General features: G+C 45.9%; 10 protein-coding genes across 34 annotated transcripts in view; 3 read left to right on the forward strand and 7 right to left on the reverse strand.

Moving 5' to 3' along the window:
• The window catches only part of CNNM2 (cyclin and CBS domain divalent metal cation transport mediator 2), a 134,787-nt gene extending 132,362 nt beyond the window's left edge, over positions 1 to 2,425 (reverse strand). For 2 of the 4 annotated variants that reach the window (XR_013994996.1, XR_013994997.1), the window contains exon 1: positions 598 to 2,350. Coding sequence is in view for 2 of the 4 variants with exons in the window: in XM_081074600.1 (XP_080930726.1) it covers positions 598 to 2,218 (1,621 nt within the window). In the remaining 2 variants the exon portion in view is untranslated. Of the gene's footprint in view, positions 1 to 597 lie in introns of all 4 variants that reach the window. The other 2 variants (XM_081074600.1, XM_081074601.1) reach the window with 2 other exon arrangements.
• Positions 2,426 to 12,363: 9,938 nt separating this feature from the next.
• AS3MT (arsenite methyltransferase) lies at positions 12,364 to 25,894 on the reverse strand (the record flags this gene model as incomplete). The annotated part of the gene is given in 8 exon segments (XM_081075412.1): positions 12,364 to 12,570; positions 12,686 to 12,699; positions 22,758 to 22,868; positions 23,280 to 23,289; positions 24,348 to 24,379; positions 24,382 to 24,497; positions 25,408 to 25,523; positions 25,847 to 25,894. Coding segments are annotated over 8 exon segments (555 nt in total). The 3' UTR covers positions 12,364 to 12,462.
• Positions 25,895 to 26,281: 387 nt separating this feature from the next.
• Positions 26,282 to 57,761, reverse strand: BORCS7 (BLOC-1 related complex subunit 7). The gene is made up of 6 exons (XM_081074267.1): positions 57,653 to 57,761; positions 41,030 to 41,225; positions 31,904 to 31,966; positions 31,758 to 31,801; positions 30,745 to 30,765; positions 26,282 to 30,212 (listed from the first exon to the last, which is right to left on the reverse strand). The coding sequence occupies exons 2-6, from the start codon at positions 41,165 to 41,167 to the stop codon at positions 30,161 to 30,163; spliced, it is 318 nt and encodes a 105-aa protein (XP_080930393.1). The 5' UTR covers positions 41,168 to 41,225; positions 57,653 to 57,761; the 3' UTR covers positions 26,282 to 30,160.
• On the forward strand, positions 35,555 to 38,592 carry LOC308508072 (small ribosomal subunit protein uS12-like). The gene has a single exon (XM_081074266.1). It carries the CDS (start codon positions 38,050 to 38,052, stop codon positions 38,479 to 38,481), a length of 432 nt encoding a protein of 143 aa, XP_080930392.1. The 5' UTR covers positions 35,555 to 38,049; the 3' UTR covers positions 38,482 to 38,592.
• On the forward strand, positions 48,673 to 54,693 carry CYP17A1 (cytochrome P450 family 17 subfamily A member 1). The gene is made up of 8 exons (XM_081074547.1): positions 48,673 to 49,082; positions 50,515 to 50,653; positions 50,872 to 51,101; positions 51,750 to 51,836; positions 52,228 to 52,443; positions 52,757 to 52,926; positions 53,503 to 53,606; positions 54,081 to 54,693. Exons 1-8 carry the CDS (start codon positions 48,786 to 48,788, stop codon positions 54,362 to 54,364), a joined length of 1,527 nt encoding a protein of 508 aa, XP_080930673.1. The 5' UTR covers positions 48,673 to 48,785; the 3' UTR covers positions 54,365 to 54,693.
• A 3,349-nt stretch (positions 57,762 to 61,110) lies between the features above and the next one.
• On the reverse strand, positions 61,111 to 113,367 carry WBP1L (WW domain binding protein 1 like). Of its 4 annotated transcripts, XM_081074263.1 has the most exons (5): positions 85,080 to 85,511; positions 84,321 to 84,405; positions 74,607 to 74,709; positions 66,042 to 66,203; positions 61,111 to 64,721 (listed from the first exon to the last, which is right to left on the reverse strand). In XM_081074263.1, exons 2-5 carry the CDS (start codon positions 84,360 to 84,362, stop codon positions 63,994 to 63,996), a joined length of 1,035 nt encoding a protein of 344 aa, XP_080930389.1. In that variant the 5' UTR covers positions 84,363 to 84,405; positions 85,080 to 85,511; the 3' UTR covers positions 61,111 to 63,993. The 4 variants fall into 4 exon arrangements, with proteins under 4 accessions (XP_080930389.1, XP_080930388.1, XP_080930391.1 ...); XM_081074262.1 differs by lacking the exons at positions 84,321 to 84,405; positions 85,080 to 85,511 and adding an exon at positions 113,163 to 113,367; XM_081074265.1 differs by lacking the exons at positions 84,321 to 84,405; positions 85,080 to 85,511 and adding an exon at positions 92,213 to 92,455.
• Positions 113,368 to 117,975: 4,608 nt separating this feature from the next.
• Positions 117,976 to 132,693, reverse strand: SFXN2 (sideroflexin 2). Of its 15 annotated transcripts, none has more exons than XM_081073558.1 (14): positions 132,458 to 132,693; positions 127,645 to 127,706; positions 127,274 to 127,325; positions 126,938 to 127,122; positions 126,586 to 126,756; positions 125,547 to 125,645; positions 124,729 to 124,804; positions 124,338 to 124,423; positions 123,033 to 123,093; positions 122,611 to 122,677; positions 121,947 to 121,996; positions 121,562 to 121,611; positions 119,989 to 120,036; positions 117,976 to 119,192 (listed from the first exon to the last, which is right to left on the reverse strand). In XM_081073558.1, exons 3-14 carry the CDS (start codon positions 127,277 to 127,279, stop codon positions 119,093 to 119,095), a joined length of 999 nt encoding a protein of 332 aa, XP_080929684.1. In that variant the 5' UTR covers positions 127,280 to 127,325; positions 127,645 to 127,706; positions 132,458 to 132,693; the 3' UTR covers positions 117,976 to 119,092. The 15 variants fall into 15 exon arrangements, with proteins under 15 accessions (XP_080929684.1, XP_080929685.1, XP_080929698.1 ...); XM_081073559.1 differs by having other exon boundaries at positions 127,223 to 127,325; positions 132,458 to 132,540; XM_081073572.1 differs by having other exon boundaries at positions 127,218 to 127,325; positions 132,458 to 132,540.
• Positions 132,694 to 132,723: 30 nt separating this feature from the next.
• Positions 132,724 to 169,737, forward strand: ARL3 (ARF like GTPase 3). The gene is made up of 6 exons (XM_081074046.1): positions 132,724 to 132,888; positions 139,030 to 139,173; positions 143,071 to 143,187; positions 156,220 to 156,270; positions 157,810 to 157,995; positions 166,626 to 169,737. Exons 1-6 carry the CDS (start codon positions 132,886 to 132,888, stop codon positions 166,671 to 166,673), a joined length of 549 nt encoding a protein of 182 aa, XP_080930172.1. The 5' UTR covers positions 132,724 to 132,885; the 3' UTR covers positions 166,674 to 169,737.
• A 12,455-nt stretch (positions 169,738 to 182,192) lies between these two features.
• TRIM8 (tripartite motif containing 8) lies at positions 182,193 to 197,757 on the reverse strand. 4 transcript variants are annotated; one of them, XM_081075195.1, is made up of 7 exons: positions 193,073 to 194,900; positions 191,539 to 191,765; positions 185,856 to 185,951; positions 185,286 to 185,519; positions 184,464 to 184,495; positions 184,214 to 184,329; positions 182,193 to 183,872 (listed from the first exon to the last, which is right to left on the reverse strand). In XM_081075195.1, exons 2-7 carry the CDS (start codon positions 191,689 to 191,691, stop codon positions 183,265 to 183,267), a joined length of 1,239 nt encoding a protein of 412 aa, XP_080931321.1. In that variant the 5' UTR covers positions 191,692 to 191,765; positions 193,073 to 194,900; the 3' UTR covers positions 182,193 to 183,264. The 4 variants fall into 4 exon arrangements, with proteins under 4 accessions (XP_080931321.1, XP_080931319.1, XP_080931320.1 ...); XM_081075193.1 differs by lacking the exons at positions 191,539 to 191,765; positions 193,073 to 194,900 and adding an exon at positions 194,915 to 197,757; XM_081075194.1 differs by having other exon boundaries at positions 191,539 to 194,900.
• Positions 197,758 to 203,735: 5,978 nt separating this feature from the next.
• SUFU (SUFU negative regulator of hedgehog signaling) overlaps positions 203,736 to 286,197 on the reverse strand; it is a 95,080-nt gene continuing 12,618 nt past the window's right edge. The window contains exons 3-12 of one of the 2 annotated variants that reach the window (XM_081075282.1): positions 271,752 to 271,888; positions 239,648 to 239,790; positions 238,670 to 238,755; positions 238,363 to 238,435; positions 235,325 to 235,478; positions 233,356 to 233,467; positions 219,823 to 219,957; positions 218,120 to 218,258; positions 209,432 to 209,500; positions 203,736 to 206,982 (exon numbers count right to left, since the gene is read on the reverse strand). In XM_081075282.1, coding sequence (XP_080931408.1) covers positions 206,893 to 206,982; positions 209,432 to 209,500; positions 218,120 to 218,258; positions 219,823 to 219,957; positions 233,356 to 233,467; positions 235,325 to 235,478; positions 238,363 to 238,435; positions 238,670 to 238,755; positions 239,648 to 239,790; positions 271,752 to 271,888 — 1,138 coding nt within the window. In that variant the 3' untranslated portion in view covers positions 203,736 to 206,892. Of the gene's footprint in view, positions 206,983 to 209,431; positions 209,501 to 218,119; positions 218,259 to 219,822; positions 219,958 to 233,355; positions 233,468 to 235,324; positions 235,482 to 238,362; positions 238,436 to 238,669; positions 238,756 to 239,647; positions 239,791 to 271,751; positions 271,889 to 286,197 lie in introns of both variants that reach the window. The other variant, XM_081075281.1, reaches the window with a different exon arrangement.

Raw genomic sequence — 286,197 nt, forward strand, 5'->3', positions numbered from 1 at the left:
CTAATCACATCCAAATGAGTGAATTTTTTGGTAATCTTGGCTTATCCCATTCCCCATCATCAAAGGCAGACCTCAATTTTCCCCACAGGCCACCAGGAACAGAAGCTATTGAAAATGCACTTCCAATCTCTGAAACGCCCGTGAATATTTAAAGAGGAGGAAAACGATTGTGTTGGGTTTAGACAAGCTATTAAAATGTTTTCCAAATGCCTGCGATTAGTACATGTCAACCAAATGGCATAGCCTGGCATTAGCCACCCCTCCTTTCATTTACCCACTCAGAAACCCTCAAGACCAGAGAGCCGGGAGAATATTGTGCACAGAAAATAGGAAGCCTGCTTTCTGGATATAGGAAAAAGCAAGTGATGGCAGTCATGTGCTTGTAAAGAACCTAGAAGCGTTTACTATCAATCCAACTCATGCCCAAAGCCACGCCACCCTTTCAACGTTGCAATTAAAAGAGAGGAGAAATTCGGTCAACTCGCCTTGGGGATGGGGGGGGGGGGAGAAGGTTGGTCTGAGGGTCGAGGACTCAAATAGGGAAGAGGATGGAGAAAGAGAAAGAGCAAGCCAATGAAAGATACCAAAATTTCCCACCTTTCTTAAATTCTTCCAGCATAGCGTCCAACTTGGTGTCATTGAAAACAAAGTGCAAGGGGTGGTTATAAAATTTAGTGATGGTTTTCAGGGGAGTACAGTCGTCTGGATCCACGAAGGCCAAGTCTTTCACAAAGAGGAGGTCCACGATGTTGGAGCGCTCCCCCTCGAATACTGGAATGCGGGTGTAGCCGCTCTCCATGATCTCCGACATGGTGTTGAAGTCCAGAATGGCTTCGCCGGTGATCATGAAGCAGTCTCGGAGGGGGGTCATCACGTCCTCCACGGTCTTGGTGCGGAGCTCCAGCGCCCCTTGGATGATGTTTAGCTCCTCCTTAACGAGGTCGTTGTAGGGGTCTGTGACCCGGAGCATCTCCAGCAGTTTTTCCCGGTTATAGACGGTGCCTATCTCCTGGCCCAGGACGCAGTCCAGAAGCTTGCTGACTGGGTAAGAAGCAGGAAAAGTCATCATCATGAAAAACTTGGTGAGGAAGATGGTGTTGGCCCCTACAGCCAGGCCGTGCCGGGAGCAGATGGCCTGGGGCACGATTTCCCCAAAGATGACGATGCCGATGGTGGAGACCACCACCGCCACGAGGCCTGAACCGGCGATGTCGTCGAGCAGGATAGTGAGCGTGGTGTTGACCAGCACGTTGCCCAGCAGCAGCGAGCACAGCAGGTAGTTGCCTTGCCTGCGCACGGGCTCGATGCGCTTGGCGTAGTTCTTCTCCTTCTCGGTGCCGCAGTTCTGCACGATACGCAGCTCCATCGGGTCCAGGGCCATGAGCCCCAGGTTGAGGCCGCTGAACATGCCCGACAGGCACAGGAGCAGCGAAATGAAGATCACCTGCAGCCAGAAGGGCAGCAGGAACTTCTTCTCCTCGCCCACGATCATCTTGGTGTCCTCGCCATCGTGGTAAATCCAGGTGGTCTCGGCCCACGGCGGTGGCGGGAGCCCGGCCACCCCGGAGCCACCTTTGCCCCCGACGGCGCCACCCGCGGACCCCGGGCCGCCGGCGCCCAAGGCTGGCGTGGACAGCGACGTGCACAGGTAATAGGACTTGCTCTTCTCCATCTTGCGCAGCGGTTTGATCTCGATCTCAATGATGCCCGATGTACGGCGGTTGAGAACGATATGGGGCAAGATGATGATATCTGATGTGCGGATGCCGCAGCGCTGGGGGCCGCTGTCCGGCTCTGGCGGCGCGGGGCCCCCCAGCCCGCGCTCGCTGGGACTGTGGCGCCGCCGCTCGTGCTCGGTGAAGGCGATGCGGGACCACGTCTCGTTGTTGATGTTCTGCCCATACACCCGCAGCTTGACCCGAGTCCGCTCGCTCACCCGCAGCGCCCCCCCTTCCATGAACGACACGTCGTTCGTGTCCTCCAGCCGCAACCCGATGATCACCGTCTCCTCGTTCTCGCCCGCCGCTACGCAGCCTCCCGCGCCGCAGCAGCAGCTCAGCAGTAGCAGCGGCAGCAGCCGCTCCGCCGCCGCCTGCAGGAGCCCCCGGCCGCGGGCGCTGAGGCTGCGGCGCGCCGCCATCTTCCAAGTGGGCAGTGCGGCGGCTGCCTGCCCGCCCGCCATCTTTACTTCGGGTTCACAAGCGCCACAGCCAATCATAGGGTGGCTGCTCCAGCTGCGGCTTCATCCTTCCCACCCGGCGGCGCGAGTGCAGGCACCGGCCCCTGGGAGAGATTGCAACTGAGCGTTCGCACCCAATGCTCAGCAGTCCGCCTCCCTGACTGACACTGACTCGGCCTGGTCCAGCTAAGGAACCTGGAGGCTCGCGGGAGGAGGGAGAGGGAGGGGAAAGCTCCAGCCGCTCCCGCGAGAGGCAGGCCGACCAGCCAATCATGAGCGGGAGCCCGCCCTCCCAGCCAGGGGGCTGGAATGGGGGCGTGGATGTGAGCGGCGCTGCTGACCAATGACAAGGTGAGTGGGTGGGGAGATGAGGGCCACGGTCCTCTTCAGCACGCCAAGTTTCCAACAGAAAGGCGCGTGACTCTTGTGTATGTGCGAGGGGAGGAGGAGTGGCCAGCCGGGGCCCGAGAGCCAGTCACAGATGAGAGCTGTACGAAAGTGGGCGGGGCCTCCTGTCGGGCTGCCAATGAAAAGGGGCCGCTGGCGGAGCCACGGCTCCTTGACGGGCTTTGGTAGTAGATCCTGGCGCCTTAGTTGCTAGGGTTGGTCTTACGTCCTGCGGCGCGAGGCAGCCGGTTTTCCCTCCACCGCTTTGCCTTGTCCTCAAGTGCTCAATGCTGATGCAGACAGGGCTGCGCTTTCCTGCCCCAGGAGCCCGAGAAGCCGACTAGGGACAGCTTAACATGCACATTAGCGTAAAAAGAAGCCCGAGCACTGGCCGCGCCCCACTCCTCTACTGGTGCGCGCCACTGCGCGGGAGATAAGTGGCAGGTGGTTGGCCCCCAACACCACGCGTACCGCTCTCCTGGAGCCTCCCGCTTCTCCTTAAGGGAGGCGCGCACTCTGCAGCTCGCGGTCTGATGGCGCCACCTGCTGACGGTGTGGGCGCTCTGCAACGCTTTCCAAGTCCACAGCAAACTCCAAAGGGTTTGCGGGAGGTGGTGAAGCGGTTCGAGTTAAGCAGTTTCCCCATCTTCCAAGTCATAAGAATCCCTTATATTCTTTCTGAAAGTATATATTCCAGGGACCCCACTTCATGCTTACTGAAAGGAATCTGTATTTCTAACAGGCACCCAGGCAAGTTTGGGAAATGAGAGGGAGCAGATATCCTAAGCAGACCCATAAAGTCTCATACTTTATCACACTGACCAAACCCTGCTAGGTTAATCCATTGCTCAGAGAAAAGAATCCTGAAGACGTAGCTTCCCAGGACTTTCAATCCCATTGCGTCTGGAGGAGAGGCAGTAGCAGAGTTAACAGCCAAATTGGTCTTCTTACAACTTAGAAACAGCCAAAAAATAATTGCTTCCTTCTTTTGTATTCCGCAAGCGCATTTTCTGATTAATTTCTGATCGCGATGATTGCAGAGGCCTCCTAACTGGTCCCTCCTCTCCTACACCTGCCCCTTTGCCTTCTCCACCCAGCAGTCAGAGTGGTCTTGTTAAATGAGATTCTGTCGCGCCCTTATCTGAAATTCTCTGGTGTATTTTATATTGTCAAATGCCATTTGTAACATTTTTGCTATTAAGTCTTGAATTTCTAACTTGCTTCTAAGTTACTGAATGCCACACTTTCCTGACTATTCTAGCCTTCTTTGAAATACACCATGCTCACGTTCACACAGGATTACTGTGTGATGTTTGTATTAGGAAGGGGGTCAGAGTCTTCAAGTACACCCAAAACACAAAGCCATCTAGATAAGTCATCTGTCCTTAGCAAGAGGGATCTTCCTTCAAGTTTGGCCGCTTTTTGGTTCAAGGAGTTCCCCTCTCTGTAGTGAAGGGCAGCTGGTGCAGATTTATCATGACTTCCAGGAGCTCCCAGCCTGTCCACCTGGATGAATGGAGGCCAAAGACAACACTTGCTTCTAGAGATCACTTTTTAAACCAGAAAGAAAAAAAAGACAAAAACCCGAATTCTGACGGATTTCACCTCCAAAAAGGGATACAGATGGCCCAAGATTGCTAAATGATTCCTGCAGATGTCTAATCCTAGGTAGGTTCTGGCTTGACCTCATGTAAGTCACTTGAGTAAAGCCAGAACCTCCTAGACAACACCTTCCCTAACATTCGCTTTAACTCTCTCTTGACGGCGTCCTTCATTGGATACTAAAGGGAAAGAGTGATCATTCAATTTTCTCACCTGCAGCGATAAGCTCCCACGTGTGCAGGCTCAGGAATTCCCGAAGGCACTGCATCCAGACTTAAAAGTCTTTTAGAGTTTAATTTTAAAGATTGCAAGTAAAACACCAAATGGCTCTCTATGTGTTTTGTTTCTTAACATAAAGCTCTAATTTTATAAAGAAGCTCCCCCCACCCCAAAAATTGCCTAGTTGTAGAAAAATATTCAAAGTTATTGCTTCCATAGTGACATTTTAATTGTACCAAAGCACCAGGTCTTCTGAGGAAAAGCAGGAACTGGGCAAATGCTGGAGTTACCCAAACTTTCCCTAGACTCCAATCTGTTCCCCCTGAAGCAAAACTGTCCTCTCGTTTAAATACATAAAACTCTTTTAAGTCAAATGAGAACTTTTCACACCAGTGGGCAAAAAACAAAATCAAATAAAATTGGCAATTCCATTTACCTTCTCGAGAGGACTTTTCTGGCTTTTGGTTTTGGGCTTTCCTATTTCCCTCCTTTTTCTAGATACTTGCTGGACATCATCACTGGGATAGGAAGAAACAAACGTGGCTTTTTGACAGAGTTACAAGGAAAGCTTCCTCCTTTGAGAAGGGGCCAAGCTCTTCAAGAATCCAGACTCCGGAGTCTCAGGTGAATGTGAGGGAGTCACCCTGCCAATGGCGGGTTGTCCCTTGCCACTTCCCACTCTGCTGCCTCTTCCTCACTCCTGACTTCCCTGGGCACTGGACAGCACCTCACTCCCTCACTGCCCTTCTCCCTGGGAGCCTGCCCCACCTGAACCCCACACTAGGCAGCCCCAAGAGATCCCCCACTATCTGCATTGTCACTCCTTCCTTCCTCCACTGACCCCTTGACCTTCTGGGCTCCTGAGAGAAAAACTGCTACAAGTCTACTATTTGCCCTGCTCTAGGACCCCTGTCCTCCTGGCTGCCAGGTCCTGCAACTGCGGGATTTTCTAGAATCTTTTAGGATAGGCTTTCTGACTGTGGTTACATCCCATTCCAGACTCCAGCTCAGCCTTGGACAAAGGGGTAAGAAAGATTCTGAGCTCGCTTATCCATATGATTATGATTAAAACACTCAACCCAGGTTGTGATTTTAGGGAAACTTTTTACTTAGTTAGTTTTTACTGTTGACCCATGTGATTATTGCCCATTCAAAAATCTAAATTTAAAAACCAAATCTGGGGAGTGAGGAAGAGATGGGAGGTAGGGAAAACTCCAACAGGAGGATGGTAACTAGGAATGGGATTGTAGGGGAAAGAGCAGATGCTGAATGGCCGATTCTGACCCCTCCCAGAAGCTCCAGACCTGCATGGATCTGATACCAGAGCTTTAATTTATGATTAGGAGTCTAGTCATACATTGTCAGTTTCCCCACACCAGCTGAGTTCGTCCCCATGGGCTTTTTCCACATCCTCTGAAGCTGGAGCAAAAATTCTACTCCAATAATAAGTCAAACTCCCCATGTATAGACAAACAATATGTCAGACCTCAGTGGAAAAAATTCTATTTTTAGTTCCTCTGAGGTACCTATTTGTTTTCTTTTAAACATCACTAAACTGAAGATTTAACTTATTTCTCCCCACTTATTAATACCACATCTGAACTCTCTGCTTCCTCTTTAAATGTTAAAGTCTGTATCTTATTCCTCACCCTATTTCCTTTTTTCTCTTTTCATTCATTCACTCAACTAATATATGTATATATATACACATTGTGTATATATACATTGTGTATCTAAATTCCAAGCAAAATACTAGGCATTGTGGAGCTGTAATATTGAATTAGAGATTACCCAAAAAACTTATTATAAGGAGGTTAGGAAACATACTAAGTAACTACACAATACAGGATGGAATATCAAATGTCTTAAAAAAGAAGTACAAATGAAGTGGGGGAATTAAAGAAAGCTTCGTGCGTGGTCTTTGAATTGGTCCTTGACAAATAGATTTGAGATATGCAGATGTTAAGAGCTATTCTAAGAAAGGTGTGTTAGTCTGCTGGGATTGCCATAAAGTATCACGGACTGGGTGGCTTAAACAACAGAAATGTATTTTCTCACAGTTTTGGAGGCTAGAAGTCCAGATCAAGGTCCTACAGGGTTAGTTTCTGGTGAGCGCTGTCTTCTTGGTTTACAGGCATCCCTGTTGTCTTCACACAGCCTTTCTCCTCCGAGTGCACAGAGAGAGATGTCTGAGTCCTCTGGTGTCTCTTATAGGGACACCAATCCTATTGCATCAGGGCCCCATTCTCATGACCTCATTTAATCTTCATTACTTCCTAAGAGGCCCCATCTCCAAATACAGGCAGACTGGGGGTTAGGGCTTCAATATATGAATTTGGGGACGGGGGAGAAAGACACAAATTTTCAGTCCATGACAAAGGGACTGACAGGGAAGAGGAAAAGGCATTCTAATGGAGAGAAAAGTGTGAGGTGAAGTTGGAAAGGGGCACTTTTGGAATACCATGTTTTTTAATTTGGTTCTATATTCCTTGAAGAGCAACAAGAAGAAAAATATTGGAAAGTTGGCTGGGGTTGGTTTGTGGTGGGTTGAATGCCAAGGAGCTATAAAAAGTTTTAAGTAGAAGAGCTGTATAATAGGAAGATGAACCGACAGGAACCAGAGCAGTGATGCTGGGGTCCTGCCATTTGGGAATTTAGGGAAATCCTGGCACTCCACATAGAAAAACACCTTCATGGCTTACGAAGCATTTTCTCATATATTACTATCTTGGGCTGACCTTCACAATTCGGACTAGGGGACACACCACTTCTCCAGCCACGTGTAGGACAAATAAACAGATAACTATCTCATGCCCCGGAGCCCCAGAAAACCAAGAGGGGATACCACACCCTCTGGCCAGGAAGTCACACGTGAATCACAGCTACCACTGTGGTCTGGACAGTAAGCATGGATCTTACAGCGAACATAAGGTTCCTCAGGATGACCTAGAATCCTGATCGTAGGTCAGACTACCTGATATATTTTTTTAAACTTGAAAAAATTTTTGAGATGTAATAAACATACTTAAAAGTACATAAAACATAAATGTATAACAGCTCATCATATAATTTATCAACCAAATCAGAATCCACCTGAGAGTGAAAAAAGGGTACTATTAATAATTAACCTAGTTTAAGGCTTAAACTGGGACAGTCACAGACAAAAATTATGTTCACTTTATAATAATTTATAACAGTAAAGGTACCACCACCACCACACACACACACACACACCCCCAGTCCAGCAAACATATCCCTTTTGGATCACACCTCTCTCCTCCACCCTAGATGTAACCACTATTCTTACTGTTATAGTAATCATTTCCCTTTTTGTTTTGTTTTTGTTTTTTTTTAATTTAGGAATTCCCAGAAAGAAGAGAAAGGACAAACCCTGTAATACAGTGGTACAGAGTCGGAAGACCTAGTTCTAGTCTTGGTTCTAACACTCGGTTCTAACACTTAGTTCTGTATATACTGCCACAGTACAAGTCATTTAAATATCCTCAGCCTCGGTTTTTCTTCTGTAAAGTTAGAAAAATCAGCATTGGGAGGCAGGTATAAAAGTGAGTTATTTTCAATACAGAAACAACTTGGGATATTTGGCGCAGTTTATATCTACAATGAATCCTCATTACCATGAGAAATCACCATTTTTACAGGGTTCCATCAGCTTCATGGGTTTCTGTTAAATTATTTCAAAGCAAAAATAAAAATACCTCCTTCATAACATTTCCCCAGTTAGATCCAATTGAAAGGAGTAATAAGGGTAATAAGAAAAAGAAAATAAGGACAGTTAATAAAAGATTACTAAGCCGAGAAGCCACATGGGTCTTCCTTGCTGTGCAAACCCTTCCTCTTTAGCAATTTGACATTTTGAGGATTTGCTTTCCAGAGGATGCTCATTTAATATTCACAGAGAAAGTTGTATGATGGAAGCTTGTTAATTCTGGGAACAGAGAATAAACTGTCCAGGACACCTCACCTGACACAATTAGGCTCTGAGTTATATGCCAAATTACCATAAGCAGCTCCACACTCTTTGGTTCCCTCCTGCGAGCATTCCTGCAATGCTCCACGTACCCTTCTTAGCTTCTGCTTGTAATGAATTAAATATATAAGTCAGAGTCAGAGATTAAGTTACCGACCTGCCATCGTTTGAACTATAATGGAATTAAAAAAAAAAAAAAAAAGAACACTCACTTATAACTTTGATGAAACTGTGCTAATTCTAGTCCTAAAAAAGGGCCACAGAAACCCAAAAGGTCAGTAAAGGTGACGGGGTAGGGATGGTGGAGAACTGTCTAAAGGACACGCCCTGCCTAAAGGGGAAGCCAGTACTTACTCTGGCCATGGCAGTGGGGCAGACATGCAGGGTCAATGATGCCAGCATTTCCAATTTTTCAAGGGAAGCCAGAAATTCATGTGTTATGTCAAACCTTCTGGTTTTTCAATGTGGGCAACTAATTCAAACAATTTTTAAAACTCTGAGACCAATCCATAATGTAGACCCATAAATCTATTTCTAAGCCTGGAAAGGAAGTTAAGAGTACACTGGAGTTCAACACCCTCATTTTTCAGATGGAGAAAGTGAACTAACTCAAAGTAGACAAATGATCTTCCCACGAGCAAGTAACTAGTTCCGCAGCAGAGCCAGATCTAGAAAGAATAGCTTCTTTTGGGGTCCTGCATGACTTTTCATGAATGAGAAGAAGGTTAATGACTTTAGGCCTAGTTTTAAAAGTTAGTAGACCCAAGTCTGGCTTACAGTGTACTCAGAACATTATAAATTTGCCATTCTTTTTTATTCTCTCTGGCTTCTGGACAATGTATGTGAGGCACTGTGCTATTACATGAGGTGATGGAGTAGCATTAGGGTAGGACATTTTTGTTCCAAATTGATTTCCCCTCACCTGGAGTGTATCACTGCCACATGGCTCTACTACATGAAAGGAGGGGCTAGCGTGTTCCCATTGGGGAAGGGGATGCTCGTCAATCCAAGACAAGCAAGGCTCACTCAGCAGGAGAAGACTAAGTACAAAACTTACATTCACATAACACTCCCATTAACCTCAGTGGGAGTTGTGCTTACAGGAACTGCAGGATCAGCAGTTGAATAGAGACTGGAATGAAGCAGTAAAGCTCAAGTCAGAGGTTATTATTAGGATTGTATAATTCCAGCTTTATATTTGCAAAAGACTTCATATTTATAATCTAGTGAGATCTCCCTCTACAAACACTTAGGGCAGGGTCTACAAAAGAACCCTTGTTTAGACCCCAATTGTTGTGTGTGGTTGAAGAAATTTGGCAAATTACAGAAGTTAGGACAGGTGCCAACAAAGTTTAGAAAATATGCTTAGCTATTTTTGTTCTATTGGCCCACAGATTCATAATATTCCACTGTTAGCGATCCATGCCTAGGACAAGTGTCTGGTACTCTTAAGTACGTATGTAATTAATATTTAGTGAGAAAATGAAATAATGGATGGATAGGTTCCCAATCCTTGCCAGAGTAATTTAGTCAACCTACCAACCTTATACTAAGGCAGAATTAGTGACCATTAATTCCTTGGAGCCATCCAAGGAAAGGCCAAGAATCAATCAGAGGAACAGGTTCTCCTGGCACAGAGCTCATGCCCTTTTTAGTTGTGCATGGCTGGAGGTGCTCCAGGTTGGATTGGGGACTACTACATTCAGGCTACTACAGGGCCTCATCCAGGAGGTAAGCCAAAAAGCCTCTCTGTAGTCTTCCATTATGTTTAAATACCCTTCCCTGCCCCCACCGTGATAATGAACAACTGAAAATACTGTATTTGATACAATAATCAATGAAGAGAATATCAGCTGCTTAAACTCTTTTAAGTCCAATATTTTTTGAAAAGGGCTTGTGACTAGGGAAGAATTAGGTCCTTGTTTCTGTGGCTCTGCTGTTAGTAAATATGTTAAAATGTATAAAACGTTGCAAAATGTTAAGAATTATATAATCTAGGTTCTGGGTTAATAGGTAGTTGCTGTAATTCTTTAAAACTTTTCTGTATATTTGAAAACTGTCATAATAAAATGTTGAGGGGACAGTAGCCTACTGTCCAAAGAGCTACAGGCAGCTTCCTAAACCACGCTCTGGCAGCAAAAGAAGCATTGATCTTTAGCTGGTCCTGGCATCACATGCTGGTAGCAACCATTCAGATCTAAACTAACAATAATCTAAACCATGAGGGCATCACACAAATGAGAACACCCAGGCACAGAGAGGTTAAATGATTTTCTCAAGTCCGAAATGCTAAGTGGCAGAGTTGAGAGGGAAAAACACTGTAAAGCTTGGCATTGGGTTTTTGCTCTTAATCATCGTTTCATACTGCTTCTCACCCTTGAAGAAGAGGTATCTATCTTCTCTTATCAGGGTTGCACATTCCTAGTTGTATATTTCACCTATTTCAAATAGTTAAATAATTATTTATGGCATTTTTCTGAGCAAAACATATCTACTTTAATTTTATATTGTCTAATACCTATCTCTTCTAGATTCTGTCATACAATTCTTGAAATATATTTTTATTGGAAAATCATGTATTAAATGTTATTTTTAGGAAAAACGCAACGTGAATCTCTATATTCCAGCCCAATTTTATCACCCAACATCTTTTTGGGGGAACTGAGAATTCAGAATGACAAGTGAAAGGCTAATAATACCTCCTTCCCCTAAATTGAGAAGAGCCTAAGTCAAATAACGAGAACACCCTTTCTTTTCATCATTTCCCTTCCAGTAGGACCACCTTGCGTTCATGGGCAGTGAAGTATGCTTAATCCCAGCTGTACTAGTCTAACTAATGCTGTCACTAAATTAGGTTATGACTGGGCAAACACTGAACTCTAAAACCAAGAAAGCACTGTTCAGAATCAAGGTCAGAGAGTCAAATAGGGTTTAAAAGATACCACCCTGTCCTTCCCTTGATCTGTAGTAGTAAGTCAGGGTCTCTAGCTGAACCCACTTTGTAATCTGAGAATTTCTCCATTTTTAAGAGCTGTATTAAAGGAGTTTGTCCCTGCAGAATCCATTCCAATGTTTTACAAGGCCTAAAAATTCTCTTACCCCTAATCAAAAATGTCTTGGACCATGCTAGCGCCCCCTTGTGTTTGCGCACTGAGCTCAGAGCAACTGGTTGAAATTTTCCGATTAAAACTGTTCATTGCTTGAAGGCTGTTATTTTGAAATGAACTATCAGCTCCTGATGACAAGGCTCATCTTTCTACGTCCTCCAACAAAGTCTTCAAGTACAACTGATTTAGTTAATAATTCTTGAGGCTTTCCTTGATGTTCGTCATTTCTAATGATGTAATCAACCTTGAAATATTCCTCAAATCTTTAACTATGGAAACTAGAACTAAATCTAATATTTTCCTGAGGTGCCTTATAAAGGAAAAGAAAACCCACCAATCTCCTAGCTCTTCTTTTAAAAATTATCAAACTCTTTTCCTGATCTGGTTAGGATTTACTATAGATAGTCATTACATTGTCATATATTAGAGTTAAGAGAGATCAAAAAAAATTATTCGTTTTCTTCTTTCAACTGAAAAGATTTTTTTAAGTGTTTGATTTAACAGCACAGTTAAGAGTACTCCTACTAAATTTGATTTGGCAATCTTTTGGCATGATTAGCACAATTTCTGTAGGACCTTTGTTTAATGAGCAAACATGCTGAAAAGTCTAAAAGGTGCTATGCACGTCAGAGGGAAGATGTTTTTCCTGAGACCCTCTGCCAACTGTAATTTCTGAAGCCTTTCTTACCCATTGGTCAGGCCTTAGACTGCTTCTCAGTTCCATTTCTGACCACTAAGTGGCACCAGAACTTTGAATTAAGAGAGAACAAGTGCTTACCTCATCTGTAGGTCATATGCTGTGAACCCTTCATTAATACCTTCTAAAAATATTTCATTTCTTTTTATCGATGCTCTAGAATGTGGTGCCTTTTTGCTATTTATTCTTTCTTATGGTCTGTGCTATGGAGAAGAGCAGGTTAAAAGACATATGTAACTCATTCCTTAGCCTGCTGCCCAATGTCTTCAGGTCAGCTATAGTTTTAGCAGCTTTCCTTTGTGCCACAGCAGCCTCTAGCAACATCAGGGGAACATCGGGACTTCATATTTTCAGACTCTTCTGCAAGCTTGAATGGGTCTGTGATTAGGTCCTGTCAAAAAGCAAACCAAAATGAAAGGACAACTTAAAGGTCTTTTGATGAACCCAAACACTAATATTTTAGTTTGATTTAGGTTGGTTTACATACAAGGGAAATAAAATTTTACAGTTCCCTGGGGTCCTGAGAGTAGCATTAGTCAATCAGTTATAAAGGTGGCCATGTTCTCCTGAAGATTTTAATCAAGTTATTACCATTTCCAAGGTAAGCTTCATTTAAAGCTTCTTAAAGGTAGTCGCTATTGAGATTCCCATTTGTATGTACCTTTCAGCCTTTTGAGGTACTAAAACGCTGAAAATTTCTTCCCTTCCCTTACTCTAATCTCCAGAAACATGTATGCAAGACAAGGGGGTAAATCAGGGCCATCATTAGCAATTGCTGATGTTAATTAAGATGTTGAGATTGCCAACAACAGCCAGCAAGATCTCAGGGCAAAATAAGTGGAGTTTTTGAAAGACAGGACAGCAGTCTATTTTTCCTCCTTTCTGCTCCAAATGGGATGCCTCCAACAGCAGTGCCAGTGGGGCCAATGCAAAATCCGGCACAGAGGAAATCAAGACCATGAACAAGCCACTGTAAGTAATGAAAATGGATTCATTAAGCACATATTTACACTCTTACTATTTATTGCTGGTCACTGCAAACAGAAGGGTACACAGCACCGGTATAGACCCAACATTCATGAATGACAGTCTTATGGCCCACTCCCTTTACTGAAGTAACTTACTGGTGGCTGGCCTCTGTCTTCCTGGCTCTGGGTTCCCTAATAGGCTGATTAGCATCCAACAAGGTATCTCCAAGCCTGGAAGAGGGCTGGCTATGCTGGTTGCTCTTTCCAGGCCTTCACATCCATTGTATTTCCTCTTCTCAATGCACTGGAATTCCTGGTTAGAAGAGTTAGCCTCTCCTTTTTTTTCACCCAGAAAAATGATTTTCCATACTCTGCTTCTCACTCCATGTCCTTTCTACCAATAGCAGACAGTGATACTAAATGACTTCCAAATGCATGCTCCCAGCCCTAAAAAAGATTTCAAGACTTGAAGGAAATAAAAGGTGAGACATCTTAATGAGTGGTCCTTTCCAGCACCAATATCCTGTGATTCTATGCAAAGTATAAATATGGAGAGGTAGTAGAGCATATTGGGCAAGAATGTCAGCTCCAGAATCAGACATGGGTTCAAATTCACTGCTTTCTAGCTGTGTGACCTTAGATTAGTAAATCAATCTCTCTGAGCCTCAGTTTCTTCATCTGTAAAGTGATGATCATAAGAGTCATAGTGAGGACTAAATGACATGATGCCTTGAACACATTAACTGTTCAATAAAGGCTAGATCCTCTGCAATATTACTACTGTTGTTCATGTGTTACTACTACTACTATTAGCTGAAGCAAGACAATACATAGCACAAATCCTCTTGGTGTCATTTCAGATGCTGCAGTGTTATGATAATGTAGTTCTTTTAATGGGAAAACATACTTTGCATGTCAGAATTAAAAAAGAAGGGGGAGTCAAATATATGGTGATGGAAGGAGAACTGACTCTGGGTGGTGAACACACAATGGGATTTATAGTTGATGTAATACAGAATTGTACACCTGAAATTATGTAATTTCATTAACAATTGTCACCCCAATAAATAAATTTAAATTAAAAAAAAAATTTCATTCACTATCATTCAAGTTATAGCTCTTTAAAAAAAAAAAAAAAAAAAAAGAAGAAGGGGGAGAAGAGAGACGAAAGAAAAAGACAAAGGGCTCTCCAAGTCATTCTGGAGTCATCCACACCTTTCATTCCTCTCTGTTGCAGCAACCGATGGGAAGATGTAAGTATAAGCTGATCCCTGCACGCTGCCTGCCCATGCCATAATCAAGGGTTTATCATAAAGGTCTGCCATAAAAAAGATATGCGTGTCCTCCCACAAGGGCACAGGGTTATATATCTAGGACACACCAGCTGTTTCATTATTTAAATCTTCCTTCAGTGTCAATTATTTCTATTTCAAAAACTTGGAACTGTTTTAAAGACACTGGCACATCTGCAGGCTGAAAGCAATAGGCAGAATAGAAAGACTGTTGGGATAAACCAGTTCAAATGTGTAGAGTGTTACTATGCATATCTGAGGTGAAGACCCTCTTGCATATGACCCGCGTGCACACTAGGAGAGCAACGCTGGAAGGAAATGGTCTTCTGCAGAAGCAAACTCAGTTACCGACATCTTTTACAGCCAGAGTATGCTAGAATATTGTGGCTGGAGGAAGGACTTCCTTTACTTGTAACCTGAAATCTCCTGACAGCTTTTAGGGCCTGTTTTCAGGAAACCAGGTTCCAGGAAAATTCAAATTATGAAAACATTTCGAAATAAACATTGATTCCAATCTGGAAGGGTTTTTTTTATAATCAATGAACTCCCAAGCATTTCAAAATACCCATAACACATTTGTGAAATATTTGATGGACTTCAAAGTCCAAAGTCAAATTTCTCTGCTTTCTAAAAAAATCACTGTCTTAGAAAAACAGAAGAGTAACAACAGCAGACTGCTCAAGAATTTAATCAAGCAAAGAAAGTAAATCACTCTTCAGCTCTGGAGGTGATTTCTATGCTTAACTTGGGCTTGATTCATGCTGATAATCATGATCAAACAAGAACAGATAAGCTTTTTTGCTCTGGGATTATTGTCTCTTGTGTTCAGTTAAACTTTCTCAACTACAAATTTACCATTTTTTAGAGTGATCTCTAAACTTTACTTTTTTTTTTTCTTTCTTTTTTAAGGAGGGCACAGCTCACAGTGGTCCATGTGGGGACTGAACCGGCAATCTTGGTGTTCTTAGCACCACGCTCTAACCAACTGAGCTATCCAGCCACCCCTAAGCTTTACTTTGAAAGACTGCTTATGAGGTAACAAAAGAAGGAGAAAAAGGCACGAATTACTTGGGTATCAATGTATGCTCAATGTACCCAAACTTACTACAAAATACAAGCAACAGAAAGCAAAAATTCAAGGAGAGAGATTACAGAACTTCTGAAGCCAGGAGAGATGGTATGTGGGAGAATGATGGAAGAATCCTGTGAAGATGGTCAGAACTCAAACACTTAGAACACAGTCCCAAGCAACCAAGAATTTATTATTAAGATAATAATTATTAAGATTATTAAGATAAGTACAAATTCATACTTATAATGACTTCTATCGCTGAAGTATGTATTCTGTGCCAGGCATTGGACTACCATTTTACATTTTTCATCTCATTTGATCCTCACAACCTGTGAGGGAAATGTGATCATTACCTCCCCATTCTACATGAGGAAGCTTAGGATTTAGGGAGCTCAGGTAACCTACCCAAGATGGTAAGTAAGGGGCAGAGCCAAGATCTGAACCTCGTCTATCTGACTGTAAGGCCAGTGTACTTAATCCGCAGACTTTGTCACCATCCTGCCACAGCAACGTCAGCATCTTGTTTCCCTGGCTTCCAACATTCAGTGCCTTCAGGTGCATCTCCATCGTGACTTTGGTGAATGTTAGCCAAAAGAGACTTGGCATCCGTCACTACGCCTGTCTAAATATTACAAATTAATGATTGGATTAATAAAATAATTATGATAGCATAAACAGGGGAAAGGATAAAAACACACAAGAGAGAGAAAGCCCAAGATGGAGGCTAGTATCTGTCATCTGTCTTCTACCTATCTGATCGATCTAATATCTACCTGTCTGTCATCTTCATTGGGTAGGTGTGAGAGATGCCATGCGATAAATGGTGATAAAATGCTTTAGAAAATGCTATACCAAGACCTCAATTACTAGAATAATTCTAAATATGAATCAAAAGTATTTTAGAAAATAAGTTCAGAATACAGTACAATACTGGCTCAAATGGTGTTTAATAAATGAAATGGGAAAATTTGAACTAGTTAATATTTGGAAAAATAGTCACCTCAACATTTATGCTAAAGTAAATTCCAGACGGATTACAAATTTAAATATAAAAATAAAGCTATGAAGGTACTAGAAGAATCTTCATGTCCTTGGATTAAGCAATGGATTCTTAGCTATGAAACCAAAAGCACAAGCAATCAAAAAAACATAGATAAATTGTACTTCATCAAAATTAAAACTTTTTATGCATCAAAGGACACTATCAAGATAGTGAAAAAAACAGCACACAGAAAGGGGGACATTTTTGCAAACCATATATCTGATAAGGGTCTAGTATCCAGAATATACGAAAAATTCTTACAACTATATAATAAAAAGACAAACAACCCAACTTAAAAATGGTCATTTGACTAGACAATTCTCAAAAAAAAACTATACAAATGGTCAACAAGCATATGAAAAGATGCTTAACATCGTTAGTTATTAGGGAAATATAATCAAAACCACAATGAGGTACCACTTCACACCAACTAGGATGGCGACAATCAAAGCAAAACAGAAAATAACAGTTGACAAGGACATAGAGAAATGGAACCCTTGTATATCACTGGTAGGAATGTAAAATGGTACAGCCCCTGTGGAAAACGGTTTAGTGGTTCTTCCAAAAGTTAAGCACAGAATTACCATAAAACCCAACAATTCCGTTCCTATGTATAGATCCGAAATAATTGAAAACAAATACTCAACAAAGTACACGAAGTACATATCCATGCATGTCCACAGCAACACTATTCACAGTAGCCAAGACGTGGAAACAACCTAAATGTTTATCAGCTGATGATTGGATCAACAAAATGCGGTATATCCATACCACAGCCAGAAAAAGGAACGAAGTACGGATACATGGATAAACCTTGAAAATATTATGTTAAGTGAAAGAAGCCAGATACAAAAGGCCACAGAGTGTATGATTCCACTTATACGAAACCCCAGAAAAGGCAAATCCAGAGACAGAAAGCAGTTTAGTCCTTGCCAAGGGGCGGGGATATTGGGGAATAACTGCTTAATGGGTATGGGGTTATTTTTGGGGGGAGGGAGGTAATGAAAGTTTTCTGGAAATAGATAGTGGTGATGACTACACAACACTGTAAATATACTAAAAGCCACTAATTGGATACTTCAAAAGGGTTAAAGTAGTGAATTTTATGTTATGTGAATTTTACCTCAACTTTTTAAAAATACTAAAAGTGGGGGCCGGCCCGGTGGCTCAGGCAGTTAGAGCTCCATTCTCCTAACTCCGAAGGCTGCAGGTTTGATTCCCACATGGGCCAGTGGGCTCTCAACCACAAGGTTGCCAGTTCAATTCCTCGAGTCCCACAAGGGATGGTGGGCTGCGCCCCCTGCAACTAAGATTGAACACGGCACCTTGAGCTGAGCTGCCGCTGAGCTCCCAGATGGCTCAGTTGGTTGGAGCATGTCCTCTCAACCACAGGGTTGCCGGTTGGACTCCCGCAAGGGATGGTGGGCTGTGCCCCCTGCAACTAGTAATGGCAACTGGACCTGGAGCTGAGCTGTGCCCTCCACAACTAAGACTGAAAGGACAACAACTTGAAGCTGAATGGCACCCTCCACAACTAAAATTGAAAGGACAACAACTTGACTTGGAACAAAGGCCTGGAAGTACACACTGTTCCCCAATAAAGTCCTGTTCCCCTTCCCCAATAAAATCTTTTAAAAAAAAAGATATGAAAGAAAATACAGTAGAAAAGAACTCTTAAAATACTCTAAAAGAGTATTTTTTTTAGAGTATACTAAAATACTCTAAAATAAAATATTCTTATCTGTAGTTTCACTTTCTGCGGTTTCAGTTAACCTCAGTCAACCACAGTCCAAAAATATTAAATGGAAAATTTCAGAAATAAACAATTCATACGTCTTAAATTGTGCACCATTCTGAGTAATGAGATAACATCTCTCACTATCCTACTCCATCCCACCCAGGATTTGAACCCTCCCTTTGTCAGCGTATCCATGCCATATACACTACCTACCCATTAATCATTTAGTAGCCTTCTCCGTTATAAGATCGGTTATCAGAGAGAGGGAGAGACCAAATTCACATAACATTTATTACAGTATATGGTTTTAATTGTTCTATTATTAGTTACTGTTGTTATACTCTTACTGTGCCTCATTTATAAATTAAACTATATCATAGGTATGTATGTATAGAAAAAAACATCGTATACATAGAGTTCGGTCATATCCATTATTTCAGGAATCCACCATGGGTCTTGAAACACATCCCCCTGGGGTAAGGAGGATTACTGTAATAGGTAAATATATAGTGTTCACATGGTCTTTCTAATCATAATATCAAAGGCAGAAACCATAAAGGAAATGACTAATAAAAATTGAAACTATTCAGGGGAAAAAAGCAAATCAAAGAAAAAATATTTGCAACATATAGTAGACAATCTCTTATAAAGCAATAAAAAAAGGCAAATACCACCCTAATAGAAAATGGGTAAAGGAATTATAGAGGAAGTTCACAATGGATAAAATATAAATGGTCAATAAATATACCAATATCCTAATCAATTTTGTACAAGAGTAATTCCCTCAGTACCTAGTTGTACTGTTTAGTCTGTGACTTTTCTTAGATGAATGCCTGGGTGGTGCTTTTACTGGAAGTACCTTGTCATCCTTGCCTCAAAAATTGGGTTCCGCCCTTCACGTTTGATCACTGCCAATCTCATGATTCACAACAATAAACTAGAAAGAGTGACTGGTAAGAAACAAAGGATTATTATAACTATATCCAGAATGGCTCAAATTTGGTGATTAGCGGGTATTTCCTGAGTGAGTCTCATTGAGGAAGACTGTCATCTGGAAATCTCCACCTATCTCCTGTTTAATGGCCACCTCCTAAAATTTGGTATCTAATAAAACTTTGAAGTTAGTCAGTGAGTGAATAGAGTGAAATGCCTAGAAAGATAATTGATGGCATGCAAAGAATAAAATCATCTTTATAATACGTATGCTGTTCATCTGCTGAGCGACCCCAGTAGCTGCTTGAGTGCTAGAGGTGAACCATGACTAAATTCTGTTTTTAGGTGACTGTCGTTTTGTTTCTGCAACATTTCGCCTCTTCAAACTCCCTAAGACAGTACCAGCCAAAAGATGCCAAGTTATTTAAATGGAGTAATTACAGGACATGAAAAAGAACTAATTTTTGATGCAAATTTCACATTTAAGATAAATAAAAATTGCTATAACTTCTGGCATTCTATCTATTCTTACCTTTGCTCCAGAGACCTTTTCTTAACCTTGCATTGCTTCTCACTTTTCTGGTATTGGTGTTTGAGGTGTGTGTGTGTGTGTGTGTGTGTGTGTGTGTGTGTGTGTGCGCGCGTGCACGCACATGTTGAACCATTAAGTTACAGACACTAGGACATTTTACCCTTAAATATTTCAGCATGCATCTCCTAAGAATAAAATAGTCTCCTACATAACCACAATACTACTATCACACCTAAGAAAAATTCTTATGGGAAGCATTATTAGACATCAGATTAATGGAATTATAGAGAAGCAGGATAGAAAAGAATAGGAGTAACGCATAATAGTATTTCAGTTGTTTAACTGTATCATGGAATTAAGGAATTGTTACTGTTTAATGATGACGCATTGATATTTCTACTACTCTTTGTAGAGTGGGTTTTGTTTTCTCAAAATGGAAAAGTACAGGATTTGGAATCAGATACCTGGGTTCAAATTCTGGCTCTGTTATTTATTACATGGTTAAACTTGATTAAGTCACCAAAATTCTTTGAGATACAGTTTACTCCACTGTAAAAGTAGGGATAATAAAACCTATCTTGCAGAATTTTTATAAAGGTTAGCAACAATAAAACAAAACGTGTTCATACTAGGAACTCAGTAAACAGAAGATACTGAGTTATTTTTTCCAAAGGTGGAAGGACTGACTGTTTCCCTCCTCTGATTGTTTTTGGTTCAAATGGCATCTTCAGCTTTCTTAAATGCTTTCTGGTGCAGTGGAACCATTAACGCTTTTTCACTGATACACTGCCCCGTGATGTACCGCCTGCTCCAATGGATTCACAGAATCAGAGAGGGAAGGGCCTTTGAATCCATTGCTCTGGTCTGGTGGCTTTCAACAAAACATTTTTAATAGCAGACTTATTTTCTTAAAGTCTCATTTAAAACACTAATATTTACTATGTGTCAGGCACTGTTTTACATAACTCCAATATATGAAGGGATAAAAGCAGTTTATCTGACGGGAGCAAGGGTTGTATAGCCCAGTGTTCACTCCTGGTTCCCAAGGTGTGAGCCCTTTACATGTTTCCCAGGCACCTTAGGACTCATAGAAATACACTTTAAAAACACTAGTCCAAAGCACTCATTTTAGTGATGAATAAAGTGAAGCTCAGAGATCAGTTTTCTACATCTGTCTCTGAGGAGCAATGAGTGTCCATTCTTGCACTGCCGCCAAAGAAAAACTGATTATGACAATGGTCAATTCCATTTGGAAATAAGCATGAAACTGGCAGCAGGGTCACAATATCATGTCATGCCACTCATTAGTAAAACTTCTGGGTGTTTTTCTTCTATTGAGACTAAAGTGGCATTTCTTAATATGTGTTCTTCATGCACCTTTCAGGTAGGTGAAATTGTTGAAGTGGATGAGGAAACAACAGCAATCTTGAAAAATTCACAATTTCCCCAAGATTTTTTGATCAGATCAATTGGAGAGAAGTTGCCAACATGTGGAGGCTGTTCTGCTTTAGAATCAAAAGTTTGTTTGGCTTTCCATTCCCTACCCTCAGACAACCATTTAAAAAATCATTATGCTTGCCACAGACTGCTAAAGCAAGAAACAAATCATTATTCTTTTAGTAGGCCACCATAAATTATTTCTAGCATATTTGTATCTATGAAATGATTAGCATTAATTTCATAACTTCATTTTTCCAATCCTTACAGTAAATCAGTGATTCCTAACTTGCTGCACCCATGAATGGACTTCATGGCATCTGTGAACCCCTTAAAATTATATGTATATGTGTGTATTTTCTCAGGAAAGGATGTACTGAAAGGATATGGTATTAGTTAAAACATAGGTCCTATAAATAGAGGACCTGAGTGTCCCCCCAAGGTCTAGAAAGTCATGGTTAAAATTGAGGACGCTAGCTAATGGTCTCTGGGAACCATTCTTCAGGACAGTCACCAGTGTAGTGGTCCCACCCAGCTGCAATCATAATATTCATGTATGGTATTAGGTCACATTCTGGAAAGTACTATACTATGTAAGCAAAAAGGCATTAATGATAAATTACAAAATAGCCTTTTAGCTCCAAATTAATCTTACAATGATCTGCTACTAGAATAATAACTACTACTAATGTTCAAAAGGCACTTTACAATTTTTTTAATTTATTACATCAACAAATTAGAAACAACCTAAGCGATCGCCAGTAGAGAAATGGTCAAATAAAGTATAGGTACAGCTGTACCTACACAGTTGTATAACACAAACATTTACAGCATATTTAAAATTTTTAGGCTTGGAAAATATGCTAAATAAAATTAGAATACTAAATTCTATATAGAGCATGCCCCAATTTTATTACACACACACACAGAGGAAAAAAAAAAACAACCCTAAAAGAATATATCTTAAAATGTTCAAAAGGTTATTGCTGGGCTATCTGATTAGTAGTAATTTTGTCTTTTATTTTTTGTATTCCAACTTTTTAACAATATTGATTTATTATTGAATAGTAAGAAAAAAGCTCATATAACTTATTTTAAAGGTACGAATTTTGATTTCATAGTGACTGACCACACATTAGCATTTATCTCCTCAACTTCCAGAGACTCCATGAAAATGACAATAAAGGAATAAACAACACAATAATGATGAGATCATTAAGGAGATTAAAAGGACATCAGTTCTGAACAGCTGCCCTCATTTCTACACTACAGTTTTCAAAGTATTTTTCACATTCATTATCTCACTTAGTTTTCATAAAAGCCTATAAGCAGATTGTAGTATTATCTACATTTTACAATTTGGAAAACAATGATTGGGCGAGATTCATTACACTGTCCAAGGTCACACCAGGACAAGCGGCAGAGGAGGAATGGAACCTAAGCTTCCGGACTTAATCCATGTGTTCCCACATCACAAAGCCTCATCCTGGATATTAGCAGAATTGAGTTCTGTACATGACAAGTACCTGCCTTAAAATAACATAACAAAACAAAAAACACCTACCCCATAAAATTTTGTGTGTCCTGATTTCTTCTGGCAATTCAAGGCTAGCACAGACGTCACTGAAATATAGCTCCCCACCAAGCAGACACAGCAGAATTAGTTTAAACAAGGCTAAAGATTACATTTGTCCCAGATAGCAAAAAAAGGAATGAGGTGATAAAATCAATTTTAAAAACCATTGGAAGTGCTTGAGCTGACCCTCTGTGAACAAATAACAGCTGCCTGCCTAGTTACAATCAATAGACAAGTATCAAGATTTCTTTTTCAGTATCCTACTTGACAGGTAATAAAATAGCTTTACAAGAGTGTCTCTCTCCTAAATAAAGATACTCAGGTTACCTAAATGTTGAGCTCATCTGAAGCAAATGCAGCCCTCAGGTTGTTGTATAACTAACAGAAGAAGTAAATAGCATTCATACATTCTTCTCCCTTAAAAATTATATAACATTTTGTAATGCTGTTATTTACTTTTATAATAACAAACACCTGTTCAGTGACAGTCGTGATTCTCAGATTTATTACCTTTTGCAACCTGAGAGGAAACAGAATCCATACCTAGATTATTCCTGCCACTCCCCTTTTGTGACGCCCTTTCCCATTTTAGTGGATAAATGAAGAGAGTTTGAGCTCTCTTCTCAAGGAGGCAAGAACAGGACAGGTCCCACCTGCTCTCACTGATGTTTAAAGATCACTTGTCTCCCTCTTCCCCTCATCTTTAGCACTCAATATACCTCCTGCAGTACTTGTGGTTTATCAGGCACAAGGTTAATGACACCAGTTGGTCTAAAAAAGAACAGATAGAACGTCAAGAAAATCTGCACACTACTCAGAGAGCTTCAACTCCTTTTAGTCCCTGTAGATTGCTCCCACCATTTTCTCAAAGCTACACCCTTCTTTCTGCCTCCCTCCTCTCTTCCTCACACTCAACTTTTTCCCCAAGATGAGGGAGATGGACAGAGTGTTTAAAATCCAAATAAACTGCCAGAAAGTTTGAGTGCGCAGAAAAACCTATCAGGCACGCTTGTCTTTGCCCTGATGTTTGCCATACAAAATGACCGGTGACCAGATGCTTGCTGCACAAGGCATTTCTTAGGCCACATGTAGACAGAATAAGTTCCTCAAGGCAGTTAAGACTGTCACTTGGGCACGATTTGACAACAACGCAAAGAAAAAAAGAGAAACACAGGCTGTAATTTGCTATGAAAATAATATGAACGGTCACAGGTCAGTGTGTATTGTATGCTGGTCTTGCTGGTCTTTGGGGCTCTTTGGCTTATGGTTACGTTTAAAGTTCTCTCTTGGGCTAGTGTGTTTTGTGGCCATGAACTGAGTGGCTCCTAGAGGTCAGCTCTTTCCCTGTATTAAGTCATGCCAGGTTTAGTTTAACACCCTCAATGAGAGTCAATTCAGCAAAAAGTGGTGACATTTGTGTGTTCAGTAGGAAATGGGCTGTATTCATAAGAGTAAGGATGGAATACAACATAACAATATCAGCCTTCTTCAATTCTCCTTGAAGAGTCACAAAGGAAACTTTATCTCTAAAAGACTGCCTTTGAGAATGTTTTCCTGTCCTCCAAATCATTGCCTCACCTGACTTTCTGTCACATCTATTTCAGTGACTGTCCCTTCTCATCAATTATCTGACTAAGTGCATAGCAATCTCTGCCACTTTCACTATCCAGGTCCAAAATGCAGCAGTTTTCCAGACACTCAGGGATGATCAGATCACAGTCATAATACCTTGGAAATAGAAAATACATATACATATTTTTTTCCCTCTAGGTACTAGAAGATATGGAACCACTAAATCTTACAAATTCTTCCTCCCTTTCTTCCTCCTTCCCTCCCTCCCTCCTTCCCTCCCTCCCTTCTGTCCTTCCTTGCTTCCTTCAGACAATTTCAATTTGGGTGTTTAATCGCCCCCACTAAACTGCAAGCTCCAGGAAGGCTGGGCCTCTTATCTGCTTTGTTTCCCAGTGGTACGAAGACAAATAAACCATCTAAAATATCAGGCATTAGCTGAGCATCTAAAGCAGACCCAGGACTGTGCTAGTTATTGAAGAAAAAAAATGTAGGACAAGATTTCTACCCCCTCGGTGTACTTAACTGGGGTGGTACAACACGAGTACAGAAAACACTTTCCATGATTGAATGACACGCTGAGTGGCATAGGCAGTAAGTGTAGTTACTGGTTTGGAGAAGGGGGTGCTCAAGGATTGGAGAATCTTCTCCAAGTAGGCAGGACATCAGAGAAGTAATGGATGGGCACGATTTGGAAGGTAGAAAGGAGAGGGAAGGCATTCCAGATTGGTAACTGCATGCTGGGCAGTTCGTATGGCAGGAGGAAGGGTAAAGGTCTGGCTAGAGCAGTAGAGTGTATCAGAGGGCACCAAGGTTGGTTAGGAAGGGAAGGCCAAACTACGGGACAGTCTTGAACATCAGGTCCACGGCGTGTGAATGTATCCTGTGAGCCAAGGGAGTGCGGGTGGGGGAGTCATTGGAAGTTCTCAGAGCAGTAGGGTGATCAGTGCTGTGCTTATATTTCTATGTATGATAGACAAGGCAGGCTGCGGGGCTTGGAGGTGACGGGTTCATTCGCTAATGACGCTATTGTCTGGGGTCTTCATGGGGGCAGCACAAGGCCCTCTACACCAAGGCTACTTCCTCACGTACCTTCTTCAGGGCTTCCTCCCATTTAGGCTTGGGGGCCGGCCTGGCTGCAGTGACACAGGCATTGGTCTGGAGGTCCGCTGATTTCTTCTCTACCTGCCCATTAGAGGTCTGATCCAGGGGCCAAGGGCTGGGTGAGTTGGAGAGATTAGAAATGCTGGAGCTGGTGTCCGAAAACCAGTCCCCCCACCCTCCCATCTAGGCCTGGCTGCCTTTGCTCTCTGCAAAACTCTAAACCCAGACTCTGCTCTGCCCTACCCCCACCCCAGGGATCCTGGAGGGCAAGGGCTCCATCTGGGCCTTCTGAGGTCTAAGGCTCCCACTCAGCCCAGGTTGTACCTTTGGCCTTTCCCTACCCTCTCACCTGCAAGTCCTTCCAGATCTGTAGTTGCAGGGGCTGGGAGGGTGCTGGCCACTACCTGGAGGGGAAAAGGTAGCTTAAAGGAGAGGGTGCTGAGCACAGACATGGCGGAAGGGGTGCACTGGGCTAGGAGTGGGTTAGGACGCAGGCTGAGAGCACTAGGGGTGGTGGTGGAGAAGGGGTTAAGGAAAGGGGCTGGGGGCCTGGGCAGGGAGGTGAGGAGCTGCACACTCACTGTCTCCAGGTCTCCCCATCAGCCAGCTCCCAAGGCTGAGTGCACACCAGCCCCACCCAAGGGAAGGAAGGCCTGAACCCCCGGGGTTCCAAGACAGATGCGGCCTCTGCATGCTAGAGGTGCACAGCCCACGTGAGGCTGCAGGAACCCACGTTCCAGCCAGATGCAGCGGCGCAGTCTCACCTCGTGCTCCGCTCCTCTTGGGCCCAATGTTATCTTGGCTATCTTTAGTCGTTGATCAAGAGAGGCTATTACTATGAATTGCTATCTTCCTTTATTGCTCACCATGATTTTCATTTTGTAAATCTCATGTTCTGACTTAAATGAACACCCACATACGAGTATATAATGATGTCTGCACAGTTTGGGAATGATATCACCTTTTCTCAATCTATTTTTTAAAGTCAGGTTTATTGAGATACAATGTACATTTGTAAAATTCACCTTTAGTGTACATTTCTGTGAATTCTGATAAACATATACCTCACCACAATCAAGGCTTAGAACAATTCCCTCACCCAAAAAAGTTTCTTCTTGTCTCTTTGTACTAAAAGCCCCTCTGTCGGGAAAGAATGTCCAAACCTATGGAAAAGTTTTTTAAGAGTTTATTTAAGCCAAGGTTTTGAGGACCTGCCCAGAAGCAAGATTCAACAGATTGAGAAAATCCTCCAAAGAATGGAAGTTCTGAGTTCCTTCTATGCATTTATAATCAAAGGAGAAAACATAAGGAAGGTACATGAAATCCACTGGTGGTACATTTAAGGAGGCAGGAGAAAGCAAAGGAGGGAAATCTCTAGAATTGTGTAAAAAGCAAAATGGAGAAACCTTCTTCTTTTCCATGTGTGGGTAGGGCATAGGTATAGTTAACATTTACAGCACATGGAGGTGGTATGCGGGCAACGAGATAACAAGGACAGGTTCTGTGGGCTTGTGCCTTGGTGCCTGCAGTTGTGCCTTCGAGGGGCCTGGAGAAGAAAATAACTCTGACATTTCAAAGGTATGTTATCCTAGATGCATGAGAACAACGGACAGGGCTCTTAAGGCCTGGGAGGGACTACCCGCTATGACCTGCCCAGTTAGGAATTTATGATCAAGCCATCTTTTGTGGTTATTTTCTGTCACTGAGCTTATCAGGCCTGCCAAGTGCCCCCTTCCACCCCCACCCCTAGCCTGTCAAGTTTCACTCATACCTTGTCCCACCACCAAAACAACCATAGATTTGTTCTTTCTTTTCCAAAATGTCATAGAAATGGAATGGATACGATACATAGCCATTCTCAGTCAATTCCGAATTGTATTTAGGGAAGCAATTTTGCTCAGTTCATTCTTAAACTCTAGCAATTTTTTTATCAATTCACGTGTCCACTAGGTATTATTTCATCTTGCAGAAAGTTGCATTTATTTATTTTTCTTCCATCTTTATATTTGTATATATACTTTCCTTTTGTGGTTATAATAAGCATATCTGGTCATCAGGATAATAAAGAGATATGGGATTCCAAGTGAAAGGATGTCTAAATGGAAGGTTTACTAAAATATACTCATTTTTAAATCTCATCTGCCAATAACAATCTCCTCTGATGTCAATTAGTTGTTAAATATTAAAAGGAAGGTGTTGTATTTATATTTTCTTAGCAAATTACACCCATGGAAAAAATCCTTGTTGGAATATTTTTGTAAGTTAGAATGTTTCTAACTATGAAGTGTGTAAAAATAAGTGTTTTTATAAGTATCAGGCTTTTGGCAATCATATAATGATGAAAACACTCCTAAATATTAGTTTTCAAAATTTTCCATAAAATTTATTCCTTTAGAAAAGCAGTCCCTTTCTCACCCATTGTTAAAATGGTATCTTTATCTTGAAGAGATAGGAAAGGGCTCTATCATTCCCACTTGTTCACTTGGGCGTGCTTTGTTATATTATCTCCAATTTGTGGTTATTCACAAGAATCACTTGATAAATCTTAAATCCACTTGAACCACAAACCAATAAAATGATATAAAGCAAACCAGCATCAACTTAAATTGAATTACTACCAGTTTTCCCTCAGGTATCTAATGCGCAGGGCTGATTTTGGACCAAACTGCTTGTGACCATCATTCATTTTGACTGGTCAGGGCCTCAGCCACAGTTTTTTGCTTTGTTTGTTAATCTCACCCCTGCTAAACGACAGGTATGCTATGCAGATCAGCACGCCACACAGACCAAATTAGAGCTCTCATATCAAGCCATATTTTAAATATTAGTAAAAGCTAATTTTTTCTTAAAAAATAAACATACATAAAAATTTTCATATTTTCTTCCCTTACCTCCAAGGATGGCCTTGTGTATCCCCCACACACCCCACCTTGGAAGCTACTGGCCTGACAATTCCAGGATAGTTCATTAAGGCAGATTTGGGCTCCATACACAGAACCATCTTTCAAGGACAGCTTTCCCAAATGGCCAGCCTCCCTAAGTAAAGGATTCCCCAAACACTGGAAGCACTCACGCAGAAGCTGCATGTGTACTTGCCAGAGATGCAGAGCTGAGGCAGAGGGACTGGATTCAGTCACTTCCAAGATCCTAAATTGCTTCTTCATATTTGTTCCAACATGATGAAAAAAACTTCGACCATAATCTTTTTTCATCTTAAGTATTTCTTTGGTTCTCGGATGATGAAACTTTTGCTTTCTAAGTTGGCAAACCTTTTTTTTTTTTTAAAATTAGTCCTCGGATTTTCTAAGCAGATAATCCTATCATACGAGAATAACAATTTTGTCTCTTCACTGCTAATAGCTATACTTATTTTTAATGTCTGCCCTAGGTATGGCCACCAGCTAAATGTTGATTAGAAACAGTGATAGTAACATTCTCAGATAACACTTCAAGTATTTTACTCTTAATGTGACATTTGCGGAAAGTTTGCAACCTTTCTTTTTAAGGTAAACTGGGCCTGTTTACATTTAATAATTGTAATAAATGTTTATAGAATAAATGCATTGAGTGAATTCCTTCATATCTTTTTTTTTAAAACCTTAAGTTAACGTGTATATGTACAATGAGGAACAAATATGATTAGTCAACTCGATGATATATAATATGGATTAAACTGGACTCATGTTTTTTCCTTTCAGTGAAAACATTATTTTCTTATGTCAACTTTCTCCCAAACCCTTAGTAAATGAAGAACTGAACTGGAACAAAATAGGGTCCCATTTAAAACTCAAACAAAGTAAAATGTATGCGTTGGTGGTATAGTGGTGAGCATAGCTGCCTTCCAAACAAAGTAAAGACACTGAGACGTGACTATAGACAATGGTAAAGTGATGCCATTTAACAAGATGAATTCAATGAACATAGGTAAATGTCTACAAACATAAGGTTTTCCCCATGGCACAACCCTATACCACAATCACTCACCGGAATCCAACTGTCTTCGTATTTGGCAATAATGTTATACAAGTGAATTTGCTGATCACTGGCAAAATTACAAAATAAACCCAAGGCCATTTAATCAAGAATCTTAAACAACTAAGAAATCCTAGGAATGCAGGTCAAGGCAAGAGTTTGCAGCTGGCCAGATATGATATAATTTGCCTAATTTTCATTTAGGAATTTGCTAAAACAAATAAAATCAGTATCTCCTCTGAGTTACTAGAAAAGAAAACAACAGCTATTGCCTATCACCATTCTGTGACCATGAAATTAAAATAGTTCCTCAATGTATGATTAAAAGAAAAGTTCTTTAAAAATAGTATTTATCATTCATATATGTTCACAATAGAAGATCTATTTCTGAATTGAAAACACCATTCAGTATTTGCTTAAGAATCACCTTCAAACAATATGGTTTTGACATTAAAGTTCTATGGGAAAAACTGAGACATTTTTAAATCTTGATTTAATATAAAAATAATAGAACAACTTAAAAAAACAGAGCAATTTAAAAATTCAATAAGAGCATGGATTAGTCTGATTCAAGAGTGCTTCCAAAATTCAACCACCTAGCTTCTTTTCAGGAGAAATTGTACATCATCCCAAATCTTTTCTACCGTAACTTTTGGAGAAGAAAATGGAAAATCAAACCCACAGCATAAATGGTTGTGCAAGATGTCTTCTCTTCAGCATCAGGGAAAGCCTTCTAATAAGCTGTTCTATTTCAACAGATGATTCAATTGGTCCTGTAGATCAGATGACTGCTCAACACTAGAAATTAGTATAGATGAAAAAGTTGATGTAGAATGAGCAATAAAGACATCTCTGTGCAAATCATTTCTACTTTAATGTATAAGAACAGTTGAAGCTTAATCAAAATTTATACTGGCCGACTAGGGTCCCAGAAGTTTTTAAACTATGAAGAAAAAAGGTTTGTAAAGCCAATTAGTAGTGTAAACTATATTGCAAGGGACATATTTAATCCACTTTAAAAAAACAAGTCTGTTTAATGACTTGAGCACATTTACTCTTAATATTGCCAATGTAAAAAGTTTTCTGTTCCTTAAGGTTGCTCTCTACACCCTGTAACTTTTCGAAAGCCTTTATTAGCAGTGCATGCCTTTGATTTACTGCATGCCTTTGAAATATACCATATCCGTATATCCTAAATGAGCCATCCCAGAGCATATGCCAATTTAAGGGCATCTGTCAACCAGTTCTGCACTGACCCTAGGCCAGCAGAGTAATTCCCCCTAGCCCGCTTCAGTTGGTCACCTACTCCCCTACCTTTGGGGTTACTTACTTTTTCTGAATAGCTTCTTGCCTAAATAAAAAAGAGGAAAATAAACAGAAGAAAACTCAGTGAACTAGCAGAAGTTATTTATGGATATATATATATATATATATATATATATATATGTATATATATATATATATATATATATATATATATATATATATATGCGGAACAAATTTCCAGCTTATGTCACATTCTATATTTCTGTCCATCCTGTCCTAAGCTTGTGCTATTGAACCCCTGTTCAATGTCTGAGTGCAGAGCTGCTGAAAAGATGGATTCTAAACCTAAAGAGGTAATAACACTCTATCATAGAATGTGGGAAGTGGTCAAAAAACTACATACATGATTCAAATTCAGTTTGTGTATGGTGGAGTCAAATGGTCACATACCTGATAGGTACCCACCAAAAGAATGAACATATAGCTATTTAAATATCAAGAGTTGAATTTCCAGTAGGTACAAGTATAATATCAACTACATAAACTATAAAACAAAATAAGATGAAATTATTATTTCATCCAAAATTACAATGGAGAAGGTGTCTCTATATTTCCAAATTTCCTGGATGGTTCACATGTAGCTAGGGCTGGGCTACATATGGAAATGTAGTCTACAGGTCACAGTGACACTTGACTCCCCAGTGAAGCAGTAGATTCCCCAGGACAGAGATCAGGCACAGTTGACAAATACTGACTAAGTGCCGACTAGGTGCCACGCCCTGTGCTAGCACGGTCCTGGCATGGGCCCTGCCCTTATGGGGTTTACAGTCTCTTCCTCTGAGGAGTCCTCAGATGGACCCAGAAAAGTTCACAAAAGGTAGTCCCAGCTCTGATCTCACCCCCAACCCAACTTCTGCAGTCTCAGCCATCTTTTGCAGAGGGAACTCATCCTTAACCAACCCCACCTGTACTCCCAACTCTTGTTTCCACAGGGAAATGTGCCGCAGCACCAAGGCAACAAGAAGCAGCCTGAGGATAGAGTGTGCAGCCAGCAGTCAGTGGAGAGGGCATACTCACTGGTATTGAAGATGTGTTGTTATTATTGCCATTTTCCTTAAACTCTGCATTGGGGAGAAAACACACAAAGAAATAGAACATTCTACTTCCCTGGAGCCACACAAACTGTATATAAAACCTAAATCACAAAAGAAATGGTTTCTTACATCTTCTGAGTGCAAGATGGTGTCTTCCTGCAGTACCATGTTTCGAGCTGCCTGACCTAGCAGCTGGAAGACAAAAATAAAATGGTAATAATCAAAATTGCCAAACTTCCTGTAATCGTCACTCTGCAGCTGTTACACCACCGCCCGCCCTCTCTCCTCCCTGCACTCTCCCATACAACCACAAACACTCCAAATGTAATGGAGGATAATGTTCCATTTGTTCTTGTTGAAAATCTATTTCATTGTCACTGTGGCACTGCTGGCCTGGGCTCGACATCTGTTCCCAAGGCCACTGCCTGAGAAATGCAGTGCCCCATAACTGCTGAGCATAGCTTATTAGTCAAGTGCTGAGAGAAGAAGTCTGCAGAAAAAACCCAATAACCTTTGGCTCCTCAAGCCCAGTGAGAACCTGACTTCTGATTCTTTACAGGCAAATTTGAGATTTGGGGTGGTTTGAGAGGAGTGAGAGGGCAGGGGTTAGGGTAGGACTGAAAAGGATAGAAAGAATGTAGCTGTTTAGAAAAGGAATGAGAGCCACAGAGAAAACAAAACAATACAAAAAAAAAAAAGGCCTGGCAAGAAGCTCAGGACTAAAAGTGGGAAATCACCCCATGAAGGATGGCCAGATGGGGTTGGGGAAGAGAAAAGAAAGGAGAACGAGGAAGCAGATTGTAATGAGTTCCCTGATCGCTGGGCTGTGAGATGTAGAGAGAAGAGCTGAGCTGTGGGTGGCCTCTGCTCAAGGAGATGAGACTCAGCCCTGAGAGGCAAGAAGAGATCAACAGAGGTTTCTGGTCTACTGTTGCACCCTGTTCCCGGTAGACATTAAATCTACCCCTGTAAAGGGAGCTACTGTGATGTGTGTCCTACCAACCTTCCTTGTTCCTTGGAGCAGAGAGATTCTGGTGAAAAGGAGACCTGTGACTTCAAATTAACCAGGAACACCAGCACTGCTACAGCCCCCCACCCCACCCCCGCCCCAGTCCCACGGCAACTTTTATTTCTTTTTCTTTTTAAAATTAATAAATCTTTACATGCTTCTAAAGTCAAAACAATAAAATAAGACCTTCCATCCCTGTTTCTTCCTCTCCCTGCTCTCTCTCCCCTGTGCATAAATATTTTTAATTAGTTTTTGGTTTATCTTTTCATTGTTTCTTTTTAAAACAATGGATAGATGTGTATACTGTCCCCCTTACTTAAAATGTAACTTACAAATGCCCTCTTGCACACCCTGCTATTTTCGCTTGACAATGGGTTCTGAGCTTGATCTGCAGCAATAGACAGTGACTCTCCGCACGGCTGTTTCGGCTATAGGGCACCCCACTCGAAAGCTGACTCATAAAGACTGTTCAACCAGTCCTGCACTGTGGGCACTGGGGCACTTTCCAGTCTTTTGCTATTATGATCACTGCTACATAAAGTCCCTTATATGCCTTTGCAGCTTTTTGCCAGCACATCTGTGCGATAGACTCATAGAATCATGATTCTGACAGCTGGATGAGAGGACTTTAATTTTGCTACATAGTACCAAATTCTCCTCCAACAGTTATACCATTTTACATTCCCCTTCACAATGTACAATTAAGGTGTGACAGTTAAGGTCGCCAACTCATCCCAGAAAAAGTGCTGCATACCTCACTGCTGACTATCACTACAGTCACCTTTGAAGTTCTCCCCTTGGGAAGCTACGCACTGACGCCAGCGCCCAGTCCACCTTTTTTTCCGGAATGACCATCAGAGCAGTTGTAGTATTACCCTTGATGTCCTGAATGTCATCAAAATGTCTTCCTTTCAATATTTCCTTTATCTTCGGGTAAAGAAAGAAGTCATTGGGGGCCAGATCAGGTGAGTAGGGAGGGTGTTCCAATAGTTATTTGTTTACTGGCTAAAAACTCCCTCACAGACAGTGCCACGTGAGCTGGTGCATTGTCATGATGCAAGAGCCATGAATTGTTGGCGAAAAGTTCAGGTCGTCTAACTTTTTCACGCAGCCTTTTCAGCACTTCCAAATAGTAAACTTGGTTAACTGTTTGTCCAGTTGGTACAAATTCATAATGAATAATCCCTGTGCTATCAAAAACGGTTAGCAACATCATTTTGACTCTTGGACTGACGGAAATTTCTGGTCGTGGAGAATTGGCTGACTTCCATTGTGCACTTTGATGCTTTGTTTCAGGGTGGTATTGGTACACCCATGTTTCATCACCAGTGATAACACAGCCCAAAACATCGTCTTGCCTCTCCAAAAGGTCTTGGCAAACTTTGACTCTTCCTTTGTTCATCAGTGAGATCCTTTGGGACCATTTTTGCATACACCTTTCTCATGCCAAGATTTTCAGTTAAGATTTTCCTGTTTCTCCATTGATGTTTACTTGGTCTCCTATGCTTCTCACAGTCAGCCGACGATTTCAACACACAATTTGACAAATTTTTGCAATGTGTTCATCAGTTCTGCTCGTTACTGGCCATTCTCTCCCCTCAGAAAAACGTTTAATCCATTTGTACACTGCTGTTTTCTTCATGGAATTATCCCCGTAAACTTGGACTAACATGTCCCTGATTTCACTTCCACTCTTGCCAAGTTTAACAAGAAATGTAATGTTTGTTCGTTGCTCTAATTCAAGCTCAGACATTCTCGCAACAGCACACAAAAACCCTCAACAATAATGAGCGCCACTATGCATGACACGGCCACACATTGACACGCACACAGCTGTGAGACACTGACATACCAAGGTTATGAAACCTTACTGAGCTGTTTGCACAATGCTGCCAATGTAAGCGCACGGTGGCAAGTTCACGTACTTAATTGTCACACCTCGTATGAGAATGCCTGTGCCCTCCTGTGGCCATTTGTATACAGCAAATTCCAAACTCCTATAGATGGAGGATGGTGACTAAAAAACTAATAGCAAAAAAAAGGGTTCTACTGGAATCTTCATTCATTCACTAAGTCATTCAACAAATATTTATTAAGTGCTTATGATATGTCAGTAAGAGACATAGTTGTTGTCCTCATGGGGCTCACAATCTGAGGTTACAAGAGGACATAGGCACTCCCATACTTTGTGTTAAGTGCTGACGGGGAAGCAATGGAAGCCTTGAGAGCACGGGGCATGGGGGGAGGGAAGTGGGGGTGTCTAACCCATTACAGGGGTAGGGGTTTAGGGAGGGCTTCCTAAAAGAAGTGACTTCTAAGCTGAGACCTAAAAGATGAGGTTTAGAATTCTTCTTAAGTGTAATTTTATGAAAAGTGGTATGATCAGATTTACTGTTTCAGAAGGATGGTAAGCAGAATGGCCTAGAGGGGGGACTGAAGGCAGAGCTTGGTCAGAACACTGCAGTATTCTAAGCAAGCAGGGAGAGTGGCCTGAACCACAGAAGTGAGCATTTTAAAAAGTGGGGGTTTGTGGGGGTGGTTGAGAGACATTTAGAAGACGCTTGAAGGGACCTGTGATTGCCTGGAATGCAGGGGCTGTGGAAGCGGTTGTAACGTAGGGCCAAGGTCTTTCCTTTGATGATAGATGTATTCAGTGGCATTGTGCATCATGTTCTTACATAAACCAACCACATACTTAACATATCATTTAATCAGCTAAGATTTCCAGTTTTCCAGTTTGGGTTTCTTTCTTTCTTTTATTTTTTATAAGGAGGGCACAGCTCACAGTGGCACAGTGGCCCATGTGGGGATCGAACCGGCAACCTTGGTGTTATTAGCACCACACTCTAACCAACTGAGCTAACCGGCCACCCCCGTTTGGGTTTCTTTAAAGTGGAACGTCTTGAATACATCTATAAAATAATCTGAGTACCAACTCATTTACCCCTCAAGCTTTTACTATTGTCTTGCTCATAATTAACTCAGTAACAGTCTTAATACTCATCTTCAGCAAGTATTTCTGATTTTCAACTTAGTTTTCATAGCAATAGCGACCCTGGGTTTTTTTGTACTCATATTTCATTGTTTTCCATATTATTTCATTAATGTAGTTGCAACAGCAATCATAAGTGCCTTACACAAGTTTAGCAAAAAACACAAAGGACCCTGACTAAGCACACAATTCAACTGCAGGAGAAGAGCAGGTGTTCATGAGAGGAGTGTGTTAGTCACAAGCATTCATTGTGCTGGGGACACAAGCTAGTATGTTTTCCCTCACTCTGTGCTCCATCCATTCCTGCACACACTCCCATCTCAAGGCCTTTGAATTTGCCACTTCCTTTTTTTGGAACTCATTGCCTCTGTATGTCCATATGGCTTGCTCCCTCACTTCATTCAGGCATCTGTGCCAATGTCACCTCCTCAGAGAGCCCTTCCCTAATGACTCTATTTGGGTAAACTCTTTCATCACTTTCTATTCCCAGCTTTAGTTTTCTTAGCCTTTATAACCACCTCATTGTTTTGTGTTTCATCTGTTTATCTGTCTCTTCACTAAAACGTAAGCTTTCTAAGAATGGGGACTAAGTTTTGTTTCCTGCCTTCTCCCTTGTAGCTAGAACATTCCTGACACACATCAGACATTCAATAGATATCTATTAAATGAATGCTGTGGCGTGAGTGTTTTACACACAGAAATTGCCAGTTAATCAAACAAAGTAGCTATGTGGAGTCTGCCGAAAAGAGAAGCAATGCTCTATGGGCTGAGAAGGATTGAAAATCAGTTAAGACATTCCAATAACCTCATAGTCTACAAAAGGAAAAGGTTAAAATATGTAAGTAACTGAAGAAAAAAAGCAATATGGTATGTGATAAATGCCATGTAAGAGATCCAGTAAAAAGACAAAGGTCAGAGATTTGAGAGATGATATGTCAACCCTGCCTCAGACACCTGGATTGCTTTCAGCTTAACTCAGCCCATACCGCCTACTGGCACCCTGTCTGAAACTACTAGAGAAGCAGGCCATTTGAAAACCACCCAGGAGGAGGAACAGGAGGAGCAAGTCACATTAGGGCAGTCAGTGGTGGCACAGTGGCTTTCTGGACACTTAATCCAGCTAGTACAACATGAGAGGTAGTGGCCAAGAATGTAGACCTAAAACCTGTCTGCTTAGCTTTGAATCCTAGTTCTATCCTCTCCTAGCTACTATGTGACCTTGGACAAGTTAAATTCCTCTCTGTGTCCTCTACATAAAAAAACAACCTCCTTACCCTTAGTAATATTTTTACTGCTATATCTCTTCAGGGAAGGGAAACAAAAGAAAAAATAAACAAATGGGACTACATCAAACTAAAACGTTTTTTCAGAGCAAAGGAAAACATCAACAAAACAAAAAGTCATCCTACTGAATGGGAGAAGGTATTTGAAATGATAAATCTGTTAAGGGCTTAATATCCAAAATTTATTTTAAAAAATCAACTCATACAATTCAACACCAAAAAACCCCGTACAATCCAATTTAAAAATGGGCAGACGGCATGAATAGACATTTCTCTAAAGAGGACATACAATGGCCAATAGACATAAAAAGATGTTCAACGTCACTAATCCTCAGAGAAATGCAAATAAAAACCACAATGAGATACAACCGCACATCTGTCAGAATGGCTCTCATCAGTAAATCAACAAACAGTAAGTTTGGGGAGGATGTGGAGAAAAGGGAACCCTTGTGCACTGTTGGTGGGATTGCAAATTGGGGCAGCCACTATGGAGAACAGTATGGAGTTTCCTCAAAAAATTAAAAACAGAAATACCTTATGACCCAGCAATTCCACTTCTGGGTATTGACCCAAAGAAATCCAAAACACTAATTCGAAAAAGTGCCCCTATGTTTACTGCAGTGCTATTCACAATAGCCAAGAAATGGAAACAACCGAAATGTCCATCAATAGACCACTGGATAAAGAAATTGTGGTGCATTTATACAATGGAATATGAATAAAATCTTAGCATTTGCAACAAAATGGATGGACCTAGAAGATATTATGCTAAGTGAAATAAGTCAAACTGAGCAAGACAAATACCATATGATTTCACTTATATGTGGAATCTAAAGAACAGTAAATGAGCAAACAAAACAGAAATAGATTCATAGATACAGAGAAAAAACTATGTTTGCTAGATGGGAGGGGATTTGGGGGATAGGGGAGAATGTAAAGGGATTAGAAAATACAAATTGGCTCTTTTGCTCGGGCCCGTGGTGCCGGCAGGATGGGCAAGTGTCGCGGCCTTCGTACTGCCAGGAAGCTCCGAAGTCACCGACGAGATCAGAAGTGGCACGATAAACAGTACAAGAAAGCCCATCTGGGCACAGCCCTGAAGGCCAACCCTTTTGGAGGCGCCTCCCACACGAAGGGAATCGTACTGGAAAAAGTAGGGGTTGAAGCCAAACAGCCAAATTCTGCCATCAGGAAGTGTGTAAGGGTCCAGCTAATCAAGAATGGCAAAAAAATCACAGCCTTTGTACCCAATGATGGTTGTTTGAATTTCATTGAGGAAAATGATGAAGTTCTGGTTGCTGGATTTGGTCGCAAAGGTCATGCTGTTGGTGACATTCCTGGAGTCCACTTTAAGGTTGTCAAAGTAGCCAATGTCTCTCTTTTGGCCTTATACAAAGGCAAGAAGGAAAGACCAAGATCATAAGTTTCGATGGTAAAAACACAGTAGTAATAAATTTTCATATGCCAAAAAAAAAAAAGAAAGAAAATACAAATTGGTAGTCACAAAACAGTCACGGGGATATGAATTACAGTATGGGGAATATAATCAATAATGTTTTAAAGACTATGTAAGGTGTCAGATGGGTACTGGACTTATGGAGGATTATATAAATGCCTAACCACTGCGCCATACACCTGAAACTAATATAAAATAATATTGAATGTGAACTATAATTAAATATATACCAGGAGTGCCAAAAAAGTACACATTTTAAGAGATATTATCTATGTATTACTTTTCGAAGTTGAAGTGAATTACGATAGCAATGTGTAGTACACCGTTTGCTCAAAAGATGATGTTAAATGAATGCTAGCGTCATTCATTGCATTACAATTTTAATAGTTTTTTTCCTTTCTTAAAATGTGTATAGGATCATATATATGGTGATGGAAAGAGAACTGACTCTGGGTGGTGAACACACAATGGGATTTATAGATGATATAATACAGATTTGTACACCTGAAATCTATGTAAATTTACTAACAATTGTCACCCAATAAATCTAATTAATTTAAAAAAATGTGTATGCATTTTTTTGGCACCATCTGTAGTCACGGGATATAAAGTACAGCACAGAGAATACAGTCAACGGTATTATAATAACTATGTATGTCAGAAGGGTAGTACACTTAGGGGGGTTATCACTTTGTGAAGGGTGTAAATGTCTAATCATTAAGTTATTTTGTACACCTGAAGCTAATTAAAAATATGAATAATTTTTAAAAACTACCTCCTTTATTAGCAATTATAAAGACTTAATGGATTAAACTACATAAAACACAGCAGGACCCAGCATATAGTAGATGCTCGATAAATGTTAAGTTTATTATGATGAATATGGATGTTCAATACATACTGGTGGTTGGTTGCCTATGAACACCATCTACTTTTTAAAATTTATATATTTATACCATGTTTCTCTCTAAAAACAATTCAAGGCAATTTATATCAAACTATATGGGTGTGTATGTGTACATTTTCTTAAAACAGAAATAGAACCTAAAAGTCACGAAAAGGACAAAGAAGTAAATACGTCTACCACTGAAACTGACATAGGAACTTCTGTGCAACCAAGGCAAAAAGCGAAACACAATGAGTTGCATAATACTTCTTTGGTAAAAGGCAACGTAACAATTCTTCAGAAGAGATAACTTTCCTTTGCTACTGAATCCTAAAATGAGTATATCATGTGGGAGCTCACACAAAGCATATTTGGGATCCCCGGATCAGTGACTTCAACAATAGTGTTGTGGTCTATACAAACACTTTCTTTTGGCCACCATCAAGAAAAGCTAAGGACGTAACATGAAAGCTAATTCTGTTAATACAATTGGGCCCTACACTAATATGAATAAAGCTGCTATGAACATTCACACACAAGTCTCAAGACCTGCAGACACACTATGCTTGCTACTGCAACTAACTACATATCTTAATGAAATAATACAGAAACTGATAAAATGTGAGTAAAAAAATGAAAGAGTTGTTACTTCTATGAAAACTAAATTGAAAATCAGAAAGACTTGAAGATGAGTAGCTAAGCTACACTGCTGAGTTAATTAGGAGCAAGATAATGGCCTACAGGAGAAAGTCCTCGAAATCTAAAAAGATTCGGTACTCAAATTGTTTCACAGGTGTATTCAAGATGTTGTTCCACTTTAAATAAACCAAAACTGGACGTCTTAGATGACATGTTATGTGTGTGGTTGGTTTATGTAACAAAATGATGGGACATATTTTCCATTTCTCTTGAGTGAAAACCTAGGAGGGGAACAGCCAGGCCATGAGACCCATGTTGTTTTTCCATCATCTGTCAAAGGGCATTTCGGTTGTTTCTACTACGATGCTACTATGGATAAAGGTGCTAGAAACATGCACAAGTCTTTGCGTGAACATATATTTTTATTTCACTTGAATGAATATCTAGGAGTACCTATATAAAGTCTCTAGGAGTACCTATATAACGTTTTCTGGTGTCACAGGGCATCAAATAATTCCAACATGGAACCAGCCTGCTGAGGGGAAAATCAGGGCAAAGAAGTAAGAGAAAACCATGAATGTGCCCAGAAAGACAAACCAGAAAAGAATAAATTCATAAACAGATGATGCACAAATGTACGAAAGAAATCTGGGATGTTGAGGACAAAACCATGAGTTTGGGGACCGCAAGGAACAGATCTTCACTACAGACAACCCCGAGAAACAAACGAGGAACTGGTCAGGACCACTACCTCATCCGTCGTCCTGCAGCAATCTCCGCTTTAAAACACAGATTCGCATCATCTCGTTTCTTTCCCCTGCTACACCGCTAGTGGTCCCAGAGACTATACATCCCAGAATGCAACACTTGCCCTCCGCAAACGGTTCACGGCCTACAACTCCCAAAATGCAACGCGAACCCCGTCCCACACCTATGAGAGACTCGGCGTGCCCCGGGGTATGAGGCCCGGAGACTGTACTTCCAGCTCACCTCAGAGCTCCGGGAGCCCTTCAGCACCTGCTTAGTGAGCGCGATCACGTCAGTACCGCAGGTGTTCACCTTCTCCGTGAGAAGCCCCTTCACGGACTGACCGAATCGCGCTTGCGAATCCGGCGTCCCAGTCGCCATCACCTCAACTAGTGAACGCCTCCGCACGGGCGACGGCGACTCGCCAGGGCCAAAAGACCTGCACATCGGAAGGAAAAAAAAAATGAGTTTTGTTTTGTTGTGTTTGTTTTGTTTTGTTTTTCTACCATGGGAAAAGGGAGGTAAAGGGAGGGACTCATGCGCCTGCGGAGGTTCATCTTGACTAAATTTAAATACATTAAAAATACTCATTTGATACCCTAAGGAAGACATGGCCCCAGGCAGACATCTGTGGAAGGGACGGAGGACAATTTCAGTAAATACATGGTTTAAAATCTGAAGGCCTGGATTACCATCCCAATTCTGCCATTTAGTTGTGCAACTGCAGATTACCCAACTTCGGCGTCTTGTGTTCCTCAGCTATAAAATAGAAATAATAATGCTAAAAAGTCTCCAAAGGGTAATGTGAATGAATTCAACTGATTCAGCCCCATTTTAACAAACATTTCATTCACAAGATACCAAACACTGTGCTGAGCTAAAGAGAGAGAAAAAACATGAGACACAGCCCTCGTCTCCAAGGAGCACCGAGGCTGTTGAGGCGTGTAAACAGGAACGAGGAAGAACAACGCAGTAAAAAAAAAAAATTGGCGACGTTTACAAACAGGCAATTTTTTAAAAAAGCAAAGGGCCAATAAATGTAAAAAATTCTCAACACCACCAGTAACTTTTAATGATAATAAATGAACTCTTTGTTTCATTAAAAGCAAACTGATGATCACCTTGGAAAATAGCATCTGAAATGTTTCATGTAGCTCTCTTTCTTTTTTAGCTAATACACAAGTGAGGTTGGCATAGTGCAAATTTTGTTTAAAACCACCTGTACTCAGTATCAACATCATTTTCTCTTCCAGGTGTCTGTATTCATATCTGTTGATCCTTTCACTCTTGTTTTCAATCGATTTTAGTACGGTATAATTTATGTGCCATGGCTCCATTCTTTTAAAGTGTACGATTTGTTGAGTGTGGCAGATGTAGAACATCTGTGAACCCCACACACTATGAAGATACAGAACATTTTCATCACCCCCAGAAGTTTTCGAGTGCGCCTTCGTAGTCCATTTGTCCTTCACTCCAGACAACTGATCTGCTTTCTTGCACTATAGACGAATTTGCATTTCTATGACGTTATATAAATGGAATCATACAAGAAGTACTTTGTGTGTGTGTGGCTTCTTTCTCTCGCCGTGATTTTGAGAGTCATCCACATGGTTGTGTGTGTCATTAGTCTATTCCTTTTTATTGATGAGAAATATTCCATTGTTTGACTAGCCCTCATTTTGTTTATGCACTCACCTATTGGTGGATGGACATTTGGATTGTTTCCACTTGGGGGCTATTATGAATAAAACTGCTATGAACATTTATATACAAATCTTTGTAAGCGTTGTTTCCATTTATCTTAGGTAATATCTAGGAATGGAGTGGCTGGGTCACATGGTAGATGTTTAACTTTTTAAGAAACTGCCAAACCATTTCCCAGAGTTTACCATTTTACATTCCCAACAGTGGTATGGTAGACTCCAGTTGCTGCACACCCATAAACTTTGGAAAAGATTGATCGTTCTACAGCCATGGTAACAAGTAGTCACCTGTGGTAGACAGGCCGTCCACTGACAGCTGGCTTCCACGATTCCCATCTCCTGGTTTTCATGCCCTTGGGTGGTCCCCTTCTCTTACTTGTGGGAAGAACCTGTGACTTGCTTCTAACCAATACTATATGCATAGGTGATGGGAGATAGATTATTATGTGTACATGATTATGTGATTACATTACATATTATTGTAAGGCACACCTTGCTGGAGTCACTCCCTTGCTCTGAGGAAGCAAGTGGCCATGTTGGAGAACTCCACATGGCAAGGACCTGCAAGCACCATCTATTCACTGAGGGCTGAACCTCCAGCTGACAGCCAGCAAAACAATGAAGTTCACAGTCAAATAACCAAAGGGATATGAATGCTACCAACAACCAGGCAAGTGGGGAAGCATATCCTTCCCCTGTCAAACCCCCAGGTGAGACCCTGGCCCTGGTGCACACCTTGGTTGCAGCTTTGTGAGACCCTAAGTACATGACCCAGAAAAGCTTTACTTGATTCCTGACCCACATAAACTATAAAATAGCAAATGCATTTTGTTTTAATCAGCCAAGTCTGTGGTAATATTATACAGCAATAGAAACTAATATACCACCCGAACTTGTTTGAAATGTGTTCAACCAATGACAATTCACCTCAGTGAATCCCTTTTACAAACCAATTAATCAGGATCTGCTCCTCACTTCTTGTATAGATGTTGATATAAACAAAACCAACTCCATCTTTGTATCTCTGAGTTTGCATGCTGTGACCTTTGACCAACCTTAACGTCCTTAGCAAAGCATACCAAAGCCTTCTAGTTGATGATTATCTGTGTTCCTTAAAATGTAGCCATAAATATTTTTGTTAGTAATGGCTGACATGGCATGACAACTGAGATAAATACCAATTTAGTCATAATATCGATTATAAACAATCACTTTTCACAAGACCACCGAGTGGTATGACCCTTGGTACATACTGTGTTCTTTGTCTTGTGAGTTATGAGTACCTGGGTTATACCATTTAAAAAGTACTATAAAAGGGGTCTGTTAGCAAAGAATAATTTGTGCAGAACTGCTGGGTCATCTGTCTGCTCCGACCCTACATTCCTGTAAGTAAATAATAAATTCTTTTATAGTCTATGGAATTGCCTGCTTTGTTTGTCAGTCTTAAGATGCCCTCTCATTACAGTGGCCATTACACATTTGCCCCACCAAACACTTCTGAAAGTCAGTCATTCAGGTACAGATTCATAACAATAATCATCCCTCAGAGTTCCACTCAATCAACAATCATAATGTCACATCTACAGATGTTTTCAGCCTGCTGACATCCATCAATCCCTGAAGTCAATGCTTCCCAAAAACTCTGTTGTGATCAGCAGTCTACTCTCTCTATTGAGGGACTGCCTGCTCTCAATAAATTCAATGTTGTCTTTTTATTTCATATGTTGAATTGTATTCTTATCACCTTTTGACAGTTCTAGACGTTGCACCAAGATCATTTTGAAGACCCTCACTTGGCAGCATTTCCCCAGACTCCAAATCAACAGCTACAATCACTGGACCCCTTGTGCCCACCCTCTATCTGTCCTTCAGATCACATGACAAATAAGTTGGTCTCAAGAAGAATTTGAATGCTAACTACTTTCATTGAGCTCCTGTTGCTAAGTTTATTGTGTTATCCAATGACATGTAACCAAATAGATCTTTGTATAAGGTCTTTAGACTCAGGTCTTTGTATAATTAGGCCTAAGACTTTTGGGTTTGGAGATGTGCCATTTAGTTATTCATTTTATGTCTTTGTATAAGGTTATTAGACCTTTTATTTGGTGGCATATTGTTTGATAAATATTTTTGCAATTAACGTGCAAAAATATTATTCTCCTGCAGCTTGCCTTGCCTTTGCTGTTGTTTGTCTCTCTATATAAAGTTAAGTTTAAAAGGTTTTTGCTTTTTCCAGGATTATCTTGTTTCTTTTGAATGTGCTCCACAGGAAATGGATAGAGTCATAGGCATGACTAGTCTTCAAGCTGGCCCTTGAGGGTTAATGGATTATGCCTGTTGGACCTGAGACTGACTAAGTTGAGGTGTGTTGTATGGCCCAGAACATAGTCTATCTTGGTGAATGTTCATGTGAGCTTGAGAAGAATGAATATTCTGACCTTGTGGATTGAAGTAGTATGTAAATGTTGATTAGATCCAGTAGATTTGTAGCTAATGAACACTAATTATCTGGGTCAGGGCAACTGCAATGATGCTTAATTTTGGCTGGAAGCTCAGAAAAAGCATCCATGAAACTTACTTGGATAAATGTAATTACTAAAAATATCTTTATGTTCTGAGAAGACTTCTGCTTTCTGGCTAAGATGGAGTAACAAGAATTGGATTTACCCTCACATGTGAAACCAACTATGTAAAAAAGCAGATAAAATATATGAAATAACAGTTTTTTAAAGACATTGGACATCAGACAATAAAGGCCAATGATCTCTGGGGAGTGGGAAACAAATGAGATGAGTGCAAAGATTTCTCCAGCTTACTGTCTGAACAAAGTTTCTAAGCTATGGCACAGGGAAGGAAAATATAAGCAGAGCCTGGTGGAGGAGACAAGCCTGGGAATCTGGGGAGGTCGAGGATTCTACAGCTCAAAGGACAGTGGAGAGAGCTTTACAAAGAAACTTTGGACATCTGCAGAGTGGTGGATACCTTTGAATCTTTAACTGAGTCCCAGTAAGGGCATTCATGTGGGAAAACTACTGGAGGCCAGTGAAAGAACCACCTGAAAAATTAACAGAAACAATGTTTCTTGCTCCCACAAGGCTCACAGTCCTTCCGGTTCCCATCAACCAGAGTGGACAACTTACTAATTTGTGGGTCATTGCTTAAGAGTACTCAGAAGCATTTTTGTCTTAGTAGCGAGGCAAAATTAGTGCTAGAGTCAATGCTGCTCTGGTCTCACCCAACAAGTCAAAATCAAAAATAAGACCCAAAGGATCAAACCAGCGAAGGTGACAAAATGCAATCATACACATTTGGGAATTTTTATTTTTATTTTGAAATGGTAGCTTTATTTTTTTATAAGTTAATTAAAATACAACTTTCTTTAATAAACTAAGATTTTTCAGTAATCAGATGATAGATGTATCACTGACACCCAAGGATGAAAGTGAAATGTACAGCCAGACTGAGTTGTGAGTAGGACTCTTACATCACCAATGGTGCAGGGTCAAGATCTCAACAAAGAGAATTTGACTCGTTTAACTCAGTCTGAGAATTTATTCCCATTGGGCCATATTCTCCTAATCCAATCAGGGTCACAAGACACAACTGCATAAACTGTGGGTGAAGTCAGATGAATGTAGGAGGCAATGGTTGACATCTCTAGTATAAGAGTCATCCATTTCTAAACTCTATGAGAGTGAAGAGCAGTACCTATTTATTAAAGGTTGAATATTGGTGATAGTTAAGACCTTGAGAGGGGTGAGATCAGCCAGGGAGAATGTAGATGGAGAAGAGCCAAGGACAGATTTGACATACAAAATATGACAGTGGGAACAAGAGGAGGAACAAAAGAATTACAAAGAATCCAGAGCTGCATGATACTTCACATTACAGTGTTTAAAGGAGGTGAAAATAATCAATAATGCTAATGGACAATTTTTATAACAGGAGGTCTGAAAAACATCTAGTGGATTTGGCAATATGAAGGTCATTGCTGATGTTTTTAACAGAAGTACCAATTGTTTGGTGGGATCAGAGGCCAAACTGCAACAAGTGTACAATGAATGAAGAATAAGATAGAGACACAAGTGTCTATTATATATTATTTTACTAAGAAGTCTGATTGAAAAGGGAAGGAGAGGGCCGGCCGGGTGGCCCAGGCGGTTGGAGGTTCATGCAACTAACTCTGAAGGCTGCCGGTTCAATTCCCACATGGTCCAGTGGGCTCTCAACCACAAGGTTGCCAGACTGGCCTCTCAACCACAAGGTTGCCGGTTCAACTAATCAACTCCCGCAAGGGATGGTGGACTGTGTCCCCTGCAACTAGCAACCGCAACTGGACCTGGAGCTGAGCTGCACCCTCCACAACTAAGATTGAAAGGACAACTTGAAGCTGAATGGCACCCTTCACAACTAAGACTGAAAGGACAGCAACTTGACTTGGAAAAAGTCCTGGAAGTACACACTGTTCCCCAATAAAAAGTCCTGTTCTTCTTCCCCAATAAAAATCTTTAAAAAAAAAAAAAAAAAAGCACCACTAAAAGAACACACTAAAAAAATAAAAGAAAGAAAGGGGAAGGAGAGAAATTAAAGGAAAATTACAGGGGAATGTAGCATCAGTAGAGGATTTTTTAATTTCATTTGGGATAAAAGTCTTGTGCGTATTTGTCAGCAGAGGAGAAAAAGACAATAGAGAGGATGAGTTGAAGATGCAGGAGGAAAATGATGAAAGAAAGAAGAATCTGTGTGACCTATGAGGGAACAGGGTCCAGGACATAGGTGGAGGGGTCGATTTTTAAAAAATATATTATTTAATACAGTCAGTTAAAAAATATTCTATCTCTGTTCCTCTTTTCCTTTTTTCTTTAATTTTTAACTCAGCTTTGAAATGGGTAATGCATTCACATGATTCAAATTTTTTTAAAGGTACAAAAGGGTATACACTGAAAAGTCTTGTCCAACAGTGGGGCAAAGATATAATGGTCACTGTAATGAGAAGGCATCTTAAGACTGACAAACAAAGCAGGCAACTCCATAGAATATAAAAGAATTTACTGTTTACTTACAAGAATGTAGGGTCGGAGTAGATAGATGACCAGCAGTTCTGCACAAATTATTCTCTGCTAACGGACCCCTGTTATCATACTTTTTTAATGGTATAGCCCAGGTACTCATGATTGACAAGACAAAGAATGCAGTACGTGCCCAGGGCCATACCACTCGGTGGTCTTGTGAAAGGTGATTGTTTATAATCGATACAAGGGCCAATTTGGTATTTATCTCAGTCATGCCATGTCAACCATTACTAACAAAAATATTTATGGCTACATTTTAAGGAACACAGGTAATCATCAACTAGAAGGCTTTGGTATGCTTTGCTAAGGACGTTAAGGTGGGTCAAATGGCATGAAAACTCGGGGATATAAAGATGGAGCTGGTTTGGTTTACGTCAACATCTATACAATCTTCCACCACCACCCGCAGCTTCCTAATTCTTCTTCCCATAGAGAAGCAAATTATGATGAAAAGTTTGGAAAGCATATAGCGGTGATAGTTGTATGACCTTATGAGTTTATTTAATGTTACTTAATTGGCTACTTCAAAATGGTTGAAATGGTAAATTTTATGGCATGTATACTTTAACATAATAAAACCAATGTTTTAAAAACATCATATAGCTAGAAAGTGGTCAAGCTAGGATTTAAACCCAAACCTATTTAACTCTAAGGCCCATGCTCTCAACCCTGGGGTTTCACGGCCTCTGGAAGGAGCAGCAAAGCATGATCCCTGGGTGCTTGCTCTCACTATCTTGTGTAACCTTATACAAGCCGAACCATGTAAGGCCTCACTTTCTCAGCTGTTACATAATAAGACTAGATAAAATATCTTTGACAGTCCCTGCTGGTTGTAGCCTCCCTGACAATCATCTATCCATTGATTTCGATTTTACAGCATAGAATGTCCGAAACCTGATTCCTGACCCAGATACCATTTGCTTCTGGTGCACTCTGGGGACAAGGAGGGAGACAAGCTGTCCTCCCCTTACCTCGCCCCTCCCTTAGGGGTTTGCCCTGGAGTTGGGCCAGCCCTTGAAGAGGCCTCCACTCCCCCTTTATTTCCCCATTCTGGGAGAGGGCTCAGGCCTGGCTGTACTCCAGGATAAACTTCCACAAGGCAAGAGATAACACAAACTCAAGGTAAAGATCAGGGCAGCCCTTAAAAAGACCTCTTTGAGCCTTAGAGTGGCTGCAGCTCTTCTACTCCCCAGCTGTCCGTCCTGCCTCCGGCACCCAGCCACCATGTGGGAACTCTTGGCTCTCTTGCTGCTCACCCTAGCCTATTTCTTTTGGCCCAAGGTAAAGTGCCCTGGTGCCAAGTACCCCAAGAACCTCCCGTCCCTGCCCTTGGTGGGCAGCCTGCCATTCCTCCCCAGACATGGCCATCCGCATGTGAACTTCTTCAAGCTGCAGGAAAAATATGGCCCCATCTATTCCTTTCGTATGGGTAGCAAGACTACAGTGATGATTGGCCACCACCAGCTGGCAAAGGAGGTGCTCATCAAGAAGGGCAAGGAGTTCTCCGGACGGCCCCAAGTGGTAAGCAGTGCCCATCATGCCTTCTCTCTCACTAGCCCCAGAGGTTCTTCATTCTTTGGCCAAGACCATGCCTGGAATGACCCTTCCAGCTCCAACAACATGTAATTCTTCCAAAAAACAGACTAGCAGGGGTAAGGGTGGAGAGGGACCCCTCACGGCCCCACCTAGCCTCTAAACTAGGCAAGAAGAATGAAAGGGAGACTTCATTTTCTGGGCTGCTCCAGAGGTGAAGTGGGGTAAGAGCAGCGGACTGAGGGGGTCAGGGAACCCTCACCCCTGAACTGGATTATGATCTCTCTCAGCCTAGACTTTCCCAATTAATGAAAATAGTGCGTAGAAAGATCTTAGCCTAGTGTCCACCGTAGCAAGTGCTCAATAGTTTTATGGATGTTACTCCTCCTGTGAAAGATGGGGCTAGTAATTCCTGTTCTCTATGGAAACTGCAGGCACGAGTAGCCTGGCTCTGGCAGGGCTGGGGTTGCTGTTTCTGTGGAGCTGTCCCCAGAAGCTCTGGCTTATGGGAGTATTTCAAGGACAATGATGACCCATCCTACTGACGTTTTGGTGGCGCTCCTGGGGAAAGTGGGGGACCTAACCATCCAGGAACACTGCTAACACTCCATCCCAGCGCCCCGCTGCTGAGTACTCCCCTAAACACCCCAGGAAGGGTCCCCCAGCCACTCATCTTTGTTCTTCCTTGGACCAGTCAGCCAGATTTGCTGGCCAACTACCTCCCTCCCGACACTACTGAGCTCTTCTTTCCTGTGCGAAGAGGAAGGAAGAGGCTAGTCAGCTGGGGCTTGTGGGTCAGGGGAGAGAACGGGAAGCTTTTGGACCCTTATGCTTTTTGGGATGCCTTTGGGAAGAAGTGGCTTGGCCCAAGTTCAGACTGGGTGGACAAGACATCTGTACTCTCCAGATGTGGCCCTGTGGTGGGTACATAGCCTTGCAATGGAAGGGCAAACAAAAAGGAGATGAGCTGCTATGGCTTTAACGTTCCCTGGAGGGCCAGGGAAAGGCAGAGGTCTGGGCAGTGCTCAGTCTCTACAAGCCCCACCCCTGTTCCTGCCCCCAGGACTGGTACAATTCAGAACATTTATATCTTCAACAGCAGCCCTCCCCTGGTCAGAAACATGAGAAATGAGAGGCTCAGAGATCACCCTGTCATTGAACTGCACCCAAGAACCCCTGCATTCTAATTCAGGGTTCTTTCTTTCTCCTCTGTCTCACTGATGGAATTGGGAGAGGAGGGGACTTAGGCCCTGCCCTACCCCTACAAGGCCTTACAGTCATGGTGGTGTAGAACAGGGATACCCCACATGGGGCTGCGTGGTGGGTAGCTTCCTTCTCTCTCTGGAATGCGGAGCGGGAGGTAGGAAGCCCAGGGCAAGGGTGGGTGGATGTTCTCTGATTCCTTTCCTGCTCTCCAAAGACTACTCTAGACATCCTGTCAGACAACCAAAGAGGTGTTGCCTTTGCCGACCACGGTGCCGCCTGGCAGCTGCATCGGAAGCTGGTCATGGCCACCTTTGCCCTGTTCAAGGATGGCAACCGAAAGCTAGAGAACATCAGTAAGTGCCAGGCTGGCCCCTGGGGTTCTGGGGGGAGAAGAAGGGTTGGGGAGGGGACGAGGGTTATGGATGGCCCAGTCTATTCGACAGTGTTTTCTTGGCTACTGCTGCCATCTAGTGGCTATCTGCTATCTGTCCCTGGCTGAGATGGAACTGAGAGGGGGTGAAGGAGCTGCTTAATGAATCCCCCAGCCTCATGTTCCTCTCTCTCCCCTCAGTCTGTCAGGAAATCAGTTCATTTTGTGATTTCCTGGCCACCCAGAATGGACAGTCCATAGATTTGTCCTTGCCTCTCTTCCTGGCGGTGACCAACATAATCTGCTTGATCTGCTTCAACATCTCTTACAAGAAAGGGCACCCTGTGCTGAAGATCATCCAGAAATACAATGAAGGCATCATGGATTCTCTGGGCAAAAACACTGTGGTAGACATATTCCCCAAGTTGAAGGTGAGGATGTGACCAGGCCCCTGCTTCAGATCCCAGCAGACCCTGACAGTGTCCCCAATTCTTCTTGCTTACTGCCCAGCTCCAGACCCACCTTTTCCTGACCACCACAGCCACATTGACCTCTGCCTGCTCTGAACCTTAAAACTTCATGCTTCTCTACGTAAATAGGTTTTGCTTTTTAGTTATGCATTTCATACTCATGATAACAGCTCTTGTTTATTTACTACTTGCCATGTGCCAGTATTGAGCACTCCACATGCATGAATCATGGCATTCCCCTGGGAGGAAGGTGTTATTGTCCCCATACTGATGAGAATACAGGCTTTGAGAAGTTCAGGGACTTGCCCGAGGCTTCAACTCAAGTCTATCTTACTCTCAAGAACTGGGCACACAGCAGAGTCTCCTAAGTAATCCTCAAGCAGTGCTTGATGTTTGATTGAATGGGGAGTGGGAAGTGAAGACCACTCCCTTCTCCCTTGTTTGGAATTGTCCTAGTTATCATTGATGGTCCCATTTTGGCTGAAGGTTGGGGTTGGAGTGGGAACCCTCCAGAGACAAAAGGCCAGGATCTGTCTCCAGGAGGGATTCTGGTAGCTGTAGAAGCAAACTGGAAGAGGAATGAATTTGATATTTCTTTCTACTTTCCAGATTTTCCCTAACAAAACCCTGGAAAACATGAGGGATTGTGTTAAAATGCGAAATGATTTGCTGAATACAATCTATGAAAAACACAAGGTAGGTCATGGTGCAGAGGAGATCATGAGTTAGGTTGAAAGTGTCATGAGAGCAGGGTTAGGGTCCATTTTGGATACTGTAGGATCTCTAGCACCTAACAGAGAGCCTGGCACATAATAGGTGCTCAATAAAAACTGACTTAACTAATGAATAGGGTTGGGGAAGTGAGGAATTGAAGAGGATCCTAGAAGGGACCTATCCACCCCCAAAATTTAAAGAGGACCTCGTGCTGCCTCACCTCCACAAGCTCATAGGTCCTGGCTAGACTCACTCCTCTCCCTCACTTCCGAGTGAGAGAAGCCTTTGTATCTCCAGTCTGGGATGGAAGTATGGCAGGGTGTTGCAAATGAGGCTCCTTCCTTATCACTGTTTCCCAACCTTACCCACCCAGGAGAATTTCAGCAGCAACTCTATCACGAACATGATAGACATAATGATCCAAGCCAAGATTAACTTAGACAATAACAATGCTGGCCCCAACCAGAATTCAGAGCTGCTTTCAGATCGTCACATCCTGGCTACCATCGGGGACATCTTCGGGGCTGGTCTGGAGACCACCACCTCTGTGGTGAAGTGGACGACGGCCTTCCTGCTGCACAATCCTCAGGTGGGCCTCTCCTTCCTCTCGTCTTCCCAACTAGTACTGACCCCAGTGAGACTCACCTCTAGCTCCAGACAGGGAGAGGCAAGACGCCCAGGCCTTTTGTGCAGGATGACTGGACTGCCCTATCCAAGCAGTAGTTGGCTAGGCCCTAGCACGGAGCTGCCCCATCGTCTGGAAGGAAAGCTTAGGCTACAGAGCCACCACCGAGAAGGGTGTGGCCCAGCTCTTCTAGATGTGACAATAGGATTCTCCTCTAAGCCTATGCTCCTCCTGGACTTAAGTACTCTGGTCGCATCCACCCTTCTCTGGCCCCCAGTTGCAGAAGAAGATCCAGGAGGAGATTGACCAGAATGTAGGTTTCAGCCGCACACCGACTATCAGTGACCGGAACCACCTCGTCCTGCTGGAGGCCACCATCCGAGAGGTGCTTCGCATTCGGCCTGTGGCCCCTACGCTCATCCCCCACAAGGCTGTCGTTGACTCTAGGTATGCCTTCCCTCCCGCTAACCTCCAGCCCTGTGATGCATTATTCAACACTGCTTGCAGCTCACATGGTCCCTTCTCTACTCCCCCACCTCCCCAGCTTACTGGTCAACCTATAGGCAACCATTTGACTGTCAATCATCCTACCCATGACCCTTTTGATCCATGTATCCACCACCCAGTAACAGCCAATGACTAATCCACAGGTCTGCCTGACCTCCCTCAGAAGTTGCCTGCTGTCCTGGTGACATGTGGCCGGGGATGAAAGACTAGTGCTCTGTGCTCCTACCCAGTGCAATAGCCACAACTCACACACATTACACCAGCTCAAAATGCGTACCCACATGTCCTGATAGATACGAATGTCTGTGTACAAAAGTGGTGATACTTAAGAGCTTGTCAGGAAGAGAGGGCTGGATTCATATTAGGTAAATCGGCAGAAGCAGAGGAAAAGATGAGGGAGTGGGCGTGAGGGAGTACAGGGCTCTTTTCCCCAGGTCGGGGGCTGTGGAGGCTTAGGGCCGAGCAGGCAGGGGAGGACTATTCCAGACCTCCTTTTCCTCTCCCTCTCTGGAGCAGTATCGGCGAGTTTGCCATTGACAAGGGCACAAATGTTATCATCAATTTGTGGGCACTGCATCACAATGAGAAGGAGTGGCACCGGCCCGACCAGTTCATGCCAGGTGAGTACGTGTTCTGTCCTGCTCCCCGTAGCCTGTTCTCTGTGCTCCACTGCTCCAGCACCACCTCCCCTCTGCCAATCTGGCAACTAGAAAACTCCTGGCTCAAACTGCATGGACCTGTTGATACCCTCTTCCTACCCTAGACTTACACAAACTTTTCACAACTGGGATTCCTCTCTCCTTTCACCAACTGCAAATCCCCTCCTCTAAGAAGCCTTCTAGGCCTATGTCTTTCTCCCCTTGGATGGTGGCATTTTCCTCTGTTGATCCTGCTTCCTTTCTATCCTTCCTGAATATTTCATTTCCTTGGTATTATTAACGGTTACCTGAGAGCAAGGCCGTATCTCTCCTTAGGCTAGGGTTCCCCCCGTAAGGTGGTCCACCGCCTCAGACGGGGGCTCCTCAGTCAGGGCAGAGGCACTCCTCTCCTTACTCTGACCCTGGCCCCTGCCTGATGCCTCTCTATGTCCACAGAGCGCTTCCTCGACCCCACAGGAAGCCAGCTCATCTCGCCATCGTTAAGCTACTTGCCCTTTGGAGCAGGACCTCGCTCCTGCGTAGGTGAGAACCTGGCCCGCCAGACGCTCTTCCTCTTCATGTCCTGGATGCTGCAAAGGTTCGACCTGGAGGTCCCGGATGATGGGCAGCTGCCCTCCCTGGAGGGCAAACCCAATGTGGTCTTTCTGATTGACTCTTATAAAGTGAAGATTAAGGTGCGCCAGGCCTGGAAGGAAGCCCAGGGTGAGGGTAGCACCTAGAAGCCATACCTAGCACTCCACCCTGTATAGCCCCATAGCACAGAATTACTCTACGCCACCCTCTCCTGTCATTCTTCCTTCCTCGTGGCCCACTCTGCTTCCCTTTCCACCCTGCAGCCCTGACAGTTACGTGCATAAACTAAAGTTTTTCTTTAAAAGGTCCCTGTGCAACTCATTCCTTTAATTTGTTCACTCATTCTTTCACCAAATATTTTATTGAGCATTTCCTATGTGCCACTCACTGTCCCTGGACACTCAAGCTCCCTGGTCACCTGAAGCTGATATTTCTAGCAAAGGGTGGCAAATAAATAATCATTTCAGAGACTCACAAGTACTGTGAAGTTAATTTTACTAGGTGATGGTGATTTGAGAAGAGAATAGCACAGGTAGGGGCTTGCCACTGCAAACTAGTGGTTGGTGAAAGTGTGAAGAGCTGGGGGAAAGGGTCCTAAGTTGAGGGAGCAGCATGTGAGAAGTTATAGAGGTGGGAGAGGTCAGTGTGGCTGGAGCAGAGTAGAGCAAATGAAGGAGACAGCGGTCCCTGACATTGGGTTGGAGACAGGGCCAGGTAACTGAAATGGAGACTTTGCAATTAGCAGGAAGGAATCCAGGTTTTTATTCCAGGTGTGATAGGAAGTCACTGGAGAGTTTAAACATGTAAGTGGACAAGTCTGTGTATTTTTAAAAGATCACCCTAGTTGCTGAGTGGAGACTGTCTGTGGAGGGATGAGGGTGGGGCAGGGAGGAGGAGGTGGTTGCACTGGTCCAGGAGAGCAGGACAATGGTGGCTTAGACCTTGGTGACAGCAGTGGAGATGGCGAGAAGTGGGTGGATTGGGTTTCTATTTTGAAAGTAGAGCAACGGATCGTTTGCTTTGACCCAAACAAACATCACTGCATGGACACAAAGGTTTGGCTTTGGGGAAATGTGTGTAATCCACAAACAGCCCACCATTACCCATCCTTCTTGTCTTGGTTCCAAAGACCAGCAGATCTCCTTGTTCTCCTCCTGTCCTGAGGTAGACACTGCCAGCAAAGGGCTTCCACAGCAGACTTCTGCTGACATACCCCAACCCCAGGAAGTATAAAAATGCTGGAACCCAGACATTTTTGTACCTTGAAACCAGCATCTTTAAACCTTGACCACTGGCCAGTCTGCAAATGAAAGATGTCCCAAGATGCCCCAGGAGAAACTGGCCCTGCCCTTTAACCTAGAGAGAGGCCCCAACCCCAGCTCCCTGGCGCCAGCCAGACCAAGGTCAGATCATCAACAACCCTGTCCTTCCCTGCTGACTGGAGGAGGGTTCTGGAAGGGCCAGCAGGGCCAGGCTGAGACCCTGTCTGGCAAGTTTTCAGAGAGAAGAAATCAAGGGAGCCCCTGAAAGGAGGGAAGGAGGAGGTTTTCATTACAGCAGTACCTTCTTCCTTCAAAAAATGTTGTTCATCAGTGGCAGTATGCCATTCCCTACTGTTTCCCCCAACTCAGTCCTGGCCTTCACTGGCCAGTGAGTCTGGGGCCTTGCTAAGGAGCCCATAGTAGAGTTTGTGGGCAGCTGTGGCTGACCTCAGGCCCCCTCACAAACAGCCTGGAGAGATGCGGACACTACAGTGAGCTGATGAGAAAGGGTTAAACTGGAGACTGGACCCCTCCCTGTCCTGGGTTCCTCTGCCCGCATCAGCTGGCTGCTGGTCTAGTGCCAAGCTACCCGCAGCTCAAAGCAGAGGGCAGTGGACCAGCTGGGGGAGTTAAGTATTCCAAATTTGCTCAGAATTTGAAAAGCATTTTGTGAACTATTGATGACAGATAAATAATGAGCAGAAGGTCTGTGTCTCCTATAGAAGCAGTGGGTGAGTGTACCTGGGCTGGAAACATCTACTCTCCCACTATTGAATCAGATCACTGAATGGCAGGGAAATGAGACTGACTTTTCACTTTGAAGATGACAAAACTGAAGGCCAGTGGGGGTGTAGGGGAGGGGACTTGCCCTAAGTCACACAGCTACTTAGCAGGGGGGCTGGGACCAGAATCCAAGATTTCAATGATGCAGGATGAGAAGCTGGCCATGCTCTCCCACCTGTCCCGTGCCAGTGTGGAAGGGTTCTCAGGTGTCTAGCCAGGGAGCGTACGAAGCTGAGTGTCCTTTCAGTCAATGACCTCGTGATCTTCGACGCCTGCGCAAACTGCCCTTCTCCTACCTGGGAGACCTTTGCCCACTGACCGAAGTCCTACCACCGAGTTCAGAGTGAAGCTCTCCTCCACAACATATCTCAAGACTCCCCACCCACCATGACTGTCCCCTTTGAGCACCCAGTCTCTGTTCCTTGGTACTTAATCTCACGTGCATCAGAGAACCTGCCTGGGCTTAAAATGGGGGTGGTGTTCCCAAGGGGGTGGTGTCCCCTATATCTCTGGAGTTCAAGACTGAGCCCTCTCATGCTCTTTATCCTGAACATCAGCACCTGACAAGCGCTAGCCGTACAAGAACGGAGTCAAATGCTCCAGATACTTGCTAATTGGTCCGGTGATACACTCCAGTCTTCATGGACAAGGAGGCCCTGACCTGAGGCTAAGTGGAAGGTTCGTGCCAAGACCCCAGTCACCTTGTGGGCCTCAGATGGCCCTTAACCAGTGATGGGATGGTAAATAAACATTGAACAACCAGTTCTGTGGTGCTGGTGGTGGGGAACTGCCCTGATTTGTAGTGTTTGCCGATTACAATGACGTCAACACTCCCACCATGACCAATTTCAAGCCACTGATGTGATGTCACTGACCAGAGTTGGGAAGAGACGCACAGTAGCACTGCTATTTACCATGATAGTAAATCATGGTAATAAACAGTACATACCATTTCCTACAGCGCGTGAAATTCCTGAAAATTTAATCATCAGCTCTTATGAGCTCTGAGTTGGCCGTCCTAGGAGAAATGGGCCTCCCTGTTCTTCAGAAGAGCAGGTCCCCAGAGCCCTCATTCTGAGGGGAGGGGACCCCCTCCCTGGTAACCTTGCTATGAAGTGTGGGTGGGTGATAGTGCATGTTCTTGTGGGCCCTCTGGTGGCCACAAAACCTGAAGCAAATGAGAAGACCTCCCTCCAGTCGCACTCAGAGGTATACACACCCAGCTCTGCAGGGCAGGAGCCCAATCACAGAGTAGGGCGGGAAGAGGACCCGACGAGGAGGACACCCAGGCTCTAGTCCCTAGATTCCCGTTTCCCCACCCGGGATCTTAGACCCATTGCTAGCTTCTTGAAGCCCAGTTTTCTCATTTGTAAAGTGGGAGTAACTTACCATCTGTGCTGCCCATTATCTGAGGCCCTGGAGAGGATGAAAATCAGAAAGGGCTGTGTGAGCAGGAGTTTCCACACCAACGGGAGTTACAGAAGATAGGCTGTGGAGGCAAGTTTGGTGTTGTCATTTACAGACCAAATGTTCACGGGCAACTTACTTGGCCTTCTTAAACCTCAGGTTTTTCATCTGTAACATGGGTGACTCAAGTGTACATAGAAATAGTACCACCAACCTCAGTGTTGCTGAGCATCAAACATGGACCTATGTTATGTCCAGTGCCTCAATACTGGCTTTATTATCATTGCCCAGATCCAGATCCACAAAATAAGTCCTTCTCTAAGGGTTTTAAACGAACCTCCCAAAGGCCACCAGCTTGGTGAGGAGGAGGAGCGGGTGTGTCCAAACAGGTCCCTCGCAAGGACAGCACCTCCAGGAACCTGCTCGTGTAGCTGTAGATGGCCCTGCCTGCTGCCTGCTCCTTCCCTCCAGAGCCAGGGCAGGCTTGCAGCCAGGGAGTAGGAGGACATCTCAGAGAGAAACTTCGCCGTTCCCACACTGAGGGTATTTTGTAACATTTTCCAGTAGGACTGGGTTTCTTGAGACTTCTTGCTGAGATGTGCAATGGAAGGTTAAACGGTGGTGAGGAACAGGTTTATACAAAGTGAGGAGCAACTGCAGATCAAACAAAAATCCTCTTCTCCCCTTCACAAGCCACCAAAGCTCTTTTTATCTCCACAGAGGAAGAGCAAAATACTCTTGCAAGGAAAAGATACAAACGTTAACTCCTGAAAATTTTACAGTGTTTCCAAGGGTTATCTGCAGCAGATACCACTTGTCCCACGTGGGAGACCATTTCAGCACTGAGGGGCTTTGGTAGGGGAAGCCAGGCTGGCTGTGGGGGCCTTCGGAGGCTTATGACAAGGCAAGGGAGAAAGGGGAGAAAGCAGCTTCTGAGGAAACGGGCCACACCTTTCATGCTACTCCCCTGCTCAACACACCTTTCTCTGGTTCCCTCTCCCCTTTGAAAACAAAAGTTCATCTGACACCAATATTAAAACTGTCATGCCAACTAGCTGATTGCATGAGCTTTGGAATTAACCGATGTGGGTTCCAATCCTGGCTCTACCACTTAATTAGCTGCATGATCGTGGACAAGTTAGTTAACTCTGAATACCTCAACCCCATTAATAAAGCAGGAATAATTAGTTCATACCTCAAAGGGCTGTTTTGAAGCTGACATGAAAAAATGCAGGTAAGATGCTTACACAAGAGCCAGCACTGTATAAACAGTCAATAAATGAAACAATAAAGACAAATTATTTTTATTACCAGCTTACCTCTCCAGCTTCACCTCGTCATTTCCCAGAATGCAGTTATCTAGGATTAAATTGCTCACAGCTTTAGACATGACACCCACTCTCCTGCTTTTTTGTGCTTTTCAGTACCTGGCACATAGTAGGCATTCAATAATCTACAGAATAAACATCTACCTAGAATTCCTTTTACACCTTTCTTCACCTGGCAAGCTCAGTTGAGACGTCTGTTATAGGAAGGCTGCCCTGAATCCCCAGGTGGGCTACATTCTCTTGCAGTGTGCTGTGCACACACGCTTTGTGCTACTCACCACATACTATGAAACGGTCTGCTACTAAAACTGTTACATGCCTTTCTTCCTCTCTAGACCAATAGCTCTTCTAAAGAGGAGCAAGGTCTAAGGCATATTTGCATTTCCAATGCCTAGTACATGGTAGGTGCTCGATAGAGGCTCAGCTCTTAAGTAAGGCCAGTCACTTGCCCCCAGCTGGAAACCCGAATCCCAAACAACTCCCAGGACCCACTACCCTTTGCAGCAGGGCCAAGTCAGCCTAACCTAATTTCCTTCTCCGGAGTCAAACTCTGTTTTTGACTCCCCCCTCCCTCCCCACGCTGAAAACTGAGGAAACTGGAGAATGAGGAGTTTCTTGAAATTCTTGTTCACCAAAGCTACTCTGGTTCATGCTTCAGGGCACTAGTACTGTCTCCACTTGAACTTAGTCACCTGGGGCAACAGACTGCGAAATAAGGAACTCAGTGACCCAGGAGTCTGGGGCACAGTGAGGGGCCGTGCAGACCTGGGAATCAAGTGTACTGCACAGCCTCTGGCACGCAGCCCGTGTGAGTTGTACCACGTTTTTGTGCCACTCAGACATTAAAGAAGGCAGGAATGATGTACTCCCCGTTCTTCCCTGTGGTTTTAGAATAGAACTGTGTCTGGGTGCTAATGTGACTCCACTGGGGTTAAGGAGCCCAACAGTTTTGAAGAAATTAGTCAGCAACCGTCTCACTAGTCACTCAAGGGCTGGGACAATGGCTGGAACAGTGTTGTCTGGCCCAGCGTCGAAGATGGGAGCGGGGATATGTCTGGCTTACCCTGGATTCTTGGAAACAATAGAGCTGATTGCAGGGTAAACCCAGAGGCTAGGTAAGACAATCTGCCTACCAGTGACCCCATTACTGAGTGCTCCACCTGGAGAGGCAGGAACCCCTCCCAGAGGGTTCCACATCATCTTGCTTTGCCTACCTGCAGGCCGCCCAAAAAGAAGTCTTCCTGGCTAGAGGTGAAGGCTGCCACTTCCCTTCAAGCTGGGACTTACATCTGACTCAAAGTTCTGAGGACAGTCTTAAGCAGAATAAAATGACAGTAAGTCTTAGGAAAGGATCACTGTCCCACCAGGGCAGACGCTGGCACACCAGTGGCTCCCCTGCAGCTTAAATATCAGTTCTGAGGTCCCTGCCTGGTATGCAAGACCTCCGACGACCTCCCATGACTCTCCAATTGTCTCTGAATCTGTACCGCTCACTTCATCTCAATCTGCCTCATATTGACTATTTCACACAGGTATGTTTTTTTGTCTTCCTGTAAGTACAATTTAACTTCTGGAGGGCAGGGGACTTGCCTTATGTATTTCTTGCGCGTTCTCCTTAGCCTCCAACACAGTGCTGGGCATCAAGTAGGAGACTCCCTGATACATATTTTACATGTTAAATCCAAGGCCAAGCACCCATCCACACTGCTATCAAATCAAGAAGAGATTTCACAGTACTTGCTTGCTTTCGAATGTCATGTCTTAGCTTAGAGGTTTCTGACAAAACTTGATTTTGCTTTTTGGGGTCTGATTTTAACCTGTTTGTGGGACTTTTCAAAGTATTCAAATGTAAGACACTCTTGGCAGAGAGGGTTTCAGGGAACTTCTTCAGCGAAGGGTGTGGCCTCAGGAGCAGCATTCCGGGGCCTGCCCTTGGTTCTGAGGTTTCTGCTCGGCCCAAGAACCTGCCCTCCACTGCTGTGTGACTTATCTCAGCCTCTATGAGAAGGGAAAAGCGCTTGCAGTTAGGAATCTTGAGGTGGGACTCCCTGAAGTCTGAGGTAGAGGAAAAAGGAACAAAGTACCTCAAGAAAAAAAAGCACAGTAGCATTTTTGGGATCCATTTTATTTGGGCTTCTCACAGTGGTTAGACCCACTCTGTCTTCAGAACAATCACAGCACAGGAAACGCATCACCGAGACTGCCCAGAAAAGTCTGACCAGCTGAATCTTATTGCTTAAAATACACATATTCACAATAACTGACAAATGGTGATGTGCCTCACATAGGAATGTGTTAGCATTTGCAAATCTTCCGACTGTAGCACCAAACCCTCAACCAACCCCTTCCTTCTCTTTCACCTGGAAAACCAGACTCAGTCAAACCCCCCTGACCCCCTAAGCAGTCCTTCAACTATCCACTGCCATGCGTCTCCTTGTAGGGCGGCCTCCTGCAACAGGGCCCACTGTGGCCACTGGAATAAAACCAGCTCCACCGCTTCCATTCCTCTTGTGCCTTTAAAGTAGGACACTGCAGTGAACCCAACAGTTAACGCTCAGACCAGTTCCCCACTCTAACTGGGGAAGGAAACTTGAGAGGGCCAGAATTCTCCATTTGATCAGTTAACTCTAGAAGGGTTCATTTTGGTAAAACTTGATCTTGGAGACACTTCAGTGAGTTGTTTGGGATTTTTTTTTTTTTTTTTTTTTTTGATGGTGGAAGGAAAGGCTTCTGAGGGCTGCTGAGGCACTCCCGCCCGCTCTTGCCACACACCAGCTTGCTTGCATACACGGCCTCATTCAGCAGAGGGAGGTAAGCCCTGTGGTGTCTGCCAAACCCTCCTGGCAATTCTGGGCACAGCCGACATCTGGGCTCCAGCTAGTCCAAGCTTGTCACTGAAGATCCAATTAAGCTTCTGTCTGAAGTTCCACCTTCGTCTTCTGTCCCAAGTGGTTGTGGACACCCCCTGGGGGCTGATACTCAGGGCCAGGAGCAGCCGTGGGAAGCAGACAGGTTCAGAGCACATTTCCATTTACAGGGAACAGAACCAGGCCTCCAAGTGTCCACAGAGCAATGTGCAAATTGCAGTGATGGGCAGAGTAAAACCTCTACCTCGAGCACAGCATCGCTGGCAGACACGGGACTGCTGTTGAAATGCTGCTGAATACACCCGAGTACACAGTCAGACATTTGTTCAGTAAACAGTAAATGCATAAAATAAATTACCTTGAGAGGGCCATATTTGCTCCAAATGTGTGGTTAATGTGAGCAGAATGGCTGCCATTCAAAGTATATTCACAGGAAAACAGGGTTGGGGGCTCACACGCAACGGAGAGACACACACACAGGTTATCTAAAAAGTCACTGCATACGGACTTAGCTTTGTTCGACATGGATTTTGGTTTTGTGGACTCCAAACACACTCGTTCACCTCGCATCCTTGGATTTGTCTATTTTTGTATACATATACATTTTTTTCCTTTCTTACCATAACGTCAATACCTAGTCTGAATATCATCGTTCAAGAGTGGGGGAAGAACCAGACTCTTCATATGAACAGGGCTGGGCAGGGAATGTTTTCTTTCTCCACGCAGATGATTCCTATCAAAGCTCAACTGGTAATCTGAAGCCAAACTACAGTAAGACAGGTCCTGTGGTCCTTCTGAGCGGCTGCCTGCACCCCCCTCCCCACACCACCTAGACTCGTTCCATAGGCTACAGCAATTAGTTACCCCACTCACGGGGAGGGAGGGCATGGGGGGCAGGGAAAGGGCATGAAACCACAGATAACCAAGGCATTTTTTCCAAGTGGTCAGTTTAAAAACAGAAAAGGAAAAAAAAAAATCACAAAAAAACACCTTATTCAGAATCAAGAGAAAAGGCTGTGGGCGAGCTAGGCTGTGGGGCTATCCACCCTCAGGACCCACAGCCGCATTTGTTCAGAGAACAGTGAGATGCCAAGGCCCACCGACTGTGTGCTTGGGGTGGGGAGGGCCCTGGTCACCTGTGTGCACAGACAAAAGGGCAGAGATGCAGACAGCTGCACCTCGCCCACCACCATGGCTCAGGGCCTCCTGCGCACCCACAGAAGTGCCAGAGGTAGCCCTCACCCACGCCGGTGCACAAGACACCTCCTTTTGCCTCAACTGCGGCCAGGCTCTTTGAAGGCCAACTTGGGAAAGAGCCACAAACTTCCCTTTTCCAGAACAGAATTCTTGCCTGCTCACTGGTAGGGTTCTTGTTTTTAGCTTGCTGTTGTTTTTATTTTTTTATTTTTTAAGAAAAAACAAAGAGAAGAAGACAGCAGAATCTTCTGTACGTGAACCAGTCTGCAACCGGGTAGAACCTGCCGGGCAGGGCCCATCGAGGACGCACCATGACGCATCAATCCCGTCACCGGGAATTTGAGAGCACAACAAGCCCCCACCAACTACCACACAGCTGCCCGTCAGCTTTCATCCTCCCACAGAATGAGCCCAATCCTGGTGGCAAGGGGTGGCGACAACCCGTGGGTCGCTGCGGGCTTCCTGCTTCACCCATGACTGAGACCTGCCACCTCTCCAAGACTGAGACACAGAAGGTTCTTATGCTACCACCAAAAATGCATTCCGTCACCAAGAGTCACCCCAGGGCACAGTCTCAGCCCCCTTCTTTGGGGGCTCCTAAAACACATCTCTCCAACCCAAGCTGATAGTGAGATGTGACTTGAAAAGGAGGGAAAGGGGACGAGGGTGGGGTGTGAGGAATGAGTCACAGAACCGACTTCTCAGCCCTCCACAGCACGGTGCTTCTGTGGGGGAAGAGGCATCCATACCCCAAACTGTACCTGGAGATACAGGAAAATGCAGGAGCAGAGGGGAGGGAAAAAAATAAAAAGAACAAGGAAAAAGAACCAAGTGGCTACACCACTTTCTGTGAAAGTCACTTAATGCTTCTCTCGTGGCTCCCCCTACCCTGGTGGCTTTGCCAAGTTCCCGGGTACAGGCAGGGCCTGCTCTAGCTGGGGGAGCTGCTGCTCTGGGAGTTTGGGGAGTCCTGCTCATTGATGGTGTTCAGCAGCAGGCACGCGGGTGGCCGCGGCAGGTGGGGGTGCCCAGGCTCTCGGGGCTGCTCCTCGGAGGGCTGGCAGAGCCCTTCCTCCTCGTCGCCAGGGGGCCGCACGTGGCAGCTGTCACAGAAGTCCAGGGGCCCATCCAGAGCGTCGTCGATGAGCGTGTTGAACTCTTTGAGGTCGTCGTCGTGGTGGCCCCGGTTGCACACACACACTTCAATGCCCGAGTCGCCCGTGAAGCGGCGATGTCTGCCCGGCGTCTTGTCCTTACTGCCCGGCTCGCAGCTGTAATCTTTCAGCAGCTCCTCCTTACATTCGGAATCCTTGTCCAGGAAGGCCCCAGGGGCCAGCTCCCCCAGGCCGGCCACAGAGCCGCTGGGCTCCATTCCAGGGACTTTGGTGGCTGCTGGGTTGGCTGGCATGTCGGAGGGCTCAGGGTCAGCAATGATGCTTGGAGGTCTCGTGCTGCTTCTGCTGGGCCCAGACAAGGGGCTGCTCTGTGCCCCCTGGGAACCCCTGGTAGGATCGGTGCCTGGGGGGCTGCCACCCGCAGGGCCACACTGTGCAGGCAGCTGCTGCTGCTGTAGCTGGAAGGCACTGTATGGTGGGGGAGGAGTTGGAGGTCGGTTCACCACTTCCTCATAAGGAGGTAGTAAATAGTTTGGCAAAAACCCTAAAATGGGGAGGTAGGGAGGAGAAATTACTGCACTGGCAATTGTCCTAGGACAGACTGTAAAGCTCACAGTAAACATATGTCTCTTCTCAACCCCAGCATACCCACCGAGGGACAGCTATGGCTCTTGGTTGTGGGCAGGGCAGAGGGTTGTGGGAATAACCTAATCTAGCTTCTGGAAACCTGAGAGCCCTTAAAGCTGCTTCACAGGCAAAGATTTCTGCCTGTCTGGTCTGGAGTGAAGGCAGAGGGTTAGGCAAATGTAGTGGATGGCCAAGAGACATTTCTGCCTGGAATGGACCAGTTTCACATGCACGCACGTCTCATGTTGCATTGTTAGACTGTGTCCTCCATCTACGTCCCTTGGGTCTCAGGGTAAAGGGACCCTAACTTAAGACTCTCTGACCACTTTTTTCTTCCCCCCAACCCTCAGGTGTACACCACGAAGGGGCCCTTTTTCTGGGAGGTTAGAAATCTGTGTTGTGTCTCACTCTAGAGTGGGTGGTGGTGGTCTGGAAAGACAAACCAAACCTCATCCTGACTCAGACCAAGAGCGAGTGGGTTACCAGCGAAGGGTGAGATGAGGGGCCTGTCATCCAAGACTCATCAAGAACATGCCAGGTAAGTTATCTTCTGACTGTGCTACATGCCTTGTAGCATTCATTCATGATCTAATTATAATGTAACAATAATTGCTAGCATTTATTGAGCACTTACTATATGCCAGGTACTGTGCTAAGCACTTATCCCTTCCAGATGTGGAATTCCACATTTGTGGCCACTATTATCTGTGCAACCCCCTGCAGGATGGCTTTGGGACAGCTGCACAGCTGGGCCTCCACTGACATTTGAGAGATCATGTGTAAGGAGGCACAGGGAAGTCAGGTGAGTGCCCTTCCGTAAGGCACCAAGTTTCTTGGTTCTCAGGAAGGGCCAATGTCACTCCTCACACCTGTCTCAGTTATGGCAGCCTCTGCTCAGCATATCACATGGCAAAATGGGAGGATTTCAGACTACTGAATTCTAAATCTCAATTCACTCACTTCATACACTATCCAACCACCTGCCTAAAAAAATTTGCTAGAAGAGTGGAGACCCGGTCAGAACCCAGCCAGTGTGGAGGTGGAATGGCCCAGCGGCTTCAAGGAGTCGCGTCCACAGCACTGGCTCCTGTGCTAAAGGTGAGCTCCCGCTTCTTCCCAGGCTTTTGAGATCCTGCTCTGTGCTGCCTGCTGGCCACAGGGGCCTTGGCTGCCGATGCACACGGTCTGTGCATCCTAGCTCCTGAGGGTGGGGTTGGGTGGCTTTTGGGGTACGTACTGAAATAAAATGGCAGCGCTGAGTAATTGTGGGCTTCCCGATAGGCGATCAGGTTGATTTCATGTTGCCGCTGCTGGGCCTGAAGGCGGTGCTTGGCTCGTCGGTGATGGCAGACGCAGCAGCAGCTCAGGATGATGATGATGGTCCATACCAGCCAGAACCCTGGGGGTGGGGAGGCGACACAAAGGCGGACACACAGTGAACAGCAGCCAGGAAGGGCAGTTCTCAGAACATGGGGGGGGGTCCCTGGCAGTGCCCACCTGATCAAAGCTGGCCTCGCCAAGTGAGTTCACGTTTAGAACCTGCGTTCAATTTTCATAAATGTTGGTGCCAGAGTGAAAGACACATGGGAAGGAAGAGGGCACGAATGTAACACTGACAGTAAAGGAGGTCACTCACTTGGGGTGCCTGCTCGCAGGGACCTTGGCGGGGAGGGAAGAGTGCCAAGGCATGTCTCCAGCACCATTGGTTCCCTCGTATGTTAGGTTTGCTGGGTATTAAGCTTGCCCCCCTTTTAGGGCAGCATACTTTTCCTCTCTTAAGAGATCTCTGAGGAAATGTTCAGCCTCTCTCAGTGCCCACCTTTTGCCCAGCCTGCTCAAGCCTATACGGACAACTCAGTCTCCCTTCCTGCTGCTGACACCAGGCTGTTCACCAAAAGCAAAGAGCCCCTCAAAATCCCCACAACTCAGCAGATTAGCAACTGCCAGAGGCCTCGGAGGAGCTGCCTGATAAAGGAATTTTTAGGGTTCTCCTGATATCACCAAAAAGAACAGGCAGGGGATTTTCTCTACCATGTATGTCTCCAAATACAAGAGTCCCTAAAGTTAGAGGTGGAAAATTCTGGTCGCCTCAGGTCCGTTTCTTCCCTAGGGAGTGTAAATGACTTCCTCTGCTCCTGATATAATCCAGTACAATTCCATCTCCCACTGTCACAAACAATCCGCTCCCACCTCCTTTTGGTCTGCCCTTGCGTTAGACTCAGGGCCACCAGCAGCCTGCCCCTCTTCCTCTGTGCTTCAGAGAGAGGTAGAGGAACGGGGGAGAAGGCCCACGAGCCTTCTCTTCTCCAGGTGCATTATTTCTTCTCATTTCCCACTCGTTCTTGGCTCATTGCTCAGAGAATCTTGGCAAGGCCCAATACAAGATCCCCTCCCCAATCTTCAAATGTATGCAGGGAAGACTTCTAATTAATTTTAGTAATTAACGAGCAATTGTGCTTCAAAATATGTACATATATAGAGAAGGGTAAAATGGAAGGAAAAATACAAAACCAGGGACTTATCCTTAAGTAGTGGGATTATGAGAAATTTTAATTTTCTTTTCCCAATTATTTTCTTCTTTCAAATTATAAAACTGGAAACAAAGTAAGTTAAAACTTGAAACTATCTGATTATTTTTATTTTTGCTGGCTTTTACTTTCTAAATTAATATATTTCTGGATGAGTTTTTAAATTCCTCCGGGAATATATTCATACAATGAAATGATGTGAGTCATTAAAAAACAAAACAAAACAAAAATTCCTAGAATACTATTTGACATATAAAGATGTTCCTGATGTTAAGAGAAAAAAGCAGATTACAAAACAGTATAAAATCTGATCCCAATTTTTGCTTAAAAAAAAAGTATACATAAACATCTATTAGAATGAGCAGGAAGTTAATCATGAGGTTATTCCTGGATAACAGGACAGCAGATTTTTCTGGTACCAGCTCCCTTTTTTTTTTTTTTTTTGGCTTACCTACATTTCCTAATTTTTCTAAGACAAATATGTACTTCTTTGAAATAAAAAGAATATTTTTTAAATAAAAAAATTTAAGGAATAGTTTTAAGATGAGTTATTAAATGAGAATAGATTACATTATTGTTCATTTGTTCTCTAGTCCTGAATAACTTCAATTTTTTTCATTACAAATACTACACGTATTTTTTATCATCTACTTTGTAATTATAAATTTGTGTTTAGAATTTAAGTACTTCCACATGTATCTCTTGCCAGAATGAGTTAATATAATTTTTTAAAAAGACCTCTCTTCTCCCTACAAACAAAACTGTAAAGGAATAGAATCCTGACTCCCCCCTTCACCCCTTTCGCCCCCAGAACTCGATATTCTGAAAGATCCCCCTGACATTTAGGGTGTGGCCTCTGGCAACAGCACTTTCTGTCCCCCAGGGGTGTCCCCACTGTATCTCCCCACAAAGCCACAGAGTGAGACAGGATGGGGGTACAGCTGTCAGGCCCCAGCAGGCTGTGCAACACCTAGCTGCTTTCAGCACGCGTCAGTATTCAACAGAACTTTCTGCTGAGGCCTGAGAACAGGTGGAGGACAAAGGCCAGAGGGTGTTTTTTTTTTTTTCCATTTTTCCCACCAGCAGACAGAAAAACCCCATTCCTAACCAGAAAACACAAAGATAAGTTGAAGTTAAAAGTCTCCCTGTGCTCCTTCCCAGATTCCCTACTGACATTTGCTTAACTGAACTTAAATTTCTCTCCTGCTGCTGGCTGACTAGAGACTAGAAGATACTGTTCGAGGAGCCCTCCGAAAATGGTGTTGAGGCCAGAAAGGAGCTCTGAGAGTGAATTGACTACCTGCTGCCTTCCTATAGCATCTCCTCCAGCAGCTAAGATGGACCTAGTTAGCTCCCAGCCTCCTAGGGTGGGACTGCACTGGAGAGAGGCAGCACAAACAAACACAGTACATTCTGCTGAACAGCCTGACTCCAAATGTATTTCAGAGTCAAGTCGAAAAGATTCTGGGCTAGTCACTCTTTTATACCTACATTTCTCTTACTCCGGCATAATCTGATAATCCTTTATACTTCTGTGCTACTTTATAATTTAGAAAATATATTATCCTGTTATATAACCAACATCTATTTACTTCCCGAGTCATTTTTTTCAGCAGTTTCTCACCTAAAGTAAACCAATTTCTAACTTTTATGCCACAATATATATGATCTAAGGCAGTATTTCTCAGTTTTTATAACATGCTTTTTTTTAAAATCCAGAGTCCATAAGAAAATAACATTGGGTTTTCATGCGGACTAAATAATTGTGGTTCTCCCCTTTCTGGGCATGTGGGTAATAGGCTTGAACTTCCTGGCTCCCAGTCTCCTTACGCTTAGATGAGGCTTTGGGACTGGTTCTAACTAATGAATTGGGGTTGGAAGTGAAATATGTCACTTAGAGGCCAGAACATTTCTTGCTGATGTGAGACCCTCCACTAGTCTTCCTTCGGCCATGGCAATTGGGAACATTCCAGAGAGTGACTTCCGGGTCAGTCTGGCCCAGAGGATGATCAAGTGGGAACAAAGTTCCAATCCAACTTGCAATGGACATATAGTGTGAGCAAGAAATAAACCAGGATTTTGGACTTGTTTGTTATTGCAGCATAACCTTGCCTATCCTGACTGATGCAGTGAGTTTATAGGCTTTTCTGGACAACAGGATTTAAAAGATTCATCAAATTCTTAAGAGAATCTTTGATCCAGAAAAAAGCTGCAATCTATTGAACTAAAAGTATAATAGAAAAAGAGGGGTTTTTTTGGTTTTGTTCTGTTTTGAAGGAAAAATTAGGCAGGGCAGGAAACAGAAAGAAAAGAGACAACTGGATTATTTGTGTGGATCAAAACTGGGGGAAAACTAACTTGGGAACAGAATGGGTCTAGTGGCATAATGAGGTGTTAGTGTCGTTCCAGAAAAGACCCCTAGTGAGCTGGTTCCACTTAATGGAGTTGATGTGGGAAGGCAGAAGGCATTCTTGTCGGACCCTCAGAAAAGAGATTCTCTTGGGAGCCATTCTAGTCAAAGTGGTGTCCATCAGCTTTAAAAGGGGGAATACCCAGACTAGTCCCTATGGAGTTGTACAGACTTTTGATCTTTTTGCTAGTTTTCACGAACAAGGAAGAAGTTTAGAAAAGGAAAGCCTAATGAAAGAGACATACCAAGAAAGACATAAGCAGGCCCTCCTTCCCCAACACACATCTACCCAGAGATTACATTCTCCAATGACAACTTTGACAGTTGTGACCTCATGATGAATCTGTCATGCTAAGCAAAATGGAAAACATGTTTTAAAAAATAATTGCAGTCCAATGTAGGCACTGAGTCATGTACCCCAGAGTTCACTATAAACTTGGGAAAACACCACTCCCCATTTGGCAGGAAATTCCTCATTAGGAAGCCAAAGCATATTGTAAATTAGTTCTCCTTCTACAGCAAGGTGGGTGACCTCCTTGGCCTCTTATACCTCTCAGCAGGAGATCCTGCCACTGCCACTGTGGCCTGAATTTGGGAAATGAAGACTTCAGAGGACTTGCAACTTTATCTGAAAGACTGGGCAAGTTTCCTATAAGCATGACTAGAAGAGAGGGTAGGGGAAAAGGGGGAAGGGGGAGGGGGGAGGGGAGAACGGAGAGGGGAGGGGAATGAGGGGGAGAGAGGAGACAGGAAGGGGTGGAAGACAGGAGGGGGCAGAAGAGAGGGGGAGGGGGAAGGGGAAAGGGAGAGAGCCCAACCCAAATCCCAGATCACAAAACCATTTCCTTAACTTTGTGACCTTCGTCATTTTGTTTTTCTTTCCCTCATGTGTAAAATGGAGAGAATAATGCTCTCTACCTACTTGGTCATTGTGAGAAAAATTAGCTAATATATGCAGATTACTGAGAACCATGCTCTATGAACCATATATAGTAAGTTCTAAGAACCATATATAGTAAGTTCTCTAGCTTATTATTACTATTATTGTTGTTATAGTCATGGCCACAGGTGGGGAGGGTTTCCTTTAAATTTCCCTTTTATTCCATAAAAAAGCCAGAGTGAGAAACAAGTCCAAAGTCTGCTTCTAGGTTCTATTCTTGGCTCAATTCATTGGAAAACCAGCCCACCTGCTACTGATCAACCTTTGTCCAGAAGCCCAGATCACTAGGGAACTGGAGTCTCGCTGGGGCTTGGAAAGAGGCCCCAGCACCCCGCTGTCCACTCTGCTCAGGGTGGCCTACACCCTACATCCTTAAGAGCAGCTCAAACAAGGGTATCACAAGATAAACTAAAAAGAAAAAACATTAGTAGGTGAACAGCTGAGCAGTGTTGACTGGATTTGCTAATAATCTGTTTCATGTCATCTCAGGGAAATCCCACCATACAGAAACATTCCCCAGTCCCCCATTAAAGCCCAAACCAGAGAAAACTGCTGCCTGTGAAGTTCCACCAAAGTATCTCAAGAGCAGAACTTCCCAACTCTGACCTCTTCCTAGAAAATGGAGCTGGGTAAGTGAAAAGAGTGGCGAAGTCATTCTACCCTTCTCCATGTGTTTGAAATCCTATCCACCTTTTAAGGCTGGCTTCAAATACCACCTCTTCGATGCAGCCTGCCCTATTCCTGTCTAGCCAAAGCAAACTCTCCTTTTGAACATTCACAGCAGTTCCGGCACATACATTCCAATCTCTACTTTGCATTACTAATGGGGCGTCTTATCTCCTCTCTCTACTAAGAGATTCCCTTCTCGATGGCAAGAATTATGTCTTTCCAGTTTCCAACACAGAAGAGGCCAGGCCACCGCATCCAGTGGGAACTTGTTAGACTTGCAAATTCTCAGGTGTGCCTCAGACCTATTGAATCAAACAATCTGGGAGTAGGGCCCAGAAAACTGTTTTAATGAGCCGTCCAGGAAATTCAAATACTTGCCAAATTTCAAGAACCACTGGAATAGGCTCTGCTGAATGAATGAATAAATGATTAAATGATGAGTTGACGTACAAGTGCCATAAAAATGAATGGGATGATGATAATAGTACTTAATGACCAGGTTCAGGGTGGCTGGCTAGCTCAGTTGGTTAGAACACGGCGCTGGTAGCACCACGGTTGCTGGCTGGATCCCTGCATGGGCCACTGTGAGCCTCGTTAAAAAAATAAAAATAATGACCAGGCCTTTATGGCCTCAATCACAGCACTGGGAAAACAAGACCCTCACTTCCTGTCTGATGCAGGCCCAGTAATGACAACTGGCATAGGTTACAACAGACTGAAAAGACTTTGGAGAAAGGGTGCTGGCTGAATCTCAAGGTCTATATATGTTTGTATGTCTGTGTGAAGTGGGCCATGTGTGTGTGTTTTTGTGCGCATGTGCCAGTCCTCAGCTCACAGGAAAATCCAGCCTAGTCGAGGTAAAAGGGTTGGTGGAAATGGCATTTTTAAACCCGAGGCCTTTCCTGTAGGCAACTATGGTTAGAGGGACTTGGATGGAAACGCAGCCAAGGATTTCCTGGCTGAGATCTTTTCCTTCCAAAGGAACGAGACAAAAAGAATAACCCCAAACCCATTACTTTCACATTTCAGGCAAAGTTTAGAGGCAATTAGAGGGAACAGGGTTCAAAGCAACAAAAAGTGCAAATTTGATGAGACTGAAGGGGTTCATTCCAACGTCCCTCCTTTTCACATTGGGCAGAGGCCAGGACCCTCACGAGGAGGAAAACCAAAGCATTCTCAGAGGGGTGGGACACCCATTGGCACCTCCTGACCAAGAAGCCATTTCTGGGCACAGATGAGACAAAAGTTTTGCTCTTACAGTCTCTGCCCCGGCGTAACTTGGAAAGCATGAGCCAACTGTTACTACGGTGAGTCTTTTCTCTCGGTTCACACTCTGATCTGTTTGGCCTCCTCCTTTCCCCAACTGACCATTAACTGGAGAGATAATCAGCCCCTCGTGCAGCTCTTCCTCTGGCTTTAAGCCCTTGGGGTGAAGTAACTGGTTCCCAGACTGCCTCCCTGCCATCTGGGTCTCCCTATCCCAGTCACCCCACCGCCCTGCCCAGGCTTTGCTGACCCAATTCTGGTAGCTACTTACTGAGTCTGTTCTGCCAACCGCCCAGGAGGCTCTGTCAATCTGAGATGGGGCCATCAACTCCATCCCTTTCTGCAACTGATGCCGCCTGGGCCAGGACCCAGAAAAACAAACTGCAGCTCTGTGGCTTTTTGGCAGCCCAGCTTCAACTTTTGTTTTAACAAGGGGTGAGAGGGAGAATTTGAACCCTGTGGTTATCTGCATTTTAAAACATTTAAACACAGTCTGTCCACCTGCTTCGCACTTTGTGTTCTCTATGAAGTCCCTCAGCCCCACCCCTTCTAAAAAAGCAACAGCAATTCTGGGCCTTCTTCGTGGCTTCTTATGTGTATAGGGACTGAGCGGGACATCTGAGCCCTGTCTTCTCCTTGGGGGAGCAGTCTGCATTTGACTGTCACTGGGATTCCTCAGAAAGGTAGACGAGCTGGAGAGGATTCCCAAGTCCTCAAAAGGGAAGGACCAGGGTGAAAAGAGGTCCTATTTGTAAGAGCCACTCTCCCACTGGCTACAAGATCCGTTTGCATTTAGAGGGAGAGACTTCCCAGCCAAGAGCCTAATTTCCTTTCCATACCAGACAGTGGCCCTTCTAGTGGCTTTCTGACCATATTACTGATATGGGGCCAATGGGGAAACCAGAAAGGGGGAAAAGGGCAGGGGTGATGGTGGCAGTAAGGGCATGGTTTAACAAGCCCAATGCTTGTTTCCAAATGGAGGGAGTGAGGCAGGGCTTATAATTGTCTGGGGAAACAGTCTTATCTTTTCCCCCTGCAACAAAAGTGGTTGAGAACCACTACAATGCTGGTCACCTGGGCACTCTGTTCTACGGACTCTCCCAACCTCCCATTCTTTGTCCAGCATCCTACAGTGTCTTGTGTGAGTTCAAAAAGATCAGAGGACAAAGAGTATTAGGGAACTCTTCAAGTCTGGGTCACTCTCTGAAGTCTTAAATTAATTAATGTCTAACTTAATTAATAACCACCCTTGGGCGACTTTGGAAGGTGCAAGTGGTCCCAGCCTCAACCAAACCAGTGGCAAGACAGGGACTGTCTCCACAGGGCATTTAGCTGACAGTAACAGGTTAGGTGCGCTGGAGAAGCCTCCAGACACTTAAGTTTGAGAACTGGGGAAGAAACACAGGGGGCTTGCTCCTCTAGACTCCCTCTCTCCTGGAGGGCTCTTAGGCAGGGACCTATAAAAACATTATCCCTTTGAGAGGGACCCTCAGACAACAAACGCAGCTCCCTGATGCTCCATGAGGAATTCTGGAACCTTGTGATTCTTACAAGAAAACGGATTTACAGCCATCCACAGAGGCGAGCCCAGCACTCTCAGCCGCTGGGGTACTGCGACATCTCTTCACAATGGTGGCAAGCCTGGCATGGGGGCTGGCCCATGGAAAGATCTAAATGGTTGTCACTAGTCGGCACACCCTGGAGAGAGCATCAGAGAGAACCCCGGGCAGGAGTTCCTGCAGCAGACCTGACGGCCACAGCCCAGTAACAAGGCTCAGACCATATTCTCCAGTCCCCAGTCCACAGTGTCCAGAGCGCATCAGAGCACTCGTCCTCTCCAGAGGAACCACTTCTGGAACCCAGACACAGATTCTACTTGCCAACACTGCCCCCGAGAGAATGAGAAAAGGGCTGACCAGTCCGCCGTCAATGAGACGAGGCAGTAACCAGGACCCCGGGATTCCAAGGGACTCGCAGGCAAGGACTTACACCAGAGTTCATAGTAGTAGTTGCAGCACTGAGACTGTCCACAGCAGTGTCCTGTGTCACAGATGTAGCTTTGATTGTTGGTACCCACACAGGTTTCCTTATCCTAAAAAAAAAATTTTTTTTTAATCAAAAACCATTTTACCATATTATATTATAGCTCTTAAACAGCCCTTTTCTTCTCATCTCCCTCTCCCTGGCCATCTGCCCGTCCCCTACCAAAATGGTTTCTACCAGTGATTAGTCCATTAAGAAAAAAATATTAGAAAGAACCACACAACAGAAGATTTAAGGGGGGGAGAAGGGTTTGTTAAAAGGGGAAGAGGATTCAACACCCAAAACCGACTGGTAAAGAGCAGAGCTCTCCTGAGACAGGAAAGAGTTGCTTTGCTTTCTTTCTGTCCAAGCAGAAACACCTGATGTTCAGGTTTTAAACTCAGCAGGTAAGAAGGTGATGATTCTCCTGTGATTGGCAGTGTGTTTTAAATAAAACCGGCTTTTCTGTGAAAGTTCCAGGAATAATTAATGCAGTATGCATTCTAGGATTACCATCTATCCTCCCTTCAAAACACACGGTCTCCAAGGTTAGTGACAGTGTGATTCAAAAGAGGGCTAAAAAAACCCTGTTACTAAAATTCTTCACTTTGAAGAAAAGAGGCAACTTGCTCAAGTGACCTAGTCCAATTTCAATTTGCTAGGCCATTTTTTGCTTATCGAGTGATCTCTTAATCATCTTGACTGGATCTGGGAGTCATGCTGCTAAGTAACCACCCGAGCAGTTTGCCAAGTTGTAGTCACAGCACTGGTGGATGCGGATGGAGGGGAAAAGGGCTTTCTACAGTTCACGTTTAAGATATGAAATACCTCACCAGCCAACCCGAACTTCAGCCAAAATGTTCTTAGGACCACCGCGCATATGACGAGACCTCCAAGTCACCTGCTCTGGCTTTCAACATGTCTTTATTCTAAAGTAATAACACATGCATTTACTGGATACTGTCTTTGTGCCAAGGACCATGTTGGGTATGAGGAATACAGAGATAAATGAGACATTGTCCCTATCCTCAAGAAGCTCAGAGGTGAAAAGGGAAAAAACGCTGCTCAGCAAAGAAACTAAAACCACAGTATTGTATTTGCTGCTCCTCAGGCTGACCCTGCCCACAGCGCACATCCGGGCGGACGCCTGCCAATGGAAACTTAAGTCACATGGTCGGTTCCTCCTCTCTGGGCCTGGCTTTACTAGGCTGTCTACTTGGCCAAGGGTATAAACAAAGCATACAAGTGACTGTCTACAGGACTCAAGGCTGGGGAGCAACAACACAGGCAGCTGAAGCCACAGGGAGAGGACAGGACAAAGGGCACGGCTAAGAACCAGATCCCCGGCTCGGTGCAGGTTTTCACCACACATCCTCAGATGCTTCCTGGTCTTTAAGAGGCTTACATCCTGGTGCAAAGGGAAGGAGACATGGGAAAGGCATTTGGAAACTTACAATGAGGGTTGCACAATATTGCAAACAGAGCGTTTCCAATGTTTGCCTTCCTGCGTACGCCATATGCAAAATGGAAGCACCGAGCGGGTGGCTGTCCAGTGAGCTGTGTCCCATGAGGCCAGGCACACGCAGAAAAAGTGGATCTGTGCTGGCTTTTGCTGGAAAACACGCTCTCTGACTTCAGAGCAAAACCCTGCTTTCATAAGGACATCAGGAAGCTTCTCCTGTGTCTACCAAGTCTTGAAATGCCATTCTTCTGGCACTGGCTCACAGGCGCACATAGTTCAAAGTGTCCACATAGCTTCTAAAAGAGGCCGTGCTCCCTACACCCTGACATGTTAAAGAATCCAGTGACACTTCTGCCTCGGGAAAATGCACCAGATGAGATCCAGGATCTCCACACACAGAGGCCAACTGGTCCTATGTGAGGCGTGGAATAGAACACGTTTGAAATCTAAACAAGTGGCATCTTCATGACCTACTGGTGTCAGCTTTTCTCTTGGCTCTTCCACCCCTCAAGGCAGGAGGCCTGATAGGACCCCACTCTTTTTCCCAGAGAGAGCAGAACTGTAGTAGCATCATTTAATCCAGTATTCCTCAAACTTTTTTTTTTTTTTTTTTTTAAGGAGAACGCAGCGCACAGTGGCCCATGTGGGGATCGAACCCACAACTTTGGTGTTATCAGCACCACACTCTAACCAACTGAGCTAACCGGCCACCCCTCCCCAAACATTTTTAACCAGCATTATCTCATCCCGTGTTCTCCTCCTTCTGCCCCAGATAAGGGTCCCCAAGCTGCCTGCGATGGTCTTAGTTATGAGAACTGTCATTTCTGCTGCAGGAGGAAGGAAAAAGGCGGGCAGTTAAGGAAGGGCAGTGGGCTCATGGACCTTTAGCAGGGAAAAAATAAAGGAAGAGTAGAGGGTAGTGAGGTGTGAGTGTCATAGTGAACTACTCCAGAGAGACGTGCTGGTGTGAGGGAAAAAGGCAGGTGCTGGGGTTTGATCCCAGCTCTGGCACAATAGAAAAACAGGACTTTGGGCAAGTTACTCAATGGCACTATGACTAGTTACCATGTTCTCTAATGTCTCCTTCAACCCTAAGGCTTTATTATCCTACCCACCAGCCATCCCCTCTAACAGAGCAGCCTTGAGCCAACTCCAGAGGTCCTGAAATCTGGGTCCTCTCATTCAAAGTAACAGCAGCACAGAACAGCGGTGCGCAAATGCTGCTTGGTGTTCTTCTACCCTCCCCCGTGTGAGGGGCTTCACAGCGCTTTGCCCAGCGGACATAAAGACCTCCGCGATCTTCACGAGGCCCAAGGGCCACTGAAAGGCAGGAGTGATTAAGAGTCAGTCACATCTGGTTTATTAACTTACTAAGCCCACTACATTTATTAATTGTGTGAGCGTGGTATATCACTTAACTTCTCTGAGCTCTTAATATAGTATGATTTTGTGAGCCATTACGGCCAGCATGAAAGAGCACCCACACAGCACTTTGTGCTTAGAACTCTTTCAGAATAGCAAAGTTCACCGGCAATGTGGGCTGCTCCAGACACATGAAGAATAGAAAAAGAAACTGGTGAGAATGCAATGCAAAGCTCAAATATGGAAAATTCTCAGCGTACTTTACACATGTTGTGCTGCTTGGTCCAAATCTTGAGGAGTGAGGGGAACCAGACAATGACTTGCGCTCTCCCAAGGGGCAGGAGCTCTGTCTCCTTATCCTCTTCTCCGATCCCCAGTAGGAGCACGGTGCTTAGCGCATAAAGGTTTGCTTAATGAAACAATGCTATACAACCTCCATGAAGACAGGGCGAGCGGGGTGAACATACAGCTAACGTGTATTGAGCACTTACTATGTGCCAGGCACTGTCCTAAACGGTTTTCTTGTATTCCTCCATAAGTAACCCCCTATGAAATGGGTAGTATCAGAGAACTGAGGCCAAGAGAGGCCAAGTAACTTGCCTACGGTCACACAGCTAGCAGGTAGTGCGATCCAGTTTGTCTGACTCCAGAGCCTAAGTTTTCAACTATGATTCAGCTACAGCCTGATTGGTTGAAGTTATACTTCCTCAGTTGCTTTTTCCACTTCAGTTGCTTAAATAAATTCACTAAAAGACCCAAACCAAATAAAATCGACATTTCTTCTGATGGAAAAAGATAAGGAGCCTGCCCTGTGGAGCTCTGGGACTTTGGGAACAGGATCCTTCCTCTTCTATTTGGCAGTGCAGAGGGGCAACAACCTTGGGACTCCTGCCTTCTTTGCTCAAAAGGTCGTATTTTCACATACTGATTTTCTGACGAGCAGAATGGTGATTCATTTCGGCTCCAAGATATGGTCACCAAACAAAAAGCACAGGCACAAAGAAAGAGCAAGCAAGACCAACACTGAACTGGAATGAACAACATTTTTTTTTTTTTTAACACTGGAAAAGGATGAACAGTATGCCTTTTGCCCATGTGCAAAAAATTATCTCATCTCTTTGGTGGCAGCATAAACTGTGGGACTAACAACATTTTCCTTAAGAGTTTCCAGGTCTTATAGTTGCTATTCTTAGCTGAGCCACTGTAAAGGTCAATTTAATCAGCATAAGAACTTTCAAAGTGCTGGCATAAAAAGAGACACAGGGCAGCAAAGGCTGCACAGGGATGGTTTTAATTTGCCAATTTATGGGGCTGGAAAGCCCTGCTGGCAACTGGCAAAGGCATCTTCATGTCGTCAGGAAAGCACTGAGGTGTTCAAGTTTGAATGTGAAAAGTAGGAAAAAAGTAGGAAAATTGAAAATTGAAAATGCTCACAGGTTGCTAAAGCACAGCACGCTAACTACCTTGGCTGCTGGATATGAATGAAGGTGGAGCCCCACCTCTGGCTTTCCCTACAGGGAAAAGGAACAGTTTCTAATGGAAACGTTCAATTCCACAAATCAAATAAGAAGTATATATTGATTCCCCCTCCCCACACACCAGACCTTGTGTTCGTCGCTACAGCAATGAGCAAGAGATTCTAGGGAAGAGATCCTGCGTTTGGCAATACAGCTGGGTAGGTAACTTTAAAAATTTCTTTTGTGTCAAAACCCCCCAAAATACGGGCTATATAACAGTACTTTTTTTTTTAATTTTTCTTTTTTTTCCTTTTTATAACAATATCCTTTTAATTACAAATCTGAGCTTGCAAGAAAGCAAGCAAAAAATGTTGGGGAGAACTAGAAATGAGTGGTAAATGAGGTCAAGCCTTTCCAGTTGCCCTGGAAAAGGGCTGTTTATTGCTCTTGGACCCACCCTGAAGCAGGGAGTTGGAACTGAACACCAATATAAAGTGTGGATCCTCAAAGAGAGAACAGGTTAGACAAAAATTAGCCAATTGGCACACAGTTATGATAAGAAAGCTCTGAATTGAGAGCAAAAAAGTATCTCCTCTAATATTTGTAACCAAAGGCCTTTCCACAAGCTAACTTGAGATTTGAATTGTACTGCTACATGGTCTGAGAATCTCCAACCCAAAAATTTAACACACAAAGGCTGGCAATAACCCTGTGACATCTGGCAGAAGAAATGTAAAACTCGGAAGAGACCTAACCCTCAAGCAGGGTATGAAGGAGTCGCACAAATAAAGCTTTCTTGAAACGAACTCACAATACAAAATAAAGAATTTATGCAGAAATAATCCATCACAAAAACACTGGGGAAATTCAACTAATAACAGGATAAGACTTCCCAAAAGAACTTAAAATAATAGAATGACTAGATAAACTATACTACATAAGCATGTTTCAACTTATTAAAGCCAAAAAGAAAGAATTAAAATAATAAGAACATAACATACTGCAAAAAGAGACAGTGACCGAGAAGATTTAGGAAAAAACAAAATAAAACTTGTAGAAAAATAATTATTGAAATTAAAAACTCAACAGATAGATTACACAGAGATTAGACCAAGTTAAAGAGAGAATTAGTGAACTAGAAAACAGATCTGAGAAAATTACCCAGCAAAGGGCTTCTATCAATTAAGAGAAAACATGAAAATAAAAAAAGTGAAATAAATCTCAAGAAGGAAAGGAGAGAAAGGAAAAGAGGCGATACTTAAAGAGAACTGAAAAATTTCCAGAACTGATTGATTAAAGATACAAAATTTTCAGACACTAATAAACCCACACCTGAGCACATTATTTGAAACTGGAGAATAACAAAGACAAAAAGATTTTAAATACATTCTAGTGGGGAAGACTGAAAATTAACAAGTGAAATTAGAATTTGAAACAGTAATAAGCTTCATAAGAATAATAAAAGAGAAGAATAGGACAAAAGGATTTAGAAGGCTGGGTCAGCAAAGGCCTCTCTGAGATAGTGACATCTGAATAGAGCCTTGAATGATGGGAAGCCAGCTTAAGGCACCCTACCGGGAACTGTGTTCCAGGCAGAGGGACTGTCAAGTGCATACAAAGACACCAATGCGGGGGTGAGCTTAGTGTGCTCAAGGAAAAGAAAAAAAGGCTAACATGGCTGAGTACAGTGAATCTCTGGGAGAGTAACGTGAAAGGAAGCACTAAGATTTCAGAAACCAGACCTCAAATGCTTTGTACAACAGTTAAAATAATACCCAAAGTACCACGGTGTGCAAATTCATTATTGGCTATAATAGCTAGTTTCTCCTCAGCTGGTAGAGATTTGAATACAAGAATACTTTTGCAACAATCATATTTACTTTTTAACTTGACCCTCTCCCTTTTTCTTCTTTTTTCTCTTTCTTTCTCTATTTAATCAACTTTCCTTCCATTCTCGAGTCAGGAACAGCTTTTCAGAAAGTGGATCAAATACTAGCACTGTATAGCTACTGGAGCGGAGTTCTATCTGATTTTGATAATGTTCTGTAACGAAAGGATAAAGTCACAAACAAGACAGACCTGAAATGGCTAAATGAGAAAAGGCACCAAGCAATTTTAACTTAGAATCAGCTGTTTTTGTTCTATCCTAGACAGAATCTTCAAATTCTGAAGACAGCACTTCCAGATCCTCTGTTAGAAAAAAATGTGTAGGTGGTCATAAAAAAATATTCTTTAAAGTATTACGGATTTACCTGCATTTTTCAATAAGAAAGTTCAGCTCATTGTTTTCCCTAATGCTATTGGTTTTAAGGCTGTTTGAAAAGCTGAGGCAAATAAGTAAAACTGTTCAAAGGCACAGATTTTGAATTGGGTGGAAGGAGGTTACAAGAGAGTTGGGGGTGAAGGAAAGTAAGCTCTGGCGAGGAATGATTTGTTTCCTACGTGTCAGTCCAATCTCCCTTTCTTTGATGGTAAGGACTGCCACATGCTACTTTTGTCCCCTTCATAATATGTACTCGGTATGACAATTACATCCTTAAGCTTTACTAAAGTTAAAGGAGCTCAATTTCAATTTCATCCTTTCTGATAAGGGCAGGCCATTGCTAAGAACTTAACCAAGACTCTGCTTTGTGTGCTCTGGCATTATTAGGCATGAATTTGTATGCTGTTTGGTTGAGTTCAATAACTTTCCAAAAGGACAAACAGACTAGGCAGGTTCCCCTAACCAAGCTAGTAAATCTAATCTGATAAAATTCATCCTCAAACTGGATAGTACGCTTCACCCCTTAAGGCCTCCAGACTCCAGCTCCCTGGGCTCAAGAACACTGGTCTCCTAGCTTCTACTCGTGAAGTACGTTTAAGGATAAAGCCAAAGACTGGAGCTCCTGACTCACTTGAGAAAAGTCTAGAACCAATGGGGACAGCTGCTGCTTCAAGACTGGGCTGCAGGGTGTGCTGCTGAAGGGGAGTCTCAGGGATCCGTGCAGGGACAAGAGTCTGTTTACATCAACCTGTGGGGGGCCCCCTGGAACAATTCTGTCAGTCTTTTCCCAAAGAATTTGAAGGACAACACAATGAATCAGAACTAATCGGGGCATCTCACAAATAAGTGAATTAGTGCCAAAGTAGCAATGAACACACTTAGACAGCAAATGCAACAAAATTGAGATGTGTTTTGAGTGGACCCCAAATCACCTGGGTAATTGTTAAGAATGTAGATTAAGAAGCTGTGGGGACAGAGACGGAAGATTTACCTTTTAAAACACATTCCCCTGATTATGCTCAATATACTCAAGTTTGACAGCCAATGCCCGAGATTTTTAATAAATGTACAATACACACAGTTCCTAACTTCTAAAAGTAGAATAGTCTAATATTCTTTTTCTAAAATTCCCAAACACATCCCAACAGTTACCCTCAAGTGTAGCCACTTAGAATCAAGGCACATTAAATTATTTTATACTCTCTCTGCCTCCGTCCATAAAAACACACATTCTGTATACCACAAACATCAATTTTTTTAAAAGTCACGTGTTAGTTGGGTGCAAGCCTATCCACACCACACTGCTGCTGCCAAAGCTGCACTGCAACTGGATTCTCATTAAACAGCCCCCAAACAGAGCAGCCAGTGAAGAAATTAAAATCCATTTCCTGTGTTGCTATTAGGAACCTGAATAACAAACTCAGAAAAAGCCACTTGACCCTGGTAGGAAAATCCCAGAGCAAAGACTGGAAGTTGCAACATACTCGTATTCCATGGTTTTATTAAAGGCTACTTGTCCAGGTCCTAGTACATGCGGGCCTGAGGGGTCCGGCCGCAGCAGCACAGGACATCGGTACGATGTGCCACTCCTTGTCGCCTGGACCCTCGGAAGGAAAAGCAGTCCTGCCTCAGGTGAGGCTTTCCCTCACCACTGGCCTCTTCTGCCACAGGATAAAAGCACTGAGAGATGTGGCATCTTCAGCAAGGGCTGGTGCAGACAGCTGAGGGACGAAATAGCAGGTAGCACTCGACAGAGCAGGAGGGCAATCGACTGCCTGGCGTGTGTCCTGTCCAGTTGATCCATGAGGGCAGGTCCTTACCTTCCCATCTCGAATCATTACTTCTCCTATTTGAAAGCAGGGATTGCAAACTGGAGGCCCTCGGGCCACAATGGGCCCACTAATCAGTTCTATGCCCACATGGTACTTTCTTTTTCCAATTTTTTAAAAAATAGAAAATTAACATTTTAAAATGAGAAGAACTCAGACAGAAATTCAGATTTCTCTTGAAAATTGAGGGCCCACATTTTAGGGCCTCAGGGCCACATTAGGCTGGGTCACAGATGTGCATGGCTCTGGCTCCACTATCGTCTCCCCCACAATCTCGACTGTCCGACACCCCATCTGCTTGACTCAAGCAGGACCCTGCCTGGCACTGTGGGCATCTGCTTAGCTCCACTTGAACTCAAGTTCAGTAATAATAGATGGTTCACCCCCCCTCACCCTGAGGTTAAGCCATGCTGCAGAAGCCCAAACATAACCAGCAGACATCTGAATTCTCTATATTGAGGGGCAAGAAATACCTTACACACGACACGTAAAATAGGTACCTGGATAAAGAGGAGGGCCCCTCTGTCTTGCATGAGGGGAATACCTCTGCAGAATCACGTAAACTTTCTCCACAACACTCAAGACGCGACAGAGAACCAACTGCTGCCCAGTGACTGTTTTAATCAGGCATTTGGCCGGGCATTCTTATCTATGGTACGTATTCCCCTTTTAAACAGGAGGAAACGCGGTTCAGAGTGGTCACACAGCTAGAACAAGTTTTCTGGATCTAAAGCCCAAATTTGAGTGGAAAGAATTTCATGCTTAGGGGTTATCCTAAACTCTCATGACAGATGCTAATAAGCACAAAAACAACTGACGAGATATAGACTTTTCCTTTGAGGAACTTCACAATAACTAAACAGGTTAAAAAAAAGTTTACCTTCACCTTCCGGGTAAAGAACTAACACTTGGCCTAAGGCTGCCGATGACAGAATTGGGACTGTCAAAATGCTGGCCTCCTGACATCCAGTATTCTTTCTATGACTACGTTCCAGACCATCAAAGTCTTTGTTACAGAATCTTGAAAATGGCTCTTGATCAAATAAAACACTCATTTTTTGGCCCAGAAAGAGGTATAATTTCCAAAGGGATCCGAAATATTGGAGGTACAAGTTAATTTGTTGCTGATGTGCTTTAAAAGAGATTCACTACAGTTTCCTTCGACAGTGAAGAGCGCATGTGGGGTCACAGAGACACATTCCTTATTTGAAGCAAAATTCTAAATTTAACCTCATTTTTCCCCTCAGCGGTTCTTTTCCATTGCAGCCGGCTTTTATTGGGAGCCAAGGAAATAATAATGAGACTCACCTTGTGTGCCTGTTTGTCTAGAGACCAGTACCAGAGATCCATTGCCAGTAAAAAGTTCAACAATGTTCGAGGAAATGGTTTACTTCTACCTCGGAGAAAGAGTCACATTAAAAACGGTCTCCCTTCAAACAGATACAAGATTTAATAAAAATAAATCCAGAAGCTCCATCTCCAAAAGATACTGAATAACTTTAAAGAACTCTCTAAACTCTAAGACCTTATACTTAAAGATTAAGAGACTTCAGTTGTTAGAAAAGAGGAAATGTAGTATGTTATCAGAGGTAGACTACACTAACCCCAAGCCACAGCAATATAGGCACTTGGCTTGAAATACAGCCTGTTATTAAAATAAGTGCAGACTAAACTGTTCTTTAAGCTACATAAAGTTACTTGGGCACTACTGAGATCCTATCCTTCAGGGTGGAGGGACTGCTTACCCAATTATTCAGTCAGTTCCAGAATGGCTGGATCCTATCTACTGGCCATAAAAAAATAACTCTATATCTGTCCTTGACAAGAAGACACAGTACCTGCTCATTAGGGGCAACCAAGATGTCACATTTACGAACCTCTGGGCAGGTAACTAACACACACTGCTTAGAATGTAGCAGCCAAAAAGTACACCTATTTCCCCGTCATTAATACGCTCCACCTTCCCCAGCGCCTGTGACTTCTAGGACTGCTTCCTCAGCAGCGGGGACGGCGCTACGAGCGTCAGTAGTTTCTGACTCCCAGTTTCTCCACCTTGGCACTACTGACCTTTTTTCTGGTTGCGAGGTCTGTCCTGCCAATTGTAGGATGTTTATGCGCAGCGTCCTTGGCCTTTACTTGCTAGATGCCAGTAGCAACACCTCACGCCCCAGTGACAACCAACAATGCCCAAATATTGCCAGCTGTCCCTGGAGAGGGGGGTGGGAAACTGCCCCTAGTTTAGAACCACTGTTCCAGCCAAAGTGTACGACACAGTTTAGTGCAGAAGCATGCTCCACCCAGTCTTGTTGCCTGATGGCCGCATGGGCTCACCACCAACTCTATAAATTCCCCAAGAGCAATGTCAATTGCTCTCCAGTGCACCTACCCTACAAAGGATCAGACATTCACAAACCTTTAGAAAGTACTGAGCCTGGTGACTGACCGTCAAGTAACCCCAAGGGCTAGTCTTGCCCTACGCTCCCTGTACCTCTTAGCTACAAGGTACAAGAAGGGATCCTCCAATGGTTAGGCCACGGCTGTGGTGATGTGATTTCACATGACCGCTCAGAGACCTGCCCACGGCTCTCTGGTCATGACAGGTTTACAGTAACCCCACACAATCTGGGCCTGGCCCATGAATCTGGAACCTTACCAGGGGAGTGATTGCACATTCTATTTTCATTGGCAGTCTGCCCCAGCCTATCCTGGGGCTCCCCACCACACTCTCCAGCCACCCCCGGAGGAGTGGAAGCTCACAGGTACTCACACCACTGCCCGGTGGGTAACCAGGGATTTCCAAATCCTTGCTGAAAACCACACGATAAGTTGGGCAGTATTTGAAACCAAGAATGAGACCACGTGTCACAGTTCAGTGGAAGTTCCTGAGAGGGTGTGTGTTAAGCAAGAGAACCAAACAATAATAAATCTTCTGGCTTCCTTGATGCAGTGCCCAAGGGAACCAATGTCTTACGTGCAACAGTCCCAGCAAACCCTAAGCCACTTTCGGGAAAAGAAGTCACTGTCCCACACTCCAGCCACTCTCAAAGTGTCTCTCTCTCTCTCTCCTGAAGTGCACACAGCTTTCCACCACATCTCGTCCTCTCCCTTTCAGTTAAAAGAATAAGATAGGTCAAGCAAGTCACCATTTCCAGAACCGGCAACAGAGGCCTCTTGTGAGGTCTGGGGTTCAAGTCCAGTTGAGCCCTGCCCAGAGAGGCAATGGCTACAGAGGGGCACAGAAATGCTAAAGCAAGTCAGCCCACAGGGCTGTTTCAACTATAAATTAGCACCAACAGACTCAAGAAGTCTTGGTGGGGGGTGGGGGGAGGTTAAGAAACTAGTATCTGGCTGTTGGGGAATTAGGGCAGGAGAAGGAATTTTATAGCCCAGTTTTTCAAGTAGCCTAAAATTACTCTGTTTTTCTGGTCTAAAATTTACCTCTTCCAAGGAAAAGGGGTGGGAGGGGGTGGGTCAAACTCATGGGATATCACTGGAGGAAGTGAATGTTTTCTTTGGCTCATCATGGATAGAAGTTTCAAAATCAGCAGATAGAATCTTCTTTCCCACTAAATTACTGTGCAGTCCACTGGTTTCTCTTTGCTTTGATAACAGGAATGTGATGAAAAACAAGCCACATTCCTCTAAAGAAAGCAGCTTCTTGCAACAGAGATGGTTGGCAGTTTAAAAATTCACCTGAAAGGGCTTAGATAACAACCTTTAGGGCACAGAAGGGACCCGAGGTGTTCTATGGCGCCGTCGCTTACAAGATTCTTAACAAATCCGTTCCCATAAGGATTTTGGCTTCAATCTCAGGTAGTACAAACAAGTGTCACCTTGGTGCGGACTGCATTATATAGCCAGCTCCCCTCCAAGCAGGGTCTTGGTGCATTTGTCCTAAACCTGGTAGAGGAGCTAAGCACATACAGCAGGGTAGTGGTGACTGGAAGGCCACACTCAGTGCTCCGCAGGGCACAGGGCACGCAGGGCGGTCTGGCAGCAGACTCTGCAGGCACCATAGCAGAGCAATATACAAGAGCAGCAGGACACTGAGAGGACCTGGCCCCAGAGCCACCACTGCCATACATGAGCTGCGTCATTCTGAAGAGACAATTCTTTGAGTTTCCATTCCCTCACCGTAAGGAGGAGCTAACTACACCTACCTCATGGTTGGCTGTTGTGATAAAATAATAAAAGCATCACGTAAATGTTGGCTAATATTCAGCAATTTAGGGGTTAAATTAGAAGCTAGCCAATTCCCTCTTCCCTCTCCCTAGTTGTGGGCCCCACCATGCAGCTTTAGGCTGGCTGTCACCATAGTGGTTTCAGTGCTGCCCTTGTAAAACCCAAGGAAGGTCTCTTACTTGGCCCAGGGAGTAACTGGGGTTCAACATTCTGGTTGCCCTGACATTCAGCATCAGGCTAGTTGAGGCCCTGTAGGTATCAGCTCCCCCTTTCAAGAATGCAAACAGCAGGCGGCTGGTTAGCTCAGTTGGTTAGAGCGTGTTGCTACTAACACCAAGGTTGTCGGTTCGATCCCCACATGGGTCACTTTGAGCTGCGCCCTCCTTAAAAAAAAAGGGAGGGGGGAAGGAAGAATGCAAACAGCCTCTTGGGCCAGGAGCTAGTTGGTCCCTTATGTCCCTATCCATGACAAATTCTCACGCGGCAAGGGATTATTACCTGAGAGGGTCCCAGAGCCACCCCAGTTTTGTTGGAGACTACTCATTTCCAGTATCAGGGACCATCTCACTTTATCAGTAGGGATAATCTGGGAAACAAGTGGGCCCCTCCCACAGAGAAAGGCAGCATTCCGAGGTGCAAGATAGAAATTATTGTCTTGAGGGATCTAGCTTGTTTCATCGACCAGAACGTATCACCAACTGGTCTTTCCACACACCAACAGTGCAGCAACTGAGACTCCTGGACCGGGGAAAGGGCCACCTGCAGAAAGCCGTCTCTACATTCCTCGGAACTCCTGCAGCGCCCTGTTCCTCTCTAATGCCACTCAGCACCACCTGCCAAGAGGTCCAGTTACCTGTGCACTTGTTCTGCTTCCCTACCTAACTGTAAACTCATTGAGTGCAGGGACAGAGTTTATACCTCTCCGTATCCACAGCAGGCTTTGAACAGAATAGGTGCGCAATACTTTTCAGATATAGAGTGGGTCCTAGGAATCCTCCAGTATTACCAAACCAGTGCCTTCTGAATCAAACAGGAAACTCAAGTCAGCAGAGTAAAAATATTCTATTGCAATCATGTTCTCTGGAAATCAGTAATCCATGTCTTAGGTGTACATGATGGATTCTCTCTTAATCAGAAATCTCATTCTCTGATCTTGCCAGATAATAAAGGGATAGCATGCTCAACTGTATAGTATTTTACCTAAAATCTGGTACATGGTGCCATTCCCAAAAAGTTCAGCAGGAGACTCTCTTCTGAACTTTAGCTCCTCAAAGCACGACTATTCCTTAGTCAACACTGTGTCGGTTCTTCCATGCAAAGGACAGTTAAGACCACTCACTGGAAGCTACAGGCCTACCTGCCCTTCACAGACACTGAATTCATGCCACACCCACAATTAGACTGAAGGGCCCTAATGCTTTCCTGCTTCTGTGTGAAGGGCACCAATCCTTGGTGAGCCAAGGTCCTAAACACCAAGACTCACACATGACAGTTACCCTTCTCACCTGCAGGAGAAAACAAAACCAACACTCCCAACCTGATCTGTCTGGAATGTTCTTTCCCCAGCTCATATATGTCTGGTAAACTCCTACTCATCCTTCAAGATTCAGATCAGGTAATCACCTTCTCAGGAAAGCCTTCCATGTCACCTTCCCCTCCCCCAACCTGGTTTAGATGCTTTCCCACCCTCTGTTATCCTGGTCCCTGGGGATTCCTTATAGTCTCAGCACACTGTCATATATTATTTCCAAGCTATTAAAGGGGGGTGAGGAGAGTCTCTGAAAGCGTAACCAGAAACTGCCTGGGTCAGAACCACTGAGGAACTTCATAAAAATGGACATTCCTGGACGCCCCAGGCCACATACCTACTGAATCTACATTTTATTAAGCCCTACTCCCAGGTGCTTTTCATACATTTTAAGAACTACTGCATCAGAGTGTGCGCTCCCAGGAAGTAAGGACTGTGCTTTATTTCTGTCCTTTGTGCCAGGCCCACATTAAGTGTTCAAAATCTCCATGCAGTGGCATTATTCAGTAGATGCTACGCGCCGGCATTAGTCTTCACAGTAAAAAGCAAATGTTCACATAGAGACAAGCACTGTCGTACCTGGTCCCTGGGCCACCCAGCAGCAACCTGCAGAAAATATGCCCCAACCTGAACACAGTAACCCTCCTCCACTCTCCCAGACATTGGGCAAAACAATCTAGGTTGTGAGAAAATCTTGAGGCTTTGGAATCCAAAGACCGAGGTTTTTTAAAAACAAATAAAAATGCTTCAACTACTGATGAGACAGGGGGATTGTAATGGTAGCACTAAGTCTTCTATTTTGAGATTTGGATCTCTAGGATAATTTGATTTCACAAGTGTAATTTAGCTTGGGAATCGTTGAAAGCTTTCTTTTCTTTTCTTCGCTTCCTTTCCGCCAAATGTTAATGATTCTGCTTGCTATACATTTACTACGCATACCAGTTTCAATGTTTCTACCTACATAGGCCCAGTGCTGGCCCTTTGACTTGGGAGAGGTTTTACATCTGCATGGGATCCCCGCCAGGCTCCAACTTAAATCTACTTAACATATGCAAAAGTTGCGACATCCAGCTTAACTGCACCTTCCCCCACCCCAAAGGGCAAAGCCAAACTCAACAGAAAATTCTACTACAGGCCAACGCAATTTACATCCTGGTTAGAAAATACAAAACGTCAAGCCAGATTCGACTCAGTAGTTTCAGCCGACTCTCCTTTTCCTTTAATAAATCTTCCTTCTGTATTTCTACCCGTCTTGTGAATTCTTTCACAACCCGCAAGTGAGTAGCCACAACTACCATTTCCCTAACTAGCTGATCAACTTGGGGCAAGAGGCTTAACTTCATTCAGAATGCACTTCTGTAGACAGAGAATCACACTACCACCTAAGATAGGGTTATTTGTTAGGTGAATTAAGAGGGTGTGTACCTCACATAACTAATATATATATATATATATATATATATATATATATATATATATACATATGCACATATATATATGAACACACGTATTATGTATGATACAGACTAATGGCATATATAGTTTTGTATCATTAAAAAAACCAAACAGAATTAGCACCAAGTAATCTTTTAGCAGGCTGGCTTCCACACAGATCCAACAAGGAACAGTTACACTGTCAGATACAGGAATGCCAGAAATGTACAAAATTATGTAACCAAAAATACTCAGGTTTTTACAGGCAAAGCTTAAGTCACAGAAGCCTAGGACAAAAAAGGCCTCCAAGAGGTTCGCTGGTTCAGCCTGCTGCTGGGAGCCTGTTCAGAAATGAGCTCCGGATCCACCTGCCATTGATCGTCTGAGAGGCTCCGCAAGACACCCCACCCGCTCTGTCACTTAAGGTAACTGGGCACAGGCCGTCCCCAACACATAAGATTAATAGTATATTCGTGCAGTGAGCGACAGCCGATCAACTCAGTCAACGCACAATGGCGAGCAGTTCCCGCCCACTACACCCTCCACCCCGTAAAGAAATCCATCCCTGCGACTTCTAGTTTCCTGTACCCATGCGGTCCTGCATCCTTTAGGAACGAGTAGATAAAAATAACAGTTAGGGTTTTACTAAACCTACTCTCAGCCAGCCAAGGTGCTACTGTTTTAAATGCATTCTTTTGTGAAATCCACCCAATAATTCGAGTCGGTTTTATTATATCCATTTCAAAGGAGGGGTTCAGAGCAGTTAAGTGGCCTGCTCAAGACCCCCGGGGAGCCAGGATGCAGATGCAGGTCTTTTTTGGCTCCCCAGCCCTGCTCTTTCCACTGTGTCAGGCACTCTCGCTCGCCAGCTGACAACGCATGGGACGCTTCATCCATCCCAGTTCCAGCGCTGCTCAGAATCCTCACCAGGACTCACTCTGCTCATAGGTTAGAAGGACAACCTTTGTTGGGGGAAAGAGGAGATGCTCAAAGGGAGCCCTCACTCTGCACCAAAGGAACACTGAAGATTAACAGGAGCAGTAATGAAATGTGTGGAGCTTTTCAGAGACGCTTACTTTCAAAAGAATTTCAGGCAATCCAAGGGAGACTTGCTCACGTAGCACTTTTCTGAGTGAGATCAGACCAGCGGTCTCTAGTAGAGACTCAGGCTTCTGGTTTGATCTCATCAGTGGCTTTTACTCACCCCGGAACAGCAGCAGAAGGTGTGTGTCCCTCCCTACCCCCTCTTACCGTCCCCTCAGGTTACAGTTACGCATTCCGACAGGACGAGTCTTTCAGACCAAAGAGGGGGTGGGGGTGGCCCACTCTCAGAAGCCCTGGAACAAATAGTTGGCAACAGCTGTGTTCGCAGCAGACAGCAGTTGGTGGCTCGCTACTGTTTTCTCGTCGCACTAGTGCCCCTATTTCAAACAGCGGCTCTCAAAGCAATCAAGTCTCCACCACAGGGGTCTACTGTATTTGAAAAATCCGTCAGGAAGGCCAAAATGTGGCCTATCCCACTGCCCCCATCCCTGTGAGTATCCAGGACCTCCCTCAGCCACACAGCCCTGACCACATGCTTAAAAGGAGAAAGCCTTTGGGAGCCCTTCCCTTTAAAAGCTGGTCCCCTCTCCCCACTCGGAATCTCTTTAGAACCAGAGAACTGTGAAGAAATCTCTGCTAACTAGCCAAATGAAAATGGAGAAGGAATAAAGGGGGTTTAGATCAAGAATCCCACTCTGCCTCGCCCCCTCCCCACCCCACCCCGCAACTGCTCCCTCCATAAAGCTCTGGAAATGGCTTTATGATGTTTAATGAAAATCAGAATGGATGGCTCCCGAGAGACCTCGGGATGTAGGGGGTTAAGAATATGGTGGCTCTGGGAGTAAGGAGCAACTAGCAAACAAGAAGGAAAACCTGGAAATTTCTGTCTGGGAGCTGGCCTGTGGTAACTGTCAGACATTTTCTAAAAGGTTCCCTCCCCCCCAAAACAGAAGTACCAGAGACAAGCTCCCACCCTTCCCGGCCCCAATCCACGGACAACCAGTTCCATTACCTGTCTAAGACCCAAAAGGAAAGGCATCCTGCAAGAGCATCATCCACACTAACGTTTGCAACAAAGGGCTTTTAAAAGTGAAGGTCGTGGAATGAGCATGTCCCCTGGGGGGGGCCTGTGGCCCTGCGGTCCCAGGGAAGCGGCCTCCCTTAGCAAAGCCGACAAAGTAAACAGAGTCCTGGGACCCAGCAGGCACTCGAGCCTCCAGCAGTCCTGGCTACTCGTCCCGCCTGCCTCCGACCCACCCCCACCTTCTCGTGACATCTCTCAGACGCAGCAAAACCGAAGCTGTCTGCCAAGGGGGAAATGACATCAGTTCAGGCACAGCAGAAAACTCCAGACAGCTGCTGGGGAATACTGAGGACGTGCTGCAAACCCACGATGGCCCGTCCGGGACCCACCTAGAGCTGGAGCCTGCGACAGAGGACCGAGGCGGCAACCCAGCTGCGGTCCGCTCCCCTCAGCTCTAAGCAGGCTCGGGGGGTACACAAATCAAGACTCTAGAGCAGAAAAGGGCTGCATTTCTTTGAATGAGGACCGGACACGATAGCTCCCAAGGTATTGTTTCTCCTTGAGAAAGAAAATCAAGCCCAGCGACTGTCAGTTTCAGACAACTTTTCCACCCCCACTCCTGCCAGAGTTGGTGCTCAATAAATCACAGTGCTTGAAGCCTGGCTGTGCCAACCTTTTCTAGGGATTGAGGCGACTCACAGCGCACGTGGGGAGGCACCTCTTCCCCAGCTAAGGTGGGACACACTACCTTGGACGCTGAGCTCTTTGAGTCTTGCTTCTACAGGAGAGTTTGTGTTTCATAAACAAATCACACACGTACAGGTGCCAACATCTTTCCTCACTTGTCTTACAAAAGGTACAACAAGTCCCACCACAGTCTCCAAGTTGCCAGTAAAGCATATCATCTATATTTAAACCTGAAAAGTTCACCACCTTAGGTTTGTCGTGCTTTCTTCTCTAAGCTCAGCTGAGGGAGAAAATGGCTAACGGCAAGCTTTGCACAAGAAGCAAAGGCCCTGGGATTGGTGTCCTGATCTGACTTTTCTTTTGTAAGCCAGCTCTCATCTGGCCACAAGTCCCTAAACAGCAGGTCACAGTAGACCTGGAATCTTCTAATAAAGACAACACTCGCAAAGACAGAAGGCCCACGTTTGGCTTTGGACTTGCAGAAATGACTCTCCGCACAACCTTCAGAGGAACTTTATAAATCCAAAATTACTTTCTACTGACTTCCGTAGCTGCAAATTGGAGTATATTTTCCGTAATGCAAAGCAACTGTTTCTCATCTTTCTTTTTATTTTCTGCAACAATTGTCTTTCGGTGATATTTACCAAAGGCCTCCATGGGAGTGGCACTCTGTGCCGGGCACGACCCAGGTAAATCAGAATCGATTTTTGTAAATGAGTATTTATCACCCCCATCACGACAGTAAATTAACAGTACACAACACGTACAGCATGGTGAGTTGCCAAAAGTACTTTTCAGTCATTAGTGAATCCAACCAGACACACAATGTGCTTGCTGCAGGTCTCCCACTGACGGGCAAGGACACATCGACTTTCCCGACAAGGAAATGAATGAGCCAAGCCAGCTGAGCCATTTCCTTGAGGCTTATGAAAATAATGAATCGCAGCCTTGCTGCTATGGGAGAAGAGGGGAGATATGTAGAGAGAATGGACTAGGGAGCCGTTCTTTGGCAAATATGCCTTCTCAGGACACAGTCATATAATTGACCCCATGCCTTGCTACCCACCTCACCTCCAGGCCAAACTGCCAGACATGCAGGCCTGGACATCAAGGCAGCCACCCAAAAAGCCAGTTGCAACGCCTGCCCCTTTCATTTCCTCAGTTCCCTGGCAACCACCCACCCCCACAAAACACATGCCCCATTATTAACAGGGACAGCCAGACCTGAGAAAGGGCACCCTCAGCCCTTCGTGGGCAACTCTGATCTCAACCTACCTAACAAGACACAGTTCTCCAGAAACAGTACCCTGACGAAAGGGGACTTATTCACATGTCCCACACCTCCCGGACGACCAATGTGCCAGGCACTCTTCTAGGCCCTAGGGAGACCGCCATGAGCAAAATACTCAAGAACCCCTTGCTCTGATGGGCTACGGAAACATTCCCCATTTTTAAACAATACTCATCGGCCGTGATCTCTGAAAAAGTGGAAATTACTAGAAATCCAAAAGTAATTTTGTAAAAAAGTTCAATCTAAATTATCAAAATTGCCCCACAGACCTCCCAATTTCCCCCCAATGAATCACCCTTTTATGGATGCTACTCAAGGCAATGTTTCTCATCAGCATTGTCCTACTTCTTCTATTTACAAGATTATAAATTCCTGTGTGCCAGGCAGCGTTAAACCCAAAGCATTACAATGAACACAACATACATCCTAACAAAGTGATTGCTGATAATGGCTTCTTTTCACTAATCTACTTCTCCTTGCCCCAGCCCCTTGCTCATCAACCCTCATTAAGCGCTGGGGGGTGAGGAGAAAAAGAGGCTGAATTGGCAAATGCAGTCCTTCCCAAAAAAAACAACTTCATTTCTTGCCTCGCCCTGTAAATACTACCACAACCAGTGACATAACTTTGGGATTTAAAAGGCAAGATGAACATTAGCAATTTCTGCTCGTCTGAAAAAGGGGTTGTAAGTGATCCAGGCTCATACGTGGTGGACCAAAGGTAAGTCAAATCCTTCTTCACATAACTGTAGTCGTCTGCCTGCTGATGTACAATTAAATTCAAAGATGAATTCACCAATTTGGAAAAAAAAAGGAAGTGTCACCGTAAACCAGAATTAAGCAGGATTATGTTGCCAAAATGCTGCAGTTTAACAATTATGGCCCCAAGCAGTGTCTGAAACATCTTTCCACTGACCTAGCCCCCTGCTCCCCAGATCAGAGACTCCCCAAACATAGTAATGCTGCAACCCTTTGGATTCCAACTAACTTATTATTTAAGAAGACATACTGTAACACCATATACTATTCAGGGTTAGTGACATTCATTCTTTCACCGTAGTTGATTTTAAAACATTTTGGCAACTTATTTCTAAGGAGCCTATGCATTTATAATTTTAAAATAATGGGACAGAGGTGGGGAGAGGTCATTTTTTCAGCACTGACTTTGCTACGAACTCCGTTTAACCAACATCTCACCCCCCACAACGTGGGCACTATGATCCCTAATGTTCAGCTGCAGAATCTGAGGCATGTGGAGACCTTGCCCAAGGTCACGCAGCTAGTGGGAGAACAAGGAATTGAATGAAGTCTCTTGCTCCAAAGACTCTTTCGCTTACAATAATACAGGAGTCATATTAGGTCAGGAGTTACTAATAAGGCACAACCAGAACTGAGGGTCAGCTGAACAGACACACATGGCCCTGGGCAGCGCCCTGTCTAAAGACTGCCCCTTCTCCTGGAGCCCACCGTGGTGTTCGGGAGTGTGGAGTCAGGGCACTCGGGCCCCAGGACTCCTATTCCGAGATGCTTTGCAGCCTGACTTCTGTGTGATGAATGACTGGGGAAACCCTAACGATCTCATCGGTTCCCAGCACACAGTTGGTCCCCAAACAAGAAGCAGGCGGGAGCAGACCTTCCCATGCCTTGGATCTTGGGTAACTTGGTGACCTGTTCCCACACCCAGGTCAGCTGGCCGGCTGAGGCTGAAGGAGGCTAGGGCACAGGGCCAGGGATTCTAATTTCGAAATCAAGGAATCAGAAGAAAGAGGATTTTATCACAACAGGACAGCAACTTCCAGGCTTCTAGGGTAGGAGACAATCTCCAGACCTAAAGCCATTTTATTTCCAGGAGCTTTGAGCAGGGACTGCTAGGCAGATACAGAACATCTAAGATAAGGGATAAGAGACCTTTCTTTTTCTTTTTCTCAGGTTGGGCACAGGCACATTTAAATGCCCTCGAGTTCTGATTCAAAAACAACAGATGTGAAAACTTAACTCAAACCCCAAAACAACATGAGTATCACACTGAAAATCAAACCAAACATCTTCACGTCATGAATGTGAGGCTGGGCATCAATAAAAAGATCCTGAAGTCACTATTTTGGGGAATGCCATGTGAAGAATTCCAAACCCAGAACAAAAACTTGCAAAACTTTGCCAAGTACAAATACTAAGGATGGCTCAGCTGCCAGAAGCCAAGAAGACAAGCTTATCTGTGTCCTGGGGGTGGACAAAGGCAGACATGTAGCAAACATGCCGAGGCAAGAAAACACCCCTCTCCTGGTTTCTGAGCAGGACAAGGGGCTCCATAAGCAAGTTCCAGGGCTCATTTATTCTACAAGGTATCCACAGAAACCTGTGGGTGCTTTCCTACTATTGAGTATTCCCGGAGAGACGGCTGGGCTTACGGCTCTTAAATGCAGTATGTGATCACTTGCTAAACATCGAATGATAAAACTGTGTTTCCCCAAACATAAGACCGGGTCTTATATTAATTTTTGCTCCAAAAGACACATTGTGGCCTTTGTTCAGGGGATGTCATCCTGAAAAATCATGCCAGGGCTTATTTTCTGGTTAGGGCTTATTTTCCGGTTAGGGCTTATTTTCGGGGAAACATGGTATTTCAGAGAGGGAGGACCCAACATATGTTGGTATCTTACATTTAACAGTTGAAAAAAACGTGAGCTTCAGTGGAGTTAGATTACTCATTCAAGGACACACACCTAGTAGGCAGTGGAGCCAGCATTTCACCCAGGCCGGTTTGGCTCCGAAATGGCCTGAACATGTGTAGAGAGAGTATTCTGGTGTTATTAATAGTCACTTCCCCCTCTTTTGTGACCTGATAGTCACATCCAGCTACCTAGGACATACCGCGGGGATGAGAAGGAGGGACCACTGGCATGACTTTGTCTTGCCCTGGAGGATTTATTTAATCACCCAGTTAAGTGAGAAAAGACAGCAGACACAGAAACAAACGGGAGAAGTAGAGACAGTGAGTGCAAGAGCTCGAAGAAAGGAAGCTATGGAGAGGTAGAATGGCCAGTTTTATTAAGAGATGAGTACTAAAATAACACACAAGGTTTGGGTGCATAGATGAGTACACCAAGCAGGGCAAAGTATGACCAAAATCACGGAAACGAGGACACATGGGGCATCTGAGAAAGGCAGAGGATGAGGCAAAGACCAACTGGAGGTAGAACGTGGAGGAGGCCCTACATACGTGTCTTTCCTGAGTGCCTGTGACCAGCACATTTTATAATAACTAAGATTGCGCCACGAATACCGAGGATGAGAATTTCCATTTCACCGAAGTATTTTGGGCTCTCTTTTTGCTTGTTTAATTATATTTGCTACTGAAATATGACAAATCTTGGAGTTCATTTTGTTCCACTCTGGGTAGTGGGCAAGGTGGAGGAAAGACCCCATGTCGACAGTACAGCCTCAGTCTTTTAAAGAGAGAAATGAAAATAGCAGAAACTGAAACCAGCTCCGAAGGTTTCTGGCTCTTTTTTCTCTCCTCCCTAACAAGAAAATCTTTTTGTGTTGACCATCAATCACTCCACAATATTTATTACCTTCATGGATAGACATTTGCTGCCCTCTCCAGAGAATCCAGGGGTCTCTGAAACTCGCCACTGACAGTAGGCTGTCACTGATGGTTAATGGGCTGTTGCTGGATCTGCAAATTTAGCTTTATCAGGTACAACAGCAGCCTTGTTTGTTTTTGTACCAAAATACAAGGTTCATTTTTCCTGCCCTAGAAACAGTTCAACCTCAACCAAACTGGCAAGTAGCCAAGAATTACATGAGTATCAGCAAGCCACAGCTCAGAGCTGTCCCCAGACACATTTCATGTCTCCTGCCAAACTGCTCTGTAAACGTTTAGCAAAGATCAGAATAAGAACAAAAGGAGGGACGTATGTCACACTAACTACATGATCTACACTCCGATGTAACTTGCAAAGAGAAATCCATTAGGAAAACAAGATCTCCACTGAATCTGATTTCCTCTTTCACTTTTATTTAAACTTTGGGCAAGACAAAGAGAGGTGTGGTCCACTTTAGGTGGGAATGTGGGTGCAATGGTGGCAGGTGCTCAGAAAGGGCTAACCACAAAGTCATTTTATTAGTGACACCTCAACTCTAAGTGCCAGGGTGCAAGGTCGTAAGAGCAATCACGCACATTGTCCAGAGACAGACCGCCTTGGTTGTGCTTTTATAGGAAAATCCACTCACTCTTTTCTGTGCTCATAAACTCAGCAAAGTTATTTATTGTCAGTCCTATCTCCTATTCTACAGTTCAAGCGACTTAAGGGCAAGATGCATAACTTTCACTTCTGTGTCCCTCACGATACCAAGGAATGCCTTGCACAAAGGCAGCCCTCAAGAAAAGATGGTTACGTGGATAAAAAGACTTAATGACTAAAGAGAAGATTGAAAAATGAAGCTAACACAGCTGAATTCCCAAACATCAATGTGACATTTTCCTGGCCACAGAAACCTGATGAACAGCTAAGCAATCAGGAGGGCACCTGGAGATTCTTCCAAGCTCATGAGGTTTCACAGACAGAAATTGGGAAACTCTCTGTGGGTGTCAATATCTATATGTCTCTAATTCCTCAGCTGCAGAATTTAAGGTACTGAAGCCATCTCAAAAGCAAAAGTCCCTCCCTGAAGGTAGAGCTGGAACATGATCAAACCCTCCAACATTTGTTTTTCGATTATGGGAAATGGGATGAAGCTGAGTCTGGTTTTGTCTCCCATTCACCAGATAATTCCATTAGCAACATCCACAAGTTGCTTTTTCTGCATAAAGGATCCCGAAAGTCAGTAAGGTCTAGTTGGAAACACAGCAGCTGGAACCATGCCTGCTCTCATTTCCTGGATCCTATGTAAACCAAATATTACCTCCCTCCTTTAGGCTATGCAGTAACCAAATCTATTCCAGGTCTAAGATTTCATGGTTGAAAACATTCAGTTTATCCTTCCCGTAAGCTGTAGGTAGTGGGAAAACTTACGGAACACACACCTCAAGGCCCCAAGTCTGGTGACTAATGGTGGTGAAACTGGAGAGGGTATCACACCACAGGCCGGGGATCTGGTCCTTTCGTCATATGGTGCACAACCACAGGCCACACCTGATTCCCATACTCACTCCCTCCAGGGCACAGAGTGAGGCAACACAGGATGGCAGTATAATAAGTAAATCTACTTCAAAAATACCTTGACCCAGGTCCAAACCATGAAATCACTAGAGCAAAGCAAGAGTAGGCAGAGAGTGCTACCGTGCTTCGCTGAAAATAAGACCAGGTCTTACACCGTATCCCCCCAAAAATAAGACCTAGTGGGACCATCAGCTCTAATGCGTCCTTTGGAGCAAAAATTAATATAAGACCCGGTCTTATTTTAATATAAGACCAGGTATAATATAATATAACGTAATATAATACTGGGTCTTATATTAATTTTTGCTCCAAAAGACGCATTAGAGCTGATAGTCCGGCTAGGTCTTATTTTCAGGGAAACACAGTATTAATTTTAGCTCCAAAAGATGCATTAGGGCTTATGCTCAGGGGATGTCCTCTTGAAAAATCATGCCAGGGCTTATTTTCTGGTTAGGTCTTATTTTCAGGGGAAAACGGTAGTACAGAGGCCTAAGGCTTAGAAGGAAAAAAACTAGAAGTGACTGAGAAAACACCCCCCATCACAGCAAGAAGGAAGTCAGCACAAGCCACCGTCCCTCCCTGGAAAAAAAGTTAGCAGGTGTCAATATCCTTGTGCTGATAGCCATTGTACCAGTCTTTCACTTTCCTCAAGAGGTACATTCTCCGCCAGGTATGCCCAATATTGCAGAAAAGGTGGCGCTAACCAGTGAGAGACTCAATAAATCATCAACCCTTGCAGAGGTTTCTAAGCTACTTTCGTATACATTAAGTTTACATCAGCGGGTGAAGAACGAGGAGGCTGTTAGTACTATCCCCGCTGGTCAAGGTGAGTCTACTGAAGGTCTGAAAACGCAAGTGCCCTTGGACTAAGATCTAGAGTTTCTGACCGAAGAGCAAACCGTCATCCCAGGGAACCCCAGTGAGTGACTGCCCATAGGGAGATTTTCCTTTCAACTGGACTGTCAGGGCTCTGGAACTCTAGACCTGGCCATGCTACCACCTATTGTCATGACCCTGGGCCAGTGACTTTACCTCTTGGAGCCTTCATTACTACTTCTATCAGCACTGCCCAGAGACCACCTGAGGCAGCCATTTCTGTGATGAAGAGACCCATGTGGTCAAAGAAGTGTCCTGTCTTAGAGATTCAGGATGCATGTATTCCACAGTTAAGCCTCTGAGGAGCCCACAGTTAAGTCTAGACTGAGTCCCTCGTCAGATAAATGATTTGCAATATTTTCTCCCATTCTGGTTTTTTTTCTCCCCCACTTTCTTGATGGTATCCTTTGAATCACAACTATTTTCAATTTTGACAAAGTCCAGTTTATTTTTTTCTTTCGTCACTTGAGCTTTTAGTGTTCCTTATTTCTTTTAAGGGCTCTGTAAAGCTTAATGTTATTTTGGGTCAAGAATGGACATTACTTAGAATAGAATCCTTTAATTTTTTTTATTGTGGAAAGTTTTAAACATATACAAAAATAAAGGTAAGGAGAATTATCCCCATGTACTCATCACCAACTTCAATAATCTATTGTTAGTGGCCAATCATGTTTTACCAATACCCACTTTCACTTCCATTCATCCCCAGTGAAATAATTTTGAAACAAATCACAGACTTCATATCATTTCAAGCATAGTTCCATTTGAATCTCTAAGAAATAAAAGGATTCTGTTCATCAAAATAATCACTCTACCATATCATATCCTAAAAAATGTATAATGATTCCTTGATGTTATAGGATAGGATCTTGCATGTGAGAATTTAAATTAGATCAGGGGTAAAAATACAATTAGAAAATGCAACCAATTATGACAGTTCTTCCGCTTTCATAAGTAATTAACCCTTGCTACATGTTCCACTACTTTAAAACATGTTACTCCCCAACACCACCCTTCAATCCTACGTGTATCAAACATGCTCTCTTCCAACCACAGCTTTCTCTTTTTTACTTGAATAGGTCTAGTGGCGGTTTTAAGCATGGCAAACCCTTTGTCATTTTGTTTTACACGCATTCACTTCCAACCTCTGCCCCGTATATAAAGTGAAAGATTAACTTATGACTTTTGCCCTCAATTTCCAGTGTACAAAGAATTTTTGGAAAAATCTCCCCTTATCTGAGATTGCACAAATTTTCAGAGAAACCTGGGAAAACGAGGAAACCCCATAAGCACATTTTCTCCTCTTTACAGCTCTCCAGGGGCATAAGCTGCGTGGCCCCATCGCATGCCTACCTGGCTGTGCCCACCCTCAACGTAGAGTACGGGAGGTTTCACGACATACACAACGCTGCTGAGAGAAATGTAACAGAATTTGGAGGCTGAAAGACACTGTCGAGATAATGATGCTATGAAAAACAGTTCAGTAAGAAAGAGAGTCTGCTATTCAAAATGTAGGAGATTTAGGGCTGAACAGGCTTCTTACCTGTGGGACTGCCCGGAGGCTGAACTGTAGAGCACGTGCATCATGAATCTCCAAGAGTCTGTACACTTCTTTGACCACACAGATCTCTTATAGCAGAAATGGCTGCCGCAGGCAATGCTGACAGTAGGAATGAAGGCTCCGAGAGGTAAAGTAACTGGCCCAGGGTCATGACAATAGGTGGTAGCATGGCCGGGTCTAGAGCCCTGACAGAGTCTAATTGAAAGGAAAATCTCACTGTGGGCAGTCACTCACTGGGGTTCCCTGGGATGACCAGCTTTCGCTTCAGTCAGAGAAAGCAAAAAATTGAATAGGCATTTCTCCAAAGATATACAAATGGCCAATAAAAACATGGTAAGATGTTCAACATCACTAGTTGTTAGGGAAATGCAAATCAAAACCAGAGTGAGATACTACTTCATACCCACTAGGTCAGTTATGATTAAAAAAAAAAAAAAAAGACAGACAATAAATAACAAGTGTTAGAAAGGATCTGGAGAAACTAAAACCCTCATACATTGTTAGTGGGGATGTAAAATGGTACAGCTGCTGTGGAAAACAGTCTGGCAGTTACTCAAAAATTAAACACCGAGTGACCATGTGACCTAACAATTCCACTTCTAGGTACATATATATACCCAAGACAATGAAAATATATGTCCACACAAAAATTTGTATACCGATGTTCATAGAAGCATTATTCATAATAGCCCAAAAGTGGAAACAACCCCAATGTCCATCAATTGACGAATAGATAAATGTGTTACACCCATACTAACTGGCCATAAAAAGGAATGAAGTACAGATACATGCTACAACATGGACGAACCTTGAAAACATTATGTTAAGTGAAAGAAGCCAGTCACAAAACACCATTTACATGAAATGTCCAGAAGGGGAAAATCCATGGAGACAGAATGTAGACTAGTGGTTGCCAAGGACTGGGGGGGCAGGGGAGGATAGGGGAGAGGAGGAATGAAATATAGCATTTCTTTTTGGGGTGATGAAACTGTTCTGAAATCAGATCATGGTGACAGTGGCCCCACCTTGTCAATATACTAAAAACCACTGAACTGTATACTCTAAAAGAATGCTTTTTATGGTATGTGAATTATATCTCAATAGAGCTGTTATTACAGTAAAGGGGGGGCTCAGAAACCTCTCTCACCTCAGAACAGGAAGTACCAAATGGAGGTTGGGGTCAGGGGTCAGGAAGCCCCAGGGACCGCCTCGCCTCAGTACAGTACACAGTGTTCCGAGGGCGGCGGGCGGCTCTGCCTGTGGTCTAGCTGTGGGCAGAATGGGCAATGAAGCACAGCCCCCCCCCCCCCCCCGACTCGAGGCAATGGCACACTTCCTTGCTGGTGGTAACCACCCACTCTTTTCTTCACTCAAGAGGATACAACAGAATAGTACATACATATTCTAATTTACCACCTCTAAGAATAAATAATTTCATACTTTATTATTTGGGAAAAAAAATGCTGGAAAAACACTTCTCATCTGATTGCCACGGCTGATGATATGGAAAGTGATTCACATGCCTTTCGGCCTAGGAGTTAACCAAAATATATTCTTAAATTTCTCCACTGGAAACATATCTTGAGTCAGGGAATAGGAAAGCCTTAAATGTTCCCCAAAGCTAAAATAAAATAAAATAACAAAATAAAAAAGATAATAAAGGCTAACATTTACCAAGTAATTACTTTGTGGCAGGCGCTGTTCTAAGTACTTTATAAGTATTGACTCAATTAACTCACAATAACCCTATAAACTAGATACTATTATTCCATTTTACAGATGAGGAAATTAACTAACTAGCCCGAGGTTCTATGGAGGCTGTCTGGCTCCAGAGTCTATATTCTCAGCAATGCCACTTCCGCGTGTTCCTTCTTCTGGGATGTGGTTAGTCAGGCATGTAATTAGGCTTGTGTGCCACACTGCAGTTGGCCACCTGCCTGACATCTTCCAGGGAACCACAAACCACTTCCTTAAGTACCTGGGGAGGCATTTCTATCCATCTCCACCTATAGGCTCACTGTGCTTGGATGAATCGTTCTCCACAGCAAGGGAGCAACAGGTTTGCAGACAAGGAGGGGACTGGACGCTAAGCAAGTGAAAGACCTAGAGGCTTCTGAAGAAGTAAATGGAAATGTTCTCCAGGTGCCCGTGTTAAGAGTCAGATGGCACATCTTCAAGGATAAGCATAGGACATAGGTCAAGAAATGTCGCCTACACGTGTGGGGAAATGAGCCCTTGCATACCTTGTCGATGGGAATGTAAACTGATACAACCACCCGTGGAGAGCAACTTGGCACTTGACCACAAATTTCAAATGTATATACCCCGTAGCTTCACAATCCCCAATGCCACTTCTAGGAATCTAGTACAACTGCAGAAAGAAATCAGTACAATGGTCACCTGGCAAAAACTTGGACGCAACTTATGCTCTATAAAGGAATAGTTAAATAAAGCATGAGGAGCGGTTTTATAAAGCATGGTCTAGACCATTAACATACAGGCATTTAAAAAACACCAGAGGTACAATGTGATATGGAAAGAACACGACAATACATTAAGGTTTTTTTAAAAAAGTACATGTTGTAAAATAATGCATACAAAATTACCCCATTTTTGTTTTAAAAACAAATGAAAGAAAATAAAAAACCCTACCCATAGCACCAATTTTACATTTATGTATAGGATTTATATACATACATGAATTTTCTTTCCTTGTGAATTTATTTTTATCGTAGGGAATGGGTTGGGAAATGTCACTATGGGTGGTTATACCCCCCAGGGTACTGTTGTCCATTCTAATCTTCCTGGACAGCTTTTGGAGCTTTTTCTTTTTCTTGGAGCTGCTGCTCTTGGTGCCAGCAGCCTCTTCAGGTCCACTGCTGAGTGGGTCCTCTTTGGAAGAGAATTTCCTTTTTTTCTTGGGGACACTCCTATTTCCTGCCTCTTCAGGGTCAATAACTGATTCCTCTTTGGGGAAAGATTTCTTTCTCTTGGGAAGACTCCCACTGCCACCTGTTTCCTCAAGATCACTACTAACAAGCTCCTCCTTGGAAAAAGCTTTTTTCCCTTGGGTTTGGGTAAAGAGACAGGTGGGTCTTCCATTCCATTTTCTGAGGAGCCTCCTGGAGCTTTTGCTTTTCTTCTTTTTGGGTCTTTCACTTGTCTCCTCACACTCCTCCAGTGTACTACTATTCTCTGAAGATGCGAGGGCAATTGCAGTCAACCATTTCTTTTCCTTCTTCAAATGTGTTTTCTCCTGTTTCTCCAGCTTCCTAGTAATCTCAGCAGCCACTTCCTCAGCCTGAACCATTGCCTCCTTCATGACCTCCAGATTCTTTCATGGAATATCTCCAGTTCTCATAGAAGGACAGCCATTCCTCAACAAGTTCTCGAAGCTTCTCCCCAAAGATACTTGTGGGCACCTCAGAAAAGCAATCAATTCATAAGGCAATACTGCATTTGTTTGCCAGGTATCGGGAGATGCAGCCTTTGTTCTTGGCCAGCCGCTCGGCCAATGAAGATGGAGTGGAAAATGAGTCCATATTTTGGAATGTTACCCCTTGTCTTCAGGGCTCTGGAAACTTGGTCCCTTTGCTGAGCCCTGGGAATCACTCAGACACCAAGATTGGCCTGAATTTTATTACTATATCTATAAATAGTCAGCATAAGCCGAAAAACCACCAACAATAATACACACCAAACCACAAATTTTCACTTTTTACTCAAGGCCATTTTCGTATTTCTGTATTATTTACTATTGTTATGAGCAAGTGTTATTTTTGTGTAATTAAAAACTGATGTGAAAAGGTAAAAGGTCCCTTAATGCTCAAAGACAAGCAGCAATCAGGTCTAAGGAAGGAAAATGGAAAGACAGCCATAGTGGACCTTGTGCCAAATCACACTGGCGCAGGTTTTCTGCCTCTCCCACCCCCAGCAAGAGGATTTGCATGTTGAAAGACAAAGGACTCAAGGGGGCAAAAAAGAGAGAGAGAAGTACACAGGATGAACTTCTCACACTATTCATTCAAGTCCACATTCAAGTCCCAAAGAGCTACACTGCTCCAACACCTCAGTGTAGAAAGCCAAATATAAACTTTTTCTCCCAAATAAACCACTAAGAGGGAAAAATCATTAGATATGATCAATAAACGTAGCTGTGGTTTTGTTGTTGTTCCTGTGTTGGTTGGTTTTTTAATACAACTGGATTAAAACTCCCACATGGAATTTAAGATGAAGAAAATTTAGCAAATGGCTAACAAAAAAGCGAGTAGAATTTTGAAAAACATTGATATTTTCTCCATGAATGCATACCTCTGATCTGCAAGAATGTGTAATAAAACAGTGTTATGACATAAGATCTGTCTTGCTTGATATTTAAAAATCAAAACAGACATGTTTTTATAACTTCACTCGAGGCCCCACCCTTCCCAGCCACAAATATTCTTGCAACGTTTTACATTCGCTTTTACCTCTTCCAAAACAAGTTTAAATGAAATTCTTTAAAATACCTAAGGTCGTGGATCAAAACTTAGCTGTGACCCTCTGAGAGTGATGATGGCACCAGGAACAGAAGCTATGTATGCAGTTCATCTGTTTTCCCACAGAAGAAAGTATGGAAAGAAAAAATCCCAAAGTAAACAAATCAGAGTTATGGGAATGTAGATGAGGGATGACAGCATCTCAGAAACCCGGTCCCTGCATGACTGGTGACATACAAGCCTAGAAGGATGACCTGCTTTAATTCCCACACTGGGAAAGCCCAGAATTCTAACAAGCCTCAGAATTCAATAGGATGAGATTTATTTCCCCTTTGCTTACCTCCCAGGTTTCAGTGTTCTGGATTTATTTGTGTTTCTTTGTGGTTTCCATATTCCACGCAGATTTTTGGCCAGACTTTGCTCCACCTAGTGGAAATACAAAGGATAGTCCAAAAGGGAGGCGCCCATATGCCAAGGAGTAGAGAGACAGGTCAGCAAGACCCACTGTCACTGCTCCCTGTCATGCAGTGGCTGCTCTTACTGTCTCTGCAGTTATAGTGGGATCAGTGGCCCTGGCGGTGTCTACGACTGGGGTTGTAGGGTAAGGAGTTGTTATTGTACCACCTGGATCCTGACGGTCCCCTCAAGAGTTAGTCCCAGCAATTTAAGTCAGGAAAGAAAGAGGCCCTCTCAGGCATATGGATGGCCAGGAATCCTAAAGGCAGTTGGAACTTTGAACCCAAAGCCACCTAAGGCAGCCACAGTATCCGTAGAGTTGCCAACTAGTGTCCAACACCCTGGGGCCTAAAACAGAGGGCTCTCCTCTAGACACAGCGTCCCTGAGGTCCAGGGGAGTCAGCTTCCCTTGTGGTGACCCTGACAACACCTAATGGTTTCTGCAGGCTGAGCATGTGTGAGAACAAACCAACATTCGCCAGGCCGAAGATGAAGTGAAGAGCCAAGACTTGGAATGGGGAAAGGAAAAAGTTCTAAGAACATGACTCAGTTCCCATTGGTTATGAGGCTATGGAGGACACTGAGAAAAGAAAGTAACCGGCCAGCAGTTTCACTGTAGCAAAAACAAACATGTTCTTCAAATGAAACCACAAGAGCAGACCAAAGCCAGGGGAAAGAAAGTTCAAGACTGGGTGACACGGGGAGGCTCACCTGCTTACTGAACCACAGACAAAAACGTGCCTTTTTTTTTTTTTTTTCCAAAATGTTTGATGTTGGCTGACGGAGCAGAGCTGACTAGTAACATAAATCAACAAATCTGAGAGGAATCAAGATTCAGGATGTTAAAGCTTTTAATCATCCCACCTAAAATTTGTTGTCCGAGGACATTTCATACACATCGTATTGCTGCGCTCTCTCTTCATGGGAAGGCTGACCTCAAACCCTAATGAGCAGGAACTGGTAAGAAACGGGGTTTCTCCACCTCGGCACCACTCACATTTGGGGCCAGACAGTTCTTTGCAGGGGACTGTCCTGAGCATCGCAGGGCGTTTAGCAGCGTCCAGTAGCTCTCTCGAGTTTCAGACACTGTTTCAGGACACTGACAAATGTCCTCTGGAAGGGGGCACCATTGTCCCCAACTGAGAACCACTGTTCTAAACACATATGAAACACCATGAAAAGTTACCTATGTAACTAAGAGATCACAGGGACAAACCTGACTAAACTCAAATGCAGAACAGAATCAAGAAAGTCACTTTCAAATCTTAGTTTCTGCACTTAGCTTGGTAATTGACACTAACTTACCAACCACAATGCACTGAGGTCCACCAATAACAGTAGTGATAATAAGCACCTTTAATAACCATTAAATATATGCCAAGAGCCTCATGTATATTATCTTTTTACCCCAAGACAAACCTGTAAGGTAGGTACATTATTATTCCTGTTTCATAGATGGGGAATCCAAGGCACAAACAGGCTAAGTAATTTGCTCAAAGATAGTACGTGGAAGAGACAGGTTGGGAACTAAGGTGGTCTCTACCCCCAGAGCTCACGAGCTCAGCATTGTTAGCCTATCCCCACCCCCATGTTGGAGAGCTGTTAGATGCACTGTCTAATGCGTGGTCAGTAGCCACATGTAGCTATTTCATTTAAATTAATTAAAATTAAATATCATACCACTCTGGAACGAGTCTGGCAGGTTCTCAAAAGGTTGCACATTGAGATACCATATGACCCAGCAATTCCACTGTTAGGTACATACCCAGGAGAAATGAAAACATATGTCTCCACAAAAACTAGTACACACATGTTCATAGCAGCATTATTCCTAATAGTCCCGAAGTAGAAACAACCCAGACATCCATCAATTGATGAATGGATAAAATAAATAAAATGTGGTACATTCATACAACTGAATATTAATCGGCCGTAAAAAATGCATGAAATTGAGCTATCAACATGGATGAAACGTAAACACATTATGCTAAGTGAAAGAAGCCAGTCACAAAGGCCCACATAGAATATGATTCCAGAATAGGCAAATCCACAGAGACAGAAAGTAGAAAAGTGGCTGTGAGGAGCCAAGGGAGGAAGGGGTAGAATTGGAAGGGACTGCTAATGTCTATAGGGTTTCTTTTTGGGGTGATAAAAATGTTCTCAAGTTAGATAGTGGTGATGGTCACACAATTGTGTGACTTACTAAAAAGCTACTTACGTACACAGTGGCCCATGTGGGGATAGAACCGGCAACCTTGGTGTTATTAGCACCACACTCTAACCAACTGAGCTAACCGGCCATCCCACTTATGTACACTTTAAAAGGGTGAATCCTTTGGCAGGTTAATTATAGCTCAACAAAGTTGATATAAAAAATTAAATGTCATTAAAAATTCAGTTCCTGTTATCCTAGCTGCATTTCAAGGGCTCACTAGCCACATGTGAACAATGCAGATATACATCATTTCCAACATCACTGGAAGTTCTACTGGGCAGTACTGCTTCAATGAACAGAAAAGAGGCCTCCTTACCATCTCGCCACTGTCCACCTTTTCAACCTACATATGAAGCTTCCGCCAGACGATGTGCCACCTCCACGTGCTTGTTCCATTTTCACTCTTTCATACTGGAATGGACTTTCCCCCTGCCTGGTCCACAGATACCCTACTTATCCTTATCAACCTTTAAAGCCGGTCTAAATGCCTCTTCCTCCATGAAACTTTCCCTAAATCCTCACCTTGCCCTGGTCCTAGCAGAATCAGTTGCTCCCAAGGGCCTGTGTTTGCATTTCCATTACAGCATTGATACCCCTGGATTACAAATCCTTGTGTGTGTTATCTGCCTTCTCCGCAAGATTACCAGCTCCTTCAGGACAGGGATTCCGTTACTCACTTGAGGGTTCCCAATGCCTGGCGATAATAACAGCCTGCTGCACAGAGTGGACGTTTCAGCAAATGTTTTCTGAATTCTGCTGAAAGGATTTATGGAAGCTCAAGGTATTGATTTTCGACAACTGCTCACTTTAGTGTGTAAAACAGACCAAGAAAAGGAGGCACAGGGGATTGGAATCTGGAAATCTCCTACCCCGCTATTCTATAAGGAGGCGTGATGGCGATCGCACTGAAATACCATTTTTAAGAAAGAGAGGAGCAGGGCTTCTGGACTGAAAACTGGGGCCATAGAGGTGAGTAAAGGTGGGGGACGACAGGTATACTATTTAGAGGTGCGGTGGGGAAAAAAATAGCAAGAACTGGCACCCTCCAAGTTTTAATTAAGCATGGCAGAGGAAAGGTAAGGACTGAGTCTCAGGAGATTTGTGCTCAGGCCATGGGCTGAGTCACTTATTGGAAAAAGACTTTTCTACTAAGACTTTATTTTAAATAATATAGTCAGATTTTTCTGATTGAATCTAACCAACCATAGAAACAAACAAACTCTATGTATCTCTCAATGATAATTCAATGAGAAGACATAAATACCAAGGCCTTACTGTTTGGAGACTCTACTGCTTTTTTATTCTTTATGGATTCAAGGAATCATATCTGAGTTGCAGTGACCTGTAGGAGAGTTAAGTCTAAATTCCTAATCACAGAAGTGAGCTAAATTAATGGACTTTCCTGGGCCAGGATGGCAAGAAAAGGCTGTTCCAGTGCAGAGCTGGTAAGAGGGAAAGCAAGCCACCTAAAACGTATTTCTGATATTAAATGCATATGTAAAAAAAAGGTATTTGACAGTCATTTCAAGGGGTGAAATGCAATGAGGTATCCATACCCTTTTAGTACAGAATAACTATGAGAGTCCTCCTCCATTCAGACTTAGCTGGAAGCCACTTGTTGAAATAAGCACAGTGAGTACTTAAAGTAGGTCCTATGCCAACATGGTCTGTGAATTTGTTTTTTCTTTACTGATTTCTACAAGCTAAAAATCAACAAAAACCAAACCAAACTGACTAAATTGTGGTCAATTCAGTCCATAATTATAAAATAACTTCCACTCCAAAGGTTAAAATTCAAAACAAATATCTCACTACAGATTAGTAGTCTCCGACAGAAAGATAGGAGTATGAGGTGGGGGTGGAAATGTATGGGGGGAAGGGTCAAGAAGAGGGAGACAACTCATTACAAAAACCTTTCTTTCTCTACGGGAACTGTACCCACATGATGGCTGCTGGTCAGTGCTAGCATGCATCCAAATGGAACAAAGTACAAAAGCCACCCTGTCCCCAAAATAAGTATTGGAAGTGCCAGAGAAATGATAAGAAAATGGCCTGTGATCAACAAACTGCAATTAGGGCATGACATTAAAGAACCCCTTCCACAAGTTCTCGCCACCTCGCAGGCTTACATGACCTCGTAAGGAACCTCCACTTGCCATCCTTCCTCTTGCTAAAGAGATGGATGTTTCCCACTGTTGACTCAGAGGCCCACCATTGCTCTCCATTAGGGTGAAGCAGTCCACAGGGCCAGGGCACCCACCTCCAAAGGCTCCAGGCACCCACCTCCAAAGGCTCCAAGGTTCCTCAATCAACCCTCCAGTAGTGTTATTTATTGATTATTGGAAACAGCCTTTAGAGATACTTACAGAAATAGACAGGTGCAAAAGAAAAGGAACAGTTCGTTCTATACTTTGTTCTTTCAGCATCTATACCTAACTTTACCAGTCCAAAGGGTTATAACTTTTCTAAAATTATTTCTTCTGCCAGTTTGTGATTTTAACTGGGGAAAATAGAGAACCCCAACAAAGCCTAAAACGGAAGGGCCCAGACCTAGAAAAAGGAATACACTGGGTCAGAAAATGAGCTCAATTCCTTTCACATATTATTTCTAATATAAATATACTCTGGGGGTGGGGGGGGAAGCAGAGGATACTTCAACAGACAAATGAACAGTTCAACAAAATGTGGTATAGCCATAAAACGGAATATTATTCAGCCATAAAAAGGAATAAAGTACTAGTACATGCTACAACATGTATGAACTTCGAAAACATTATGTTGGGTCAAAGAAGCCAGACACAAAAGGTCACATATTTTAAAATTCCATTTATATGAAATATCCTGAATAGGTAAATCCATAGACCCAGAAAGCAAACTGGTGGTTGCCAGAGGCTAGGGGAAGGGGGTAGGTAACAGGGAGGAACTGCTTAATGGGTAAGGGGTTTCCTTTTGCAGTGATGAAAATGTTTTGGAACTAGATAGAGGTGATGGTTGCACAACATTGAGAATGTACTCAGCATCACGAAGTTGTTCACTTTAAAATGGTTAATTGGTTTGAAATAGTTTGTTATGTGAATTTCACGTCATTTAAAAAAAATTTTTTTTTTTAAATAGAAGATACTAATGAGCAAAACAAAGATGCATATATTATGTGAAAAGACAGCCCATAAACTCCCAGGGAAAACGTAAGAATCTTTGCTGACATTCTGCTGCAACTCTTGATCACAACACAAAGTTCAAATACTACGCTGTATCAACTCTGCCATCTTGCCGTGTGCGTGTGTGTGTGTGTGTGTTTCTGAAAAAAACAGGGAAGGGAACAGAAAGTGAAGAAAACAGAATGGTAAAGCCTTGCCAAATACAAGGAAAGGAGGGGTGATTCCCCCTACTGCACCCCACCCAACTTGGCACCAGGAGTAATGCTCCCATTAGGGTTTCGAAATGCCAGCAAGAGCTGGAATCAGCACACGCTCGTTTCTCTGCCTGCATGAAAAGCAAGCCACCCAGCAAGAAAAGCCGGAGCGCTCCATTTGTTGCCCGTGCTGGCATCAGCACCACCCTTTGCTCAAAAGCCTTGCGCGGGCCCAGATCAGCATCCGCGACTGGCTCTCCCAGACCAGCCAGGCTAGCAGTCAGACCTCACTCGAGCTTAAGTGCGCCCTCCTCCTCCTGAGGTGTCCCGATGTACTTCACCCTATCTGCTTTCAACAGTCCTGCCGCCGACCACTAAACTCCAACACCATTAAAAATGGTGCCCTCAGAACTTTCCCACGTCCAGCCGAAACACTGTCAATACCCTCTCCGCTCCTGCTCCCGCTCAGGCCAGCTCCAGAGCCCACGTACGCCCGGACCCGCACAGACGTACACGCGGCATCGCTGCCCTGCAGGCGTGCTCCACCGGAGGACACGCATGAACCCCATATACCCCAGCGTGGCACCACTACCAGTCATGGTCATTCCAGCCCACCTGACCTAACTGCCGTCTCGAAGACCCCTCACTCGCCTGGCACCGTGCTCCTGCCACCTCCCTGACACCAAAGCAGGTGTGCCTCGGCTAAACACGGACGCCCCCTTAGACTCTGCCCACTCCACGCATCAGCATCCCTCTCGGGACCCCCCAAATCTCGGCAACAACACTCCTTCAGCCCCCTCCAGCCAGGCCTCGACGACCCCCAGACCCCCAGCCTGGCCCGGACGCCCCCTCCCCCTTACCTGCGGGGGTTCAGCCCTGGCTGACAGGGGGCTGGGCAGCGCCTGGAGGAGCAGGAGCGCCATGCCACCCAGGAGCCTTCTCCTCTCCATCCCCCTCCTGCTCCTGCTCCTCCGCCACGGCGCCGCCACCTCCCTCCTCCTCCTCCCTCTCCTCCTCTTCCCTCTTCTTCCTTCTTCCCTTCTTTTCCTGTTTCACTCTCCCCTCCCGCTTCCGGTTCTGCTCCACCCCGCCCCAGCCTAAACACCCTCCCAGACACTGGGGAGATTCTCCAGTTCCAGCGCTTCATTGGCCCCCGCCCTTCGGCCATTGATCAAAATAGCTGTCGATCAAAGAAAGTTCCGCCCCCACATGACGACGGAAAAGCAGAGGGATCCTGCCAATGAAAAGCAGGAGGAAGCCGGGCCATCTTGAGAGCTGCTAGGCGGCGTGAAAGGCGTCCCACTCCGCAGAGAGTGGCGGAGGTAGCTCCTGTTGGGGGGCGGGGCCATCTAGAACGTGTAGTATTAAAAAGTCTGATTCCGATGCAGCCATCTTGAGTGTGGCGGAAGTATTGTATTACCACTGTTTAGCAAAGAGAGAAAGGGTATGGTGATTCTAGAGGGTGTTGGCAAATAAGTTGTTTGTTTTAAAGACGGTAACTGGGCGCTCCTAAATAAGAAAACAACTGCAATCTAAAAATCTTTCGATATCTTTTGTCTTGAAACACGGCCTCTGTGCCAGGGTCCCTCTCCTGGTCTCAAACTGCCCTAGCAGTAGCTTAGGTCAATTTGAATTCCCAATGGAATAGTACCCCACCCACTGATGGCTATCCCAGTGCTTTGTAACCCCAAGTTTCAGGGACACAATTCTGCTGACTCTATCTCACAAATAACTCTGAAATCACCCCCATTGCTTCAATCCACATTCTCATCTTCTGGCTGAATACAGATGGGATCCTTGCTGCCCCGCCAGTTACCATTTCTTCCCTCTTGAATTCCTTTCACACACCCCAGCAAGGGTGCTCTACCACAAAAAAAAATAACCATTATTGTTAAGATGGGATGTTAACGGTGGCGCTGAATCTATTTTGAGATTTGGCTCTCTGGTATAATTTAACTCGTGTAATTTAGCTTGAGACTCTGAAAGCTTTCTTTTCTTCGCCGCTTTCCGCCAAATGTTAATGATTCAGCTTGCTATACATTTACTATGCATACCAGTTTCAATGTTTCTCTTTACTTCGGCCCAGTGCTGGCCCTTTGACTTGGGAGAGGTTTTACATCTGTATTGCATCCACACCAGGCTCCAACTTAAATCTACATAACATATGCAAAGGCTGCGATAACCAGGTTAACAGCACCTTCTCCCACCGCAACGGAAAAAGCCGAACTCGGCAGAAAATTCTACTACAGGCCGAAGCAATTTACATCCTGGTTAAAAAATATAGAACGGGACCAAACAAAGACTTGATGCAGTAGTCTGCAGTAGTTTCCAGCATTCTGCCCAGCCAACCCTTCTCTTACTTTACTAAATCTTCCTTCTATATTTCTACCTGACTCGTGAATTCCTTTAGGGCCTGAGAGTGAGCAGACACAATTATTGTCTCACAGCTTTCCGTCTTTAAATACTTCCAACCACTTACAGGATATATAGTCCAAATTTCTCATTATGGTCCTCTCTGTCCTGATTCATGCCTATGTCTCTTTATCTCACCTTCTGCCACCCACACATTCTTCTCACACTGAACACAAGAGATCCTCAATGTGCTGTGCCATATAGTACCTACAACTTCATTTACATATTACACAGGCAGGTTCCTGTTTACCAACTCCTAGTTCCCACCCCCTTCTTTCTTCTTCTGGATCACAGAACATTTTCCTCACAATGTATCTGATTTATATCTGCCCCTGGCTGACCCCTCCTACTAAATTTGCAGCTTTTTGTATGGCATACCAGGTCTTACTCATTTTTTAAGAAATTCCTGCAACATCCTGTGCAGGACCCAACCATGATATTAATCAATGTTGGTAAAATAACTGAACAAATGAAGGCTCGTGGCAGAGAAGCCCGTAGCTGCCAATTTCCTCTCAAAAATCTGCCAAAGCATTATACAGCCTGGCCCAGTTTGCCCCGTGCGTGAGCAAATGGCAGCAAAGTGTGAAACAGGTGTCAACGAATAAACATCCAGCCCAAGAGAAAGCTTATGAGTGTGAGCCAAACTGACGACAGTTGCTGGGAAGCAAAGTGTCAAGGGATTGAGAAAATGCTCCGGAAAATAGCCGTTTTGCAATTTATTTTATACATTAGAATCAAAGGAGGAAGGTTACGTGAAATCCATTGGTTGTAAATTAAGGGGGTGGGAGAAAGTAAAGTGGGGAAGCAGGGAAATCTCTGGGACTGGATAAAAAGCAAAGGGGAGAGACACACACTTCTTTTACATTGGTGGGTACAGGATAGTTAATAGCATTTTAAAGTACATAGAGATGGTAGTAGGGAACAAGATAACAATGAGGGATTTTGTAGTTTCCTGCTCTGGTGTGGTGGGTTGTGCCCCCTGGGGAGTCCAGAAAAAGAGGTTACTGACATCCCAAGGGTGTGTTATCTTAGAGGCAAAAAGACAACAGATAGGCTCACTTAAGGTAAAGATTGACCTTTGTCAAGGAAGCTATAGGCCAAGGATGTGACTTCCCACCATGGCCCACGTTAGTTAGGAATTTTTATGTTCACACCATCCTATGTGGTTATTTTCAGTCTCCTGAGCTTGTCAGGTTTAACACGTGGCCCCATTTCCGTCCACACAGGTAAGAGTGAAGAAATCGGTTTTGCACCACCAATAAGAACGTCCATAGTTCTGCCTCTAACTTGATCCTGCTTCCCCAAGTGCTACAAAAGGTGACAAATATTTTTGCCAATCTCAAGTTTCTTAGAAATTCATCCACCCCATAATCAAGCTCCGTAGGGGAGAAGACTGAGTACTAAGGAAGGGTCCAATTATTTTCATAAAACATGGTCTCAATCCTCGCCTCAAGGAGTTATGTCATCCATTTAAAGGTTAGGTGTCATTAGGAAACCCCACTGGTTTCAATTTGGCAAACAGAGAGGATTTTGTCCCAACTTTCCTTTCTCCCTTTACCTGAAAGCTCAAACTGAGCTACTGGACAGGACAAACACTAAACCCTGCACAGTCTGGATTAGCACTCCCCACAGCAAGGCATTTAGTCACACTCACCACTTTCTTTCCACATACCACGGAAGCCAACTCAAAGAAAGCAGACGCCTGACAAAATGGAGTTGAGATGCAGTTTGAATGAACACTTTTAAAAGTGCTTCTGAACTGTAGCCACCACATACATACTCCAGACTTTTCCAAGAGTAACTGTCTATAGAGAGGAGGAATGCCAGGCTTGAAGAGCTGGGAAGGAAAGGGAAAGGTTGTTGATTCTTGAAAGTACATCCATGTGGAAGGGCTTCCGAGCTCTGGTATGGTTTTTCCTGTTTGCCCTTGGAAATGGGCAAAGCTGAAGCCAGATCTCCTATCCTAAGAAAGCTAGCTCAAAGACACAGACCGTTCTGTTCATACATCAGCTAATATCAAATTGCACAGGGTACAGCATGGATGAACTTTGAAAACATTATGCTAAGTAAAAGAAGCCAGACACAGACGATCACATACTGTCATTCCATTTATATGAAATGTCCAGAATAGGCAAATAGGCAAAATAGAGAATAGGCAACATAGACACAGAAAGTAGATTAGGGGTTTTGAGGGGCTGGGCCTGGGAGATGAGGGAAGTGACTGCTAAAGCATAGTTTCTTTTGCGGGGTGATGAAAATGTTCTGGAATTAGATAATGATGGTTGCACAACTTTGTGAGTATACTAAAAACCACTGAATTGTATGCACACTTTAAAAGGATGAATTTTTCTATATGAATTATAATTTAAAAAAATAGGGAGGAAAATCAAATTGCAGCCAGTATTTTGACCTCAGGGAGAAGGCCCGTTCTCTTTAGAGCAGAGGTCCTTCAGGTGCGGTGCCCAGATCAACAGAATCACCACCACTGGGAAATTACCAGAAATGCAAATTCTCAGGCACCACCCCAGACCTATGTAACTAGAAATTCTGGGGATGGGGCCCTACAATCTGTGTTTTAAAAAGTCCTCCAGATGATCCTGATGCATGTTTTTAAGAACCATTACTCCAGGGGAAACTTTGTGTAAAGGGCCAGAAGAAAAATATTTTAGGTTTTGCATGTCACATACATTGGGTCTCTGTCACATATGCTTTATTTTTATTTTCTTACAACTCTTTTAAAACCATTATGGTAAAAACCATTCTTAGTTTCCAGGCATATAAAAACAGGTAGCAGGCAGATTTGGGCCCTTGAGCCACGGTTTGCCAACTCCTGCTCTAAGGCAACACAGCTCCCAGAATGGGAGCCCTCTGGATCTTCCAGCAAAGACAGATGAATTTTTCCTCTGTAATAAGGGAAATAAACAATGGCGTCAAGGCGGCCGGTTAGCTCATTTGGTTAGAACGTGCTGCTCTTAACAACAAGGTTGCCGGTTCGATCCCCACATGGGCCACTGTGAGCTGTGCCCTCCACAACTAGATTGAAACAACTACTAGACTCGGAGCTAATGGGTCCTGGAAAAACACTTAAATAAATAAAAGTTTTTTTAAAAAAAGTTCTTATAAAAAACAAAAACAATGGCCTCCGGAATTCAGAAAGGCAGGTTCCCCTTAGACTTGCGATACATTCCTCCATGCCAAGACCAAAGTAAGACCAGAACTTGCTTTTCATCCATACATTATTAACTCAGCCTGCAGACGGTTCGTTGTGCTCTTTCAAGAAATTTATTCGATTCACAGTGGTATCCTTTGAACAGTCAGTAAATTCTACTAGACAAAACTCATACAGACATGGACCCCCAGGTAAGCCACAATAGTCTCCCAGGGAGCTTGAGAAATCACCGACAGCAGCTGAGTTGGGAAGGGCAAGTGGCTATGCTTTATTGTGTGTCCTTTAAGGCTCTTTGGTCCTGGCTGATTTCCTCTTAGAGGCATCCAAATAAAACTTCCCTTTCCTCGTCAGTACACACCAGTCTTTCTTTGGTGTTTAACCCAATGAGCTGAGGAAGGGAGGCAGCCAGGAAATTATACCCATTAAAATGTGTGATTAATGCTTACCTATATCCTTCTTAATCACAGTGGAATGATCTTTGAAACACAGAGAAGTAAAATCAGACATGATTTCAGAGCAGAACAAAGTCAGTGTCAATAGACAGGGCCTAAAGCACCTTGAAACTCTGCTGCCTCACACAAGGACTTTTTTTAGCAGTAAGAACTCCAGGGTGCCAGATAAACTCAAGGTCAGCATGACTCCCAGAGAACCTTTCTGACAGGGACAATGGAGAGGAAAACGGGAAGAGTGGAGGTGAGCCCCAAGGTGACACAGACTAGCACCGCCCATTTCCTGAGTTGGCTAGAATTAGGTTCCACAGCTTGAGGGAAGAGGACCAGGAAGGGAAGAGGAAAGAGGGGTGGGAGCTTCTCTTTGTCCCAGGGGCTCTTCCCCAATCCTGGCTGGAACCAGAATCCCAAAGGTTTCCTAATTTTTCCCATTGGTTTACTCGAGTGTCTCCCTCAGATCCCAGCAACTTCTCCCTGAGGGGGGCTCTGCTTCTGGTCTCCAGGGGATGGGAATGTAGGGGGCAGCAGATAGAAGACTTGGTCTTTCTCCCCTTGTTCACTTTTATCTCCTGGAGCCCAATAAATTAAGTGCCTGGGTAGAAGCACGAGGCATCCTTGCGCCGCTCCCCACCTCCCCCCACAAATCCACACTGGCCTTCAGACCCTGTTGGCAAAGAAGAATGAGGGCACAGGTCTACACAGCGGCTAAGGAGGAGCTGGTAAATATGGGTATAGACTGGCCCTTGCTGGGTTGGGGCATTTAGAGACCCTTATTGAAGTAGACGGAAAGCCCAAGTTCTCCATACTTGGCCTTGACGGTGTCTTGGAGCTCTGGTTCCAGATAGGCAACTGGCAATTCACTGAGAAGAGAGAAGGGGGTTATGAGCATGCCGCCTGGGCAGCAGCACATTACCCTTAGATAAAGTCCAACTCAAACGCCACCTCTAAGAAGCCCTTCCCGATTTTTCCATAATTAGTAATGGCCTCTGTACACCACAATATGTTGCTTTTACCTCTACTCAGGCCTGACTTCATTCTCCCTGTGCTAAACTTCCACCTTCTCCACAAGATAACTAGCACAGTGCTCGGAACACAGGAGATGTCTAGTAGATATTACTGAGCTAAGAGTACTAAGGAAGGGGACACTGGTACCTTGCCGGTATGTACTCAAGCTACACCTGGTCTCCTGGAGCTAGTCCTTCCCCCACCCCAGTCGGATGCTTCTCTTCCCCCTACCTTCACCCCTTCTCACCTTACGTCCCCTTCTATGACACACAAGGGAAGTGGAGAGGTCTGAGACATCTACTCTGGCATAAGTGTCTGGCCCCTTGTTCAATTCCAAAGGCCAGATCCAGCCAGGGCAGATGTATCTAATAACCTTACCAGCAGGGGCAGAAAATCTCTTGCTGATTCCCCCACCTTCTCTCCAAGACAGCCCTTGCTCTTCTGGGAGGGAGCAATTCATCCCTCTGCCCCTTACAGATTTGTTTACCATTCACACGGGGTTAAGAGGCCCAGAGGTTAAGCCGATAGGCACTTGTCCTGGACAAATGCTGCCCTTCCTGCCCCCGTCTCTCTCCTCCTGGACAGCAAGCAAGTCAGGGACAGCTGGGACCAGACATTTGGTAAAACAAAGTGAGGATGAACAGCTGATACCATTTCTGTGGGAAGAGCCCACATGCCACTGGCACCATGAAGACGAGGCTGGAAGAAAGGAGAAACCAAAGCATTAGGGGCACCTCCGCACAGGTCCTTCCACACTCCATCCCTGAGACCCTCGAAGGAACGGGGGATGCCCATTCGCCTGGCCTGCCTTGCCAGCTGGCCCCATAGCGCCTCTCCCTCCAGCCCCTCTCTGGTCTCTCAGTGCCAGCATACTCATTCCGGCGCAGGATAAAATCAGCCCCTGCACCCCCCACGCCTGCCCCCCATTCACCCCTGTCATTCAGGCAGATGAAGAAGGCCGTGAGGTCACGAGGGAGTGCGCGGCCCTGAAGACCACAGGCACCCGCTGATGTGTGGGGAAAGTGGTGAGGGGTGCGAATTCTGAGGGCCTGCTGCTCGAGTCAGTGAGGGCCTGGGCTGCCAGAGAACAGTCCAGGGCAGGGCTTCTCACTCAACCTTCACTGTGCACACAAGTAACGGCGGGCGGGGCTGGTAAAAACGCACTGACTCGCTGGATCTGGGGAAGAGCCGGAGAGTGTATGTCTAACAAGTTCTCAGATGATGTGGGTCCAGGACCACATCTTACAGGATATGGGAGGCTAACAGACCTGGGTTCATATCCCAGCTTCGCAACGTACTGGCTGAGCAATCTGGGGCGCGTCACTGTCACCTCTGAGCCAGCAGAGGGAGGACAAGAGCGCCCGCTTGGCAGGGTTCCTGTGAGGATTCGATGCGCTCGCCTATGTATGGCACCCAGCTCACTCAGTGTAACCCAGTCAGCAGAAGCCAGGGCCAATCTCAGCTCCAGCAATCGCCAGCTGTGCACCCTGGGGCCAGTTTCTTCCTCTCTCTGAGCCTCAGTTTCTTTTTTTGTAAAAGATGATGATGACAGTATACATGCCTCCAGGGCTGAGGGAATTAAGGGAAATTATAGATGTGAAGCCTCAGCACAGTGGGCACGTTCAGTCAGCGCGAGCTGTTGTCATTCGCCCTGTGGCCCTGCCAATGACAATCACTGGCAGGACGTGTCCATTCAGTGCAGGCACCAAGGCCGCGGTGGGTGGTGGTTTTCTCCTGTGCGAGGCTGGGACTTGACAGTCCTAGGCTGTCTCATCATTTTTCTCACTTCATTTATTTTACCTACTTATTTTTGAGATATCATTGCTATACAACAGTGTACAAGCGTAAGACTCCGTGTTGATTTGATACACTTACATATTGCAATAACATCTCTATTGTGTCACATAATTATCTTTTCTTTTTCGTCGTGGGACTGTCTCATCATTTTTGTCTCTTCTCCAGACTTAAGGTCAGAAGGGAGACCCTGGGACAGGAGGGCACCCAAGCACTCTGCTTTCCATGTGGATGTGTGCATAGAATCTAGCCTGGTGCCCTCCAAAAAGATGGGGCGAGAGCTCTCCAAATAGACCACAGGTGTTCTGAGCTCAGGTACTTTGGAGGTCAGATACAGGAGGATATGTTCTCCCACATAGGTGGCACAAGAAGACAGATCTTGGGTGCCCCAGGCACCACAGAACCCAAACCAAGAAAACACATTACTCACAAGCACCCACACAGCATAACCTGCAATGGAGCATGCAGGATCTTGACTTTCTGCACAAAAACAAACAAAAAACACCCACATGAGACTTATATAGCTTACGGTGAACTCCACACCTGCCCTGTCACCAATTAGCCAGCTAGACACCCACAGGCATGAAACTGCTATCCCTGAAGGAGAGGAGAAGGGGCTTTCCTTGCTCTCCACAGACAACGCCAAGCAAACACCTGTGGTATCTAACGTGGGCAGCCAGCAGGGACTGGTATGGGCCCTACTTAGTGATGAAGGGTGGTTGCCAGAGGGAAGGATGAGAGCATCAGGAGCTCCCAGACACAGGTGTGGTTGGGGGGCTCTGTGGAGGGGAGATGCAACAGGGAACCCCACTCACCTTCATGAAATGTAGTTTCTCCAGCCTTTCCATGATGACTGGCAGCAAGACTAAAAGAGACCAGGAAGAAGTTGAGGGGACCCATAAAACTCTCCCTAAGAACCCCTTTCCGAAGTCCAATCAGGGACTGATTCCACTTCCTTCCCCAGAAGTTCCAGAAAATACTTTTCATTTGGGAGAAGAATGGAAGACTGTAGGCATGCCCACCCCCGACTTGTCCCCCGAGTCACAGCAGAAGGGCGCTTCCCAAACTTCCTAACCTGCTCCGCTGCAATAACAGGACATGTACTACAGGCCCAAAGTATCCTTCTCAAAACTACCTTTGAAGGCTCATGCAGATTTTGTGTCCTACTCTGTAATGTGCCCCTGCTGGAAGCACAACCAGGACAGGGGATTTATTTTCGCAACACTGTGTCCAGCACACTGAAGGTACTTAAGGAATATTTATTGAACGAAAAGAACTCTAGCCCCCAAATCTCTGATTAATTGTTGTTCCAGGAACTACAGTGTGGTTCTCCTGTGGCTTTCAGCACTCAAGCAAACCAGTTTGAGAAGAATGGCTGTAGAGGTTGGGGTCCCACCTCCTACCCAAAAGCTGAGTATGGCTGAGGTCTCTATCATGTGTTCCAGGGGCCCCCAGGATGAGAAGGCTTCCCCATCTTACTCATGCCAGGGGCTGCCATGGTGATCCGAGAAATAACCACCTGGGTGATGCCTATGGCCGCAGCTCTCTGAGGGCAGAAAAGAGTAATCATCAGGAATAACCTTATCTGGTATCCACGGGCTGCATCAGGGTCATAGCCTAGTCTGAACTGATAAAGGGGAAAGGATGGAACTGCCAGAGACTGAGTGATCTCCCCTGACCCTCTCCCACCCAGCTAGACTTTTATGGCTTCAGGACCAGAAATGAGAGAGAAAGAACATGAGAAATGTCCTAAACAGAGACACGTAGAGAAAATCAAGGGGAATGAGAATGGAGTCAGGGAGATCCTACAATGGAGCCCAGGCCTCCTCTGACCACTGAGGAGAGGACAGGGCATGAGAGGGAATTCCCTCCTCCCACCCCAAAGGGAGGCCTCTGCTCACCCGGGAATGACCAATCTCATTGTGATTCCTGTCCTTCACGCAGATGCCCTGGAGGAGTTCCCTAAACACAGACAGGAGTTGCTGGACTTGGGAAAGGGGTACTGGAAGCCTGCCAGTAATGTGACAGCAGGGAACCAAGACCAGGGCACTCAAGCTGCAGGAAGCCACCTCCTGCAGCCCGGCCCTGTGAATTTCCTTCTGCACCCCAGGGAGTGGTATCTCACAAGTGATCTAGGGCAGTGGCTAAGAAAGCTAGTCCCATGCCTAGACTGCCTCGTAAGTGCCTGCTCTTGAGCAAGTTCCCTAATCCTTCGAAAGACTCAGTTCTTCTCATCTGCAAAATGGGGGTAATCATGGCACCCATTTCATAGGACTCCATCAGGATTAAACAAGATAATGCCTGCAAAGTGCTTAGTCCAGCGCCCAACCCAGTGACAGCGCCACAAACACTAGCTACTCTGGCTACAATTCTCAGGCCAGTTCTTGACAGCACTCAACCCAAGACCAGGTAGGTGGCTGGGATTCATTCATTTGTTCAAAAGGAGGAACTGAGTGGGGGAGAGAAAGAGGAAAGGAGCCATGTTGATGCACGACTATTCTGGTAGTGTGTACTCCTTCTGCAAGGGCGATAGCGATACATTTCCATTTATTAGTAGTCCCAAGAGAATACGGCTAATAGATATTGGGAGGATGATGAAGGTGCTGATGACAGCAGCAGCACTATTAGCTAATGCTTATGTAGCATTTGTCACGTTCTAGGTACTATTTTGAGGGCTTTACACATATCACATCATTAAATTTTATAACGGAGGAACATCTGTGCTTTCTCTAATCAAGAAGTAAGAACTGTGAGACAACGAGTTTCTCCTTTTTCCTTTCCTGCTGAGAAGCTTAAAGCCAAGTGCCTGGAAAACATCTATCTACTCCTCTGGCTTCTTTCAAAGCTTCTTGGTTCTGTTCCATCTTTGGACACCTCGCTCTGCTACAGTTCATCCTGTAAGCCCTTCCCAGGGCTTTGGAAGTAGGCCGAGTTCACAACTTAAATACAGCTGCAGTGGAAAGGACCAGTATAAAACCCGCCACGTCTACCCTACCTCCTCCATGCCACACCATTCAAAAAATGACTACCCCAACACTCGTCACAGGTTAAACCTAAGTTACCCGCCACTCCTGTGGCCACCACCGTTGGAGCAGCCAATCCTCAGAGACCCTTCAGAGGCACAGCCTGGAAGCCCTCCTCACACCCCATCTCAGCCCCCGTGGACCTCGTGGTTTGTAGGGACGAAAAGGGACCCCTGTACTTACTGCTGTCGCATCATTGGGATGTTGACACAGTTAGCAGCAGCCACGGCAGCAAAGGGCACCCAGCGGCCCACCAGGGGCGGAGCTCTCTGTTGGGGGAAGGGAACAATGGGAGTTACTTAGGCTCACTGCAAGATGGGAGTCGAGGGGCTTAAGGACCATGAGACAAGAAATCAGACCTTGCTACTGCCACAAATCCAGACACCCATCGGGGAACCCCAACTCCCTCAAAGGACCAAGAAAGACCAACCTGGGGACAGCCCTGCTGTATTTCCCACTCCTTCGCTGGGCTCTGGCCATACCCAACTCACCCAGACTGGGGACATGCCTAGTTTTTCCTAGGATTTTGCTGCCCCCTAGTGGCCACCGTGCCCATAGCAGCCCCAGACAGTACCTTTGTCAACATGTTCATGCCCACAGCAGTGGCCACTGCAGTGGTTGTGGCTGTGATGTAGGAAAGGGCCATCTGCCTGGTGGAGGAGAGAGATGCTTGGGAGTGGGGAGCCCTGCTGGCTGAGGGTAAGACCATGGCTTGAGTGAGAAAGCCTGGAAACAAGGCTTCATGCTCGAGTAGCTCATGGATCTGTCCCCAGTGTCATCTTGTGACTTCCCCCCAACTCCAGCCCCCTGGGCCTCCTTTCAGTGCTTTGAACGCACGAAGCTTTTTCCTTCTTCAGAACCTCTGCACACTGCTGCTCCCTATCTGAGGAATTCTTCCCTGGGCTCTCTCTTCAGAACTCTGCCAGCTCTACAGAAAGGCCTTCCCTACACAGACACCTCTCTGCTGTTCTCTATCTTGTAACCTGTCTCTTTCCTTAATGGCGGCAATCACAATCTGAGATTATTGTGCTTGTTTTCCTAAAAGACCTTAAACTCCACAAGAAGAGGGACCACACGTCTTACTCAAACGTATCCACAGCACTTACAACTGTGCCTGACACATAATACACACTCAAGAACCATCTGTAGAATGACTGGAGAAGAAATATCTGTAGACTGAACAAAGTTTGAATTGGTCTAGGAAAAAGCTACTCTCCTAATCAGCCTAAGAAAATACTTCCACACCCTAAACGGGGAGACTTGGTCACCCGCCCAGGGCAAGCTCCACCCAGGGAGGACAGGGAAGTCCTTGGAAGGGCTGTTCCTTCAGAGGCAAAAGGACAGCCACCTGCTCCAGACCCATGTGGACAGCATGGGGTTCAAGTCTCCTACCTGCCGGATGTGGGGGAAGCCGCATTCCTATTGGTGTAGTTGACTAAGGCATTGAAGGACTGGTTCACCCACTGCCAGAAGACAACCGCCGGCATCGTCCTACAGGTAAGGGAGACGCGGAGAGCAGAGGAGGATGGAAGGGAGGGCTTGGTGTACACCCGTCAAACCGTCACGTTACCTGCTGTACCCTAAACTGTTCCCATGCTCTTTTATGCACCTGGGCCTTTGCATAGACTCGCTCCTCTGCCAGGAAAACACACACACACACACACACACACACACACACACTGTTCCATACATGGCTAAATCCTGCTGTTGAGAGATTGTGTCCTCCTTGGACGCTTCCTGACCCTCCCCGTGACCTTCATAAGACATAGTCATTCCACATTCCCTGCTCCCACAACCCCATATTCTCTCCTCAGTTTATGACTTAGCAAGCTGGGCTGTAACTGTTTACTTCTTGGTCTCCTCAAAACTGGGAATTCCTTGAGAGAAGGGACTAAAATCTTTATATTCCCACGGCCTGGCTCAATAACTGGACAAATGAATACATGGGGGAGGGAGGGAGGAAGAGGGAAGAGAGGAAGGGGAAGGAGTCACACATCCAGCAGCTACAAAGTGTATTCTCTCCCAACTAGGCTAAAGGGTCTTCCTAATTTTTTACTGGGATATTACATGATAAAAATATGTTAAACTCATTGGTGAGTAAGAGGGAACTAGGATTGCTTATGCGTTGACAGTTATAGAGAGAACTGCCTCAGTTACAATCCAGGTACCCATATTTCCCAGCGGTGTGAACTTGGACAAATTATATAACCTCTTTAGAGCCATTTCTTTATCTATAAAATGGAGATGATAATAGTACCCCTCTGTAGGATTGTTGACAAGATTAAACGAGGTAATACATACAAAGAATTTAGCAGTGTCTGGTATCTGGTAAGGGATCACTAAAAATGGCTATTATTACCATCGTAATACGGCTCCCTGCCTAGCACATCCAGGCAGCTATACCTCCCACTGCCTTGCTCTCTGGTCCCACCTGTAGAACTGGAGCATGAAGCCCGTGATGATCATGCCACCAGGGACCTGAAAGGACATCCGTCCGATGACATTCATCTTCTCCCCGGTGTCAGGGTGGAAAGCCGAGTCATACAGCTTCTTGGCATACAGCAGTTGTTCCACTTGGGTGCCTGGGGGCACCATCCCCTTCCTGTCACCGAGGACAACAGGCAGAGTTACCTCCCTGTCCCCCCACCCCGAGTCATCCTGCTCTCATTCCTCCCCCCTTCCTGAGATCTCTGCCTATTCCCTCATCTTCATTTTCCACCTCCTCCCTAGGGGACCCATGAGTGTTGCCCCAACGCTGCCAGCCCCACCCCCTAGTCGTTTACCTGCTCTTCTCCACCATCACCTTGGCCCAGTCCAGCTCCCGCTCTGGTACCAGGACAGTGCGGGGGTCCGTAATATTGAAGAAGTGCTTCACCCGCCCCAGGAAAGTGCACTGGTCCCAACGAGGGGCATCGATGTTAAAGCCAGACAGGTCAGCCTCCATCTTGCTTACACACAGAACTGCAAACTTCAGGAACACAGGAAAAATTAGTCCTCCAAATCGAAGCCTGCTCTGAACACCTCCCGCTGGGTAGACCTGCTTTCCCCAGTCACTGGCATCACCTAACTCAGTTTGGGAAGGCCCCAGTGAATGGTCACCAGACCGAGGAATCGCGTACCAGCATGTGCTTCCTGTGTGCCTACTGGTGGCTGGCCCTGTGTTTCATCATGCTGTGGGGGAGACAGAAAAGGGACAACACAGCACCTGTCTTTGGGAGGTGAGTCTGACGAGGAAAAAGAGCCCACCAGTGGAAGAGTACACAATACGTGCCCCAACAAGCAGAGATGGCGTGTGGGGAAACGGTAATCAAAGGAGACTTCCCAGAAGAGGTGGAATGTGGGCAAGGCCCCAGGAGCTAGAATAGATTTATCTGAAGGAGGTAGAAGGCATGGGATCACATTAAAGGTGGAAACAACCACAAATAAAGGTGGGAAATGAACACGGCGCGATGACGTTCAGCATTTGAGTGTCTGTGTGTGTGGTACCTACCGGTGCTGTGACAGATGCCGGGCCGTGGCTGTGAGCAAGGCACTGCGTCCACCCTAAAGGAACTTCAGAACAGGTGGTAAACAGATCAGTAAATCAACATGGACAGCAGTGTGAGCAATGCTGCTGATGGACACCGGGAGCAGTGGAAAGCCAGAGAAGAGGCATCTACAACTGAGATGACCGCATCTCCCAGCTTGCTGGGCCTGTTGGCCTGGGGTGATTATTAATAGCACCCCCTTTCACTCTCAAAAGTGTCCCAATTCAGATGATAAATTACATAGTCATCTTATCTAAAATCGATGAGGGATTCTGCGCGTGCTTCGTAAGTACAAGAAATAAACATGTTGTGAAAGATGTGTAGAAGTCAGATAGTTGGAACAGCAGCATTCCGGGCAAAAAGAAGAGCCTCTGCTGAAAGCACACAGTGCGTGTGGGGATGATAACAGGTCACACTTACTGAGCACCTACTCTATGCGAGTCATTTTGCTTAGTGCTTTGACTACGCTTTTTGAATTCATCTTCACCATAACCCTGTAAGAGATAATCTTTAATTTAACCCCATTTCGTGGATGAGAAAACAGGCAGAGAGGTAACTTTACCAAGTCACACAAGCATTAGCCACTGACAGAGGCAGGATTTTAATTCAGCCTGATTTACTTCAGAACTCACATCTATAACTGGGTTCTGGAATCCATGACTTGAAAAACTAAGGCAGGTCTGACATGCATGCAGCTTGAACATTGTCACTCCTGTCCCTGCAATAAGCTGAACAAACTAAAACTCAACAACTCTTCTTAGACCCATCAGAGACCTGAGGTCAGGGTGAGAGTGAGTGATTTTTCATGCGCTGAGTTTCAAGTGCCGTGGGACTTTCTCGAATGCAATAGGCTGCCACCTGTCTCAGGTCGTTCGCAAATGCCATTGCCTGCCCAGAATGCTACTCCTTCCCCACTTCACTAAATAACACGCACTCATCCTTTTTCGTTTTTTAAGGAATAATTTTCAGATTTAACTTACGTTTTCTACTACAAGGTCATTTGTCTTTTTTCTTGAAAATATCACCTTAACTGAGGATTTTCTATTACACAGACAATGATAAGTTCGCAGGCACAGCTTGAGCACCACGGAGCCCATGGGAAAGCTCTGGGTTCTGCAGTCCAGGGACAGGCTGGCTTGGCCTCCTGCAGGCTGGTTCAAAGACCAAAGGCATTTCACCCAGTCTTAACTGATCCAGGAGTGGGAGAGGGGAAAGCGTTCACCTTCCCTGACTCCAAATGTACCTAAAAGGAGTCAGCCCGATCACATACTGCCTTGCCTTGCAGTCCCGGGAGACAGCCCAGCAGAGCAAAATGCTATGTCTCCCCCCTCAACACACAGGCACACACACACACACTCACTTCTCAGACATCTCTCTTCACCCTCGACCCAACATTGGAAAGCCCTGCCTTTCACAAGGGAAGCTCTTCTACCATGAAGGGGTAATCATTTGCTAAATTATGCAAGAACCTTTGCCTTCATTACCAAGGTCAGAATAGGAACTGCCTAGTCCCTGTCTTATGTAAAATGCCACACAAAAAAATTTGTATGTCTGGTACACCTCCCCCCACATCACTGCCTCGCAACGGGCACAATTCCATGGCTCCTTCGGGGCAAATTCAGCACTTCTGTTCCACATGTCCACAGCATCCTGTCCTCCTTGGAAGCAGGTTGGGCTTTTGTAATTGTCACTTACTTGTTATTTCCAGTTACTAGTGTAAAGTATGCCTTACCTGACAGGCTGTAAGATTCATGCTGTATCTTCCATCTGCCCTCTAAAGACACTTACTGCCTTCCTGAAATGCATTCCAATTTATCCTTGTGTTCAAATGGCATCAAGGATGTCACCTTTTTTAAATCAAACTCAGAACCTGTCTTGGTTACAGAAGTAAGAGCAGGCCTTCTTTCACAAAGCTGCAAATTATCTACTTCTCCTATACCGCACCCTATCTGGTCTCTACATTTTCTTCCAATTACTCTCCTTCTTCCCACATGAGCCACATCTAGTACTCCCTAAAAAAAGTCACTATCATGTCCAGGGTGGCCCCACTAATGAAGGAATATGGTTCCACCGCTGAGAACGGGGGTGACGGGGTAGAGATCAAACAGTGATTGACTGATAACTCCCTTTTCTTCTAAGATTAGAGAATGTTGCAGCTCAATGACATTAGGGATCAAAGATCTCAGTTCATAGAAGAGGAAACTAATGCCTAGATTCACATTGACCGAGCCAGCATGGTGAGCATTGGTGGCACACACAGCCCTGTACTAACAACAAACAGATCCAGTCCTGTTTATCCATCCAAAGATCTGACAATAGCTAGGGCCTCACTTTCCCAAGGTCACAAGGCTTAGGGTCATCGAGATAGGTCCACTATCTACGACAGGTTACTTGTCAAGAGAGAGAGAAAGAGAGGAGGAAGGGGAGGAGGAAGAGGAGGAGGAGGAGAAAGGGAAGGAGAAGGGGAAGGGAAAAAAATAAAATAACCTACCACATCTCCCGAAGTAATGCTCATCCCTTCAGAGAGACCTGATTTTCTCTGGCAAACAGTATCCGAGCCAGAGAACAGATTTCCAAATCCCCTCTGAAGTAACCTCTTGCAAGGGAGGGGAAGTACCCGAAATGTCCCTGTTTGTATCCCCAGGTAGGGAAAAAAACAAAACATTATTGCTGGTACTCACATCTGAGGAAGATCAAAGCCATCAAAGACTCAGGTCAGACACAAAGCCCACTGAGATAGGGACGGTTAGTGTCAAGGCTGCTTAGGGCAAGTTGGAGAATGAGACTAATAATCAAACAAGCAGGTCTGGGTATAGGCTTATGTACACTCATGTGACCCCAAGGCAACAACTTAGAAAGGGAAGTCTGCCTTGCCTTTTTCACAAAAGAACCAACAGGCTAGAGACGGGTAGATTGTTGGAGTGAGGCTCTGAATCAACCACTCATCTTGCATCTCCTTAGTCAAGGTTCATAACTGAGTTCTCTCTCCAAGGATCTAAAGCAGGCACACAGGTAGCAGATATTTAAAAAAATACTTTAGTTGAATGCATAAATAGCTAAGGACCATTCAGAGAAAAATATGCGTTCATTCCAATTATCTTAACTAGACTGGAAAACCTGCTGGTAGGAAGAGGGGCAAAGCCAAAAAACCTAGATGAAACTACTAATGCAGTCATGTGTCGATTAATGACAGGGACGTGTTCTGAGAGATGCATACTAGGCGATGTCATCATTGTGCGAATGTCATAGACAGCACTTACACGTATACAAACCTAGATGGTATAGCCTGCCACACACCTAGGCTATGTGGCATAGCCTATGCTCATAGGCGACATGTAACGTCCTATACAGCATGTTACTGCACAAAACAACATGAGGTCACACTAAGCATAAGAGAACATGATGCAATCATGGTAAACACGCGATGTATGATGAGGCTACTGCTGGTGTAACTTGGTATACTGTTTTACAGCAAACTTTTTTTTGGAAGTAGAAAGAGTATACTCTAAAATAACAATAAAAAGCATTGCATAGCAAATACAGAAACCAGTAACACAGTGGTTTATTATTATCAAGTATTATGTACTGTGCATAACTGTATTGCTATACTTTTAATAGGACTGGCAGCACAGTGGGTTCGTTTACCCCGGGGTCACCACAACATGTGAGTAATGCGTTGTGCTATGACATTAGGATGCTGCATCACTAGGCGATAGGAACTTTTTAGCATCATTATAATCTCATGGACCACCAACATATATGCAGTCCATCGTTGACCCAACACTACGTTATGTGGTGCATGACTGTTAATAGCTAAACCCTATATAGCACTTGATATGTGCCAGGTAATGTTCTATGAACTTGACATAATAATTCATATAATCCTCACAAGAACCCAGTGAGATAGTAAGACTCATATACACATGCGCAAAGTTCCAGGTGTACCATCTACACCCACATTATATCATCTCTTAAAAAAGTTTTGGGTTTCCATTGCAAATACAGACCACTCTGTTCCTCTTACCTGAATGTTACAATAGTGTTTAAAAGCACTTCCTCAAGAATCAGACAGAACTGGGTTCAAGTCCCCACTCTATATTACTTAAAACAACCAATTTCCAAGGTTGTGAGAATGAAATGGAATCTTGTACGAAAAGCATTTCACTAGAAATGAGGCTAGGTTTTCTCCACTCTTGTGTTTCCAGAGTCTAGAATACGACCTGGCTCCTAAGCCATAACTCTTCCTTTACTCTGCATGGGGAAGCAGTGGGAGGTAACACCTCCCAACTCACCCCGATCCCTCTCGCTCTTACTTGCCTGGAAGTGTAGGCCCATTTTTTGCCTCCTTCAGGACTGCAGAAGGCGAACCTCTCAGTCAAACGTAACTTAGCAAAACCTGGCCATTCCAAAATGCCATTCACCCGCGCTGTCAGCTCACTAAGAACTCAAGGCCAGTCCCCCGGCAGCTTCTTGCGCTACCACAGGCAGCCTCCCACCACTGGGACTCCTCCATCCCGCACTAACACAGGTGTGTGGAGATGGGTGCGCAACCCTTAACGCACCATCCCTCCGAAAGACAGACGAAGGCGCTGGGGCCCAAGGGAGAGGTCCGTGGGCAGTCCCAGGCCACTCCTCTCGCCACGTGGCTTCGGCAAGAGGAAGCCCAGCCCGCGCTGCAGCCCCGCCTGGGCAGTCAGGATAGAAATACAAGCTCCCTCCCTGGACATAAGGACTGGAGGTAGATGTGGCTGGCGGTCTCTTCCCAAGACCACTTACCTCGTCCCGGGAGAAATGTACTGAGACAAATGCCACCAGATAAAGCCCGCGTTGGAAGCCCGGCCTGGGCACCGCGGAACTCCGCCCAGGAACCTCCCCTCGCCCCGCCCCCATGTCCTCCTGGCCAATCACAGGCCTGGTAGCCTCCACCGGCCACGTGAGCGAGTTGTCACCATTCCCGGGTCTCTACAAGCCCGCAGCCACCTCCAGCTTCTCAAGCAGCCCGCCTGCGCAATGGGCGGGCACCTTGGCGCGCTTGCGCACTTGAGGGAAAGCGGAGCTGGACCCCGCCCCGTCCTGCTGCTTTGATCCTCCGCTGTGCGTGCGAGAGACGTTGGGGGCGGTGCCGCAGTAGTTGCCCCTGGTAACGGGGGAGGCAAGAGGAGGAGGAGGAGAAGGAGGAGGAGGAGGTGGGACTCGGCGGGAGGATGGTGAGTGTAGGGGCCTGGGCCCCTCCGGAGCCGGTCGGTCACCCCCCTCCAGTCCCCAGGCCCAGGGCGGGGCACTGCGCTTAAAGCCCAGGAGGGAATGGGACGGCGCTCAGCCTGCTGTCTAGGTCCAGGATTGGTTTCGGGGGACGGCAGGGAGCCCGGAAGGTGTGGGCCCTGGAGGGAGACCTGGGCCTGGGGAGGCAGGTGGGCTTGCAACGGATCCCTAGACAGGGGAAAGGGCTGGAGGGGTGCGTGGCTATCCCCTTTCGCAATGGGGGCTCCATCATTACTCGGGGAGCTGGGATGAGGGCGGATCCGAGGGGCTGCGAAGAGCAGCTTCCGCACGCGAGCTTGTATCTTCCAAGGGAATCCGCCTCCCTACGCCGCAGGAAAGTGGGGTCTGCCAGGGGCGGGCCAGAAGCGGGAAGCAAGGCCAGCGCTACTGCGTTTGCGGTCGCCCTGGTGGTACCACGGGAGATGGTAACCTAGCGCTCCTCTTCCTCGGTGTGCGGGTCTCTGGGGGGAGGGGTGTAAATCCCAGGACACACAAAACGTGCGCGTCTTGGAAGAGATGCTTGGTAGATTTTACGCCGCCTCTGTGTCTGCGTGGCGGGTGTGCTTCTGCAGTCCGGAATTATTTATTTGCTGAGGGTTCTGCAAGGTCTGGTGGATGGTGATGACCAGTCTTCCGTTCAATTATCCATGTTGATGGAAGCAAATTTGCTGCCCAGTCCCTAGTATTTCCTTCAGAACCTGTTGCAGCCTTCTTTTGCATGTGAATACTCCAGAACCAATCTAAGCTTGAGGTCTCCAAACTAAAAAGGAATTGGGAAATTGAAACTGGAGAGTGGCCATCAATTTGAGGCAAGCCTTTTCCCTGTCAGACCTAATGAAAGCTTTCCCAAACTCTAAATTATGTGTGGCAGGTTTTTTCTTTGTTGATTTCTGTGAAGTTAGTTGGAGGGTGTTAAAATGGAATTGAGTATTACTGGAATCTATCAGTAAACTTTTATAGTTGCCGCTAAGAAAACGGAATTGAGGAGTTTTAGAGCAAGCGAAGAAAAATTGATTTTGAGGCATTTAGAGCAGGTTTGTTGGCTTACCAACTGTAAAGAGCAAGCATTCAAGCTTAGTTACTTCCCTACCCTAACCCCAGTTCCTTTGTGGCTTTTAGAAATGCTGACCACTTCTAATGAAGTAAGAAAAAGCTAGATGTCCACAAGGAAAAAAATGTGTACCTTTGGTCAGATTATCCAATGAGTAAATTTCGATAGGACAAAAAAAAAAATCTCAATTGATTTTACATTGTCAGATTGTTAAAGAAGTAGAATTATTTGATCCGAAGTTGCCAATTACATTTCACTCTTACTACATTGCAGTTTTATTAACCTCAGGCTAAACAAGTTTTTACATGTTTTCTTTTTATTAATCGTGTATACATGAGCTGTCCATTTAAAGGCTGTTTTTCTCCACAAAAATGAGTATAAATATAAATATTTACTCAGAAAATAACTACAATTGAAATGAAAAAGGCATGCCAAACCAACAGAGAATTAGATGTCATCATAAATAAGAAATGCATGAGAGTAACCTAACTTTTCCCAGTTTGTTTATCAATTAAGTGGACTGTTCGAGTATAATTTCATGATTGTTTAATTTATAATTACAGGCCACAATAAATTAACCACTGCTTATGTTTCCAGGTGCAAATTGACACTGTATACAACACTGTTGTATACAACTGTTACGTTAAGTGATCAAGACATATTTTGTTTTTCTTTTTCTTTTTTCCTAAAATGAACAATAAGAAATTAGGACAAATTATTCTGGATTCTTTATCTGGTTTCCAAAATAATTTTTTTTTTCTATCTTCAAAAGTGTGAGCTATTCTTAGAACGGAAAGTAGAACATGGAATTTAAATGGCCAGTGGTATGATTAAGTGTGTTACATCTGGTATGCCATAAGCCCCCCTGAGAACTGTACAACTGAAGAGTAAGTCCCAGGGTTTTGTGGGGGGTTTTTTGTGTGTTTTTTTAAGCCCTCAGCTGTGACATAATTTTTTTTTTTTTCAGTTCGTAATACTGCAGCAAAACCCATTGGTTTCTCTGAACATTTAGCATCAGCAGTTTTACCCTTGCCTTATAATACCAAGTCGTTGGTGAAATACTAAGATGACAATGATTTCAGTACATAACTAATCATTGTTATTTAATATATCACTCCTTCACTCACGAATTACTTATGGAGTACTTTCTACATATATGAACCTAGTGGTAGTTATCAAGCATGTTCAACATTTGAATATTGTTCCCGAGGTGATGCTTTCTGATCAGAAAACGTTCAGTGAAACATAAAAAAACAAAAAACACACAACTACTGTCTTGAGTGCTTACTATGTATCCTGCTTTACACATTTAATTTTCATAGCATTTTTCTTAAGATATAAGTATTGTTTCCATTTTTCTATATCTAACTGTGCCTGGTGTTACGCATATAGGGAAGTCAACTGCAAGTCTGTGAAACTCTAAAGCCTGCAATGTTTTTTTCATTAGGACTCTAGAGAAGTGGGAACCCATGCTTTCTGAAGAGATGCCCATATTTTGTTCCTCGGGAAACATTGTATTTATGTAATATAGAGATGAGGCGAAAGAAGACAAAGTTTGGGTGATGTTCCCTGTATCAAAACTAGAGGAGTTCCTGAAAATTAATAACGTCTCACTGGGCAGCACCAATTTTTTGTTAGTTTAAAGAGGTATTAATAAATTGAAGTCGGTTCTATTTAAACTAGTTATAGAGAGTGCATGTACTTGACAGTTGGTTTACTAATTTTGATGTTTAAATTTTAGCTGCTTCTCATAGCCACATGTAGTTTTTCCATATGCCAACACATCCCTCTTTTCCCCTGTACCACACCAGTTTCTTTGAATGACCTAATTTGTATCATTTTAAGTCGGTGCTCCATACTTCTGCCAGTAGTTGAGTTTAAGCTGATTTTGAGGCAGATAAAATGTCTATAGTAAATAGCACATCTATTCACGATTTGCCTGTAGAAAAGTTTGTTTAAATGTTTTGTAGGTGAGCCAGACCACTTCTGTCCACCAGGGTGCAGGTAACTTGTATACACACATGCTGATGACACACAATCTACAATTAACTAAAGTTCTTGTTTCTTAAATTGACTTTTAATGCCATAAGGAGTTCAGATCATACATAGAGGTCATATCTGTTTTGCTCACTGTTATATTTGGGGCACATTATGTGTATTTAAGGATGGATGGATGGATGGATGGATGGATAGATGGATGGATGGATACTGTGACCAAAAATATACTTTAAAAATCCATTTCCTTGTATTTATACTGCAAAACTTAGCTCCTTAATAAGGAAACTTAGCTTTCCTTTTAAAATGAATAATATTAACTTTTAATGTCTGCCTCCTTTCATTTGTCATTTAAAATGTAGGATGGATATATATATATACATATATATGTATATTTATATATGAATAGAAGCATAGAATAGACTTATTTTGCTGTCTTTCCTCCAGCCTCTTAAATCAGCTTACTTTACCTTTTAGGCTGAACCCTGATGTCTATAAATATCCTCTTCCCTATTTAGCAAACCCTGATAATCCTGTGATCCTCTGTCTTCAGTAGTTGGGTTAATATGATGCTGTATTGTATTTGCATTTGTCTTGCCTAGACCATGCTTGAGACGCCATTCATCATTTTTTTTGGAAGAAAATATTAGCTGAACTTTCCATTTCTCTGTAATTTCACTTACAGGTGAAGCCGGTGATGTCATTGTTTCCCAACAAGGAAAATTACTCATTACAAATGTAGAAGTATTGATTTTTATACCATTCGGTTAATAAAGTTTAGCTATAGTTAAAATGGTTTCTTTCTTATCCGTGCTTTTCTTCTCTCCTTTTAAAATGAATAAAAATTATGTTTTTCTTTTAATTCTTTAATTTCAAATATAATGAGTATGTAAAAATGTCTCAGCTTGCAGAATGCGGTATTTATATTTACTGATTTTTCAAAAGAAGACACAGATGAGAAAAAAACCTAAAACATTCATTTGAACCTTGAAAATGTTATAGACAACAGACCTTCCTTCACAATTTCTATGCTAATAGATAATGCATGAGAAGAGCTATACCTCTACTGTCATTTAATATACTAATATGATAAATTCTAGTTGTTTAGAGTTTTACTAGAAAGGTAATGAGGACATCTAATCAGGAACTCAGGAGTAGGACAATGTGTTTTCCGTGTTCTTAGCCTTTTTTTATCACCTGTCCCCTGAGGATCGCAGAATTCTAATTTTAACTGTTCTGAAAGGTGGTATTATAAATGAGTGATTGCAATGTAGCTAACAGAAGCCAGGAGACTTCTCATAAATATAGTTTTAAAAAGGAACGGTGTCAAAGAATTCAAGGCCAGATAAGATGAAAACGAAAGAAATGTGCCTTTAAAAAGACCTGCCTGTCTTCGTCCTTTTTGTTTGTTTCAGATCTATTCAGCTTACTTTGTACCTTTCCCCAAATCTTTTGGTATAGAATTTGTCTTTCTGTCTTAAACCAAACGTTCCCTTTTATTGCTGGAAAAATGTGAGGCATATAGAAGTTAATGTCCTTAGCCAGTCAGTACAAATCCAGTACTAGGAGTGGTAATCAGAGTCTCTAAGGAGAAAGGAGTTCTTAATAATTAGGCATATTTGCATATCATTGTCCAAAGACTCAGTTGTTGAGAATTGTTTCACAGAATTATTATTTGATTTTAGTGAACAGACTGGTGTGAATTATTACCTGGTGCGATGCAGATAAAAAAAAATACAACGATTTTATATAGCTCTAAGACTCAGTTTGAAGGAATTTCGGCTTGGGCTAGGAGATTTGATTATATGTCCTTTAAACTCTGGGACTGAGTCTTGTAACCATGCCTCATTGGAACAAGAGTGTCAGCTGCAGGACTGAACAAGTCTTATAAGACTTTTCCAGTTCCTAGGTAAAAAGCAACATGGTTTACTTCCATCCATAAAAAAACAGTAATTGTAAAACCAAGAAACAGAAATATTAGGTTACTAGTCAAAAATACCGTGGTTAAATTTTGATGTTTTTTGCTTCATGAGTAACTTTTACAATTCCCTAACTTCTCTTGTTATATCAGATTCTTTATCTGAAAAACAGATAATCCGTACTGTACACTGTTCTGTTAGGGTCTTGTGAGAGTCAGATGATGGAAGAGTATTTTGAATGATGAAGTCTTAAACATGAACTGAAATAAAGTCTTAAACAGAGAGCCCAGATACAATTTTATACAACTTTTGTATTTATTTGTATAGCACCTTTAAATCTTGTGTTAATTATCTTAGGTGGATAATTCTATTTAATTCAACAACTATTATCTACCGTGTTTCCCTGAAAATAAGACCTAGCCGGACCATCAACTCTAATGCATCTTTTGGGGCAAAAATTAATATAAGACCCGATCTTATTTTAATATATAAGACTGGGTATAATATAATATAATACCGAGTCTTAAATAATATAACATAATACCCAGCCTTATATAATATAATATATAACAACGGGTCTTATTACTTTTTGCTCCAAAAGATGCATTAGAGCTGATGGTCCAGGTAGGTCTTATTTTCGGGGAAACACAGTAGTATCAATCTAACAAGTGCCAGGCATGTGAGAATCAGAAAATGTAATTCTTACCCACAAGAAACTTCACTCTAGTAAAGGAGAAAAATACAAAAGTCAGTTACCTATAGTCTGATATGATGAGTGCTATATGCGGAGTTTGTATAAAGGGCTTTAGGAACCCACGTTGAGTAGTAGTTTATACTTCCAGGAGATTTGGGGTGACTGCTAAGCTGGATTGATAGGAGGAATAAGCCATGCTATTTATTAAGAAATAGCCATGCTATTTATTAAGTTGCTGAATTCACTAACCTACTTCTAACAAAACTCACAAGGGGGAAGTAAATGGAATAAATGACATTAAAGTGGAAATAATAATAACTAAGCTCTCCACAACCAAGAACTTTTCTCAAAGAGAAGATGTCCTGATGTTCAGTAATATCAAAGTCAGTACCCCAAAAGTAATCTGTCTTCTTCATGGTTGTTCAAGGGCTTACTCTCAATTTTGCGCAAATTGAAAAGTGCACCAGACCAGGAGGTGAGACTCCTTCTCCTGGGCTTGGATAATGCTGGTAAGACTACTCTTCTGAAGCAACTTGCATCTGAAGACATCAGCCACATCACACCTACACAGGTGAGGACTGTCTTGGTCCCAAATGCTTGTGGGACACATGGAAGATGGTAATAGCAAAAGACAAAATGGGAAATATAGTTTTATCCACTTCTAAGGTTTGTTACTGAGAAAAGTCTATACATTTTAAAAATAACCTAAGATTTCAAAAAGATATGAAGAGATTCCATTCATATGAGATATTTAGTCAAATTCATAGAAAGTAGAATAATGGTTACCAAGGGCTGGGGAGAGGGGGCAATGGGGACTTATTGTTTAATGGGCACAAAGAGTCAGTGTTACAAGATGAAAAAGTTCTAGGGGTGAATGGAGGTGATGGTTGCACAACAGTGCAAATGGACTTTAATGCCACCGAACTGTACATTTAAAAATGGTTAAAATGCTAAATTTAATTTTATGTATAGTTTATATTTTTTAAAATAATTCAAATATATATATGTCAAGACACAATCAATTCCCTCCTATCTAAGTGATTACTTTTTAAAAATAGCTTTATCTTCTCTAATTATGAAATAAATACATGTAGGGGGTGGCCAGTTAACTCAGTTGGTTAGAGCGTGGTGCTAATAACACCAAGGTTGCCAGTTCATTTCCCGCATGGGCCACTGTGAGCTGTGCCCTCCTTAAAAAAAAAAAGAAAAACAATTAATATGTGTAGAAAATACAGAGAAAGTATAAAGCAGAAAAACAGAGTACTATGAGAAAAGCCACTGTTAATATTTTAGTGTGTGTTTTTCAGACTTAATAAATACAAATATATATCAATTTTTTAAATAAAAATAAATTTAAAAATTACCTATATTTTTTTTTTTTTTAGATTTTTTTTTTTTTAATTGGGGAAGGGGAACAGGACTTTATTGGGGAACAGTGTGTACTTCCAGGACTTTTTTCCAAGTCAAGTTGTTGTCCTTTCAGTCTTAGTTGTGGAGGGCGCAGCTCGGCTCCAGGTCCAGTTGCTGTTTTCTAGTTGCAGTGGGCACAGCCCACCATCCCTTGCGGGAGTCGAACCAGGCACGCATTCCAACCAACTGAGCGTCTGGGAGCTCAGCGGCAGCTCAATTCAAGCTGCCATGTTCAATCTTAGTTGCAGGGGGCGCTGCCCACCATCCCTTGTGGGACTCGAGCTGTTCAACCGACAACCTTGTGGTTGAGAGCCCACTGGCCCATGTGGGAATCGAACTGGCAGCCTTCGGAGTTAGGAGCACGGAGCTCTAACCGCCTGAGCCACTGGGCCGGGCCTACCTATATTTTTTTTTTTTAATCCAACCTCATTAACCCTCCTCTTTTCTAAGGCTAAACAAGCAAAATACAAAAGATAAGGCAATGGTGGTGCTCTCCGTGCAGAAGTTGAAAGACAAGTCCAGGTGGGAAGAACTCTAGTCAGCTTCTTTAGACCTCCTTTCCTGTAGGAAATCCTGAGAAAGCTTGACCTCTGACCAAGCCTTTGGGTTTCCTAACTAGGGACAGCCCTGTTGGTCTTAGTCACTTTAACGTGTCTGGGCATTAGTAGTTTCAGCAAAACCAGGGTTATTTGTCATTTTCTGTCACCATACCATGGCAAGAGCTTGTTGTCAGGTTTGAATGGCTGTAATACTACATATATATATATATATATATATACATCACGACCTAGGAGTCTTACTGATTCAAAACTCTGCAAAAAAGTCTTTTCAGCTGCAATGAAATGAGCAATTCTACAGCTTCTTAACAAATTGAATGTATAGCCTAGTGAGGAGCAAAGTACAGTAGCCTTGCCTAGGAGGGCTGGAAACACATATTAGTGTGTCGGAATTTCTGCTGGTAAAAGAAGAGCTAGTTGGTTTTGTGGGGGTTTTTTGGGGGAGAGTGGGGGATGAATGATAGGCTGTGTCTGTCAAGATCACCAGTCAAATAGAACTTCTACACTGTGAGCATGGAAATGAAATCAAAGTTATGGGCCCAAAGTTCCAGTTCTAACTTTCAGGCTTTGTTGGATGTGTTATAGATGGCTCCTATTATGTTATGTCAAGTTTTCATAGTCTTTAAAAATAAACTTTTATTGTGTTTTTGTTTTATATTAGAAAAAGTAATCGGGCCAGCCCGGTGGCTCAGGCGGCTGGAGCTCCGTGCTCCTAACGCCAAAGGCTGCCGGTTCGATTCCCACATGGGCCAGTGGGCTCTCAACCACAAGGTTGCCAGTTTGATTAAAAAAAAAAAAGAACTGTTAAAAAGTAATCGATGCTCATTATAGATTTAGGAAGTATAAATAAGTAAAATTGAGAAACTAGAAATCATCTATAATGTCCATTCAGACATAACCACTATTAACATTTAGGAGTATATTCAATTTTTTTCTATGCATATATATGATGAGTATATTTAAAATAAAAAATTAAAAGGCTTAGAGAATATGCTGTTTTTGTATGACCTTTTTCACTTAATGTATCTTGAACATCTTTATATGTTATTATATATGTATATACTTATGCAATACACATCTCTAAATGTTTGTACCCACCCATTATTATTTCCTTAGACTAATTTCTTAGATTGGCTGGGTTGATGACTTATAGAATTTTAAGGCAGTTGATACATATGGTTGAATTCCGGTATTAACTTTTGTTTATTCCCTGCTTCATTTTAGGACTTGATGTTACTGGATTTGACAGTTAATATTGTAGTGAAGTATAAAATTTTTAAGCACACACAAGTGGTTCTGTCAATGAGTCACAGTGAAGCAGCCTTTTACAATAAGCTTAAGCCACTTCCCTTTAGAGTTCTTAAACTTCTGATTTATTCAGTCCTTGGCGTTTTAGAGGAGCTACGGTCAGCATCATCCGCAGTGATCCTCTAGGGACGGTTTATGCTCAGGGGGATTTGGGTGGCAGTGTTTCTTGTCCTTCTGTGCTAGGCATCGTGTTGGCGAGCTGCCACATGAAGCAAACATTTATGGAGACATCCCCAGACCCACTGAACTCCAGTACTTCAGGATGAAACTACACTACTATGGTAGCACGCTATTGGTTGGATTTTTCAAATCCTGATTTCGCTATGTCATTTTTGCAAGAAGATTTTTTTGTTATTGTTGTTCTTACTCATGAAATGCCTTCCTCCAAACCCCAAAGGTCTTATTAATTTGTCTGTCTGCACACTAACTCCCAGCTCACAATTCTGCCTGCCCCTGACTTGCTCACCTTTCTCAAGGTTCCACCTTGAGTAACTGTCCTAAAAATGAATACTTTCTTTTCAAGTTCATCAGAGATACCTGTTCAAGAACAGTTTTGAATGCCCTCTTGTTTGTTTTCATCACTTCCTGTAACATAGGGCTCCACGTCAGAATTGGAATATGCTGTTCGAGCAGGCCCAACCTTCTTCACTGGGCTGATACTACTACAGTGACAAGCCAACCTTCCCGATGGTGTCCCGAGCTCAGCCCCTTCCTTTTCCTGATTAATCCATATGAGGAAATTTATTTAATTTTGAGCTACTGCTAAAGAATCCAGTCTTCCAGATGGTAGCTCTTGCCTCTTTTTAAGTTTAGCACTTGTTCTGTTCAGCCTCAGTTTTTTGTTACTTACTATCCTAAGGATGGGGTGTGGTCTGTATTGTCAGAGCTATTCTGATACCAAGTTGTCCTCAACGGTTGTGTGTGTGTGTGTGTGTGTGTGTGTGTACTCATTATAGAAAGAGTCATGTTAGCCATGATATTGTTAACACTGGCTCCACAACCTGAATGAAGTTAAGCATGTATAAATTACATTTCTTTCTTCCCTATCTTAGCAAACTGTTTTCACTATTACCAGTGTCACATCTGGCAGAATACTTCAGAATTAATAAATAACATAACTGTTAAATGTAACTGTCAGAATTATGATCTCAAAGCTTAATAAAACTTGGTGTTTTTGCCTCTTTCTGTTGCAGGGGTTTAACATCAAAAGCGTACAGTCACAAGGTTTTAAACTGAATGTATGGGACATTGGTGGACAGAGGAAAATCAGACCATACTGGAGGAATTATTTTGAAAACACTGACATTCTTGTAAGTACTTCTTCTGATGCATTAATTGATGGTTGTTGTTTTTTTTTTTCTGTCTTGGTAGGAACATTAATACTGTAATTTTCTTTCTTGTCAATAATTCCATTGCCATAATATTAGTCACTATGATTTGAGGGCTAGCAGAAGGCTCCAGATTGTGAGGGAGAAACATCTTTGTGTAACTGGTATAAGATGTTTTGCTGTCGCTCAGTTACAATGTTGTACCCACACCCACCTTGGCAAATAAAGTACTTATTAATTACCACAGTGATTTGAACAGCAGAAGGGAATTCAGAAGACCATGCCACTGACTCTGTCACCCAAGGAAATCAACAAATCAATTGTATCCCAAACTGAGCAACCAAGATAGTGACAGTCCTGGAAACAATGATGTATGAGGTCTTACAAACATTTTGTAAGACCTAACAATGTACTTCCTGAGACAGAAGACCCTTAGAACCGTATCCAGTTGCTTGAAGAACTAGCTTAAGTCAGAGAGATTAGCCTCATTATGAATAGTTCTAAAGGACTGGACAAGAAGCCGTTGGGGGTATTAGTTGGTAGAGTTTAACTCAGAATAAGGAAGAAGTTTCCTATCATTGTCCAGAATTAGAAGAAGCTGCCTCATACATTGGGGATTCCCTGGCTCTGGGGGCATTTGTTCAGGCAGAGGCTGAGATGTCAGCTCCCAGCTCACTGTCACATTCTCTAGGACTACTGTTTCAAAATTCTTAGAGATTTCACTGTCCACATACATGATTTCTCCAACACCTCAGCCTCTCAGTTCCCACTCCTTCCCTCCAGTGAGCTCGTCATCCATCTTACCTTAACCACTCAACTCTCATGAGCATACCCTAAAACCAAAGGGTCTCATAAACTTGGGGGGAAAAATTGCATATTATTTTCATTAACCTCCAACTGAAAATTTGCATTTACTTCAATTATGATCGTAGACAATAAACTGCGATAATATCAGCCATGTCAATATTTTCATTACCAGTAGGAATCATCTTGCATCTCGAACAGCTTCACTCTGCTGCTGCTTCCCGTGTGTCTTTTTACTGGATTATTCCTATCAGCATGCACACGTCCTGTAGCTTCTCTTGTTTAAAAACAAAAAACTCTTGTCCCACCTGCACATCCCCATTTAAGTCCTATTCCATTCCCCAGCCTCTCTTTACAACAAAACTCTTTAGGAGAGTTTTCTGTACTCTCTGCCTTCACTTCCTCTCCTTCCGGTCACGCAGAACCCTCCATTCAGACTCACAGGGAATCCCACATTGCTAAGCCCAGGGTTCAGTTGTCGGCACTCATCTTACTTGACCTAACAGCACATTTCACAAAGTGGGTCGTGCTGTCCGTGAACTACTGGCCTTCTTTGGCTTCAAGAATACCATTCTGTCTTGATTTTCCTGCCATCTCCTTGGCTACTCCTCCTCGATCTTGTTGTCTCCTAACCTCCAAAGGTTGGAGTGCCCCAGAGTTCAGGCCTGTGCTTTTCTTCTCTAAGTCACTGTTTAGGTGACCCCATCCAGTTTCAAGGTGTTAATCACCAGCCACACGCCGGTGAATCCCCGAGTGTTACCTCCAACCTGGAGCTCAGTCTCATTTATATCCAGTTACCTATTTGATATCTCCACTTCAGTGGCTAGTAAGTCCCTTCAACCTCAACATGTCCAAAACCAAATTCCTATCTTCATCCTCTCCTGCCCAAAACTGCACCTCCTACAGTCTTCTCAGTAAATGACAAATCTGCTCATCCAAAAGCACAGGAGTCATTCTTGGCTCCTTTTCCTCTCATCTCGCTCATCAGCCAGTCCTGTCAGTTCTGCCTTCAAAACGTTTCTAGCATCTGACCCCTTCTCTCCGTCTCCATTGCTGCCGTGCCCTGGTTTTTGTGCATCATCCTAACTGGTCTCCTTACTCCTGCCTTAGCTATATTGATCCTGTTAAAATGCAAGCTTCCCATCTCAGAATAAGAGCCAGGGTCCTTCCAGCGGCCTCCAAGGCCCCCTACCTTCTGGCTTCTCTTACCTGTCTGACACATCTTCCCACTCCCTGCCTTCGTGCCAGCCACACCAGCCTCCTTTCTGTCCCTGGAACACTGGCCTGCTCCTACCTGGGGCCTTTGTCATAGCTATTTCCAACACTAGAATTCTTCTTCCTTAGATGTCCTCATGGCTTACGTCCTCACCTCATTCAAAGTCTTTGCTCACATGTCACTTTACCACTGAGACTATTACTGTACTTAAAGTTGTGACCCCTCCCCAATCCCTACCCTCTAGCACTATGGTTTTTCTCTGCTTTTTTTTTTTTCCTCCATCAGACCTATTAGCAGACATACCTCTCATGTATTACTTTCTCCCCACTGGAATGTAAGTTCCATGAAGATAAGAACTTTTCTTTCTTTTTCTTTTTTCCCCCCAACTATTGTATCCCCAGTGCTTAGGAAAGTACTGAATAAATGAAATGGATAATTGTAATAGATGGATTCTGACATTAGGTAGAATGTGGAGTTCTATAACTTCTAAATTCCCTTCCAACTCTGAGGTCCTATGATTCTGCTTTATTGTGGTCAAGTCCAGAGGCTTGTTAATTCCTTCTATAAAGTGGGCAGAGCATCTACTTCACGAGGCGGGGTGGGGGGGTTATAACAAGTAATAAATTCATTCACTCACCATGATTCTTAAATGGAAAATAATACCAAAAATATAAAATTGTATATCAGTAAACAATAAACATATTTGAGATACTGTGATGGGCATCACACAGGTTCATCGTATTTCTGGCCCTTGGTGAAGGTATCTTCCAGTATATTCCTATTGCCAGGTGAAAGGTTTAAATGAAATAAGAAGAAAAAGATGATACATTCATCCATCCATTTACCCATCTATTCAACCATTTATTCTTCCAAAATGTATTACATATCTTCCAGGAGAACAGAAATGTTGGGGGGAAAGAAAAAAATTTCCTTTAAGATAGAAAGAAACTTCTGTAATCTCAAGTAATTTGTCTGTTCTTAAAATATAGTTTTTTAATTTTAGAAATTTTCAAATTTATTCAAAGTTCAATAAAATAGTAAAATAAAACCCCAGATACCTAACCATCATCCAGCTTCCTTAATTTCAGTTTTGGCAACCTTGTTTCATATCCCCACCAGTACTTTTTTTTTTTTTTAAGTACTTTAATCAAGTCCAGGCCATCACATTTTTTTACTCACAAATATTTGAAATGTAATTTTGAAAGCTCAGTCTCTAAATTGTGATATATTCAGGGGTAAAAAAAATAGGACCATTTGTGACAACATGGATGGATCTTGAGATCATAATGCTAAGCGAAATAAGTCAGACAGAAAAAGTAGAGAACCCTATGATTTCACTGATATGTGGTATATAACCCGAATACAACAAAAGAACAAGACAAATAAATGAGAAACAAAAACTCAGACACAGACAATACCAGAGAGTAAGGGGTTTGGGGGGGTGGGAGATGAGGGTAAAGGGGATCAAATATATGGTGATGGAAGGAGAACTGACTCTGGGTGGTGAACACACAATGGGATTTATCAGATGATGTAATACAGAATTGTACAACTGAAATATATGCAACTTTATTAACAATTGTCACCCCAATAAACTTTAATTAAAAAAATTGTGATATAAACTACATGTTAGAAAAACTGACCATTAAAAGTTTTTCAGATTCCAAAAATCAACAAGCAAACTCCTGGAACTAGTGATTACAGCAAGTTTGTAGGATATAAGGTTAACATACAACAGTCGATTATTTTCCTATATACCAGTAATGAACAATTGGGATTTGAAATGAAAAGCAAAACAAAATTTACATTAGCATCCCCTCCAAAAAAAAAGAAATGACTAGTCATAAATCTAAAAAAGGGGGCTGGCCTGGTGGCCCAGGCGGTTAGAGCTCTATGCTCCTAACTCAGAAGGCTGCTGGTTCGATTCCCACATGAGCCAGTGGGCTCTCAACCACAAGGTTGCCGGTTCGACTCCTCCAAGGGATAGTGGGCTGCGCCCCCTGCAACTAGCAACGGCAACTGAACCTGGAGCTGAGCTGCGCCCTCCACAACTAAGACTGAAAGGACAACAACTTGAAGCTGAACAGCACCCTCCACAACTAAGATTGAAAGGACAGCAACTTGACTTGGAAAAAAAAAGTCCTGGAAGTACACACTGTTCCCTAATAAAGTCCTATTCCCCTTCCCCAATTAAAAAAAAAAAATCTAAGAAAATATATACCATTTATATGAGGAAAACGAATGTCTAAACAAACTGGGAGATATTCCATATTCATGGGTTGGAAAACTCAATATTGTTAAGATGTCAATTCTACCCAACTTAATCTATGATTACGTAGATCAACTATAGGTTCAAAGCAATCCCAATCAAAATCCCAGCAAGTTCCCCAATAAACTTTAATTAAAAAAAAAATCCCAGCAAGTTATTTTATGGATATTGAAAAACTGATACTAAAGTTTATGTGCAAAGGCAAAAAATCCAGAATAGCCAACACGATATTCAGAAGAAGAACAAAGTTGGAGGACTAATGCTCCTGATTTTAAGACTTTTTATAGGGGGCCGGCTGGGTGGCGCAGGTGGTTAGAGCTCCATGCTCCTAACTCCGAAGGCTGCCGGTTCGATTCCCACATGGGTCAGTGGGCTCTCAAAAAAAAAAAAAAAAGACTTTTTATAAAGTTACAGTAATCAAGACACCATATATCTGAAAAAGAGTAGACAAATTGATCAATGAGACAGAGTAGAGAGCCCAGAAATAGACCTACATGAATACTGTCAACTGATCTTTGACAAAGGAAAAAAACACTTGAACAGAGGAAGGATAGTCTTTTCAGCAAACAGTACTGTAACAATGGGACGACCATATGCAAAAAAGAGAAAGAAAAGAATGTAGACACAATCCTTACTCCTTTCACAAAAATTAACTCAAAATGGACCTTAGACCTAAATGTAAAACCTAAAACTATAAAATTTCTAGAAGATAATATAGAAGAAAAATCTAGGTGACCTAGATTCTAGGGTTTGGCAATGAGGTTTTAGATACAACACCAAAAGCATGATTCATGAAAGAAAAAAATTATAAATTGGACTTCATTAGAATTTAAACTTCTGCTCTGAGAAAGGCACTGTTAAGAGAATGAATAAGCAAGCCACAGACTAGGAGAAAATATTTGCAAAACACGTATCTGGTAAAACACTTGTATCCAAAACATACAAAGAACTCTTATAGTTGAGCAATAAGGAAACAAACAACCCAATTAAAAATAGGCAAAAGATCTGAACAGACTCCCCACCAATGAAGATACACAGATAAGCATGTGAAAAGATGGTCCACATCATTGTCCTCAGGGAATCGCAAATTAAAACAAGAAATGCCACTACATGCCTACTAGAATAGCTAAAATCCGAAAACCTGACAATATCAAATGCTCATAAGGATGTAGAGCACCAGGAACTCCTGTTTATTGCTGGTGAGAATGCAAAATGGTACAATCACTTTGGAAGACAGTTTACAGTTTTTCTCTCCCCCCACTTCTTCCGCCTCCCCCACCCCACTCCAGTTGAAGCCCTTGTTTCTCAGTCTAGTTCACAGCTCCCTGGCCCATGCTGGTATTATGAGCCTTGCGCTCCCATCCCGCCCACGGCTGAGACAGTCAGTTGCCAGTCATCAGTTGGCCACTCACAGCAGCTCATGGCAGCTCTCGCCGGCTGCCAGCCGCTCACGATGGCTGCCAGCCACTCACACTGGCCGCCAGCTGCTTGTGGTGGCGCACAGTAGCCCACGGCACCACACAGCAGCCCATGGCATCACACAGCAGCCCACGCCAACCTCTGGCTGCTCACTGCAGCTCAGCTCCAAGGGAGAGCTGTTGTTCACAATCTTAGCTGTAGAGGGTGCAGCTCACTGGCCCATGAGGGAATTGAATCGGCAACCTCGGCGGCATTAGCAGCTGGGTGCTCCAACCACCTGAGCCACGGGGCCGATCCTACAGTTTTTCACAAAGCTAAACACAGTCTTACAATACTGTGTGATCCAGCCATCACTCTTCAAGTTATCTACTCAATTAGTTGAAAACTTATGTCCATACAAAATCCTACACACGAATGTCTATAGCATCTTTATTCATAATTGCCCAAACCTGGAAACAACCAAGATGTCCTTCAATAGGTGAATGAATAAGTAAATTGTGTTTATGTCCATATAATGGAATATGATTCAGTGATAAAAAGAAATGAGCTGTCAAACCACAAAAAGACATGGAGGAACCTTAAATGCATGTTGCCAAGTGAAAATCAATCTGAAAAGGACATATACTCTTATGTTTCCAGCTATATGGCATTTTTTTAAAGGCAAAACTATAGATGTTAGTAAGAAAAATCTCTGAGTAAAAGATTGGTAGTTACCAGAGTGCCGGGAGGGAGAGAAAGGATGAATAGATGATACACAGAATTTTTTAGAGTGACCAAACTATACTGTATAAAACTATAATGGAGGGAGAATGATCCCAGATGGTGGAGTAGATAAACACTGTGCCTGCCTCATTCTGTGAACACATCAAAATTACAACTAAATTATAAAACAACATAGAGAACCATCTGAAGTCTGGCTAAACAGAAGTTTTATAACTAAGGATATAAAGAAGCCGTGTTGAGACTGGCAGGAGGGGTAGAGATGCGAAAGGGGCTGGCCCCAAACCTCTGTGTGGTGGATGAAAATTGGGAAGGCTGTTGCAGCCAGGGAGATTCCCCAAAGAGGAGCAAGCAACCCCAGCCTCACACCAGGCTCCGCAGCCAGGAGTACTGGTGCTAGGAAGAGGAGCCTTCACAATATCTGGCTGTAAAAACCAGTGGGGATTCTGACCATCTGGGTGGTACGGAAGGCAGTGGGAAACCCAGGCGTCCTCTTAAAGGGCACAGATTCACTTGCTCACAGGTACTCACCCTGGGCTTGGACTCGAGGGCTGTCGGAAACATACGGGGTTGCGGGGGGCAGATTGAGGTGTGTGGCCTCTGGGGGAGACCTGGAGGACAGTCAGCATTTTTTTTGTGTGGAGTTCTTCTCTCCTGCAGCTGGCAGGCAGGCGCCATCTTTCCTGTGTTGAGCCCACCCCCTACGTTTTACAGCCAAATCAGAATCTTTTTCCCCCCTTTCTTCCGCCTCCCTCCCCCCCCACTCCTGTTGAAGCCGTTGTTTCTCAGTCTAGTTGTGTAGGACACAGCTCCCTGGCCCCTGCTGGTATTATGAGCCTTGTGTGCGCCCCCCCCCCCCCCCGTTTTGATTTTTTTCAACCATTTAAAAATATAAAAACCGTTCTTAGCTCACAGGCTATAAAATAACAGGAGGATTCCCCCCGCCAGCTGAGGCAGTCCGTTGCCAGTCATGGGTGGCCACTCACAGCAGCTCTCGCCGACTGCCGGCCACCGGCCACTCATGGCAGTACACGGTAGCCCACGGCAGCACACAGCAGCTCAAGCCAACCTCACAGCAGCCCAGCTCCAGGGAGAGCTGTTGTTCACAGTCTCAGCTGTAGAGGGCGCAGCTCACTGGCCCATGTAGGAATCGAACTAGCGGCCTTTGGCGTTAGGCCAACGGTGCTCCAACTGCTGGAGCCACTGGGCCGGCCCCCAAATCAGAATCTGATTGGTCTGGTGAGCTCCGCCCTGCTAGTTCACTGAGATCCCACTGCAGGAGACTTTATTGGTGGCTGAACCTTACTGGAGCCGGCAACCAGCAGCCCGCAGCAGCAGCAGGCCTGGGTGTGATGTGGCCTTTTGCAGAGCTACCCCAGGCCTGGTACTGGTGGTAGCCGTCCTCAGGTCACAGCGTGGCCTTTCCCACATGTCTTCAGGTCCAACACAACCATGGATCGCTCTGTAGCTCCTACCAGGTAGTACCCGACCAGTCACAGGCAGTGGCTTATCTGGGCCTGCACTGGAGTTCCTCCCAAGAGACCCCAAAACCAACATACCTAGACCACAGGAGAGCACCACTCAATTAGCCCCACAAGTGGCACAACCAAAGGGCGGCCTCAGCAGGCACCAGAGTCCGCTGGGGCAAATCCTGCTCCATGTAGGGGAAGCTTCAGATTCTCCTGATTTTTGAATCAAGAGTTGGGAAAAAGCAGGTGGTTGAAAGAAATAGCAGCTCTATCTGTTCATCTACTGTATTAAAGTACTTTGAAAGAAGTGCCCAGATAAGTGCAGTGTATAAGGACATGAATGACTGTAAGTCTCCATAAGATTTCAGAAACTTTCTGGTCTACAGGTCAGGGTAATTTTAAATCATAAGCTCTAACACCTTGAGCGTAGACTACAGGGTAGTTGTAATATAACCCTGGATTCCACATTTCTCATTAGCTGTCAGTGCCCAGGAATTATCATACAATCCAGCAAAAATCAGTTTAGAGCAACTCTGTAGGAGCTTTCTCCAGCTACAGTACACTGCGAGTACCAGACAATATTTGGGATTCAGAGTCAACCTTTCATTATTTTCCAGTGCATTTTGAGCTCAAACAAATCTTAGGGAGCAGCTGAGTCCCCAAGGTTAGAGTCTAAGGCCTTGTGACTCTGCCCTGTCTACCAGTTTCGTAGCAGCTCAGAGTGGCAGTGGTTGATGGGTTACATCAACTTGTTTTGTTGGTCGGTATTGACTAGTTTTCCATTGTTGGTTGAAAAGACCTTTTACACTAGACTTCGTGCTGCCTAGGAGAGCAGCATGGAGGCTTGATACATTTAGTTGCCCAGCTAACTCTTTTCAGTATCTCTAGAGTGTCATTATAAATTCTTGCTGTAGAGCAGGTGTCAACAAACTGATCCATCCTGCTGCCTCCTGTTATTGTATAGCCTGTGAGCTAAGAATGATTTTTATATTTTTAAATGGTTGGAAAAAAATCAAAAGAATAAGATTTCATCACATGAAAATGATATGAAATTCAAATTTTAGTGTCCGTGTCCACTTGTTTATGTATTTTCAATGGTTGGGAAAAAGATTATATGGGCCACAAAGCCTAAAATGTTTACTACATGACCCATTACAGAAAAAGGTTGCTAGGAGGGAGGGAGAGAGGGAAAGACAGAAAGAGGGAGGGAGAGAGCAAGAGCCAGAGAGAGCGAGAGAGTGCGAGAGAGAGAGAGAGAGAGAGAGAGAGAGAGAGAGAGAGAGAGAGAGAGACATGGGAAAGAAAGAAAGAGAGAGAGAGAGAGAAAAGAAAGAGAGAGAGAGAGAGAGAGAAGGAAGGAAGGAAGGAAGGAAGGAAGGAAGGAAGGAAGGAAGGAAGGAAGGAAGGAAGGAAGGAAGGAAGGAAGGAAGGAAAGAAAGAGAAAGACGAAATTGCTCACCTCCACTTTAGAGCATTAAACGGTTCTCTAGAGGTTTGAAAGAGTCAGGCCAACTCCTAAAAGTGCCAAAGTTATTCTCAGGGAAGATGACACTGAGAACATCTGACTTCAGCTTTATTAATTTAGGGGAACTGACTAAGAAATAAAACCTGAGGTATGATAGAAAGGAGGGGGCAGGGTGTCTTTCATTTCTTTCAGGCCAGGGAATAACAGTCTTTTGATAGATTAAACTACATCATTTTTTTCAAGGTATATTCATATTATTACTAAATCCATTTTATTATTTTTTTAGTGTTTTAGTGCAACATTATTTAAACAAAATAACTGTCATCATTTCCATATCCAAAGTGTAGAATATCAAGTGAGAATAGATCTCGAATTGGCTCATGTATCATTTCCACCTGTCACTCACACTTGAGCATCAATACTGCTTGAGCACAAATAACTGAAAACCACAAGTTATCCAGAAACCTTATTTGTTTGTCTCAACCTCGTTGTAGACTTTTGCTCAAGCTAAGAATAAAAAGCCACACTTTTTACTGTCATGTCTTCCTGTCTCTGCCTAACCGTCTGATGGAGAAATACTTAGGAACAATAAAATGGCCAAAAGGTGGCAGCAGGCGGGAGGAAGACCAGAAGCAAGAGGAGAAACAAAGAGCCCTCCATTCGCACGCTGGGTAGTCAGTCTCTTCATAGTCCAGAGTGGGCTGAAGTTCCATCAAGAAAAATCTCTTTCTCTAGGTTTTCCTCCCACAACCAAATAATTTCAAAGCATTTGATGAGGAAGATGTGAATTGGCTTTTCTTAAAGCATCATTCCGATTGCCATGGATAACTTTATTTTAGAATAGGTCTATGAAACTTGATTTTTGAAGGTCCAGAATGTGTTAAGATCAGTCAAAAGCGCTATAAATGTTTAACTTTCTCTGATACTTTCGAGTATTTTTTACAGGTTATTAGTTTATTTTTGGATTAAAAATGTTTTACATGACTAGATTAACAGCTGTTATTAAAAAAAAAAAAAAAAAAAAAAAAAAGATGAGCCTATCCCTATCTTTAGCTATTGACCAGAAGAAAACAGACGCTTGCATGAAGAAACTAGGTATCACTGGAGTGGGAGCAACCAAGAGAAAAATATTCCACTGTAGAGAAACAAATTTGCGGATTTCCAGACTAGCTTATGCTTATGACTTTTTCACTTGGCCCTTAATAAATGGGGCAGTAATTTTACAGACTTTTTCCCAGAATTATTGTGTAGTAACTGTCAAATTTTATGAAAATTATGTAAGAAAAATGCTAAACGGTAGGAAAAATATGTATATAGTTTAGGAAAATCCTCCTTTTGAATCTTTTGAAAATAGTTCCTGTGAAATTTCATGTCCAAGTAGTAAATAGCAAGTAGTTTGGCAAATAATTATAAGTAAAAGTCACACCTTTCTTCTCGTTGATCTTTAGCCTCTGGACTCTCTGGTATCATCTCTCTTGTGATGATAAAGCTATCTTTCCATTCCTCATTATCCTCTACTGACTGGTTTTTAAATCATTATCAAACACCGATTTCTTAACCGTGTCTTGTGTTCTCAGCTTTGTCTCTTTCTCCTCTTTCTTACCCTTACCTTGTTACTCATAGCCTTTGCTTCCAAGCACATTTTTTCCTGCTTTGTAATTTCTTTCCTGCCCAGTGACCTGCCCACAGCCTTCAGGAAGCCCCTCTGAGCCCAAAACAGTCTCCTAGTGACCACCTGACCCTTTTCCCTCCCTCACATCTTCTTGGACTAATGCCTGAGTGAAGATAATACTAATCCACTGTAGACTCCCAAATAATTCTAATTAGGTCTTTTATATTGAGGTTCAACCATCCATTACATTCCTTCTTTTTACATTTCTGTTTACACTATGCCTGCTACTTTAAAAAAGTGAGCCTCACTGTTAGAAAACTATACTACCACCATGTTTTGCATAGAGGCTTCCCAGACAGTTGGTATAGAATTTTGTGTATCTGTGGGTATCTGCAAAGCCCATTAATGCATGTACTTATATTGACATTGAGCCAAGAAAATATTAACAACAACAATAATGATAAGGCCACAGGAAAAAAAAAATACTGAGACCAAACACGTCTATCCTTCTTCCTCCTGGTTTCTCCATGAAAGAAACATAGGGTTTTCTTCAGAAGAAAGACTGAACTTGACTCCTGGTATAATATTTAGCACTACAACTCTAAATGAGAGTGCATTAAGCAAAGGAATTTTAATTTTTTTCTTTCAAAAGAGAATGAGTTTTCAGAGTAGCACAGAATTTTACTTGCATAAAGAAATACCTATGTGCATTATAGTATATCAGTCTATGTAATTTAAGGCATGTAAAGGTAAGAGTTGATTGTTTTCTGTTGTTTTTAAATGAATACAGCAGGTCCTCAAATAATGTCGTTTTGTTCAATGTTTCATTATAACGCTGATGAGATGCCATAAGAACTCAACTCTTGTTTATCTCAGTTAGCCAATGGTAAAATTGGATTCGTTACATGTAGTTTTGCTTCAAGTTGCAGAACCTATCAAATGACGTTAAGTGAGGATTTATTGTATATGCTCTTTAAAAAAGTGTTTTCATTATACCATTAGTTTAATAACAATCCTAAATTCTTTTTTTTTTTCTAAATTCTTTAAAGAAAGAAAATTTGATAATTTTTAAGATTAGCAACTGGGAAAACATTTAATGTATTGTTCAATAAAAAAAAGGACTACAAAATTATGTCTCTAATTTTATTTTCAAATATTTATATGAAGAAGAATTAGAAGAGAACTTTCACAGGAAATTAAAATAGTATGTTTGGGTTCTGTAACTGTAGGTGATTTTTCTTCCTTTTATTGGTCCTCCCTTATTTTCCTTATTGTTGACTCAGTGATAGGAGAGACAGCTTGGGATTTGTAATTTATGGTGAATCTCAAGACTTCTTACTCTGGCAAACGCTATGCCCTTGCTATTTCCAGTATTTGAACCTAATCCCCTAGCAGCCTGTGGAGGTAGGAATGGGACAGAGATCACTGGGTCTCCTGCCTCAGTACCTATAAGTCAGAGTATAGTTAATACTGCAAATGATGCTTTCCGAGTGATGATGTTTGAGGGTTATAGGATCTGTAGATGCCTCAAAACACCATCCCTTCCAGACAGTGTGGGACATAGTATTAGCGGAGTGCTTAGGAGCAACTGCCAGGTATGCTGAGCTTGGATCCCAATTTTGGATCCTAAGTACCAGATGTAACTTAGGCAAGTTACTTGACTTCTTTGGGTTTATGTTTATTTATGTGTAAAATGGGAAAATAATGAAATCTATACATAGAATCTTAACGAGGATTACTATGGTAAATCTAGTAAGAATGTTTAGCGAATGCCCAATAAATGTAGCTGTTTTTTATCTTGTTTGGCTCTCCTGACTTCCTACTTTGGAGCTTTGCTGGAGGTATTTTCTGGGCATTCCATCTTTTATTCATTAATTTGTTTATTTTGTATCAATAGATGGTAAGAGTTATCAGCTCAATTTCTGTATGTTGTGCTAATGTGAAATCAGCTGACTGGGGATCATCAGCTCCTTCCATAGAAGTTGCCCTGTCTTTTTCCATATCTGCTTATTGAAATGATCTTCTTCTTTTACTTTACAGATATATGTAATTGACAGTGCAGACAGAAAAAGATTTGAAGAGACGGGTCAGGTAAATAATTCTTCTGTTGAGCTATTTTCCAAATAACTGGGTATTCATTAATCTGCTTTGTAAATGTATGAGAGTGAGGGAGATATTTTTTGTTTAACCTTTGCAGTTTAAACAGGCAGTCATTCTGGCAAGCATGCAAAAAAAAAAAAAAAAAAAAACCCAGTTGCTGAAAAAGAAATTAGTTGAGAATCCTTTAAACATATTTTTTTTATTAAAGCCTTTTAGTTTTAATCAAATTAAATAAACAAGATACAAGCAAATGGAACTTACCACCACGCCCAAAAACTCTTCAGGTTTCTTCCCAGGCCACATAGAAGTGAACCCAGAGGAACAATTATCACTTCCGTGTACATTTTTCAATATCATCTTAATTCATCCACATGTAACCAACAAATTCAAAGGGATGGGAAGAAATATGCAAAGCAAGATTAAGCTGCTCTTGTTTCCAAGCAAAGAGATAGCTATACTTTGAACCCAAATATGGCTTCAGATGCAGAGTACAAGTCAATGTGGTTACGCGATGCAATTTGTGTACACAGTTTTAAATAGAGAAGTAGTGGGCATAGACTTTTTACTGAGTACACTGATAAGAAGCAAGGAGTAAAGTTGACCTCTTTGGAGAAGCATGATTACATTTTATTGCAGAGTCCTTGGCATGTGTCCTAAACTACCACAGGTGGCCTTCCAAAGGTAGCAGTCCTCATGTTTATGTTCTTTTTTCCTGGAAATTAGTTTGAGGACTCTTAGAGATAACCATTCTATTAGACCTTGATGATTTCTGGATCATCAGTCATGTAAACGGGTGCAACACATGAGCTTGGAGGTGAAGGGTGTCATATGATGATCTGTCTCTCGAACCATCTAGTTCTCTTTGACAGACCAAGTGTCTTAAGTAGCAAAACATGGGTTTAATGGGAATTTAGGTTAGTATACACCTTTTCCTGTCCTTATTGTAGACAGAATCAATGTACTGTGTAGACCCCAATCAATAACCTAAAAATCAGAGAGCTTGCCACCAGATGGACTAATAGTTATTTTAGGGTGTGGGTTTAATGAGGTGTAATGCACATGTATGCATGTTTTGGAGATAAAGATTAATGGAACAGAATTAGTCTCTGCAGCAATTGTCATTTTCAGTTTATATTTTAAAAATATATCATATATGTATATATGCACTAAAAGTTATTTGCAGCTAACTTTGGGTAAGTTTTAAATCTCTAACCATAACCTGTGTTCTCTCTTGAACAGTGTTTCTCAAAGTATGATCTAGGAAGCCCCTATAGCAGAACCACCCGGGGAGCTCATTAAAAATGCAAATTCCTGGGCCCTGGCTCAGACTTTCCAAAGTCAGCATCTCTGGGGTAGGCCCAGGATTCTGCCAGGGGATTCTTCCACAGGTTCAAGTTTGAGAATCACTACTCTTGAAAGTTGCTATTGATCAGCTTAACTGTTTTTTGGTGTTTTATTTTTTTTATTAGAAGTGAATGGTTAAATATAGATTTCAACCTTCCCTCCCCATCCATTCCTAAAATGATCCAGGAACTAGCTGAATTACTGGAGGAAGAAAAGCTAAGTTGTGTGCCCGTGCTCATCTTTGCTAATAAGCAGGATTTGCTCACGGCAGCCCCTGCCTCTGAAATTGCAGAAGGACTGAACCTGCATACCATCCGTGACCGAGTCTGGCAGATCCAGTCTTGCTCAGCTCTCACAGGAGAGGGCATTCAGGTGAGATTACCTGAAGACTTGGTCACCTGGCAACGTGATAGCCAACCAAGGTAGTCCCTCTCTTTGATTGGGCTGATCTAGATAGAAAAAATTATGAAACAAATAGTCTTTGATTGGCAGATGAACCATTCCAGGATGTGGAGGGCATGGAGAAGTTTGGTTCTCTTCTACTTAGCAACCAATATGACATCATTAACTATTTGAGTAAAGCCATACTCAAACCACCCCACACAAGCAACACACCATCCCATTGGGTAGGGGGTCAGAACAGAAGACTTAGAAAATGCTTTGTAACTCTCGAGTTCTTTGATGATTGGGTTGGGGGTTTTGTGTTGTGTCTAATATTATGAACACTAAATACATGTACTCCCAAGGTAACAGCGCCATCAACAATTATGCACACAAATTACCCTAGAAGTGTTTTGTTTTTTCTTTTGAGCTATCACCACTGCCTTCAGGATTGGTGTCTGTTTCCTGCTACTTAAGGTTGGTTTCCCACTGGGAGGCTTCTGCTGACAGAAAGCCCCATGTTTTATACTGAGGAACTGTATATCAGGAGAGCAGGTTCCCCCTCATTTAATATTAATTTAAGGCAGAAAACGGTTGTATCCCAGACACCTGAGAAGCTATATCCTCAAAGAATGACAAACAGTATCAGCCCTGATGCTTCTTACCAAGCAGCCTCAAACCAGGTGACACTTGAAGTCAGACCTCTAGGACTACTTTATTCCAAAGCTCCCAGCATGCTCCACAAGCCTCATTTCAGACATCTGGTGGACCTGCCAGGGAAATAATACCATGCTGTGAGAATTGGACACTACTGCTCTAGGATGCTATGGGGGGTTAACAACATCTAAAGAAATGGTGTTTCCCCTCATTGCCATACAGCATGTGTCTCTCACGGCATGACCAGTTGCTTTTCTCTGAGTTTGGTGTGTTGAGGTACGAGCCTACAATTTGATTCTCAGTCATAATCCTGCAGCCTCTTTCCATTTGCCTTCTATTCTTCTTCCCTCTCTCCTAAGACATTTGACACTCTTAAAACTGCCTGACTGCTTTTAGTTCAAGCAAATAATCACATCCTAGAATTATCTCCCTTGTTCCATCTGTTTGCTGCTTATTTGTTTGTTTTTCTGTTTTTCTTTTTGTTACCAACCAGAGCCCGCTTCTGTGCTTGGCCTCTATATCTGAGAGCAGACCGGTCAGCACAAGACAAGCACCCTGTCCCCAGACTCCTCAATACCTGCACCCTCCAAAGCTTCTCGTGCATGTGTGTGTGTAGTGGGGGCTCTCAAATAGCCAGAGATTATCTCAGCTATGTCCCCACAATGGTTGCTGGGGCTCTGCTGTGGGTCTCTGTGAGGTTTAGGTTTAGGGAGGGGGTAGGTGTTAAGTCTTATTTCCTTCCTTCCTAGACTCTGGGTATAAAAGTAATATATTCTCATTGTTAATCATATAAAAGTATGTAAAATTTAAAACTGAAAAGTTCTTTCCTCTCCCCTAATCCTACTGAACAAAAGAACTAACCACTATTAATAGTTCTTCTTGAGTCTCCTGTATAAAATTATAATCACATGTGATTATAGATCTATCAGGTTTCAAATTAACTGCATTTTTTCAGCTTAATTTAGGTTGATCCAACAAGTATACTACAACCCAGGATGTTTTTGAATTGGCAAACTGATCATTTTATTTAGCTTCTCACTTTAAAAAATATACATATCAAGTTTTGCCTGAGGCATTAACCTTGATTTTGCATAAGATGGTATTCTTGAGGCCGAAGGTTATTTTGGCGGGGATTTGTACAAACCACTTCAGCAAGAGGACTCTGCCTCTCTCAAAGTAGTAGGACACAAATATAGAGAGTAGAGGACGTCTTGAAATTGGGGGCTATAAAGGTGGGACTAAAGAAAATAAACACATTTTGTGTGCCTACCTAAAGTGGGAATAAAGTGGGAATTGACGGCTCCATAATCTTTTTTCACTTGGCCAGAGTGTTGAAAGGAAGAAACAGCAAAGCCAAAATTAACAGTGAGGTTCTTGTTTCTTCAGCCAGCCTTTGGGATATAAAAGGGAGGGACCAAAGTTATCTAGAATCAGTATTTAGAGTAGTGACATTCCAGTCAAGGTACTTCTTCGGAGGAGCCTGGAGACAGGGAGGGAGCTCTAGTCAGTCATTGTCCTCCCAGCCCCGCCCCACAGGCCCTGTCAGATGGAGGTTACCAGGATGGAGCTCTCTGTTCCCGGTTGTGTAACCACCATAGGAGTGGAGTTCCCTTTAAGTCCCAGGATCTTTATGTCAAAAAAGAGGCAGTGAGCTATCTGACAGAAAGTGGGGGAGGGCTTTAAAATCAACCAGTTTAAATCAAGCAAGATAATCATATATGGTTCGGTTTTTGTTAAGATTAAGCTCTTCTCAGATCAGGGACTTCAGGAACCAGATTTACAGGAAATGATATGAAGAGAGACCTAACAAAGAATTGTGAGCAAAAAAAAAAGAAGAAGAAACAATGATTTTATATGGAGGAGAAATAGTTTGAAGGTCACTTAATTAGTTTAGTAGATAGTACCATGGTGTATAGAATTGGGTAGTTAAGACTGGGATTTCAAGGTTAATGAGATTAGATTATGGTTAATAGAATGATATAAATTTAGAGAATTTAACCATTATTTGAAATGAGTTATTTAATAAAAATGTTAATTAAGAAGGGAATCTGCTGTCTATTGTCCTTTAATGGTAACCTTTGGGGACTGGAAAAAGGTCGTGGAGTTTTCTGTAGAAACACTTTTCACTGTGAGGCGCTCATGGACCGTGTCCCTCCATCAGGTAATGCTTCTGACCTAAGCTCTTTCCCACTCAGCCAGTGTCTTGGTTTTCACTTTAAAAAGTGTCACTTAAAAAGATGGAATTATTTTCCTTCATCGCTTAGTTCAAGTGCAGGCCTTTAATAATTCTTATTAATTAAAGTTTCAAGTATTCCTGAAAAATGAAAGACTTCACTAGAAAAATGTCATTAAGATCACTTTCAGACATGGATACTGTGTAATGATTACTAAAATTCCCTAAGTTCTTATTTCATCCTCCCACTCCACCCTCCCGCTCACTGCCCCCGGAAAGCTGGTCAATAATGGGCAAAGCTACCAAAATGATCAGACATGAAATGGGTCACATAACATCTGGCACCATACCTCTAATGATCCTGAAAGAATAAAATGTATAAAGGTTAAAAAAAAAAAAAAAGACCTGAAATTTCTGTTACAGTTTCGGGTATTTAAAGACAGTATCTCTATTTATATTGTATTTGTGTGTATGTGTTTAATCAGAGTGTTTGAGAGACCCTTCTTAGACTGATAAATGACACCCTCAAGTGGGTGAGCCCAGGGAATAGCCACAGATTTGTTAAATGGTGAGCTATAGCTTCGGGGCTAACTGGGCAGGGCAGGTACATCACTCCTTAGCTGAGTGGCTTAAACACATGATTTGAGGTTATGGAAGGCAGTCCTTCCTGGGATGGGTCTCAGGTTCTTGTTCTACCTGATGTTCTGAAGGCAAGTATGTGCAGTCTTTACAAGGACAGGCAATCCCGTATGTTGTTCGACAGCCCCTGTTCTGGGTGTGGAAATTGACTTTTGAGGGCTTCAAGGGAGTTTGTAACAGGTCTTTCTTTGCTTGATTGATGGTGACAAGGAGGCCAGCCCATCATGTAATTAAAGCAGGTTTTCATGGGAAACTGTCAAGAGTAGAGCGTAGGTAAAGGGCACTGGAAGGAAGCTGAAGGAGAGCATCAGTCTCAGAAACCTTGTCCTGCCGCGAGGTGCAGAGTCCAGAGGAGTGATCAGCAGAGACCCAGTCGTGTCACATGGTTGAAGGCAGAAAGAGGAGAATCTGAAAAATGTCTGGGAGGGACACCCTGCAGCCCCTTCCAGACATGGAGGCTGCCTCCCCCTGCTCCTTGGCGGCTGGGCCAGGATTGCTAGGGCCTCTCCTCTTGAATAACATTCAACCCTGGGACTCTCTTCTCTTTCTCTTGGGTGTCTAAAAAATAATGAACAAAGGCTCTGCTTTAGAGCCGGAGAAAGGTAGAGAGAAATCAACTCCTCTTCCAGCTACGGACCTGAATTTGAACCCCAGACCACAGCTGTCCTTTGCTGTTGTAGTGTTAGGTGTTTGAAGACATTTTATCTCTAAAACCGTGCGTGCGTGCGTGTGTGTGCGCGCGCGTGTGTGTGTGTGTGTGTGTGTGTGTGTGTGTGTGTGTGTAATTAAAATTGTACTAGAATAGAATTTCCTCTCAGTGCAGAGATCAGCAGTTTCAACCTGGTCTCTAGCCTCAGTCATAACAAAGACCTGCCTACACCAATAGCTTTGAACTAGCAGAAAGTTCTGGGTATTGTTCTCCATGCCCCCACCTCATGCTCACCTTTTCTTTTCACATCTCTCCCACACTTCCGTCTTCCTTCTCTAAACAGGAGCAATGGTCTGGCGCACAGTAGTCTCACCTCCACAGAAAGGACCACTAGCAGTTGGAGCCCTGATACGTGAGCTGCACTTCAAAGTGCCTTGCAGATAGATGAACACTCAACATTTGCTAGCCCAGTTGCTTGTTTTTGTTCCTCTTTCCTTGGTCTAGGGGACTTTTCCCTTAATATACCAACAGAATTTCAGTATTTTTAAAAATGACATTTACCACTTCTCTCTAGGCCTGGCATCGGTTATTTTTGACTTCAAGTGTACACGGAACTGCTTAGCTGCAAGTCAGACCTCAGGTTTATTTTTAAATTTTCAAACCTCTCTATAGACTAAGAAAGCAAGCTTGGAACATTCGATTTTGCTACCTCTCTGGTGCAGTGCCCTTTGTCACCAGAAAAAAATATTAATAGCAAGCAGTATTTGGTGTATGCTGCGTCCAGCTGCTCCTTGACCGTGGGAGCCCCATGGCACAATGGGATGGGCTGCACTGCTCAGCAAGCGTCTGAGCTCCTCCTTGGTCTTAAAGCAATTACTGATGTGACGTGCAGTCCTCATGGCGTTAAAAACCAGGCCCGCTCAGCCATGGCTGCTACTGCTTCCCTCCAGCCATGGAGCAGTGATGGATGCATTATTGAGTGATCAAATTAAAGGAGCAGTGCAGTCAGAAACACCTCTTCCCATAAAAAGGGGTATTGCACTTTTTAATCCTGAACCATTGAGATCTGTGATGAGTAGGTTTCCACCCCTATGAGGGGGCAGCCTTATATTTTTCCCAGTTATTATAGCAGGGAATAATATCATGACCTGGTAAAATTTGGCATGGTAAAACTTGGCATGAAATGATATCATGACCTGGTAAAATAAGATCATGAAATGGTAAAATTTGGCCTCCATAAGGCCAAACAAAGCTCAGTATGTGAGGTTCAGTGTGTCTCTTTAGTCTCTATTATTGAATTAAAGCTAATCAGTATAAATTCAGTTTCAGCAAGGTTGGTTAGGGGGAGGTGTGGTAGAGGAAGACAGGGGAATCCTACTCACCGTAAGATTGTCATCCCCATGACGAAGTGCACATGTGCAAAATTTGGTCAAACCAGTTTTTTAACAATAAAGGTTCAACCATTAAACAAACCTATGAGTTCATTTCCTTCTTTGGAGGCAGAGCAGTAACCTACTTCAAGTAACCCATCACCTTTTCTCAATCATCTTTTAAAAACACAACACCTTGCCAAATTAAGGCAAGTGATGAGGCATACTAATTTAAACATGAGAAGCAGAGGGTCCACCTCTTGCTATGATGTTGTCTCTAAATGTAGAGGTTCCCCTGGAGGTGGTGGTATTGGCTGAGAGATAACATGTTAGGATCGGCTTCCACATGCAGAGATACCTGGCAGCCCAGGAATCTTGAGAGTTAAGTGGCCAAAAACAGCCTCTAGTACCTCCAGAGTTGCAGCCAAGCTATTCCGGGTGGTTGGCCTGGAGATACCCTGGTCTCATGCCCCTGTAGTCACCTGGAAATCATAAGGAAGAAACACCTAGAATTGCATTCTTTCCCAACTTCAGGGTGATTCCCAGCTTCTCTTTAAGCTTGAGGCCGAGCTCCTCCCTCCCACACTTGTTCACATTCATTGAGAACTGGTGAATGGTTAAAGAGCATGGGTGCTGGAGCTAGATTTCCTGGGTTCACAGCCTGCCTCTACCACACTTGTGTCCCCATTTCCTCATCCTTAACGTGGAAATTATATAGTACTTCCTCCACAGGGTTGTTTCAAGGATTAATGTAAAAGATGTAAATTAAGTGTCTGTCATAGGCCAGACACCGTGCTAGGCTCTATAAACACAGCCTCAAGCCAGTCTGACATGGACTCTCCCTTCGGGGGTCTTGGACAACACCAATATCTTTCCTTTCCAGTGAGCAACTTGGCACAGCTTGTCCCTGATTTGATTGAAGTGGTATTATTACCATTGACTATAGCCTTCCCTACCGCCACCTCTAGCTTAAGTTCTCCTCTAGGTAATAACAGGAAAGGTACAAGTCCCAAATGCTTCAGATCAGGGTGGCCTCCTCGAACCAGAGCAGTCACAGGACTCGACCCCTATTAATCTTCCCTGCGCTTCCCACACTCCCTCAGGTTGCTGGAAGCAGCTGCAGAGGCCCATGGGCCAGTAGGTCAACTGTGGGTACTGACCTCCAAGCGCCCTCTGTTGGCAGGACTGGCTGGAAGGGCTTTGTCACCGCAGGCCCTCACAGACATCTGGAGGACACTGCCCCTCAGCAGGCCTCCCCCGTTGAAATCCCCTCTGCCTCCATAACAGATACTCAGGAGAAAGCTGCCCCTCACCCTCCACATTCTGCTTCAGGTTCCTGCAGCTGAGTAAATATTTTTCCTATCTCTTCGAACTGCATTCATGTTCAGTTACGTATAATAAAAGAACCCCACCCCCCATAATCAGCCATAAAACAAGGGGGAAAAACAGTATTCATATAGTTCTTGATCTCTCTGAGAAGATGATTTGATAAAATATTGCACATCTCCACAGAGGAGAAAATATTGAGGTGTGCACCTTTGATAGTGTTTGTGCGGGTTCCTGAAGATGGAAAGTGCTATGTAAGTGCTGAGCTATTCAGCTTCCAAGCGAAGAGAAGATGGTTATCTTATTCATCCCTCTTTTATTTGTAAAATCTTTTTTTGTCTCCTCGCAGGTGATCATTTTTTTTCCTGGAAACCAATTAGCTACTAAAATTAAACATGCTTCTTTTTAAATTAATCCTTTTCATAAAATGGTCTTAAAATTGGCCTCAGCTTTTCAAGTAAGTAGCTGACCCAGTTGTAATTGGAGATACATTTGGAAGCCACTTTTCTCCCACCTCGGCATTCCTACCCCTTGTCCCCACTGCTGCCAGGTGCTGTCCACCTTTGGGCCTTCCGCCATGGCCAGCCTCATCTTGGCAAATACCCTCAGGTCTGCTCTGGGACAGCCATCAGATTATCTGGTTCTCCTGCCCAAGTGCTCTGATGGCAACTGGCGGAGTTTTAATCACTGTAAATTCAGGTTATGCTCAGATTAGCCAGGAGATAGGGTGCCTGCTGGTTGTTTTGCTGTGATGTATTGTTTATGGGATTAATGCTCCAAATGGCCAAGGGTGTCAGCTGATATTTATTACTTGAAGCTGGCTCAGCTGTTCAGGTTCAACAACTAGCTCTGTAGTCACAGGAAATGCGGGGCTCTGCGTGTCATGTATGACCTGAGATGTGCAAATGTGACTGGAACCTCAGCGAGCATGTGTTACAGATGGGGGCGGATTTCTTCCAGGAGCCTCCTTTGATTTTGTTCAGGGCTCCTGAGGGAACTCGGCACACCCTTGAAAGTCAGAGAGACTCTGGGGAAAGAGAGAGCATTCAGGGGTGGCTGCAAAGGGGGTGTAAAAGGAGGTCATCTCTGGCAGGCCTGGCATCCAGGAGAAATCATGCCACCTGCCAGGTGACTGTAGGCATTGTCCCTCTCCAGCCTTCTGAGAGAGGACACTGTGAAGGTCACTGTGCCTTTAAGGGAACCTTCTCTCCACTCCCTCTGCTTGGTAGGGCTTAAAGAATCAGGCCAGGCCCTTTTAAACCTGTCTGTAGTGCTGCACGAAAAGAAATAAATGCACATTGCCCCAGTGTGTGTCTAGTAACACACACTGCAGTTGGTTTGTTTTTCCAAAAAGAAATTTAATTTAACCCAAGTGTACACTGCCACACTGTAAACACACCGGGGGCACCAGAAGGGTGGCTTATTGAATTTAATGCCCTAGCAAAGGTCAGCTTTTAGAAAAAGCCAAAAATGGCTGGAATCTTTCCTGATAGCTCCTCAATCAGGCCTTGGATCCAGGCAGATGTGTTTATTTTTTCAGAGGGAGTTCCTGAGGACCCATCTCAAGTTCAGACATTGGGCACTCCCCCTCCCGTCTCCCTCTGGTGCTCTCAGAGGCCTCCCTCCTTCTCCCTAGGAGGTCACTGTCCCTGGTGACCCAGGTGGGCCCCTGGGGCAAGGAAATTCCCTGGAGCTAATGGTTGGGGAGGGAGGACCCAGAACCTCCACTTCCCCCCTCTCCTGGGCTTGAGTGTGTGGTGCCTTTCTTACAACTAACACTGCCTTTCTCTGCCCATTTCCCTCAAAGGACGGCATGAACTGGGTCTGCAAAAATGTCATTGCAAAGAAGAAATAAAATCTAGACGAATGGAGACGCAGGAGCTGCAGGAGCTGAATTCTGTCCTGAAAAACACTAATTTGCTGCTTTCTGACCAAATGTTTTTCCATCTGTGTACAGCTACAGCTGTTTGAAGAGAGGGAACAACACAGTTTAAAAAGAATCCCCATTCCAGCAGTAGATTTAACTGATCTCTGAGGTTCAGTATCATTTTTCAAATAAAGGAATTATATTATTTCCTCTGCATAATTGAAATAGTATTAAATGTCTCAAAGCACATGATTAGAAAATGAGATCTTTTAAATGAGCAAGAGATTGCATTGCAATTCCGACAATTCCAGTGGGCTTTTTTTTTTCTTTCTGAAAGAAAGAAAAGAGGAAGAAGCAGCTTATGCTGCATTAATTTATTTACTGACCTGTCCCTCACATTCTCCCCATGGTTTTGAAAGCAGAGACCGTGTTTGCTGGTGGTCAGTGGTTCTCACCGTCACAGCACCAACTGAGCCAGAGCTGCATTCTGTCCTGACGGAAACTGCTGGGGGGAAGGGTAGGAAGGGCAGATGATTAAACCATCTTGTCATGCAGGTAGGAGACTGTGTAATCCTCACCCTTTGGAAAGGAAAAAAAAAATCCTTTCTTGCAAACAAGTCACCACAGAAACATATCCCATCCCCTACCCCCAGCCAGCCACACAGGGAAACAAATTCTTATGACTTTTGACTGTGATGACATCTGGAATGTAAGGAGAGGTGGGAGGTTTAATTCCAGAAAAATTACAAGGTCCTTAGAAAGCCCTCACATTGAGGGCTCAGGCTAGCGTAAACAGGCTTTCTCCAGTTCAGTGGAGCAGGGAGCAGTCGACTCTGAGATTAGCTGGCTTCTCCACAGCCGTCCTATAGAAGGGATTTCTAAAGCTCAAAGAATTCTGTGTTTAAATGATCACAATAGGCCGCTGCTATCAGATTTTAAAAATAAATGCCGCTTTACCATGAACCTGCTCCACTGAGAAAAAGGCAGGCAGATCGATTTTTAGAGGAGATCAATTTTTACAGTGCTGGAAACTTGGTGGTGTAGAATGCTCATGGGTGGGAGAGGGTTTGCTGCTGGGAAGAACGTGTATAATTGCAGGGGCTATGCCCAGGGAAGCCAGAGTCACCCCAGCTGCCCCTCTCCCCTGCCTCTCTCCAGCAAAATGTGTCCTCTGTCGATTGATTGGAGAGGACTGGCAGGAGACTTCACCTGCCTCTTGTTTCAAAAAGAACTTGTTTCCCTGAGCCTTCAGAAATCCCCAGCTTCAAACATGGGAAAGCCGGCCAGGGCATCACCTGGCTCCTGAATTGAGCTCCAGGAGGCCAGCTGCCTTCTCTTTCTGAGAGGAGACCCTTCCCAAATCCACCAAGGCATCTGGGCAGACCAGAGGGGCCACTCCAGCCCCTGGCCCTCAGTGCCCAGCTTTTCTGGACAAAGTTGTACAGGTAAGGCTGAAGCATGTCCAGTTTCAAAGGTGGTCTGGGGTGAAAGTCATTAACAATGCCAGTCATGAAAAGGTGTCCTGGGGGCTGTTGTGGATGGACCTGTAAGGACCTGCAAAACAAAAGAAGGTGAAGTTGTGTTTTTTTTTTTAAAACCATTGAACTAGCTGGGGCTCCCTGCCACCTCCTCCTCTGGCTTCTCTGCCTCACACAAGCACCTCTCTCGCTTTGAACAGAGGCAAACAGAATTATAAGGAACCAAAGTCCCCTTCTGTCAGGCTGGAAATGTGGCTCTAGCACTTGAAAATGAGTTTTCCCCCAAAATAGTGCACCAGGGATGGAAGCTGAGGGGCAGAATGCCTGCTTTGGGGTCTGTAGTTTTGGAACAATGAGATATGGAACTTTAACTCTGGCTGTGGAAGGTCTGTAAAGTATTTTTGTTCTTTTACCACTAACTTCAGGAACTGTTTGAAGGAATCCTCTCAAGGCCGGGGCCAGCAGGCAGAGTAGCCTCTTGCCCTTCTCTGATAACAGCCGCTGTCAATGTTCAGATTTGCTTTTCAGCTAAAGACACAGTGACAAGGTGGATGTCACAAGCTTTCATCTTCCCTTTGAGTCCTACTGAACCCTCCCCCGGGGCTCATGGGGTAGAAGAGAGAAACCGGAAAAATGCAGACCTTGAAAGCTCCCATTTGTAAAAACAAAATGCTTGTAAAGTCCCTTTCCTCTCCCCAGCCCCACCCCCGGCCCCCTGTGGCCATGACCAGAAGACAGAATCTGAGGAAAGGGGATACTGGGTTTCCCATCCGCCCACCCCCTGGGAGTCCTGGTAAGACTTGCTCTGTGCACGCCTGCATCTGAATGTCGTGGGGGGGAGGGTTGGGGGCCAAAGGGTCCTGGGGCCTCAGGATGTGTGCTCAAACCAGTGGTGGGAAAAACTCCTCTCCTCTCCTGCTGACCTGCCCTGCGCGACTCCTTCTGGCTGGATCCCCGCGCCCAGTGCAGCACACCCTTTCCCCTTCACTCTCCCGCGGTTACTATGGAAACGGGTGTCATTGATGTGGGCTGAGCTGGGGAACATGTCGGCGCACAGCTGAAAGTCAGCGATTGTGCCGGGGGGTGGAAACGTGCGGTGGTGAAAGAAGTCCGCAGCTCCTGAAACTGCTGTTAAGGACACAGTGCTGCCCCCTCTCCCTCCATCTCCACTTCTTTTTCTTCTGGCTTTTGATAAATTTCTTTCTTCCCCTCTGGGCTAAAAACAGTGGCTAGTTTTGTGCCACTCTGTGCCCCACCCGTGCTGTCGGTTGCTACTAATCCGGCCTGACCTGGAGGGTGACACCATGTCACCCTCACCAGGACTCGTCCCTTGATTCCCATCAGAGTTTGCTTTGATTTCTCTTTCCTTCTCCGAGGCTAGTTCTTACTTCCTTTTATTTTTAGCTCTGCACTTCATGTGGTTTCAGGGTTCAGTCTGATCCATCGAAAGGCTCTTTTTTTTATAGTCCCTTTTGAAAATGATAATCAAAGGAAGGGACGTTGTATTTGGTCATGTGGAAAATTCAGTGTATAATTTAGACGTCTGTCAAAAATCCGACAAATAAATTTTAGCTGAAATGAAGGCAGCCTGGAATGTGTTGTGTTCTTTGCTGAAGCTCAGAAAGGGCTTGAAATCTGTTCATCCTTTTAGGGATTAGCATTCCTCAAGGTGCTTTTTATCAGAAGGATATAGTACTGACACCAACAACAACAAAAATAAAAATAACGTAAGCTCCTCCTACGTACCTTACATACATCATGGGGCAGCATTAGTCCCACTTTACAGTAGAGGAAACTGAGGCCCTTGCCTGGGTTAAGAATTTTGCCCAAGATCACAGACACATTAGTGAAGGAGTGGCCTGGAACCTAGGTCTGAAAGCTACAGCAAACTGCACATTGGGGGACAAAGACAATAACAGCCCATTTCCCAGCCATCTGAGCTTCTAGTCTTCCAAGCCCACACCGTAAGTCTCTTCTGACCAGCACAGCTCCCCTGGGTTCTCTATCCCAGGTGTTGGACGTCCTGTGTTCCCACAGCAGCACAAGGTACATTTTGCACCATCCTTTGCACAGACAGGAAAAAGGGAGAAGACATTAGGAAAGTTAGAGCTGACAAGGATACTTACAATTACCTAGTAGCTGATACTGGGCCTTCCTTTTACAGAGGGTTCAGAGAGAGAATAAACTTGCCGAAAGTCACACAGTAAGTGGCAGGGTGGGCACGGGTCCAGGGCTCCATCCTCTGGAGCAGAGAGCTTATCTCCCCTCCTGCAGCCTCACTTCAGCCATCTGGGGACACACCAGCACCACTGGCCCCAAGGACCTACCTTTAAAGGCAAACTGTTGGCAGAACAGAGGGGAGCTTGAGGCAGCAGGAGAGAAAAGGTCTAGTGTTGCCAGATAAATGGCAGGACATTCAGTTAAACTTGTATTTCAGATATACAAAGAATCATTTTTTTTTCTTACATTTAATGAGAGGAGATAATTTTTTTTTTTTAATTAAAGTTTATTGGGGCCGGCCGGGTGGCACAGGAGGTTAGAGCTCCATGCTCCTAACTCCAAAGGCTGCCGGTTCGATTCCCACATGGGCCAGTGGGCTCTCAACAACCAAAAAAAAAAAAAAAAAAAAAGTTTATTGGGCTGCTGTGTGCTGCCGTAGGCTACCTACCTACCGTGTGCCGCCATGAGCAATATTTGGGACATACTTTTTTTTTCCCCCTCTTCTTACACCTCTGCCCCCCCACTCCGGTTCAAGCCCTTGTTTCTCAGTCCAGTTGTGTAGGACACAGCTCCCTGGCCCATGTGGGAATTGAACCGGCGATCTCAGCGGCATTAGGAACATGGGGCTCCAACCATCTGAGTCACCAGGCTGGCCCTTTTATTTTTCTTTTTAAACACAGATCTTTATTTTATTTTTTTGTTTTTAAGGAGGGCACAGCTCACAGTGACCCATATGGGGATCGAACTGGCAACTTTGGTGTTATTAGAACCACGCTGTAACCAACTGAGCTAACTGGCCACCCCCTGGACATACTTATAAGACTCTAAAAAAAAGTCATTGTTTATCTGAAATTCAAATTTAACTTGTCATCCCAGTTTTTCATTTTTGTTGTTTTTGCTAAATCTGGCAACTCTACCCAGAACACCCGGCTCAATAAAGGTACACTGTGGTACAGTTTAAAAAGTGTCCTCTTGGGGCTAGCCCGGTGGCTCAGGCAGTTGGAGCTCCATGTTCCTAACTCCGAAAGCTCCCGGTTCGATTCCCACATGGACCAGTAGGCTCTCAACCACAAAGTTGCCAGTTCAACTCCTCGAGTCCCGCAAGGGGTGGTGGGATCCGCCCCCTGCAACTAAGTTTGAACATGGCACCTTGAGCTGAGCTGCCTCCCTGATGGCTCAGTTGGTTGGAGCACGGGCTCTCAATTACAGGGTTGCCGGTTCGACTCCCGCAGGCAATGGTGGGCTGCCCTGCAACTAGCAACGGCAACTAGTAACAGCAACTGGACCTGGAGCTGAGCTGCGCCCTCCACAACTAAGACTGAAAGGACAACAACTTGAAGCTGAATAGCACCCTCCACAACTAAGATTGAAAGGACAACTTGACTTGGAAAAAAAAAGAAAAGTCCTGGAAGTACACACTGTTCCCCAATAAAGTCCTGTTCTCCTTCCCCAATAATAATTTAAAAAAAAGTAATTGTGATTTAAAAGGTTAAAAATAATTTTTTTAAAAAAGTGTGCTCTTGGGGGTGTCCCATTACCTCAGTTGGTTAGAGCATGGTGCTAATAACACCAAGGTTGCCAGTTCGATGGGCCACTGTGAGTTGTGCCCTCCTTAAAAAATAATTTAAAAAAAGTGTGCTTTCTGGAGTCAGAGAGACGCCTTGCTCATCTATAAATCAGCTCTGTGATCTTGGGCAAGTTGGTTAATCTCTTGGAGTCTTGCCTCTTCATCTGTGGAATGGGACTAAAGTGGTAGGGAGATTGAAAAGAGATATAATGTAAATAAAGTACTTAGACCTAGGACAATAGTTAGGTGTAGTAAGGATAGTAGGGACACTCTGTGCCTCAGTTTCTTATCTATAAAATGAGGTAACTGTCATGTACTTCATTCTCCAGAGGATTAGATGAAGGTATGGATGTCCAGTGCATAGTAGGTGCTAAAACATAATAACTGACAGAAATTCTAGAATCCAGGCCTTCCCAAACCCCCAAGACCTCTGTGCTCCCACCTCTTCTCCCATGTGGCTCTCTAACTTTCCAGGCAACAAGCAAGCAGCCAGCAGCCTTCCCACAGGTGCTGGCAACCCCCTCCTCACCGGGGCTCCCAGGGCCACCCCAACCACACCTCCTGCAATTAGATTTGTAAGTGGGAACAGGCTCTTGTCAGGGGCTCCTGATTGGCTCCGGGCAAAAACATAGTTTAGCACTCAGTCAAGCTGCATTTTAGGGCCTCTGTCTCTCTCTCTCCTGCTTCTCCCCCCTTAATTGCAATCTGTTCAGTAATTTCCTTTTCCAACATTGCAGAGCACAGAGAAGCTTCAGCACCAAGAGCTGGGCGGGGAGGAGGGAAAGAGAGCTCCCACTCCCTGCAGCGAATCTGCTGGTCCAGCACTGTGTGTGAGTGTGTGTGTGTGTGTGTGTGTGTGTGTGTGTGTGTCTGTGTGTGTCTGTGTCCAGAACCAGCCACACACATGGACGTGTGGAGATATGGCCAACCCCACAGGGTCAGACCAGAGCAAATTGTTAAGGGGCCATCCACCTGTAGCAAGTATTTTCAGTTATCATGTTTAATCCTCCCAACATTATTAACTGTAGGTATTATTACTCACAGTTTGGGGATAAGGCTCATAGAATTTGATTCATCTGCTCAAGATGACACTGGAAGAACTCAACAGTCAGGATTTGAATTGTTTGACTGCTGGGTCCCAAGTTCATATCATGATACCTTCTTCCCTTTAGGCTTCTAAGTCCAGAAAAGGAGCTAAGGAATCTTGCACAAAGAAACATGGAGAGGTTTTTTTGTCACGCAGGGGGTCCTGCGGGGTCTCAGCTCCTGCCCCCCGCATTAGAACGCAGGACATGGTGAGGTCAAAAAGAAACACCCACGGAGCCACAGATTAGGGAGTCATACCACTATGGTCTTGCTGGTGGCCAGGTTGGAGACACAGGGAGGAGGAGCTACACGATCTGCAATCCGCCGTCTGCTTCTCTGCTATCCGTCTCGCTTGCTAACTGCAATCCACGCTTGCTAGCTCAGCCACGGCAGTATATCAGTGGCCAATGGCTAACTGGCCAACTGGCTAAATGGCTTACAGCTGATGGCCATCTACTACCCGAGCAGCACCTTTCCATGTGAGGCTGAGAGCCTGGAAACTGCTCTCTGGGGCTCTGTCTCCACATTTCTTTCCCCAGAGTGAATAGCAGTGTCCCAGGACAAAAAAATCTTTGCTAAAGAAATGAAATATTAATGACAGAATTGCAGCAAGCAAGCTGAGTCAAGGAGGGGCAAGGTTTATCAGAGAACTTGCTTGGATACCTAAAGCTGAAAGCTAGAAGAGTTGGGGGCAAAACTACCATTTAGCTAAGCAAACTGCTACTCCTGTTAGTCATTTACTGATTTGATCCTTTTTTTGATTAGCCCTACAAGATAACCATTTCTATCACTGTTTCCCAGTTAAGGAAACCAAGGCTCTCAAAGGTTAAATCACAACTAGAAAAATGGCTTGGCTGGGATTCCAGGCAACTCAAAAGCCCCATTTTTCTCCAGCACTCCATCATTTTTTAAAAGTAAATTTTATTGGGGAATATTGGGGGACAGTGTGTTTCTCCAGGGCCCATCAGCTCCAAGTCGCTGTCCTTCAATCTAGTTCTGGATGGCGCAGCTCAGTTCCACGTCCAGTCACCATTTTCAACCTTTAGTTGCAGGGGACACCGCCAACCATCCCATGAGGGAATTGAACTGGCAACCTTGTTGTTGACAGCTCATGCTCTAACCAACTGAGCCATCCAGCCTCCCCTCTGGAAGCTCAGCAGCAGCTCGTTGTCTTCAATCTAGTTGTGGAGGGCGCAGCTCACTGGCCCATGTGGGAATCGAACTGGCAACCCTGTTGTTCATAGCTCGAGCTCTAACCAACTGAGCCATCTGGCCGCCCCTCTGGCACTCCATCTTGACTAAACGCAGGGCTGTGAACTGCTGGGAGTAATGGGAGAGTGGGGCTCCAGGAAACAGGGAGGTGGGCAAGAGGCCTTCCTCCTTCTGTGCCATCCCCCACTTCAGGATCCACAAGCTCCTTCCCCAGAGTTCCAGAGATGGCTGCTGCTCTGGAGGCCACCAACAGAGGGGGCAGGGGGTCCGGGGCCCCACCCAGACAACAAAGGAAACAGGCTGGGATGGCTGTTGTCCTTGGGGCCCTGGCCTGGCATCCATTCTCACCCAGGGCTCAGCAGCCCCTATCCAGCGCCCTGGCCAAATTAGAGGAGAGGGAGAGTCGCAGCAAAAAGGCCAGCAGATCTTAGAGCCCACTTAGACCCTTGGAGGGGAAAGAGAAAGGGCCAACGGCAGACAGACACCCATGGCCACCCAGAGTCTTTCTTTGCCTTGTTAACAGAATGCACGTTCCTGAGTCTAGATTAGCCTGTCACCTGATCCACTGCTGGTCCACGCGGGAAAGGACGCATCACACCAGAATACAATGCTTGGCACTAGCCTAGCTAAGGGCCCCTCAGCTGTGTGCCCTTGTGTAAGGCAAAAGCTGCATAGCCATTCTGGATGGTCCTGCCTATTACACCAAGCAGACCTCTCCCCTGGCCTGGTTGTCAACACTCCCCCACTCCACTGCAGTCCTCAGGCCCACCTGGACGACCTGTGTGGGGGAGTTGGAGCCCACCAGTCTCTCTTCCTCAGGCTTCCTGCTGCCAAGAGGTCAGAATCACACAAAATCATGCTGGACATACCACCCCATGCCCTTGGATTCTGTCTGTGGGCACAGATCTGATTGGAGACTTTCGAATATGAATAGGGCCACCCTGGAGTCTCCAGAGGACAGGGCCAAAGCACATATCCTGCCTGGATGCTACAGATGGCTTTTGGAGAGAAAGGGATAAGGAGCTTTGGATGGGAAGCAACAGCCCATTTTGGGGCCAGGGGATGAAATCCAGCCCAACTCTCCCCTCAATTTCCCCAGCTCCTGTGGGGATTCAGCCAACTCCCCAGGCCCCATTCCCACCCTGAGACCCCCAGACTCAGGCCAGAGACTGGCCAGAGCAGCCAGTTGGGAGGAAGAAAAAGAGGGAGGAAGGGGCATTCAGGGGCTGGGATGCTAATCCAGCAGGAGGGAGGTGTCTGCACAGCTGTAGGCAGCCCCCCTACCCCCAGTCTGTGAATGAGCACATCACCCCCTCCCGCCCGCCTGCCAGCGCTCCTGAAACAGTTGGTCCTAATGAACGCAAAGAAGGCAGGGCAGCTGTGTGCATTATCCATATGCATGGGGAGGTGTATATTTATCCTCATGTCCCACCCCACCCTGCAGCTGCTGCCATCCCCTACGCCAGGAGGGTGAGTGGGCATGAGTGCCCAGGCTGCTCCCAGCCCCGGGGCCTCCTCTCCTTCCAGCTCTCGCTCCCCAGCCCACGCCCACAGCCTTCACTTGACCCATTTTAGAGGCAGAAGTTTGTGTGTGTGTTTGAGAGAGAGAGAGAGAGTGCACACATCATTTCCCCAGTTGGTGCTTTTGATTTCCTCTGAAGTATCTTGATTGCGGACGTACAATGGCATCTTGCTGCCAGCGCTCCCTCAGCAGCTTCTGGCTCTGCACCGCCTCCTCCCCAGGGCCAGGTTTTTCTGCTGACTCCAGGGCCCATGGCTGTCTGGCAGGCAAGAAGTCCTGATCTGGGTTTCCATGCCTTGGCCTGCAGCGGGACCTGCCACAATCCTTCCTGCTCCTTGGGTTGGGGCCAGCCGGCCCCCTGCATGCCTACTTCCTCTCTCCCTTGGAACTCCTACTACCTCCTACCTGGCCACCTCATCTCCCACTGCCTGGCTACTCACCTCCTTTGTTCTGAAACGCAGTTCCTCCATGCATATGCCTTCAGAGGCCCTGCTGCTCTGGGACACTCAAAGCCAAATATTTTATCCTGTCATTCAAGACCCCTCTGATCTGACCCCAAACCTTTTTTATTTTTTTAAGATTTTTTGGGGGAAGGGGAACAGGACTTTATTTACTGGGAAACAGTGTGTACTTCCAGGACTTTTTCCAAGTCAAGTTGTTGTCCTTTCAATCTTAGTTGTGAAGGGTGCCATTCAGCTTCAAGTTGTCCTTTCAATCTTAGTTGTGGAGGGTGCAGCTCAGCTCCAGGACCAGTTGCGGTTGCTAGTCGCAGGGGCGCAGCCCACCATCCCTTGCGGGACTCGAGGAATCCAACTGACAACCTTGTGGTTGAGAGCCCACTGGCCCACGTGGGAATGGAACCGACAGCCCTCGGAGTTAGGAGCACGGAGCTCCAACCTCCTGAGCCACCGGGCCGGCCCCGCCAAACCTTTTTTATAGACCTGTCAATCATGGACTCTCACACATACCCTGAGCTTCAGATGAGTTATCCTCACTGTCCCCCAACCTAACCCCACAATTTTATTTCCCTGCCTGTGCTCATAGCCACCTCCCTCTCCCAAGGGAGACACCTTTTGGGTGTCCCCTTCTCTTTTGTGCTTTCCTTACTCCTCCTTTAGGGCATGATTCAAGTCCTATCTACCCAGGAAGATGGCCTGGTACCGTCTAGCCCACAGGGCTCTTCTATGAAGCTCCAAGAGCCCTGACAGCCTAGGCGTCTGGCATTCATTCATTCAGCAAATATCTCTTGAGCAGAAAGGCAAAGCACTTACAGCGCCTCGTGTTCTGTCCTGCTCCCTCTCACCTTTCTGACCTCATTACTCACTGCTCTGCCCCTCACTCACTCTTTCCACCCACACTCACGCCCTTGCTATTCCTGAAATGAGCATCATGTGCCTCGGGGCTTTTCACTTGTTCCCTCTGCCTGGAACATTCTTGCTCCAGGTAGCCCCAGACCTTAGCTGCTCATGTTCTGGAGTCTCTGCTCAGTGTCACCTCAGTAATCCCATCCCCGACCACCTTCCTATATAAAAATTGCCATGCTTCCTTTCTCCTCCTAACTTGCCCTATCCCCCTCACCCTGTTTTACTTTTCTTCATAGTATTTATCATCTACTCACATTTATTGATTTATTGTTTGTCATCTGTCTCTTCCTCACTAAATTATCAGCTCCAAGAGAGCAGAGAGTTTGTCTGTTTTGTTCACTGAAGTAACCCCAACTTTGGAACAGTGCCCACCTTTAGAAGGACCTCAGTAATTATTTGTTCAATGAATGAGTGAATAAATTAAATAGCCACTGTGCTAGGCTCTGAAAAATCAAATATGACTAATATTTCATGTCCTCCAGGGAAGCACAGGTTAGTTGGACACGGAAGCTATGCAGCTTGTAACCAGAGTTAGTTAAAATAACAAGCGAGAGTGTTAAGTGCATGAAAATGTGGTTGGCCCAAAGGAACATAACACTGTGATAGCTATCAATGTCTGAAAGCAGACCATGCCAGCACCAGACCTGGCACTTTACACACATCATTTCATTACTCCACATACCTACCCTGGAGAGGGTGGAGAGGGGTGCACAGAGGAGGCGAGAGTCTGAGGCTAGGTGGACAGTCCAGGCAGAGGGATCGGAAGAGTCACTGGGCCTAGAATCACATGGCCTGCTGGAGGACTGCCTCTAGGCATGCTATTTTGATGGGTGGAGCCTGGGGACCTGCAGCTGATGGGGATGGCACTTGGTGTGGCTAGAGAGTCTCTATCTGTTAGGCCACAAACTACCCATTTGCATCCGTGCCCCCTTCCTGCTCAGTGCCCTGGAGCAGGCACAAACATGGAGAGTGTCTGATGACAACACTGAATTCACAACCAGGCAGCCAGAACATCCATATGTCCAATGACTCACTGCCATTTTTTTCTAGGTAGACCAGAAGTCCACACCACCCTTAGCATTCAATTCTTGGAAGCCTGCTCCCTCATTCTACTTCTTACCTGCAATTTTGAGATGTTGCTTGTGCCACCTCTAACCCCCCATCCTACAAGCTGTTGAGAACACCACCCCACACATCATCCTCTTCTTGCCTTAATGTAAATAATGAAAAATAACAACCTATGACACTGAGCAGATGTGTTCTCACTTAAGAAATATCCAATTATTGAAGATCTAGTGCAAGGAGAAATAAATATCCCAGTTTGCTGCAGTTGACAGGAATTAACCACATAGCAATTTCGTAAAGTTTGTCTCCCATGGAGGAAACATTCCGACTCCCAGTGCAGAACTCAGGGTTAAGGCCATTGCCAGTCCCTGCATCATAAATGTCAGGGAAGGGCTTGCCTCACTCAGGGCTGTGATTCCTATACACAGTGGAGAATACAGTAGAGGCCAAAGCTCTGTACATCAGGTTTCTATTGGTTCTTCATAAGAGCTTTCATTGTGGCTGGAGTGGCTTGAGGTTGTTAAGTTCTCTGTCAAGCGGAGGTTGAATACATCCTGCCCTGGGAGGGAAGAGAGCCTTCGGGGTGCAGGTGGAAAGGATAGCGTGTTGGGGGAAGAAAGAGAGAAGCTGAAGGAAGAAGCTGAAGTTCCTAAGACCAGCCCCCTGCTAGTCCGGGTCTCTAACCTCTCCCCATGAGCCTCCCAACCCTAATTGCCTTTGCCCCGCATTCTGATCCGTTTCCCATCCCCCTCAACCTCCAGTGAAGTTCCTGGGATCTTAGCTCTGAACCCCAGGTCCTTGCCCAAGCACTTTTGCATAGGGAAGGAGCAATCCAACAGTGCTCTCACCCATTCCTGCCCGGTTAACTTGAAGAGACAGGATTCGGAGGGTTCTAGAACTAGCATCAGGATCCCAAGTTCTAGAGACCACTATTTCTTTTGTTTTTAATGTTATTAAATTTATTGGGGGTGACATTGGTTAATAATATTATATGTTTCAAGTGTATAATTCTGTAATGCATCTTCTGTATATTCCATTGTGTGTTCACCACTCAAAAAGTTTATTTAGAGACCACTGTTTCTAAAGTATCTCCAAGTGAGAGTTGTCCAAAATCACACAGGGAGACCTTCACTTTAGAAGAGCGGTAAAAATATGGTGGGGTCTGTCCAGGGATACCCAGGAATCATTTTTCACTTCCCTTTACCTCACAGGCCCAGTAAGGTCAACACGCCCCTTTCTTTGTAGAACCAGAGCGCTAGGTTGGGGGTGGATGAATCCTGGACCCTCCCTTCTCCCCCCACGCTGGAATTTACAGGACCCAGAGGTGGGGTAGGGAATCTCCCAGGGGCCCAGGTCTGGTCCTGAAAGTGTTCATCGGTTCTCCCCCACCTTCGGATGGGAGAAAATGAAGGTGTCTGAGGAAAGAGCATGGTGACAATGATAGGGTATGAGTGGGTGGGTGTGAACAGGGCCTGGAAGAACCCAGAAGTGAGGTTAGAGCACGGGGTCTCCGCTCCGAGAGAGAGGGGCCTGGGACGCTCGCTGACTCAGCGGCGTCGCTACTCAGGGAGTTCCCAGCTGCCCCACCCGCCAGGGTGCCCTTTGAAGCCCGGAGAGGGCTTTGATCTGGGGTCTGCCATGCTCTCAGCTGGCCGGGCCAGATGCACTGGAGGGGCGGAGGGACCGACCAGCCTCCAGGCCTCGTCCTCCCCTGGCCCCCTGCACCCCCTCCTGGGCAAGGAGACTGTTTCCGGCTGTTGGAGGGGGCACCAGAGTCCCTCCCTACCCCGCCTTGCAGCTGTTCCCCAGCTGCCCAGCCCCACCCCAAAGACAGCTGGAGAGAGGCTGGGGGCGGGGAGCGGAGCGCAGCTGCTCGGCTCGGGGCTGGGACTGGGGAGGGCAGCGACATGAAAGAGCTTGGGCCGTCGGGGGTGGCGGGCGCAGGAAACCCCCCGGCGAGCGCCTCCCCGCGGGCCCCGCACATCTGGGCCACAGGAACCGCCGCCCCCCGTCGGTGGGGTGGGGGAGATGCGCTCCCGACACCCAGCTCTTCCCGGAAAGGGGAGGAGTGATCGCCTCCCCGGCGAAGTCGGGAGGGCACCGTCGGGGGTGTTAGAGCCGGTATCTGAGTCGTTGGAGGGTGTGCCTGTGGGTGCCAGAGGTACCCGAGCGTTCACACCAGTGCAGCGTACGGAAGGCTCCCCCCACCCCCATGCCTTCTCCAGCAGGCCATGTCCGGGGGCAACTCCACCTCTTTCTGGGCCTCCTCTGCCCCTGACCCTTGTGGGAGGTGGGTGACAGCTGCTCCTACAAAGCCAGGGACAGCTGCATGGCTGGGGACAGCTGGATAGGGTTAGTGCCTCCCTGCTTTCCTGGCTGCCCAGGCACCCCCAGGCCATCCTCCAGGCAGCTGGCTGCTTCACCGGCAGCCTGTGTGCCTGAGTGTGTAATTGTTTGGGGTGGGCTTTCAGAGTTGGGACTTGGGGGTGCACAAACCCCCCACACTCCCCACCTGAGTCTCCCTCCATATCCCAGTCTGATTGATGTACCTGGAAAAACAACTCCTCCCATCAGCTAAAATAAAATTAGGCCAAGTGTAAAAGAAATTGGGCAGCTTTCTGTCTTGGCTTCTGACTCTTGGCACAGATGTCCCAGGGTTCCTGACAACTAGAGAAAGGGACAGTGAGGCAGAACAGATGTGAGTGGAGCTAAATGCCTATCTATCTACCAGCACTGCCCCCAGGCATCCTTCTCCCCTGGGCTGGAAGGGCCCTATGCTCTGGCCATCTGCCCCCTCTTTAGCCCCAAACAGGTGCAGGAAGAGAAGGGGGAAGTTCAGCTGTTGTCATCCTGCTCCTGGCTCTGGCTCCCTGCCAAAGTGGGGAAGGGGGAGCAGTGAAGCAAGGGTCCACCCACTCCACACTGAGTCTACTCCCACAGGACAGGACAGAGGTTCTTAACAAGACTGGTTTGGTGTCCCAGCCTGACAGGCCTGACCATGTCCTCCAACCTGAGTCCTTACTTTTCTAAGGTTGACTAGCGGTTTGTGATGTTTGGACCCTGGCACAAGACGTACGCACAGCTCCCTGCCTTGCTCTAGACTTCCTGGGGTGGGAGGCGCTCAGGCCCTGCCTGTTTCTACCCAGACAAGGGGAAAGAGAACTAGGCACCCAGCAAAACTGTCCTTACTATATGGAAGGGTAGAGGCTGCTTTACAATACAAGCAGATCGATGCAGTTAGGCAACACACTAGAGCTCAGTTCCCCTACAAAGGACAGCCTTGATGTATCCTAGTCCCTTTTTCCACCTCAGGGGTCCAAGTGACAAGCAGGACCCTGGATAGTCCCTAAGGTAGCACTTCTCAGACCCTAGGATGGGTCAGAATTACTGGGGAACTAAAAACACAGATTCCTGAGTCGTTAGTGATTTCCACTGAGTCGAAGTGGAGCTCCAGGAAGCAGCGCTTTCAATAAGCTCCCAAGACATGCTAGACTTTGAGAAGATCTGCCAAAGAGGCTGTGGATAGGATGTAGTGTTCACCTTGCTACCCTACCTCCTTGCCTCCCAGAGCCAAAGATTTTCCTGCCTGCTCTTCCTCCTTGCTCAGGGACCAGAGCCCAAGTCACCAAAAGCAGCATGGAGCTGAGCGACTCCACCCTCCCAATGTGGGGGAAGGCCCAGTTACACTAAATTCCAAGATGCTCTGTTCTGCTTCTAACAGTGCCTAGCACTTAGCACGTGCTCAATAAACATTTGTAGACTGAAGGAGGTAAATTTTGCAAGACTCACAGAAAGGTATTTCTTCCTTTGTCCTAAGAGCAAGTTGGCAGAACCTCATAGAGATGCCAGCGCCCCTGCAGCAGGGGGCTGGACCTGAGAGACCCTTAGCAAGTTTGTCAAAGGCTGAGAATAGATGTAGTGTTGAATGAACTGACATTCATAGGCCTGGAACAGTCCAGACCCAGAAGAAAATCAAGGCAAGAAAAGCAGGGATTCTGTCCTTAGAAAGCCCCTCCCCACACCAATGCCCAAAGACCCCAGGCCTGGGGGTAAGAGGCAAGGCAGGGAGTGGGACTGCGCCATTATGTTTATTAGGTCGGATTTCGGTGTGTGCTCTAGATAGATTACAGAATAAATACCTGCGCCTTGAGAACAGGAAGTCCACGATTCATACAAAGTGCTCACTACAGGAAGTTGCTGTGTCAAAATCCAGGCAAGGACCCAACTCAGGGCAACCCCTCCTCCCCCGCTGACCTCAACAAGGGCTGTGCTATGGTTTTTTATTTTATTATTTCTTTTATTTCTCTTTATTATTATTATTATTATTATTATTATTATTTGCTTTTTCTGTGGTCACTATCATTGGCAAAGTTCTTTTTCCCCCTTTCCTGGACCTGGGGTTCCTGTCTGTAAGATTCCATTCTGAGGCTGAAGGTGCCAAAAGCTGCTTGAGAAGTGGCTTTTGAACTCCATCTGGGAGGATGGTGAGAAGAAGGAAGCAGGAGAAATCATTCTTGGTTTAAAAAAGAAAGAAAAACAAAAGCCCCACAATCTACGGGTCATTCCTTAGTCAGTGATCAAAATGCCCAAAAGAAAAACAAGGGAGAAGCAGGCCAGTGGGCACTGGTCCTTCCTCCCAGGGCTAGGTGAGAAGGATTGCCTCCCCAACCCTCAAGGCTTTAGGGGAAGCTGAGGCTCCTTCCAGCCCTGAGGGTGGGAAGGGGAAGAAGAGGAAGAAGAAAGGAGAGACAGAGAGAGCTCAGCGCCTTGAGGTAGACGCTTTCCCAACTCCAGGGCTACCGGCAGCTCCGGCCCAGGTCAGCTCTCACTGTCACCAGGCCAGCTCCTACTGTCACCTCTGCATCCAAGAGATTTATGAAAAAAAAAAAAAAAGAAAAAGAAAAAAAAAGCCCCAAACAAAACAAAATCCAGAAGGACAAGACTTGGGAGAATGAAGGAGGAAGGGAGGGAGGACAGGAAGATAGGACAGGTCTCTGAATGCATAATTCCGAGCCACTGGGGGCTGAGGGGGAAGATTCCCCAGCACCCTGCCGCCCGCGTGGCGTTAGCTCGTCACGTAGTGTTTGGTGGACGGCTGCCCATACACCCTGTAGAAATCCTGGTGGCCAGGCTGCTGGGAGGCATCGAGCCAGTCTCTGACCGCCAGGCCAGGAAGGGACTGGGGGACGGAGGCTGTGGGTGGGAGCGGGTGTGAGTACTCCTGTGAGGGCACTGTCCAGGGGAAATGGCCGGAGCGGGGGTAGGGCTGGTGGCCTCCATGGTTGGCCACGGAAGAACAGTAACAGTTGTCCACAGAACAGACGAGAATCTTGCGGCCGCCATATTGGGGGAGCATGGACTGCTGGGCGGCGGAGCCATTGGGATATTGCGATGGGGGGAACACAGGACTTGAGTGTACAGGTTGGGCACCGCCCGGCAGGGCCACCAAGTGCTGCGTGGAGCTGCAGGGCCCCAGGGGCTGCCCTGACTGGCCCTCGCCGCTGGCTGTGCCCGCTGCCCCATACTGGCTGCTCACAGGGCCCGACGACGTCTCTAGGAAACTGGCCTCTGGGAAGGCCGTTGAGTGCTTGCGCTTTTCCGCCCCAGAGCTGCTCACGCCACAAGGGTACAGGGGGACGCTCTGCAGGAAGGGCACCGGTGTGCTGAAGGGGCCTGTGGAGAGTTTGGGGCAAAAGTCGCCGAAGTTCCCACCCCAAGCCACCCAGGCCTCCTCTCTCCTGGGGACCTTTTTCATCTATAGGACCAAGCCCACTACATCATGCATGCATCATCTCTGTCAATGCTCACTACTCCATTAGCAGGCAGATACTATTATTCCCATTTTACAGCTGGAGCAACTGAGGCTCAGGGAGGTAATCTGGCTTGCCCAAGGTCCCACAGCTAGAAGTAGCAAAGCCAGGACATGAAGAAAGGCCTACCTGACCAGGCCACACTCTCTCAGAGGGACGGCTCTGGCATTTACCCCACCCCTCCACTGAACACCCGACCCTCACCTTCTAGCATCTTCCGCAACTGCTTCTCCTTCTTGGCCACCTCGTTCAGGAAGAGCTTGGAGTTCAGGTGGCCAATCTTAGGGGGAGAAAGGCTGCTGCCTGTGCAGGTCTGGGTCCTGGGGGCAGTGGACGGGGCATCTGCTGTGAGGAGGTATCACGGGTAAGCCCGCCCAACCTCCCCCGCTATGGGCCTGGCCCTCCCTGCCTTCCCCAAGATGTGTTCCCTGAGGGCCAGTGGCCTTCTGCTCACCTGTCCATTAGGATTTTCACAGACTTGGTGTTCTAGAGGAAGAGAAGAGGTTTAGTCAGTGGAAAAGGCACCATGGGAGAGGTGAAGACAAAAGCTGCCCCATCCTCCCTCTCCTCAGGCAGGGCTGACCCTCTGATTCTGGCCAGAGTATGGCCAGGGTGGTAGAGTGGTGGTGGTGGTGGTGTCTCCAGTTTTGGAAGAATAGCTAACATTTATTGAGCGGTTACTATGTGACAGACAGCATTGTCAATGCTTTTTATACATCCATCATCTTATCTACACAACTACCCTACGAGGAAGGTTCTGCAGGTGCTTGATCCTCTATCTGGAATCTTTGGGGACAGATGTATTTTGGAATTTGGAATTTGTTTTATTTCAGAAGGGAACTATGGTGCCTGTATCATGTTACGTATCTTTTCCAGTAGGCACCATAATCCAATACATCAATGTTTCTGTAGCATAATGAATAGCCATACCTAGTGAGATAAAGACCATAAACTGCCAACATCAATCAGTTCAGGTCAATTTTGGCTGTTACGTGAATTGTCGGAATTTTCTTCTTCGAGTTTGTGGAGATTTTTAAAAATTGGAATTGAGGATAAAAGATAGTAGATTTGTATTATCAACACCTTTTTTATAGGTGAGGGAACTCAGGCATAGGGAACATATGACTTGCCCAAGGTCACCATGCTAGAGAGAGCAGGGTGACTCCAAAGCCCTGTGAGCACACTGGTGGGGGCAATTGGTTAGAGAGCAAAGAACTGCAGACTCTAATTCAGGAACGCCCCAGGTTCCCACCAACCGGTCCTGGGCCCAGCCCACCTTCATGAAGCTGATGTCCTCTGTCTTGTCGAAGAGCAGCTGCAGGGAGCCCAGCAGCTTCTTGGCCTCCTGCATGCGCTCCCCGAGGTGCAGCGCCTGCGCTGCGTTTTCACTGCAGAACTTGGCCTGGGCCTTGTCCAGCACCTCCACCGTCTGCCGCAGGTCCTCATCCAGCAGCTGGTGCAGCTTCTCATACTGCAGCCGCACTTCCTCCTTCAGTTGGCTCACCTTCTCCTGCAGGTACAGGGGGCGAGAGTGGGCAGGCAGGTGAGCGCTGGGGCCTTCTGGCTGCCTCTGCTGCCTGGCTCACATCCTGGACGGTGGAGTCTGGGACCCCAAACCCCCACGCTGTCCAGGGCTCCCGAGGGCCGGGTCTGACCTGCCGACTCCCTGCTGATAGCACAGGGCTCTGTGCCAGCTACCACTGGCACAAGTGGGGCTCATCTACTAACCATTCATTGAACGACTGACCAACGTTTCTGGCCCAGAGCCGGCCACGCACTAGATCCTAGCCCAAGGCCCTGCACCCAAGCCACTCCCACCCCACACCATGAGCTTGGGCTTGGCTACCTCCACCAGGCGCTTGTCTGACTCGAGTTTGTACAGCTGGTCCTCAATGTCCTGCTCTCGCTCCTCCAGTCGGTCCTGCTGCTTCATCAGCATCTTCTGCAGGGACAGTTGGGGCAGGGGCGTCAGAGGGGGCTGCAGCTCCACCCCTTACCAAGGATGGCTGAGCACCACCCTTCCCTCTACAGAATAGACTCATCCTGTAGACCCTTTGACCCAGATACCCTGCCTGAAGTTTCTGCCATCCAACCTCTTCTGGCCCCCATGCAATCCCAGGGGTCTGGTTGGTGACAGCTGTCTGGCCAGCCTGTTTCCACAAACAGAAAGCCTGGAATAGCTTCTCACACACGTGTAAACCATGAGCTTTCTGAGGCAGGGTCAGGCCAGGCTCTGTTCTAACAACTCCCTCCACCCCCCCAGACTAATCTAATCATCTCAGTCATGCTATAAAGCACTATTATTGCCATCATTTCAGAGAAGAAGAAACCAGAGAGGTTAAGTAATTCATCCAAAGTGCACAGCAAGTTAAGTGGCAAAGCTGGGATACAAACCTAGGTGATCTGGCAGTAGGGTCTGTTCTTATCCAACTCATGCTGCCTCTCTCTGGGGAGCCCTATCTCAGAGACGAATACCCTAAGGTCCAGAGGCTCCAACAACCTGCCCAGGTCCTACAGGCCCTCTGGCCCAGCCCAGAGATCTCACCCTATACTTGCCTTACACTTGAGAGCATCCAGCCAGCTACCCTCACCCTTGTTCTTGATGCCAAGAGCTAGGCCTCTGAAGTCCTTGCTAGCTCTCGCAGCCCCTCAGTTGGACCCAGGTGGAAAGGAGACTCTGGCGCTCCTAAGACTGGAGGCCGGTCTGCTGGAAGGTGCTGGACCAAGCTGCTCATCTCAGCCCTGAGTCTCTTATCTCTACAACCCCTATCTTCCCAGCCCTGCCCACCCCGGCGGCTTCATTCCTCCTGTCATCTCTTCTTCACCAGACACACTTCTTCAAACAGGGTCTCGTCCCTGCTGGAGCACCCTCACTGACTCCCTCCTTCCAAACATTTTTAGATGGTAATGAAGACTCTCTTAAGACCTGACTCTCGCAGCCAGGTGGGCTAGTCTCCTGTGCCCAACACTCTGTGCATGTTGGAACTCCCTGCACACCGCTGATGGTTTTCTGCTGCCCACAGGGCCTCCTCCTCCTCCTCAACTGTCCTTCGAGGTCCAGCTTAGGGCCCCGCTCCTGTAGGAAACTTCCTACAGCCCCTGCTCAGTCCGCGCAGGTCTCTCCCTGTCCTGGCCGCGCAGCGGCGCTGCCATGTTCTACCCTCCCGCTACAGCTGTGCTGTCCAATATGGTAGCCACTAGTCACATGACTATTTAAATTGACATTAATTAAAAATAAACATCAGTTCTTCAGTTGCACCAGCCTCAGTTTAAGTGCTCAAGAGCTACATTTAGCTAGTGGCTAATGTACTGACCACTACAGATACAAAACACCATCATCTCAGATCTACAGGACCCACGATTCTGTAGTCTGTCTCACCAACTGTGGTTTGATGTCCTTACGAAAACCAAGCCCTCTTGAAAATAGGGCTTTGCTGCTGTCTTTTTCTACCTCCATTCCCAGCCAGGCCACACAAAGGCCGCAGCACCCTACAAATGCATAACATGTTTACTGAATAAACCCATTGGTTTTGGACACAAAATAAGGTTTGCAAAGCAAACTGCACAGAGTCCAGCTCCCAGTGTATCCACTCAACAAGGAATGCTTCCTTTTCTTCTTCTGTGGGCCTCAGAATGACCCTCAAGTTTACCTCCTGACCCCCACTCTCACCCACACACAGCTGGCTTCGCACACTGCCACCAATCCCTTTCTGACTCTGCCAACCCATTTTACATATGGGGATACCAAGGTCAGCAAGAGAGTTCAGCGGCCCCGTTTTGTGTTGGTGGCTACGTTAGAAACAAAAAACCAGGACCCTGGGGAGAGGAGGAAGTGAGGATAAAGATGTCAAATTCTAAGTTTTGGAAGTCTGGGTCACCCCCCACCCGCTCAACAACTGGACTTCTAAAACCCAGCCCCAGGAAACCTTGCCCTTCCAGCCCAACATGCACAGGGATCTGTTGCCAACCTGAGAACCAGCACCTGAAGACACAGATGGGTGGGGGGCAGGAATAGAGGTAATCATGCATCCTCCCTGCCCACAGCTGTGTCACGAGGGCAGCAGCACCCATAGTACTATCCAGATACGTGCGTACAACTGCACACTCACACAAGCACACTCGTGCACACTATTGCACACAGCCACACGTGTACTTGGACCCAAATCCCTGCATTCATTCATTCATTGCAGTGAATGAAGGCTGGGCCTCCTGAAGGTCCCAGACAATTGAGGGACGTCTACCATAAAGGTATGGTGGCCAGGACACCCCTTTAGAACATCAGGCCTTTCTGCCCCCCCGTAACAACTGGCCCTCAAATATTTGCCTGCTGGCTGCCTCCTACCCACACTCAGGAGGAAAGGGTCCCCTTAGATGCACCTCAGACTCTAGGTCACTCCTGCCTTCCCAGTGCCCGGAATATCTGAAAGCCCCGGCCCCACATACCCCCACACGTCTATGCACCATGATCTCCCTGCCCAACTGCTTCTCATGACCAAACCCACCAGTATCTGATTAGAGGAGCGTTTGGGGCTGAGTCCCAGGTGTGGGGGGCAGGAAAGAGGCAGCCCCAGGTACGTTCCCAGCCCAATTTCCCTCAAAGGATAGGAATGGGCCTGCTCCACTCCTGCCCTCCAGATCACTGGCTCCACCTCTGCCCCTCTGAAACCCCTTCACGGAGTTACGTGGCTCTGCCCACTCAGGGCAGAGCCAAGGGAGGCACCTCCTGTCCAGTCCTGGGGGTGGGGCTCAGCCCCTTCCCTCTTCTTTTAGGCTGTTCTCAGAGCCTTTCCTGGCAGCACTTCTACCCTGTAACCATGCAGCATTTTCCCTTTGCTTCACGGTCCCAGGTCCTGGGTCCAGCTTGCCCAGAGCCCTCTGGGGTGGGAGCCCAGTCCAGGGCTAGCAAGGATAGTGACACACTCCATTGTAGGTGGCTGGGTTTCATTTCCCCTCCTCCAGATCAGAGGCCTCTGGGCTCCTGTTCTCTGCTGTAGGGGTAGGGGAGGGGCAGGAATGGGAAGGAAACTGGCCAGAGGTTGCCAGCCAGGGAAGGCTGGAGGTGGCCCACGCTGGCCAGCTCACCCTGGCAGGGATGGTCCTCCCTTAGGGCCAGATGATCTTAATCTTGCCATAGACAACAGCTAGGGGAAAGCAAGGGGTTTGGGGGACCCCTGCCCCCTCAGCATTGGAAAACTGGGGGAAAGAAGGAAAATATCCACTTGCTGCCCCTTCATTACCCCCCACCGTGGTTCCATAAATGAATCAGGTTGCTGAGAAGCTGGAAGGTGGGGAGTAGAGGAAGCAAGGCCTGGATCCCTTTCCATTCCAACCCCCAGGGAATTGCTGAGAGTTGAGGCCCCGTTTCCCACCTGGGAAAAATCCACAGCTGAGAGATAGGACCCGATCGATGGTCCCAGCGTGATGCAGAGCCAAGCCTCTCAATGCGGAGTTGGAGGGCACTTTACAAGCTGCTCCCAGCCCATGTAAGTCACTGGACTGTGGCACACGAGTGTGCAGCAGTGGAGCAGAGTGGGGCACCACGGTCTACAGTAGGAGCCTCTAGCAGGAGGCTGGGAAATGTGAGGCCCAGCCCCACTCAGCCCAGATGGCGACTGCTCATTCTTGTCCCTGTCCCGGTCCCCTAGGACCTAGGCCTTCCACGGTCTGCTCCTGGGTCTGCGAGGGCAAAAACATCAAGAATTCTTGGGGGCACTCCATTCCCATTTCTCCAAGGCCCCAGAATATCCTTCATATCCTGAATATGCTCTTCATACCTTCTGCCCAATGCTCTAGACTCTGCCTTGAGCTGCTCCCTTTAACGCCCCTCCCAGTGTGGAGAGGAGGCAATCAGAAGCCCCTTACTTTTCTGCCCCAGGAAAGCCTCATGTCCCTCTGGAGCCCGACTGGCCAGGCCCAGCTGGCATCTTTGATGCCAGACTAGACTGGGCAGATGGGTGAGGCCATGGGGACTCTAGGCTATATAAAAGTTAATAAATAATAATAAAACCCACAAGTCAACCTTGAAGAGAAGCAAGGTCAGGAGGGAACAGGGCCCCAGAGGCGGGGCCAGAGGCAGGCCTGAGGTTTTCAGTCAAGGCCCGAGCTGGGTCCAGCACCCCTGTGGTAGGGGTATGGGGGGCAGGAAGAGGAGCTAAGCTGCTGGAGCACCTCTTCCTGCTCAGACCCCTGCCCAGGTGACTTTCATGCCAGCCTCAGCTCTGGCTGCAGCCCCTACTCCAAAACCACTTCATCTTAACCTCCTCCCCAGCTGCCAAACATTCCCCCCTCCTACTTAAGCCCTTTCCCAGGAGTCCCTTAGCGTCCCCTCTCCCTGAGCCACGGCACTCTCCCCTTGTCTCCAAGCAGCTTCTGCCTGCCCTAGCTGCCCCTTTCCGTGCCTCAGCTCCCACCTTGGGCTACCAGCTTGCGAACCCCCAGCTTAGGGCAACCACAGAGCCAGAGAGAAGAGGCCACAGGGCAGGAGCCAGGGCAAAGAGAGAGGCAGCAGCAGGGAGGCAGGCCCCGGAAGACCCCAGAGACGGCTTCCCAGCTGCAGTCGAATTAGCTTTTGCCATGCAGAGAGCAGCACTCTGGGGCAGCAGAACAAAGAGGCGAGAGAGAAAGCCCCCCTTTGTCTGGTTTGAATGCCAGGCCAGCCGGGAAGGAAGGCTTTCCCGGAGCCAGGGAGGAAGCCAACCAGGCCTGTCTGCCCAGTCCAGGGCAGGAGCCTGAGCCGGGCTCACCTTCTTCCTATGCCCACCCCGGCTGCTCCCAAAACAGCATGGCGGGATCCATCCAGGCTGCTACCTCCCATACCGCCCCAGGCGACAAGCTCACCCTAAGGTGAATCCCACCTTGTCCTCCCCTCCCCAACTCGCACCCCACCAGGTGAGAAAGTCACACAAGACCCCACCACCAATCCCCACTGAGCAGGCAGTCACCCAGCACCATCATGCTGACAGTCACACAGCACATTAACTTCACCTCGCAGGCGTGCAGCAAGCAGGGCACACAGACACCCTCTTCTCTCTCACAAACACTCGTGCACAGGTCTTTCTGACCCAACACCACACACAAGGCTGACAACTACATAATTCAGTCAGTCACTCACGCTGTACCTTCTCAGAGATACCCACGTGGGGTATAAAAAATTAGCCACATGTGAGACACACACATACCTGCAGACTGACATGGGCGCACAGCCACTGAGCTGCAGGAGCCAGAGGAATCAATAGGGCGCGCATGACAGGCGCCCCGCTGTGTCAGCAGTATCTTGGGGTGGAGGTGGGGGGCTGGGCCTCTGCCCGGGGCCCAGGGAGGAATGCCAAGCCAAGCCCCTCTTCTGTGCAGACTCAGGATGGCCGAGGAAAAGGCAGCTATGACCGTCACACCTCGCATCCACATAGCCTCCCCACCCCAGCTCCAACCCCACCAGAGACCTCAGGAGTATGGGGAGGGGAAGGGGCAGCAGTGGGCTCTGCACTGCCTGAGCGGGCTAGGCCCAGGCAGCCCTCACTCCCAGAGCCTACCTGAGACACATGGAATGAAGACCTAGGATCCCCTCCAGGGTCCCGCGCAACCCCTCCAGCAAGGGGCAATGTGAGCAGCAGAGGAAACCTCAGCCCCAGCAGCTGCAAAACCCAAACTGGCCCAAGCAGTGGGATCCCCTCCACAGAGAACATTTCTTCTCAACTCTAAACCTCCAGGAAAGCAAGGAACAGAGTCTCGGCAATATTTCCAGCCTTGATCTGGGGTCCTAGGAATGACAGAGGCACAACTATGATTGGAACACACACTCAACTAGGTCTTATCTTGGGGTCATTTTTCTATGTTGAGGGAGGTCATGAAATAGGGGTGCTCCCAGCTCAAAGCAATCCCTCGTTGCTCAGATGAACCCCTAAACCTGGGGACAGGATGACACTTTGACCAACTAGGGCTGCCAGGCCTGAGCCCACCTGGACGTGCTAATATTGGGCCCTTAGCCTCCCCCAGCCCCAAGGGAGAACATATTTGAGGTCTGGGCATGTCGCAGACAGTGGTCTCTGGGGCCCACGCAGGGGGCATCCACGCCTCGGGGCAGTGTGGCCTAACCGTGGCTTTCCAAAGGCAGAGAAGGGCAATGGCTTCACAGGTCTGATTCTGAGACACCCCCTGCTACTCCCCACCCGCTCCCTGCTGGGCCCCTGCTCCAGGCCACTGGCCCATGCACGCGTGAGTGCTTTAGAGTAAGCGAGTGGGGGGCACCAGGGAGAAGTTAATCAGGGTTTTCTATTTCTAGCAGATAGGGCATTTCAGCAGCTGTCCCCCTCCCCTGCCCAGGGAGGACAGCAGAGGAAGCATAAGAAGCAAAGCTATATTTTAAGGCATGTGCCAGGTCTCCGCGCTTCTCTTCCTATATCTGGGAGAATTCTGTTGCCCTCATCCATGCACCAGCAGAGGCTCTTTAAGACAGCCTCCCAAGGGAAAAGAGGGCCAGGAAAAGGCCCTTCCCCGTGGCTGGCCCAGAGAGGATGCCGGGTGAAATGGGTTCTTCCATTCAGGTTCCCCAAGGTGGGACCTCTCCTTCCTCCACAGTCAATAAGTCCAATTCACATTGAGTGGCGCTGGGCTACTGAAGGGTTTCCAACTCCATAGCACTGGAGCACCAGACAGAATCCTGAGGGCCTGGAGTAGGGAAGCCTAGAGGGAGATGCGACTCAGGTTGGGGGACACAAATGCTGAGCAAACAGAAGTGCACATCTGGCCCTGATGCAACCCACTACTTCTGAGACTGTCCATGCCAGGAACAGGAACACACACACAAACACACACATACACACATGTGCGTGCTAACACACGCAGGGCCACTGACAAAGTTCAGTGCTTGCTTCCATCCAGTTCCTCCCACAAGCCGGGGATCAGGGACCTGCTGGTGGGACCCCCAGGATACACTCTGCATGCATCTGACACCCTGCCCCCTCCCCCAACTCACAACTGGGAGACAGGTGCACTTGAGAGCAAAGCAGACAGTCTCAAAGACACTTGCAAACACAGACACACATCTAAAGATACCCTCCTACTTACCAAATCAGGTACAGTTATGTTTTCTCCCCTACCCAAATGAAAGACATCTCTAGCACTCAGACACAGCTAAAAGCAAAACGGTAGGCGCGGGCACACCTATACTCATCACCCTGGTTGCTGCCCCCTCCTTTCGGCCACATCTCCGTCTTTCCCCTCCTCTCACTTTCCACTGCCAATCCCAGGACTGAGAACTGGACAGCCTCCTTTCTCTTGCCTCTGCCCTTTCCCCAGCCTCCTCCCTCAGCCCTTCCATCTTTATTAATAATAGCAGCAGCTTCCCAATACTGGGGAAAGTCTGGGCTCTGCCTGCCCCGGTAGGGGGTAGAGGACACCAGGGGCTCATCTGCTTCCCCTAGGCTTCTGCCTTTTCCAACCCATGGTGGGCGGAGCAGGGAGAGGGCAATGGCTCCTCTTTCTATCCCCTACACTTCAAGAAACCAGAGGCCCTGTCCTGGCACAAAAACCCAGAGCTAGCCCATCTGATTAGAAACTAATTATACAGCAAATTTTATTTGTTGTCCCTGCCCTCAGCCTGTGGCAGCCCTCCTGCCTTTTGTTAGTTGTCTGTGTATGTTTTTTAATTGCTAAACAGTGACTCATTCTGACTGGTCTCCCCACAGGAAATAGCCCCCATCTACAAACATCCCCTGCTCAGAGCTTCCTCATACCCAAGCTCTCCACTGGCCTCAACTAGCCTCCAGGGGCCCCCACCCAGAAACACTCCCAGTCCTACCAAAGCCCAACCTCACCCCCAGGCCCCAAGCTGGGGCTTCTGAGATGGCTCAGTCTCAGGCCAACCCCTTCCTTCGGGTATGACTCAACCCTGAAAGCCAGGGGACCAGGGAGGGACGTAGGAGGAGCCCCCCTCCACGGAAAGGGACGGAAGTATTGCCTCAGTCCAGCTCCAAAGCCAGGCCCGGAGGCCTGAGGGGGAAGGCGGTTTTGACATTGGCCGCTGCTGCAGGGTGTATACAGTGGGAGGGGATGCGGTTCTGGTTCCGTAATCACTCAGCCGGCGGCCCAGGGGAGCCAGCTGCCTGAAACCAGATTGCAAGGCGGCTCAACCTTAAACCCACAGGATTCTTTTTCTGTCTTCCACTTCCCCTCCCCAAATGTGGGAGGGCTGTGATAGAGGGCTGGGCTGGGAGCAAAGGGCTCTGGGTGATGAAGACACATACTTTAAGGTTTGTTCATGCAGACGTGTGCAACACACAGGCACAGAGGGCAGCGATCCTCACACATGGAGAGTGGGCTATTGGAAATAATCCCAAGCGCTGAGACACTGCTGGCTGTCCAGGCAGGCCCTGTCCACACAGATCCCCAGAGTTCTGCTCTCCCTCTGGAAGCTCCCTTCCACCCCCCAATGTGTTTCCAATAGAGCTTGAAACTAACATGGCTGCTTTTGTTTACTTCCTCATTGGTATGCCAGCATCATGGATCATATCAGCCACAGCAGCAGCAGCACCAGGACACTCATTACATAAACAGCAGCTGGAGAAGCAGAACCTGGGTCACTGCCTTGGTGACTTCCCGTAGGGCCCACAGAAACAAGGCTGGGGGAGGGAGCTGTGCGCAGAACGGAAAAGCAACACCCAAACTCTACCCCTGACAGCCCCACACCCCAGTTCTATAAATGACTCACAAGATGGACTCTAAGAGCACAGGTGCACGAATGTATCAAGTAGCCACCGCGGACCCTTCTTCCCAGGACCGTGCCCCCAAACTTTCTATTAGACTTTGGAAGGGGGCCTCTGGCCTAACGTCACAAGAGTCAGCCGGTCCGGATGGGTGATCCCCAGGCGGTAGGGAGTGTGCGTGTGAATGTGTGGGGGGGGTACTTGCCCGGATCTCATTCCTGCGGATCTCCACGTCGCACACCGAGTGTCCCTGATGCGCACCGCTGTAGTAGCAGCAGTACTGGCACACGGCCACCTGCTCGGCCTCACAGTGGTAGAGGCGGTAGGCGTTGTGCTGCGGGCAGCTCCAGGCCCGCACGTCGTCCGCCTCCACCAGGAGGTGCCCGCGGGCGGTGGAGGGCTGCTGCAGGTGCGTCTGCACGTGGGACTGGCAGCAGGGCGCTTCGCAGCGCAGGCAAACCTTCTGCGCCGGCAGCGGGGGGCCGCGGCGGCAGAACACGCAGTGCAGCGCCGTCGGCGGCTTCTCCACGTGCAGGGCGTTGAACTTCTCCACGATGTTGGTGAGCTTCAGGTTCTTCTCCAGGCCCGGCTTCTGGTTGTAGGCCTGATTGCACTCCGGGCAGCGCACCAGGCCGCTGTCCTTGGCCCATGCCTCTCCGATGCATCCCCGGCAGAAGTTGTGTTTGCACGGTAATTGCACCGGCTCCACGAAGACATGTAGGCAGATGGGGCAGATGAGTTCCTCCTCGAAGCAGTTCTTCCAATTCTCCGCCATGGCGGCTGCGGGCAGGTGGCCCCGGCAGGCCTCACCAACTCCCCAACCCTGGGGGTCCGGCCGGTGCCGCTGTAGGCCTCCCGAGCCCCGAACTCCGGTCCCAGGCGGCCCGAGCAGTCGCTCAGTCACCAGCGCCTTCCGCGCCCCCGCCCCCCAGAGGAGGTAGCCTCGGTCCTCACGCCGCGCGCGCCGCCGGCTGCGTCTGCTTCTCCTCCCCAGCGCTTAGCGGGAGGCGGCGGACTGCGCCAGGGCCGCGGCCGGGGCACCAGCCCTGGAGAGGAGCTCCCGGGTCCAAATTCCATATAAGAGGCCGCCTCTCCTTCTGTGCGGCTAAGGCAGAGCCCGGGAACCGCAAACTTCCTCTAGCGACGACGGAGGCGGCAATGGTGGCTCCCTACGCGCTGGCCGGCGCCTCGCTTCCCTCGCCTCGTCCGGGGTCCGAGGGCCGGGGAAGCGAATGCGGCCGCGCCGAGGGTTGCTAGATGCCGGCCAGGCGGACGAGGCGGGCCGGCGGTCCCTGGGCGGTATCGCGGCCGCCCCCCGGCTGGCCGGCCGTCGGCGGGTGCGGGCTGCTGGGCGCAGTCGGGCCGACTCCGGGGCGCTGTGTGCGCTCAGGGGCAGTCATTCAGATGAAATTCCAGTCCCCGGCTAGAGACACCAGCCCGCCTCTGCCTTCCTCCTCCCTTCACAAATAGAAACGGAAGGGGGAGGGAGAGAAGTGGAAAAAAAAAAAAAAAAAGCCAACCAGAAAGGGAGGGAGGAGAAGCCCCGCCGGTGCTCCGGCCTGACCCCCTCGTCGCTACTTGGGCGCTCCCCCGAGGCTCGGCGCCCGGCGCCCCCGCCGCGGGTAAACCCTGTTCTCGGTCTCTGCGCTGAGCGGGCGCCTCGGCTCTGCCGAGGAAAACAAGGATTGATCAAACTAGAAAGGAATTTTTCTCAACTGCTAATGAACAGGAGGCTCGGCTCCCGGCCCTCCCCTCCCCCCGGCCCGGCCCTCCCCTTCGCCACCCCGGCCGCCCTACCCACCCCCCCACTTTCTTTTCTTCTCGGCCTCTGCTCCGGCCTGGAAGGCTCGGGGCTGCGGTCCGAGCCAGCCCGCGGCGGCGGAGCCGGGCCGAGCCAGCCGGGCCGGGCTGCCTCCCTCAGCGCCCAGCCATCTTGGGCTCTTGGCGGCGGTCGCGGTGGCGGCGGCAGCCGGGGGTCCGGGAGCGCTCGCTCGAGGGTCCTGCAGCGTTCTTTCTTTTTTTCTTTTTTTTTTTTTTGGTGGGATTTTTTTTTTTTTTTTTAAGGGGAGAGCTGGCGGCCTCCCTCAAATTAGGAGAGAGCGCGGAGAAAATGCCAAGTCCCGATTTCTCTCCACCTCTGCTCCACCCACCCCAGTCCTTTCCAAAAAATAAAAAAAGATTAGAATTGGAAGAAGTCGGCAGCAAGGCGAGTGCCGGCAGCCCCCGGCTGCTGCCCAGGCGACGCGTCCGGGGCGGGCCCGCGCTAGTCACTCCGTCGGTGGGTCCGTTTGTCCGCCCGCAGCTTCGCAACTGAGGGGAGGGCACTCCGGGCAGGGTCTCCGCAGCGGCTGTCGCCTCAGAGCTTTATCCTCAGATCAAAAAAAAAAAAAAAAAAAAAAAAGGAAGGGAAAAAAATAAAAACCCAACCCCAACATTCTCATCACAGCCACCTTCAGCCATCTTGCGCGTATTATTATTATTTTAGGGATAATCTGTTTAATAGCTGCGTCTCTAGCCCCCTCCCCTGCGTCCTGGGCTCCCCGCCCCCTTTTAATAATAATCTCAATAATAAAAATGATCTGCGTGCCAGGCAGTCCGCGGCTGCCTTTTCCTGCCTCAGCTCGCTCGGGCTCCGGCTCTCCTTCCCCGAGGAAGGGAGCGAGGTGGGGGAGTTCGCCGCTGGGGCTCGGGAAGGGGTGCGTCCCTGTTGCCCGCCAGTTGGCCTCCGCCTCGTCAGGGAGGGAAGGGCGCCCTGGCTGCTACCGCGCTGTTGAGAGGAGGGTGGGCGGGGGAGGGGCCCCGGCTCGCGGGACCGGTCGGAGGGGCGCCCAGGGGTCCCGGATCTTTCCGCCACGGCCGGATCTCGGAGTCTGCAGGCGTGGGGGGGATACAATGGGCTCCCAGCAGAGTGCGGCCGGCAGGGTGGGGATGCGGGCGGGCAGGGGGTTGCGGTGAGTCGAACTCCAGAGCAACGGTGGAGAGAGGCGGAGGGTGGCGTCCCTACATCAAGGCCAGTCCCGCTACTCGGGAAGGGGGCGGGGAGATGGGAAGGCGGAGGCGAGGAGAAAGCGGCAGCGCAACGGCGGCGCCTTTAATCAGCACCCGCTGGTTCGGTCCACCGGCACAGGAGAAATAAATGGACAGGGGAGGGGAAGGAGTGGGGGCGGGGCGTATTGTCCGGAAGTGCTGTTACAGCTGCTGAAGAGCCCAGCTCCTCCCCTTTTCCGTGTCTGGAGTTGGGGCTGTTCCGGAGGCTGCTCCTGCTATTGGGCCTCAAGCAGAGGCTCCACCTCTTTAAGGAGGGGCAAACCAGGGATCCTCACGTGACTCGTACTAACTTGGGTACATTAAACATTGAGATGGGAGGAGGCTTTCGCGCTTCTTAAAAGGGCGTGATGCCCCTGTGTAGTGGGACCACCTCTTCCCGAGCCTCACCCGTAGCTCTTTTTATATGAGGGAAAGGAGTGTTGTTAGTCTGCTCAGCGGTCTGATGGAACTGAGCAAGGAATTGAAAAGGTTCACTGTGGGGCACTTTCCCAATGTCCTCATTACTTTACCCTCAATTTCTGACGCTTAAAATCAGCGAGCAAAATAGGCATTATTATCTAATATTAATAAAGAAACAGGGGCTGGAAGAATTGAAGTAATCTGTCGGAGGCCGGTCAGTCAACAAATATTTAACAAAAGCCTTTATGTGCCAAGTATTTTTCTAGGCCCTGGGGATTCCTCTGAGAACGTGAACAACAACAAAAAAATTTTAATTAAACATGTAGGACAATTTCTGTGATAGTTACGTGCTTATATAAGGTTCTCCAAAAAAGTGACATTTTGACATTTGAACTGAGACGTGCACGTTTAGGAGGAGCCAGGCAAGTGACAACCTGGGGGAAGAATGTTTTAGTCAGAGGAAAAACAAATGCAAAAGCAATAGATCAGGCATGTCCCAGGGCATAAAGAAGGCTGTGTGGTGAGGGAGAAGACAGGCAGCAGCCGGAATACACAGGGCCTTCCTTGTAGGAGTTTGCATTTGAAGCTGGTTGTGAGAAGTTTTCAGCTATATATTTTGGAAGGAGAGTCAACAACCCTAGACACAGGTTACATATGGGGTGGAGAGCAATCAATACATAATAGCAATAGGGTAGGAATGGGATGTCTGTGTGTGTGTGTGTGTGTGTGTGTGTGTGACATCACGTTTTTAATATATATCAAAAATGTTTTTAAAGTTCAGAAGGATATACTATATACAGTGATAAGCACATCTTGATCCCATTCCTACCCCATTACTATTATCTGTTGATTCCTCTCCACCCCATATCTAATCCATATCTAGGATTATTGGCTCTACATATATATATATATATGTACATATATGTGTGTCTGTGTGTATATATATATATATATTTACATATATATATATATTTACATATATTTATGTATGTATTCTCCCACCCCCAGATATTTTTAAATGATTGCTAGGATTCCTAGGATTTTGGCCACAAGAGGCTGAATGTGGGTACCATTTACCAAAAAGGAGAGAATTGAAGAGGGTTAGGTTTGGGTGAGGAGATTTTCAGTAGTGCTAAGTTAAGTTTGAATTGCCTCAGACATCCCAGTGGAAATGTTGAGGAGGCAGTTGTACATACAGACTCAGGGGGTGAGGTTTGTGCTGGAGATTATCAATTTCAGAGTCATCAGTGATTATGCTCTAAATGGTAGAACTGAAATTCAAATCCAGTTTCGTATGGCCCATGAGGCCCTGATGGGTCACTTCCATCAAACCAGAGGCTCTCTTTGCTCCAGAACCTCCATCTCCTTATTCCTGATGTGGGGGCTCATGTGGACCTTTCAAGGACAAAGCCTGTGTCTTTAGCACTTTGCATTCCCTCCCATGCTGAGCAAATGAAAAATGAATGAATGCATGCATGTCTAAAGGAACAAGCAAGGAGACAGTGGTTTTCAATCTTTAATCCTCAATTCCATACTCTAAAGATGGTACAAAGAAACAGCAATGTCTAGCTTGGAGCAGTTGAAGGGTCCTTCTGTGGCTTCCTCACCAATGACCTCCAGGATAACAAATCTAAAGGAGTCCTCTAATTTCTCACCTTTGTAGACTGCTCCCCTTGACTTGGAAGACATCATACTTTTCTGGTTTTCTGCTTATCTTTCTAAACACAGACTTCTCTCATTTCCATCTCATAAATGTTGGCGGTCCTCAGAATCCTGCCCTCCATCCTTTTCTCTTACTAATCTACACCTGCTCTCTGGGGCATCTCATTTACTCCTAAGGCTTCACCACTGTCTATATACTGATAACTCCCCAGTCAGCATCTCCAGCCCAGATCCTCACTCTCCTGGTTGCAGATTCATGTAGTCAACTAAAAAGGCAGTCCACGGAAGAGAATTGGGTGGCGCGCTCCACTTGGATGTTTCACAGGCACTGTGAATTCAGTGTACTGGAAATTAACCTCTTCATCCTCTTCATGTTGCAGCCTGTTCCCCCTCCACTGTGTTCCCCATCTCAGTCAGTGGACATGTCAGCTACTTACTTATCAAACCGAGAATCAGGGAAGCAACCTTGACATCTCCTTCTCACCTCTCTTACCCATTCAGTCAGTCTCCGGGTCCTACATAGATCCCGCTCTTAAATATCTCAATGATCATTCACTTGTATACTCGTTGCTCACTTAACATCTTCACGTGTTGGAGTTACAACGAACATCACAACTCAATATGTCCAAAATTATACTAATTTCTGTTCTCTCTAAACCTGTTCCCACTGCAGATTACTTCTTAACGTCTCTATTACTTCATTCTAATCTCTAACCTGGATTATTTCAGTAGGTCCTAACTGGTTTGTCTGCTTCTACCCCCACCTCACTTCTCAACAGAAAAGTCAGAGTAATCCTTTTAAAATATAACTCAGATGACGTCAATCCTCTGTTCAAAATCTTCCAATGGCTTCTCACTTCAACCAGAATAAAAATCAAAGTTTTATCATTGCCTGCAAGGTCCTCCACAACTGGCCGCTGCACCTATGCAGTGAGGCCTTCCCTGACCTCTGTACATAAAAATGCATCCCTCCCGAAAGCCCTCTCTCTCTCTCCTCCTCCTCTTTATTTTTCCTCTAGGGCACATATGTAAAAGGAGATTTCCTTTATGCTCTAATGGGACCTATAGCACATAGTAAATACTCAATACGTATTTGTTGATTCAATGAATGAATCCTATTTACTCCATCCCACCACTTCTACCCTAATCCAGACTTGACTGGTCACCTTGCCTCCAATCTTGCTCTCTTTCAAAATGTTCTCCATTCAGCAGGCAGGGGGATGGTTCTCAAAGGAAAGCTTGATGCCTTAAACCATATACACTAGGCAATTTGGACTCCAAAATTCCGAAGAAGAGATTTGGGGCTTTTGCCCTCATTGTCTGCTGGAGAGCTTTGGAAAGTAAAGCCCCCTCTTCTTTTGCCTAATTCATCCTTAAGCATCCTTCAGGTTTTGACTTAGATGTCACTTCTTTCAAGGAGCCTTTGTAAAATCTCCCCAGACTGGGTTGGGCACATTTTCTGGGTGTATACCCTAGCACAGCCCTTTAATAAAGGGTTAAGACTAACTGAGCAATTACTATGTGCCAGGCATCTCATGTGCATTATTATCTCATATGATCCTTGCAAAAACCTCTATGAAGCAAGTAGCCACTTGCAGATGAAGAAACTGAGGCACAAGTAAATTAGCCTAAGTCACACTGGTAATAATTGGTGAGGCAGCGTACTCCTTTCTCTTTGATGGCTCTTCCTTGCAATTGTTCCTTGTGTTTTCCCTCACTGCACCAGAGCTCCCTAAAGCCAGGACTGTGTCCAGTTTCCTAGCATATAGCAGAGTGTCTGCCACAGGTTTGTTGAAAGAATAAGTGAATGAACATATTTTCTAGTTCTTACTGTTTCCGACAGTGGTATTGTAGAGGCTCAACAGTACACAGGTGGTACAACGCTGTGACCCAGAAGGCCCATTCTCCTTCATTTCAGGGCTCTAGGCACTGAGGTGGGGTGCGGGCTGGCGGGGGATGAAATTAGAAAAACAAGAAGAACAGGGGTACAGCCCTTAGTTCTCTGGCCCCAAAGCCACTACTCTCGTCACAACCCTCTCAGAGTCTCCCTTGCTGCTCAAGTCACTCAGTGAGCTATGCTCACACAAACCATGGGCACGCAGCATCAGTCATCTTGCTCCTTCCTCCATCCTGCCCTTAGCTCTCTCCCAAAGGCTTCCTGGCACTACGAGAGGAAGGACTTGGACAGTCCCACTATGCCCCCATGGAAGGGGCCTGAAGATGGTTGCCCCTCCCAGGAGTAGGTCAGACCACATCCTGACCTACTCCTGCAGAACTGGAATACATCTCTTGTCCAGCAAATCACTCCCCTCACCCCACCCTGGCCTCTCCACATGCTCCCCCTCTGCAGCCTGCAGCTGCCTCAGTGCCTGGAAGGCTGGGTTGAGTCATTTACAGCATGCATTCTCCTGGTCAGGCCAGTTTGGCAAATCTCTCAGGCTCCCTAGCCCCTGGCCCTGGAGCCTGTGGGCCCCCCTCCCCAGGGACCCTGACTCCCACAGATGGGGCAGAGCAGACACCTGGAGGAATGCATAGGTCTTTAGGAGGAGACATTAAAGATCACTTGGCAGATTTCTCCCCTCCCTAAATCTGAGGACAGTGTCTCTCTTCTAGGCCCAGGAGCCCTTCTTTTTCCAGCCTAGTTAGTCCTAACTCCTGGAATCACCTAAACACAAGATCTTGCTATTTTGTACTCTTTGGAGCAAAAACTTCACCTTGACCCTGGGTCCTTCTAGGTTAGTCAGATGAGGAGGATTAGATAAGCAACCCCACCCCCAGTCTCAAAAGAAAGGGGAAGGGGTGTGTCATGGGCCACCCTGAGGTTGTTAGCATGGCTCCAGACCCTCCCAACTCCCTTGCTCTGCCTGCCAGAGGGAAAGGACCTGCCCCACTGCTCCAGGGACCAGCCACAGTTCAATAGAAGGTCACAGGAGACGGGAGTGCTGACCTCTGGGTAAGGTCCCCAGACAGCTGGTTCTCACAGAAGACAGGGAGGGGAGCTAACAGTCCTCTCACAGGAGCTGACACCTTCTCCCCCGCCCCTCTTATGATGCCCCAGCAGAACCCCCTGGATACCATAGCCCCATCCTGAGGACCAGGAGAAAAGGCCCTGCTACTCCCCAGGACAACCAGGCCTAGCAGGAAGAGGAAGAATGCATGAGGACAGAGAGCAGGTTCCTGCAGGTTCCATCACCCTGTCTGGGTACAGGCCCCCTCCTGCCTGCTTCTAAGGCCCCAGGCTGCTGCCCTTTTCTCCCATGGTCATTGAGCTCTATTTTGCCATACCAGGTCCTGGACAGACAGGAGCTGGCAATCCAAGGCAGGAAAATCCACCCACCTCCTCACCCAGATCAGGCCCAGAGGAGTTCATAGGGAGGGTGGATTGGCCTGTGTCACCAATAGGTGTGCGAGTTCTGAGGCTGTGTTCCTCCATCCTGCTCCCAGGCTCTGGATTAGAAGGTTGAATTTAGATGCTCGGTGAGGGGAGTGGCTGTCTCTTGGTCCTAGCTAGAAATGGGCTCAGGGACTCCAAAAAGGAGGTGAGGAAAGCCCATCTTCCCAAGGGGAAAAGGTGTTTTGGTGAGAGGAAGGTAGAAGAGGAATTACAGTGGCAGTGAGGGTTTTTAACCACCTATTCATATCCTGATTGTCCGCACTCCTACCCCCTTGACCTTAGAGGAATTCAAGACCAATGAAAGAGAGCCTGTCCTTGCAGTCATTTCTGCATGACTGAAGACTCACCAGCTCACTGCACGACCCTGTTCCTTGGCACCACCTCCACTCCCAACAGCAGTCTTCCAGGTCTTTCCCCATCCCAGCTTTTTCTAAGTGGCTGAGTCCAACCCACCCTCTCTGCCAGGGCCCCAGGCTTTCTGCTCCCCTACTCCAGGCAACCAGAAAGGAGCACAAGACCCAGCACTTCTGCAAATATGTTTAATGCACTTAGATTACACAGAAGGAGATGGGGAAAGAAGGAAATGACATCTAAGTGAGTCACCCAAAAATTCTTACAAAAGTTCCAGGCTGGCTGCAGCCCCCAGGAACCGAGTCGCCATTGACATTAAAAACTAATATAAAATTTTACAAAAGTCTGCCCATTGCAGCATTCAGGTACTTATAAAAAAGGAGGGCTCTCTCTATAGGGCTCCTGACTTATAACAGAGACCCAGGTACCTCACCTGGCATGGAGGACCTGGAAGCCAGAGAGGAAAACCAACCAGATAAAAAAAATACAGTCAAGGGATTTCTTTACTGGTCTGCCCCATAGGGGCACCGACCTTCATGTTTTTTCTCTGCTCTCAAAACCTAGTGTCAAAACCTAGTCCCAAGACCCTGTGTTTATTTAAAAAAAAAATACACAAAAAACACTCTAGCCCTTTTTGAGTCACCCCCAGGCTTTCCAGTCTCTGGCCTGGAGCCTGGCCTTTGGAAGAGAAAGAGGACAGGAAGAGGCACCAGCTCCCTGGCCAGACCTGAGAACTCGCATGAGCCGCTCTACCCCTCCGAATGGCAGACGGGTCTGGGTCTGTGGTCCTCCTGCAACCCACACGAGGAGCCACAGGAGTCTGCCTTTTGTAGCAGGCAGACTGCATGGGGGGTGGGGGGCCTTCCTCATAGAACTCCAGCATCAGGAACTTGAGGGAGAGGGTCGGACCAGGCAAACCTCAAGAAAGCCTGTGGAAGAGGCATGTTAGAGAGGGAAGCTTCTTACCTCCCCACTCACTATGAGATGAGGGCTCCCAAAAGGCTGCAGGGAGGGAAAGAAGGGGTACACTTAGTGAGCACCCACCATGCGCCAGGTGGTGTGCTGGGCACAGTACATGGACAGCCGTGCTTGATCCCCAGCCTTGCTCTCACCAGCAGGAGCTCAGTGACAGCACCGCCCAGAAAACCTCTAGGAAGGCGCCAATGCCCAAGCGGAAGGAGGTCTGGTCAGAGACTCAGGTGCCTGACACTGCCCCAGAGCCAGTGCACTGCAGGGAAAGGAGATGGAAGCCTGGCCTCCCCAGCCTTGGAGGTTCCTGACATAGTGGGGCAGGAAGGGGCCACCAGCTTCTTGGGCTCATCGTCTCAGAGCTCACTTGCTTCTTTCCTGCTTCCCAAACTGATGATAAAGCTTAGGTCAGAAAATACCCCCTTTCCCGCCACCAAACCAGATACGTGGAGGCAGGGCTCCAGAAAGGAAGAATTGGTGGAGAGGGAGGTCAGGGTGGCAAGGGAAGGAGGCAAGCTGGTGGCGGTACCTCTCTGGCCAGGAAATGTCATAAGATGAGAAGTTTCAAAGGCAAGGAAGCTGTGGTGGGCAAAGGCCAGGGAAGGACGTTTTGAAAAGTCCTCAGAGAAGGCCTCAGCTGCTGCCAACGTCAGGTCCAGAGGGTTCCATCTTGGCTGGTGGGGGCCTGGAGTCCATCTCTCCCAATACTCCAGGCTGATGTGCCTTGATGCTCTGAGTTTGATGGAATTAAGTGGGTACACCTGAGGGCGTGTGCAGAGAACAAGCCAGGCCCTAGTGGTCCCTTGGAAGTCCAACTCCTGTTCCCTAAAATGCCTGCTTACTGCCTTCGTAGCACCTAGAGGCCACTCTTTGGCTGAATCTCTCATCAGAAGGGTCCCATGCCCATGGGCTTCCTGTGGCACTCTTGGTGGTGCCCATGTGTGTGGCAGTGTAGATAGGGGCAGAGCAGGCCCCGTGTGGGCCTTGACAGACAAACTTTTGCTTTGGACAGGCCTAAAGGGTGATCTTGAAACAGCAGTCCCTAGAGTCAGAGGTAAGAGGGTATGAAAGGGGCTCATTGATTGCAGGGCAGAAATCAGAGATAACCCAAGAGGAATCCCAAAACCACGGGCTAGAGATAGGCTGGCTTCTGGGAGGAAGACCATGAGAACTGTATCGAGGCAAGGGGCCAAGGACCATGAGAGGCTCAGAAGTAGGGATGGAGATGGGACAGGAATGGGGAATGAAGGATGAGAAACGAATGGATACAGGGAGGCTGGGAGTGTGGGAGAGTACAGTGTTTGCAAAATCAAAGGGAAAGACATGTTGAGAAGTTAATTTTTCTGATTTTAATAAGACTGAGTCCTGCAGCCTGGAGGCTGGGAGGCTCAGGGGATGAGGAAATGGAACAGGAGTGGTCAAAGGGCTGGAGACCCAGGCCCCGAGTGGCAGGTGGGGATGGTCTGTGAGGTGCTGGGCCTCACCCTTTCCTAGGCAGGCCTGGTTGGGTGGAAAAGGCCCAAAAGATGAGGCTGGGACCACCTCATCTCTGAGACCCTGATGGTCCTTGAACTTTGTGGGGCTCAGTCCACTTGGAAACCAGCACACCCCTTAACCTGGACTCAAGGCTGCATGGAGACTCGTCTCAGCTCTCCCCCTGGTCCAGGCTCTACCAGGCCCAGCTGGGAAGAAAGGCCTCTCTGTGAAGCCGGCTCCTTTGAGCACTGGGCTGGCAGGAGAACATCCGCCCCTTCTCTGGTGGCAGATTAGGGGGAGATGGCCCCAGGCCCCTGTCTGAGAGAATCAGAAAGTTCATCTGGGAATAAAGTTCTGTTTAAAAAAAACATTATATACACAGCTTCCAGACATCTTTGAAGAGCAATAAAATACCATCGGTTTCTACAAAATAAAATAAGGAGGAAGAAAACCCAACACGATCAAAGGAATTGTTCCGTGGCGAGGATCTTGGCTACCAAAACCAAAGGCTTCCCGGAGCTAAGCAGGGCAGAGCACCCACATGGCCATTCCACCTCCCTCGTGCTGGGCTGCGTGGCAGTGGGTAGGTGAGAAGGAGGCCTGTCTCCACCTAGGGGCACATCAAAGGTCCAGAGTCACTTCTCAAACCAGAGCCTGTGGCAACAGCAGGAGGGGAAGGTTTGCATTTGCCCACTCAGTGCCCAGTGGGGGGCTTGGTGTGGCAGGTGAGGCGGGGCCTGCTGCCTGTGCCCGGCTTCCCACTGGGCTGCGCAGTCATCCTCACACTTGTCCTTTTTTTGGTGGGACTCTCACACAGCTGCTCCATCGGAAATCACCAGGGAGCAGCTGGGCTCTCCCTTGGCCCCTGTAGGGCCCAGCCCAGGCTAGTGCAGGGGACTGTCGAACACCACGTCGGGCAGGATGGAGACTTTCAGCTTCTTTTCAGGCCAGTTGTACTCTTTGGGAAGTTTGAACTGTGGAGGGAGCAAGCACAGAGCCAGAGCGCACACGGTTAGCAGAACCCACTGCCTTCTTCCCAGACTGCCCCATTGTGGCAGGACCCTCACCCAGGCCTGCCCCCAGCACTTGGGGGCAAGACAGGACACTGGCGGCTGGCTTCCACCTGAAATGCTAGATCCAGGTGGGTAGGTGGCTAGGGTCAAGCTGCTGGAGTTCGGTGGCCCCTTCTTCCCCCTTGCTGCACCAGGCCAGTGATTAGTTAGCCAGGGGTGGAGGAGGCATGTTTTCTAACTCTTTCTTGACTGTGTTGACCTCCCTCCAGCTCACTTCCTTGGTTCTGCCTCTGGCCACAAGCATGTAAGGAATCTGCTCCCTGAGGCCCCGGGGCTGGAGGATGGGGGCAGGGGAGGGTGCGGATGCTATAGGGAAGTGGCTTGAGGTCTGGAACACTGCAGTCCTGTCCTGCCATGGCTTCTCTTTCACAGGCTGGTGCAGAAGGACCCTGGAACCTGCCCTCTGAAGCATCCAAGGGAAGGAGGCGCTGCTTGACGTGGGTGGGAACACAGGAGGAAACCCCCACCCTGCTCCCCCTTTTCATTCTCATCTGCTCCCTGAGAGTGGTCCAAGCGGCGGCCAAGGAGAGCCCAAGGTCTTTTTACCCATCCCCGAGAATCACTGATTCGCTTATAGTCTTGTTTCTAGAGCTTCTGGTGGGGGCAAGGGGAGAGGTTGACATATTTTATTTCCTCTGTATTTCCTCCCCCCTAGGACCCTGCATGTGGTGTGGCACACAGCTGGTGCTCAATAGATGCTCACTGACTTAAAAACAGGGTCTGCCTTTTGTGACTCCCACTGTCCCGGGGCTAGGCAAGAAGTCCGGCCAGGCTAGACAGGAGCAAAGAGCAGGCCCTCGGCCGGCCTAGAGCCGGGGCTGGAAGTGAACAGGCCTGACACTTCCTGGCTGGCTCCCTCTCCCTCCCTCTGATGGGGGACTGTCCAAGCCAGGACTAAAGTGGAGAGTGGGGCAGGGTGTGGGGACAGCTTCTGGACAGGAAAGGAAAAAAAAGTCATTTTTAGTGACCTACTTTCCTAAGCTTCCCCTGGCTCCTGTCCCTCTGCCTGGACTGTCCCCCTCCCATCCACTAAACCCCAAGCTCAAAGCAGCAGTCTGGCGCAGTGCCATCCCCGTGCTACATGGCCTCTCCGGAAGAGCTCTGGGCAGCTGGTTCTGGCCTGACTGAATGGGAGCCGGGCCTCAGGGACCGGTGACTTGTGGGGGCTGATTGGCTGGCACAGACTGGAAGCTTGATGTTGAATGTATAAATGAGTTAATTTAGCAAGCCGCATCCAGAGGATAGAGAAGACACTATCTCTTAAGGGGTGAGCTCAGGCTCTGAAAAGGTCCTGTCCACCTGGAGACCTGGACCGGACAGCCCTACCCTGTGCACTGTCTTCCACCCTGTGGATTTTGGAGGCCACCATGTACTGGCTGAGGCGGCGCTGGGAGCCCTGGCAGCTGGAAGCTCCAGCCCTAGCTGAAAACTAGCTTCTGCCTGACCTCTCATTGGCTTGAAAGCCTGGCCCTGGGAGGTGAAGGAGCTCTCCCCCAAACACACTTCCCGGCAGAAAAGGCAAGGCAAGGGCCTGTCTCTGCCACAGGCAGGGGAGGGCCCAAGAGAGCTCTCCTCCGGAGGCTGGAGGCAAGGCCAGCTTGCTAATGTTCCACTAACATATGGGGCGTCAAGGCCAGGAAGGCTCAGATCTCACTAGGGTGCTGCTTAGGAGGAGGCCAGGGGAGGGGAAGGGACTTTCCAGGATGAGGTAAGTCCCCACAAATGAAGATGCTGGGAACAAGGAAGAAAAACAAAGGGGATTATGGGCTCCATTCCTGCACCCCAGAGGAGTAGCCAAAGAAGGCACAAGCCCCTACCTGGCCTGCCAGCTCCTCAGGCTCTGGGCTGGGGTTAGAAGAGGCGGACCACAAGGGAAGAACTTATGGCTGGAGAAGGGAGGAAGCAGAACAGCTCCTGGGTGGCCTGAGGCAGAACAGGAGTCCCTCGCTGCCCACCAGAACTCCCCAGTGGAATGTTCTCTGGCAGCAGACAGGGGCTTTCTGTTCAGAACTTGCCAGGGAACAGCAGGGGCTGGGGAGAACTCGTACTAGCCTGCAGGCCCTGGCTGCCTCTTCAGTGAGGTTCTCAGGAGCTGGCAATTCAGTTTCCTGGGTGTGCTTATGAGGGCTGAGGGGTGTGTGGGAAGACAGAGAAATAAGGCCGTTTAACATCTCTAAGGTCTCCTTTCCAACCTATCCAAGAGGGAGAGGATGGAAGGGGGGGGGGGAGAGAGAGAGAGAGAGAGAGAGAGAGAGAGAGAGAGAGAGAGAGAGAGAGAGAGAGAGAGAGAGAGAGAGACGCTGCTCCTGGAGACTAGAACCAGCTGTCAGAGAGAATCAAACAGGCTTACTTCCTCTGGAGAAGTCAAGTCTTCTAAGTCCTCCAACATTTTCTCTACAAACTCTTCAGTCAACAGAATCTGGGAAGAAAGCAGAAGACAGGCTTTTATGTCATTATTTTTTAAGTATATGGTCTTTTTGCCAACTGCTAAGCTATGGACCTTTCTTCTGGTCACGGAGATGTGAGCCCACAGCGATCAGTTTTAGGGACCAAAGGCAGTGCCTACTGAAGCCCACTCCCTGCACGCAGTATCAGAGAGACAGGCAGGGCAGCATAATGAGGAGGCAAGGTGGGGGCATCTGGAAGGATAGCAATGCTGATCCCAGAAGGCATATGGAAGTGGGTGGGAAAATACCCTATTTTGGCAGTTTGGGCCTCCTGCATGTTGCAGTGCAGTAGAGGGGAAACAAAAGCCAAGGGGCAGAAAAGAGCAATTGCCAACATCTTTCTTGCCCAACCAGGTCACACGCCACCCCCTCCTTGGTAGGACAAAAAGAATGTTTGTTTTTGGAAAAGCAGCCTCATCTGGAATCTGGAAATGCCCCGGAAGGTACAACCACGAATGTCTGAGCTGGAGAATCTGGAGACTGCACCAACCTCTTTCATTTTACAAATGGGAAAGGGACTCTCAACTCCCATTTCCATCTTCAGTATCCACATTTTCTCAGGCTGGAAGCTCTCAAACCCCTGTACTGCTGGCCCCACTCAGCCACTGAGTTCTTCAAACTTCCTTCAAGAAACCTCTTCTGCAGGTTACCTCCCAGCTGTTCCACTTTGCTGCTCTAGTCTGACAACTTGCTACTTTACGTGTCTAAGACAGCCCAGCCCCACAACTAGGCTGGAACAACCACCTCCCTCACCCCCTAGTTTTGACGGCCCACGGGAATGTCCAAGGGCACTCAGGTCTTCCCCAACCCAGTGGGTGGGCCCTTTTCCTAGCTGGCTCCCCTGCTCAGGTGGGCTCGGTAGAGCCAGGCCAAGCTCACCTCAGGCCTGCACCACACTGGGCCCAGGCTGAGGATGTCCTTTCTCTTGTCAAGCTGACCCCTTCCTCTACCCCACTCCTTCCTGTGCTGGTCCATGGACTTGGGCCTCTGCACCAGGTCCTCCCAGCTATGGCTCCACCTGCCTCTGCTTTGCCTCCTCCAACAGACTTTGAACACCCTGCGTGGGACATAGAGGGAGAAAGACAATGGGTAAAGACCACGGTGAGGGGCTCCTCTGAGGGAAACCCCCCTATGAGAAGGATGGGATCAAGAATTTGAGAAAATACCCATCCGATTTCCCCTGGGAGTTGTCCATTCTGATAATAACAGAAGTTACAACATTTAAAATACAGTCAGCTTGTGACATGACGTGAAATGGCAGAGAAGAGCTGCAGGACCTCACAGGATGGAGGACTCCAAAGGGAGGAAGTCGACAGGGTGGAGGCGGGAGCAAGGAATGAAACGACCTCTCGTGAGCAGGCCAGCTCCACACCAAGCAGCACCTTGCTAACTGCTCCTAGTTTTACCTTCTGTCTCCTTACAGATGAGGAAACTGAGGCACAGGTAGGCTATGTAATTTGCCTATCACATGGCTTGTGAGTGGCTGAGATAAGACCACATTCCAGTCACATCTGGACTCTAAACGTTAGTGCCTGAAGTCCTGCTTCCATCTCCCGAAGTCTTACCCCCTTGATATTTACGCATGTATTCATTCTTCCACTCCCGTGCCTAGCAATCTAATCGATTCCATAGCATTTCCTGGGGGCCTCTGCTAGGTCCGGCCCTGGGTGGAGCCCCAGGGACACAGGCATAAGGTAGTCCGTTCCCCACCTGAACATGCCCTTTCCATTGGTTGACAAGGGACATCTCCTTCCCAGCCTGGAACAAAACAGCTCCGACCACTGACCTATATCCCCTCACCAAAGTTTCTGTTTGAGGAGCTCAAGCGTCAAGTGAGGACACACAGGGTTCAGACAGGCAAAGCTGGTCCAGGGAAATGCCCGTCCAAGGTACCCGTCCCACCTTGTTCTTCCTCTAAGTTCCCCTCGGTGGGACTGGCCTGGCCGACTCCTCTCAGACTAGTGACCCACTGCCAATCACGCTCCAGTCTCCCATAGCCTGAGCCCTTGCTCCTCCTCCTCTTATCCCTCCCCGCCCCCCCAAGCCCAGTTTCCCTACTAGTTGTCACCAGTCTGCCTGAGTAGTACACAAGTCACATTCATATTTTTGGCATTTCCGGGGCTTGCTGCCATCTCTGCAAATGTTAGCACAAACAAGCATACCTAAAACCGTTATATTACAATGGCTCCAGTCCGGGCTGATTTCTAACCAACAAATAATTTGGAGGGAGACTTTCTGCCAGAGATAAATAAGTCTGGGGCTGGAACTAGTGCTGGGAGTGAAATGGGTGGAGGGGGGCTCACAAGGCTGTGGCCACCCAGTGAGACTCCAAAGAGCTTTTTCCAACAATGGGAAAGGTAACCCCACCAACTCCGAGTTCAGTCCTAAGCCAGTTCCTCTGAAAAAGGTCTGGAGCTGGCAGTAGAAAGAGGGTGGGTTATAGTGGCTTTTAGTAAAACAACTACCAAGGGCATAGCGTACCATCTGTGTATGGACTCATTTTGTACTCAGCTGTAGAAGGGGATGATGGCAGGACCAAAAAAGGGGACAAACCCTAGTCGCCAGTCAATTTTCACTTTTGGTGAGTTGCTGGTTCCTGCTGGAAACTTCACATTACTTTAAGGGAACCAAACGGGGAAAATTATACACGAGATCTGCGTATTGAGGATGACATTCCCTGCAAAGAAACACGACAGACTGTCATAGCTCCAGGCACCTAATTTAATTTCCTTTGGGAGTTAAACCTTAGACGCTTGGATTCAACAAACAGGCCCTGTTCTTTGTATATTTTAGACCTGGAGCTGAGAATGTTAACAGATCTTATCAACAGGACATTGGAGATAGACAGCTATGATGGAGCGGCTCCTGGACGCTCTCACGAGTAACAGACTGGCCGTTGTGATACAACTGTGGGAAAAGCTTGTGCAATTCTGGGGCTTGGGGCTTTTGAAGCTCACTGGGTCCCCATGGAGCTGCCTGGTTCTGCCACAAATAATAACAGGGATGTTTATGGCAATGGCAGTAGCAATGATAACGCGACTCAGAGCAGGAGCAATGTCCTCTCCATGTGCCAGGCACTGGGCTTGAAATGACCTGTATCATTTCACTGAACCCTTAGGTGGTCCTGCAGGGAAGGAAACTATCACCTCCATTTTGTAGATAAGCAGGTATCAAGAAGAGACAAGTCTCCTGGACTTCAGAAGAACAGTGATCTGACCTCATGGTGGTCGAGGGTCCTCTTTTTCTGTCTGGGGAAGGTACCCCAATTCTAGAAGCCTTGTATACTCAGTGCTGACTCCTCTCTCTGCTCTGATGGGGAAGATGAAGATGATTTTGTATTTGATCAATGGCCTGGAAAACCAGTAATCCCAACCCCTACCAGCCACATATCTTCTGGTTCCTTGCTGAGCTGAAAAGGGCTAGAACCCTGAGGGTCACAGATGTACACATGCTCAAAAATCAGGTTGGCCAATTGGAAAGGAAGGCAAACCATGACCAAAGATGGTTTCCAGGTGGGGACAGCAGGGCAAATTTAAGTTACTCTAGCCCAGAAAATAGCAGTAGAAATAATAATGAAAATGATAATAGCACTCATTGAGGTCGGCATTCACCAAGAGCTGGTCATAAAATGCTTATATTTGTGCACAAACAGCCCTTGGAGGGAGGAGGCTCTAATGAAGGGAACCAAACTCTCCTGGGAAGCTTTCAAAAATATGGAGATGCTAGACCTTCTGAATCAGAATATCAGGGCAAGGTCAATCCATCTGCACTTTTAAAAGGCACCGCAGGAGATCAAGGCGGGGGTGGGGGGATGGGGGAGAGTGCTGGGAAATATTCAGGCAGGGGGTTTGGGCATAGACTTAACCAATAAGGGTGAGTTGGCGGCTGCAGCTCCATTCACCACCGTCTAATTGGCTGAGCTGTGAGGGGAGCAGTGGCTCCCGGCCCCCCACCCCAACCCCACCTTGGCCAGGGAGGGGGTTTGGAATCTGGTCCAGCAGCTTGTGCCAAGGTTCTCACACCAGGCGCCTTAGGACAGCCTGGCTGGTTGGTGAGGAGGGAGGATTGTCAACAACTGCCCAATTCCCCAGGCCCCAGCAAGTTCCAGAAGGAACTCAAAAAGTGATCTTTCGTCAGTGCCTGCCCTGGACAGGCCCAGCTATGCTACAGGCAGAAGCCCAGATGCTGCAGATCTGATTCAAATGTCTGTGGTCAACGATATTTTTAAGTCTGCAAACAGTGCTGACAATGCCCACTCCTTCCCCTTGGTATGACAATCCACACTTTGTCCAGGGCCTTGTTTGCTCTTCGTGTTGACACATTGTTCTTGCTTCCCAACAAGTTTGGCTTTCTTTTTCCCTCCCTTTCCTTCTCTGAGGGAAGGAAATGTGTTGTTTACAGGGTAGGGCTTGCCAAGGAGCTGCTCTGGCACCCACGACGACGGTGAAGGAGGCAGGGATGAGGAGGCGGTCCAGTCTGTGTCCCCTCACCCCAACAGGCCAGACATAAGCCAGCAAACAGCCTGGAGACCCACCGCTCGGGAGCAGAAGTGTGTGTGGCAGGTAGGGCTACAGTGGTGGCAAAGTGAGGCCTCACTCATTTCCTGCTCTCAGCGGGTGGTGAGAAGTTGGCTTTGGTGACCAAGAGCAGGCTCAGACTCTTCCTGCTCTGTCTGCTGGCAGGTGAGGGCACAGCGGGCTACCATAGTCCTCTCCTGAAAGGGAGGGTGCTGAACTTCCCCAGGCACAGTGCTGCGATTTAAACGCTAATGGGTGCACCCCGAGACAATGAGGTCCACGTGACAGCCCAAGCAAAGGCCCTCAGGGAGAACAGGTTGTGGCCAGGTTCACTGTGGAAGGAGAAACAGAGGCACTGAAGAGGAGCTGCTCGGAGCCAGGGACTGCCAAGCATCTTCCACACAATATGCAAGTGGGTGGATGGGGACATGAGATGGAGGGGGTTTGTCTGGGGACAGTCGTGAATCAACCTGGCCTGGAGCCGGGGGGCCAAGTTGGAACAGCTGCTGGGCATCTTCTCCCAAGCCTGGGGCCTCCCATCAGGGATGGTAGGGAATCGCTGACAATGAGGGTGCCTCTGGGGTGAGCTGTCAGATACCACCTCGCTGAGAGAGCATTGCAGGGCTTAAAAAAAAAAAATTCTCCTATTTGGTGATGTGACCCTTATGTGACCTCTGGAGACAACTTCTCTCCCTTCAGATCAATCCTGGCTGGGGATGGATGAACAACTCAGCTCTGGGCCAGGCTCCCGCTCAGAGGACTAACAGCCCAGTGATGACAGACTCAAGGGAGAGAGGCTGGTTAAAGCTACTGGGCTGAGCAACGCTGGGGAAAGGTGCGCAGGAGAGGACGCTGGCAGGCCTCCCCCAGGGTCTGCAGACCTTTCTGCAAAGCTCCCGAGTTGGCTGACAGGCTTTACCATCTCAGTGAGGGTGAAAACAGCAGACAGGAGAGCAGCTGGAGTCACGGCGTTGATCTCTGGCAACTGAGAAGTCTGTGGAATCGGAGGATTCCTGCCTCGCCAGCTCCTCCAGGAAGCAGCGAGCACCCACTGCATGCACCCTGGGCTTGCAGAAGGCCCTGCCCTTCTGTACCCGGGCCGTGACCTTCCCAGGGCTGGAGAGATGGGGAGGGAAGACGCATGGAGCGCAGCTACAGGCCCAGGGTAGGTGCGTGTGGAAGTCTGTCTGGGGCTACTCTACAAGCTCCAGAAAGAGCCCAGCTTCCCTCACCTTCTGCCTTCTTCTCCCAGCCTCTCCTTTGTCACTCTCCCCCCATGTGGGATGTCTTTGCCATGCCTTTTCCCCAAGAGATAACAGGCCTGGGCCGGCAGCCAGAACAAGGTGCCAAGGCTGGGAATGAGGGCTTGCAAGGCTGTTGAAGGCTGATGCAAGAAAGCCATCCCAGCCCCTCCCAATTCCACTGGGACCAACAGGGAGGTTCAAGTAGCAGCCAAGAAAACAGAAGTCTGGGTCTCTGAAAGTCTTGGGTCTGTTGCATTCGCTCCTTTCTGCTTCTCTGTCCCCAACAGGCCTGGGCACACAGGGGCCAAGGAGACACCCCCAATCCTGGAAGCATGAGCAAGAGATTCCTATAGGGAGTGAGGGCAGGTCTCTGTGTCAGGGTCTCCCTGCAGAGGGGCGTGGTGCCCTTCTTGGCCCAGTGGAGTGGGCCTAACTCCAGGCCTCCAGGAGGCCCTGCAGACTCTCGGGGAGGCAGCCAGCCCCAGAGGAAGACCTAGGGGCCCACAAGTAATTACAGGCCCAGGCTCCCACAAGCTAGGGAGCTGCCTGTGACCACAGGGGCAAGACCCTGAAGGGAAGGCAGGCTGGCAGGCAGATGCAGAAAATGCTGACTGCTTTGGGGGTGGGGAGGAGGGCTGGTGTGGGTGTTGGCTCCGCTGGGGGCAGGGCAGAGGGTTTCCCAGGACTTCTTGGAAAGGGCCTGAGAAACCCCTTGGTGAGTGAGGGTGCATGCTTGGGGAGCCGGGCCCCAGCCAGCCTTCCTGGGAGCTCCCCTGTGAGTTGGCCTCTGTGGTGGACCACACTAATGAGCCCATAGCACAGGCCTTTGATTAAGCAGCTCCCAGCACAGCAACTTTATTGAAACATGCCGAGGCCAGCGGCTGGTTCCCACCGCTCCCGGTTCCCCAGGCAACAGTGCATGGGAGGGGACCATGTGCATGGGAGTCAGTGGTGCTGAGTGCTCAAGGGGCTGCCAGAGAGGCGAGGAGGGGTGGAGCTGGAGGGAAATGCCAGAAGCTGGGGTAAGGGGCTTGGGAATTGGGGTTGGGTCCAGAACTTTGGGGGGACTGAGGGGTAACATGACATCTGCTAAGTCCTCTAGTGGCCATGGTCCCCAAGCTGAGAATTGGAGATGCTGACCATCCCCCTCCTCACTCTTAGAAAATGTTCCAAGAGGGAGGTAGGACTCCAAAAACAGGTTCAGAGTTGAGGATGTAAAATGTAACTGGGAGAAATTTCTTCTTGTGTTTTGGGAGACTCCAGTCTACTTTCCCAAGAAAACGTGCTCAAACCTTTAATACACACAAATGTTATCTGAGGAGAGTTCTGCTAAGACCTGTCAGCATTCTGTCATCTACGGGATATCATGACCTGTGAACTCTCAGGGGCTGGGGTCCCCTTCCGAGAGGGGTCCCCACCTTCCCTCTCCTTACCACCTCTGCCCAGGCAAGAGGCCTGCTCCCCTCCAGCTGTCCACAGAGGCAGCTTGGCAGCCTGGGACACCGCTGGGGGTGGGGTGGGGAGGCCTTTTCCACTTATGCTGGGCTAATTTCAAATGTTATACTTCAGAGCTTTTGCTACAGTAACTACCAACACCACATGGACAGAAATCTAATGTTACCAAGAGGGACTTTTAAAATGTATTTATAACTTTATGGTTCAAAGTAATTTTGTTATGAAACAATGTAATAACAACAGTGGAAAAAGGCAAGATAATTTATGGAACACAATATCCCTAAAACACCAGCTTCCATTTCTACCTCAGCTGAGTCTGGGGAGTGTGGTTGGTGTCCTTTGTTTGCTGTTTGTTTTAATTAAGTGTTAGTATTTGGTGTGGTGGTGGTGGGGGCACTGGCCTAAAGGAGGAGAACGTCAGCTGCAAGACGAGCACACACATCTGGACAAAAAACATATCCACAATTAATAATACATATGCTCCACAGATCCCCAGACTGCGTTAAACCCACAAAACTTACACGACTCTCTTCCCCTCCACTGTCATCTCCCTGTCCCCCATCCCTACACCACAAACAAGGCAGGTCACCTTTTGGATTAGGGTCAGCTTCCCTTTCTTGATTCTCCTGAGAGAGGTAAGGTAGAGTGTCCTACCTCCTGCACCCCTGATAAACAAATAATAAAAAAGGATGCTCCTCTAATACATCTGAGAGTGTGCTGGACCTGTGAGACCTGAAGCGGGGTGGGGGCTGGAAGGAGGCCTGTGGCTCTCAGGCCCCTGTACCCCGCTGGGCAGTAGCTCTGAAGCTGTGCTCCAGCCAGAAGGGCAAAGGAGGAAGCAGGTGTTCTAGACAAGCCAGCAGGGTTCTGCATAGAGAAGCTGGGTTTCCACCAGGAGGAATGGGAGAGCCGTTAGATGAGGGGAAGGGAGGGGCTCTGCCTGCCCAGGACTGCCCATCCCGGCCCCAGGTCCAGGCCCACATATCCACTTTCTAGGAATTCTGGTGGGATTTCCATACAGGCACTCAATAGTGGTGTCCACACTTCCTCCCACCCTGCCTCATCCTCGGTTTCCTATACCTTGGTTTACCCAGGATGCAGAACATGTCACATCCCTCAAACCTGGATTTCCATGGCAAACAGAACTACCAATGGCCAGGGCCTGGAGTTATCACTCGTGTCTGAAGTGACAAGGAGAGTCCAGGAAGTGCTCCTGGAGCTGATGGCATAAGCAGCAGCAGCCACACTCCACAAGGCTTCAGAACCAGCCCTCAGGAAGGGAGCCGCCAAGAGCTGCCAAGGGAGGAGAGGGAGAGAGTGGGCGCAGGAAGAGCCTATGGAAAGGAAGTGGGGAGAAGAAAAAGAGCTTTCTCACTTGTAACCAGGGTCCATGAGCTGCGTAAGGGTGCTCCTCAGTGGCAAAGGCACCTTCCACTCCCGTGGAGACGAATGTGATGGCCATGTCACCTGTGATACTTTTATATGTAAAGTGCCGTCCATGCAGGAGCCTGCCCCTGGGGATGGGAACATGGAGACAGTGAGCAGCGGGCCTGGCCGAGGTGCAGGGACTGTGGGGGCTATGCTCCCTGGGAAAGGGTGCCTGGCAAACGCCCTCCTGACTGCCCACCTGTCCACTAACAGGGGACCATAACTAAACATGTTCATTTCAACACCTTCCAAGAGAATCCTCTCACAAGTTCTCTGCTGGCATTCTTCCAAAGGGCTCAAAGCTAGTAGAGACACTAGGTCAGTGTTCAGAGGGCTTGCAGGGGTACTGGAGTCCATCTCTTTCATGTCCTGGTGAGGAAACTGAGGCCAAAGAGGGCAGTTAGCAATGTGCCCAAGGTCATGCCCAGAGCGAGGAGGGGGTTCATGGCCCTTTGTTTGGAGGATGGGAGTGAAGGAGTTCCTAATTTCCCATGCTCCTGGATGATGGTGGAGTGCCTTCACAGCACAAGCCCTGTGTCCCGGGAAGAATCCTCTACCTGCTCCTGGCTCTCCCACAAGATTTAAATGACTAGCCCCAAGGCCATAAGCACATCTTTAAAAAAAAAAAAAAGCTGAAGCCAAGTGGGGTCACTCTGAGGGAGCCACAGAAGTTATTGCTAAGCCCCAGTCTGGAAATACACCTGAGGGAAGGGCAGGCAGGGGGCGACCAGTGGGGCAGAGATGCCAGTCAGCAAAGGAATAGAACTGCTTTTTGCTTTCTCAGGCTGCCCCAGATTAACCCTTCCAGTAGTGTAAAGGCCCCACACCTTTAGAGGGAACTGGGGAGGAAATGGCTGGGGTCCTCGCGGGGGGGCCTTGCCAGCCACCATTCATCCTGACCACTAGCTATCTTTGTTCTGCTACCCAGGGTGGCTGGCCAAGGCTGGTCACCATCCAAGCTCCTTCCCCAGGCTCCAGGGACAGTGTGGAGGGTCCAAACCAGTGCACCCTCTTCCTTCCTTGTCACTGTTGTCTGAGTTTCGAGTTATTCTTGTTGCCTCCCCTGCAATAAAAATGAGGGTGGAACCCCTGAGGGCTGTGGGGGAAGCCAGCTGCAACAGACTCAGCCCAGTGTAGCATCCCCAAGCAGAGAGCTGAATTCTGGCCACAGGGCTGGGATTTTGGCACTGTGGACAGTAGCAGAAGGGACACAGCTGGACTTCCTGGTCCCTCAAGGAGTCTGCTGGGCTGGCCACTGGGTTTTCAGAACCGAGTGTTTTGCACGGGAAAAGCAGTAAGCAGGAGAAAACAGAGCCCAACCAACCAGAGCCCTTGCCCTACTACCCTAGTGCTATGGGGACCCTGCCACCCCTGACTCTTGGCTTGGGGGAGTGCAGGGCAGCTGAGACCCCCTAGGTCACTGAACCTTTCTAAAGGAGCAGGGCTGAGGGACGCTCCTCTAGACAAAGGAGAGTTCTTCAGCACAGTGGGGGCTACTGGCTGGTTCAGCGTCCACAGACTCCCCCATAGGCCCACATGGAGCTGCCTGACTAGTTCTCCTCTCTCCCTGGGCCCCTGACTCCACCTGGGGGGGTGGGGAGATGGGAAGCACAGGCATGGTGGCTCCTTGAGGCCAAGATGGGCGCTTACCTTAGGCAGAGAGGAATGAGGGCTCCTGACTCCTGGTTGAATTTCAGATGTACACTCTCGAGTTGCCGCGTGCGGATCAGCTCATGGGGGATAATGGCTGTGGAGCTGTCACTTTCCAGGCTGTCCTTGCGGCTCCTGTGAAGCGAGCACAGGAACAGGTTTAGCACAAGGTAAAGAGCGCAGGGAGCAGGCAGATGGGAGTCTCTCAGGCTGGGCTCCTGAACACTGACAATGAAGGTGATTGATGATTATGGTAACAGCTACCATCCACTGAGAACTTGCCAAGCAACCTCATTAGACCTCCATGAGGTGGGCACTAATATTATTATATCCCTTTTACAGATAAGGAGCTGGGGATTAGGGAGGGTAAGTAACTTGTCCAGGATGCAGAGCCAGGGAGTGTGGAGCTGGGAGGTGGTGCATGGTGGGGCTGGTTCTAAAGGCCACATCTGGCCAACATCCCACATAAACATTTATGACGCAGGGACTTGTTTTTCCTTACGTGCGCAAGGAGTAGCAACAGGAGCTTTTGGGAGTCCTTCTCTCCTGCCCTGGAGACTCAGACCCCAAGTTCTCCACAGTTGGGGTGCTAGAGTGCCAGGAGACATGGCTTCCTTCCAGCTGCCCTGCAAAGGCTGCGACGTCACAGCAAACTCTGAGCTTGCACACTCCTGTTATCAGCCAGGAGCTGCAGCGACATACACATCCTTCATCTCACCAGGAAATGATACAACCCTGAGGCAGGATAGAAACCAGGCTCTCAGGAGTCAGGTCAATGGGCTTGTCTGGGTGGCACAACTGGGCCACCAGCTTGCTGGGCTTCCAGGCCCCAGGAGCCTTGTACCAGAGTCTTCCTGACGGTGGCGTTGGCCACCGTGAACTGTCACTGCTGCCTCACACTCCCTCCAGTCCTGCTTCCCACCAACAGCTTGTCCTACAGCTGGGCCATGGGGTCCCTTTGGAATCAAAGATTTGCTCTTTCATATTCAGCTGCCCCCACTGACAACCTCTCAAATCTGTCTCAGCCAGAAATGAGAGTTACCCACTGATCCCATTCAAAAGGCCGGATCCTGGTTTGGGCTGTGAATCTCAGAACAATTCTCCAGTGTCCATCAAAATACTGGGGAGAAGCTGTAGTTATTTATCATTTGAGTAGCCAAAGCCACCCAGGATGTCTGGGCCTGACTGGCAGCCAGCCAGTGAGGAGCAGGCCCAACCTCCTCAACACACTGCGGGGCTGAGTGCTGGGGCCTGTGGCCCATGAGGCACCCTGAGAGGCAGAGCATATCCCAGAGGGAGGGTGACATTGGACAACACAAGGCCCACCGAGGCAGCAGCTTATAAAAGCCCCTGAGGTAATGGGGGCCCTTCTCACCAGCGCGGTGTGTCCACCCCCAGATTTATGTGACTCCTTTTTCCCAAAGCGTCCCCTTTCTCTGGTTTCCCAAAACCAATTCTGAAACTGCCCTTTGCTCTAGCTTCTTTTTTGACAAACTCTTTCACAAGACCTGAGACACATGCTCTGGTCAAGAGGGTCACAGAATTTCCGCACTGGAAGGAAACTCTGAGGGTGTTTCATCTACCTCTTTCCCTTACAAAAGAGAGCCCGCAATGCGTGTAAGGCCACAGAGCAGGTCTGTGGCAGGCAGTGTGGCAGCCTGGGACCTCTGGGCAGGTCTCTCCCTTACACCTGGCGGCTAGGCCTCCTACCTCCTGTCCCAGGAAAGGAGAGCAACACAGAACACCTCTCAGCGGGCACCCTCAGGGCTCAGACAAGAGCAGAACTCAGGAAAGGCAGCAGCCTTCCTTGGGTGAGTGCCTACTATATTCCAGAGGAAGGAGTCCATAGATTCACTTCCTTAGTGCTAACAAGCAACCCAGGGAGATTCTATTGCTAACCCTTTTTTTACAGATGAGGAAACTAAGGCTCAGGGAGGTAAGGTGACAAGCCTAAGGTCACAGAGTTTAAATGGCAGAGCCAGGGTATGATGACTCTTACAATCACTTGCCCATACTAGCTCCTACAATGGTCACACAGACATACCACCATCATGCTCCCGAACGGGAAAAGGGCTGAGGTCTGGCTGCCAGGCAGGGCCTCTGAGCCTGTGGGGCCTGCTAGAGGGAGGAGGATCCCCACCTCTCCAGCAGGGGCAAAAATGCTGATGAATAGCAACGGGGGGTGGGGCTGCGGCTGGGGGACTGGGAGAGAAGAATCAACAGCATACAGGACTAGAGACATCTCAAGCTGGAGAGAAAAATAAATTGTTGAAAGTCAGCTAAAGTCACCTTGGTAACTGCTACAACACACTCACCCGGGACAAGGACATCAAGCCCAAGTGCAAACAGCTTTAAAGAAATGGAAAAGAACTTAATCATCTGAAGAATTAATGTGACAAGTGCCCACATTTACACCTCCCACCAACCTTCAATCATTTGAAAATGTACTTTAATCTTTTAAGAGAAAAAAAAAAGGCAAAATGCTAGATCTGCAGTCCTGGAGCTTGGGTATTTCCGGCATGCTGCTTCAATGGAAATGCGGCTGCTCCACACACACGCAGGAGCCCAGCTTTTTGCTGATTTGTTTTTTCTGGACATCGATGCAGAAGCATGAATTATTTGTGTGGGCTGGGTGAGGTATTAAATCTGCATTGACACAGGTTTGCAATGTTTTGCATGGTTGTCAGCTTAATCTTAGTCATAAAAAAATAAGTAGTGTGCTCGCCAGCATGGCCTCATTTTTCAGCTGGGCTGTTTTCTCCCTGAGCTCCCCATGGAGGAAAAGGCAGAGCTTCCGGGGTTGGAAGGGAGAAGGGCTCCCAGGGTGGCATGGTCACACCGACTGCTGGGGCTAGGGGCCTGGGGATGAAGGGTGAGCTATTGCCCCAGGAGGCAGAGTGGCTCCCAGCACTGGTTTGAGCCAATGACTGAACCTCTCCCTACGCTTCGGAAATAAACAAGAATACCCTTTCGTTATGGGATTAAATGAAATGACCCAAGCCAAAGCATCTAACAGCGCCTGGGATGTAACAGGTGCTCAAAATATATCTAGAATGCATTGACAGGATGTTACCTGGCTGCATACAGAAGGCGAGCTGTCTGTTCCTCCTGCAAGAATGCTGATAGCTTAATACAGACTCGTTTGCCTTTACCCTGGGCCCATAATCTAACTGCTTCTTGCCAAGTCAATCCCCACCTCTGAGCAAAGGTCCTTGCCCTGAACTTGGGAGAGGGGACTTCTGAGATGGGGCTTCAAAGGACCTCTGACTCAGCAGTCACTGCGGGCCCTGGTCAACCACCAGTGCTCCGGGAAGGCTCAACTATGCAGATCAACAAAGCCCTCGAGGCCTTTGTTCTGCGGAGGGCGGCAGAGGCAGGGCCATCTTCCTTCTAGAGAGAAGGATCAGCCTTCCTGCAGTTCTCATCTACTGGTCCTCAAGTTGCCCAGAAGTTGTTTAATTCACCCTCCATGCCAGCCTTTCAAATCCCCAAAGCTGCTCTCACAGACCATTCACAATTTCTCTTTTCCAGTATTGGTGGCCTCAACTTTCAACTGTATTTTTAAGACAAGGTTCTGAAATCTTCCATCCATCCACATCACTCTCCTGTGGATTCATTCTAGCTTGTAAAGCCAGAGTGTCATATCCGGAAGTGAAGGGTCGTATGTGGAAATAAATACAGTATGTGGCATAACCAGTGCAGATCACAGAGGGACTACGAGCTTTCTTGTTTGGGATATTCTATTCCTATTAAAACTGCCATCGCACTACCAGCTCATACTGCACTCCCCCGTCAGCGAACTCTCCCTCAGGCTTTCTCCCATGGGCTGCACTTCGACCTCTTCACCCCCATCGTAGGTCCTGTGGATTATTTGGAGCTAAAAGCAGAACTCTGCATTGTCTGGCTAGTGTTTTAAGCAGTCCGGGTATTTCTGAAACCTGACTCTGGCATACATCATACTGGCATTCGCTCCTGACTTCACATCGCTGACAAAACTGATAAACTTGCCATCGACGTTCTCATCCCAGGCTTTGATTCAACAGTGAACAGGACAGGGTCAGGCAGACTCTGGGTATGCTCACCCATCCAATTATACGTCAGCCCAACCATCCCATCACCAAGGCCCTCACGCTCCTGGATGCTCAGTGGACCTTTCCCTGTCTTGTTACCAATGACATTAAAAGACATTCTCAAAATGTCTTACGAAACCCCACCTATGTAAGGTCTACAGGACTTCCTTTGTTTACCAGGTAGAAGTAGGTAACTTGTTTCTAAAAAAGACAATGAGGATGGTCTGGTAGGTCTGACTCTTAGTGAATCCATGCTGACTCTTGGGGTTCACTTTTTCCCTTAAAGAGTGTCACAGCCTACTTGCTGAATAATGTAGTCCAGAATTTTCCCTGAGAGTTGACACAAAGCTCTTCTCTAGGGAGTCAAGATGCTTTTTCCATCCTGGAGCTTCTGAGTGCTTCCAGTCTGCCAACAGCTCTTTCCCATTCCCTCAAAGATTTCTAACATCAACCTTATGAATCTTATCTGCCCATTTGCCTAGGGTTCTAGGGCATAATACATGTGGACCAGGAGATGTGAAATCATGGCTTCAATGCTCTTATCAATGCAGTGTGACCCTTCCTGGTATGATAACCATTCTTTTTGAGATGGAAACATACTAGAATCTGAGTAAATTTTGCTTTCTTTCTACCACCTATTAACTTTACTGTCCAAACAATGGGGCCTAGGTTTTCTTCTTGTTTCAAACAGAAGTACAAAAAATAAAGTCCTTTTTGCTGGTCATAGCACTTTTTTGCAAGACTCAGTTCTTCTTGAGTTTCAACTTTTTTTGACCCTGTTCCTTAAAGTCTGTGCTGGTACAAACACACTTCTCCTTCCAGCTTTTGTTCAAATGCTTCAATAATTTTGACTTATGGGGTGGCCGGTTAGCTTAGTCGGTTAGAGAGCGATGCTTGTAGCATCAGGGTTGCTGGTTCGATCCCAGCATGGGCCACTGTGAGCTGCGCCCTCCACAACTAGAGTGAAACAACTACTTGATTTGAAGCTGATGGGTCCTGAAAAAATACACTTAAATAAATAAAAATTAAAAAAATGTTTTTGAGTTACATAATTGATTCTCTACATATCTATATTGGTCCCTGGAAGTATTACACCTCCTTTTAATTTTCAGGAGATTATTCACAATAATAATATTAAAAAGTGCCTTTTATTGAATGCAGACCATGGTGCAGTTCCTATGTTAAACTCCTTTCATTTTTACAACCCGATTATTTTTCCGATTTTATTGATGAACTGAAACTCAGAGACTTAAATAACTAGCCCAAGGTTACAGAATGAGCAAATAAAGGGCTGAGACAAAATCCCCAGGTCTTCCTGACACCAGCTAAAAATGTAACCACAATATTTCTCCTTAGGAACCTTCTATCCCTTTGAGTGGGCTTTCTTCCGGGGGTTTCAAGGCCATGAAGACACATCTATTTTTTCCCCTGAACTCTTAAAAACAATTGCTTCCTAGAAGGCAGAGCAGGGCTTCCCAAAGGGTATTTGATGGAATTTTAATTTAAAAGAAGCTACTAAAAAGATGTGGCAAGGGCTGGTTGTAATATGCTGCATCTCAGATTAGGGACTCATAAAATATTGGCATTTTGAAGACTCTGAGAAAAACCTCAGCGGGCAGACAAACTGGTTTCATTTTGCGTAAGCCAACATCTTCCAGAATACTCTTATCATTTAACACCCAACAAAACCCCCTAAACGACTATGGGGACCCTCCCTCTGGGGACCACTGGCCAGCTATTGCTCTGACAGGGCACAGGGCTTTCCCTCGTGAAGTCAGCTCTGCCCAAAATGCTTTCTGCCAAGGTCCTGTCACTTCTACTCCACCAGCCTCTTTGATGGTCAGAATTAGATGCACAGCTGAGTGTCCCTCATCATTTTCTTTACCCCAAGACAGATGCTCTCAGGAGGCCTGTTGGCTGGTTATACACTCCTCACTTTCAGCTCTTTGCCTGATGCTGGAGAAACTGAAGTTCCTCTATATGACCAGGGCTTGCCTTGTGCCAATTTTGTGATTTTTACCTGGAAATGTGTCATCCTTTCCATTTCCTGGGCAGGGCAACCTTTAATAGCTCCTATAGTAACATTTCTTTGACTTTTTTTTTGTTCATTACAATAGTCTGCAGTCTTCCTACTTTCCCCTCCTCAGAAACAAACATTGTCATCTCTGTTAGCTGATACTTATTGGTGTTTACTTCAGTATTTCTAATATACTTTATTTCTTCTCTTGGGTGTTCCCTTTTCAGGCTTTACCTATAAACTTCCCACTATGGAAGATGAGCTTTTAGCACTCTGCCACCCCACCCTCCCACCTTCCCAAGATAAGTGTATTGTAAGTTGGTTTGGATAAGTATTAAGTGTTTACATTATTATAATATACCAAAGCTATTCACAACTGAGCCATGTAGTATACTATGATTACTCTTCCTTTCTGGTGTAATTTTCCTTGGATTTAATAACTGTCTTCATTTTCTACGTGTTTATCACTAATTCAATCCTGAATTAATTACCAATGGTCTATAGATTATCCCAAGACATTAAAATATATCAAGTATTTATCACTATTATCTTCTTAAAGACATTTTTCCGGAGGATGCTTCCAAACTACTCCAGTCCAAATCAGTTGCCTTCCATTCTTGCTGCACAGCTGCCATCATGGGATTATCCTTTACCTTCACCCAGGTGATTTCTCTCGCCTCTTTCTCATGTTGGATCCCAATTCCTACACTCCATATGTCTTCCTTACTCATTTTGATGGAGCGTATCATTTAGCAGATTTTACTTTATTTTTTAGTATGCTTTTCTCAGCCAAATGGTACCCTCTGATCTGCCACCCCCTTGGGTTTCCAGGCAAACAAAAATGCCAGCTTTACTCTGTGCATTGGTATGCAGACTTCTAAGATATCTTTTCCTGGGAATTGGCAAGTACCAATTCCTCTTTTTTAAATCCTTTTATCTTCTTTTACAGGCAATAGCCAGTGGTGAAGAGGCGTGGGTCTGGAGTCAAACAACCCAAGGTTCAGATCTTGTCTCTGACATTTATTCCCAGTTTATTGACCCTAGGTAAGTTAGATAATCTATCTAAGCCTGCATGTTCTAATTTGTAAAATGGGGACTACAGCAGCCCAAAACACAGACAATGCTCAATGAAAACTGCCTGCTCTGCCACAGAAACCTTTCTAGTCTAGGATTCCTCCTGCATTGCGAGTACTGAGGGGTGGTTTATGTATGGGATGGCTTAGACCAGGGGTGTCCAAACTTTTTTCAACATTTTTCACCAAGGGCCATATGCGGTAAAATACACAAACAGTCAGGCCACTCACTCGAGGTGAAGTGCATATTGCCTCACCTAGTTTATTTAAGTAAACTAAATATATTTTTGGAATTTGCTGCAGGCCAATTAACAATGGATTGTGGGCCGCAGTTGGCCCGCAGGCTGCAGTTTGGATACCCCTGGCTTAGAGGCATACCTCGGTAATTCAGGAATTGATCTAATTCTTTCCATTTATTTCTCCTTTAGCACCTGTCTACATACTACATTCTACATCTACACTTCCAACTGCATAAGGTGACTTTTTACATACCCTGAAACACCCTCTTCTTCCAAGATGCAGTCCTGATTTCTAGTACTGTATAGTTTACAATACATGCCCTTGTTCACCCTACCCACACTTTACAGACAGAAATTTATCCATGTTTCCGCTCCACCCTGGTCTTTTCACATTGAAAAGGCTTCATTTTTCCATCTTAGTCTAGGGGTATTGGTCATATTCTATCAGCAGCACGTGTGGAAAGGAGAGGAGCCGAACCACCAAGACTCCTTTTAGCCACAATCCCAGTCCTGTGACAGTGGTGACGTCTGCATTGGCCACACGTCTTGGGGCCTTCTCCTTGGGGACGCCCAGGAGCAGGAACCAGGGCATCAGGGTTGGCAACTATTCAGAAGAGAAGTGGGTTTGGCCTGCTGAGCCCAGCCCAACCTCTGGCTTCTGCCTCTAGCCTGAGAGATTATTCCTTTTGCTTTCAGATTGCTGACGAAAGCTCTGAACTTTCCAGAGAAAGAACCACTTGCAGGTCGGCCTTCAGGGCAGGATTGGAACAGGGTGTGGGTGGGGATGAGGGCACCAGCTCACCTCCACAGTTACTGTGAAGCACAAAACTGTATCACCAGGTCATTCTGAGACGTTCTCTGATAGGGACAATACCAGGAGTAAAAGGCCTCAAGAGGTTATTGGTAAACCCATAACGAAACTATACAAAGCAGTAATATTCATTGTAAACATCGTTAAGGATGGCGTGTGGCTGAAGAAGACAGAGTGAGAAAACGTGCATTAAGATTAGGGGATTCCTCAACCAAATACTAAGCCCTCTGAGCACCAGAGACTTCCACCCCAGCCTGTGCTCTGACTTTGGAGGGCTCCTAAATGAGCCCTCTAGCCAGAGCCCTTTGCTTTCCGTTTTTTGAGACACTGAGTTATTTCCTTTCTCTCTCACCTTTAAGCCTTCCTTTTCCCTTCCCTGGAGACGTGACTCATTGCTGAAGTGTTGGGTGACACTGGGGATCAAGGATGGGTGATAAAAATACTCCTGATTGTGCAACTTAGGAAAGGGGATGCAGTCTGGATGGAGAATTCTATGCACTGCCTGTGAACTCCGAGGCTGGGGTGTTAACAATGGCCAGGGCTTCCTCTCGTTGGGGAAGTGGAGCAGAGAATGGAGTTCAAACACAAATTCACCCCAGTCGGATTTGCTGTGGAGCCCCTTGTTCTGCCCTTTCAAACGTGTGTTTCTGAGAAAGGCACATAAATGCAGGCACTTAGCACGACAAATTTGGATCACAGAGGCCTGGCCCCTTCCTGCCATGAGCCCTCTGGGGCCTGGCTGGGGCCCTGAGAGCAGGCCTGTTTCTTTCGGGGTTTTCTCTCCAGTGAAAAGACCCGTACTTCCCCAGTGTGGGAGGGGTGAGGGAAGCCAATGCAACAGAGGCAGGCTCCAGGCGGACCACTGCACTGATGCCACAGACACCTGAGAGCAGGGTGACCAAAGACTGCCTGCATGCAATCAGCAACAGCAACAGCCCGGCTGTTTTCCCAGAGGGAAACTCACCTTCCTTCACCCAGTTCACTGGATGCAAAGTAGATATTTTCTTCTATGTAATCTTCATGAGCCTCAAGGCTGAGCAAAACAAAATAGTTTTCTTCAAAGGATGACTCCCTAGCCAGGTCACAAGCTATTCACAATCGAGGAACAGAGGCAGCGACGTCACCCCACCCAAGAGGCTAAACAGATGGGAGCAGAGACACTCATAAAAATGGAGAGAAATCTATGTGTGTCCATGTGTGCGCACTGGAAGGAAGGTGCAGCTGAGACTGTCACAACAGGAAAGTTCACGCTACAAAATCTTAATTCGTTCGCCAGGAAATTAAGGCAAAAAGGAAAACAAAACAAAACACACAAACCTTAAAACCGGTGGTGCAATTTCAGAAGACTGAGAAAGTTGGCTCAGCAATGATGGTTAGTTTGCTTTTTAAAGGTGCCTCAGTGACAAAGTGCTCTTCCCACAGTCAGGAACCCTCCCCACCAACAAGTGTGCACACACGTGTGTGAGCGCTGACCTCTCTGGGAGGGTATGCGACCCCCGAGAGCTCCCTACATGTCCCCCAACCTCAGTTAGTGAGTCACTGGCAGAGGGATGAGGAGGAGTGCGGGGCCACTGCTGCAGGTTCCGCACCAGAGTAACAGTTTACAGAACGGCAAGCCTCCCGACACGATGCAGCGGCTCGCATCCTCTGACTCACTGCAGAGAGGCTGGGGCGCGAAGGCCAGACTCCGGACAATATTCCGTGTCCAACCAGGCAACCTCAGACAGAGAAGACGCCCATTGACTTTTTCCCCCCAGGTCCCTACAAGTGTCGGCAGGCATGGTCCCTAAGCCAGGCTGTCCTAAGTAGCACAAAGGAGTTGCTTTCCGTGTTTCCCAAACTCACCCGGGCAGGCAGTGGGAAGGGAGGCGCCAGCAAGCCCAAGGAGGCTTTTTTCAACTGATCATCTTGGGAAAAACCAGATACAAATTTCACGGCTGGAATGCAAGAGTTGTGAAATGCTGGAAGAAGCCCCAAAGAGGGCTAAGGACTCTCCTTCCGGGAAGGTGGCGGGCGGAGGGTTGGCAAGAGCTAGTGAGAGAGGAGCAGGTTGCCCAGAGGGGGCCTGCCTTTCTGGGAAGAAGGAAGTAAGGTGGAAGGAAGGAAGGAAGGAAGGAAGGAAGGAAGGAAGGGAGGAAGGAAGGAAGGAAGGAAGGAAAGAAGGAAGGAAGGAAGGAAGGAAGGAAAGAAGGAAGGAAGGAAGGAAGGAAGGAATCCCCAAGCCCTGAGGTGGTAGACGGGCCAGCAATAGGGTTGGTTTTGTTTCTGAACATGAAGAAAACAAAGCTTTGTGTCAAAAAGTAGTTCTGGTATAAATGAACCAATTATGACACAGCTTGTTATCTCTGGGATTTGGTAGCACAAGGCTGACAGCATGTCCCCTCTAGAATTAAATACAACCAGTAAGCTTCTAACGTGAGGTGTTAGCCTTGTCCTGGTGTCACATGAGAGGACTCTATTCTTGCTCTGACAACTTAAAGGAGGTCCACCAGTGAGGGTTATCACTACCTCAGAGACACAGTCCCTGATCACGGGGTCCCAGGCGGTCCCTGATCACGGGGCAAGGAAGATCACACCATCTTAATGGATGACAGGTTGCCGTAAGCGCCACCCTTTTCTAACCCGGGGCAAATTATTCATTAGCCTCTCTGAACCTCAGTCTCCTCATCTATAAGATGATTTACTTCACAGAGTGACTATGAGGATGAAGTAAATGCATATGGTATAAAGCACTCGGAACATTACTTAGCACGTAGTAGGTACTATTTAAGTGAAAGCTGCCATTGAGGAGTGAAAAGAGAAAGTGCCTGACTCCCAAAGTAGGCTCGAGCCCAGCTGCTAATGTCCAAAATCCATCAGCTCCTCTGAACTGCAGCTTGCTCGGGCCACATTCAGACCCATGAAGCCCCATGCTTCAGAGCGCCCCAACCCAGAAAGCCTGACTAAAGGAAAAGCAGACACGCAGACACAATAAGGCCCACGCTGGTTGTTCCCCCATAGGGAGAGGAGCAAACACTGGTGCCAGCATATTTGGGGTTGGCTTTCTCCGTTGCAATCCGTGTGGTTTATCTGAAATGGGGTCAGGTCCCAGAGTGGGCAGCACAGATATTACAATTGTGCTTGCTAATCTGAACTGAGTCCATCGTCATCGATCCTGAAATAATAGGGAACTGGAAGCTGGAGTCCTGAGAGATTTGAGGGGTGTGTTGGAAAATGTTCTTGGCAAAGGAGGAGGAACCATTTCTCAACCAATTGCTAACAAATTAGTAACCAGCACTGAGAACCTCAGAGGAGATGATCTGATTCTCTCCGAAGTGCAGATTCCGGCACCTTGGAAACCTGATTGGGTACTTGAGCTGCAGGGAGGGGAGACACCCCAAGGGCTGGCACCTCTGGTCTGTTCCCACCCATCTCTCTGTAGCTCAGCCAACTCAGGCCAAAGGACGCAGGCTGCAGCCTCTGCCTGGGTCTACAGACAGCCCTCGGACCAGATCCGAGCCCACTGCCCAGTCAAGAGGCGCTGAGTATGGGCTGTCCGTGTGCAGCCAGGGATCCAGAGCCTTGTGCCCCCTTGCCATGCCTGGGGGCATAGCAGCTGGCAGTGTGACCTAGATAGGGAGTGAGAGCTCAGGCCTATCCCGACAGACAAGAGGGGTAAGTGGCGTGTGTCTCTGTTGCCCAGAAACAGCGACCTTCCAGAGCTCGGAGCAACCTGGACTAAAACTGTCTACAAGTTGTCGGCAATATGCTTGAGCCTTTAAGCCTTCTGGTGATAGTACCTCCTGGCCTATCACCAACGCCAATGGGGCCCCGAGGGAGGAACCAACCTTAGGGCACAAAAAGCAGTGTGGCCCTGGGACAGGGTCCAGACTCACAGGTGGAGAGTTTCCAGATGCCCTATGACCTAACCTGGCCATCTGTTGCTGTCAAGGGAGACCACGGTACCTCGCGGCAGCTACTCCAAGGCAGTTGGTTGGCGGCGAAAACTGCTCTGAGGTGGCAGCGGAGGCTTCTCCTGATTCTTACCAAGGAGCTGAACTCTCATGATTTCTGGATGGCAGACTCAACAGGTGAGCCATCTTGGGCAGCCGTGTTCCCAGAATAACTCTCCCTGCTCCATAATCTGCTCCCAAGTTACAGCCTTAACTTTAACCAGCTGGGTCTCCCTGTTCCATCCTTGTCAGCTCCCTCCCCTGCTTGTTAAAACTCTATGGCACCTTCAAGATCCATCTCATGTTCCTCCTCCTCCGAGAAGCCCTCCCTAACTACTCCAGGTCATGCTGACTGGTCTTTCCTGCACTGCATCAAATCACTACCACTTCTGGGGCTCAGGGATGAGCATCTGAAGCTAGAATTCAAAGAAGTAGCTATTTCCAAAAAATTGCATCTACAGCCAGACTCACACCAATTAATTAATTAACTAATTAAATTGTTTCAAGCTCATGTGCCCCTAAAAGAGCCTATACCTCACATGGACCCCTGAAGCCTGCCATACAGTTAAGCATGTAATAAAGACTTTAGAAGAAGGCTATGTCACCCTGGTCTTGCAGGAGTAAGCTGCTCCCTTTTAGCCCAGAGCACAGCAACTTCCTCCCTGGCAGGCAAGGTCCCTACTCTGGTCTGCCAGCTCCCAGGTATCCCATCAGCAGCTATTCCCCAGAGCTGCCCTGGGTCTAAGAGCAGAGGGGGGTGCCCAGCGCCAGCCCTGCCCACCATTTGTCCTCTATCAGAGGAAGAGAGGTCAGCAGGAAGCGGATCTGACCTCTGGGGTGGCCAGTCTCTCCCAAGGGCTATAGGGGCCCCTGGACAGGCAGCAGAGGCCTGCAAAGGACTTCCCTTCCCTGCCCTGGGCCCCATGGAAGGAGGCAGGAAGAAGGGCCTCGGTGCAGGCGTCCAGTATGGGGCTGGCCAGACAGGGAGGCCCCTGGAGTTGCAGCTATCAGCCGGAGACCAGGCTCCAGGAAGGAAGGAAGGGCAACTCTGGCCGAGGCCGAGATAAGGAGGGGAGTTGTGCTCAGCACAATGGCCTCCCACAAGGCTGGGAGGCCCCAAGTCAGATTTTGCCCCAACCTGGCCTCCCGTCCACTCTCACAGCCCATGTAAATATTTACTAATGTTTATATTACTGCTCTGCTGGGTCCCCTCTGAGGCCCTTTCCTATGACCCACAGATCTGTGTGCCCCAGACCCTGGGCCCCTCTAGCAAGGGCTATCAGAATTGTTCTCTCTCATGCAGGCCCTTCAGGACAAAGCTGCCCCCTTGTTCCAGCCCTGGGACACTGTTGTCAGAAAGCTGCACTACCGCTCTGTGGTGGGGAACTTACGGGGCCCGGTCATGGGTTAGGCCATTCTGCCGCTGCGGGTTGATTGGCGGAAGGACAGGTTTGCTGTTGATCTCAAGTCCTCTCCTCAGGGTCTCCCGGATCTGCTCCGTGTCTGTAACAACACCACTAAGTTGCCTGGTGGCCCTTTGGGCTCCCAGCATCCCCCAACCCTGTCCCCGGAACCTGGCTCTGGACACGTGCTGGAGACACAACACCATGAAGGCCTCCTGAGCCTGTTCCAGGCATCAGCTGTGAGATCTGAGTGAGTGCAGTGCGGGGACAAAGGGCAAATAAGGCACCACGGTCTCAAGAAACTTTGGGTCTGAAGAGTGCCATTCCTGTAGAAGACAAGGGGTGGCCTCTGACTTCGGAAGGACACCCTCCAAGACATGGCTCTGCTCCACTGTCCTTTCCTTCCCTGCCTCACAACCCCCAGCTTTAACTGTAACAGAGATCCAGCAAGTGATTACCCAGGACTTTGCCGTTGCTCGAGACCCCCAAGGGATTCTGCCCACTGAAATGTCAGGAAGGATGGCAAGTGCCCTGCCATGAATGGGCAGGTGTCTTTTACACAAGTTTCTGGGTTGTGGGTGGTCAGCGGGTATCTGGCCGTGCTACTCCTTCCCCCTGGGCCAGGTCAGTGAAACACTGAGGTTATCTCCCCACATTGTCCCAGGGTACCATGCCTCTCCATGGGGCTGCCAATGGCCAGCAGGTGAGAGAGGAATCTCCTGGTGGGATTAGTTCTTTGCAAGGTGCTTTGCTGGTCTTTGGGTGAAACCTATTAGTCTGGTCCCCTATATTGAGATTTGAGTCTAAGACTTACCTCTACAAACTGCAAACTCATACAAAAAAGCAAATAAATGAACGTTGCTTGCTCAAAGGGTAGGCTTCGAGTGGATGATGGAGGAGATTATTAACTTTTCTGTTTGACTTATAATAGCATAGATTACTTTTACAATTAAAAAAAAATCTAATAATGGTGAAATTTTGGACAAGACTATGAATCCCTCCTTAAATCACCTCTTTTGTCAAAAGCAACAGAATGATTCCAATAACTGTATACGTTACCTCAGAACCTCTCATGGGTTTGGCACACCATTAGAACAAGCAGGAAGAAAAGAAAGGGGTCAGACATTTGTGCTAAGGGTTTACGCTGTCCCTTATGGAAACAGAAAACCTTGTATACGTGCTACCACATATGCAGGGATTTTATTTAGAACTGAAGATATCTTATTCTTCAAAAAATAAGACGGAAGAATAGAGAAAGGAAGTAGAAAAAAAAAACAGCTGTAAACACATGTATATGTAAATGGCTGCTTGTCTCTTGAAGTTAGTTATGGATGCCCTTTGCTAAAAACCACAACTGTTTCTATAGCCAAGACCAACATGGTGAGCTTCCAACAGGAGAGCCATATCCTCCTTCTCCAAGGCCCCACCCAGAATGCAGTGGGTACAGGGTCCTCTGCCCACAGCCCCTTGGACTACATCCTCAGGACAGTGAGGTGGGGAAGTTGGCAAGCTGGCCTCACACTCGGGCCCCTCCCCTCTAAGGCCTGGGAGGGCCTGAGGCCAGAATGACCCTCGGGTCTGGCATGGCTTCCGGGCCAGAGCTGGGCCTTGTGTCAATCCCGTGGGTGGCCGACGCTTATTCACTTGGGTGGACTGTGGCCTTTTCCTGTAACTGTTCTCTGGCTTCCACTCACCTCCATGACCTCAGAATGCAAGGGGTAAATCTAAAACATAATGGTCGCTGCTGGTGGTGCATTTGAAATACACACAGGAAACTCAGGAGAAATGGGCCAATAAAGCTCCCTTAATTCCACCCTGCTGGAAGACTTCACATGCTGTTTAAATACTGTCAGGAATGAAGCTATTGAATGGGCTGTTTATGTTAGAGACTCATCCTATAGAGACTGAAAACCAGGCCTGGGGAAAGAAAAGGGGGGAAGGCCGAGGGACGTCCTACCTTTGCCAGAGAGCCTCCGGGGCTGTGTGCCAATGCAGATGCTCCGGCTGTCCTCATCGTCCTCAGGGGGCCGGCTCAGGTCATCCCAGGCACACTTGGCGCTGACGCCGCTTAGATTGGAGCCGTCCGTCTCGATGCCTTTGTCAACTCTCTCCTGCTTGGAAACAACCAAAGAGCCAGAGTTTCTTCAGTGAACCGGCGGCCTTAGGTCACCACCACCTTTGCAGTTTTACTGAGCCCTTGTAGGCGCTGAGCACAGGACAGGTGCTAGAAGAGCAGGGTCTCTGATCTTGTTCTGCCCTGGTTACTGATGCATGACCGTCTCTGCCTGCCACTGGACTCCTCCAGGGGAACCAGGGATTAGGGCAAGCCAGGAAGAATGAAAATCCCAAGAGAAGCTTCTCCTCTATCATCAACCTTCCAGTAAAATGACCTTTACACCTGTTGTGCAGCCTTGACTCCGCCCACCCCATCCTGCCTGTGTAGCTGATGGGGCAGAGTCAGGAGCTACTTTCCTGAGGAAAGGCACAATCCTTCCTCTCCTCTCCTCACCCAGGAAGAAGCCCCCCCACTGCCCCACCCCCCGTCGCTGCTACAGAGGACAGGATGGAAGCCTGCCACAGGTGGGAGAGGCCGGGACTCAGACCAACCTCTCCCTTGGCTCCGGGTCTGCAGTTTCCTCTTCTAACAGCAGGGGGTGCAGTCACACAGTGAACACCACCAGAGAGCCCAAGGGCAGGACTTCCTGCTTTGCTAACTTGTTTGGCAAAGGGCTCTGGATGGAGTTGCTTTTCCATTTCTTGGAATGAAATGGGGGCCTGGAGGGCACTGAGCATCTGCAGACCCCACCGGAGGCCCTGCTTTCGTGCAGGCCTTGGCACTGTTGAGTCCAAACACTCTCCAAATGGCCTCACCAAATGGTCTCAAGAAAGAGTTACACCCAAATATCCCTGTGGTTTCTGTAATGTTGGGCTTTGGATTCAAGGTCATCTGGAAGGCTCTAGCAACCTTGCTCACATTCACTCACATGTGGGCCAAATAAAGCTCCTAAGTGAGCACCTCAGGAAGAGTCCGCACCTAGCTGTCTGCCTGCCCTTCTCTCCATGCCTCCACAGGCACCCAACGGGCCTGCTGGTCGGCCAGGGAGCCTATCTGGGGAAGCACAAGGTAAGCTTACATAAGGTCCTTATTTCCTGAGACCAGGCCCTGCCCTGGACGCCTCTGTCTCATCAATCACACGCTCCTCCTTTCCAGTGCTGCCATTAGCCTGGGCAAAACTGGGATGCTGAGCAGTGCCAGGGAGAGGCTGATGACAGGGAGCAGCTCTGCGCTCCAGGCAGGAGTTTGCTCAAGGTAGAGTCTGAGCTTTTCCCTCTCCACTGGTCAACCTGAGGTCCCCTCACTGAAGCAAAGAGCTGAGGACACCTCTTGGCTCAACGAGCGGAGACCACTTACTTATAAGTAAACAAACAACAAACAAACAATCAAACAAAAGTTAAGACCCAGAGAAGTTAAAGGGCTTGTTTAGGCACACAGTTAGCTAGTGGTAGAGCTTGGAGCAAAGGACCAGGAGCCAGCTCTAAAATGAACCACCTGCAAGCAGGCCCCAGACTGGCACAAGTGAGCACAGAGCCACCAGGAAAGAAGGCTGGACTTTCTCACCGAGGTCCACCTGCTTGCTTTTAAAGACAACTAGGTGCTCTTGGTCCTGCTGGCCGGTCTCATGGGAGCCTAAAGACTAGGAAGAGAACTAGTCCTGGCACGCAGAGAAAGGACAGACTGCTTACTCTGCTAGTGCAAAGGACCAGGTTCTTTCTTAGCTCTTGGCACTTATGACAGGAGCCAAACAACAGCCCAGTGTCCCAAGCTGGATCCCAGTGTGGCTGTAGAACAAGGGCTTAGGGAAACAGCCTTAATGGTTCCTGGTTCTTGCCTAAGCAGAAGCTACAAGGAAACCAAGTTTAAAGTAGAGATAACAGAGGATCTTGGCAGCAATTTGAAAACGTCAGTGTTAATGGTGCTAGGAAAATAGAGGAGCATCATGTGTGAATCAGAAGGACTTCTGCCCAAGAACTCATAGGTCTGTAGTACAGAACCCAGGGACTGTGGCTACGTGTGTCCACTTGCTACCTCTCCCCTGCCACCTCTTGTCCCTCCTAGAGGACATGGAATTCCTGGCAGCTGCCTATGGCCTACCAGATTTTAAAGAGGCATAAAAGGTTCAGAGACGGCAATGACCTGCAACTGGCAGGGGCAAAGAGGGAGGCAGACTCAGGCCAGGCACATCATTAGCTGTCGGCTGCTCCTGCTTCATAAGGAGCCCGTAAGAAAGGAAGTTATGCTCTGTGTGGCTTTCAAAATTCATCTGCGTGCGAAAAGAGTGCTTCTTTTAAAAAACCAAAGGCGACACTGAAACTGTATACAGCTGGGCTACGTTGAGTGGACAACTGCAGGCCTGTATGTATGAAGACTTCCTTTATGCATCAAGGAATGCCAAGCTCCCCAGGGAAAGTTGTCTGACTGCCCAGGAGGAAAATGTAATTAAAAGAGGATGGGATCATTTGACCAATCACGGCACTCCTTGTATTTGGGCTGTGGGGTCCATATCACCTATTCTGTCTGTTACGAGGTGATGGAGGCCGCGGTGGGATGGCTCCTTGAAAGAAAGTCTGTTCTTTTAAGAAGGGGGAGGTGGGAAGGTACTAGGCAAACGACATCCACTATATTGATTTTCCTTAGTTGCTGGTGCTCTTATTTTTTTAAGTCAGGATTATTGGTATATGATCTGTGTATGATTTTCATACAACAAAATTATCCTTTGAAATGTAAAAATACATGTGTCTGAGAGCAGGTTCCCTAGCCTGAAATCTCTGCTCCCTTATGCGCTCTGCAGAATTCAGGGTACAAGTTCCAAATCACGCCAAATTTCTATTCACTCACAGATAAAGCTCCTCCGTTTTCCCAGGATGAAAGCCAGTGTTATTTGGAAGAAGCCTAGGCACAGTGTGCTAGAAAGGTTTTCCTCACTCAAGACATACTTGCAGGTGTGGATCGATCTCAAATATGGTCTCTCCCCTCCGCATGTCTGTTATCAGCCAGGGGCCGCCAGCACTGTGGACAAAGAAATGGAACCAGATGGTAACTGAGGGGCTGGGCTGGGCCTAGAACACAGGGGAGTGATGAGGGGAAGGGGGCCATGAGGGAGTGAGTCGTCAGGAAGCCCCGATATGAAAACCAGTGCCTGAACAACATGGTAAGGGAAAGCCCACGTGTGGAGCAAGGAGGGACTCCCAGCTCCAGCCTGGGAAGCCAGGCGCCTACCTCGTAGGGAGGGAGTGTACTCACATGGGCACCGTCCGCAGCAGCTCCAGGATGCCCTGCCCGTTCCACTGCTGGGCTGCATGGAGCTCCTCAGTGCAGACGCCAACAATCTGAGACCCAGGGATAAGATGCCATTCATGTTAATGGCCATTCCTCCCACTCACTGAGGCTCTGTAAGTGTCACCTCAAGTGATAGGACCACAGGCAGGGTGTATGCTCAGGGGCCGGTGCATCCAAAATCGGGTGGTTCCTTTAGGAGGGAATAGTTGCCTGGCCAAGGTATGGATGGGTCCACATATGGGGGCACTGAGGCCTGATTTTTGCTCTGCTGTGATAGGTCATGTATCTGTTGACACCAAGTCTAGCCCTAGATCGCAGAGGGGAAAATCAGGGCCCTGCCAATTCAGGATGGGTCCCCAGTCCATGGCCCTAGAAACAGGGAAGGTCCAGAGGGACATTCCTGCCCAGTCTAGGATCACGGGGACCGTGAACAGAGGCGATTCTGAGACCCTTCAAGCTCGGAACGACGACCAGAGGCCTTAGCAGCTGGCAGAGAAGCTCCCTTCCTTATCAGGGGCTGAGCCTTTGAGTAAATCTCAAGGGAAACAACTGAACCTTTACATTGTAATGCCAAGGAAGGCCCCTGCAGCTGGGGTGAACGCACATCCCTTCTGGGTGGCAGCAAATCCAGCCCAAAGCTGCCTTCCTGCTGGGAGCTCCTGCACCTGTGGCTGCCTGGGTCTTAACTATTTCGCGGAAATACCCTCCTCAGCTATAACCATTTTCTCCTACCCAAATGGCTCCTGTCCCTTCCTCCTTCTCCTATCTCAGCAGGTTACATCAGACCACCTGAATCGACCTGACAAACCATCAGAGGGAACAGAAAACAGGAGAAGAAAGAGGGAACTTCCCGCTCCCTTCACTCCCACTACCCAAGCCCTCCAGCCCTCCCAGAACTTCTCCCACAGGGAAGGCTCAAGCCCATGTCCACCTGTGCCTCACCTGGAGGAAGGTAACTACCCCAAAGGGTGTCTGCACGGGTTGCATCTGTGGGTCCTCTGTCAGCAGCATGTGCTGAATTCTTGACTCACTGTTATCCAAAGGGCTATGCCAAGACACATGGTCCCCGCTGCAGAATGTGTTCTCTGTAGGAGAGACAGGAGGATCCTCAGTGTGTGAGGCCCTGCATCCAGGCTTGGAAACCAACCTGGGATCTGATAAGCCCAGGCTGGGAGTCTCCCCAGCCTTCCAAGGTAGCCCCTGTGAAGGAGGTGGAGCATTCACACAGATGGAGCAAACCAAACATATTCCTGCTGGTCAGTTCTGCCAGCCTTCGTAGAAAAGGATAGGCTGCTAGTAGGCATGCTCACTTGGCCCGGCAAGTCCAAAGCCTTCTGGCATTGGCTCCACTTCCCCTGCACCTTCACTTATTTGGGGGGTGGGGGTAGGGCAGCCACGACCGGGTCTACCAAGAAAGAATAAAGTGATTTATTGTGGGGCCACCTGAACAGAAGTCGACAGGGAGACTGGAGGGCAGTGAAAGCCTTTCACCTTGGAAAAACAGACCAGGATTTGTGGTGTTGCTGAAACTGTGCTCAAAAGGGAACACCTAACCTTGGAGGTCCTTGGAGATCTGTCAGCAGGTTCCCCCAGCTAGACAGACTGAGGGAACAGTTCCTCAGGGAGGAACACAGGAGGTGTGAAGTAAATGGAGGTCTGAATTGTGCCTCACACACCTTGGCAGAGACATAGAGCCTGGAGGGGTAGCTGTTTCCATGAGGACACACATTGTGCCCAGGCTGCCTAAGACAAACATGTGCAAACACGGCCACCTCATAACCTCACCACTGAACTTCACACAGGCCTATTACTTTAAAAAAATGTGTTTAAGAAGTGGAACCACAAGGAAAGAACCACCCACATGGGATGAAGTCCTCCACCACCCTGACACTTAGGGTGTCCTGTGAAAAGTACTCTGCACTTACCAGCCTGTATGCATCTATAGGTTCTCTAGTTTTTTCTTCTAATACATATGGCAGCACATCATTTTGCACAGTTCACTTAATTGTGTGTCTTGGAATCATCGCACATCGGCACACAGAAAGCTACCTCATTCTTTAAATGGCTGTGTTCACTGTGGTCTATCACATATGATCTGGGAATCTCAACAGCTGAGGTCCCTTCACTTTTGATCAATATTTGAGGCAAGGAACACACACACACACACACACACGCATGCACGCGCGCCTGAAGGCTCCCAGGGAGGCCTGAGAAAGTTTCTGCTCTGACATACGTGTCTTGGTCTGAATACTAACTCCCTCCTGTGTCAGGTGAAGTTACACAAACACCTTTTTTGTCCAAGAGACAGGCTTAGGTACCCACTCTTCGCAGATCCCCTCTCCTTTCACAGAAGTGTATGTCTACAAGCAGCCTGCATTGCCTACAAGTTAGAAACAATGCAACAGATAAAAAGACTGAAGTAGTGATTAAAACCTTCTTCCACAACAAAAAGTCCAAGCCCAGATGGTTTCACTGGCAAATTCTACCAAACATTTAGAGAAGAATCAATACCAATTCTTCACAAACTTTTAAATAAACAAATAAAAGAGGTAACACTTCCCAATTAATTCTATGAAGCCAATATTACTCTGATACCAAGACCTGACAAAGGCACTACAAGAAAACTATAGACCAATATGCCTGATGCACACAGACACAAAAATCCTCAACAAAATACAGGCAAACTGAACACAGCGACATATTAAAAGGGTTATACACTATGACCAAGTGGGATTTCACCCAGAAATGCAAGGTTGGTGTAACGTAAGAAAATCAATATAATCTACTACAGGGTTTCCCCAAAAATAAGACCTAGCAGGACAATCAGCTCTAATGCGTCTTTTGGAGCAAAAATTAATAAAAGACTGTTATATTATATAAGACCCAGTATTATATTATAGTAAAATAAGACCAGGTCTTATATTAATTTTTGCTCCAAAAGCAAAATTCAATCTAGGAAAGTCTTTTCAGCAAGTGGTGCTAGAACAACTGGATATCTACACACAAAAGAATCAAGTTAGAACCCTTCCTTGCACCACAAACAAAAATTAATTCAAAATGAATCGCAGGCCTAACTGTAATAGCTAAAACCATAAAACTCTTAGAAGAAACACAGGAGTAAATCTTCTGACCTTAGATTAGGCAATAAAAATAGACACCAAAAGCACAAGCAACAAAGGATATATAAATTGGACTTTGTTAAAATTAAAACCTTTTGTGCTATAGACAGTACCATCAAGAAAATGAAAAGAAATGGAAATCAAAGCCACAATGAGATACCACTTTACAGTCATTAGGATGGTTATTATAGAATAAACAAAACAAAAAAGCAAACAAAAACAACCCAGAAAACTGTGTTGGTGACAATGTAGAATAATTGGAACCCTGTGTACTGTTGGTGGGGATGTAAAATGGTGTAGCCACTGTGGGAAACAGTATGGCAATTTCTCAGTAAGTTAAATACAGAATTACCATATGATCTAATGATTCTCCTTCTGGGTATATACCCTAGAGAATTGAAAACAGAGACTCAAACACATATTTGTACACTCATTTGTTTACAGCAGCATTACTCACAGTAGCCCAAAAATGGAAGTAACCCAAGTGTCCATCAATGGATGAATGGATAAACAAAATGTAGTGTTTTATTTTTCAGCCTTAAAAAGGAAGGATATTCTAACACATGCCACAAAAATCAATGAACCTTAAATTAAGCTAGTCACAAAAAAACCAACACTGTGTGATCCCTCTTATATGTGGTACCTAGAGTAGTAAATTCACAGTGACAGGAAGTAGAATGGTGATTGTCAGGACTGAGGGAGGAGAGGAATGGGAGTTAGTATTTACTGGGTATAGAGTTTCAGTTGGGAAAAATGAAAAAGGTCTGGATATAGATGTTGGTGATGGTTGTACAACAATGTGAATGTATTTAATGCCACAGAACTGTACACTTAAAATGATTAAAATGGTAAATTTTATGTTATGTATGTTTAATCATAATTAAAAATAAAAAGAAAATGAAAAGGCAACCCTCAGAATGGGAGAAAATATCTGCAAATCTGTATCTATCTGATACGTATCCAAAATATATAAAGTATATAGTATCCAGAGTATATAAAGTATATGGTATCCAGAATATATAGAGGGACTTAGAGCTCAATAATATAAAGCAAATAATACAGTTTTTAAATGGGCAAAGGATCTGAATAGCTATTTCTCCGAAGAAGATATGTAAACAGCCAATAAATATATTAAAAGATGCTCACCCTGATTAGCCACCAGGGAAATGCCAATCAAAACGACAATGAGATACCACCACTTCACACCTGCTAGGAAGGCTAAAATAAAAAAAGACAACAACAAGTGCTGGCAAGGATGTGGAGAAATGGGAACCCTCATACATTGCTGGTGGGAATGTAAAATAGTAGAACTGCTTTGGAAAAGTTTGGTGATTCCACAAAATGTTAAACATGGAGTTACCATATGACCCAGCAATTCCACTCCTAGGTATATAACCAAGAGAAATGAAAACATGTCCACACAGAGTTGTACATGAATTTTAACAGCAACATTCTTCACGACAGCCCAAAGGTGGAAACAACCCAAACATCCATCAACTAAGGAATGGATACATAAAATGGGGTGTATCTACACAATGGAACATTATTTGACAATAAAAATGAATGATACCTGCATGCTACAACATGAATCTTAAAAACATTATGCTAACTGAAAGAAGCCAGTCACAAAAGACCAGATGTGATTCCATTTAAATGGAATGTCTAAAATATGCAAATCTATGTAGACAGATTAGTAGTTGCCTAGGGCTGAGATGGCTAGGGGGAATGGGGAGTGACTGGTATGAGGCTGCTTTTTGGAGCGATGAAAATGTTCTAGGGTTCACTGTGGTGATGGTTTCAATAAAGATGTTAGGAAGGAAGGAAGGAAGGAAGGAAGGAAGGAAGGTAGGAAGGAAGGAAGGAAAGAAGGAAGGAAGGAAGAATCTGGGGGAGAGGCAAAGTTGGTGAAACAAGAAAAAGGCCCCGGATTCCCTGTTAGTACCCCCTCATGGTAAGCAGCCTAGCCTAGGAGAAGCCTGTCTCATAAAGCCCAGACATCACTGCATTTTATAGGTCTCCATGACCTGAACAAACACCTAACCAACACTTTCATTGTCTACAAATAAGGAAAAGATCCTTGAGACTGCCCAAGCTCATGGGGCAAGTGCGTGATGATGGGCACAGAGTACCATTTCCATAACTTTGAGTCATTCATAACACTCATTAGGGTTTTTAACATATCTGTACCATTACCCACCAGTATTTTTCTCTGTAAAATTGACTTACTTTTTAAATAACCTATACAAACTTACTTTAAAAAGGAAACTTCATATCACTCTACCAAATGAGGAAAATAAAGGGAAAATCAGTGGTGCTTACCATAAAGTACATGATAATTTGATAACTTCAGAATTGAATGAAAACAAAATGTTTTTAATTTCTAACAGATACTGTGGCTTACCTAACACTGTTTAACAAAACTGAAATGAACAAAGGTTAAAGAGCTGTTAGAGGTTTCAAGAGTCGTATCAAACTAACGAAATCCGCAAGATGAAGTCAGAGCACTGAAAAGGAAAGAAGAGTCCTCACTATTCATGTTGCTGAATACCGTGTCCAGTTAGCACCCAACTTCCTGCTGGCTTGGGCAAACCCTGGCACGGTGGTTAACTTTGCAGTTGGAAAGGCCTTGTTCCTATCTGCCTCTGCCCCTTACTAGTTGTAAACCTGCACAACTTGCACAACCACAATTTCTAAGCCTGTTTCCTCATCTGTAAGCAGGAAACCGTGTGCCTACTCAGTGTGCTCTTCATGGCTGCGTGTCACTCCTGTGCTGGAAGACAGAACAGCAACTCCCACCCATGTCCTAGTCAGTCCCTTTACCAGGAAACAGGACCCGCCAGAGCCTGTAGTTAACAGCAAGTGCCAGTAGGTGGCACCATCACTCCTGGTTTAAGAAAGAGCTGGGCCAGTTCCTTCCAGGGCCTCAGGTCTAGCTCATGTCTGCTCTGTAGAATGCACCCCAAACCTGGTGGGGATTTCGGATGGAAACAGGGAAAAGACTGAAAAGGTTTGGAGCCAGGACCTTTCATTAACCAGAATCGACATTTATTTTAAAATAAACATTGTGCAAACCTAAACTGTTTAAGTGAAGACTGACCAAAAGGGACTTCATACAGATTTAATTTGGCAAGAAACGCAATTTAGGCAGCTGGGAAGAGAGATCCTAAGGTGGGAAAGGGAGACAGACCCAGTGGATCTAGGCCCAACAAACACTACCCTGTGTGTGTGTGTGATCAAAATTTGGCAAAATGTATTAGTGATTTAAAGGGGAGGGGAGAAAGCCTAACTACCCACATAAAGGTTTAGAGAGCACAAGGCGAACCATCTTCCAGCCTGGGGCTGGGTCTTTCTTGCCCAGCCTTGTGCAGTGGGAGAAATAGACTTATTAGCTCTGCTGTGGCCAAGAAACAGTGTTTCTTAACAATGAAAGAGCCTTGGTCACAGTTTTCAAGCCTGGGACAAAGCCACAAAGGGCTCATTCTTGAGTCCAGTCTGGTCTTTATACCCCGGATGTTTGGCCCCATTCTGTGGGGAGCCACCGCGGGTCTCTGCACTCAGGCCCCAGCGCCCACCCCAGGAAGCTCTCAGCCCCGTCAGAGATTTCAAATGCCAATAATCCCTCGGTTGGAGGCCCAGCTGTTCTGTCCAGTGGTTAGAGGAGCTTCTTCCACGCCCTTCCTCTCTCTGGCTCCCTGAAGTATCCTTACCAAGAAATTAGGATGTAAATCCCTGGGACCCCTACCAAAACGACACAGCAGAGGGGCCACCTGCGGTCTGAAGGCAGGCCATCTCAGGTGAGGCCTGGGTGCTCACTTTCCATCCCCTTCTCTCTTCCTGAGCTCTGCCTCCAAGTAGTACCATGAGAAACCTCCTTCAGCTGCTGCCTGTTTGGCAAATTCACCAGAGGGGAAATACCACTCTAGGGTGGCAAAGAGTCCAGAAACTGCTAGGTACGGTTCTGTCCTTGCTTAGTTGAGAGAAAGGTTTCATTACTCTATGTTTCTTTCCCCATTAACCAACATCTCCCTGGCAAGAACTCTTAAGAGTTGGAGAGTGGGGGGCTGAATGGGTTTGCAGATTTTACCTGGCCCCTCAAATTGACCCTACCCCGCCCCCCACCCCCAAACATCCAGCTTAAGTCACGGTGGTTTGAAGTTGGACTGTGCCAAATATAATAAGTTAGCAAAATCTAGGGAAATGGGTTGCAGAAGAAAACAGCTATTGTTTGAAAAATAATTAGTGCTGCCTTAGAAACACTGAGAAACAAATATATTCTTCAAGAGTCCTTAATTCATCCCACCTCTGGAGAACAACTCTTTCCATCCTGTGTGAAAGTACAGTCCCAGAGATATTTTACACAATAGTCCATGCCCATCCCAATGATCAGAATCAATAGGCTTGGTCTGAGGAGAATGAGTTAACAGTGTCTTTTGGAGCTCAGAAGAGTTGGCTTCTCATGGCTAAAGCTTGGAGCCTGGAAGTCAAAAGCCCTTTTGAGTGTTCTAAGATGGATACATGCTTTCCGGGGGTAGCGGGCAAGGGCAGGAAACCCAGCTGAACCGTGCCAGGTATCAAATGAGGCTGGTCTGCAAGAGGTGGTTTAGAGACCGGGAAAATGGAGGTGGCCCAAAGCAGGCTGGCAGAATGGAGTCTGTCAACTGTGATGTCAAACTTCTGAATAATGGGGTAGCCATTACAGTCTCTCAAGAACGGGTCTCCATCCTTCTTGCCTTCCCGGTACTCAGAAATCACCCTGACAACCAAGGTCTGAGGTGCTCCTAGGAGGGCTTAGAAGTTCTTCCCTAAAATGCCACATGTGCCCAATATTCCCCCAGCAATACACACTGCTGACAGGGAAGGGTCAAGTAGCCTGTCCTGTCTCCGGAAAGTTCCAAGATGAAACCAACAGACATGGGGAGAATTTGGCAACTGCCTAACCCCACCCTCCCGAGAAGGCCCAAGCTGCTACTGCAGCCACTGTGGGCTGCTTGAAGGAGCTAGGCCCAGAGAAGTCTTCTTCTGAAATTGGAACAGAGAACCTTCAAGTCAACTGAAGGCCTACAAACTGAAATGTCCTTATAGGGGCAGAAACATAAATCTGCACAGGCCCAGGGAGCCTCATGACCCCCGTCTCATCCTCCACTCCCCCGTTAGAGGACAGAACCAGGAGGTTTTGCTAAATGAACCATCTCTGGCTAAGGCAGTGGAGAAGGTCAAATCCAAAGTCAGTCCTGTTGGCCCATGCCCAGCCCAGATGCTCCTAACTGGGACCACTTAATCTGCCCACTGGATCCCTCACATAATTTTATCCTAATTTCTAAAGCCCAGGGGCTTTCTCCTTGCTTTAAGCCAAGTCTGGGGGAAGGGAGTGAGGATGTGTGTGCCTAACCTATTTGTTTCTTGGTATATTTCCAGAAATGAAGAGCCTACAAAATCTTAGGAGGTCATAGGATACAGGACAGCCTGATGTCACTGCTGCAGATTATATTTCTGGAGCCCTTAATGCACCCAGGAGATGTTACACTCATTCTGGGGAGGGGATGACCTCAGGCATTGCACAGAGGGCACTGTGGGACCCGCCCTCGCTCTCCATCCTCAAGCCAAAGCTAAGAGCTCAGCTCAGAGCCTTGCCGCGGTGGTGAGGCCAAGGCCCGCCCTAAGAACTCCGATGGCGTTCACAGCAATGACGTATGCAACATCACTAGGAGCAAGATATAATTACGTCCTGGGCAATTCCCCTCTAACATCCAAGTTCTGCAACTTGGATGAGAGGGTAAGAGTGGGATACTCTGGAGTTTAGAGGCTTTGGCTACAAAGCCTCTGTTCTGTTTAAACAACAGAATTTGGCTCCCCTGATCTTCTCTACACACGTGCACGGCAGACAAGACGCTTGCAGAGAAGGAGATCCCAGGAGCATGACTGCACAACCCACTGCAGGGTTTCAAATCAAACTCCTTCTAAGAAGGGCCAAGACAGAAGCCTTTCTTTAAGAAAGAAAAAAATTAAAACACAAACAAACCGCGGGGAGAGGGGGAGGGAGAGAAACAGATTCTCTGTACGTGTTAATGAGCTTTTGTGGCTAGCAGGCAGAGTTCTTCATAGCTGGATGGATGGTAGCCAGTTGGAAAGTTTTTCCAACCTGGTCAAGTGGTAGAAGCAAGAATTAACCCCCTTTCTTCCCCCACTCCCCACACTTTTTTAATGTTCTGAATGCAGTTTCATGACTTGAAAAGTTAATTTGAGTATTTCGTTGGAGAGCTTCCCTCGACTAGTTCTGTCTGATATTAATTTGGTTAAATGTGGTTGCAAGACAACTGTGCGGGAAATGGATGTGCTGTACCACTTCATTAAATAAAGAAGAGCGAGAGGAGACATATTTGTTCTTACAAAACTGAAAGGAAACGTAAAGGATGTTTCTTCTAGGTTTTGCCTAGAATCAAAGAAATCGCCAAGGATTAGAGCTAGTCAGAGGAGACTCAAAATTGTTTCCCTATGTATGTTCTCAAAACCTCTGGCTCTCCAGCTTCCTTCCTCTCCCTCACAGCCACAATCACAAAGGCAAATAATGAAGCATCAAGAAAATCCCTTTTATAAGCCGAGAAGCTCAGCAAACTGGAATCTGGATATAGCAAGGGAGGTCGGTGGGCTGGGGACCTCACCCAAAAGCCAGTCTTGGGCTGGCTGCAGACCTTCCAGGACTAGTGCACTCTCTGGTAGTGGCATGGTGCCCCCAGAAGCAGACTGCGGATTTCAGACACTTACCTTGTGTCCACACACACAGGGCCATGGCAGGACAACCTCATTCTCCCCTGGAGGAGGGGGGGTCCCTCAACTGCCAACAGAACTCAGCAGGGGTTTACCCACCACAGCTTGTAGCTGTCACCAGTCAAATCCTATTCATTCATCCACTCTGTGGCCTGCCCTTCTGTTAGGAACCAGTCCTGGCTCACCATTTTAAGAGAGCCTTGCGTCCTAATCTAGCAGATGTTTTCACTTTCCTTTTAAAGCAGTTTCATCTGTGTAGACACCTGTCAGTATGGGATGGAAGAGTCTTCTGCCCAGAGGCTTGTCATTGGGCAAAACCGGCCCTGGTGCTTGAGCTCTCATTCACGGGCACAGAGGGACACCACCTACACGCAGGTCAGGTTCCAAGCCCCTTTGTTCTTAAAGCCAAAGTGACTAAGGTCAAACTTTCAGTCCTTTTATGCATTTCACTACCACCACCGCCCCTCCACCCCCCGCCCCAAATGTCAGGAGACTTTGAAGCTTTAAAATCAAGCATATGCTTCTACTCCTTTCATCTTTTTCCTGAAGAAACTAGTTAAATCTACAATGAAAATCCATGTAGCTGCAAGACACATGTGAACTAGCAAAGTCACTCTGGCGGGCCACATGGCAGAATCTATTAATATAAAAGGTATGTTCCCTTTGACCTAATCGTCTACTTCTCAGTGTCCACTCGAGAGGAAAACACGTCCACAGGGAGGAACAAATAAGAACGCGCACAGCATCTGGGCCTGCTTGGCAACAGTGGGGAGATGGAAACAACCGAAGTGTACATCACGAGGAGGATGGTTCAATTATGGTTTATCGGCACTACAAAATCATAGGCAGCAGCAAAAAGAATCAGACAAATCTTTATATAGTGACATGGGAAGATCTCTTAAGATATCCCACTAATTGAAAAATCCAATTGTGAAGGGCAGTACGGTTTCACTTACATCAAAGGAGGGACAAAGAAACACCCAAACCATTTCTGTAAGTACCTAGAAGATGAATGTGTAGAACAAAAGTTGCAAGGACCCACCTCAAAGGATGAAGTGGGTCCCTTCAGGGAGAGGCCTGATACTGGCTTGTGTGGTCATGGGAACTTTACCTGCAGAGTCTGAATTTTTACCTCAAAACATGTATTGATGTATTACTTGTATACTTAAAAAGGAACAGAAAGAAGACAAACCCCCAGCCCCGTACCTCTGATGTGCAGCGGGAACTCCTTTAGCAGCTCAGGTAGGCATCACACTGGCCACTGAGGGCGGTGGGACACATCTGCATGGGCCAGGTATCCAGGCACCATCGTTGGCTCACACCTAAAATGTCACCAGGGGCACTTCCACCAGTGTAGCTTTTAAGTTCTTGAACAAATGTCCCACCTTCTCCGAAATCACCCAGACTAGTGAGGCTGGGTCACCTTGCCACAGACTTCAAACTTTTCCTGTTTCTTTATTATTATTATTTTTTCTTCTCTTGGTGGTTATGGTCAGTTACATAAAAACAATCCCCTTTCTCTCCCTTGCATTTTTTGTTCTTAGTCCTATTTCTGCACATTGGTTTTTATTAGCACTTTCAGTATTTTTACTGCTTTGCAGCTCAGGGTTAACACTGCCCTTAAAACATCTAAAATCTAAGGTCCAATGGTAAACACATCTATAGACCAACAACTGGTCAGGCCCAGGTAAAGATACTACACATGCCTGCTACTCCCATTTGTCAGGGGAGCAAAGCTGCATGTGTACCTATGAACATTTCTAAGTCAAAGAACTTCAGCATAGCCCTCATTTTACCTAACTTCCAAAGAGGAAGGGCATCTTGCCCCACAGAAGTCTGGAACTCTGGAGGGACACACTACTCTAGGATAAACTTTTTTACTTTGTTGTAATTTTGTGTTTGTTTTGGGAGTGGAGAGAGTTGTGTGTTCTTGGCTACAGAGGCGCAGACAAAATAAGCGTTTTTGTTTCTCCTTCAGGAGAGCGGACAATGACGCTGGACTGTAGCTCTGGCACTTTTTCAGGAGAAGAACCTGGTTCTGCAGTGGCTCTATGTACATATAGCATTTGGTTTCCAATTAACATGAAGAGAGAAACCTTCTGAAACCAGGTAAGTTGTTAAGTAGATCAAAAAAGAAATTCTTATCTCAAGTGCTGTCCTCATTACAGATAACATGTCTATCTTCATCCAGACTGTAAGTTCAAATGTAACCAGGAGTGGACCTGGGACCATTTGGTGGCAGGCCTGGTATGGAGCTCAGGGTTTCACCCCAACACTCTCAAGAAGAAGCCGCTGCTGAGTGAGTCACTAGATCTAGTCAGGCAGCAGAGAAAACTGGAGGAATCAATCAGACCAAAGCAACAAACCTCAACCCTTCTTCCCAGCCACCAACCATACTGAAAGAGTGAAGAGAAAGGAAAGTATATGGTATGGAGGTGACCTGGGCACTGGAGAACCTGGTTTCCAAGGAATTCTTTCTCATTTAATCCACCAGGGCTTGGCCAGTCAACCACACAGCGTTAGAGTTCAAACTTCTCCAAAGCACATTAGAAAATTGTTTTTCGCTCCTGTTCTGAAGCTTAGGTTTCAGAAACAAACAAAACAAATAACTTGTTATTAAGGTGAATTACATCAACGTAGAGAAAATAATACAATGAACTCCCATATACCGACCACTTGCCTTTAATAATTATCAATTCATGGACAATCCTGAATGATCTATAACCACCAATACTCTAACTTCCCACCCTATCCCCACTGGATTATTTTGAAGCAAATCTCAGACATCGTATTTCATCCATTGAGTATAGAATTCTAAATGATAAGGACTCTTTTTAAAAATATAACGATTGTAAGCCTTACACCTTTTAAAAATTGACGTTAGTTTCTTAACATTATCAAATATCAAAATTACTAAGTTGACTTTTCATAAATATCTTTTATGGTTGGTTTCTTTAAATTACTATCTAAACAAGGACCACAAAGTGCATTTGGCTGGTTTAATTTTAAGTCATTTTTTTAAAAAGATTTTATTGGGGAAGGGGAAAGACTTTATTGGGGAACAGTGTGTACTTCCAGGCCTTTTTTCCAAGTCAAGTTGTTGTCATTTCAATCTTAGTTGTGGAGGGTGCGGTTCAGCTTCAAGTTGTTGTCCTTTCAGTCTTAGTTGTGGAGGGCGCAGCTCAGCTCCAGGTCCAGTTGCTGTTTTCTAGTTGCAGGCGGCACAGCCCACCATCCCTTGTTGGACTCGAATTATCGAACTGGCAACCTTGTGGTCGAGAGGACGCGCTCCAACCCACTGAGCCATCCGGGAGCTCAGTGGCAGCTCAGCTCAAGGTGTCGTGTTCAATTCAATCTTTAGTTGCAGGGGGCGCAGCCCACCATCCCGTGGGACTCAAGGAATTGAACTGGCAACCGTGTGGTTGAGAGCCCACTGGCCCATGTGGGAATCGAAAAGGCAGCCTTCGGAGTTAGGAACAAGGAGCTCTAACCATCTGAGCCACCCGGCCAGCCCGAATTTTAAGTCTTTTTAATCTAAAGGTTTTTCCCTCTTCCTTTTTTGCCCCTTGCAGTTTATTTGTTGAAGGAACAAAGTTGTTTGTCTAGAATTTCCCAGTCTGAATTTTGCTGATTGCACCCCCATGGTGTCTTTTGGCATGCTCCTGTGTCCCTGGGTGTTTCCTGTAAATACCAAAGGCTAGAACTTGAGATTGTGATGTTAGCAGTCATTGAAATGACAATTGCCTAGACCCAATATTTCATTAGGAGGTTCCAAAAACAGTAATGATTTAATTCTTTCTTTGTAACTTTTTAGCTGAAAATCTTCTCTAAAGTTACCCTGAAGTAATTTATACAGGAAAGGCAAAGGTGTGGTTCTTTTCCTTTATTGGCCAGTTTTCAGAATAATAAATTGTTGTATCTTTCTTCTAAAGATGATCAGTGAGGTTTTTTCCTTGTTTGCCTTTTAAAATATTATTATGAACACATGGATTTTAATATGTTTGATGTGTTTCAATCCATTACAATTGTTGTTATTAATACTTATATTGTCCCATCTGATGGAAGTCTCTATAATAGGCTGCTGGGTCTGTTGACGTGACCCTTAAAAATCTTTGATAGCTTCCTTGTTTTCTGGTACAAAAAGATGTAGGCTCATCATGTATGTTTTCTGTCCCAGACCTAGAATCAGCCATTTCTCCAAAAAGCTCTGGTTTCTTTTAGTGGAAAATGGTATCAGTGACCATAGCCTAGACTAGAAGGACCTACTGTTACTGGATTAATTATTGTTTCAAGATTTTTACAATGAACAGAAATAATATGTACATTTTTTTCTTTTCTTTTTTCTTCCTTTAAAGTTTATTGGGGCGACAATTGTTAGTAAAGTTACATAGATTTCCGGTGTACAATTCTGTAATACATGATCTATATCTCACATTTTGTGTTCACCACCTTTTTTTTTTTTTAAAAGAGAATACGTATCTCAACTTTATCCCGATATTTCTGGTTGAAATGTAAGAATACAGCATTTTTACTTGATTTTACATTTGTATTTCTTTTTCTCTGATGAGGAAAATTTTAGTTTCTAACAATTACTTATCTGCTTTATTCTACTATATACATATACTACTTTTAGAACAATACTACCAATATTATTATTAACAATGTAATTATTGAAATTTTTTGTCTTTGTGGTATAAGGGCTACATAGTCAAATTACTGTTTTAAAATCTAAGTGTATTGTTATGCCATCAATTGGATATGCTGTGAATTTCACTTGTTTCACTGTGCTTTTGAGTTTTAGGAAATAGGGCAGGCTGACTTTAAGGCAGCTCTCACGGTCCCTATACCCTTTGGTGTTCACACCTTGCATAATTCTGTCCTTTCGAGTGTGGGCAAGAACTGTAACTTGCCAATAACTATGCCACTTTTGTCATATTCTTCTTGCCAATAGAATATGACAAAAGTGAAGGGATTTTACAGATATAATTAAAATCCCAAATCAGTTGACTTTCAAATTATTTTTTATTTTCAGTTGTAGTAAAATACACATAACATAAAGTTTATCACCTTAGCCATCTCTCAGTGTGCGGTTCAGTAGTATTGAGAACATCCGCATTGCTGTGAAAACTAATTTCCAGAACTCCTGTCTTACAAAACTGAAACTCTGTACCCATTAAATAACAACTCACCATTCTTTCCTCCCCACAGTTCCTGGCAACCACCATTATACTTTCTGTCTCTTCTCTAAGTACCACATATAAGTGGAATCGTACAATATTTGCCTTTTTGTGACCGGCTTATCTCACTTAGCATACTGTCCTCAAAGTTCATCCATGTTGTAGCATGTGTCAGAAAGTCGTTTTTTAAGGCTGAATAATGTTCCATTATATATACTACATTGCGTTTTTCTATTCATCTTTCGATGGATGCTTGGGTTGCTTCTACCCTTTGGTATTGTGAATAGTGCTGCTATGAACATGGGTGTACAAATATCTCTCCTATACCCTGCTTTCATTTCTTTTTGGGTATATACCCAGAAGTGGAATTGCTGGATTATACGGTAGCTCTATGTTTCATTTTTTGAGGAACCACCATACTATTTTCCATGGTTTCTGTACCATTTTACATTCCCATCACCAATGCGCAAGGATTACAATTTGTCCACATTCTTGCCAACACATTGTTTTCCAGTGTTTTTCTTTTGTTGTTGTTGTTTTAATAATAGCCATCCTATTGAGTAAGGCCAAATCAGATGATTCTGAATTAATGAAAAGGGATATTATCTTTGGTGGACTTGACTGAATCATGTGAAAACCCTTAAAAAGGGGATTGTGTGTACGTACACACACACACACACACACACACACACACACACACACACACACATCAGAGACTCTTTCTGCATTGCTGGCTTTGAAGCAGCAAACTGCCTTGAATCCTGCAGCTGTAGGGAAAGGAATTCTGCCAACAATCTGAGGCAATTTAGACGCAGATCCATAGTAGAGCCTCCAAACAAGAACGCAGCCCAGCTGACACTCTGATTTTAGTCCTGTGAGACCCTGAGCAGAGAACCCAGGTAAACTGTGGCCAGACTACTGACCCACAGAAACTGTGAGGTAATAATCAACGTGGGTTGGTTTAAGCCACTAAGTTTGTGATGATCTGTTATATAGCACAGAAAACTAACATAGGAAAAATGTTCATTTTGATTTAATTTTGTGTTATAATTACATAAAATTATATGGTTCCAAAGTCATTAATCTAAAAACAAAGTATATTCAACGAAGTCTGGCTTCCGGTCCTCGCCATTCTGTTCCCTCCTCCTCCATTACATCACCATTTAAAACAAAACATTATGATGTATCCTTCTATTTAAAATACAAAGGAACTGTCTTCTTTATGTCGTTTTGTGTTTTCTTATATAACTTGCTATATACTTTTCTCCACGTTGCTTTTTTCCCCTTCTCTTTTAAGCGTGCGATGGCCATAGTTTTAGTTTGGTCACAGCACTGCCATATATTTGATTCTATGTCCCTGAATGTTCAACAACTTTCTAGGTTATATAAAAAACAAAATGTTTTGCTTTGATTCGTCTGCTTGCTATTTTTAAATCACAACTCTGAGGACACTACAGAGACATTCTTGATGAGGCAGATGCACTGATTACCCTCATCGGCATTATCATTCTTACCATCAAATCTTTTACTGCAAAAATAGAGTGAAGAGTCCTGATATTCCCACATAGAACTGCCTAATGTATATGAAATATCTGGAATAGACTGGTTGGATTTACACATTTTAAGAGACATCTTGTTAACTTATGAGAGTATTCTATTTTGATGACCAAGATGATAAATCTACAAAACGTTCTGTATGAATTATAAAAAAGACTGTAAGTTCCCTGTGGTAAATTGATTACCTTAATAGTCCCAACTGATACCCTCTCTGAATTCATGCATTTTACCTGTAACTTTATAGCCCCTTCTCTCTGACCTGAGGCTTGACCAGGGGACTTACTTTGGTCAATGGGTCAATAGCAAAAATAAGCAGAGGCTTGACAAAGCATGTACACATTTCTACTTCTTCCCATGAACACATCACTGCTATAGAAGATGCTTACAGTAGTTATTATGCACAGTGCTTCAATCAAGCCACTTACAATTGTCTTTTCGTATGTTTGCTCATGTCTTTGAGATTTCTAGAAATGGGATTGTTGTGTAAAGGGTAAATAGATAGGCATTTTGCTACTAGATACTAATATATTCATTTCAAGAGAGAGTACCATTTTGCATTCCATCATGAGTGCATGAAAGTACATTCTATGTTTCCTACAAACTATGTTTCCTCATAGTTTGATAACGGTATATCAAACTTGGATCTCTGCCAATCTGACAAGTAAGAAGTGCTACTGTAGGGTAGTTTAACTTGCATTTCTCTTACTGTGAGACGAACACCTTTCTTTCTATATGTGTATTGACCATTTGTTTCAAACCTCAACTTTTAACCCAGAGAGCTTTTTTTGGATTGGCTTCATCCCCAGCAACCCCCAAAAAAGATAAATTAATAAAACACTGACTTCTCTTAGCTCTGTCACTGGCCACCACAGTTTAAGGTGAAAACGTAATTTAGCACTGATTCGTTTCCTCCTACCAGATCATGGCGGCAAATAGTCATTCCAAATATACTGTGTTTACAATCAACTCCAAGGCTAAAACAGATCCTCAAGTAAAGGGTCTTCACTTGAGGTAGAAGTAATGACACTTCTTTTTGCTTTATTCTCCGATGCATTTTCCTTTGCTGTGTGACTTTAAAGAAGTCACTTAACTTCTCTGTATCGGTTTCTCTATGTATCAAAACATAACGATGCGATAATGATGCTGCAGGGTAGTTTTATTATCAAATAAAAGAATTAAAATATGTAAAAATTGCCTGCGTGCTGAAAGTACGATACAAATTAAGAACTGCTACTCGTTTGAAAGATTCTACCACTGGAAAGCATAGCCACCGTGTACAGGAAAAAAATAAAGGAAGAAGGGCACAGCGGGAGGTAAGACACACAGGGCCCATCCACAGTGGCAGAGCAGACAACTTCCTCAGGGAGCAACGATTCTAATTTTTGGCTGAGGAAACTAATCCCCCTCTTCCTGCCTTATTTTACATCAAGAAACACAGCGACAGTATTTATGGGTGTTCTCAGAGACCTCCCAGCTGGGTCAGACCTGGAGGGGCCCAGAACAGGAAGCACCAAGAAAGGGAAGGAGGCAGGCTGTTTGCAGGAAACCAGACTGCAGCCCAGCAGAAGTGGTCGCACGCATGCTGGGTTAGAAGAAAAACAAGCATGTACTAGGTGGCCTCTGGGGTTCAGTGGGCTGAGTGCCCACATCACCAACTCCTTCACAAAGGCTTGGGCCAGCAGCTGCCCACTTTACTAGAACAACTTCAGAGATGGTGAGTTCACTGTTTCCTGAGACCTATCCATGTTCGAAAGTGATTCCACAATCGGATGAATAGCTAACAGCTTTCTAGTTCTCTCTTCTGGGTAACAAAGAAAACGTCAAATCCCTCTTCCATATGGCAAGACCACAAACATTTTTAAAACACCTGTTGTGGGTCATAGTTCACCACTCCCCACACTTCGTCCCAAAGTCTTTTCTTCTTCAGACTAAAATGTTTCTAGTTTCTTCACTTTTAAAGCCATTCCTCCCAGACCACAGTTTAAAGAGCTTTTGCCCGTCTGAAAGCCACTCTTCTCTGGATATGCTGAGTTGTCAATGTCCCTCATAAAATGTGGCATCCAAGAGGGGCTGTTGAGTAGTAAATGGAAAAATGAAGCAGGCATTTACTTCTAGTGTTAAGTGTAAAGACCAGACCCCCAGCTGTCCATGTGTCTGCCCATGAACTTGCAAAGTTCCCTGCTGATCAGACACAGGAAGGGGTTTGGGGAGAACCAATTTGGGGTGATCTGGTTATAGGAAGAGGCAGCAGTACATTATGAGTGGGAACATTTTGGTGCTTAGGCCAGACTCCTTGCCAGGACACATCTTCCTGCTTCGAGGGAGGCAGTAGGGACTAAGTGGTGAGGGTGAGCTTGGAAGTGCATTTAGTTGGGCTTGCTGAGAGCCTGGAGTCTGCTTAGCTTATAGGTATCCAGCCTCACAGAACTCCCGTAACATTGGAAGAAAGCCAGCCTTGAAGTTACCAAAAGCTGGAAGACTCCTGTGACTCATTTTGTGAACTTCAATGGCTGCACAGTGCTTCCTCGATGCCTGGACTGCCAAATGGCCACAAGATAGGTGTCGTGGCCAGGGCTCATCCAGCCTCATAGAATCCCATTCGTGGAGGACAGCTGGGCATATGTACCACACTGTAAAATATGCAGACCTTGTGACCCAGCAATCCCACTTTGGAAATTTATTCTAAGATAACTGAACCCAGTTCCCAAGCTGCACATACATGGAAGCTCCTGAGGGTGTTGTTTAAAGTGGGGAAAACTGGAAACTGTCTGAAAGTTCAAGAAAGGTCTGTTTATACTGGAAGGGTCTGTTATCTTACTATTTGTGATACTGTGATATAATAAGAACTATGTATTTTGGTCTTTAACTCTAGCTCCTGGCCAGAGCTTCAAAAGCCTCTGTAATTTCCTAAGCGATAAAGGTTCTAGGAGCATCTTTTGTTCGTGGTCTTTGACCCCAGTTGCTGACATAGAGCTCCTACATCCCTTAGAATTTCCTGGCTGATAGGAGAGTCCTTTGAGGCAATTCCTGGTGGGCTCCTGATAGCTTCAGGATGGCAGCTGGTCACCAGGAAGACCAAGCCATTATTAGAAGCTTGGGATGTTCAGCCTCATCCCTCATCCTCCAGGGAGTGGAGAGGGACTGGAGATTGAGATAATAATCCATCACGCCTACATGATGAAGCCTCCATAAAGACCCCTAAGTATGGGGTTCAGAGAGCTCCAGTGGAGGTGCTGGGAGGGTGGCACACCTGTGGAAGGCATAGAAGCTCCACACCCCACCCCACAGGCCTTGCCCTATGCATCTCTTCCATCTGGTTGTTCCTGACTTGTATCCCTTTATAATAAACCAGTAATCCAGTAAGTAAACTGTCTTGCTGAGTTCTGTTAGCTGTTGTAACTAATTATCAAACCCAAGGAGGAGGTTATGGGAACCCCAATTTATAGCTGGTTGGTCAGAAGTACAGGTGACAACCTGGCACTTGTGTCTGAAGTCGGGGGCAGTCTTGTGGGACTGAGACCTTACTTGTGAGATCTGACGCTATCTCCAGGTAGATAGTGTCAGAACTGAATTGAATCGTAGGATACCCAACTGGTGTCCGCAGAGAATGGGAGAATTGCTTGGCATGGAAAATCCACACATTACTCACATGGAAGAATAAAGTAGTATAGGAAAACTGCCTTTTCCTTTCACCATCAAACAATGCAACACCTTACAATAATTACAAACACTGCTATTGATCTCTAGCTAGAAAGCCTTCCATGACAGGATGCTGTGTGAAGAAAGCATGCTAATATGGACAATATTAAATTAGTAAAATTGTCTAATTATTTTAGGCATAGAAACATGTCTAGAAGGATTGTAACTAAATGTTAAGAGTGGCTATCTCAGGGTCTAGGATTTAGATAATGTTTATTTTTCATTTTAAGTTCTATATTTATTTAAATTACAAAATAATTAAGGCTTATTATAAGAAATCCAAACAATAGACAAGTGTATAGAATACAAAATGAAACGTTTTGCCCATCACTCCCATTTTTCAGGTATAGCCACTATCAATGTTTGACATGCATTCAAGATTTTCTTCTAAGCATACACAATCAAATTAATATTTTTTCTTATTTCTTTAAAGTAAAAATGCAACTGCATTCTTCCCACTGTTCTGTGACTTGCTTTTTTATGTTTTCAACATAGCTTGGATTATTTAAGCATCTTTTTTTTTTTTTAACTAGAAAAACAATAGTTATTTTTGATTGGGGGAATAAAAGTGCACCAGCCAAGACAGAACACAATGCATGTGTGATCTGAGTGGCCCAGTGAAGAGGACAAAGGCTTTCTGGGTTCAGGTCACCATGCTGGACCAGACATGCCCACCTGGTCCAGAAGTTGGTAAGTGCCCTGTTCTCCCGAAATCTTCAAACCCCAAGAAGGACAGCCAAAGCTAAGCCAGGGGCAGGAAAGCCAGGACACTGGGCTGCAGCCTGAGCCAGGGATGCCTCCCTGCCCCAGGGCAGTGTCCCAGGTATGTAGCTTCCACCGGGCCAAGCAGGACTAGGCTGAGGAAGGACACCCCACTTCTGTTTCAGAGGTCCCTGCTACATGCCAGCAAACTAACCACTCATTGCCTGGGCTTGCTGCAATCCCTCTTGAAAAGCATCCAAGTTCCTTTGTCCTTTCCTCCCTTGGTTCTAGTTTCAACTGTCATACTCCTGGAAAAGGAGCTCTGAAAAGTCCCACTGCCAGGGGAGCTAGAGCAGAGCTGTGTCTGGCTTAGGGGAGCCATTCATTTCCCGCTGAAAGCTATGAAGAAACAGAGTAAGAAAACAGGACCCCTCACATGGGCAGATCACTGCATGGTGTTCAAAGCTGTTCTAATCACCGCATTAGAGCACACACCGTGAGGTGGGGACTTGTCCTGTGGTAATGGCCTGGGGCTGCTTCTCGGGGCTCACTGTCCTGTCCTCTGGGAAATTCTCTGAAAAATTCAGTCATGACTATCCTTTTGGTTTTTCTTTTCTGATAATAAAACTCATGTTCTATAAAGAAACTTTTTAAATAGCATTAAAGTATCAACAGGAAAAAACAATAATTCATAACCCCTTTACACTAAGACAGCTTCTGAATCTTCACGTATCTCTTCCAGTCATCTGTGTGGACAGGTACATAGTGTAAACAGAATTAGGACCCAACTTTACACAGTGTTGTAATATGCTTCTTTTTTTTCCTTTCTTTTAAGCCTGTTTCCTTTTTTTCCTGCAATATGCTTCTTAAATGACAACATAAATATTAACTGCTTCCATGTATTATGCCAGGTACTGCAGTAAATATATTACTAGGAGATATTACTGTTACCTATTACCTCATTTCAGAGATGAAGTCACCAAGTCTTGGAGATGTTCAGTTTTGACCCCATGTCCCACAGGTCCCCCATGACCGAACTGGGATTTGAACCCAGGCAACCTGTCTCTGGGGCTCCTGCTCTCATCCAATCCTCTTCACAGAACATTCTATCTTGAGCCACTTCAGGTTACCAAAGGGCTTTACCTCCTGCAGAGGTGCTGGGTCTTAACTTTCCAGCTGCGGAGGGAGGCTTGCCGGAGACCCTCACCGGGGCGCCCCCTGCAGGGAGCATCCCTGAAATGCAGGTGCTAGAGACAAAGGAACCACTGAAAATTCACAGGTTAGGACTCCACAGGGGGCAAGATATGAGCAAACTAGTCTGAGGGTAAATTATCCTAGGTTAATGCCTATATCGAATAACCCCTTTCTACTAAAAAGTTCAAAGCATTTCACGCAATTCTCCAAGTACGACATGGACTCAAGGAAGCTAAAGGAATTTGCCTCAAATCACGCAGCAGCTTAGGAAGAGATGAATTCCCCTCGTCCAACAAACCTCTAGGCACTATGATCCCTCTATCATGGGCCAGGGTACAGGCCCCAGCTAAGGCAATTAATTTCACAAAGCCTCTGAATATCTCACAGAAATTTAAAGATGGCCACCTCTCCACTTGGGTTGTTACTCAGAAGTACAAAACACTCTCTAAGTCAGGGTTGGCAGACTTTTTTCAGTAAAGGGTCAGATATAAAATATTTTAGGCTTTGAGGGCCATATGTATAGTCTCTGTCATAACTACTCAACTCTTCTATTGTAGCACAAAATAAGCCACATAAATATGGAATGGTCCTGGCTGTGTTCCAAAAAAATTTTATTTACAAAAACAGGTGGCCATCAGGATTTGGCCCACAGGCTGTACTTTGCCAACTTCTGCTCTTAGGGTTGAAGTCTTCCCTAAAAACACCCAAATTTTGATATTGACTAGACTAACTCACATGCAAACCATTTGAATTTCAGGGCATAAGCTCATTTTTGAGGGGTTGACCTGTTTTTTTTTCAGTGGAGTCGGAGCACAATCTTTTAACTATCAATCTAAAATCTTGGGAGAGTGCGGAGAAATCAGAGATTGTTTTGCTTTATAGTTGTGGTCAGTATTACTAACAGATGAAAAGGAAAATATTTTACAGATCCATAGCAACTAGAAAAGAGGACAAAATCAGGCTAAGGGAAAGAAATGTCAGGAAAATCAAAAAGAGTACGAGGAAGAAAAATGATATTAATATAACCAGGCAGCTCCATTTGGCTTCAGTTAGCAGACTGTAGGAATGGGCAGCTCATCCAAACCAGGAAACGAGAGAACTTGACAGCTCTCATTGGAATGATGGAGCATCTCCTTTCAGAAAACTTTCCTCGAGGAACAGATACTAAGATCATGTATACTTGGGACATGTAGAGGAGAAAGCCAGGTAAGCTGTTGATGAGAAGCTGAACTGCAGCCTAGCCATATCTCACGCCTTGGGATGTGCCCTAAGCTCCTTACTCAATCTTCCTGATTTCCTTCACTTACCTGCAGAGTAGGGATAAGGAAAGAAAACCCTTCTACCTCCTGGATCTGGAAAGAAGAGCCCTGTGGCAAGCTACTGGGCACAGGTATGGGGAGGCTAACATCCCCAGGAGAGAAGAGGGGTCCCCTCCATAGACTACAGAGCCTCAGGGAAGGCAGGCTGGGAGCAGGATCATAGAGAGTTAAGGTCCCAAGGATTCAAATGAGAAGAGAAGAATTCATGACTCTGATGGCTGTGTTCCAAGTGCTGCAACAGCCCCAGCACGTTCTAGGGAAGAGCCACTCCTAAAACGCAGGCAGAAAGGCTCAAACACCTCAAATCCACGCATGTCTTAATTTTTAAAAAAGGAGGTTTTTCACTCCCCAAACTGATCACTTCACCTTCCTCCTTAAAATGCTTTCCCAACTTTCCACTGCTCTCAGAATCAAATCCAGACTCTTCCTCACGACTTTGCGTGCAAGAGCAAGGCCCAGCACTTTCCCACGCCTGCTAGGCGTCCACCTTTCCCTGAGCTCTTTCCTCTCTCTCACCTCCCTCTAGCCACACAAGCCTTCTTCCAGTTCTTCATATTCCTCAAGCTCTTTTCCTCCTCAGGGGCCTCCACATGCTGTTCCCTCTGCCAAAAAAAATTCTTCTTCTCACTCTCTGCCTTCAGTCCTGCTCTTGCCCGACTCTATAACCTAAAATGAGTCCACCGCATTATTCTTTTAGAGCACCCTCATCTTTCCCTTTCAGCGATCTCATGGAATCGAGCATTTTTTCCCCTGTGTTGTCAGTGTCTCTCTCCACTGCTTGGCGCTCAATAACTACTGATTTATTTATTTAACTATTAAAAAGGCAAGTAAAAAAGAAAAAAGACTTCAACAGCAAAAGACTGAACTGCATGTGTAATTTCACTTTAGGAAAGGTAGGAGGAGGCAAAACTCAAGAAAACACCAGGATTCATTGAGATTCTTTCTAGAAAGCTTGACCTGCTGTCAGTATTTGGAAAAGTCTCTCTGACTTGAGGCACAGACTGTGTTCCTCACCACTTCCAACTTCAGAGACAGGAAACGTGATGGATGGGTTCCTGTGCTAAATCTAAACGGCATGAGACACTGTATAAGGGCTTCTTCCTGTCTCTCCTAAACCCAAATGTACACCACTTAACATGAATTAACAATGTTTCTCAGGCCACGTAATCTAAGAAAGGGGACCAATTCTCAGGGACTCCGGAGAGGACGTTGGTGCTATAAATGTAATTTTAAATAACAATCATTCTGTTGTTTGTTGAAAACAATTATGACATTTACTGGATGGTAACACCAGTATTATTATATAATCATTCATCTGCAGTGGCTATTAACATGGAAAATGTTCACGTCCCTTAACCTGGCGATCCTACTTCTGGGCATTTCTCACACAGAAATGTTTAGGCAAGAGTGCAAAGACACACATGTCCAAGGATGCGCAGTGCAGGTTTGTGTTGGAAAAAGTGGAAATCACCCAAATGCCCAACGACAGAAGACTGGTTAAATAAAGCATCGTATATATAGATAATAAAAAAAGTGTACAGTCAAAAAGAACATATTGACACGGGAAGATGTCCAAACGATATGAACTAAAAAAAAAAGAAACTAGGGCCGGCCGGTGGCTCAGGTGGTTAGAGCCCCATGCTTCTAACTCCGAAGGCTGCCAGTTCGATTCCCACATGGGCCAGTGGGCTCTCAACCACAAGGTTGCCAGTTCAATTCCTCGAGTCCCCCAAGGGATGGTGGGCAGTGCCCCCTGCAACTAAAATTGAACACGGCACCTTGAGCTGAGCTGCCGCTGAGATCCCGGATGGCTCAGTTGGTTGGAGTGCATCCTCTCAACAAAGTTGCCGGTTCGACTCCCGCAAGGGATGGTGGGCTGTGCCCCCTGCAACTAGAAAACAGCAACTGGACTTGGAGCTGAGCTGCGCCCTCCACAACTAAGACTGAAAGGACACCAACTTGACTTGGGGAAAAAAAAAGGCCTGAAAGTACACATTGTTCCCCAATAAAGTCCTATTCCCCTTCCCCAATAAAATCCATAATAAATAAATAAAGACAATAAAAAAAGAAAGAAAATTAAAAAAAAAACTAGTTGCAAAACAGTCTGAAAAGCACAGTCCATTTTTCTAAAATAACAATAATTCCAGAGAGATATATGCCTTGAAAAGAAAATCTGGAAATAGGAACACCAACCTTGTCCAAGTGGAGGAATAAATTATGAAGGATTTTCACTTTCTGTGTCATACTTTCTATTTCGGTTTTTATAATGAGCAAGTGTTTCTTTTGTAAACAGGAAAAGGAAAGAAAAGGTAAAACAAAAAAAATCTCTGTTGCCATTCGTCGGTCAGTACCACGGAGTTCACGCAGCCTCAGGATGCTCAAGCCTGCTGCCTGTCTTCTTTCTGGGGCCTGAATCACAGACTGAGCTGACTCAGCACATGTCATGAGGTTGCCATTAAACAGCAGCAAGCGAAGGCACTTGAATTTCCAGTGTCAGTTACAAGGTTGGGGGGCCATGTTTCTCCTAAAACTCAAGTGAAATTGCCTTGGAATTTGTGGTTAAGGCCTACCAATGGCGGAACTGCGAGCAGACAGCCTCTCCAGCAGAACTCTAAAGCGCAGCTGAGAAATCAAGCCCTGCTGAGTTGGGGAATGGCTTCTTTATAATGAAACCCAGAGGGTGGGGGGCAGGGGAGCAGTCACTGGCAATCTGAGAAGAAAGAATAAGCTGATCATAAAATTAAAAGGGAATGGGGGAAATAAGAGAAACTGGCTGCAAGGTAGGAAGGAAAGAAGTTGAAGTGTCTAGTGGTGGAGTTACTGATGTATTTAATGCAGAACTTTCAAAATGATTCATGCTGGAGGCTGTGTTTGGTTCTAAACCTGGTACAGTAGGTAAAACAATGACAGCCACCCTTTCCCTTTCCACATGACACTTTTGTACTGGCCCAGTGACCTGATCAATAGGCAAGATTCCTCGGACCCCAGGCAGGGCTGGGGCTTCTTGGGTGGGAGTGCAGATACTGTTTTGCCCACCTGGTAGTCATTCCCCTCCTTATTACCAGAACCCAAATTTTCTTCCTCTGCCTTTCTTTAGCCATGACCTTCAGGGAACCAGAGCCCATCCCCAGCCCTAGGAGGTGGATACTGATTAATAAACCAATTAGATTGTCTCACTTGCCTGGCAGAACTCTAGCTGCGATACAAGGTCAATGAGGGCAGTTCTGTGGAGATTTTGATTGGTCCTTAAAAGAGAAAAAGGACAGAAATGTCTCGTGTACTGCTGGTAGACTCTGTCCAGTGTGACTCCAGGATGCTAGGAATTATGGCAGCCATCTTTGGAATATGAGGGAACTAGTTTAAAGAGACAAGCCAAAGTGCTGAGGAAGGCAGAGCAGGAAGTTAGAAAGAACTCAGGTCCTCGACAACATTGCTGAACAGATGACAACCAACCCTGGAACTGCTCCACCTCCAGATGACTTTCTATGTTAAGATAAGTGCCCTTATTGTTAGGCCATTTTAGTCAGGGTGTTCTGTTACTTTAGTCAAAACCATCCCAACAGATACAACAAGACAGAACAAAAGCTGCCCGCTCCATCTACGCATTCTCGAACAATTTGACTTCCAAGCATAACTGCATGTCTTGATTATTGAAGTCACAGATGCCCATGGCCAGTGAGCACAACCGATCTTGCCCACCCAGAACTAGACCTTTTCTTTTTCTCCCAGTAGTGACCCTTTGCTTTAGAGGCCTTCTCTTCTACTCCAAGTGGTTGGAAGTGAGGGGGGAGAACTTTAAACATAAATCCTGGTTTTCCATCTGGACCACCACCACCAACCAGGGTGGTCACATGACCCAGGCAGAACTAATCTGAGCTCTTCCCCAGGATTAGTGTAGGAATGTTGGAAGAAAACAGCCTTTTGCCTGCTGGGACTACAAACGCAGAGGACCAGAAACTCTAACTGGGGTGTTCATCTTTCCCGGCACATGGGGAGAGTCAGTCTGCAACACAAGACCAGCACATGAGTCGGAGCCTTGAGGACACTGTTTGAACTACAGATCAAGCCATGCCTGAAACCCTGGGTGTCCCCGTTACCTGAGCCAATCAAGGCTGCTATTGCTTAAGGTAGTTTGAGTTAGATTTCTATCATTTTTTTTTTATAACTAGAAGTGTCCCAACTAAAATAAACACTAACCTGCCCCATCCCCCACCCCCCATCTTGAATCCTTCAACTTCTCCTGGATATTCTTCTTTCCCGGGCCTTTCTCATTTCTACTTCCTTGTCTCTATGGCTCATCTTCCCACTTCTGAGAAAATCAAATGTAACCATCTTCCAGCAGTTTGGGGCTAAGTGGCAGGACCCTTCTGAGTCATTCCTCAGAGCAGGCTTTCGGGGCCACCTCACACAGCCCTAAGGCCAGGAGTGGCCATCACCACCCCACCCCCAACCGCCCAGAGTCTGGTCATCCTCTTTCTCCCGCCTACCACTGCCCTGATGCTATTTCCAAGGCTGGATGGTAAAGCCGTGGATGCCATTTAGATCTGGAAAAGCAGGTCTAAGCATTCCATTTACGAGATGACACTGCTCAGCAAGCTCTCACATGCAAATGGGCGTGGTGCTCCACATAAAGTCACCGAATCGAAGCTGGACAGCCCAGGAGAAGCAAGATCAGCAAACAACTACAGTGGAGGTTACACGTGTAGGGATATCTATGTACACATCAAACACAAAACACATGTTCTGTGTAATAGCGTCTGTGTGACCCATGTAGGGTGTCACCACCCAGGGGGTACAGGAATGCCTATACATCACGAGGGAGGTTATCTGTGGCATCAAGAGTGTGCCCTGCTGAGGAAACCTGAAAGGCCTAAGCCCAGTCTTACACAGCAGTTGTAATAAAGGGCAATTATTCACATATGAAAAGATTCTGCACTTTACGAAAGGATTTACTACAAGGTCCCACTAAGCTGCATGGGCTCTACGACATTTAGAAGAGGACTGGATCTGCATCAGGCTTCACAGGTGCTGTCAGCTACACAAACCAACGAGCCGAAATTTGTTTTCAGGTTGTATAACGTGATGAACAAAGCCAGGTAATTTGTGTGGGAGAAAAATAATGGTACCAAATGTCATTGTATCGGTTGAGGCAGGCATCTGATTCAGGGACAAGCAAGGCATTTCCTTCCTAGCAGGGTTTTACTGTTAAATGGAGTCTCTATTGTCACTGTAAAAAAATAAAAATAAAAAAAAAAAGACCAAGGTACCTACTTTCCCAATCCAGATAAAGTTTTTTAAAGACTGAATAACAATAATAATTGCAGGTAACACTATACAGCTCTTACTACATATCAGGCATGGTTCTAAGTGTTTTTCAGGTATTAACTCACTTCATCCCCTCAATAATTTCATGTGAGTTACTACTTATTATCCCTGCTTTATTGATGAGTAAATGGGTTACGTTGCGCAAGGTCAGGAGGCAGTAACTGGCAGAGCTGAGCTAACAATGCAGGCAGTCTGGGTCAGGGGCTATGCGCTTAACCACAGTACTATGCTGCCTGGCAGTCACTTGCAGGATGGCAGACAGTACGGGGGAGAGGAGTAGAAATGGGTCCTACTTAGCCTATTACCAACAAACTCAGGCACATGGTGCTGAGGGCCAGTACAGTGAAATAGGAAAAAAAGGAAAAAAAGGACGGTGATTAATAGGAGGCACAAGGGAGGTTTCTGGAGAACTAGAGTGTTTCGTGATTTAGTTGCTGGTTACATGGGTGTGTTCAGTTTGTGAAAACTCATCAAGCTGTACTTTTTACATACATATAGTCATGAATAAAACATTAAACGATGGAAGGATGGATTTAAGAGGATTTGGGTAGTATCATGAATGGCTTTTGCCCTCCTCTATTTTCCAAATGTTCCAAAATGCCCGAGCGAGGCACCATGGAGCTCAGAGACCATGTGAACCACTGCATTCACCCATGTGGATGATTCTCAAACCTCACTGTCCAGCCTGAGACATTCAGCGGCCCAGACATCCGCTGAACTACAGGCAACATACATCACGGTTAAGAGAGTGGCATGAAGAGCTGCACTGCCTGGGCTCAAATCTTGCCTTTGTATCTATTAGATGTGTGGTCTTGAACGTGATACTTCACCTCTCTCCTCTCCGTACTGTCTTGCTTTCTGCAATTGTGAAGCTGGTATAACACCATGTCTAACTCACGGGGCTTTACTGCATACTAAATGAGCACTTACAAGCGCGCCTGGCACGGAGAACACAGTCCTAACTGTTAGCTCTTGTTCGCACCACTTAGGCCCACAGCCATGGTCTCCTCCTATCTAACATCAGTTACCACATACCTTTCTTTGTCATTTCCCCATTACTTAGATAATACTATTATTCCCTGCCAGGTTCCAAAGAGAATTTAAGATTTATTTTAAGTAATTCTTTAAGTAATAAAATCATATTACAAGGAATCTGAAAAACAGAAAATCAAGTGTTACACTTTTAGGAACTGTAGTCATCTGCTGCTGCTGTGAAAGGCCTGAGGTGATCTGTGGGCACAAACCACGGCCGTCACATTAGAGCCACCACAAAAGGGCCATCGGTGCAGAAGGGACTGTGGAGCACACTCCTGTCAACAGACACTCAGGAAACAGCCACACTTTTTATTTGGAAAACTCAGGAGGTTAGAAGGACAGTACAATGATTACCCACGCGCCCTTCACCTAGATTCACCAGTTGTTAAATTTTGCCACAGTTGCTTTCTCATCTCTCTCTCCACACACACTTTATTTTGCTGAGTTGTTAGAAAATTAAGTTGCAGACATCATGTCAGTGTACTCACAAATACTTCAGCTTCCATCTCCTAAGAACGAGAACATTATCCTATATAACCATAATACCATATCTCACCCAAGGCATTTCAGTTGTACAATACTATTATCTAAATAGTCATATTTTTCCAATAGCCCTAAAAACGACCTTTTTCTTTTTCCAATTTAGAATCCAATCAAGGATCATGAGTTCATTTAAACGGTCATGTTTCCCTTAATCTGAGATAGCCCCCGCCCCTTGCCTTTTTATATCTTTCATAGCACTGACATTTTTTGAGTCCAGGCAGTTGTCTTGTAAAATGCACAATATGGAATTGTCTGACTGTTTGCTCATGATTCAATTCAGGTGAAACATTTTTGGAAAAGTGCTACATAGCTGATGATTTATACTTCACATGCAACATAGAAGGAGGTACATAGTAATAACTTGTTCCATTATTGGTATTGCTACATTGGATCACTTGGTTATGGTGATGTCCACTCAAATCTTTTCATTGTGAAGGAATTCTTTTTCTCTGTGTAATAAATAAATAATCTGTAGAGTGATTTTTTTTTTAAGTCCTTGTGAATATCTTATTCCCCAACAATCTTTTTATTCAATGGTTTTACCATCTGTTGATAATCTGCCTGAATTCATGATTACATCAGTATTGCAAAATGGTCAGTAGTGCTATGTATGGTGTGGGTGAAATGAACCCTTGCAAATCAAATCCCATTTTTTCACTCACTTGCTATAATTTCATAACTATAATATCAGAACTATTTCAGAAGTTCATCTGCTTGACCCCACCTGACAGTGATTCATAACACCTACCTATTTTACATTTCTCTGATCTCTATCGACCTGAGCAAGTACATTAAGTGGAAACAAACATATAAATACACTGGCTTAAGCAGTAGACAGGGAGTTACCTGTCTATCTAAGCAAGATGTTGCCTAGTCTTTAGAGCCCCCTTTCCTATAGCAGACCAAATTCCACATCAAGGAAAGTCTATTTTCCCAAAGACAGTTCTATATGGAAGTCAGCTTCAGGCACCCCAAGAAGGGAGAGGGGAAACACAAAGTGTTCAGGCAGCAGACTCTTGGCACAATTTTAAAGATTCTTCAAACCATACTAGGACAGTACCAAATCACATGGGCCATCTGCTCCAGGCAGCCTGCTTCCCCTGCCTCTGTGAATGTTACTTCTTCCTGGTCACAGTTTTTTAGAGCCCAAACACCACCCCAGACCAGCTGCATTAGAATCCCCTGGGGAGCTGGTTAAGAAACAGATGCCCCAGTCCTATCTCTGACCAACTGAATCAGAACCGTGCGGAGGGGTTTGGGAATCAGCGTGTTTATAAGCTCCCCAAGGCATCTCATGAGCAACCAGGCTGGGAAGCCTTGCTTAGAGAAGACCCACTGTAGCCTCCAAAATGGGACTATCCCATAGTACACACAATGGTAGATGGTAATTAAGTACCAGTCCCATTAAGTGACAGCCACTCTGCCAACAACTGACTCCCAGGGGACTGGAATTAGAGCAGAGGAGTTCAACCCAAAGGCTACTGTACCTCCAATTTATAATCTACTCAAGGCTGGGGGGAAAAAAGTCACAGTACTTAAGAGAAGCTGCCAGACCTATGGTTCTTCAAATTTCGTCTCTGGGAGCATTACCCCCAAACACTCGGAATCAGGGGTCTCTTGAGGGGCCCAGGAATGTGACTGCAACAAACTCTCCAGGACTCGTGATGCAGGAGGTCTGAGGACCACTGTGAGGGCCGCTGGCCTGGATGCTGCTCTGCCCTATCGAGAGGCAAAGAGCAGAGCTGGATGAAGTGTCTCGGCCTTCATTTGAAGGATACTTACCAAATCAAAGAACCAAAATCTGAGGTCACATGGGAAAGATTTCTGAGCAATTAATTAGCCACACAGAAACATGCCGATGATACTAAACCCTCCATAAAAGGTACTGAGTGTCACTCCAACATTTCATCCCACTGGAGTCCTCCAGGCAGGCTAAGCCAAGAGCAGGAGACAAGGTGGCCAGCACAAAGTCCCATTCAGGCTCCATGTCAGCAGTCTCCAGAGGGGCACAGGACCATCGCCTAGAGAGCACCTGAATTATCTGAATCAAACAATATTTCTCACTGTCAACTTCCTCCCTGATTCCAGCTTCACTTCAGTGTGAGGGAACAAGCTCCTGGCAAAAAAATTCTCTGTCTCTGCCCTACCTTCTACTGTTAACCCAATCCTTAGTCAAAATTCACGTGTGCTGTGCCCCCGGAAACAAAAATGGGTAGGTCACTGGAAAGAGGGAGCAAGGACCGTGCTAATTATTGGAAATGAGGCTGACAGAAAGGGCTGGTCAGTTAGTTCCATGCAGAGCTGGCCTTTGGCTCACTGGGAATCAGAAGCATGGCTGGCAGACACAACAAGGGTTCGGGTTGGCAGAACAGCGACACGGACTCCCCCTTGCTGTAAGAGGTCATGGTGACATATCCTTCTCTTCCATGGCTCAGGTAGTTTTCCACCCAAAAAACACCAGGCAAAACAAGTCACCCTCATGGTACAAAAGGGGTATAATACTCGCAGGAAAGGTCACTCTGTGGACATCAAAATACATTTGCGAGTTCCCAAAGCCAAGCAGGCTCATGGCAAAAGGATGACCACCCCAGTCAAGACTTGGGGCTCTTACCTGACTGGAACACGTATCTGGCAAGGCCTTGCATTAGCTCTGCTGGCCATGTTGGAGGAGCAGACTCCCCTGTTTCTCTCTTCAGACGAAATGTCAATTCAAAACCAAAACCACTAGGTCCGTCTGTTCCTGTAAATCTGAAAGGAATTAAAAGCAAATGCTTTTAGTTCAAATACCTTAGGAAAAACACTATTTTGAAAGTCTAATTAAAGCTCTCCCTTATTGTTGATGGCCTCAGCACCTGAACCCCGTAGTCGAGGAATCTCCCAGTGTGTGAGCCCTGAAGGGAGGAAAGACTTACAGGGCTCGCTAACCTCACCCACCAGCCATCCACAGTACTTGTGGATGACCTTGGCCCAGCCAATCAAAGTCCCTGCTGGCGCTCTCAATGTACAAGTTCCACATTTTGTGGCTCTGGAACACTCCTTTTTGTGTGTTGGGGGTCCATTACTGAAAATTTTTCTTGTTGACACTTCCTATTCCTTCAAGCTTTTAACAAGCACCCACTTCGTTTGCTAAGAAGACAGGTCCTCCTGCACGCTCTGTGAGACAAGACCCCTTCTCTGCTTCCACCTCCATCCCGCCCCACAAGTGTGCCATCCTCCAGTTGGGCTGGCTGGCCATCAAACTCAGCATTTGCAGACGGATCCCAGGGCAGATTCCTAACACTGGGGGGCCATATTCTTCCTGCACCCAGCACCCCTTGTGCACTCATTAATCGGCATGTGCACTTCCTGAAACCTGGCACCTGCACACACTCTTCAATCACTGGAACCTTGGGGAAGCATGGTTTGCCCTCCCTTGCCATCCCGGGGTGGCCCAGGATGAGGAGGGTTACTGTCTCTGTGGCCACACTCAGCACACTGACTATGAGGCAAGAATGCCTGCCTCCCTGTCTGCTAGAAAACCCTGAAGATCCCCAAGTCTCCTGAAAGGGACTTCTGCCAGAGACGGAACTGATGTGGATTAGAGAGCAAGGCCTGGTTGGGGGGTGGGCTGGTGGTGACACACCTCCTCAGGTGAGGGACGCATTCAAGGCGGAGCTCCTGAGAGCTCAGGAGGCCTGCCAGCACGGGAAGGGTTAAAAGTTAAACATGTTCACGATATAATTTTCAGTAATTACATCTTGTACAAACATGAGCCATAATGATTGTACATGTGGAAACTCCTCAGCATACAAATACAAACCATAAACTGAGATGACAGCCCACACCTCCTTGCCAGCCAAGCTACCAGAACAGGTGGTCAGAGGGGAGAATTCTGAAGGGACGAGGATGCAGTCAGTGCCCAGCCCTGAAATTCCAGATGGCCTCTTTCCTTCATCATCATCATCACCCCCAAGAGGCCAGGCCCAGAAACTGGAGACAAAGAGATTCCAAGTCTCAGCTCTCACCAGTCCTAGCCTTGCTGTGGGCCTGGGTGAGCTCATACCTCCTGTGCTTGCTGTGGCAGAGAGGTCACCTCTGAGAGCTAAGTCCTCAGAAAGACTGAAAAGGGCTCCATCCTTAAAGTCACCATGGTCATACCCAATTATATTCAAAGGATATGTCCACGGTTTGCACTTCCTCTGGGCATCTAGCAATGTGGGAAACGGAATCCATTTGGGAGGTACACGCCTAGAATTTTGGAGACCATGCTAGAAGATGCTTGGCAGGACGCAGTGTAAACTGTTTTCTTTCCTTGCTGAACTGCCCTGTTTTGGGGCCATTCCATGTAGGGAGGCTGAGGGAATAGCTAAGCAAACTGAGGCTGGAAGAGCTGCCTCCCAGGGGCTGCAGGTGTGAGAGGAGTGTGAAAACCTAAGAAAATGTAGACCGACTCAGGGTTAAAACTCTACAAAAGGAGATGGGTCACTAGGTCAAAGGGAAGATTTCAAGCAGTCACCAATTAGAGGCAGCTTTGTAAAATGTATTAGACCATTACTCCAGGGCTTTCATCTTGGGCCAAGAAAAATACATGATTTCTAACCGCAAAAACTTGAGAAACAAACTCAAAGAAGCACGTTCCTCAGGATGCACATTGGGGAGAACCTCAGATGCAGAGAGAAATCATACGCATCCAGGCGGCACCGCCTCTCTAAGGAGGGCTCGCACACATGCACACGCATGTACGGGTGTGCATGCACGCACACACATGTGCACGCTGTCTGCCTCCACACAGGGTGCTTTCTGGGCCAGCGCTGCGGCCCAGCCAGATGGTCTCCACCTGCATTTGATTACCACCCACCAGGCTGGCTGGACACATCCTCGAAACTCTGAAACATGAGTTTGGAATGGCACGGCCTCAGGATAAACATACAACCTAGAGCCTGTCAGGTCTCTTTTTCAAGGCAGACTTCCCAGACAATAGCTAAGTGACAAAGTCATTCAGTCTTTAAAGTCCCCTGGAGGGGGCTGGCTTGGTCTGGACTTCCTCACGAGAGGGTTTTTCTAGCCAAAGAGGTTTTGTCTGACCAAAGGATAAAGCCCCTCTTAGGGAGTAGCGGAGTCTCACATCCTCCAAGAAAAGAAAGCATGAGAGGAAACTGGCATGTGCGGCAGAAGGTGGGATCTGGGTCAGAGCAAAGAATTTTTCTAACACATTAGGCTGCTAAAATACTGGCTGCCTTGTGGTAAAGGGGTCCAGTGGGATTTCTTCCTATAGGGATTTTTAAAGGAATACATTACAGATTATCCCCAGTTTGGTAGGGAGGGGCGAGGGGTTCTATCTGTCTCGTTGCAAACGGATGAATGAGATGGCCTCTCAAGATTGTTTCCAGCTCAAGAATTCTGATCCTGCGCATTGAGGTGTCCAGGGAAGAGGATGGCTTTGTCTCAGCCGTTTGGCGAGCCTAGGAAGGGCTGTGCCAGGCTCAAGAGTAACAGCAAACCTACCTATAGGAAGAACACGTGCCTTGAATTCTAGGCACAGCTGTCTGACCACTGGAATCTGACCAAAGGTCTGTCCCAAAGCATCTGACTAAGAAGGTATCACTGACTGAGAAGGTATCCATAAGGCCAAAATGACTGCTAACTCTAGGCAGAAGATAAACAGGAGAGACTCTCTGGAGGAAACACAACAGTTGGGGAGGGCTGAAAGAGCTGACCTAAAAGTTGGCATCTCATGCTCAACACCATTAGTTATCAGGGAAATGCAAATCAAAACCACAACGAGGTACTACTTCACATACTCTAGGGTGGCTAAAATAAAAGACAGACGATAATAAATATTGGCAAAGATGTGGAGAAAGTGGAACCCTCATATACTGCCGGTGGGAATGTAAAATGGTGGAGCTGCTTTGTGGAACAGTTGGGCAGTTCCTCAAAAAGGTAAACATGGAGTTACCACATGACCCAGCAGTTCCACTCCTAGGTATATAACCAAGAGTACTGAAACCAACATTCACACAAAAACTTGTATACTAACGTTCACAGTGTTATCCATAATAGCCAAGAAATGGAAGCAACTCAATGTCATCAATAGATGAATGGATAAACAAAATGTAGCATATTCATACAATGGAATAAAAAGGAATGAAGTACTGATACTTGCTACAACGTGGATGAACCCTGAAAACGTGCGAAGTGACTGAAGCCAGATACAAAAGGCCACATATTATATGATTCCATTTACATGAAATGTCCAGAATAGACAAATCCATAGAGACAGAAAGTAGATTAGTGGTTTCCAGGGACTAGGGGGAGGAAACAACGGGGGAGGGGGGTGACTGCTAATGGGTATGGAGTTTCTTTGGGGGGGTGGTGATGGAAATGTTCTGGAATTAAATAGAAATGCTGGCTGTACAATTTTGTGGATATACTAAAAACCACTGAATTGTACATTTTAAAATGGTAAATTTCATGGTATGTGAATTATATCTTAAAAAAAAAAAAAGCTGGCATCTCAGGTACAACTAAATATTAGGGGAGGCAGGGCCAACCACCCGAAGTAAGCGAGGTCTTTACCTGGCTCTACCTACTAATAACCACTATGATAAACTATGAACACGTACTACAATTGAGGCTTTGCACTAAGCACTTTTCTTATGTCATAGCATTTAATTCTCCAACAACTCTATGACTCAGCCATTGCTATCCTCATTTAACTAACATGTAAAAAGAAAAGATACTTGTGAGAGTTTAAGTAAAATTCCCTAAGTCACACACCCAGCAATGGAGCTCAGACTTGAGGTCTGCCTGACTCCAAGGGCCATCTTCTTATTGCTATGTGACCTAAGAAAAGTTCTCTCTGTGTCTCAGTTTCCTAGTCTATAAAATGGAGATAATAATAGTAACAATAACTATTTCAGAGTTGTTATGAGGAATCAATGTTTAAAAACTAGAATACTGTAAGCATTTTATCACACTAAGTCAAAGAAGCCAGTCACAAAAGACCATATATTGTATGATTCCATTTCTATATGATATATAACCTGTAATATATATAGAACATAAAATGTCCAGAATAGGTAAATCTATAGGGACAGAAAGTAGATTAGAGATTGCCTAGAGCTGCAGACTGAGGAGAAGTGTGGAGTGACTGCTAGTAGGTGTGGATGTCTTTTTAGGGTGATAAAAAAAAGTTCTAAAATTAAATTATGGTGATGGTTACATAACTGTGAATATACTAACTGTATACTTTAAGTGGGTGACTGAATGGTACATGAAGTATATCTCAATAAAGCTAGTTTTTAAAACTGAGAGAAAAAAACAAAGACCGATAGTAAAAAAATTCAGACTGTAGATATAGATATAGAGATACCTGCTTTTAAGCACACGAGATGTACAACCTCACTCATGATAAGAGAAATATAACCTGAATACAAATTAAAACAATGAGATACCACTCTCGCCTATCAGATGGGCAAACATTAAAAAGTATAATATCACATTTCATTACTGAGCCTGTGGGGAAAGAGGAATTCTCAAACATTGCTGGTGAGGATACAAATTAGTACAACCTTTATGGAGGGGAAGTTAGCAATATCTAACAAAATTACATATATGTTTACCTTTTGACCCAGCAATCCCACTTCTAAGAATTTGTAACTGCAAAATATTGGAAACAACGTAAATGCCCATTCATAGGAAAATGGTTCAAAGAGTACTATACAGCTATGAGAAAAAAGGAAGATCTCTACAAACTCATATGGATACTGTTAAGTAAAAAAAGCAAAAAGTACTATTCTATGCTACCTTTTGAGGAAGAAAAATAGGAAATTATACACATATCTGCTCATTAGTGCAAAAAGCAATACAGGAAGGATAAATCAGAAACTATTACGACTAGTTACCTATAGGTGGTAGGTGGGAATGAGGTGGAAAGGACTGCTTGACGGGTGTTTGTGTGTGTGTGTGTGTATTTTCTCTGAATATATATCCTGGTCATAACAGGTGTCCGATAAAGACTTACTGAGTGAGCTAAAGGGCTCAGGCAGCAGCCCTGTCCATTAAGATCCAGCCTGACTCCAGAGGAAGTGGCCCCTGCTGGCCCCCAGTTCCTCTCATGCCCAATGGAAGTGCTCTGGCATTCCTACGGTGCAGCTGACAAGCATCACCCATCTCATGTCACAAAGCAATCACCCACCTATCTTTTCAAGATGTGTTTGCCCCCTGTGAGCCCATGGCACAGCACAGCTGAGCTGCAAGGCAAACACTCTTGGCATCATTGTATGATCATACCCAGCTGGGCTCTGGGCTGCACGTGTGCTGCAGGGGAGCTGGGGGAGCAGGAGTCAGAGTCCAAGTGTCCAGGACTCTGACTCCTTCCAGAAGCAGCAAACATCCATCAACGATCAAAAGACAATTAGGAAAACTCAACATAAAATCTGATCCACTGCTCTGCCTGGACAGTTTTAACTCCAGAACACCCAGTAGGACCCCTGGTTAGTCTGCCCCAAAACAAACGTGGAGAAGCCAGGGCACAAGAAGCGGATCTGGCCTTTCTCCTCATCCTCCTGTCCATCCCAGCCTTCCATGACCCGGGGATGCTCCAGCTCTTGACCTAGTTACTAAAAAGACTGCATCGTGGGCCACAGGACTCCGGCACTGCTTAAGGAGGGTGACTAACTTGCCGGGGACTTTCCGGGCTTTTAGAATTGAAAGCCCCACATCCGGGGGAAACCATCAGTCTCAGGTAAATTGAGAGAGTCTGTCAGCCGACACTGAACTGTCACTATCTGACCACACAAAACAAAATGTTGTCACATTTATGTACCAACTATGGAGTTTGGATGAATTTATTCAATGGTACTTATAAGAGGAAAAAATTTAGAAGCAATAAGTTCTGATGCATTATGTGGTGGGACGTTACACAGTCATTAAAAATGAGAGTTCTAGAGCCAGCCCGGTGGCTCAGGCGGTTGGAGCTCCGTGCTCCTAACTCCGAAGGCTGCTGGTTCGATTCCCACATGGGCCAGTGGGCTCTCAACCACAAGGTTGCCAGTTCAACTCCTCGACAACCGCAAGGGATGGTGGGCTGCGCCCCTGCAACAAAGATTGAGCACGGCACCTTGAGCTGAGCTGCCGCTGAGCTCCCAGATGGCTCAGTTGGTTGGAGTGCGTCCCCTCAACCACAAGGTTGCTGGTTCGATTCCCGCAAGGGATGGTGGGCTGTGCCCGCTACAACTAACAGCAACTGGACCTGGAGCCGAGCTGCGCCCTCCACAACCAAGATTGAAATGACAACAACTTGACAAAGACTTGGAAGCACAAACTGTTCCCCAATAAGGTCCTGTTCCCCTTCCCCAATAAAATCTTTAAAAAAAATCAGAGTTCTAAAAGCAGGAGGACTAATTTCTGAGATCTGAGACGCAAAGGGCTTTCCATCTCTAATTGGTGAGGAGGAACAGAAAGTTTATGTCACAACCCCACTCTACAGCCTCTATTGTTTGCTGTTCACCTATTGTTAACTATAGGACAAAATATAAACAACTCTTTTTTAAATGGTCATGAAATTAAAACCCTTGTACATTGCTGGCGGGAATGAAAATGGTATAGCTGCATTGAAAACAGTGTGGTGGGTCCTCAAAACATTAAACATAGATTTATCATAGGATCCAGCAATTTCACTTCTGTGTATATACAAACAGAAATGAAAACTGGGGCTTAAAACAGATACTTGTACACAGATTGCAGCATGCTTCACAATAGCCAAAGGTGAAAACATACCAAAATGTCCATGGATGAATGAATGGATAAACAAAATATGGTATGTCCATACGATGGAAAATTATCCAGCCTTAAAAAGGAAGGAAACTCTGACATGTGCTACAACGTGAATGAACCTTGAAGACATTATGCTAAGTGAAATAAGCCAGACACAGAAGGACAAACATTGTATTACTCCACTCATATAAAGTACAAATTCACAGACACAGAAAACAGAAAGATGGTTGTCAGGGGGTGCAGGAATGAGGAATAGGGAGTTATTGTTATTGTTTGGGAAGATGAGAAAGTTCTGGAGATGGATAGTGGTGATGGTAGCATAACAATGTGAAAGTACTTAATTTCACTGAACTACATATCTAAAAATGATTAAAACGGTACATTTGATGTTATATATATTTTACTACAAAACAAATGGTGATGAAAAAGCATGAACCAAAATTTAATATAAAGTATGATTTAAAATATTAACGTTTGTGTATACACACATAATGTAAAGATATGAGAAAAAATATGTATGAGGAAAAGAAAGAAAATGCAATGAAATGACTATAGTGGCTATCATAGTTCAGTTTTTCTTTTTCAAACTTCTTTGTATTTTCCAATTTTTCTACTGTTTATGATGTCCAGTGTAGACTGTAAACCCCACAGGACAGGATTCAGTACTGTATCTGCAGGTCTAGCCTGCCAGTCCTCTCACAGAATTTGTTGGCTGAGTGCACATATTGGAGAGGTCCATGGTCAATGCCCCCTTTCTCTGGGGGTGGCTGGATACTTCGATTGGTATCTGGAGCAAGGAATGTTGGGCCAGCTAAAGCTGCTGCTGATCTTGTGAAGGTGGCACCTCTAAAGTCAGGTCTAGGTACTATGGCTGTCTCAAGATCAATGCTGGTGTCAAAAGAAAAAGAAGAGGGGACCATTTGCCTCAGGAAACATATGGCACAGGAGGCCCGGTCAGTCCAATTCCAGAACCAGGGGTGATGTCACTTCATTCCTTATTGTCCCTTCTTACCCCTTCTTCCTTCTGTACACCCTAGTCCTGGGCTAGAGAGAGAATGGGGCAGACCAGTCCTCCATTCTGGGATTGGTCTTCCTTGCCAACGAGCCCTTCTCCTTGGGAATTAGGCTTTTGAACAATTCACACTGATACTTCATTAGCTGTTTTGAAATGGTGTTCGGTGACTACACAAATGCTATATATATACTAGGTAGTAAAACTTTGTAAAACTCTTTTGAAATATGTTTATATGGTAATATTCTGACATAGCTAAGATTTCTTTAAATTTCCAGGTATATTAATTTTGTATAAACTTAAAAAAGGAAAGAATGAGGTGGGAGGGAGATTGGGAGGCTGGGTGACAAAGGTGAAGGGACTGAGAAGTACAAATTGGCAGCTACAAAGTAGTCATGGGGATGTAAAGAACAGCAGAGGGAATACAGTCAATAACATCGTAATAACTATGTATAGTGTCAGGTGAGGGCCAGACTTATTGGGGCGATCACTTTGTAACTTATATAGATGTCTAACCACTATGCTGTATATCTGACACTAATATAATATTGAATGCCAACTGTAATTGAAAAAAAAATTTTTTTTTTTAAAGAACGAAAGAAATAAACAAGAAAAACTCCGTCAGTTGAGACTCTGCAATATCACACTGAGCTGGGAGTGTGGCAAGGCGACAGTGCAGGGCAGCCGTCTGAGTTTTAACTCTGAGTCGTAGATGCTTTTTCCACATCATGCCATCCAACCAGATTCGGGGAACGCATTTGCCTCGCTCAAGTAGATGTTTCCTGAGACCCCTTGCTGGGAGCCAAAGACCACACTCCCACAGCATTCCTCAAGTTTAAAAACAGTAGCTCCCTGGACTGATTCAGCTGAGAATCCAGCCAAACAAACTCACCTGGTTCCCAACACTTAGGACGGCTTCACTCTATCCCAGTGAGCCAAAGAGCTTCCCAGACTGAGACACAAAACCTAACAAAAGCACCAAGCCCAGAGCAGCAGACCCTTACTCTGCAGGGTGGTGGAAGCTCACAGTCCACTCTCCCCCAGTGGAGACGTACTGTACCTTCTTCTTTCTACTTCCAACCGTCACCAAAGAATGGAGAGCTAAGTCCCCTGGGGGATTCCAAGACAGCCTGTCACTCTATAGGAATTCTGGGCCAAACAAAGGCTGGCGCCTGGGTTTCTTGGCATCATTATTGACAGCTGCCACTCTTGGCTTTAAAGTAACACTTATACAAAGATCTTCTAAAAAAATAAAAAGACAGGTTAGGTCTATGGCGGCAAGATCACAGCCTGATTTGGGGAGTGAGGTGACATCTGCACACAGTGTACAGCATAGGGCTTCTCGCAGACCCGAGAGCCAGGTATTCTGCCCAAGGGCCTTCTGTCCACCCACTATCCTCCAGGACTCTGGGAAGCCAGCCACCCCAGATCGAGACATTTGAAAGAGGGTAATGGGAAGAAACAAATCTTTTCAGCATCTCAGTTCCCCAAGAGCAAGGACTATACTTTTGGCGTGTTCTGTACACGGGCACATCATGTCACAGCCGAGCAAATGCTAAATGGTAATAATATCCCCACTGCTGTCCAAAAAGATAATCAGACTGAAACATCCAACGACAAGCAAGATAAGACAGTATTAAAAAGCAATGAGCCTTCCTCTCACTCACTATCAAAGTCAGACTCAAATATCTTAACGACATTTCCTTTGAGGCAATGTAGCTGCTGTACCTTTTTCGGGAAATAAAACCACCCCTCAACTCTGTTCTCTTGCCTTCACATCAATGCTGAGATCCCACATTACTGAAAAATTTCCTAAAGCCCCTCCCCTGTGCCCCCCACTACATCATCCCTCTGCTTCCCTCATCAGTCAACAGATAATTTGTTGAACATCACATTCTTTACGTGTCTTCAAACTCTCCAATCTCATCTTGCCCCACTGCCCTCCTCCCTTACCAAGCCCCAAACATACTGGCCTTCTTTCTGTTCTTGGAACACCTCAAGGTGCTTCCTACCTCAGGGCCTTTGCACTAGCTATTTTCACTGCCTACCGTCTACACATGGTTGAGTGACCAGAGCGTTGCACTACTTGAGGGAGCACTGCCTGCACAGAAAGCCACCGGATGGTTCTGCGCAGAGGAGTGACATATATGAGATGCTATGGATACTGCTTCCAGCCACAGAGCTAGCACAGAACTAAGATATCCACGTCACCAACGCTCCTGCAAAGCTCCAACCCCAAAGGCTTCCTGCTCAGGTGCTGCCTTCCTTCTGGGACCTTTCTCTGGGCAAAACCCCTGGCTACGGGAATGAAAAATTGCCAGATTGGCTTTAGGAGGGCAGGAATCCAGCACGTCTGCAACCCAATATATGGGAAAAGCTACAGCAAGAAGGAGAAGGGGTTAGGGCAAGCCATGGTGTCATCTGCCGGGTTTTCACTACTACGCTTTTGCCTCTAACCAACAAAGCTTTTCAGAAACATTTAGGCATCACATCTGCAACAGGCAGAAAGCCCAGCTAGCCAGCTGGACCCCCTGGGATCAGGAGGTTAGGGCAGTCCCATTCTCAAGTAGTTACCCTTCCCCACAGGAATGGCTCCTGAGATCAGAGTAAGGGAAACTAGTGGTCAGAGGCAGCGCTCCAAGCGCCCTCAGGCATCACATGGAGGTCAGCACTGGAAAAACAAAACATCTCCTTGATTGGCCTTCTTGTGGTAAAGCTGGTTCTACTACCAGAGACTCAAGAAGCCTGAATAACATGGGAGGAAATAGGAAGGTGATGGATTTTTTAAAGGCCCCCAGCTTTCACTAACATGCTAGTAAAGGGCCTGGAGTCCAATGAACCATATTTCTCTGAGAAGCGGCTATGAACCCATATTCTCACAGACAAAGGGGCTACTGGCCTCGCCCCAAACATAGGCCTGACCACGTTTCTGAGTCTCAGGACTCCTCACAAAGAGCCCTCCACCAGGGTTCAAGGCATGGACCGCAGAAAAGGAGGCAAGGGCTTCTGCATGATGACCTACGGATCTGAGACTGTATCAGGCCCACCTTCCCATACATAATGTTTTCTAATTCAAGTACCCTTCAGCCAAAACGACTAGAAGCTCCATGAAGACCAGGACCAAGAGTATGCAGTTCGTTACTACATACCTCATGCCCAGAACTGTCCCTACAATGACTACCTCTATAATGAATGAATGGCCAGTCCTCCAAATGAAGAAGAGAGGCCAGTGATTCACGGTGGGTGGGAATCGAGTATACTAGCCGGTAGACCCGGTGCCAGGAGAGGACAGTGGGCCACCCATTCTCCTAGATCCACTGATCAGATCCTGCTGTAGACATACAGTATTAGTACATCGTTTGATTCCTATGTATGGCAGGAAGCCTCACAAGCCCTAAATAGTAACCATTTCTTTCAGGCACTTGCCTGAAAAGAATCTCACCCATCTCTTGGCATTTGTGCTCATACCTGTGAACCTTCTGTATACCTTGGGTGCCAGGAGCCCGGGGCACTCTGTAAGCCGGTGCCACATCTTCTGTAAGCGCACACCCAAGAAAGGGAGAAACGAGGAGGCTCGTGGTGTTTACTTCCAGGTGACAACGACCACCAAATGTACACACTGGTCACCTTTCTAAGGGGAAAACATCACCATGCACGGCGACCTGCAGTTAAAGGATCACGGTGTTGTGGGCAGCCAGCACGGTTGGTGCATATACTACCTAAACTGCTCTGCACTTCTGGGAGAAGTGAAGCAGGAAAAACAACCGTGGTACATACATACCATGGGACACTCACTATTCAGCTAATGCAACACAGCAAGGGGTGGGAGCTGTCTTCCCAAGCAAATGTGCTGTTTTCAGAGTCTGGAAACCCTGGCAGCCGTGAGCAAGTTGAGCTTACAAAACAGCATTAGCCAGGTAGTAGGGAAGCCTTGGAAAATGTTAGGTCCCAAATGAAGGGAACTCACACAAGACAGAAGCCCTGAAACACCTGGGATGGCATCAGTCATGATGAACTGCTTACAGAAATCATCGAGAGGACAGACACAGGATCACAAACAGAAGGCGACAGGATTAGGAATGCTTTTTTTTCACCATCCTTATTTTCCAACATTTTTGATAAAATGTTTCAACTGCCTTTACAAATGAAAAAAGCAAATTTATAACTAAAAAGTGACAACTATAATGGACAGAACAGGAAAAATACAGGCCAGGAAAGTTTGGGATTTTGGAAAATCCTCTTCATCCGGTTCAACCAAGACAGAGTTGGAGGTCTGGCTGAGGCTTCCAGGAGCCTGGTGGACTTGTTTCTCACGTAAGACAAGGTTAAGCTCACTAGGGTACCAGTGGACAAGTCTGCACACAGTCTTTCTATGGTCTGTACTGGAGGGCACAGTCAATCCCGAACCTTGGGAATGAGGTTTAAGCCCTACGACCAGCTACAGACTATGAAAGATACCATCCTGGGAGGAAAAAAGGTACAGAACTCATGAGCCAGCCCCAGTTAAAACCAACGGAGATGGAGGGATTCATATGTGGGCCCAGCACCTACTCAGGGGAACTAACTCATTAATTGCTGGAAAAGTGACCAAAAGGAAAACAGGCCAGAAAACATAATAAGCCCCACTGTCTGAACTCAGGAAGTGAGAAAAAGGGGTATATGTGGTCAGGGGTGGAGTGGAAAATGGGAGGAAACGAGGAACAAAAACAAAGACAGGTCACCCAAGAAGAGATACAGATGACTGATATGCGTATGAAAAGATGTTCACCATCTCACATCATTAGGGAACTGCAAATGAAAACAGGGAGATACCGATCCACCCTTCTAGAATGGCTAAAATCCAAAAATATGACAATATCAAAATGCTGGTGAGAACACAAAATAAGAGGAACTCATTCATTGCTGCTGGGAATGCAAAAGGTACAGCCACTGGGGAAGACAGTTTGGCAGTTTCTCAGAAAACGAAACATCGTCTTATCACATGATCCAGCAATTTAATCCAAATGAATTGCAACTTGTGTCCACACAAAAACCCACATATGAATATTTATGGCAGCTTTATTCAAAATTACCAAAAACTGGAAGCAATCAAGATGCCTTTCAATAAGTGAATGGATAAACTATGGTAGATACATACAATGGAATATTATTCAGTGATAAAAGGAAACGAGCTACCAAGCCCTAAAAAGACATGGAGGGACCCCAAATGCATATTGCTTAGTGAAAGAAGTCGGTCTGAAAAGGCTACGTACTATGTGATTCCAACTATACAACATTTTGGAAAAGGCAAAAGTGAAAAAGAAGTAAAACAATCCCTGGTTGCCAGGGGTTTGGGAGGAGGGAAGAGGGATGAATAGCAAAGAACAGGGCATTTTTAGGGCAGTGAAACTATTCTGTATGATTCTGTGATGGTCGATACAAGTGTATTTGTATTTGTCCAAACCCACAGAACTATATAACACAAAGAGTAAACCATAATGCACGGACATTAGTTAATAAAAATGTATCAGTACTGGTTCATCAATTGCAACAAATGTACCGCACTAATGCAAGATATTAATAATTAGGGAAACTATAAGCAGAGGAGAGAAAGGATATATGAGAACTCTTTATACGATCTGTTCAATTTTCTGCAAACCTAAAACTGCTCTAAAATACAGTCTATTAATTTTAAAACCATTACAGAAACCAAAATGTTTTAAAAAACGATCTGACAATCTGCACTGATGTCAGGACAGAGAGAAAAACTATTCTCAGCAGGAGACAAAACCTCTTCACATCAAAAATCTTTCACAGATTGGCACTGCAGACACCTTGGTGTGGTACTCCTTGCTTCTAAATGTTCCTCATTTCAACGCCCTCTCCCCAGGAAAGAAGAATCAGATACGCCGCATGTCCTTGTCAAGGCAAGCTCTTGGGGCCTCAGCAGAAGTACAATGACCACACAAGAAGCATGACCGTGTGAACTTGACATCTAAGCAATGAGCATCACCTCTGTGCTGTTAAGAGTTGCAGGCTTCCCTGGCAACTTACTAAAAATGACTCTAGTATGGCTGCAGAAGCCTTGACTTGAGGGACGACACAGGATTCTGTCACCTACTCTCCAGTTCTACCCTCCTCCCATTACCCAGCAGGACTCCTCCTTCTCTACAAAGCTGCTTCAACATCCAGCTCAACATTTCCTCCACAAAGCACTTCCTGCTTAACTCTTCACTCTATTAATCCAAGATTAACAATGAATTTAGGTGCACAATTGGACAGGGGTCTCCAGCCCCACCCCATCTTTGCA

This window comes from Rhinolophus hipposideros (genome assembly GCF_964194185.1).
Source record: "Rhinolophus hipposideros genome assembly, chromosome: 15".
NCBI classification, from domain to species: Eukaryota; Metazoa; Chordata; class Mammalia; order Chiroptera; family Rhinolophidae; genus Rhinolophus; species Rhinolophus hipposideros.

Bases quoted from the DNA above. Each gene is read 5' to 3' on its own strand.
- LOC308508072 (XM_081074266.1), top strand. From the start codon at position 38,050: ATGGGCAAGTGTCGCGGCCTTCGTACTGCCAGGAAGCTCCGAAGTCAC.
- BORCS7 (XM_081074267.1), bottom strand. From the start codon at position 41,167: ATGGCGACTGGGACGCCGGATTCGCAAGCGCGATTCGGTCAGTCCGTG. The intron at 31,967-41,029 runs GTGAGCTGGAAG...TTTGTCTTCCAG, and splicing joins AGGGCTCCCGGAGCTCTGAG to CTGCTAGGTCAGGCAGCTCG. The intron at 31,802-31,903 runs GTAAGAAACCAT...TCCCCAATGCAG, and splicing joins CCATCTTGCACTCAGAAGAT to AGTTTAAGGAAAATGGCAAT.
- CYP17A1 (XM_081074547.1), top strand. From the start codon at position 48,786: ATGTGGGAACTCTTGGCTCTCTTGCTGCTCACCCTAGCCTATTTCTTT. The intron at 50,654-50,871 runs GTAAGTGCCAGG...CTCTCCCCTCAG, and splicing joins CCGAAAGCTAGAGAACATCA to TCTGTCAGGAAATCAGTTCA. The intron at 52,927-53,502 runs GTATGCCTTCCC...TCTCTGGAGCAG, and splicing joins AAGGCTGTCGTTGACTCTAG to TATCGGCGAGTTTGCCATTG.
- WBP1L (XM_081074262.1), bottom strand. From the start codon at position 113,252: ATGGAGAGGAGAAGGCTCCTGGGTGGCATGGCGCTCCTGCTCCTCCAG. The intron at 74,710-113,162 runs GTAAGGGGGAGG...TTTTTTTTTTAG, and splicing joins CCAGGGCTGAACCCCCGCAG to GATAAGGAAACCTGTGTGGG. The intron at 64,722-66,041 runs GTACGTACCCCA...TCCCCATTTTAG, and splicing joins AGCGCTGCCATTTTATTTCA to GGTTTTTGCCAAACTATTTA.
- SFXN2 (XM_081073558.1), bottom strand. The intron at 124,424-124,728 runs GTACTGTCTGGG...TTCCCCCAACAG, and splicing joins GCATGAACATGTTGACAAAG to AGAGCTCCGCCCCTGGTGGG. The intron at 119,193-119,988 runs GTATCAGCTGTT...CTCTCTTCTCAG, and splicing joins GGGCTCTTCCCACAGAAATG to TGAATTGCCAGTTGCCTATC.
- ARL3 (XM_081074046.1), top strand. The intron at 139,174-143,070 runs GTGAGGACTGTC...TTTCTGTTGCAG, and splicing joins GCCACATCACACCTACACAG to GGGTTTAACATCAAAAGCGT. The intron at 143,188-156,219 runs GTAAGTACTTCT...TTTACTTTACAG, and splicing joins TTGAAAACACTGACATTCTT to ATATATGTAATTGACAGTGC.
- TRIM8 (XM_081075193.1), bottom strand. From the start codon at position 195,484: ATGGCGGAGAATTGGAAGAACTGCTTCGAGGAGGAACTCATCTGCCCC. The intron at 184,496-185,285 runs GTGGGCTGGGCC...CTCTTCCTCTAG, and splicing joins AGGACATCAGCTTCATGAAG to AACACCAAGTCTGTGAAAAT. The intron at 184,330-184,463 runs GTGAGCAGAAGG...CACTGCCCCCAG, and splicing joins GTGAAAATCCTAATGGACAG to GACCCAGACCTGCACAGGCA.